At 49.4% G+C, this 286,560-nt stretch overlaps 3 protein-coding genes across 6 annotated transcripts; 2 read left to right on the top strand and 1 right to left on the bottom strand.

The window, feature by feature from the left end:
* The first annotated feature begins 6,880 nt into the window (after positions 1 to 6,880).
* LOC140896492 (C-signal-like) lies at positions 6,881 to 20,936 on the top strand. The gene is made up of 6 exons (XM_073308418.1): positions 6,881 to 7,027; positions 9,977 to 10,028; positions 12,041 to 12,228; positions 13,802 to 13,963; positions 19,435 to 19,557; positions 20,823 to 20,936. Exons 1-6 carry the CDS (start codon positions 6,881 to 6,883, stop codon positions 20,934 to 20,936), a joined length of 786 nt encoding a protein of 261 aa, XP_073164519.1.
* Positions 20,937 to 68,150: 47,214 nt separating this feature from the next.
* TMEM170A (transmembrane protein 170A) lies at positions 68,151 to 83,366 on the bottom strand. Of its 2 annotated transcripts, none has more exons than XM_073307051.1 (3): positions 82,315 to 83,366; positions 74,669 to 74,839; positions 68,151 to 72,697 (listed from the first exon to the last, which is right to left on the bottom strand). In XM_073307051.1, exons 1-3 carry the CDS (start codon positions 82,427 to 82,429, stop codon positions 72,567 to 72,569), a joined length of 417 nt encoding a protein of 138 aa, XP_073163152.1. In that variant the 5' UTR covers positions 82,430 to 83,366; the 3' UTR covers positions 68,151 to 72,566. The 2 variants fall into 2 exon arrangements, with proteins under 2 accessions (XP_073163152.1, XP_073163153.1); XM_073307052.1 differs by having other exon boundaries at positions 74,738 to 74,839; positions 82,315 to 83,361.
* Positions 82,354 to 210,034, top strand: CFDP1 (craniofacial development protein 1). Of its 3 annotated transcripts, none has more exons than XM_073307049.1 (7): positions 82,354 to 84,029; positions 90,955 to 91,063; positions 92,093 to 92,333; positions 96,042 to 96,160; positions 130,574 to 130,684; positions 194,597 to 194,755; positions 209,156 to 210,034. In XM_073307049.1, the coding sequence occupies exons 1-7, from the start codon at positions 83,975 to 83,977 to the stop codon at positions 209,244 to 209,246; spliced, it is 885 nt and encodes a 294-aa protein (XP_073163150.1). In that variant the 5' UTR covers positions 82,354 to 83,974; the 3' UTR covers positions 209,247 to 210,034. The 3 variants fall into 3 exon arrangements, with proteins under 3 accessions (XP_073163150.1, XP_073163151.1, XP_073163149.1); XM_073307048.1 differs by lacking the exon at positions 82,354 to 84,029 and adding an exon at positions 84,051 to 84,241; XM_073307050.1 differs by lacking the exons at positions 82,354 to 84,029; positions 194,597 to 194,755 and adding an exon at positions 84,048 to 84,241.
* Positions 210,035 to 286,560: the final 76,526 nt, after the last annotated feature.

The following is a 286,560-nucleotide window of genomic DNA, read 5'->3' on the forward strand; positions in this document are numbered from 1 at the left end:
CCTGATCACTTTCCTCTCATGCAAGTGCTTCAGGATTGATTCTTTGAGGACCTGCTCCATGATTTTTCCAGGGACTGAGGTGAGGCTGACTGGCCTGTAGTTCCCAGGATCTTCCTTCTTCCCTTTTTTAAAGATTGGCACTACATTAGCCTTTTTCCAGTCATCCGGGACTTCCCCGGTTTGCCACGAGTTTTCAAAGATAATGGCCAGTGGCTCTGCAATCACAGCCGCCAATTCCTTCAGCACTCTCGGATGCAACTCGTCCGGCCCCATGGACTTGTGCACGACCAGCTTTTCTAAATAGTCCCTAACCGCCTCTATCTCCACAGAGGGCTGGCCATCTCTTCCGCATTTTGTGATGCCCAGCGCAGCAGTCTGGGAGCTGACCTTGTTAGTGAAAACAGAGGCAAAAAAAGCATTGAGTACATTAGCTTTTTCCACATCCTCTGTCACTAGGTTGCCTCCCTCATTCAGTAAGGGGCCCACACTTTCCTTGGCTTTCTTCTTGTTGCCAACATACCTGAAGAAACCCTTCTTGTTACTCTTGACATCTCTCGCTAGCTGCAGCTCCAGGTGCGATTTGGCCCTCCTGATAACATTCCTACATGCCCGAGCAATATTTTTATACTCTTCCCTGGTCATATGTCCAACCTTCCACTTCTTGTAAGCTTCTTTTTTATGTTTAAGATCCGCTAGGATTTCACCATTAAGCCAAGCTGGTCGCCTGCCATATTTACTATTCTTTCGACTCATCGGGATGGTTTGTCCCTGTAACCTCAACAGGGATTCCTTGAAATACAGCCAGCTCTCCTGGACTCCTTTCCCCTTCAAGTTAGTCCCCCAGGGGATCCTGGCCATCTGTTCCCTGAGGGAGTTGAAGTCTGCTTTCCTGAAGTCCAGGGTCCGTATCCTGCTGCTTACCTTTCTTCCCTGCGTCAGGATCCTGAACTCAACCAACTCATGGTCACTGCCTCCCAGATTCCCATCCAGTTTTGCTTCCCCCACTAATTCTACCCGGTTTGTGAGCAGCAGGTCAAGAAAAGCGCCCCCCCTAGTTGGCTCCTCTAGCACTTGCGCCAGGAAATTGTCCCCTACGCTTTCCAAAAACTTCCTGGATTGTCTATGCACCGCTGTATTGCTCTCCCAGCAGATATCAGGAAAATTAAAGTCACCCATGAGAATCAGGGCATGCGATCTAGTAGCTTCCGTGAGCTGCCGGAAGAAAGCCTCATCCACCTCATCCCCCTGGTCCAGTGGTCTATAGCAGACTCCCACCACTACATCACTCTTGTTGCACGCACTTCTAAACTTAATCCAGAGACACTCAGGTTTTTCTGCAGTTTCGTACCGGAGCTCTGAGCAGTCATACTGCTCCCTTACATACAGTGCTACTCCCCCACCTTTTCTGCCCTGCCTGTCCTTCCTGAACAGTTTATAACCATCCATGACAGTACTCCAGTCATGTGAGTTATCCCACCAAGTCTCTGTTATTCCGATCACGTCATAGTTCCTTGACATCACCAGGACCTCCAGTTCTCCCTGCTTGTTTCCAAGGCTTTGTGCATTTGTATATAAGCACTTGAGATAACCTGTTGATCGCCCCTCATTGCCAGTATGAGGCAGGAGCCCTCCCCTCACAGACATTCCTGCCTGTGCTTCCTCCCGGTATCCCGCTTTCCCACTTACCTCAGGGCTTTGGTCTCCTTCCCCCGGTGAACCTAGTTTAAAGCCCTCCTCACTAGGTTAGCCAGTGTCCTTGCACTTAAGGTACTTGAAAGCAGACCAGAAGGAAAAGGGGGCTGAGGTGGTGTGAAAGGAATGCGCAGATGAGTGATTGTGCCCTGTAAAGACAATAAGAGCCCTACTAAAAATCCGGGACCTGCAGCCAGACCTGCTGTTCATACACGGCGATGGCAGCTTCGTGACAAGGTACCAATTTAGTGCACTACTGAGGAAAACCTTGCACTACTGGGGCCTTTACCCGGTTAAATTTGGTACTTATTCTTTCAGGGTTGGAGCAGCTGCAAGAGGGTTTGGCCCATGGCAGCGCAGGCCATAGGGCACTAGAAATCAAGGTGTTACAGTGCTCACATCTGCACCGAGGAAAAGAGGGCAGGGAATGCCAAAATGTAACTAATGCAGTGCGCCTGTTTGTTTCAGGAGCTACCCAGAGCATATGGACCATGTGGATTTGTGGGCACTCCATAGTGCATTGGGCCCACAAGAGGGCAGGCAGGATGGCAGCTGGATCTCAGCTGGGCTTCAGGGCCGAAGTATCTCACATCCAGAAGAGGCATGCAGTGGGATCAACTCATTGCACTTTTGCTCTTGCTGACAGGCCAGGGCTGGGAGCAGACTCAATCTGCATGGACAGGGCTAGAAGGAAAGTAGGTCACCAAGATATTCAGTGATCCAACAAGGGGACTTCTTCTGATGGGCCTTGGGCTCATGTGATAGGATAAGACCTTGTGGCCTTCATGGGCCGAGGTCAAACCTGGGTGATGCCAAGGTCCCCACCCAGCTGTACTCTCTGTCCCCCTCATGGGGGGGGGCGGGAAGGGTGCTAGGACTCAAAGAGCTGAGTCCTGGGGGAGGGTGGCGGGGGGTAGGCTGAGGAGCGCCTACCCAATGTTATGGGTTATGTGTTACAGAGCCCTTTAATCCTGGCCCTAATTATGGTAAATATGGTAAGGAGCCCTGTAAACCCCCCACTGGAACCAATTCAATGCCTGGTATGGGTGATGGGCAGGTAGCACCCCGCCCCCGTGTTAAAGTTCAGTATAAGTTGCAGCCTGCTGCTCAATTCAGTGCATGTGTCTTCATTTTGCTGCTGTGTCCACATCAACTCCCTCCTGCCTGAATGGGCCGTCACCGAGACACATCGTCCCTGGGTGACTAACTTTGACTCCAAGCCCAGAAAGCAGACTTTTAATATAAATATATCATTCCTGAGATATTACCCCTACATACAGCTCACAATGATTATGAATCTTGACAAGTTACAAGCTTTCTGTAGACAGATTACATGACACTGTTTATGGAGAAATAAGAAAATCCGTGTTTGGAGCAGTGAGTTTGTCAGGTCTGAGGAGAGAGTTGTTTGCAAAGAACAGGGGACCCTTCGCCAGGGAGCCTCTGTGTCATAAACCCCTAAAGCCTTAAGTCATTTGGGCCCTGCCTACTGTAGAAGCCCCTCTCTCCACATGCCCTACTGCTGCAGTTGTGGTCATAAGAGACACCTGTCCTGGAGACACCCTGTTTTAAAAGGGATGGGGCTGGGGACAGGGAATCTTCAGTGGGAGATCCCAGCTTTGGACATAGTTTCCCCAGCTGGTCCATCAGCATCCAGATTTGTGAATGGGAATGGGACAGGTGTGCAGGGAGTTGAGAAGAAAGCTGTCAGGGCTTGCTCAGCTCTTCTCCTAGGGGCGGTGGGTGGCTGGGAAAGAAGTTGGGATTCAAGAGGCCTTTTAGGGCATCCTCTTTCAATTCTTTTTGGCAGGTTGTCTGTTGGAGGTTCATAGTCTAGATGTGACTGAAGAGGTATTGGACTTCATCCAAAGGCCACTAGACTCAGTTAGAGCCTTCCCATGCACTTTGTGGATTGGGATTAATCCAGGGGTGGGCAAACTTTTTGGCCCCCGGGCTACATCGGGGTTGCAAAATGGTATGGAGGGCCGGGTAAGGAAGGCTGTGCCTCCGCAAACAGACTGACCCCCGCCCCCTATTTGCCCCCTCCCACTTTGCACCCCCTGACTGCCCCCCTCAGAACCCCCGACCCATCCAACCCCCTCTGCTCCTTGTCCCCTGACCGCCCCCTCCTGGGACCCCCCTGCCATTAATTGCCCCCCGGGACCCCATCCCCTATCCAACCCCCCCTGCTCCCTGTCTCCTGACCGCCCCCCCCTTCCAGAACCTCCGCCCCATCCAACCTCCCCCTGACTACCCCCTTATGCAACCCCTCTTCCCCCCGCCCCCTTACCATGCTGATCAGAGCGGCAGAACAGGCTTATTGGAAAGCCTGGGAGGTGGGTGGGCGCAAGCCGCGCGGCTGCAGGGGAAGAGGGACAGTGGGGGAGGGGCCGGGGGCTAGCCTCCCAGGCCGGGAACTCAGGGACCAGGCAGGACAGTCCCGTGGGACGGATGTGGCCCGCGGGCCATAGTTTGCCCACCTCTGGATTAATCCTACGGAAAGGCACACTCTAGGAATCTATAGAAACACACCAAACAAACATAGCAGTGGGTGGCAGATTCTTGGCAAAGGATCTGACTTGCAGGACAATGGATTGTAGAGAAAACAAACGAATGTTCTAACAAAGCCAATTTTCTTCTGAGCTCAGACTGTCACTATACTGCTATACCCTAGTATGCCCACACTGAGTACTGCATGCGCTTCTGGTCGCTCCATCTCAAAAACAGCTATATTAGAATTGGAAAAGCTACAGAGAAGGGCAACAAAAATGACAAGTGCTTCCATATGAGGAGAGATTAGAGAGACTGGGACTGTTCATCTTAGAAAAGAGATGACTGAGGGGGGAGATGATAGAGGTCTATAAAATCATGAGTGGTGTGGAGACATGAATAGGGAAGAGTTATTTACCCCTTTATGTAACACCAGAACCAGGGGTCACCCAATTAAATTAATAGGGAGCAGGTTTAAAACAAACAAAAGGAAGTATTCTTCATGCAATGCACACTCAACCTGTAGAACTCATTGCCAGGGGATGCTGTGAAGGCCAAAAGCATAATTGGATTAAAAAACGGAATTAGATAAATTCATGGGGCTTTGGTCCATCAATGGCTATTAGTCCAGACAGTCAGGGATGCAACCCCACGCTCTGGGTGTCCCTAAACCTCTGACTGCCAGAAGCTGGGACTGGATGACAAGATCAATTACCCTGTTCTGTTCATTCCCTCTGAAGCATCTGGCAGTGGCCACTGTTGGAAGACAGGACACTGGGCTAGATGGACCATTGGTCTGACCCAGTGTGGCCATTCTTATGTTCACTGAGCAATCCATTAAGGTCTCCCACAAGGAGCACACTGGTGCTTAATACTGAGCAGGAAAGGCCACAAATCAGGCATGTGCAATTGCTCATCAGCACAAGCCCTTTAACCTTCACAAAGCAGAGCAAAGAGGGTAGCTTTCTATCTGCTGTGGAACCCCTGGTGTGGATTCTGACCCATGCCAGATTTAAACTGGTGCCACTTCTCCAAAGCTAATGGAGTTGCTCCTAATTTACACCTGCACAAGTAACAGCAGAATCAGACCCCGTCTCTTTGAGCTTCGTGACTTTTACACGTTTCAATCACAATTATCGATGGGCCAAACCACAGCCATGACCTGTACTCTGGGACACTCAGAATGGATCTGACTCTTGTGTTTTAGCCCCTTCTGTAGTTAACACTACCCTAGGGCAGTTTTTGCACTGACTCTCCTTTCCAGGTTTCTGATCACTGTTTTGTTTAACAAACTTTGCTCCATTTCCCTTCCTACCCTTTCTAGATCTGTGCAAGTCCGCTGAGCTATGTAGCACACTGGAGCTGCAGTTTCAGGGAACCTGTGTCTATGTACCCAACTGCTAAAGCAAGAGAGAACCCCACAAAGAAGTTAGTGATGAAAGAAAAGGCTTTGGGGTAGCCTAAGACCTTAAGAATGATAAGAAAAATAACAGGGCTTTTCAGACCCAATGACTTGCAGCTGTTCAGACAGCAAACTCGTGTTTCACCCTCATATCCACTGACTCAGCTCTTGTTTATTCTGGATATTCATCAATGGAGTCATTTGCTCAAACATAGCATAAGCTTTTCAAACAAACATATGGATGGTGTGGATTGCACTCTCAGCAAATTTGCGGATGATACTAAACTGGGAGGAGTGGTAGATACGCTGGAGGGGAGGGATAGGATACAGAAGGACCTAGACCAATTGGAAGATTGGGCCAAAAGGAATCTGATGAGGTTCAATAAGGATAAGTGCAGGGTCCTGCACTTAGGACGGAAGAACCCAATGCACAGCTACAGACTAGGGACCGAATGGCTAGGCAGCAGTTCTGCAGAAAAGGACCTAGGGGTGACAGTGGACGAGAAGCTGGATATGAGTCAGCAGTGTGCCCTTGTTGCCAAGAAGGCCAATGGCATTTTGGGATGTATAAGTAGGGGCATAGCGAGCAGATCGAGGGACGTGATCGTTCCCCTCTATTCGACATTGGTGAGGCCTCATCTGGAGTACTGTGTGCAGTTTTGGGCCCCACACTTCAAGAAGGATGTGGATAAATTGGAGAGAGTCCAGCGAAGGGCAACAAAAATGATTAGGGGTCTGGAACACATGACTTATGAGGAGAGGCTGAGGGAGCTGGGATTGTTTAGCCTGCAGAAGAGAAGAATGAGGGGGGATTTGATAGCTGCTTTCAACTACCTGAAAGGGGGTTCCAAAGAGGATGGCTCTAGACTGTTCTCAATGGTAGCAGATGACAGAACGAGGAGTAATGGTCTCAAGCTGCAGTGGGGGAGGTTTAGATTGGATATTAGGAAAAACTTTTTCACTAAGAGGGTGGTGAAACACTGGAATGCGTTACCTAGGGAGGTGGTAGAATCTCCTTCCTTAGAGGTTTTTAAGGTCAGGCTTGACAAAGCCCTGGCTGGGATGATTTAACTGGGAATTGGTCCTGCTTCGAGCAGGGGGTTGGACTAGATGACCTTCTGGGGTCCCTTCCAACCCTGATATTCTATGATTCTATATGCCTCCAATGAAACTAACAAAAAAAGGTAGGTGGGGACTCGACTGAGTGAAATCAGCTCAGGGGAAATGACACAGCCCGTATTTAACTGAACTTGCAAAGAGACGGAGACAGAGACTAGAGGCAGCTGCAAAGAGACCATGGCAGGGTTTCATGTCCGTAGTGTCCTGGTGACTGGATCCAATCGAGGAATTGGTCTGGAGCTGATCAAGCATTTTATAGGGAAACCGAACCCACCCGAAGTGATCTTTGCCACCTGCCGGGACCCAGAGGGAGCGCAAGCGCAGGTGAGAAGCAGCTTTTTTGCTTAGCTGAACTTTATTTTAGAAAATGTTCCCCCAAAAGGCATGGAATAAAAGCGGGTTTAGATGGCAGATCCCATGAGAACTGAATGAGTCTGTAACAGGTTTCCCAGCTGAATGTTCCCCTCCACCCCTGAAACCTCCTGCCCTGCTAAAACAGGGAACCTTGCACGTTGCAGTAGGAGGCCTGATTTGGACTGACCCCAATTTTACCCAACCCTAACACTACTGGGCCTGATTCTCCACTGCCCTGCACCTTATGCAGAGTGGGTGTGAGGTGCTGCCATTCTGTTAGCTCCCCCCAACACACACACAGACATTCTGTCCGCTTCTGCCCTCCCTCTGCACACGGATCACCCCCAGTCATTGCTGCTCCGACATTGCTCCTCCACTCCCCTTGACACTAATGAAACTCTGCTGCTGCACGTTAACTATACGCAGCTCTCGTGCTCGTTGTATCACTCACTTGTCCCCATTATCATGTAAAGTATTGGCTCCTCGCAGAGCCGCAGCTAGAGCATCACAGATATGTTACCCTGTAATGATGGCAGGGAGCCTGGCACATTGCCCAATCAGGTACCCGATTTGTTTCAGATCCATAGGCCTGGATGCCAGGGGTCCAAAGCAGACCTGGCTGATGTTCAGGCTTGGCGTGGGGAAGGATGCTGCTATTCCATAAATGCTCAGACTGAATCCAACACTTTGTCTGAAAGTGCATGATCTCTGCCCGACCACCTCACCGCCTCTGAGACCCCAGCCCTCCTTCCCCAGCAGTGCTGGGACCACCCATTAACCCTTGATGTCGCTGTGGAGGAAGTGAGGTTTGCCTGTTGTCCCATAATCCTTCCTATAGTGGGAGCTCTCCCTGTGATGCTTCTTCCTCTCTGCCCTCCTTGCCCGAGCCCAAATGTCTATAGTGCTGCAACCTGAGCTAGGGGCCCTCCCACCTCTCAGGGTCCTACAATCTGGGCTCCTGTAAAGCATGAACATCCACACTGCAATTAAGCAGCCCCTTAGCCTGAGCCCTGCGAGCCTGAGTCTGCTGGAATGGGCCAGGCAAAGGTGTCTAATTGCAGTGTAGACATACCCTGCGAGGGTAATAAACTAAGTTCCCTCTAAGATAGCCCCAGCCCAGGAGCTGCCCCAGCGGGGATAGGCACCTCTCCCCTGGCCCTGGAGCTGCTGGGGCAAGAGAGATCTGGGGGGAGTCCTCTCTCCCCAATGTAGGCCCGGGACACCCTGAACCCCAAACCCCTCATCCCCAGCCCCACCCCAGAGCCCGCACCCCCAGCCAAGCCCTCACCCTCCCGCACCCCAACCCTCTGTCCTAGCCCTGAGGCCCCTCCCACATCCCAAACCTCTCATCCCCGGCCCCAACCCAGATCCCGCACATGCAGCCGGAGCCCGCACCCCCACACACACACTCCAACCCTCTGCCCCAGCCCTGAGCCCCCTCCTGCTCTCCGAACCCCTCGGCCCCCACCCCTGCCACACATCACCTCCATATCGATGCACACAACAAAATTCATTCTGCACATGGACATAAAAAATTAGAGGGAACATTGATACTAAATGGCTACTGCTCTCCAGCAACTGTCTTCAGGGAGGATCCCAATGGCCCCCTGCCTCTCCGTATCTGCCCATGGCTTGTCATGGAGAGGCAGGCCAGAAACCGATATCTAGAGCTGGGTGAATAATGGATATTTTGGTTTGCTGACAATTCCAAAAAAGCAGACAAACAAAAATATTGTTTTGGCTCAAACCAAAAACAATTTTTACAAAAATGTTAGAAATTCGAAAAAAAAATCTATTTTGGGTGTAATGAAATGTTTGCTTCGATCTGAAACAAAATATTCTGATTCTGAGCAATTGTAAATGGTTTGGAAGGTTTGTTTTTTTTAAAAAAAAATTATAGGAAATTTCCAAACAAAAGTTGTTTCAAACAGAAATATTGAAACATTTTGATTTTTTCAGGTTTCTCTAGAAACCAACACAAATTCACAAGCTCTTTTGGTGTTATCAAATCTGCAACTTTGGTCAAAGGAGTTTTGGCCAAAATTATTCACCCAGCTCTGCTGATATCCCCAACCCGACCCCCAATCCCCATATGACAGCAATGGGGCAAAAACGGTTTCTACCTTGCTACTTTATCACTGGTGCTAAAAGATGCACCTTGACTACTTCACAACAGCCCACAGGAGATCTGGGAGGTTCCTTAGCTGTTTCTCAGGGCAATTACTAAAACATGAGCTGATCCCCAGTGCCTGCTCCTGGGGGCTCTGGAGAGGAGGCCCCTGCCCAGCAACGGGAACAAGAGAAAAATCTGTCAACAGGAGTGAGTGATGGGTATGGGGTAGCAGGTGAGTGATGGCTGGGGCAGAGTTGGGAGAATGGGGGAAAGAGGAGAACTGATGGAGAGAGGTTGAGGGGATGGGGAAGGAAGAAGAACCAGGAGGCAGGTTAAAAGAGAGGATGGTTGGGGGAAGAGGAGTGACAGACAGAAAAAGGGAGTGAACAACATGCAAGGTGTGTGGAAAGGGAAAGCCAGCTGAAGGACAGACTGGTTGGGGAACAGCATGGGGTAAAGGCCCTAGGCAGGGGAGAAGCTGGGACTTCATATGCACCCACTCTGATTTTTTGGTTGCATGATGACCCAGGTTGTTCCCATGGTCTTCACCCAGAGCAGTGCCCTGGTGTTCCCAGGCCAGCCACAGGGTCAGCTTCTGCTCTCTGTTAAACTCACATACCCCCATTCAAATGAATGGGATTGCATGTGGGTGACAGCAGAATCTGTGCCGTAGGGCTGTGGGTATTCTCGGTGCCAGGGCTCTGTCTGACGGGGCGATGCAGCATTTGTGCCTGTGTTTTCACTTAGGTTCCATAATGCTTTTTTTTTTTTTTTAATTCTTCTTCTTCTTCTTTTTTTCCTTCCAGGAATTAAAAAAATTGGCTTCCAAGCACCCAAACGTTATGATTCTGCAGCTAGGTACGTCCTCAGCACATCTCTCCTGCCAACCAGCACGCTGCAGACACTGCATGGCCGGCTGTCCTTTAGCTGCTTTCTGATTCGCAGTCTCTGCTCTGACCCTTTCCACGTCCATTCTTTTCCAGCTTCCTAGCACCTGACTAGATCATAATCACTAGTGCAGCTAAATGGGCCTCAACTTGTTAGTACACTGCCCGTGTCAGTGGATTGTAGTTCTTCATCGCTGAACAATGCAGAAAGCGCAGTCACAGAGGCTGCCTGCCTTGTCTGGTAATCTGTGCCAAACACTGAACCTGGTTCTGCTCCCTTTAAATCAAAGAGGTGTTCTGTTCTGCCGCTGAATGCAGCATGGGAGCAGGACTGGATCATGCTCACTTTTGTGAGAACTGCAGTGAGAGAAGATGACAAACTAAATCTCAGCCAAGCCTAGCGTCGCCGGGAACAGTCTTGATTGACAATAATAGGTAGAATATGCCTGAATGTTCCTTATACAACATGCCCTAAGGTGGGGTGAGGCTGTCATAGCAACAGAACTCATCTACTAATACATGACCATACAATATACCAAGGTGTTGAATGAGGTTACATGTTATGGAATCATTCAGAAGAGATTAGGTGATTACAGTTTCCAGATCCATTCCAGTCTTAGTACAGTTTTTCCCCCTCCCTTCTAACTTTCTCAAAAATAAATCTCCCTTAGCCTGAAAATTCACAAAATTATTCCCCAGACAGAAGTGGTTTGTTGTGTTTTGTTTTGTTTTTAGTCTGTTGTTCACCCTCGCATGCATGCAGATTCTTCTTTAGATTATGACCCTGGTTTTAACAAATTCAGTTGAGAAAATGTCTTTGGTTTAAATTGGTCTGAATTTCAAAGAGGCCAGTTAGAGTCATTGAGAGCCTGATTATGAAAGGAGCTAAGCACATGCATCTATCAGTGCCTTCAGCCGGACTTCTCAGCATCTCTGAAAACCAGGCCCAATGGTGTCTCAAGACAGGCACGCAAAATTAGTGGACACTTCTGGCCAAGATCACACAGGAAGTCTACGGCAGAGTTGGGATCCTGATCACCTGGTTCCTAACCCCGTGTTTTAAGCACATGACATAAAGTCTAAGCTCCTAAATCCATATTTAGGCACCTGAATAGACATGAACTACTGGCTTTCAGTGGTCGATCAGGCTACTAATATTCAGGTGCCAAAATATGGCTGTAGAAGCCTAACTTTAGGCACTCAAGTTTGACCATTTGTATCATAAAACTGAAACACAAAAACACTTGGAAGTTCTCAGCTAAGGTTGTCCATGATTGACATTCATTAACTTAGAGTAAATTTGTAAATTAGCACCAAGCTAGTTTTGATAAAACAGCTTTAAGTTGGCCAAAAGAGTCATTAGACACCGTTTTCACCTCTCTACTGCACAAATCACCATCGCGTCTTCAAGTTACGTAGTACAACGTTAATGAGGGTAGGTGCAGCCATGAAAGCAGTCATTCCAAAATTTCCCTTTCCTTTCCAGAAGATCCTTCCTTAGTTTGCATCCAAACCCACACATCTAAGTGTAAGGGGCATTATATGAGTCTAACTTTGCACTTAAGATCTACTCAATAAACTCTTATTGCACTGAAGTCTCCAGTTCAGTAACCTAGAGATGTTGCCAGGAAGGCACAGGTCTGGGCTGGCTTGTTCTCAATTAAAAGTGCCTGGAAATACTTTATGAACTTTTTGCCTGAAACAGGAAATCCCTGACTGGATTTATGCTCCCTGCCGTGACCTCAGGAATGGAGCGCACATTCTAACAGTGATGTGGTTAAAATTGGGTTGCGGGTTGTGAACGATCCATCAGAGTTAGGAGTGAGCCAGGCCTCTGCTCAACATATTAACTGAATTCTCTGTCAGCTGTCTCTAGAGATGGGCTTTTAACCAGGCTACCAGAACTGTGGCTGTATTTATTTCATATAGTATCAGGAATGGAACCAAACCGTGCTCATAACCAGTCCTGTATTCTCTCTCCAGAAGCTACAGACTCAGCGAGCATCAAGAGCGCTGCAAAGAAAGCTGAGGCCCGTCTGGGAGGAACTGGCCTAAATTTGCTGATAAATAATGCTGGCGTTATGCTACCAAGCACACTTGAGTCAGCCACTCCTGAAGATATGTTAAGTGTCTATAACACAAACATTGTTGGGCCGCTGTTAGTGACCCAGGTAAGAGTCCACCTTCGGGTGAGAATACTTAGGATTTTTGGTTTAAAGCAAGATAATTAGCTGAAGAGATCTAGTATTTCACCCCACCCTGCTTTAAAAGAAAGTGGCCCATTTGTTAGCATTAGAATAGATTTTTCTGTGTTCTGATAAAGCCCAGAGGTTCCAATCAGGGTCAGAGCTCTGTTGTGTTCCATGGTGTACAAACGCAGAGGTCGGGGGGCGGTTGTCACAGCGAGCTGTTCAGAGGAGCAGACAGATACAGACCTTGCAGAAGGGTCCAAAGCAGTTGAGCCTTCCTAAGGCTTCCCCTGAATGCTTAGGTAATACAGACCTGCACATAGACCAGTTGTGTTAAACACCCTCTCTGTTATGCTTTGCCATGTTCCTGCTGCAAATGTTAAACTCTCCTTCCTTTTCCGAAGGTTCTTTTGGGTCACTGTATTCACCACTGCTTCCCGAAGGGAAGACTTGCAGATACAGCTGCATGAATTATGCATTTCTTGGTTTGTTGGCAATTTTTAAAAGTTAAAAAAAGTCATTCTGGATCAGAACAAAATGATAATTTTTGGCAAATCACAGAGTAAAAACTAATACTAATGATGATGATTATTATTATTACTTCTTCATCATTTGGTCAAACAAAACAGTTCAATTTTGAACATTTTAAAATATTTTTGGATTTCTTCAAGAGCAAATGAAAGGAAGTTTGAACCAAAATGTCATTTTGAAATGAAAAATTAAAATGTTTCAATTTTTTCAGAAACTTTCCCCAAAAGAACAAGTCTGTGAAGTCGACGTGAATTTGTGAAATATTGCGGTGTCACTGAATCCGCATTTTTCACTGAAAACAAGTTTTGGTCAAAAACTTTTGCTCAGCTCTGCTTGCAGGTGCCAAACCAGACCCGCTCTGAGAGCTGGGGAATCTCAGGATTCCACCCTGGGGAGGTAACAGCACGAGGTGTAACACCTGATGGGGGGCTCTCAGAGACCAGAGAAGCGGTCAAAGGTGCAGCTGCCCTGGTAACACTGACACACTCCGTTCGCTATAATGGGGTGACACAGGCCTAACAGAGAAGAGAATTTAGTGCACCCACTTTTTATGCCATTGGTGATCCAGACATTGCAAGCCTCATCTAGATGCTTATTATTATTTATCAATTAGTAGTATTATTGCTTATACAGCACTGTAATTGGACCCAGCATTTTACAGCTGGCAACATGCAGAGCAGAATAGAATCCAGCTCTCACTCTAAAGAGTTTATAGTCTGAAGACACAAACAGGTTCAGGACAGACAGTGGCATTCTAGGGACACTCTAGGTGGTAGAAGGAACAGAGCAGGTGGTGGTTGAGGAGTAGCTTGAAGGCGGAGATACTCAGGGATAGCTAATTAGGAAGCTGTTCTAGCAGAAGGGGTGCCATGAAGACAGGTGGGAAATGGGGAGAGGGAGGAAGAAGCAAAGGGGGGAACCGGTTGTGGGGAGCCCAGGAAGTGGGACTCAGGTGCAGGCAGATTTAGGTCTGAGAAACTGGTAAGTTTGTTATCAAGGACAAAGTGACCCAGTGTCTCCCCAGGCATTCCTGCCCTTGCTGAAGAAGGCTGCCCAGGGCAGCAACCAGAAAGGGATGAGCTGCAGCAAGGCGGCCATTGTCAACATCTCCACTGTTCTGGGATCCATTGAGAAAACTCCTGAAACGTTCTCCTTCGTGCCAGTAGTCTCCTACCGCTGCAGTAAGGTATGGCTCCCCCAGGCTAACCAGTCATGGGGTAGTCACTGAATCTCATATTTCTCAGCCTGAAGATAATGAATGAAGGTGATGACCATTCTGAAATAGTTACATCCACGATGCCCAAAATGGAGCATATTTAACCCCCAATAGGAAAGGTAGGTCTTTGTCCATCTCTTGTGACTGGTCCATATAACAGAATTAATTAAGTCTGTTAATTTTAATGATCTGGAAGATGGTGTGGATTGCACCCTCAGCAAGTTTGCAGATGACACTAAACTGGGAGGAATGGTAGTGTGACAAAGCTCTGTCCTTGCCTCCGTGGGTCCCGTGTTTCTTGGCGGATTTTTGCTAGCCTCAGAGCTCACTGTGACCCTCTCTCTCTGGAGACAAGGGTCACAGTCTACTGAGCCACTTTCATCATAAGCCAGCGAGGGAGGTGAGGAGAAGTTATCCTTCCTTGCACAGTCTCTGTTGTCTCCTAGTCTCAGTGATTAATCAGGGGGCAAAGGTTGGCGGGTGGGGGGAGCCTGGGCCCACCCTCTACTCCGGGCTCCAGCCCAGGGACCCTATGGTAGCTGACCTTTTAGAAACATGACATGTACAATTCCTTGGGCTACTTCCCCCACAGCAGCCCTCACTTCCTCAAGCTCCACATCACCCTTACCTCAGGACCTTCTTCCTTGTGCCTGATATGATGTGTACTGCTCAGCCTCTCCAACAGCGCAACTTCCTCCCACAGCTCCTGACATGCACACCCGCCTGACTACCTGGGAGGCTTTTAACTAGTTTCAGCCAGCCCCTGATTGGCTTCAGCTGTCCCAATCAACCTAGCATTCTCCCTGCCTTCTGGAAAGTTCTTAATTGGCCCCAGGTGTCTCAATTGACCTGGAGCAGCTGCCATTTCACTTATCCTGGCACCAGGGATTTGTTTAGCCTGCAGCTAATATATCTATCTCCCACTACTTTTCTATAGCCATCTGGCCTTGCCCCATCACAGTATTTATGCTAGAGGTTAGGGATAGGATACAGAGGGACCTAGACAAATTAGAGGATTGGGCCAACAGAAGTCTGATGAGGTTCAACAAGGACAAGTGCAGAGTCCTGCACTTAGGACGGAAGAATCCCATGAACTACTACAGACTAGGGATGGAGCAGCTAGGCAACAGTTCTGCAGAAAAGCACCTAGGGGTTACAGTGGGCGAGAAGCTGGATATGAGTCAACAGTGTGCCCTTGTTGCCAAGAAGGCTAAAGGCATTTCGGGCTGTTTAAGTTGGAGCATTGCCAGCCAATCGAGGGATGTGATCATTCCCCTCTATTCGGCATTGGTGAGGCCTCATCTGGAGTACTGTGTCCAGTTTTGGGTCCCGCACTACAAGAAGGATGTGGAAAAATTGGAAAGAGTCCGGTGGAGGGCAACAAAAATTATTAGGGGCCTGGAGCACATAACTTGTGAGGAGAGGCTGAGGGAACTGGGATTATTTAGTTTGCAGAGGAGAAGAATGAGGGGGGATTTGGTAGCTGCTTTCAATGACCTGAAAGGGGGTTCCAAAGAGACTGTTCTCAGTGGTAGCAGATGACAGAACAAGGAGTAATGGTCTCAAGTTGCAGTGGGGAAGGTTTAGGTTGGATATTAGGAAAAACTTTTTCACCAGGAGGGTGGTGGAGCACGGGAATGGGTTACCTAGGGAGGTGGTGGAATCTCCTTCCTTAGTGGTTTTTAAGGCCCGGCTTGATAAAGCCCTGGCTGGGATGATTTAGTTGGGGATTGGTCCTGCTTTGAGCAGGGGGTTGGACTAGATGACCTCCTGAGGTCCCTTCCAACCCTGATATTCTATGATTCTATTAATAACCTTCCCTGTAGCACCCAGTGAGGAAAGAGGCAGAGGGGGGAAAAGAACTCCTGGACCTTCTCCCGCTCCAGTCCTGGGACAGGGGCATGAAGGGGTTGCAGACGGAGCAGTGGTGAGATGGGGAACAGAACTGATGTCAAGCTTGGGGGGTGCAGAATTAATTGCTTTATTGAGATGGGGGGATGATAACCCTCCCACACACTTTTGTCAGACTGCTATAAGCACTGACTGTGAGTGCATAGTTATTGATTTCACTCTGGGACAGGATGTAAAATATTGCCCCCTTTTCCTTGGTGGCATAACAGGAACCGTCCTCGGCCAGATATAATCCACCATACTGGCCAGACTCCTTCTGAAGCAAGATGTATGTGGCGCTACAAAGGTGTTGGAAGCTTCATACTCTCTCCCTGGGAAGTTTGCTGCCCTCACAAATTCCACCACACTTGGCTCCAACGCTGCTAAGTCTTTTGATCTTACAATCGCCTATTGCCTCCACCCCACAGCTTGTAAATGCCCATGTGCGTTGAGCTCCCAAGGGGCATGGGCTCACCACGCGTCCCGTGGCCATCTTCTTGGAATTTCTTCCTGCATGTGCATGCTGCTGCTCTCTCCAACAGCCCAACTTTTGTTTTAAGACCAATATTTTTCAGACACCCTATTGCTCACCTGAAGGGTCCCAAGGTGCTGAGCAAACCCTGCAATGGAAAACCTGTCTTATGAAAGGAGACTCAAGGGGCTTGGCTTGTTTAGCCTAACTAAAAAAAGGTTGAGGGGAGATATGATTGCTCTCTATAACTATATCAGAGGGATAAATACCAGAGAGGGAGAGGAATTATTTAAGCTCAGTACCAATGTGGACACAAGAACAAATGGATATAAACTGGTCATTGGGAAGTTTAGACTTGAAATTAGACGAAGGTTTCTAACCATCAGAGGAGTGAAGTTTTGGAATAGCCTTCCAAGGGAAGCAGTGGGGGCAAAAGACCTATCTGGCTTTAAGATTAAACTCGATAAGTTTATGGAGGAGATGGTATGATGGGATAACATGATTTTGGTAATTAATTGATCTTTAACTATTCATGGTAAATAGGCCCAATGGCCTGTGATGGGATGTTAGATGGGGTGGGATCTGAGTTACTACAGAAAATTCTTTCCTGGGTATCTGGCTGGTGAATCTTGCCCATATGCTCAGGGTTTAGCTGATCACCTTATTTGGCGTCGGGGAGGAATTTTCCTCCAGGGCAGATTAGAAGAGGCCCTGGAGGTTTTTTGCCTTCCTCTGTAGCATGCGGCACGGGTCACTTGCTGGAGGATTCTCTGCTCCTTGAAGTCTTTAAACCATGATTTGAGGACTTCAATAGCTCAGACATACGTGAGTGGTTTTTCACAGGAGTGGGTGGGTGAGAGTCTGTGGCCTGCGTTGTGCAGAAGGTCAGACTAAATGATCATAATGGTCCCTTCTGACCTTAGTATCTATTACTCCTGGGGGAATTCTGCGCCAAAAACATAAAATGTCTATGCCAAAAATTTTAAAATTCTGCACAAAATATTTTACAATTCTGCAAAATTCTGCATTTTATTTGTGAAAATAACACAATATAATCACTCCAGTTTCAATTATTTTTGTAATTTATTTCAAAATACCTGTCAACAAGTATGTCAACAATATAGACAACAGCAAAAAAGACTCCCCCAGCAGTAGAGAGTTACAGAAACCCCTATGACAATCCAGTTCCAGTTGGGGGCTGTTGGAGGGGCCTGTGTGGGGCCCCCAGAGCCCAGACACTTGCACTCACATCTCCCCAGAGCCCAGCTGTGGGGAACCACCCCAGCCCAGATACCCCCATCCTGCTAGAGCCCAACCAGGGGGCATTCCCTATCCCAGACACCAGCACCCCCAGAGCCATTATTCTCCCAGCTTCTTTACTGTTCTGCCAGGGTGTGGTGTGGTGCAGTCCTGACCTTCCTTGATCTTTTCCAGAGCCGGCTGGGTCTCCCAGGCCCTCTCCCGTCCTCAGGAGACTGAGTAGCAAGCAGAGCATGCAGCCTCCAGCCCAGCCAGGTTCAGCGCTCCAGCTCCTCTCACTGCTCTGCAACCTCAATTTTGCGAGGGAAACAGGGAATTCTGCAAAATTCTGCATCATGCAGTGGTGAACGCAAAAGCTCAGGCACCTGACTTAGGCACCCGGACAGCCCAATGCAGGTGCCTGCAGATGGCTGGTGCGTACAGCACTGTGAGATCCTTCAAGGGTAATCTTCACTGACCAAAAGGATCTTTATTTCCACTGCTCTGCTGAAGACGGCTAGAATTCCACTCCCTCCAAGCGCCCATGGAAATGCCCCTCTTACCACTGTGGCCTCTCTCTCCCAGCTCTGACCCACCTCCCATCGAAGTGTAAATGGGGAACTTTCCTGGCTTATGCACTATGCCATTGGAATTCGCTAGTCAAAGGATCTGAGTCCTCGCTCTCACTCTCTTCAGAGGCCTGCCTGATCTCGGGGACTCCCTTTCTACTCTCATCTGTGGCAGAGTCCTTGTAACCCTGACAAGGCTGGGCCCAGGATTCTTGGGGCTCGACTCCCAATCTGGTTGTCGTACTTAGGATGGGGCTCGAGTGTCTCCACTCCGGGGTACCCTTTCTGCTCCAGACGCTTCCCTGACCCACTGATTATCGCATATAGTTCAAAGCAAACACGATTTATTAAACAGCAAGTCCTTAAAAATAAGCAGAAACTGGGAAAGGTGAAAAGAAAAGCCTTCACCGCACTCTGTGGTTTGGGGAAATCCCAAGCAGCTGTGCCTGGAATGTAAGGGAAGTGCACAGTCTGCTCCTCACATGTCCCAGGTCCCTGGACAGGCCCTGGCTGTGCTGCAGGGATGCCGCAGGTCAGACAGGCACTCTGGCGGTTGCCACATGCCCTCAGGTTCTAGGTGGCAGGGCCCTTCCCCCCAGCATCACCCCCCATGGTGGTTACGATCCCCCTCCCAGTGCGACCCACAAGGCCTCTTGACTGGTGGGGTCTCCCTGTGCTGGGCCCTATGCCCAGGGACCCCGTCTGCCCAGCTGCTCCCTGCACCTGGCTCCAGACGGCTCCAGCCCCAGCTCCACTCTGCCTCCAGCGCATCTCTGATTCCAGCCCTCCTTAGCTTGGCCCCGCTCAGGCCCAGCAGCTCCAGCACACATAGAGGATAGGACCCCCTGCCTCATGACTCCCTCAGTGGCCTGGCTGACCTGTCAATCAGGCTGAGCTGGAGCCTTGGCCTCAGTCAGTCAGTCTCAGGGTCCTGATCTCTCATCGGCCCTTCCCCCTTCTTTTGGTATTGGGAGATGGCCAACCACAAAACCTCACTGAGTATCAGTGAGGGGCCAACAGTTCCTTCACAGAAGGCTCCTTCCTCTCTTCTTCCCTCTGCTGCCTTTCCCTTGCCCCAGGATCTTCTTCCCCCTGCCACTGCAGCACTTCCCCCCCCCCCAGCTGAATCCCTCAGTTCCTGGCTAGTCAGGCAGTGAATGTTCATCAGTCCCAGATGCAGCGTCCCACACGTGCAAATGAGCCGGGCTTGGTGGGTTGTGCCTGGGGGGTGCTGTGGCTCTGCTTTCGCTCACCATGTGCTTCGCCTCCAGGCGGCGCTGAACATGCTCACAAAGTGCCAGTCGATGGGATACAAGCAAGATGGGATCCTGTGCACTGCGCTGCACCCGGGCTGGGTGAAAACCGAGCTGGGAAACTTTCAACCTAACGTGCAGGTAGCGATGGCTCTCAGCAGAGAGATGGTCTGGGGAAAGGTGGGGTTGCACCAGCATTTCCTTTTACTCAGAGATTCTTCTGCTGCCTCTACTGTGATATGTGTGTTGGCAGGGAAAACGAACTTGCGCCAGATATTTAATACAGCCATAATTAAATCATTTGCTCAGGAGAAAAATGGAACATTCACAGAGGATCCACCAGCCTTCAGGCCACATCATTCATGAAATAAAATGAAGGACTTTCAGCAAAAACAGGCTTCTGATGCTACAGAGCGGGCTGTGGAGAAAGCCTTCTGCAGCACACACTACTGAGCCTCATCAACCCCAGTGATAGTTAGGAAATACAGGACCAGCGCATCTCCACCAGAGCTAAGCAACAACAGCATGAGGGCCAGTGTATCCCAGCTGCTGCTGTTTCTATGGCTGTAGTATATACAGGCCTGCTCTGCGCGGGGTTAGAGAACAGGAAGCTAAAAAGGCCAATTGGCAGCGCATGCTGGTGCGCTCACCTTTGCTAGCACTGGGGAAGCTGAACTGGTCCTAGTGCAATGGTGCATGTCCCAAAATGGGTTTGTGTAGATGCAGCCTCTGAGCCATCCTCAGTCTTGAAATCAGTGTTTTCCAATGATATACTCATTCCATTTCTATGTAAGTCCAGAGCTCCCCCTGTCTGTATAGCCACTAGGATTTGGGAAATGTTAACCATGGTGTCGCAGGGTGGCTGGCTCTTTAAGGGGAGTTGGGTGCCGCCTCACCCGTGGCAGATCAGTTACTCCGCAGCTGAGACTGATCAGCTAGGGACCAGGTGATTAGAAAAGCCAGCAAGAGGCTCAGTTGGGGTAGAAAGCTGCCAGGAGCACGGAGACTGGTGGGAAGCCCCCTCGTCAAGGTGAATCACTGCTGGGAGCAGGGTGTGGTAAGTGGCCTGTTGAATGGAAACCTTTAGGGGCTAGACAGGCCCCCACAGAAGACTCCAGGTTAGGGGGAAGGGACACTTGATTGAGTGCACTAGTTTTATATGCAAAAGAAGATTCTTTAGGCCAGTAGTTCTCAGACCCCCTTCAGGCAAGTGGGATCCAACCCGGTTTCAGAGGGTCACAACTGCCTTCCTTGCTAGATGGCCAGATACCCTGGATTTCTTTCTGTTGGAACATGGGGTCACTATATGGAAGAGGTTGAGAACCCCCAGCCAGCCCTGGATACTCAGTGCTTGGAGAGGAAAGTGCAGTTGTATTCTGTCTCACACTCTGGCATGAATGTTGCAGGCAGACCTGACGGTGGACGAGAGCGTGAGCGGGCTCATGAAGGTGATTTGTGACCTCTCTGAGAAACACCATGGCATCCTGATGAGCTGGGAAGGAAACACCCTGCCCTGGTGAGAACCCAGCGTGGAGGTGTGAAAGAATCAAGGAGCAGCCTCTGCTGAGCACTCTGGCACCTCTCTGTGCAACTGTCATAAATATGGATGAATAAAAATCACCCCCTGAATCAGAGCCTGTGTTGAGTCTCTTCTCAGTGGTGCCATGGGGGCAGGAGACAGCAATGGGACACAAACCAAGGAAGAGAACTACTTTAAATGGGCAAATCCTTCACTTAGTGCCAGCAGTGCAGAGGGCCCCGCCTGCAGCACACCTGCCGCAGTTCCATTGGCTGGGGGAGAGCCTGCCCCAGCTGCCCTCCCCACCATACACACTATGCCAGCTTTCTCACTTCCATTCAACACTGGCCACCCCACCAAAATCCACCACCCCTACGAACACTGCAGTTTGCTCGCCACACTTCCGTGTTGGCTGGGTCCCCCACTGGGCTGCTGCACAGTCTGCTGCCCTCCTGGGGCCAACTCCTGCAGCTCTGGACCCTGCCACTCTCCCCACTGCTCCAAGGGCTGACACTCATTGGATTGGTTCTGGCCAAGGCCTCCCCCAGCTCAGTGACATCACTATACATTTCCAAGCACTATACCAGGGACAAGATGCAGCACACCCCAGCCAGGCAGTCCTGAGCCAAGCTCAGAGGAGGAAGCAGCTGTACATTGGCAGCTGGAACAGAGGGCAGAAAGAAAGGGCTGCCCATTTGGGGTCACGATAAGAAAATGCTGCTGCACTGAGGCCCAGAGCCCAATCTCTTTACTAGTACGATGAACTGAGGGTCTCCATCTGCTGAGAGCTGGGCGATAGGTTCATTTTGTCCATCCGAGCTCCTGTCCCTGTGGCATGTGGAAAAGCCCAGTGGCTTTTTTTTTCCACTGGAAATACTTCACCTGATGCATCCCAAGACCGCATTAGCTTTTTTCATGGCCATATCACATTGGTGGTCCATAGTCATCCTGTGGTCAACCAATACTCCAAGGTCCTTCTCCTCCTCTGTTACTTCTAATTGATGCGTCCCCAGGTTATAACTAAAATTCTTGTTATTAATCCCTAAATGAATGATCTTACACTTCTCACTATTAAATTTCATCCTATTACTATTACTCCAGTTTACAAGGTCATCCAGTATGATATCCCAGTCCTTCTCTAAATTGGCAATACCTCCCAGCTTTGTATCATCCGCAAACTTTATTAGCACAGTCCCACTTTTTGTGCCGAGGTCAGTAATAAAAAGGTTAAATAAGACTGGTCCCAAAACCGATCCCTGAGGAACTCCACTGGTAACCTCCCTCCAGCCTGACAGTTCACCTTTCAGTAGGACCCACTGTAGTCTCCCTGTTAACCAGTTCCTTCTCCACCTTTCAATTTTCATATTGATCCCCATCTTTTCCAATTTAACTAATAATTCCCCATGTGGCACGGTATCAAACGCCTTCTGAAATCTAGGTAAATTAGATCCACTGCGTTTCCTTTTGTCTAAAAAATCTGTTACTTTCTCAAAGAAGGAGATCAGGTTGGTTTGGCACAATCTACCTGTTGTAAAACCATGTTGTATTTTGTCCCATTTACCATTGACCTCAATGTCCTTAACTACTTTCTCCTTCAAAATTTTTTCCAAGACCTTGCATACTACAGATGTCAAACTAACAGGCCTGTAGTTACCCGGATCACATTTTTTTCCTTTCTTAAAAACAGGAACTATGTTCGCAATTCTCCAATCACATGATACAACCTCTGAATTTACAGATTCATTAAAAATTCTTGCTAATGGGCTTGCAATTTCATGTGCCGATTCCTTTAATATTCTTGGATGAAGATTATCTGGGCCCCCCAATTTAGTCCCATTAAGCTGTTCGAGTTTTGCTTCTACCTCAGATATGGTAATATCTACTTCCATATACTCATTCCCATTTGTCATGCTACCATTATCCCTAAGATCCTCATTAGCCTCATTAAAGACTGAGGCAAAGTATTTGTTTAGATATTGGGCCATGCCTAGATTATCCTTAACCTCCACTCCAACCTCAGTGCTTAGCGGTCCCACGTCTTCTTTCTTTGTTTTCTTCTTATTTATATGGCTATAGAACCTTTTGCTATTGGTTTTAATTCCCTTTGCAAGGTCCAACTCTACTTGACTTTTAGCCTTTCTCACTTTATCCCTACATGTTCTGACCTCAAAAAGGTAGCTTTCCTTGCTGATCCCTCCCATCTTCCACCCCCTGTATGCTTTCTGTGTCCTGTCCTGAGGCTTCCTCATCCCATTTTCCCACCCACACCGGCAGGCAGCTGCTGCAGGAGCGCACGAGGGAGGCTCTTGTGTTGCTAGGCAGCTCTGTATGGCTGAAAGGGGAAAGAGCTGACGAACCTGCCATTGACTCGCGCGGCTCTGTGCTCTGTCAGCCGGGGCGGGCCAGGCTGCGGATGTGACTCAGGCTTGGGTAGCATGGCCGTGCTTCCCTGATGAGGCATGAGGCAGGCCAAGAGCTTTGCGCAGCCAAAAGGGAAGTGAGAGGGAGGAAGTCTTAGAGCCTGCACCTCTTGTCCATTTTTCCCTTGCCGCTTGGGCAGAGGCGGGAAGGGAGCAAAACATGCCTGGCTGAAGGTTTTCGCTCAGCCTTGAGGATTAAACCCGAGCCCCCAGTGTGGCTGCTGGGAGATGGATTTTTGTGTTGCATCCAGCGCAAGCTTCAGGCCACCAGCTGAAGTCACTGTGTCCAAGAGGGACGGCTTCGAGGCAGCAAAAGGGTGACTTAATGGCTCCCAGCAGACCTTGAGGAGCCCACGAGGAGCATGCCTTCAGCAGCATCCCTGGGGGAGCATAAACCACCCTCCTTTCGATTAACAGCTGAATGCATTGACCTATGATGCCACATTGACACCTACCAGCAGCTGGTTTGGCAGGGCCGCTGCCCAGCACCCTGCACCGCTTCCAGAGCTTGCAAAGCGCTAGCCGGGAGCCAGGGCCTCTAGGTGCTGCACCCATAACACAGAGCTCAATTAATCAAGACCCTCTTCTGCTAGCACTGGGCCTCCTTTTTCTTACACTGTCTAGTTGGCAGCCGGTATCAAGAGGAGTGCCCCAAGGGTGGCTCCTGTTGCCGCTTTTGTTCAATATCGTCATTAAGGATCTGGAGGATGGCATGGATTGCACCCTCAGCAAGTTTGCAGATGACACTAAACTGGGAGGAGTGGTAGATACGCTGGACGGTAGGGATAGGATGCAGAGGGACCTAGACAAATTGGAGGATTGGGCCAAAAGAAATCTGAGATTCAGCAAGGACATGTGCAGAGTCCTGCTAAGATTCTATGATTCTATCCCTGATTATCTTGGCTAATACCTGATGAACCTATCCTGAGGAACTGATCTAATTCTTTGTTGAACCCATTTATAGTTTTGGCCTTCAAAACATAATGAACACACATCTACAACCCCAAGAGGGCTTGACAACCACAAGAATTCTAAAAACATGAGTTATACACCCCGAAGTCAAGAAACATTAATAAAGACATGATATTTTGTTCTTATGGGCCTCTTTGTTCCTGAGCCTTTAGAGTGCAGTAAGACCACTTTCACAAAATCTGGAGCCTAAACACCTGAATGGATCTTGGTCTACCCTCATACTTTTCCTGGTGCCTCTCCCAAACATTTCATAGACCTACGGCCATGTCTACACTACAAGCCTATGTTAACTCAAGTTGTGTCAGTATAGACTCACTACGGTTACTATATCACTTGTGTGACGTACTTACTTGTGCTAGTGTAATAAATAAAATAGAACTGTAATGGTCAGAGATCGCACCAGCATAGAAGTATATTGAAGGAAAAACGCTAAGGAAATTAAGAGTTAAAATTATCCTCCGCATGTCCCGCATCCCACTAAAAGAAATCCAACCCACAGGTCACTTGGGCAGAAGAAGCAATGTCACGATGCTCCATTGTTAGAACAGTAAATGAAGCTGCAAATTAAATGATGTTTAAATGACCTCACTCTATTTTTTACAGTCCTGTATGAAGAGGTAATTGATACAGACGTGCACCAGACAGGGTCATTTGGAAGCCGAAGACTTTATGCTTCTATCCCACGCCACTGTCAAGTTTTAGCAAATTAGGACAAGTCAGCAAATAAGAACAACCTCAGGTATCACTAACTGCTATAGGTAGCAAATTCCTACAGGTAGCAGTTTCTGGAACTACACCTGTGCAGCTCCGCTCCCCGGCTCTTCTTGGGTTCCTGCTCTCTCCTTAGCTCGGCCCCACACTGGCCCAGGTAGTTCTAGCTCACATGGAGGATGGAACCCCCCCTGGGCTGGTGACTCCCTCATGAGACTGCCTCCCCTGTCAGTCAGGCTGACCTGGAGCTTTGGCCTCTCCCCATTGTCCCTGGGGACTGTCAGTCTCAGGGTCCTCATTTCCCATTGACCCTTGCCCTTCTATTGGTACTGGGAACCAGCCAACCAAACCACCCCCCACTAAGTTTAGCGTAAGGGGCCAACAGTCCCCGTACACAAGCCATCCCCATGAGGGTCACAGATGTCCAGCAAAGCTAGTGCAAACTGGTCCCATGATGTAATGGTCAGCACTCAGGACTCTGACTCCTGCAATTTGAGTTCAAATCTTGGTGGGACCGTGTGTTGGCTTGTGGTAAAGCCCTGGAGCTCAAAGTGCTCACCTCTCCTGTCTCTGGTTGCGCAAGAGTGAGTCCTTTCCCCCTGCTGAGTGACTTATGCCTACTGGAGCCAAGTCTTTGGATGGGAGGGCCGCAGTGGGTTGGGGGGCTCTAGAACTTCCCAGCCTGGCTACTGATTCCTGTGGTTTGATCTGATGGTTGGGATTCTCGCTGCTTCACCTGATGTCCACAAGTTTGGCCCTTGTGCTTGCTGCCACATGTTTCCTCTTGCCCACATGGCGCTTAAAGAAAGAAGTGCCAGGGCCAGACCAGGGCCAGACTTCATAGTCAGGGAAAGGCAGGAGGGAGGAAGAGTCCCAGGCTGGAGCCCAGCACACCATTCCTCCTCTGGGCACCTAGAGCAGAGGCGGCTGGTGCTGACAGCTGCAAGGGAAGGCCTAAAAGCCAAGAGAACCTGAGGGCGGGGCAAGAGGAGGGGAGGACCATGCCTATGCCTGGCCAGCAGACAGCCACAAAGACACCTGGCCAGCCTGCGCCTTGGCATGCCAAACACCCACTGAAAGCATGCTTAAACCACTTGGTGATCGGGAAGGAAACCTGCCGAAATCTGTGTGTTGCACCAGCAAGAGAAGGAAGTAGAAGTCACAATACAAAAAAAACCACCACCACCTTTTTGCTATTGGAAGGGGGTGAGAACAGGCTTGTTTGCACTGACTGTGCAAACTGAAACTAAACCCATGGCTACACTTATGGGGCAGCAGGAACCTTTTGAGGAGACAATAGTGCAATGGCACATATATACTGAGCATTTTGAGCTTTTTGTTATTGCAAATGACATTACAGAAGAGAAGAAAGTGCCAATATTCTTAAGTGTTGTAGGGGCTAAGACCTACTCCCTGCTATGCAACTTACTATACCCTGGTAAGCCTGAGACCAAATCTTACCGTGACATTGTGGAAATCCTTGGGTCCCATTTTTCTCCAAAACCACTGGTAATTCCTGAAAGATATAGAATCATAGAATATCAGGGTTGGAAGGGACCTTAGGAGGTCATCTAGTCCAACCCCCTGCTCAAAGCAGGACCAATCCCCAATTTTTGCCGCAGATCCCTAAATAGCTCCCTCAAGGATTGAACTCACAACCCTGGGTTTAGGAGGCCAATGCTCAACCAGTGAACTGTCCCACAAAAAGAAACCAAAAAGAAGATGGAACAGCTGTAGAATTGGTAGCAACTTTGAAAAGGCTTGCAGAATTTACTGTAATTTAAGGAGATGTTAAATGACGCCCCACGTGACAGGTTAATGCGTGGCCTGCACAGTGAATCTACACAGAAGCGCCAATCAACAGAGGCTCAGCTTACCTCCAGAAGGCTGTTGATTTTGTGGTCTCTGTGGAACTGGCTACAAAGAAGGCGCAATCCATCAGTGCATCCCCTAGGGTGCATAAGGTGTCACAAGAACCTACCCACAAAACTGTGCAGAGTCAGGAATGTTACCGCTGTGGTGGGCCGGGTCACCAGGCATTGGAATGCTGGTGTCAGGACCTGGTGTGTCGACACTGGGGCAAAAAGGGACACGCTGAGTGTGCCTGTAAACAAAAGAAAAAGAGACCTGTGGTCTGGCTGATGTTAAGGAAAAGTTAGCACGTGACTCCATTTTGGTTTGGGGCCCACCATCGTCCAAAAACAAGCACATCATGCACCAGGAGGCGTGTTCCTTAGCTACTGCATTCCTGTGAAAATCCTCCTCCTTGTCTCCAGCCTGCCTTGACTCCCAGTATCTGTTCTTTGTCAGCCCCTAAACTCCCTATCTCCTAGCCTTTGATGTGAGGCCTCCCATCCTGATAATAAAAGTTACTGATGCATGGCTTTAGGACCATGCTGTGTAAGTAACATACTAGTTTAGCATGAGGAATGCACCAAGCAGGGATAGGTGGTAGATAAGAAAAGGGTTTGTTTATTGGCTAAGGTTTCCGATGCACGAGGGCAACATGCTTTGCTAAAAAGTATATAACCTTTGTATAATCTGTATTCAGGGTCCCCCCCGGCTAGCAGGGGGGCACCACGCTCGAGCGTAATAAACTTAGTATCTTTTGGGAACTCTGCAGTTGTGGACTTTGTTTATGTGCCTCAGCCTAGATTCAAACTGTGTGTGACCTACCAGGTATAATTCGCAGCAGTTGTGTGCGTGTCCTCTCAGGTATAATTTGTAACACCGACCAGAAAGGGAAATCCGCACACCCTGGAGCAGACCCAGGATGACCAAGGGGACACCATGTCATAAGAAGAAGAGCCACTGCACATTTTGTCTTTGGCAATGGGCTCACATGAACACTAGGTAACCCCGTTTTTGGACGGCAAACAGATACGCATGGAGCTGGACACCGGTGCAGCTGCCTCGCTGGTCTGAGGCTGTGTATAAAGAAAAGCTAGAGCATCTTCCGCTTCAGGCAATGAAAACTATTCTGAAGACATACACGGGAGAAGCTGTGCCTTTGTTGGGCACAACTGATGTTAAGGTGGAGCTCAATGGACTGGTTGCTAAATTGCCACTGTTTGTGGTGAGAGGTAATTACCCAGCCTTAATGGGTAGGTCTTGGCTTAGGAAGATCCAGCTGAACTGGGCAGAAGTGCACCTAATGACTAAAGAAGAAACCGGTCTGACCACTGTACGAAGGAAACATACTGTTGTTTTTGGAGAGGATCTGGGAAGTATGAAGGGAATCACTGTGACATTGAACATTATACCTGACAGTCAACCAAAATATCTGAAAGCCAGAAGTGTGCCATATGCCATCAGGCTGAAAGTTGAAGTGGACCTGGAGCCCGTGATCACAAATGGAGTCCTAATACCAGTTACCCATAGCCTATGGACAACTCCTATCATTCCAATAGTGAAGAAAGATGGCTCCTTCAGGAGATGCGGAGATTTTAAAGTCACTGTCAGCCCAGTGTTGTGTGCAGAGTAATATCCGCTTCCCCACATCGATGACCTCTTTGCGGGCCTGACTGGGGGACAAAAGTTCAGTACGATTGATCTGAGTCAAGCGTATTTACAGATGCATGTCGATAAAAAGTCCCAAGAGCTGTGGACTATTGTGATGCATAAAGGGCTTTATTGATACTGTCGCCTACCCTTCGGACTAACGTCTGCTCCCGCCCTGTTCCAGAAGGCTATGGACCAGAACTTGTGTGGCTTGCCAGGAGTCCAGTGCTATCTGGACAACATCCTGGTCATTGGAAGGAATGAGGATAACCTAAAGAATTTAGAGGCTACCCTACAAAGACTGGAAGAGTATGGCCTACAAGTCCATAAAGACAAGTGTGAATTCTTCCAGCCCTCTGTTGAATATTTGGGACACATCATTGATGCTACGGGTCTTTGTAAGGCCCTTGCAAAAATTAAGGCTATTGTGGAGGCTCCCCCTCCTCGAAATGTTAGCCAGCTTCAATCGTTTCTAGGACTATTGAACTACTGTGGAAAGTTCATCTCGCAGTCAGCCACACTGCTAAAACCAGTTCACGAACTCCTTGGGCAGAACAAGGCCTGGAAGTGAACTGAAGCCTGTAATGTTGCATTTAACACAGCTAAGGGTGCATTGCTAAATTCTGAAGTTCTGACGCACTTTGATCCATCCTTACCTCTACAGTTGGCCTGTGATGTCTCCCCTTATGGAGTAGCAGCGGCCGTGTCACAGATTATGCCTTTGGGAGAAGAGCGACCTAAGACAGGGGCTCTCAAATTTTTGTACTTGTGACCCCTTTCACATAGCAAGCCTCTGAGTGCAACCCCCTCTTATAAATTAAAAACACTTTTTAATATATTGAACACCATTATAAATGCTGGAGGCAAAGCGGGGTTTGGGGTGGAGACTGACAGCTCGCGACCCCCCATATTATAGCCTCATGACCCCCTGAAGGGTCCCAACCCCCAGTTTGAGAACCCCTGCTCTAAGCAAAGCAGAAACTAACTGTGCCCAACTCGAACGTGAGGCATTGGGAATCTTTTTCGGAATTTGGACATTTCATCAGTACCTGTTTGGCTGGACATTTACTCTTCTCACAGACCATCGACCTCTGACTTCAATTTTTGGACCCCACACAGGCATTTCCCCATTAGCTGCTAGTCGTATGCAACGCTGGGCATTGTTGCTTTCTGCGCAAACATATGAAATCAAATAATGGAAAGCCACTCTGCACGGCAATGCGGATGGCCTCTCAAGTTTGCCTTTGCCAGTCAAACATCAAGATATTGCCCAGAAAGAAATCTTTTACTTTGAACTGATAGAGCGTATACCCACCACAGTTACTCAGGTAAAGAAGGCAACTTGCGTTGACCCAGTATCGTCCCAAGTTATGGACCTGGTGATGCATGGCAAATCTTGACGAACCTCTCTGGTCTCACCTGACCTTGTTACCTACATGTCCAGGAAGACGGAGTTATTGATCCAATCTGGTTGTTTGTTGTGGGGGAGACTCGTTATTATCCCACCACCACTGAGATCACAGATGGTTATGCTATGTCAGCTGTAAAGGGTCGGATTTTTAAGGCTGGAGAGACTCTGTTCCCCAAGGAACTTGAGGTTCCGAAAAAATTCAGTTGGTCCTTTCGTTGCTGATTAGTTCAGAATAAGTGATCTGACTAGAAAGCCTGCTTTCTTGCTTTTTGGGGCTGCCAGGAAGTGCTGTGGGGCGCAACCAGTGCTCCTGAGAGCAGGAGTGGGGTGATGCTCGGAGTTGGGGGTAAGATGGCGGCGAGCTCTGAAGAGAGTCCCATCGTGACTTGGCTAGATTGTTGGGCTCAACGGGTAGTGATCAATGGCTCCATGTCTAGATGGCAGCTGGTATCAAGTGGAGTGCCCCAAGGGTCGGTCCTGGGGCCGGTTTTGTTCAATATCTTCATAAATGGTCTGGAGGATGGTGTGGATTGCACTCTCAGCAAATTTGCAGATGATACTAAACTAGGAGGAGTGGTAGATACAGTGGCAGGTGGGGATAGGATACAGAGGGACCTAGACAAATTGGAGGATTGGGTCAAAAGAAATCTGATGAGGTTCAACAAGGATAAGTGCAGGGTCCTGCACTAAGGACGGAAGAATCCAATGCACCGCTACAGACTACGGACCGAATGGCTAGGCAGCAGTTCTGCGGAAAAGGACCTAGGGGTGACAGTGGACGAGAAGCTGGATATGAGTCAACAGTGTGCCCTTGTTGCCAAGAAGACCAGTGGCATTTTGAGATGTATAAGTAGGGGCATTGCCAGCAGATCGAGGGACATGATTGTTCCCCTCTATTCGATACTGGTGAGGCCTCATCTGGAGTACTGTGTCCAGTTTTGGGCCCCACATTACAAGAAGGATGTGGAAAAATTGGAGAGAGTCCAGCGAAGGGCAACAAAGATGATTAGGGGTCTGGAACACATGACTTATGAGGAGAGGCTGAGGGAACTGGGATTGTTTAGTCTGCAGAAGAGAAGAATGAGGGGGGATGCAGTGGGGGAGGTTGCAGTGGGGGAGGTTTAGATTGGATATTAGGAAAAACTTTTTCACTAAGAGGGTGGTGAAACACTGGAATGCGTTACCTAGGGAGGTGGTAGAATCTCCTTCCTTAGAGGTTTTTAAGGTCAGGCTTGACAAAGCCCTGGCTGGGATGATTTAACTGGGAATTGGTCCTGCTTTGAGCAGGGGGTTGGACTAGATGACCTTCTGGGGTCCCTTCTAACCCTGATATTCTATGATTCTATGATTCTATGATTTGATAGCTGCTTTCAACTACCTGAGAGGTGGTTCCAGAGAGGATGGTTCTAGACTATTCTCAGTGGTAGAAGATGACAGGACAAGGAGTAATGGTCTCAAGTTGCAGTGGGGGAGGTTTAGGTTGGATATTAGGAAAAACTTTTTCACTAGGAAGGTGGTGAAACACTGGAATGCGTTACCTAGGGAGGTGGTAGAATCTCCTTCCTTAGAAGTTTTTAAGGTCAGGCTTGACAAAGCCCTGGCTGGGATGATTTAATTGGGGATTGGTCCTGCTTTGAGCAGGGGGTTGGACTAGATGACCTCCTGAGGTCCCTTCCAACCCTGATATTCTATGATTCTATGATTCTATGTTAGAACAGCTACATTCCGGTCACTGTGGAATTGTGCACATGAAGGAAATTGCACAAAGGTATTTTTGGTGCCCTGGATTGAACAGTGCTATTGAAAGAGAAGGCAAGAGCTTGTATGTCATGTCAGGGTGTGACGAATGCACCCCAGTGGGCATCCCTACACCCCTTGAACTGGCCTAAAAACCCATGGCAACGTATTCACGTTGACTTCGCTGGCCCACTTGAAGGAAGCATGTTCTTGGTAGTGGTAGATGCCCATTCTAAATGGCCAGAAGTCTCTATAATGCAGTCCAGTACATAAAACCACCTTCCCCCACCCCTGCCCCCTTCAGTAGATCCATGAGGTTTATGTTAGATCACCTGTGACAGGTTCCCTGGGGTGCAACCTGGAACTGAGGTACCGCTGAGCCCTCTGGCTTACCAGCCTGGACTCACTTTCACACTGCAATGCTGTGACCAGCTGCAAATCCCTCCAGATCCTGCACTCACACAGCCATCCACAGGCAGGGACACACCCAGCTGAGTTACATGAATGCTTCTCCTAGCCGCTCATGAACTAACAATAGACAGGCTCCAGCCAATTCCTCCAGTTCCCCAGCCTTGCACCCTAGAGCTGTCCCGTCTTTCCCTGGTCAGAAGCCTGACCAGTGTCAGTTTATTACCCAATCCACCCCTCCCTCAATGTGGAGAGGACATACACCAGCTTTTGTACACTGAGCAGATTTCCCTCAGATAGGGTGTCTGGGAAATCTGCTCAGTGTACAAAAGCTGGTGTACCGGGCGCGGGTGACCGGGACAGACTAGAGCTGCCTCTCTCTCTGGCCGAGTTCTCGGAAGCCCTCCGCTGCTTGCCCACCAATAAATCTCCGGGCATGGATGGGCTGACCGTGGAGTTCTACCGCATGTTCTGGGACGTCCTCGGCCCAGACCTGTTCACCGTCTGGGCCGAGTCTTTGCAAAGCAGGGTCCTCTCTCTCTCGTTCAGGCGAGCCGCGCTCGCGTTATTGCTGAAGAAGTGGGACCTCTGTGACTTACGGAACTGACGTCCAGTCTCACTCCTCAGCACGGACTACAAAACTGTAGCAAAGGCCATCTCACTGTGGCTGAGGTCCGTGCTGGAGGACGTGATACACCCAGACCAGACCTACACTGTCCCGTGCAATACCGTCTTTCATAATCTGTATCTGGTCCAGGATCTCTTGGAGCTTTGGTCTAGGAATGGTCTGTCGTTCGCCCTCCTGTCCCTGGATCAGGAGAAGGCATTCAACAGGGTGGACCACGGGTATCTCCTGGGCAGCCTGTGAGCATTAGGCTTTGGATCTCAGTTTGTGGGTTTTCTCCAGGTGCTGTACGCTTCTGCAGAGTGTCTGGTCAGGCTCAACTGGACCATGACCGAGCCGGTCAGCTTTGGGCGGGGAGTACAGCAGGGGTGCCCCCTCTCAGGCCTGCTGTATGCTCTGGTGATCGAGCCCTTCCTCTGTCTCCTCCGCCGGAGGTTGATGGAGTTGGTGCTTTGAGAGCCAGAGCTGCGGCTGGTCCTGTTGGTGTACGCCGACAACATGCTCCTTGTGGTCCAGGACCCAGGCAACTTGGTGCAGGTGGAGGCTTGCCAGACCGTGTACTCGGCGGCCTCCTCCCCCCGGGTCAACTGGGTCAAGAGCTCTGGCCTGGTGGTCGGGGATGGGTGGCAGGCGAGCTCCCTCCCACCTGCTCTTCAGGCCATCCGGTGGAGCATGAGTTCACTGCTCTATCTTGGCATTTATCTATCCTCCACTCATTCTTCTCCACCGGAGAACTGGCAGGATTTGGAGGCCAGGGTGGGTGAGCGGCTGCGGAGATGGACAGGACTGTTCCGGTGTCTCTCCCTAGAATCATAGAATCATAGAATCATAGAATATAGCGGATGGCTATAGAAAAGTAGTGAGAGATAGATATATTAGCTGCAGGCTAAACAAATCCCTGGTACCAGGTTAAGTGAAATGGAAGCTACTCCAGGTCAATTAAGACACCTGGGGCCAATTAAGAACTTTCCAGAAGGCAAGGAGAATGCTATGTTGATTGGGACACCTGAAGCCAATCAGGGGCTAGCTGAAACTAATTAAAATCCTCCCAGTCAGTCAGGTGGGTGTGGATGTCAGGAGCTGTGGGAGGAAGTTGCGCTGTTGGAAAGGCTGAGTAGTACACACCATATCAGGCACAAGGAAGGAGGCCCTGAGGTAAGGGTGAAGTGGAGCTTGAGGAAGTGGGGGCTGCTGTGGGGGAAGTAGCCCAGGGAATTGTACATGTTATGTTTCTAAAAGGTCAGCTACCACAGCTGATACAATTAGGGTCCCTGGGCTGGAGCCTGGAGTAGAGGGTGGGCCTGGGCTCCCCCTTGATTAATCACTGAGACTGGGAGACAACAGAGACTGTGCAAGGAAGGATAACTTCTCCTCACCTCCCTTGCTGGCTTATGATGAAAATGGCTCAGTAGACTGTGACCCTTGTCTCTAGAGAAGAAGGGTTATGTGGAGGGTCACAGTGAGCCTCTGAGGCTAGCGAAATCCACCAGAAAATGTGGGACCCATGGAGGCAAGGACAGAGCTTTGTCACAATAGAGACTGTCCAGCTTGACCAATGTACATGGCAGAGGGGCATTGCTGGCACATGATGGCATATATCACATTGGTGGATGTGCAGGTGAACGAGCCTCTGATCGTGTGGCTGATGTTATTAGGCCCTGTGATGGTGTCCCCTGAATAGATATGTGGACACAGTTGGCAACGGGCTTTGTTGCAAGGATAGGTTCCTGGGTTAGTGGTTCTGTTGTGTAGTGTGTGGTTGCTGGTGAGTATTTGCTTCAGGTTGGGGGGCTGTCTGTAAGCAAAGACTGGCCTGTCTCCCAAGATCTGTGAGAGTGATGGGTTGTCCTTCAGGATAGGTTGTAGATCCTTGATGATGCGTTGGAGAGGTTTTAGTTGGGGGTTGAAGGTGATGGCTAGTGGCATTCTGTTATTTTCTTTGTTGGGCCTGTCCTGTAGTAGGTGACTTCTGGGTACTCTTCTGGCTCTGTCAATCTGTTCCTTCACTTCAGCAGGTGGGTATTGTAGTTGTAAGAATGCTTGATAGAGATCTTGTAGGTGTTTGTCTCTGTCTGAGGGGTTGGAGCAAATGCGGTTGTATCGTAGAGCTTGGCTGTAGACAATGGATCATGTGGTGTGATCTGGGTGAAAGCTGGAAGCATGTAGGTAAGAATAGCGGTCAGTAGGTTTCTGGTATAGGGTGGTGTTTGTGTGACCATCGCTTCTTAGCACCATAGTGTCCAGGAAGTGGATCTCTTGTGTGGACTGGTCCAGGCTGAGGTTGATGGTTAGATGGAAATTGTTGAAATCATGGTGGAATTCCTCAAGGGCTTCTTTTCCATGGGTCCTGTCATAAATATAAAGGGAAGGGTAAACCCCTTTAAAATCCCTCCTGGCCAGAGGAAAAATCCTCTCACCTGTAAAGGGTTAAGAAGCTAAAGGTAACCTCGCTGGCACCTGACCAAAATGACCAATGAGGAGACAAGATACTTTCAAAAGCTGGGAGGAGGGAGAGAAACAAAGACAAATGTCTGTGTCTGTCTATATGCTGCCTTTGCCGGGGATAGACCAGGAATGGAGTCTTAGAACTTTAGTAAGTAATCTAGCTAGGTATATGTTAGATTATGATTTCTTTAAATGGCTGAGAAAAGAATTGTGCTGAATAGAATGACTATTTCTGTCTGTGTGTCTTTTTTGTAACTTAAGGTTTTGCCTAGAGACATTCTCTATGTTTTGAATCTAATTACCCTGTAAGGTATCTACCATCCTGATTTTACAGAGGTGATTCCTTTACTTCTATTTCTATTAAAAGTCTTCTTGTAAGAAAACTGAATGCTTTTTCATCGTTCTCAGATCCAAGGGTTTGGGTCTGTGGTCACCTATGCAAATTGGTGAGGATTTTTACCAAACCTTTCCCAGGAAGTGGGGTGCAAGGGTTGGGAGGATTTTGGGGGGGAAGACGTGTCCAAACTACATTTCCCAGTAAACCCAGTTAGAGTTTGGTGGTGGCAGTGGATATTCCAAGGACAAAGGATAAAATTAATTTGTACCTTGGGGAAGTTTTAACCTAAGTTGGTAAAAGTAAGCTTAGGAAGTTTTCTTTTCATGCAGGTCCCCACATCTGTACCCTAGAGTTCAGAGTGGGGGAGGAACCTTGACATGGTGGCAGAGTGGTGTGATTAACCCTAAATCATTTTGAGATCAATTTGAGATTTTTTGAACTAGAAATACAGATTTTAAAAAGGAAATTCTTTTTCCTTTGGAGCTGCTGGAAAGCAGCTTGTTTTTTCTCTGCTTTGGGACCAGAACAGAGACAAAAGGGGATTATCTTTGTGAATTGCAGGTTTTCTTTGCCTGGAGGCAGGGTACTTAATCTCCTACAGGGAAATTCACAGTCTTGGTAAACCAGAAGTTTTTTTTTTCCCTAAAAGTAAATAGGGGGAGTGTTCTACCCATTTGCCTCGAGACAAAAGTGGCAGGGGCTTTTTTTTTTTTTTTTTTTAGGATTTTGATTTTTTTACATTATCGGGGATACTATTCCTGATGGCTTGTAGTCCATCTTTGTGTGTAATGTTGGTGTAGAGGGCTTCTACATCCATAGTGGCCAGGATGGTGTTTTCAGGAAGATCACTGATGGATTGTAGTTTCCTCAGGAAGTGTCTCGAAGTGGTGTCCTCAGGAAGTCAGTGGTGTCTCGAAGATAGCTGGGAGTGCTGGTAGCGTAGGGCCTGAGGAGGGAGTCTACATAACCAGACAATCCTGCTGTCAGGGTGCCAATGCCTGAGATGATGGGGCATCCAGGATTTCCAGGTTTATGGATCTTGTGTAGCAGATAGAATACCCCAGGTCGGGGTTCCAGGGGTGTGTCTGGTGCGGATTTGTTCTTGTGCTTTTTCAGGTAGTTTCTTGAGCAAATGCTGTAGTTTCTTTTGGTAACCCTCAGTGGGATCAGAGGGTAATGGCTTGTAGAAAGTGGTGTGGGAGAGCTGCCTAGCAGCCTGTTGTTCTTATTCTGACCTATTCATGATGATGACAGCACCTCCTTTGTCAGCCTTTTTGATTATGATGTCAGAGTTGTTTCTGAGGCTGTGGATGGCATTGTGTTCTGCACGGCTGAGGTAATGGGGCAAGTGATGCTGCTTTTCCACAATTTCAGCCCGTGCACGTCGGCGGAAGCACTCTATGTAGAAGTGCAGTCTGTTGTTTCAACCTTCAGGACCTTCATTGTCTACAGCCAAGCTCTACGATACAACCGCATTTGCTCTAACCCCTCAGACACAGACAAACACCTACAAGATCTCTATCAAGGATTCTTACAAATACAATACCCACCTCCGGAAGTGAAGAAACAGATTGACAGAGCCAGAAGAGTACCCAGAAGTTACCTACTACAGGACAGATCCCAACAAAGAAAATAACAGAATGCCACTAGTCATCACCTTCAGCCCCCAACTAAAACCTCTCCAATGCATCATCAAGGATCTACAACCTATCCTGAAGGACAACCCATCACTCTTACAGATCTTGGGAGACAGGCCATTCCTTGCTTACAGACAGCCCCCCAACCTGAAGCAAATACTCACCAGCAACCACACACTACACAACAGAACCACTAACCCAGGAACCTATCCTTGCAACAAAGCCCGTTGCCAACTGTGTCCACATATCTGTTCAGGGGACACCATCATTGGGCCTAGTCACATCAGCCACACTATCAGAGGCTCGTTCACCTGCACATCTACCAATGTGATATATGCCATCATGTGCCAGCGATGCCCCTCTGCCATGTACCTTGGCCAAACTGGACAGTCTCTAGGTAAAAGAATAAATGGACACAAATCAGACGTCAAGAATTATAACATTCAAAAACCAGTCGGAGAACACTTCAATCTCTTTGGTCACTTGATTACAGACCTAAAAGTGGCAATTCTTCAACAAAAAAACTTCAAAAACAGACTCCAACGAGAGACTGCTGAATTGGAATTAATTTGCAAACTGGATACAATTAATTTAGTCTTGAATAAAGACTGGGAGTGGATGGGTCATTACACAAAGTGAAACTATTTCCCCATGTTTATTTCACACACCCGCCCTCCTCCCCCCACTGTTCCTCAGATGTTCTTGTCAACTGCTGGAAATGGTCCACCTTGATTATCACTACAAAAGGTTTTCTCCCCCACCCCGCTCTCCTGCTGGTAATAGCTCACCTTACCTGATCACTCTCGTTACAGTTTTCAGAGTAGCAGCCGTGTTAGTCTGTATTCGCAAAAAGAAAAGGAGTACTTGTGGCACCTTAGAGACTAACAAATTTATTTGAGCATAAGCTTTTGTGAGCTACAGCTCACTTCATTGGATGCATTCTCGTTAGAGTGTGTATGGTAACACCCATTGTTTCATGTTCTCTGGGTATATAAATATCCCCACTGTATTTTCCACTGAATGCATCCGATGAAATGAGCTGTAGCTCACGAAAGCTTTACGCTCAAATAAATTTGTTAGTCTCTAAGGTGCCACAAGTACTCCTTTTCTTTTTGTGGATACAGACTAACACGGCTGGTACTCTGAATCCCAGGAAGGTTTCCCAGAATCAGCTGCGTGATTATGTCCCTGTATTCTAAGTCATTGTAGTACTTAAAATATGAAAAATACTGTGTAGTTCTTCATGTAATTAGTAGTAAAATTAGAGGTGTTTGTAACTTATTAACTCTGTTTCCTAAACCTCCAGAAAAAAATCCCAGCTGGTGTGGACCCGACGTGAACCAGGCTGGCCAGCACCGTCTGGGATTTGGGGGGCATGTGATAAATGAAAGGGGGGGTAGCTCCCTTTTATGGACACCCAGACGGCCAGTTAGCTATAAAATCGCTCTTAGTAGTTATTCTCTACTTGTTTTACCTGTAAAGGGTTAAAAAGTCTCCCTACATAGATAAAAGGAAGGGAGTGGGCACCTGACCAAGAAAGCCAATGGGAAGGCTAGAACTTTTAAAAATTGGGAAAACAACTTCCCCTTTGTCTGTCTCTTGTGGTTGTCCAGAGAGTGGGGACAGAGCAGCGATGCTGTGAAAAGCTTTGGGCCAGGTATGAAAAATCATCAGATCACACCTAGAAACTACTCATTTGAAACCCCAGATATGTAAGTAGGTCAGGGAATGTCTAGGAAGACACGATGAGGTTTATCTCTTTTTTATTTCTTTATGGCTTGTGGACTCCTCTGTGCTAACCCCAGGTACTTTTGTTTTGCTTGTAACCTTTAAGCTGGACCTGAAGAGAGCGATTCTTGATGTTTAATCCTTGTAATTTTTTTTTAAATAGAGCAAAAAACCTAAGTTCCAGATATATTTTCTTTCTTTTTGTTTCTAATAAAATTTACCTTTTTTAAGAACAGGATTGGATTTTTGTGCATATGTTGTTTAATTAGCTGTTTTCTTTCTCAGCTCTTCCCCGGAGGGGGATGAAATGGCTTGAGATTACCCCACAGGAAGGAATTCCCAAGTGCACCTTCCTGGGTTCTCAAAGGGGTTTTTGCACTTGCGTGGTGGCAGCATCTACCCCTCCAAGGTCAGAGAAAACCTGTAATCTTGGGAGTTTAATACAAGCCTGGAGTGACCAATATTAATTTTTTAAATCCTTGCAGGCTCCCACCTTCTGCATTCTAAGTGCCAGAGTGGGAATGTGCCTTGACAACTTCCAAACCTCACAAGTGCGTTGTGAGGATAAATACATGACAGATCATGAAGTGCTCAGACATGATGGTGATGGGGCCAGAGAAGTAGATAGAGGCTGGGAACACAATAAAAGCCAGCATGGATATACAATGCTCATTGCTTTGAAGCTGTATCAGGCCTCCTCAGTGCTTTTCAGTGTTACTTCCAGAATTAGTTCAAAATTTTTGATCATATTTATACCAGTTTGATCATTACGGCTGCAAATGCCATTATAAGCTCCTCAGCAGCCCAGTCTTTAGCCTTATATTTCTAACAGTTTTTTAAAATGTTTCTGTTTCCAGGAAATTAAGAATCTTGCTGCAAAACTTCCAAACCTTGTGCTGGTGCCTCTGGGTATGTCATTTTTGCATAATCTCCCACTACAAACAATATCTTGAAAATCTGATCTTTTCTACTTCTGGTTCCTATTATTTGCTTTGAAATTCAAGGTCTCTCTCCAGTTTCCATGCTCCTTTCTTCATCTGGATATAATGTGCAACACTCATTCCAGCAAAATGACTAGGAAATGCATTGAACAATTGCAGGTCACCATGGATGAAAACATCTGTTCTCAGTGTAAAAACGTGCAGACAAGAAGTTTGGGCTTTGGGGTTGTCGCAGGCTAAAAGCGGAATGTTGGGGCTGTGTTCAGGGTAAATCCCTAAAAGCATTTTGTTTTATTTGCCTTATCAATTTGCCTGCATGGCTCGTAGCTGAAGGTCCATTTGCCCACAAGGTCATGATGACCTTTAGTAGTTTTAAATTGTTTTGGTTTTCAGTGCAGTTATTTTTTTAAAAAATTAGAGATTTGTAAGTTGCACTTAGTGTGTGGCTTGAACTACAGTACTAGTATGAAGTGATTTGAAAAATACTATTTCTTTTGTTTATCTTTTTAAAGTGCAAATATTTGTAATAAAAAATATTATTATATAGTGAGCTCTGTACATTTGTATTCTGTGCTATAACTGATATCAATAGATATGAAAATGTAGAAAAACTTGCAAAAATATTTATAATACATTTTAATTGGTATTCTGTTGTTTAACAGTGCGATTGTAACTGTGATTAATCATAACTATTTTTTTAAATCTACTTAATTAATTAACTGCAATTAATTGACAGCAAAAAGAAAAGGAGGACTTGTGGCACCTTAGAGACTAACCAATTTATTCGAGCATAAGCTTTCGTGAGCTACAGCTCACTTCATCGGATGCATACTGTGGAAACTCCAGAAGACATTATATACACAGAGACCATGAAACAATACCCCCTCCCACCCCACTCTCCTGCTAGTAATAGCTTATCTAAAGTGATCACTCTCCTTACAATGTGTATGATAATCAAGTTGGGCCATTTCCAGCACAAATCCAGGTTTTCTCACCCTCCGCCCCCCCCCCACACACACAAACTCACTCTCCTGCTGGTAATAGCCCATCCAAAGTGACCACTCTCTTTACAATGTGTATGAAAATCAAGGTGGGCCATTTCCAGCACAAATCCAGGTTTTCTCACCCTCCCCCCCCAAAACACACACACACAAACTCACTCTCCTGCTGGTAATAGCTTATCCAAAGTGACCACTCTCCCTCCAATGTGCATGATAATCAAGGTGAGCCATTGACAGCACTAATGTTTAGAACAGAACCCAGCTCTCCTGAGGCCCAGGTGACCACAAGACCATCCCATCTCGCTGAAACACCATGTTATCTTGTTTTTAGAAGTTACTGATCAAGCAAGTATCAAGGCAGCTGCAAAGAACGTTGGGGACCATCTGAAAGGCTCTGGGCCGAATCTGCTCATCAACAGTGCAGGCACTGGAGACCACACAATGGTGGACTCTGCAAATCCCAAAGACGTGCTCACTGTGCATAACACAAACTTGACTGGGCCCATGTCAGTGACCAAGGCAGCAAGATATGGGCCATTGTGGGCTGCGCCTTGCAGAGACTGAATGAAAGCGTGGGGGCCCCGATTTCCTCCTGTGACCTTAGTGCTGCACCAGTGGTGAAGTGCAAAGGGGTCGAAAGCTGGGAGATCCCTGCAAGTGGGAATTCCGTGGTTATGGAGAGCTAGCATAGCCAGCTCCTGTGCTGCCCTCATCATAGGGGTTATGGCCAGAGGCTTCTGCACTCTGGGTGTGCTCAGCTGTCAAGCTTGCCTTAGTCAACATCCTCTGTACCTTTATTCTAAACTGATACTGCTGCTTGGACATCCCCCATTACTATGTCATCAGCTTGGTTGGAGAGAGGCCTCCCTTGGTCCCCATTGCCATGCTGATCTACGGCTCCCCCAACAGGAGGCTTTGTGGTATTACCCTGCTCCTATACCTTACCCTCATCCTCTGTCTGAGCACCAGGCCGCCACCAGCTCAGACATCAAAAGCCCCCAAACTGCCTGCAAACCGCTCCCTGCCCTGCAGTCATGCCCCATCATACCTCATCTGGTCCCCACAAGCCAGCTGCATTGCTAATTTCTGACCGTGCGTGCTCACCATCCATGCTAATGTGAGCAGAAAGGAGCCTGGTCTCAGCTGGAAATTCTAGGGGGCCAAGGATGCTGGGCACTGCCTCGGCAGAACTATGCATTCCCACTCCCACCGCCCCATCTGTCAGTGCTGTGGGATCTAGGTTTAATTTCCACTAGGGGAGAGCCCCTTTCCTCACAAGCTGCTGTCTCTGCTCTTGCCTGCAGGCTGCTCTGAACAGTCTCACCAGGTGCCAGGCTTTTGATTACAAAGAAGATGGGATTCTGTTTGCCACCCCCTGCCCTGGCTGGGTGAAAACAGACACAACTAGTGATGAGGTGAATGGCTTGGATCCTGTTAGAATTACAGGCTGGGACGGGAGCCCCACTGGCTGCCCTGAGGGCTGAAGTTCTGCCTACAGAAAGAGCCGGGCATTGGCAGCAGCCACACTGGCCCTACCTCCCCTCTCGCGTCCCTCCACGGCAAACATGCTCCATGCTGGAGCTGCTGGTGCCACCTCTGGAGATGAGAGGATACCTCAGCGCTTGCCCCCATCTGCCTTTGGCCCCTCTCACCTGAGGCTGCCAATCAAAGATTGGTTAGGACCATGGGCTTTGGGGATGTGAATATCTACTACCAGATCCTCAGTAAGTGTAAACAGCTACAGTGCCACTGAAGTCAGCTGAGCTACAGTGACTTACACCAGCTGAGCATTTAGCCTCTTGTCTACTAGATACTAGCCTGAGACCACAAACCTGTTTCACAGAGATCATGAGTAGCCTAGACTAACAAGGCTGCTACTGCTATGTTTGATCTTTTAAGGAGTCTCATTATAGGCCATACAAAAATCCAGCTAGAAATGCTCTTAGCCCTGGTCTACACTACGAGTTTAGGTCGAATTTAGCAGTGTTAGATTGATTTAACCCTTCACCCACCCACACGATGAAGCCATTTTTTTTTACTTAAAGGGCTCTTAAAATCAATTTCTGTATTCCTCCCCCGACGAGGGGATTAGTGCTGAAATCGACCTTGCCAGGTCGAATTTGGGGTTGTGTGGTATTGGCCTCCAGGAGCTATCCCTGAGTGCTCCATTGTGACCGCTCTGGACAGCACTCTCAACTCAGATGCACTGGCCAGGTAGACAGGAAAGGGCCCGTGAACTTTTGAATCTCATTTCCTGTTTGGCCAGTGTGGCAAGCTGCAGGTGAGTGCAGATCTCATCAGCAGAGGTGACCATGATGGAGTCCCAGAATCGCAAAAGAGCTCCAGCATGGAGGTACGGGATCTGATCACTGTATGGGGAGACGAATCCATGCTATCAGAACTCCATTCCAAAAGACGAAATGCCAAACATTTGAAAAAATCTCCAAGGGCATGAAGGACAGAGGCTATAACAGGGACCCACAGCAGTGCTGCGCGAAACTTAAGGAGCTCAGGCAAACCTACCAAAAACCAGAGAGGCAAACGGCACTCGGAGTCAGAGCCCCAAACATGCTGTTTCTATGATGAGCTGCTTGCCATTCTAGGGGTGCAGCCACCACTACTCCACCCCTGTGCTTTGACTCCGTCAATGGATTATCACACAACAGGGATGCGCATTTTGGGAACGAGGAAGATGATGATGAGGAGGAGAAGGTTGAAGATAGCGCACAGCAAGCAAACAGAGAAACCGTTTTCCCTGAGAGCCAGGAACTGTTTCTCACCCTGGACCTGGAGCTAGTACCCCCCAAACCCATGCAAGGCAGGCTCCCGGACCCGCCAGGCAGAGAAGGGACCTCTGGTGAGTGTACCTTTGTAAATATAATACATGGTTTAAAAGCAAGCGTGTTTAATGATTAATTTGCCCTGAAGACTTGGGATGCATTCGTGGCCAGTACAGCTACTGGAAAAATCTGTTAATATGTCTGGGGATGGAGTGGAAATCCTCCAGGGACATCTCCATAAAGCTCTCCTGGATGGTCACTCCTCATGGTCACCTGGTTGAAATAGGGTAATTTTATTAAGGGGACATTCAGAGGTGGCCGTTCCTGCTGGGCTGTGTGCCTGTGGCTGAAAAGAAATATTCTCTGCTGTTATCCACACAGTGCAGGGAGGGGTGAAGTGATCATCCCAGAGAACTGGGTGTGCGTGGGGCGGGTTTAGTTGGGTTTGTGCTACACATTAACCCGAAAACTGCAGCCCCTCCTTTTACATTGCCAACCCATTTTAAATGGCCAAACCAACGGCTGCTTGGTATGGGAAATGAGGGCGCTGCTGTTTGAAATCATTCCCACATGTTATGAAGATTAAAGAAGCCAAAAGACTGTGGCTTACCATGGCTGCCTGCAAGCCGAATTCTGTAGCCTAGCCCTGCGTGTGTGATCTCTCACACCAAACTGGCAGACCCTCAATATAAGAGGCAAAATGCCACCTTGTACCAAAAGCACATGTGCTATGTAATGTTAACAGCAAGGTTCACCATGAGTCTAACAGCAAGAGTCTACCCATTGTTCTCTAAAATGTGTCTTTTTAACTACTACTACTCCCTTTTTTCCCTCCTGCAGCTGCAAATGTTTCAACGCTCACGCTATCATCTCCGTCCCAGAGGCTAGTGAAGATTAGAAGGCGAAAAAAACGCACTCACGATTAAATGTTCTCTGAGCTCATGCAGTCTTCCCACACTGAAAGAACCCAGCAGAATGCGTGGAGGCAGACAATGTTAGAGTCCAGGAAAGCACAATATGAACACGAGGACAGGTGGTGGGTTGAAGATGATAGGTGGCATCAGCTTGCTGACAGAAGGCAGGAGGCAATGCTGAGGCTACTGGAGGATCAAACTGATATGCTCCGGCGTATGGTTGAGGTGCAGAAAAGGCAGCAGGAGCACAGACCGCCACTGCAGCCCCTGTGTAACCAACCGCCCTCCTCCCCAAGTTCCATAGCCTCCTCACCCAGACGCCCAAGAATGCGGTGGGAGGGCCTCCGGGCACCCAAGCACTCCACCCCAGAGCACTGCCCAAGCAACAGAAAGCTGGCATTCAATAAGTTTTAAAGTGCAGTGTGGCCTTGTCCTTCCCTCTTTCCCCACCTGACCCAGTGCTTCCCTCCTCCCCCTCCCGGGCTACCTTGGCAGTTATCCCCCTATTTGTGTGATGAATTAATAAAGAATGCATGAATTTGAAACAACAATGACTTTATTGCCTCTGCAAGCTGTGATTGAAGAGGGGAGGAGAGGGCAGTTGGCTTACAGGGAAGTAGTGAACCAAGAGGGAGGGTTTTCATCAAGGAGAAACAAACAGAACTTTCACACCGTAGCTTGGCCAGTCATGAAACTGGTTTTCAAAGCTTCTCTGATGCGTACCACGCCCTCCTGTGCTCTTCTAACCGCCCTGGTGTCTGGCTGCATGTAATCATTGGCCAGGCGATTTGCCTCAACCTCCCACCCTGCCATAAACATCTTCCCCCTTACTCTCACAGATATTGTGGAGCGCACAGCAAGCAGTAATAACAATGGGAATATCGTTTTCGCTGAGGTCTAACCGAGTCAGTAAACTGCGCCAGCGCGCTTTTAAATGTCCAAATGCACATTCTACCACCATTCTGCACCTGCTCAGCCTGTAGTTGAACAGCTCCTGGCTTCTGTCCAGGCTGCCAGTGTACGGCTTCATGAGCCATGGGAGCAAGGGGTAGGCTGGGTCCCCAAGGATAACTATAGGCATTTCAACATCCCCAATGGTTATTTTCTGGTCTGGGAAGAAAGTCCCTTGCTGCAGCTGTTGAAACAGACCAGAGTTCCTGAAGATGCGAGCATCATGAACCTTTCCCGACCATCCCATGTTGATGTTGGTGAAACATCCCTTGTGATCCACCAGTGATTGCAGCACCATTGAAAAATACCCCTTTCGGTTTATGTACTTGCTGCCTTGGTGCTCCAGTGCCAAGATAGGGATATGGGTTCCGTCTATCGCCCCACCACAGTTAGGGAATCCCATTGCAGCAAAGCCATCCAGTATGACCTGCACATTTCCCAGAGTCCCTACCCTTGATAGCAGCAGCTCAGTGATTGCATTGGCTACTTGCAGCACAGCAGCCGACACACTATATTTGCCCACTTCAAATTGATTCCTGACTGACTGGTAGCTGTCTGGCGTTCACAATCATAGAATCATAGAATATCAGGGTTGGAAGGGACCTCAGGAGATCATCTAGTCCAACCCCCTGCTCAAAGCAGGACCAATCCCCAATTAAATCATCCCAGCCAGGGCTTTGTCAAGCCTGACCTAAAAAACTTCTAAGGAAGGAGATTCCATTACCTCCCTAGGCAACGCATTCCAGTGTTTCACCACCCTCCTAGTGAAAAAGTTTTTCCTAATATCCAACCTAAACCTCCCCCACTGCAACTTGAGACCATTACTCCTTGTCCTGTCCTCTTCTACCACTGAGAATAGTCTAGAACCATCCTCTCTGGAACCACCTCTCAGGTAGTTGAAAGCAGCTATCAAATCCCCCCCCCCATTCTTCTCTTCCGCAGACTAAACAATCCCAATTCCCTCAGCCTCTCCTCGTAAGTCATGTGTTCCAGACCCCTAATCATTTTTGTTGCCCTTCGCTGGACTCTTTCCAATTTATCCACATCCTTCTTGTAGTGTGGGGCCCAAAACTGGACACAGTACTCCAGATGAGGCCTCACCAATGTCGAATAGAGGGGGACAATCACATCCCTCGATCTGCTCGCTATGCCCCTACTTATACATCCCAAAATGCCATTGGCCTTCTTGGCAACAAGGGCCCACTGCTGACTCATATCCAGTTTCTCGTCCACTGTCACCCCTAGGTCCTTTTCCGCAGAACTGCTGCCTAGCCATTCGGTCCGTAGTCTGTAGCTGTGCATTGGGTTCTTCCGTCCTAAGTGCAGGACCCTGCACTTATCCTTATTGAACCTCATCAGATTTCTTTTGGCCCAATCCTCCAATTTGTCTAGGTCCCTCTGTATCCTATCCCTGCCCTCCAGCGTATCTACCACTCCTCCCAGTTTAGTATCATCCGCAAATTTACTGAGAGTGCAATCCACACCATCCTCCAGATCATTTATGAAGATATTGAACAAAACCGGCCCCAGGACCGACCCCTGGGGCACTCCACTTGACACCGGCTGCCAACTAGACATGGCGTTGCAAGCTTCCACAGGGCTATCGCCACTCGTTTGTGAACTATGCGGGCTGCTCTCATCTTGGTATTCTTCTGCTTCAGGGCAGGGGAAAGCAAGTCACAAAGTTCCATGAAAGTGCCCTTACGCATGCGAAAGTTTTGCAGCCACTGGGAATCGTCCCAGACCCGCAACCCTATGCGGTCCCACCAGTCTGTGCTTGTTTCCCGGATCTAGAATCGGCGTTCCATGGCATGAACCTGCCCCATTACCACCATGAGGTCCAAATTGCCAGGGCTTGTACTTTGAGAGAAGTCTGTGTCCTTGTCCTCATCACTTTCGTCACCACGCTGCCGTCACCCCCTCGCCTTCTTTTGCAGGTTCTGACTCTGCATATACTGCTGGATAACGCGCGTGGTGTTTATAACACTCATAACTGCCACGGTGATCTGAGCGGGCTCCATGCTTGCTGTGGTATGGCATCTGCAGGAGAGCAGAGTGGCAGCAGAAGCGGCAGGTGGATGATGATGCTGACAGCAGTATGGCGCCCGCACAGAAAAAGGCGCGAAACTATTGTCAGCCGTTGCTTTCATGGAGGGAGGGAGGGGGGAGCAAGGGGTAGGCTGGCAGCAGACGGTGCAGTACGACTGCTAGCCATCGTCGCCTCCTGGGTGCTTGCCAGCAGATGGTGCAGTACGACTGTAGCTGTCATCGTTTCCAGGCAGACTGAATCTCCATGAGACGAAACTTAAGAAGAGAATGACCTGGAGTCACTCCCATTTATGTCCAAGAGCGCCTGACAGACCACACCGAGGTCTGCCAAGAGCACCCATGTCTGCCCAGGAGCCCCTGACCAACCTCACAAGGTCAGCCAAGAGCACCCAGGAGATGACAACGACGACAACGGCTACCAGTCGTACTGCACCATCTGCTGCCCCAGGGCAATGAGCTGCAGCTGTGTAGCAATGCAGTCCCACGTCTGCCAGCAGCCAGAAGATGTACGGTGACGGTGAGCTGAGCGGGCTTCATGCTTGCCGTGGTATGGCGTCTGCATGGGTAACCCAGGAAAAAAGGCGCGAAACGATTGTCTGCTGTTGCTTTCACGGAAGGAGGGAGGGAAGGAGGGGTGGGATGACATGTACTCAGAACCACCCGCGACAATGTTTTTGTCCCATCAGGCATTGGGATCTCAACCCAGAATTCCAAGGGGCGGCGGAGACTGTGGGATCTGTGGGATAGCTACTCACAGTGCAATGCTCCGGAAGTTGACACTAGCCTCGATACTGTGGACGCACTCCGCCGTCTTAATGGTCTTAAGTGGGGACACACACAATTGACTGTATAAAATCGATTTCTAAAAAATTGACTTCTATAAATTCGACCTAATTTTGTAGTGTAGACATACCGTTAGTTTAAGCATAAAACCAGGGCAGTCTCTGGAAGCACGACCCTGCTGCTTCCATGAAAATAAATGAGGAGGTAAGTCTGTCTATGCTGCAAATTGAGGTGTGGTAGCAGCTTGTGTATACATGCTCACATCAACCTTAATTTAACTTGCACGGGGAAACCCTGTAGTGAAGACACAGCAACACTAGAACTGCTGTTGTTACCCACGCTGGCAAGATTAAAGCTAGCACAGGTATGCCTCCCAGCAGTACAATTACATCTCCATTTGTAGTGTAGACGTAGCCTAATTCTGGAGCCAGAACTGTGTAGCAGAGCATTATCAGAGCTCCTAAGCCAGAGACTGCTGATTTCCCAGGTGGTGAGATAAGAATGGCTGCTCTGCTCTCTCAGCTCTTTGGAATCTTCTTTCCTTTCCTCAATAGAAGTTCAACATTTTGCTAGGGAAACCCAAGTGAGCTCTTCCTGAGTCTTCACTACATAAAGAATATCTTTTTATTTATGTGTGAAGTTAAATTACGCTCTGAAGCATCCCTCTGCCTTGAGCCTTCCTCTTTGTTTTTCATGTTGTCAGACTCATGTTATTAGGGAGTTATTACAGAGTGGTGGGCTGGGAGGAAACTAGATATTGTTCTCTAACATTTCGATTTGTGAGTAACCAGCTCATATTTGGGTGGTAGGGTCATGCGTTCAGATGTAGAATTCATCCAATCAGCAGCTCATGTTGGTTTGCTTGTTTAGTTCAGTCTTGAGCAGAGGTGGCAGGTTTGTAGAGATTTTGGTGGTGCCCAGAACCCACCCCTGCCCAAACTCCACCCCTCCAAACTCCGCCCAGCACCTGCCCAAGGCTCTGGGAGGGAGTTTGGATGGGGGAGGAGGTCTGGGATGCAGGCCCTAGGCTGGGGCAGGGGATTGGGGAGCAGGGTACAGGCTCTGGGAGGGAGTTTGGGGATGGGAGAAGGTGCGGAGGGAGGCAGTGCAGGTTCTGGGAGGGAGTTTGGGGATGGGAGAAGGTGCGAGGGAGGCAGTGCAGGTTCTGGGAGGGAGCTTGGGGATGGGAGAAGGTGCAGAGGGAGGGGGTGCAGGGGTGAGGGCTGTGGCTGCAGATAAGGGTTTTGGGGTATGGGAGGGGCTCAGGGCAAGAGTAGGGGTGTAGGGGGTGAGGGCTCTGTCTGGGGGTCTTGGGGGGTTAGAGAGGCTCAGGGCTGGGGCAGAGGATTAGAGTGTGGGGGAATGAGGGCTCTGGCAGGGACTGCGGATGAGGGATTTGGGGTGTGGGAGGGGCTCAGGGCGAGGGTAGAGGGTGTGGTGTGGGGGTGAAAGCTCTGGCTCGGGGTGTGGGCTCTGGGGTGGGGCAGGGCTGGGGATGAGTTTGGGGTGCAGGCAGGCTGCTCTGGGACAGGGGCCAGAGAGGAGGACTCCCCCCAGCCCTTTCCCTGCTGGCAGCAGTGAGCTCTGGGGGAGGAGCCCTCCTTTCCCGCCACCCCAGCAGCACACTCACTCCTACCACTGTCACTGCATGTGCTCCTAGGACCCCTCTCAGGTCCAGGAATCTCCCTCAACACCCGCGTGGTGGGTGCTGGGGGGTGCTGTGTGTGCCTTCTCCCCTGCTGTGGCTCCTAGAATCATAGAATAACAGAGTTGGAAGGGACCTCTGGAGGCCATCTAGTCCAACCCCCTGCCCAGAGCAGGACCAATCCCAACTAAATCATCCCAGCCAGGGCTTTGTCAAGCCTGATCTTAAAAACTTCTAAGGAAGGAGATTCCACCACCTCCCTAGGTAACGCATTCCAGTGTTTCACCACCCTCCTAGTGAAAAAGGTTTTCCTAATATCCAACCTAAATCTCCCCCACTGCAACTTGAGACCATTACTCCTTGTCCTGTCATCTGCTATCACTGAGAATAGTCTAGATCCACCCTCTTTGGATCCACCTTTCAGGTAGTTAAAAGCAGCTATCAAATCCCCCCTCATTCTTCTCTTCCGTAGACTAAACAATCCCAGTTCCCTCAGCCTCTCCTCATAACTCATGTGTTCTAGACCCCTCATCATTTTTGTTGCCCTTCGCTGGACTCTCTCCAATTTCGCCACATCCTTCTTGTAGTGTGAGGCCCAAAACTGGACACAGTACTCCAGATGAGGCCTCACCAATGTCAAATAGAGGGGAACGATCACATCCCTCGATCTGCTGGCAATGCCCCCTACTTATACACCCCAAAATGCCATTGGCCTTCTTGGCAACAAGGGCACACAGTTGACTCATATCCAGCTTCTCGTCTGCTGTCGCCCCTAGGTCCTTCTCTGTAGAACTGCTGCCTAGCCATTCAGTCGCTAGTCTGTAGCGGAGCATTGGATTCTTCCGTCCTAAGTGCAGGACTCTGCACTTGTCCTTTTTGAACCTCATCAGATTTCTTTTGGCCCAATCCTCCAATTTGTCTAGGTCCCTCTGTATCCTATCCCTACCCTCCAGCGTATCTACCACTCCTCCCAGTTTAATGTCATCTGCAAACTTGCTGAGGGTGCAATCCACACCATCCTCCAAATCGTTAATGAAGTTATTGAACAAAACCGGCCCCAGGACCGACCCCTGGGGCACTCCGCTAGATACTGGCTGCCAACTAGACATGGTGCCATTGATCACTACCCGTTGAGCCCGACCATCTAGCCAACTTTCTACCCACCTTATAGTGCATCCATCCAGCCCATACTTCTTTAACTTTCTGACAAGAATACTGTGGGAGACTGTGTCAAAAGGTTTGCTAAAGTCGAGGAATAACACGTCCACTGCTTTCCCCTCATCCACAGAACCAGTTATCTCATCATAGAAGGCAATTAGATTAGTCAGGCATGACTTTCCCTTGGTGAATGCATGCTAACTGTTCCTGATTACTTTCCTCTCCTCTAAGTGCTTCACAATTGATTCCTTGAGGACCTGCTCCATGATTTTTTCAGGGACTGAGGTGAGGCTGACCGGCCTGTAGTTCCCAGGATCATCCTTCTTTCCTTTTTTAAAGATGGGCACTACATTAGCCTTTTTCCAATCTTCCGGGACTTCCCCCGATCGCCATGAGTTTTCAAAGATAATGGCCAATGGCTGTGCAATCACATCCGCCAACTCCTTTAGCACTCTCGGATGCAGCGCATCCGGCCCCATGGACTTGTGCTCGTCCAGCTTTTCTAAATAGTCCCGAACCACTTCTTTCTCCACAGGGGGCTGGTCACCTCCTCCCCATGCTGTGCTGCCCAGTGCAGTAGTCTGGGAGCTGACCTTGTTCGTGAAGACAGAGGCAAAAAAAGCATTGAGTACATAAGCTTTTTCCACATCCTCTGTCACAAGGTTGCCTCCCTCATTCAGTAAGGAGCCCACACTTTCCCTGACCACCTTCTTGTTGCTAACATACCTGAAGAAACCCTTCTTGTTACTCTTAACATCTCTTGCTAGCTGCAACTCCAGGTGTGATTTGGCCTTCCTGATTTCACTCCTTTAAGCCCAAGCAATATTTTTATACTCATCCCTAGTGTTTTGTCCAATATTCCACTTCTTGTAAGCTTCTTTTTTGTCTTTAAGATCAGCAAGGATTTCACTGTTAAGCCAAGCTGGTTGCCTGCCATATTTACTATTCTTTCTACACCTTGGGATGGTTTGTCCCTGTAACCTCAATAAGGATTCTTTAAAATACAGCCAGCTCTCCTGGACTCCTTTCCCTCTCATGTTATTCTCCCAGGGGATCCTGCCCATCAGTTCCCTGAGGGAGTCAAAGTCTGCTTTTCTGAAGTCCAGGGTCCTTATTCTGCTGCTCTCCTTTCTTCCCTGTGTCAGGATCCTGAACTCGACCATCTCATGGTCACTGCCTCCCATGTTCCCATCCACTTTAGCTTCCCCTACTAATTCTTCTCGGTTTGTGAGCAGCAGGTCAAGAAGAGCATATGCATTTAATTATACACACATACACACTGTCCTGCCAGTCAATGTTATAGTTACCAATCCAGAGTCCAGATCAATCTAGTGGCCAGCTAGGTTGATCATGGGTAGGGAGGAGCCGGGTTCTGTCGGTCACGACATGATGTTCCGGGGAAGACTTGGCAGGACAAACTCAAAGTTTCATGGCAAGGCACCCTGTTTATATAGTTATTTTTCCTTTATTGGGACCAATGAGTTTTGCAACGTCATGCTGTAATCAATTGTCATTTGATGAGTGTTTTGTTTTCTTAAATTGTCCTTCTAATTTTTTATTTTGTTTTTTTATTAAATTTTTTAGGGAGTTACTCCATGCTGGTTTTGATCTCAGCTATATTGTCCCCATTCATAGGTGCCTGTCTCATTTTTAGAGTTGTTAATCTGCCCTCTTCTGACATTTCAATAGGGGCGTGTTGTAATTTTCTGGTGCCCTCGCATCTGTCCTTGGTTCCTCCCTAGAACATTTGGTTCGGTGATGGCCTTCATACTTATTTCTTAACACACACATTCCTCATTCACACAGAACACAGAATTGATTTACAGAGAGCATTTGAACGGGAACATCAAATTGCAATGCAAGAGAAAACAATCATTGCATTTTTTTTACTTATTTTAAAATGCTAAACCTACAACAAAGTGGTGACCCTAAAGGGTCTGTTACTGCCTTGAAATCAGCTCAGATACAGATTCTGGCTGATGCATTTTTACCAATGGCCCATTAGGCCATTCCTTTCTGCTATTCAAAAAGGGTGGCTGGCAGGATATGATCAAATCATACACCAATACATTTAATACTGGCTACATTATTATTCTTTATTCTAAATTATATAAAATACAAACATAAAATTCTACCACTACAACAGCAGCAACTCCCAGATTGCTGGCTCCAGCAGCTGCCATGCAGGGATGGGGTCTGGCAGCACCATGTGACCAAGCGGGGCCAGCAAAAATCTCAGGGAGACAGGTGATCCCATGCCCTCCTCCCCTCCCCCCATATGTCGCCAATGGCTTCTGCCAAGCAGAGACAGGGGTCTCAGAACTTCAGTCCTATGGGGCATGCCTGCCCAGGCTCAGGCCTTCAGCAGGAGCTGGGCTTCAGCTCCAAGCCCTGGCAAGCACTTCCTACAGAGCTAAATCCCCAAGATCCCCTCTCCCCGTAAGGCTGAAGCCATGAGCCCTGGTAGCTGTGCCCTGGCTCTTGAACTTCTGAAGATTGTCGTATGCGGCTAGGAGGGTCAGTAAGTTTGGCCACCCCTGGCCTAGGCTCTTGGCTCTCTGCTGACCACCACCTCGCTTGAAGGCCCAGAGTCAAAAGAAGCAAGCCCGGGGCTACTGAAGAATGGTTTCCATCAATCCACCTCTGGGTTATGGGCCCAACACTCTAACACTGCACCACTCTGCTGGCTGCTTTGGTTTGGCACCCAGCCTGCCTCCCCACCATCTTCCCCATTGGTTGTGTAAAGGTCTTGGCTTGCTTCATGCCTCGCCAGGGAAGCGCAGCCATGCTGCCCAAGCCTGCAGCCTGGCCCACCCTGGCTGCCGGAGCACAGAGCTACGCAGGCCAACGGCAGTTCGAGTTGGGAGTCTCGGCTCTTTCCCCTGACAGCCACACAGAGCTGCCTAGCATCTTGAGAGCCTCCCTCATGTGCTCCCTCATCACAGCTGCCTGCCAGTGTGGGTGGGAAAAGGGGCGAGGAAGCACTGCTGCCTCAGGCCGGGACAGGAGGCCCTCACTTTGCGCAGGCCTGCCTCTTGCCTTCAGCCCAGGCAGCCAGAGGAGCCAGGGAGCTCCCAGGCAGGCCAGGTCCTCAGCTGTCTGCTGCCTCAGGGCCTAGGCTCTTGGCATTCTGCTTGCCGCTGCCTCACTTTAAGGCCCAGAGTAAAAAGAAGAAGGCCCAAAGCTAGCAGAGGATGGTTTCGATCCACTGACCTCTGGGTTATGGACCCAGCACGCTTTTGCTGTGCCACTCTACCAATTGTTTCTGTCTAGCACCCATTCTCCCTGGCTCCAGGTTAGCGCCTTGCCACCTCTTGTGCTGGAAGTGGCACAGGCTGCTAGGCAGCAACCCTGGGAGAGGAGCAGAGCTTGGATGTCTCTGTGGCGCAATAGGTCAGTGCATTTTGCTGTTAAGTAAAAGGATAGTGGTTTCAGTTACCCAGGGACGGTGCTGAGGGCATCCTCCTTGAAGTCCTCATTTTGATGCCTCAAAGCCGTTCCTCTCCGCTTCAGTGGGTCGACCTGGTGGCAGGAGGAGTGTGGGGGGCTGCGCCACAAAAACCCCTGTGCGAGCAGCCACGCCAGGGACTTGAGCTAAATCCTCAAACCCACCAAAAAAACCTTCAGCAGGACCCGTATGGCTCCCATCCTGGCTCTGCCCAAGTGGGAAGGGAGAAACAGATGAGCCACTGCAGCTGTAAGTTTGCTTCCCCACCAACTTCCCCATTGACTGTGCAAAGGTCTTGGCTTCCTTCATGCCTCGCCAGGGAAGCACGGCCATGCTGCTCAAGCCTGAGTCACATCCGCAGCCTGGCCCGCCTCAGCTGACCGAGGGCAAAGCCACGGGGGCCAACAGCAGTCCGAGTAGGGAGCCTCATCTCTTTCCCCTGCCAGCCACGCCAAGCTGCCCAGCGTCCCCAGAGCCTCCCCCGTGTGTTCCCGCAGCAGCTGCCTGCTGCTCTGGGCGGGAAAAGGGGATGAGAAAGCACTGCTGCCTCAGGCTGGGACAGGAGGTCCTCACCTCGCCCAGGCCACCCGCCTGCCTCATGGCCATAGCATAGAGCCTACAAATCCACTCAGTCCTACTTCTTGTTCACTAAGACACACAAGTTTGTTTACATTTACGAGCTAATGCTGTCCACTTTTTATTTACAGGGTCACCTGAAAGTGAGAACAGGCGTTCGTTCACATGGCACTGTTGTAGCCAGTGTTGCAAGGTATTTTTGTGCCAGATATGCTAAGCATTTGTAGGCCCCTTCATGCTTCCACTACCATTCCACCATATTTGAAAATGTAGAAAAACATCCAAAAATATTGATGATAACTGTCAAGTGATATTCTATTATTGTTGAACAGTGCGATTAAAACGGCAATTAATCCTGATTAATTTTTTTAATCAGGTTAATTTGTTTTGAGTTAAGAGCTAGAGTTAATTGTGATTAATTGACAGCGTTACCTTTTCTCTCTTCATATGGCATTTGTGAGACTGATACTGGAATCCTGCATGCTGGGCAAGAGATTCACTTTGAACCTGACACTCTCAGGCTTTGCTTTGGGATTGATGTGTCGGCTCTGACCAAGTTCTTCATAAATTTATAGATGTGGGCTAAGGCTGTTTAAATGGCTTCATCCTGCCAACTCTGGACAGACTCCATCCATGCCCCTCCCATGACTGCCTCCTGCACTCCCATGAGGCATAGATTCTGAAGGTAAGGCCAAAAGGGATCATTATGATCCTCTAGCCTGACTTCCTGCAGAACCCAGGTCTGTGGAATTTCATTTGGTGATTCCCACACTGAACCAGTGCAAAGTCCGGGGTCTCCCAGCCATGAAGCATGTCAGGATTCCAACAAGGACAGTCATGACCATGGATCAGAGGAGGGGCAAACCCGTGGCTGGGAGTGGTAGAGGAATTTATAGTCAGGTTCCAGGCTCTGTTTGATATCAAAGATCAGAGTCCGAATCAGATTCCAGGGTCCGGGTCAGGAGGTAAAGTTCAAGTCAAGCTAAGGTCAAAGCTAGGAGGAGTTCAGAAGCAAGGAGCAGAAATGGTCTTGGCAGCTACAGAAGACCCACAGTGTTGTCTGGACTCTTTATATAGGTTAGGCTGCTGCCTGCCAGACCTCTGAGGCAGGACTTCCTATGGTCTGTTCACAGTAGGCCATGGAGCACAAGATGTGGCAACCTGGAGATGCTGGCAGCGCTGCTGGCCTGGGATCTAGACCCCTGGGGTCTTACAGGGCTTCCCGTAGAGTTCAGTGAACTGAAACCTCCAGCTGAGTCCACAGGGTTTCATTCAAACCCAGCCTGCAGTGCTCCATTCGCAAATTCATCGTGAGCCAAACCCTGAAAGACTGGCCCAGACCTAGATTCAGCCTTCCACAAGGGGGGTGACCAGCAATAAATCCCCTCCCTCTTGTTGTTCTAGTCAGACACAAACCATGCTCCCAGTCCCAGCTGATGCTATAGAGCAGTCCAATCAAACCTTAGAGATGACCCAGTCGTCTGAGAAAACCCTGAGAAAAAACTTCACCCATGCCCAAACTGGAACCTTAGTTCAGGTTCAGCTGAGCCCTCCCACCCTGCTCCCAGAGCTTGGTACCCCTGCATTCTTATCTCCACAGCTGGCAGAGTATTGGGGAACAGGGGCTGAGCTGTTTGAAGAGGGGGAGGAGTGGGGAGGTGACTGGATGCGGAGAGCTCGCTAGGGGTTGTGGGTTAGGGCATTCCAAAGGCCTTTCCCAGGTGGGACTGGTAGGGAGGGGAGACATCAGAGAGTTCACAGGAGCTTTGGACTGGCAGCTGATGTGTTTGGCACTTCTTGAAAGCCAAACCTTTGATATTTGCATTTGGGTTCCATAAAGCCACTGCCCTCAAGCGCTTAGAGCACCTCACTGGGAGTCAGGACTCCTGGGTTCTGTGGGGCCTGGGGCAAGGTTACTCATTCTCTCCTGCCTTTCTTTGCCCTCTGTAAGATGGCAATAACATTTAAGGATTGTCTATGTAGGAGAGTTATACTAGAATAACCTGAGTTTAAACCGATACAGTTATAGTTACAGTGTGGACACTCTAAATCTTGTAGGAGAGTGGCTTTTTCAGTTTAACCTGTGTTGCTGGAGAAGGGGTTTGGGCTAACCCAGAAAAAGCCAGGCTTATTCCAGAATGAGTGCACCCACCCGGGGGCTATAGTGCTATAACTATACCAGTAAAACTAGGAATACTTTCACATTTAGACTTCATAGAATCATAGAATATCAGGGTTGGAAGGGACCCCTGAAGGTCATCTAGTCCAACCCCCTGCTCGAAGCAGGACCAATTCCCAGTTAAATCATCCCAGCCAGGGCTTTGTCAAGCCTGACCTTAAAAACCTCTAAGGAAGGAGATTCTACCACCTCCCTAGATAACGCATTCCAGTGTTTCACCACCCTCTTAGTGAAAAAGTTTTTCCTAATATCCAATCTAAACCTCCCCCACTGCAACTTGAGACCATTACTCCTCGTTCTGTCATCTGCTACCATTGAGAACAGTCTAGAGCCATCCTCTTTGGAACCCCCTTTCAGGTAGTTGAAAGCAGCTATCAAATCCCCCCTCATTCTTCTCTTCTGCAGACTAAACAATCCCAGCTCCCTCAGCCTCTCCTCATAAGTCATGTGTTCCAGACCCCTAATCATTTTTGTTGCCCTTCGCTGGACTCTCTCCAATTTATCCACATCCTTCTTGAAGTGTGGGGCCCAAAACGGGACACAGTACTCCAGATGAGGCCTCACCAATGTCGAATAGAGGGGAATGATCACGTCCCTCGATCTGCTCGCTATGCCCCTACTTATACAAACTTGACCTTCGGTATCTCCAAGGGGAATTCTGAGGACTAATTACCTATTGTTAGGAGTATTAGTGTAAATGTAGGCTCCAGACCTGTAGTTTTGCCTGAGATAGTACTTTGAGCTCTGCTTGCCTGTTTGGTTTTGGATATATATACATTTTTACTAATATGTGTAAACAAAGAACAAAAGACACTGTGTGTTGCATTGTCCACAACCAAATGGGGCTTTTAGTACAATTAAAAAACATAAGGGATAGAGCTAAAGTGTTACTGGGCATGGTGGGAATATAATATATGAGTGAACACTTGAAGACTTCCTTAACTTCTTATCTCAAGGCAAGGTCAAGCAACTAGTTAGGAGGGGCAAGGGGGAATGGGGGGAGGCATAAGAAACACTAAAAGCCAAAGAAAGGCCTGGCCTTGGCCAGAGCACAACCTCACTCCTTACGCCTCCCATGCGGTACAAAAAAGGTGGGACAAAGACCCCAACTCACAACCCTCCAAAATGGAACATGACCATAAGTTGTAAGGGGTGTGAGTAGGAGTGTGCTCTGCAGGTATATTTGCGCCTGCTAAGAAGGAGGAGGTGGGCATAGGGAAGGGGGAATAGGGACTAGGGAAGGGGGAACAGAGACACAGGCAAGGCTCTGTGGCGTCAGAGCTGGGAAGGGGGACACGGGGTAATCGCTCTGCAGCATCAGAGCTGGGAATGGAACACTAGGAAATAGACTCTGCCGGTGTTTAGAGCTATGAATATGTTTGCTTGGAACTAACCCCAATAAACATTGCATTGCCTGCACTTCAGACTTCTGGTCTTCTGCTTTCTGTCTGTGTGACAAGAACCAGGGGAGAGGATCAAGGGAAACCCTCTGACACCTATCATGGCTAAAGCACTTTGCAATCATTAGATAAAAGGGCTACATAAATGCAAACTATTGTCTTATGCTGAAGAGCTACTTTCTCCTGCAGCTGAAAACTCCCAGTCACCAACATTCAGGGACGTTTAAAGTGATTTAACTATTAATTTATTTAACCCCTGAAGTCCTAAGTGATCTGTGCCCTGCCAGCTGGAGAAACCCTCTCTGCGTGCCCTATTTCTGCAGCTGGGGCCATCAGAGACACCGGAGCTGGAGAGCCTCTCTCTTAAAAAGGCTGGCCCTGGGATCAGAGAATCTTCAGTGGGGGATCCCCAGCTTTGGAAATCGCTTCCCCAGCTGGTCCCCCAGCATCCTGGTCTCGGAGGGTGGCTGATGTGCAGGGAGTGTAGAAGGAAGCTGTCAGGGTTTTCTCTTCTCTGAGGTGAGGGGGTGGCTGGGAGAGGAGTAATTGGCTCAGGAATGAGGACTTTTTAGAGCGTTCCTATTTCAGCTTTCTCTGACAGGCTGTCACTCCAAGTACTGTCGGCGGTTCATAGTCTAGATGCAACTGGAGAACTACTGGGCTTCACCCAAAGGTCACTGGACTCAGAGCCTTCCCATACACTTAGGGAGTTGGGATTAATCCCACCGGCAGGCACACCCTAGAAATCTACAGAAACAAACCAAACAAACCCAGCAGTGGGAGGAGGGTTCTTGGCAGAGGATCGGACAGGCAGGACCATGGATTGTAGAGAAAACAAAAGTTCCAGTGATCCCAACTTTCTTCTACGCTTGCTGTGTAAATATTAAAGACCCTCACCCTGCCCCAAAGGAACATACCTGAGCAGGAAAGGCCACCCTAGCACTCAGCCTCTGAAAAAATGAACCCAACCCCTGGGGTCTCCCAGTGGTGCAAGTAGAATTTATTTCTTACCGGTATGCTGCACCAGCTAAAAGGAGGTGACACGTGACCCCCGCCCCCCATGACTCCTCACGTGACCCCACCCCGACCCCAGCCCAGGCCCCGCACTCTCTCCCTCCCCTCCCCATGCCGACAGATCCTCTGGCGCAGCTGTACCTCCTCCAGCCCAGCCCCACCCCCAGCCCTGTCCTCCAGCGTGGCTGCTGTATAGACCCCGGCCAGGAGACGCAGGCATGCAGCTGCGTGGAAGGGCTGGAGGCGGTACAGCCGTGCCGGAGGAGTTGCATGTTCTGCTCCATTTGCCACTGTGGTTCCCAGGAGAGCCCTGTAGTTTAGGGCTCTCCTGGGAACCGAAGCAGCAAAAGGAGCAGAATGTAAGGCCACCAGGCGGTCCCATGCTGGCAGCTCCTCCGGCACGGCTGTACCACCCCCAGGCCTGTCCTCTGCTGGGGCTGCTGTACAGACTCTGAACAGGAGACGAAGGTACACAGCTGCATGGAAGGCCTGTGGGCGGTACAGCCATGCCGAAGGAGGGCAGCCCCACGTTCTGCTCTTCCTGTGCCTTTCCAGTACACCGTACCAGCTATAAATAGCTTACTGGAACGGCGGACTGGACCGGATCACCCTACTTGCACCACTGGGGCCTCCATACCTGTGTCCAGAAACAACGCCTGGCTGGATGGGACCAAGTCCTGAGCTAGGACGGGGGTAAGGTCATCCTCCCTTTGACAGCAGATCTGTCCTCCCAGAGCTCATGTGTTGGGATCTTGGCTGAGAAGCTGGACCGGTTCTATGTGGAATGGATCTGTGTCGTGCGGGTCACACCCAGCCTGCCACAGTGGATTTTGGTTACTGTAGACACATTTCTGAGGTCCTTCCCCTCCACCAGCTCTGCTATGCAATGTCCACAGTAGGGAGCTGCTCAGACACTGTGGGGATGGCTTTGGCTTTCCTGCAGCAGGTGCCCTGCCAGGACTACGTGTTCTCCTCACCCCAGAGACATGCATGACAGTCGTTAGTGTGACGAATGAGGTTTATTCATCTTGTCATGTTGCACGTGAGTCTTACTGTCCTGTACTAATACTGTGTGGACCTGTTTCCCTGTGTGCTGCACCAACGCTTCGGTGGTGGGGATTGGGTGTGAGATTTTTGCTGAGGCCCTCTGCCCTGTTATTTGCACATAGGCTATGGCCAGTGCCTTTTGTAACTTGAGACCCAGGAGGGGGATGTGATCAGGTGACACTTTTTGCCCAGGAAGCAGGACAAAGAGCAGGCGGAGGAGCAAAGCGGGGAAGGACAGAGGTCGGGGCACTCTGCTGTGGGGCACTGGAAGAAGGAGAGTCCAGGGCGTCAGGCCCAGGACTCCCCAAGATGGACTTGGCTAAGAGTCACTGATTTCTGTGCTAACAAGTTCTGTTCTGTGCTGTGTACCTCTCAACTAATAAACCTTCTGTTTTACCAGCTGGCTGAGTCACTGCTGACTGTGGAGTTGGTGTGCCGTGCCCTTTGGCTTCCTCTGGAGCCCTGCCCGGGTGGACTCGCTGAGGAAAGCACACGGTGTGGAAGGGGAGGCTGAATGCTCTGAGGTCAAACCCAGGAAGGTTGAAGCTGTGTAAGCTTCTTGCCTTGACGACAGTATGCTCAAAGAGAGGAGGCTCCCCCAGAGTTCTGACGGACTTCATAGGGAGTAGTTCCAGAGCATTGCCTGGTGACTCTGTGACAGCTAGCTTTTCTCATTAGTGGATCTCAAAGGGCTTTATAAAGGCGGGTCAAGATCTGTCTCCCTGTTACAGTGGAGGAAACTGAGGCACAGAGAGGGGCACAAGTTCACACAGCAGGCCAGTGGCAGAGCTGGGGATAGAACCCACATCTCCTGAGTCGCAGTCCGGTGCTCTGTCCACAGCAGGTGTCACTCTCTAGGTCTAGGTGGAGTTGAGAAGGAGCTCACTTGGAAAATTTCAGAGTAACAGCCGTGTTAGTCTGTATTCGCAAAAAGAAAAGGAGTACTTGTGGCACCTTAGAGACTAACCAATTTATTTGAGCATGACCAATTTATTTGAGCATGAGCTTTCGTGAGCTCACGAAAGCTTATGCTCAAATAAATTGGTTAGTCTCTAAGGTGCCACAAGTACTCCTTTTCTTTTCACTTGGAAAATGACTTGCAAGTGAGCTCTGCCTTGGCTGTTCGTATGGGTAAGGGGCTTCCAGGCAAGATAACCCCTCCGCAGTAGGGTGCACAAAGGTGACCAGACAGGCTACTTCTGCCATGACTGGTACACGGTGTGCAGTGGGGGCGCTATTTGCATCAATAGCATTATCTTGATAGGGAGATGTGTTCACGTGAACTCTGCTGATTGAGCTAGTATCAGCTGAAGGTGACCCCTGCAAACTATTGGAGACACTGACATGACTGATGGCCAGTGAAACACCGATTGCACTAGATTTGTGTGTGGGTGCAAAGGCATTTCCTACTCACTAGAGGACAATTCAGTTGACTGACCTCTCATACCTAGACAAGGCCGGAGGTGCAGGGTGCTGTTTTTTGCTGTGGACTAATATAAACCTCACAGATCTACTGAAGGGGGCAGGGGTGGGGGAAGATGGTTTTATGCCACATTTGTACCCTCCTAGTCCAGGGATGAACCAGCCCATGCAGCAACATAGGCAGCCAGCAGGCCTCCTGCACTGCCTGATGGATGACAGTGCTGCTGCTTGCTCCTTCTCCCCCAGCTCACCTCTGGCTCCTCCACACACCCCAGCATGCACCCTGCACATGGGGCTATGGGGCAGCGAAGGGCATGTAGGGCAGCCTAGCCCTGTCTTCCACAATGCCTGCAGTTGTATATTCCCTTCCACCCCAGAAACCCTGGTTCTGTTAAATCTGGGAACCTCGCCTGTTGCAACAGAAGGTCAGATTTGGGCTGACTCCACTTTTACCCAACTCTACGTTGGGCCTGATTTTCCACTGCCCTGCGCCTTGTGCAGAGTGGGTACATGCTACTGCCAATCTGCTCTCATGACTCCTCACAGCCTTGTGCAGAGTGGGTACATGCTACTGCCAATCTGCTCTCATGACTCCTCACACCCCAGAGACATTCTGTCCTCTGCCAATCCCAGCACCTCCAGACCCTGCCACTCAGATGCTGCTCCCCCACCCTCTGCTCTTAAGCAACTCTGGCTCCCATGGCCAGGATTCTGTAGCCTTAATCCCTGTTGTTTTATTAACTCACCCCCATTAAAGTCCAAAATACTGACTCATTCCACATCACTCCCCAAGGACATATCTGTTTATTGTGGTATTCTGCAGCACCCTGGCAAACTGGGATCAGGTACCAACCGCTGCACAACCCGCAGGGAGGTGCTCTAAGGAGCCTGTGCAAATTTGGGTGACGTTCAGATTGGAGCTCCCAGGCATCACTAACTTCCAGACCCAGGGTCAACGTGGGCTCTCACTTACCCTCATGTGACCCCATTCAAATGAAGAGGATCACACGTGTGTAACAGCAGAATCAGTGTTCCAAGGCAGTGGGCTTTAGTCTTGCTGAGGCACGCTCTGAGGAGTCAGAATTTGTATATTCCCAACAACAACAAAAAAGGGGTGGGGGATTCCTAGGAAACCAAACTTTTCACAATAAAATGTCATTTTTGATAGGAAATTTTGAAAGAAAATGAAATTTTTCCTTTCAGTTTTTGAAAACCCCCACATGTTGGAAATTTCATATTTAAGTTTTCCCCTTGCTCTAATTTCCCCCCTACTAAATGAATAGATTGGATGGGGGGGGGGGGAGGGCGGTGTCCAATTTTCTTTTCTCTCTTTTTTCCCTTTTCCGCTTTTTTCAACTTTGGAAAAGTTACAGTGGAAGAAGGAAACGCTGAGACTTTATCACTCTGGAATCCTTTAAAAGATGAGGGCATTTTGAAAAGATCCAGAATCCTACAGTTCGCTTTTTCCTGTTGCAAACTTTTCCAAAGTTAGAGAAGTTTTGAAAAGTTACAGAGTGGGAGAAAACAAACAAACGAAAAAACCCTGGATATTAGTCATTTTTATTGCATCTTCTGAGAAAGAGGAAAGAAGGGGCTGGGAAGGGGAGAGAAAACAGAGAAATAGATAGGAAAAAAAAGGAAATTTAACATTTTTGAAAAAGTAATGAAATTTTTTAAAATGGAAGATTACTTCAAACCCTGAAAAAAATGGGGGGGAAACTGAATTTTTTGTAAATGTTTTCCCCTAAGTTTTGACCATATTTTGGTGGTTCCATAATGCAATATCTTTTAGCTTCCAAATATTTGCCTTAAAAGCATCCGAACCTTGTGATACTGCTGCTAGGTATATTCTCTCCAAATGCCTTGCAAATGCCCTACATTCTAACTCTCCTTCACAGTCCTTTTGCCCAGCTCTGTTGAGCTTTTACGCCAACCAATTTCCACCAGCAGAGAAACTGGCCCTTTGTGGTTCTATGTCTACACGGCGCAGCAGTTCAAACTACTGGCTGTGCATCTGAGCACGCCCAGGTGCTGTGCTGTGACACCCCCGTGTGGCCACTGCACAGATTCGCTCCAACCCTTCTCTCTTCTGTTCTCTTCACAGGGGAACCTTTCTTATCTTGCCACAAGTATTCCTTTTCTTTCTTATCTTGCATCCAAACCTGCAACTGTCCCCCTCCTCCAAAAATATCTGACCTGGGCCAGCACAGTTTTTCTTTCTTCCACTTACATCTGAGTCAGAGCCCAGCCCAGTTCAGCCACTCCCAGTGCTGATCCCTGCTGTCAGCAGCTGTTACTTCTGCAGTAGCAAACACAAAGCCCTCCAGAGTAAGTGATCCCACCTGAATCTGGCTTTGCGCTTAGGCAGCAAAGGTAAACTCCTCCTGATTGTACCAAGCCTGAGAGTTAAGCAGCCCAGAGATGGTGCTAGGTCCAGGCTTGTCTGTTATCACTGAAAGCTGACTTTGTACCATGGCTGAGCCAGGCTGTGGGCAATGGGCAGGGCAAACCGCCAGCTGCACCAGTGAGTTAGCAAATTCCATGGCACCCTTTGCCGGCACAAAAGTGACACCTGGTGAAAGAATGGAGCATTTGGGACAAAACCAAGCCTGTTATATCTCTCCCCTTACGACCAGCCCAGCACATGTTCTCTGCTTCTCCCCTCTGCTGATCAAAGGGACACAGCTGACTGCAGCTCCTGGAATCACCATGGAACTGCCCATTAGTGGCATGTCCCAGCCCCAGTCGGACTCCTGGAATCTGTTCCCTGCTTCCACTCACGTCTTGTGGCTATCAGCCAGGGCATTCGGGGGTGGAATTCCCTCTTCAGAGTCAGCCCCCCAAATCTCCCCTCTGTGGGGGTTCACAGCCAAATGACCAGGAGATGCCTGAGCTGCTGTAGCAGGGCGAAGTGGGGAGGGGATAGAAGGGAGCCAGCTGGGCTCCCTGTCTGACCATCCCTCTGATCTGATACACAGCACCAGTGCAGCTCCCTCTCTGGGGACACCACGTGTGGCAAGAGCCCCTCACTTTCAGGCGTGTGGGGGGAGAGAAAGCAACCCAGGCTTCCCTGAATGTGATGACACCAACTCATCCCCTTCCAGTATAACAACCTTCTCCTGCTGCTAGCAAATGTATTTAGTTTTGTAGACAAGTGGTAGAAGTCTGTGCTGTAGCATTCACAATTCAAAGCTGTATTCATGATGGATGAAGTGGGGTGGTGACAGGTGCAACTAACAGAGTTTCTTTTTAGCTTTTTCATTCCCCAACACCCCCACCCAGGAAATGACAGATGAAAATCTACATTAAAAGAATGTTAATTAGATTGAAAAATCAAGGTCCTCAAAGTTAGGAATTGCCAGAATTAAGATTGCTTGTGCAACCTACTGCATCAAGATACAGTTCTTAATTACATGACCACATATTCTTTTTTCCACAGGCTGCATGCCTCCTTCAGTGCACAGCTGGATGGGCCAAGGAACAGAATTAAGGTTGTGCAGACAATTGTAAAGCTGCAAATCTTCCTTCTGAGGGCTTGACTTTGTAACCTAATTAACTTTCTTGGTATGCAGTTTTTTGTATGTGATCTATTCATAGCTTGAAGGAACCAGCCACAGCTCTACAAGTATCTCCCGAGAGCTCATCTGGTAAGGGAGGACATCTCTCTCTCTTCAGCACAAACCACCATAACCTCAGCCATATTTATTTCACACAGTATCAGGAATGAAACCAACCCATGCTCATAATAAATCCCATCATCACTCTCTCCAGAAGCTACATACCCTGCAAGCATCCAGGCCGTTGCAAAGAAAGCTGAGACCCATCTAGGAGGATCTGGCCTGAATTTGCTAATAAAGCTGGTGTTATGCCAGAGAACACCCTGGAGCCAGCCACTCCTGCAAATATGTTGGACATGTATAAAATCAATGTTGTGGGACCAATGTTGGTGACCCAGGTAAGAGTCTGCCTGTCACAGGGCTTCAACTGAGAATTTGTAGCTTCTACTTCGGTTTCCAGGGAAGAAAAGCAGCTGAAGAGATCTAGAAGTTCACTCATCTCTGTTCTAAGTCAAAGGGACCCAATCTTGCCTTAGTTACACCTGTGCCACCACCGTGATGTTAATAGAGTGGCAGTTGTGTAGCAAAGAAGAGAATTTAGTCCAAGGTTCATATAGGCATCCAGGTACCAGAAGCAAGACACAAATCATTCATTGCCATCTCTTTCCATTTCTCAGACCAGAGTGGTGCTTTGCTTTGCTGCTGATACCAAGAAAAGTTTGCTTGAGGAAAAAGCTGGATAGACTCAGACATTTATTATGATCCAGATCAAACCCCCTTGGCCATGTGCTGCTCACATGAACAGCTCTGATAACATCTCCGCTCATTGGCTTTTCTCTGCACTCCAGCCACTGCTGGCACTGAACACTTCCTGCACCCACTGCACTGTTTGCTCCTGCTAAACACAGAGTAAATGCCCCTCTTTTGAGTAAACATTTTGCAGTTGTAAAATAAACACTGTTTGATGAATGAAGTGAGAAGCCAGGACGTTTCTGGAGTCCTGAGACGTTCGCGGGGCTGCAGGACACTGTGAAAGCTGGGAGTGTCTCAGTAAAACCAGCATTTGTAGTCACTTCACTGGTAGGCCCCAGGATCATCAGGGCACAAGACCACTGTGATTTCCCCCTCTGGTGCAAATCCACACTCTTGCAGATGGATAGGGAATAAGTGAGGATGTGGTTTGTGTCTTCTGGAAGTATGATGGGGTTAATCTTCCTCCCTCTCCAGTCATTCCTCTCCCCACCTCCCCCAATCTTCCAGTGTCCCTATCTGCATCTCACCTATGGCCTTGGGTCCCATGTGCTCCAGCTGCATCCCCCGTCCTGCCTCATCTGTGTCTCCATGTCCTTTTGTCCCCCACTCCCCAATATTTCTCCCCCCTTCAACCCTTGTTCTTATTTGTGCCTCTGCCTGGCCATGAGAACTTGATCAGCTTCCAACTTTGGGAGGTCCAGCAGCTGCTGCTGCTTCTCCTCCAGTCCCTATTTCCACCTTCCCACACACAGCTTCACAAGATCTATGCTCCCCTTTCCTTCCAGAAAGGTGACTATTGGCCCCGCCCCACAGCAACAGCCTGGATTTGCTAGCTGTGTTCCTGGAAGGAAGCAGCGAGCACAGGAAGGTGTGGGCCAACTGCCATCAAGGCCAGGAACCCACTTTCCTGGGGCGGGTGCTTCAAACATAAGTGGAGTTTCATTCTCCCCCTTTTGTGTGCTTGCAGCAGGCAGAGAGGACGGTGGAGGACAGTGTGCAGGGAATTCTGAAAGTGCTCTCCACCCTCTCCGAGAAACACCATGGGATCGTTGTGGACTGGACAGGAAGAACTGTGCCATGATGAGAGCCTGGCCTACAGGAATGATTTCACCAGCAGCGTACACAGGACATCCTAGCACCCATCTGCATCTCATGAATAAACATCTCTGTCTGAACTAGCGTTGTTACTGAGTCTCTCTCCTCAGTCCTACAAAGAAGCCTTTCAGGTTATGGGTTCAGGACACAAGGAGGACATTTCTTTTAAGGGAAATTATTGCCTAGTAGTTAGAGGGGAGACAACTCTGCCATTGACCTCGTGGGCCCTTGGGCACATCACTTAGTCTCAGTCCCCGTTGCCCCCCCCATGCTTCCTGACCCCTGTGTAGCATTTGGAGAGCCTCTGATGAAAAACAAAGTATTACAATAGCAGTTATAGACACTAAATTAACTGTGCACGATCCAGCTGAGCTGACTGAAACAACAGACTCCAGGCACGGGGAAGATAGTGTGGATTTCCATAGACAACAAATTGGACTTTTAGGAGGAAATTCACCTAATGCTCTATCTATATTAGCTCATTAAGACAAAGCAGCAGAAAACAGTTGAATATGAAGCACCACTATCCACCCTCCCACTGCTCTACAAAGAGGATGTACACAGGTCTGCTTCACAGCGATCATCAGAGTTTATTGGTAAACAGCTGCACCAGCATTAGAAGTGTCAGTAGAAAAATAGAATTTACTTTTACATTGTTTTCTGTTATACAAAATTTGTTCATATTGGCTGTAGCAGTGAGTGCGATAGAGAGGGAGGCTGATTTGGTTCAAACCAGCACACAGTATGTGCACACACATGAACAGCAGGACCATGAACCTCTGCTCCAGGCATAAAATGACTCCAGTGCAGAAGGCCTCTTGACAGGCTTTTTGCTTCACTTAAGCCTTTGATCAGGCTCTCTGGACTAGGGTGAAATGCACCTTCAACAGTCAGGCAACAGAACCTATGCTTTCACATTTTTCTACAAGTTCTTTGCTAGTTGTGGTCATTTTGCCCCATGATGCAGTGGGAATTGCACTGCACCCAAACAAGCCTGTGTCATTTTAACAGCCCCATGCAACAGCTGCACAGACTTGTGATAAAAAGTTGGTGACAAAGAGCTACCTTCTAGGCATGAACTGTTATTACAGTGTCTTCACTGGCTCTTAAGATTCAGTCCCTCCCTCCCTCCCAGTAAATATTTTTATGTACAGGCTGAGGGCCAGATCCTCCGTTTTTGTAAACTAGCATAGCCCTATTTATTTCAGTGACACTACATCCATTCATACCAGCTGAAGATTAACTGTGAGCTTCTACTTGCTTAATTAAAGTTTAAAAGGACATTAAGGAACTGAGCAAGCACATTTGATGGTGGGGGTGGAAGACAGACGTTGCTTTTAATAATGGATTTGTTACACCAGCACAAAAGCTCTTCTTTTGGGTTTGGTTTATTGCATGGGAAAGGAGAGAGAAGGATGTCTCCTCTGTAGCCTTCTGCATTTTAACAGAGCGTGGACAATAAGACCAGAGAACACTGAAGATAGCAGAGCACTCATGAAGTTTCCCCTATCACTAAAATAATATGAACAGCCTTGCCCCTGTGACTCAGTATTTGATAAGACCTGATTGGTCACCTTTACAAGACCGCTCCCTGAAAAATTCACTGGACCTGGGCAAATTCAGATAAACACTACAGATAACAAATCATTCAACACTCAATGCCTACTGAAGATGCATATTCACACTCTTTAAGGTGAACAGATAAATGGTAGTTAAGGAAATTAAATAGGTAGAAAATAGAGCAGCTTCTAGGTCTTCCAGTTGCTCTAAGCCAGGGATTCTCAAACTGGGGGTCAGGACGCCTCAGGGGGTCACGAGGTTATTACATGGGGGATTGCGAGCTGTCAACCTCCACCCCAAACCCTGCTTTGCCTCCTGCATTTATTATGGTGTTAAATATATATATAAAAAAAGTGTTTTTAATTTATAAGGGGGGGTCGCACTCAGAGACTTGCTATGTGAAAGGGGTCACCAGTAAAAAAGTTTGAGAGCCACTGCTCTAAGCCATTTTATCTTCATATTTGTTCTAGCTCATAATTATGAGTTTGTTTCATTCAAGTTCAAACCACAGCAATTAATGGTCAAAAGCACAAAGATGCCCTCTGCTAGTGAGTGGCAATGGAAAGCAGCAGTGCGCTACCTGTGAGCTGAGAGATCTTTTAGGAGAACTTTTTGGCACCAGCTCCCGCCTCCCACCACTGCTTCCTTCACATCCCTACAGGAAGAGTCAGCAGCAGGACAACAAACCAGCAGGACAACAAACCCTCTGGATTTGGGGACTGCTGGTTCAACAAAACTGACTGTATAGGTGAGGGCACCTGCTCTCCAGCTTCATTTATCCCTCTGGATTGTCCTCATGAGAGACCTGCAGATTCTCAGCTCTTTCATGTCAGAATATTATGAAGCCTTTTCTGCTAAGCTCTCCCATGGGGTATGATCCTTGCTCTTGAGGGAATTCAAACACGGGGTGGGAACACAAGCACAGGGGTCACTGCAAATGTCTGGAATGCCAGTTTCTAGTGGCCCCCATAAAGAAAAGATTCTAAGATATTGAGTGTATCTGACAATAGCCCCATGGCACAAGACTTTTATAGACAAAGGAATTTTGTACCCAACAAAATTCAGGATCATCTGCAAAGCAAGCTGCGTTTAGGACATGGGCTATGCTGTGCAGATATTGGAGATAAATGGGAAAGAGGACAGGATACAAGGTGACTTTTACATAGCTCATTTTAGACTGCTTTTCCTCCTTTCAGACTCTTGGAAAGGAGTCTGAGGTGGCTAAAATAACCAAGCCTGAGCCACTAGGAGAGATAGATACAAGGGTAATAATGACAGCCCTGTCCATGCAGCATAACACATGTAGGATACATTTAGAATTCCCAGTGCTTAGTACAAGTTACTTGGTGTTCAGTGTGTTACAACAGCAGTTACATTTAATTTGAAGCTTTGCCACCTAAAGATTAGGCATTCACATGAAAGCCTCTCTCAGATTATCCCACAGCTTGTATTTTTTTTTTTTATTAAAACTAGACCAGTCAGCATTAGACCGATTCTAGGAAAGCCTCATCACAATAAACTGCCTCTCCAGATAACTGTTGATGGGCAATAGAAGACTATTATGCTAGGACAATTTCTTTATGCTGCAAAAAGTGCAATACCTCTCTTCTGGCTGTTTATGGTAGATGGCATTACGTAAGGAGGAAGTGATGGGTGTTATTGTAAAAGGAAGCAGGAATTTAGATGTAAAAGGCAATCTGGTTTGCCAATAAAATAATTAAAAACAAGTTCAGTAAAAAAAAAAAATCAACGATTTTTAAAAGTGTCTCCTGAGGAGCAGATGTCCTACTAATGGACACATCTGATGCTTCCTTTGTAGCAAGTGGATCTGGAAATGCAAATACATTGCCCTCGGCACCATGACAAACAGCGGGGAAGCTGCAGATGGCTACATAGCCTTAAAGGAATGCTTAGGGTTAGTCCCCAGGCCCTAGAGAACAAAGAAAGCACATGGCTGTACAAGGGCCCTTACTGCACAAGTGCCTTCTGTCAAAAGGGCAGAGAGTGAAAGAAGTTTAAAATCCTTTTCTTAAAAAACAAACAAAGAAAGGACAGAAGAGATCATGTTTCCTGGAAGTACTAGTCACTGAAGGAAGGGCAAATCACCCAGGCACTTTCTTGGACTCCCCCAAGACGCATCCAATCTTCAGAGACATCTCAGAGATGGTTAGGCCCAGATATTTAGAATGGAGGATGTGCAAGTGGCCCATTAAGACACACAGCTGGCACATGCTGTGACTCATGGAAGCCAGATGCAGAATTCTAAATCTCTGGACCTCTGATTAGTATAACATCAAATTAAAACTTGAATTACCTTCATGCCACTGTAAACATGTTAAGACTTTAAGTACTTAAAGGGAGAACTAACAAAAGCTTAATCAAAGTCAGGCTTTTTCAAGGCATGGAGATCAAGAGGGATACATACATGATTTACAACTACTTGTTGCTGGGGTAGTGGTCATTCACCAGAATTTGCCTCCTTAACAGAAGGTATATGGTGGCTGGTAATTTCACTGTAATTTCCATTTCTAAGTATCTAAAATGAGGTTTCCTTTTGCTGCTCCCCCCACTAAACCCAACAATTATCATTAGAAAGGTGGGGGGGGAAGGCCAATTAATATAGTTCATAAAAACTGCATTTCACATCTTTAAAAAGTGTTTTAAAAGGTTCATCACAAAGCGTAAAGTAGCAAGAGGTCAAAGCATTCACTGAACTCTGTACCTGCCAGGTCACTCAGTAGTAACATTTCTACAGCAGAACCTCTCTATGTCACATTGTAGATTCTTTCTGTTGCTACAACAGTTCATTGTTTGCAACATTATACTAAACGCTACTAACCCCAGAGGCCGGCCCTCCCCCCCCATCCTATGACTTCTCCCCCCCCAAAAACCTTGGCACTTAATGTTACCAAAATGTAACAAAATAAATGTTAATAAATTAGCTTCAGTTTCAACCAAGTCTACAACAGACTGAAGACTGATCAAACAGTATATTCTGGTTTGAAGATGATAATGCTTGCAGTAGCATCTGTGAAATATTTAACCCCTTATTTTCCAGGGAAGCATGGACACAGCTGTGCTACAAGAAAATCAAGACAAGCTTTTTTACTGTGCCTGCTTGTGTACTTTAGAGAAGCCAAGTTTAAACAAACCAACATTGTGTTGAGGAACTTCATCTGGAGTGCATAACCCCTCAGATTAGATCTCTTCCCTAGTTTAAATCATTCTGCTACCAAATCAGCGACAGAACCAGGCCTTTAGAAAACCAGACACATAACACCTTCCAGGTATGTCCAGGATCTTCGTCTCATGCTGTTTTCTGCCCAGAGCTTGAAAAATTGCCATATTCATGGACTACCTCTGCCACGCAGTCGAAATCTTCTCCCCTCCCGATTTGATCTTCAGACTCAAGTCTCCAGAGGAATGCTATAGAGTTGCTAAAATCCGTGAGAAGGAAACCACCATCACACAGAACGTTTGCCCCACACCTAGAGTAAGTGCTTCGAAGGGGATCATTTGTTTTGCAGCAGCTCTGTAAACTCCAGCAATAGCTGCACCTGATAAGAAAAGAGCGTTAATGTGCTATGGCAAGTTTGAGATAGAAACTTTTAGTCATACACAGGAATGGACAGCAAGGGCCAATCTCACAGTCTGGTCTATTTTTGTATGTTCAGCTTTGGTTATTTAGATGTCCAAACCACTGAATACATTGGAGTTTTACATCTAAATAAAAGAAAATAATCATGCTAGCAAATAACTGTGCTTGCAAAAAGCAATATAAACAAAATTTTGCCTGGTCTTTGTAAAGTCTCCAGTCATTAACCAGACATCTGTTTAAATCAAACACCTGAAGTACATTTTAAAAACTAAGTAGTTGGAAAGAATTGCTCTCTTTATTCAGCAGTTAAGACTAGAGTCTTGATTTCAACATTTTCTTCTCCAACTGTTCACTTCATTAATGCCTACAACAGCACAGAGTTCTTAGCGAGACATGTCAGCATTCTTTTAATGTAGTTTTAACTATGGAACAGCCCTGTCCACACTTAACAGCCACCAAAGGAGGGTTTAGTTTCCCAGCCACCCTATCAGACTGTCACAACACCACAATTAACATGGAGGTACTGCGATTTTATTATCCTATAGGTGATCACTGTTGGCAGGTTTTACTATAGGTGGTATACATATACACATGTGCCGGATGCATTGTTTACCATCCTCACAAGTTAAGGAAAGTAGAGAGAGGTTCCGACAGGAGAGGAGACTGGATACTACAGAAGGACCTGGGGCAATGGAAGGGATTTCACTGGGGAAAATGCAAAACATTTTATTTGAGACAGACATATACTCCCAGTACAAGGTGGGAATACGGCAGACAGAGAGAGAATGCGGGACTGGATCCTATGAAGGACAGCAGTAGCACATTACACGTTCATTGCAATGTGATACCAATCACAGTCCAGAAGTAAAATGGGATAATAATAAAACCTTGCTAATGCCTCATTGAATGGCGTATTGTATGGGGCTTCTTTAGATAAACTGTTTATTCAATGAGTTGTGGGACACCGTAGACCAGAATCTTTTGTGCCCATGACTCAGAATCCTTTGTTCAGTTTCAGGCAAACATACAGATCACTGGGAAAAAGAAAAGGAGGAGGACTTGTGGCACCTTAGAGACTAAGAAATTTATTTGAGCATAAATAAATAGCTCAAATAGCTGTAGCTCATAAAAGCTTATGCTCAAATAAATTGGTTAGTCTCTAAGGTGCCACAAGTACTCCTTTTCTTTTTGAGGATACAGACTAACACAGTTGCTACTCTAAAACAGATCACTGGGAGTGGCTGGTCATTACACATATTGAATCTATTTCCCTATGTTAAGTATCCTCACACCTTCTTGTGAAGTGTCTAAATGAGCCATCTTGTTTATCACTGCAAAAGTTTTTTTCTCCTGCTAATAGCAGCTCATCTTAATTAATTAGCTTCTTACAGTTTGTATGGCAACTTTCACCTTCTCTGTATGTATGTATATCTAAATCTTCTTACTATATGTTCATTCTATGCATCCGATGAAGTGGGCTGTAGCCCACAAAAGCTTATGCTCTAATAAATTTGTTAGTCTCTAAAGTGCCACAACTACTCCTGTTCTTTTTGCGGATACAGACTAACACGGCTGCTACTCTGAAACCTGTCATACAGATCACTGTAAAATATTTTAAATATATTTCAAGTCTGAAAAAGTGACTAGACGTGCCACAGTTAGATTCCACATTTATCTTCCGGCTCAATGTTAATTGTTCTCCATTTGAGCCTGTTTTGAAATCCTCTGTGAAAGACACTAGAAAAAGAGAGCATTAAGAAACTGTATGGGAAGGTCTAACTTAAAGCACATGGGGCAGGACCCTTACTTTGAGATGTTAGTTCCTTTCTCATGGGGAAGAAATAGCATCCCACTTCAGCAAGCATCTGAAGTGAACTCTCACCAAGAGACACCCATCAGTCAAATGAGTACTTTGGAAAGTCTAACATACTTGTTAAGATTCCAGCAGAAATTGGTCCCACGATGCCCATCAACAGGATGCTTACAGACATGAACCTACCATATTTGTGATGTCTGAGGGTGAAGAGCGCCAGTAATCCCGCAGGGATGTGGAAAAAGAGAGAGGACACCAGTGCCCACAGGAATACACCATACCACATTTCTGCAAGGCAAGGAGAAAGAGAGTTGACTCAGGCAGGACACTTCACCGTCTACCTGAACACAACAGCCGCTACCAAAGGCTCTGTCATAAATATACAGCTAAGGGTAGCATAATATCCCTCCCTTACCTATAAAGGGTTAACCAGTTCAATTAACCTAGTAGGCACCCGACCAGAAGGATCAATGGGGAAAGAAAATAGTTTCAAATCTGGAAGGGTTTGTTCTGGGCTCTGCGGGTGTTCTCTCGGGAGACAAAAGAAAAGACCAAGCAAGTAATCCAGCTCCTACTAAAATAATGTTACAAAAATAGTAAGTAATAGCAAAAAATGCATTAAATTATCTTTTGTTTTAGCTTGTAAGTTTTCCCTGTGCTAAAAGGGAGGTTTATCCCTGGGGTTTTTTGTTTTTTTTTTGGGTAACTTTAAAGTTTTGCCTAAAGGAAAATCCTCTGTGTTTTAGAATCATAGAATATCAGGGTTGGAAGGGACCTCAGGAGGTCATCTAGTCCAACCCCCTGCTCAAAAGCAGGACCAATCCCCAATTAAATCATCCCAGCCAGGGCTTAGTTTTAAATCTGATTACCCTGTAAAGTTACCTTCCATCCTAACTTTACCAAGGTGCTTCTTTTACTTTTTTTCCCTTTATAATAAAGTTCTGTTTTTTAAAAATCTGGTTTCCCTATTTGGTTGGTGTATTATTCTCAAGCCTCCCCAAAAAAGGGGGTAAAGAGGCTTGGGGAAATATTTTAGGAAACAAACTCCAAGTGGTCCTTTTCCTAAATCTTTGTCTAACTCACTTGGTGGTAGCAGCAGTACCCACCCAAGGGGGGGAAAAAAGAATTTGTGCCTTAAAAAAGTTTTTAACCTCAGCTGGTAAAAATAAGCTTAGGGGGTCTTTCATGCGGGTCCCCACATCTGTACCTTAAAGTTCAAAATGGGGAGGGAACCCTAACAGGCTTCTATCAGGATTGGGCTCCCACTGTGCTAGGTGCTGTACAAACACACAGGATGACAAAGTTCCTGCTCTAAAGAGTTTAAGAGGAAACAAGATATAGACCATGTACCCTAAGAGTGTCCATGATGTAAGGGACCAAGCTGTGACCTCACTACACGCAGCTACAGAAGTTTGCTCGGATTTGGGAATGGCAATGCTAAGACGACATTCGGCCATTACAAATGCCTGCCCTAACTTCAGAACAATTTGAAAGTTACATTGTAGTTTTGGAATTGATGTATCACAAGTGTAAACGGCCCTGTAATAATCCCTTGAGCATCTACAATCTGATCATTTGTTTATTATAGCAGCCAAGATACAGGCACACTTCTCTGAATCTCTTCATGCTACCAAAACTTATTCCATGCTGGAGGGAGATCAAAGGAACACCGAATTGTTTTGGAATAGGAACCTGAAAAAGCAGTAACTAGACAGAATACTGCACTGGTCTGCATCGCTGTCAGAAAATGAGCCTTCTTAGTGGAGTTGGGGGAAGGTAAGGAAGAGATCAAGAGAGCAATTTCTTTAGCATGGCCAAGGGATACGACTATGCATTGCACACCATGATCTAGCTTGAAAGTGACACTGAATAAGAATGGTAGCACCTCCTTAGCAGGAAAATTGCTCCCCACAGTATAGTCAGACTTGCTCAGTTTTGTGACAATAACATGATTGACTGCTTTTTACTCCAATGAGTCAACACAACTACTGCTGGATTCTATGCTGGCTGGTGCAGAGTGGAACAACTGCAGGGCCAAATTCTGCCCTCATTTACACTCATGCAACCCCATTCAGGACAAGGGCTAGAGCTACCCTTGCAGGCAGGATGTGACCTGTTGCTTTTGTTATTGGTGATGATTAGGGCCCTACAAAATTCATGGCCATGAAAAATGTGTCACGGACTGCAAAATCTGGTCTTTTGTTTGCTGTTACCCCATACTATACAGAGTTCACAGGGGAGGCCAGTTTTTCTCAAGTTGTGGTCCCTGACCCAAAAGGAAGTTGCAAGGGGGTTACAAGGTTATTTTAGGGGGCTCACGGTATTGCCACCCTTATTTCTGTGCTGCCTTCACAGCTGGGCAACTGGAGAGTGGCAGCTATTGGCCAGGCACCCAGCTCTGAAGGCAACGCCCCGCCAGCAGCAGCGCAGAAATAAGGATAGCAATACCATACCATGCCACCCCTTCTTATGTGCTGCTGCCTTCAGAGCTGGGCGGTCAGAGCGCGGCGCCTGCTGACTGAGGGCCCAGCTCTGCAGAAGTAAAGGTGGCAATACCAGACCAGGCCATCCTTACTTCTGTGCTGCTGCTGGCGGCGGTTCTGCCTTCAGAGCTGGGCTCCCGGACAGCAGCCACCGCTCTCCAGCTGCTCAGCTCTGAAGGCAGTGTCACAACCAACAGCAGTGTAGAAGTAAGGGAAGGAGTACTGCAACATGCCCTACAATAACCTTGTTCCCCCTGCAAACTCCTTTTTGTGTCAGGACCCCACTGTGAAATATCAGAATTAAATAGCTGAAATCATGAAATTTATGACTTTAAAATCCTATGACCATGAAATTGACCAAAATGGACTGAATTATTTAGGGCCCTAGTGATGATGCACAAGCCAGATAGAAGCCATCTTGACCTGCATATCCCCAGCTGAGTTTGCAGGACTGGCAATTAAGGAAAAGTTGTATTTGTAAACTGACTAAATAGGAGATGGATTCACCCAGACAGTCAACATGGAAGCAAGTTTTGGTGCTAGGGCACCCTTAAAATCTTATTTGAGTATTTAAAAAAAATTCTAGTACTGATCCCGAGAGGAAAAAAAAAACCTAAGTGCCATGGCATAAAGATCCTGTGTTATTTATCTGCTAGATTTCTGCTGGAAAATTAGTTAACAGCTTGGATTTCCAACACTAATGGGCTGTTTGAAAACCACATCCTTGAGTCAAACAGCAGAGTACAGTAATAAAGAAATGTACAAAAGCAGCAAAGAGTCCTGTGGCACCTTATAGACTAACAGAGGTATTGGAGCATAAGCTTTCGTGGGTGAATACCCACTTCGTCAGATGCACGTAGTGGAAATTTCCAGAGGCAGGTATAAATATGCAATCTATGCTATTACTTGCAATTTGTTTTGATCCTTTGACAACTATTGCTCTGATGAAGTGAGCTGTAGCTCACAAAACCTTATGCTCAAATAAATTTGTTAGTCTCTAAGGTGTCACAAGTACTCCTTTTCTTTTTGCACATACAGACTAACACGGCTGCTACTCTGAAACCTGCTCTGCACCTGTTCTTCTAGATAATAGCTGCCTCTGAACCTGAGCAATAAGGATGCCTAGAAACAGAAGGCAACTTTTTACTCTTGTGTAAGTGTAGTACTTCAGAAGCAGCTCTCTCTCCAGGACAACAGCTTGGATTCAAGCATCATTAGGAAGCAGTTAAATTAAGTTGGCAGAAAAACTGACTGAGTTTTTCTTCCCATGATGAAATAGAACTCAACTTGTAAGCTTGCTGACAAGGACTCCTGCACTACTTCTGCAGAAGTTATTTCAGGTTAACCAAGCAAGAAATTTAAAATCTTGTAATGTGACAAGTGTTAATACCACAGATTCTGGAAACTTTTTTTTTTTTGAGTGTAGGGACTGGCGTCCTGATAGCTCTGCCAGAGGACTAAAATGATGATCTTTGAGAACCACTGTTGCTATTGTAAACATCCTTTGAAATGAGGAACTCCTGCTGTACTTCTCCTTTGTCTTATTACTTATTATTGTATTACAATACCAAGCTCTGTATGGATATGCACTTTCAAGTCTTGCTTAATCTTTTTAAAATAACAAAAGCACTACAAATTAATTAACTCTCCCTCAAAAAAAAGTTATCAATTGTACCTCTGAATTGAATTTGCCACTACAGCGATGCATCTATTGCTTTGTTAATGCATTATTTAATGCAGTTGGAGTCGTAACAGCTTACCGATTTTAATAGAGTTGGTTCAAACAAAATGCATTACTTGTAACTCCTTGTTTTGTTTACTAATCAAACAAGCTTGCCACTTCTATATTCTGCACTCAGAATAATACGGAATTCTTAAATCAAAATTAAATATTCTTCTAAAAAAATCTGCTCTAGGAATTATTTGGGGGGTGTTCTCTGGCCTGTGTTATACAAGAGGTTAAACTAGAGGATCACAACAGTCCCTTCTGATCTTTGAATCTTGAGACATATAATATTTAAATATAGCACCACAGTAGAAAAGCAGCTTAAATACTGCAGCGAACGAGGTCTCAAGTGTAGAAGTTAGAGAAATAGCCAAGGACTTTTTTTTTTAAATTCCCCAGTGAGATCGCTGTTAGAAAAGCCTTCCTACTGAGTAAACAAAATCGAGTTCCCTCTCACTGCTCTCTAGAACGAAACGAAGTTCAGTAAAACACAACCTGCATTTGTGACTGAAGTGATACCAAACCTGTAATGAGATTCCTAGTAGTTTTTAATGCAAGCAAAGCTACCCTTGCGTCTAGCCTCTCAACAATTAACCAAAGAGCAGCCCCTTTTTACACTTGCTTCAACTAGCAATACTGTAATAATCAGAAAAGGCTTCACTCCAAAGCTCCAAACTACACACAGACTGTATGTATCAGACTGTGATATTGTACGTACACTGTAAGTCTGCAGCCTGTTTTTGCTCACACTGTAAACTTGTCCCTTTATTTTAAATGCCATTCTCTATATGGAGTGTCAAATGTCATGAAAACTGGAGAAGCAACTGTACTGCCAAAGATATCCATCCATACAGGGGACCAATAATAAAGAGGATTAAGCACATAAGAATGGCCATATTGGGCCAGATCAAAGGTCCATCTAGCCCAGTATCCTGTCTTCTGACAGGTTTCAGAGTAACAGCCGTGTTAGTCTGTATTCGCAAAAAGAAAAGGAGGACTTGTGGCACCTTAGAGACTAACCAATTTATTTGAGCATGAGCTTTCGTGAGCTACAGCTCACTTCATCGGATGCATACCGTGGAAACTGCAGCAGACTTTATATATACACAGAGAATATGAAACAATACCTCCTCCCACCCCACTGTCCTGCTGGTAATAGCTTATCTAAAGTGATCATTAGGTTGGGCCATTTCCAGCACAAATCCAGGTTTTCTCACCCTCCACCCCCCCACACACAAATTCACTCTCCTGCTGGTGATAGCCCATCCAAAGTGACAACTCTTTACACAATGTGCATGATAATCAAGTTGGGCCATTTCCTGCACAAATCCAGGTTCTCTCACCCCCTCACCCCCCTCCCAAAAACCACACACACAAACTCATTATCCTGCTGGTAATAGCTCATCCAAAGTGACCATTCTCCCTACAATGTGCATGATAATTAAGGTGGGCCATTTCCAGCACAAATCCAGGTTCTCTCACATCCCCACCCCCCACCCCCATACACACACAAACTCACTCTCCTGCTGGTAATAGCTCATCCAAACTGACCACTCTCCAAGTTTAAATCCAAGTTAAACCAGAACTTGGGGGGGGGGGTAGGAAAAAAAAAGAGGAAATAGGCTACCTTGCATAATGACTTAGCCACTCCCAGTCTCTATTTAAGCCTAAATTAATAGTATCCAATTTGCAAATGAATTCTAATTCAGCAGTTTCTCACTGGAGTCTGGATTTGAAGTTTTTTTGTTTTAAGATAGCGACCTTCATGTCTGTGATTGCGTGACCAGAGAGATTGAAGTGTTCTCCGACTGGTTTACGAATGTTATAATTCTTGACATCTGATTTGTGTCCATTTATTCTTTTACGTAGAGACTGTCCAGTTTGACCAATGTACATGGCAGAGGGGCATTGCTGGCACATATCACATTGCTGGATGTGCAGGTGAACGAGCCTCTGATATATATATAGCCTCTGTGTATATATAAAGTCTGCTGCAGTTTCCATAGTATGCATACCATGAAGTGAGCTGTAGCTCAGGAAAGCTCATGCTCAAATAAATTGGTTAGTCTCTAAGGTGCCACAAGTACTCCTTTTCTTTTTGTCTTCTGACAGTGGCCAATGCCTGGTGCCCCAGAGGGAATGAACAGAACAGGTAATCATCAAGTGATCCATCCCCTGTCCCCTACTCCCAGCTTCTCGCAAACAGAGGCTAGGGACACCATCCCTGCCCATCCTGGCTAATAGCTTTTGATTCAAGTGACCCCTATTTGTACCCACATTCATTTAGACGGGGGGGGGGGGAGCAGTTTTTACCTACAGCTTTTAAAATAGAAGCATGGTTTTGTTGGCTGGTGCATGTGGGACACAATCAATCAATTGATTTTAAAGGTTGGAGTCACTGCCTGATTGCACTTGACCTATTACTGTCACCAAGAACACTTAGCCACCATTTCTCACACCTGCTTCCCAGGCATTTACCATGTTTCAAAACTTGCTGAAGGCCTGGCAGGGTTTCGCTTGAATCTAGGGGCAATGCAAACCCATTTGATGAGCTTCTTTCTAGGAGAGACACCACAATTCTGTTCTCTAACCTTACCTACTTATAGGGCATTTTTACAAAAGATTCCCAGTGTGGCCATCACCTAATCAGTGATCTCAAGGGTAGGAGCCCTGTGGGCAGGCTCTAGCTGATGGTTTCAGCACCGCCACAGTTAGATTTGCTCAGTTCTGGTCACCCTTTCTTAAAGGACAGACGGCAGGGGGGCTTGGAGCCAAGCACTGAAAACTGTGATTCCAGGGCCTGGCACTGCTCAGTTCAGACAGAGAATGTGACCAGAACACACAGACTGATGAAGGGGGGGCGGCGGAATCGGTCCCGGGGGAGAAGGGGCGGACGTGGGCGCAGCTGGAGGCTGTCCTGAAAGGCGGGGCCGGGGCCGGCGCCGGAGAACGGACGGGGCGGGAGCGGCGGCGGCGGCCGGCCGGCTTCCCGGAACTTGGGGCGAGCTCAGGGCCCCCAGGGACGGGCTCAGAAAATGAAGCGGGGGCGGGTCTGCGGTCCCGAAGGATGGGGCCGGAGAATGGACCGGGTCGGGGTCCCGGAAAGGGGCGGGGCCGGGAGCCGGGTCCCGGAGGGGACGCGGAAGGGCGTCGGGGTCCCGGAAAGGGGCGGGGCCGGGAGCCGGGTCCCGGAGGGGACGCGGAAGGGCGTCGGGGTCCCGGAAAGGGGCGGGGCCGGGAGCCGGGTCCCGGAGGGGACGCGGAAGGGCGTCGGGGTCCCGGAAAGGGGCGGGGCCGGGAGCCGGGTCCCGGAGGGGACGCGGAAGGGCGTCGGGGTCCCGGAAAGGGGCGGGGCCGGGAGCCGGGTCCCGGAGGGGACGCGGAAGGGCGTCGGGGTCCCGGAAAGGGGCGGGGCCGGGAGCCGGGTCCCGGAGGGGACGCGGAAGGGCGTCGGGGTCCCGGAAAGGGGCGGGGCCGGGAGCCGGGTCCCGGAGGGGACGCGGAAGGGCGTCGGGGTCCCGGAAAGGGCGGGCGGGGCGGGGCCAGCCCGGTACCTGGGAAGCTGACCAGCGGGGTGGTGAACAGGGTGCCATTGTCCACCCGCGGCACAAGGCGCAGGCTCAGGATCTGCTGCAGGAGCCCGCCCGCGCCCGGCTCGCTGCTCTCCATTCCGCCGCCATTAAGGGCCGGGAGCAGCCTCGGCGCCTCACCTGAGAGGGCCTCCCGGAATTCGTCAGCCCGCCCCGGCGGAACGGACGGCTCTGTGCGCCAATCGCACCGCGGATCGCCGGTCGGGTCCCGCCTCTCCCCATGACAGACAAGAGCCTCTGCCCATTACCCCACGGTGCCTAGCGGGGTGGGACGCCGCTCGGCTACGCCTCCCGCCCTGACACTCTCGCAAGCGCAAGTGCGCCCCCTGCGGGCGGAGGGCGCCGCACCAGCTCTGTGCGCTCAGAAGTCCCCGGTCCCCGCCCCGCTGGCTGGCAGCGCCCCCGAGCCGGTCCTGCACGTGCCGGGGCCTCAGGCTGCAGGCACTGTCCGCAGTCCCGGCCCCCGCGGGTCCTCCAGCTTCGACCGCCGCCTCCCTCCGCTGCAGACGTGAGCGGATAGCGGGGGGGAGCGGGCTCACTGCTCCTCTCAGCGCAAGGCCTGGCCACCCCTGCACAGTGACTTCGCTCCCAAAGCCGGAGCCCAAGTGGTGCCCGGGAAGGAGGGTAGGGCAGGTAATTAACTGGCCACCTATTTTTAAGGCAATAAAGGGAGCAGTAGAGCTGGTTGGCGCGGGGCCCTGTGTGTGTTATCAGCCTACGAGCATTTGTACAATCACGGCTTGGAAACAGACTGTCTGAATGGTGCGGCTCTTGCCGAGCGGCAACTGCACAGACAGTGGCTAATTCAACCTCAGGCCCCTCTAGCAAGGTGGGCCAGTGTCATTATTCCCAAAGGAAACAGGAGCGGAGAGGCAAAGTCACCTGCCCATAGCCTCTGAAGAAGACAGCGACAGAGCTGGGCACAGAACCCAGGCGTCCGGCTCACGGCCACCTGCTTTAATCCACCGGACCCCACCCCCTTCCCGGAGCTGGGCACAGAACCCAGGCGTCCGGCTCACGGCCACCTGCTTTAATCCACCGGACCCCACCCCCTTCCCGGAGCTGGGCACAGAACCCAGGCGTCCGGCTCACGGCCACCTGCTTTAATCCACCGGACCCCACCCCCTTCCCGGAGCTGGGCACAGAACCCAGGCGTCCGGCTCACGGCCACCTGCTTTAATCCACCGGACCCCACCCCCTTCCCGGAGCTGGGCACAGAACCCAGGCGTCCGGCTCACGGCCACCTGCTTTAATCCACCGGACCCCACCCCCTTCCCGGAGCTGGGCACAGAACCCAGGCGTCCGGCTCACGGCCACCTGCTTTAATCCACCGGACCCCACCCCCTTCCCGGAGCTGGGCACAGAACCCAGGCGTCCGGCTCACAGGAAAGCGCAGAGCGGTCAGGGTGACGAGCCCCGAGGAACTGCAGCCCTCACAGATGTACGGCACCGACGGGGGCAGGGCGGCCGGCGCGACGCATGCTCGACGGATTGGTCCCAGCAGCCGCCCGGCGCTTCTTTCGGACAGAGCGCCGCCCAGCGGAAAAGCCACTTCCGCATCCCGCTACCGCCGGGTGTTCCGTCCCTCCAAGTGCCCCTCGAGACGCTCTAGCCCCCCAGCTCTATGGTGCCCCCAAGCGCAAGAGGGCGCTCTAAGCATTCCGGTGCGTGGCTCTATGGTACGTCTCCCACGGCCGCGAGCACCGGCGGGCGCTCTAGCCGATCCCCCTTGAGTCTGTAGCTCGGGCGCGAATCGCGGAGGGCGCTCTAGCCTGCGTTGTCACGTCTCTCTGGTGCTGAGTGGCTAGCTTGGAACCGGCGGCGCCGGCCGACAGCATGTCGGCCTCGGAGGAGTATTCCTCCGCCGAAGACGAGGACTATGTGCCCTCAGGTGGGGCGGGGAGCCTCCGCGCACAGCGCCCCGGCTTTGGGGAGCTGCACTGGTGGGGGAGGGGCATTGGGGGCTATGATGGCAGAGGGAGGGGTGTGGGGGGCTGCGCTGGGGCATAGGGGGCTGTGATGGCAGAGGGAGGGGCGTGGGGGGCTGCGCTGGGGCATTGGGGCTGTGATGGCAGAGGGAGGGGTGGGGGGGCTGCGCTGGAGGGGAGGGGCATTGGGGGCTATGATGGCAGAGGGAGGGGTGTGGGGGGCTGCGCTGGGGCATTAGGGGCTGTGATGGCAGAGGGAGGGGCGTGGGGGCCTGCACTGGGGCATTGGGGGCTGCGATGGCAGTGGAAGGGGTGGGGGGCTGCGCTGGAGGGGAGGGGCATTGGGGGCTATGATGGCAGAGGGAGGGGTGTGGGGGGCTGCACTGGGGCATTGGGGGCTGTGATGGCAGAGGGAGGGGCGTGGGGGGCTGCGCTGGGGCATTGGGGCTGTGATGGCAGAGGGAGGCGTGGGGGGCTGCGCTGGAGGGGAGGGGCATTGGGGGCTATGATGGCAGAGGGAGGGGTGTGGGGGGCTGCGCTGGGGCATTGGGGCTGTGATGGCAGAGGGAGGCGTGGGGGGCTGCGCTGGAGGGGAGGGGCATTGGGGGCTATGATGGCAGAGGGAGGGGTGTGGGGGGCTGCGCTGGGGCATTGGGGGCTATGATGGCAGAGGGAGGGGTGTGGGGGCCTGCGCTGGGGCATTGGGGCTGTGATGGCAGAGGGAGGGGCGTGGGGGGCTGCACTGGGGCATTGGGGGCTGTGATGGCAGAGGGAGGGGCGTGGGGGGCTGTGCTGGGGCATTGGGGCTGTGATGGCAGAGGGAGGGCTGGGGGGGCTGCGCTGGAGGGGAGGGGCATTGGGGGCTATGATGGCAGAGGGAGGGGCGTGGGGGGTTTCCCTGGGGCATTGGGGGCTGTGATGGCAGAGGGAGGGGCGTGGGGGCCTGCGCTGGGGCATTGGGGCTGTGATGGCAGAGGGAAGGGCGTGGGGGGCTGCGCTGGGGCATTGGGGGCTGCGATGGCAGTGGAAGGGGTGGGGGGGCTGCGCTGGGGCATTGGGGGCTGCGATGGCAGAGGGAGGGGCGTGGGGGGCTGCGCTGGGGCATTGGGGCTGCGATGGCAGAGGGAGGGGTGGGGGGGCTGCGCTGGAGGGGAGGGGCATTGGGGGCTATGATGGCAGAGGGAGGGGCGTGGGGGGTGCACTGGGGCATTGGGGGCTGTGATGGCAGAGGGAGGGGTGGGGGGGCTGCGCTGGAGGGGAGGGGCATTGGGGGCTATGATGGCAGAGGGAGGGGTGTGGGGGGCTGCGCTGGGGCATTAGGGGCTGTGATGGCAGAGGGAGGGGCGTGGGGGCCTGCACTGGGGCATTGGGGGCTGTGATGGCAGAGGGAGGGGTGTGGGGGGCTGCGCTGGGGCATTGGGGCTGTGATGGCAGAGGGAGGGCTGGGGGGGCTGCGCTGGAGGGGAGGGGCATTGGGGGCTATGATGGCAGAGGGAGGGGCGTGGGGGGCTTCGCTGGGGCATTGGGGGCTGTGATGGCAGAGGGAGGGGCGTGGGGGCCTGCGCTGGGGCATTGGGGCTGTGATGGCAGAGGGAAGGGCGTGGGGGGCTGCGCTGGGGCATTGGGGGCTGCAATGGCAGTGGAAGGGGTGGGGGGGCTGCGCTGGGGCATTGGGGGCTGCGATGGCAGAGGGAGGGGTGGGGGGGCTGCGCTGGAGGGGAGGGGCATTGGGGGCTATGATGGCAGAGGGAGGGGCGTGGGGGGGTGCGCTGGGGCATTGGGGGCTGTGATGGCAGAGGGAGGGGTGGGGGGGCTGCGCTGGAGGGGAGGGGCATTGGGGCCTATGATGGCAGAGGGAGGGGCGTGGGGGGGTGCGCTGGGGCCTTGGGGGCTGTGATGGCAGAGGGAGGGGCATGGGGGGCTGCGCTGGGGCATTGGGGGCTGTGATGGCAGAGGGAGGAGAGTAGGGGGCGCATTGGGAGGCTGTGGGGGCTGTACTGGGGGCCCCGAGGGCAGCTTTTGCTGGAGTAATAACAATAACTTAGCTCTTATCCAGGCCTTCTTGTGGGTAGATCCCGGAGAGCTTTATAAAGGAGGCCAGTAGCTCGTTGTGTTCAAGTAGCTACATGAGACCTGCCACAATCCCAAACCGCGGCCCAGAGCGCTTTCTGCTAGCCGAGGAGGGCCAGATGGACTCCTGGCTGCTGCAAAGGGTGTTATTCTGTTGCTCTGTTCTTGGCCAGCCTCAGATTTTTTAGACCTCCAGTTATTGCCTTCAGCACCTCTTTGCTGCTGGTCATAACTCTTCGGAGCAGCTGCAGAGTGAAATTGGCTTGTTTCTAGTCAGTTTTCACTGTTGCCCAGGGCATTCTGAATAGCCTCTATGAATCAGTTTCATTCTGCAGTTGCCCAAGGAAGCTCTGAGCACCAGTAGAGGTAGTCTTCTCTGCGGACTCAGGCAGGTATCACTGCATCATTACACTTGGTTCGCATCCGGAAGGATTTCTTGGCAACCATAGTGGCTAGAAACTTACTTTTTTAAAAACAAAAGCTCCGATTGTGCCGAGTGAGGGTGTACACCAATAATGAGATCTGCAGACAGCGTGCAGAGCATCACCTGCAACTCCAAGGTGAACTAGTCTCCATGTGCATCAGCATTTATACTGTGGTAGCACCAAATAAGCTGATTTTTTAGGGATTGTCCATCTGGATGAGATGTCTGTCACCCCCTGCCCTGTAACTTGGAGATGCCTTGGTGCCGTGCGGCTGTGGTTCAGATCCCTGACTTTAAGCATATGGTCTCACCTTGGTCCTCACCAATCTTGTTACTTCTGGCAGGGTGACCCCAACAGCTTGGAGTCTCCCCAAATCCATCTTCCAAGAGTTCTTAATTACCAGATACTCAGACCATTCTCCTGTGGTTCACCAGTTCTGAAGGTGTGAAACCAGCCCTCTAGTTATCAGTTCATTTTGGTGTATATGCTTCACACAGTTTGCACACCAGAACCTGCATGGGATAAAATTAAAACCAAAAGTTTATAGAATCATAGAATATCAGGGTTGGAAGGGACCTCAGGAGGTCATCTAGTCCAACCCCCTGCTTAAAGCAGGACCAATCGCCAACTAAATCATCCCAGCCAGGGCTTTGTGAAGCCTGACCTTAAAAACCTCTAAGGAAGGAGATTCCACCACCTCTAGGTAACCCATTCCAGTGCTTCACCACCCTCCTAGTGAAAAGGTTTTTCCTAATATCCAACCTAAACCTCCCCCACTGCAACTTGAGACCATTACTCTTCATTCTGTCATCTGCTACCACTGAGAACAGTCTAGATCCATCCTCTTTGGAACCCCCTTTCAGGTAGTTGAAAGCAGCTATCAAATCCCCCCTCATTCTTCTCTTCTGCAGACTAAATAATCCCAGTTCCCTCAGCCTCTCCTCATAAGTCATGTGTTCCAGTCCCCTAATCATTTTTGTTGCCCTCTGCTGGACTCATTCCAATTTATCCACATCCTTCTTGTAGTGTGGGGCCCAAAACTGGACATAGTACTCCAGATGAGGCCTCACCAATGTCGAATAGAGGGGAATGATCATGTCCCTCGATCTGCTTGCAGTGCTCCTACTTATACAGTCCAAAATGCCATTAGCCTTCTTGATAACAAGGGCACACTGCTGACTCATATCCAGCGTCTTGTCCACTGTAATCCCTAGGTCCTTTTCTGCAGAACTGCTGCCTAGCCACTCGGTCCCTAGTCTGTAGCAGTGCATGGGATTCTTCCGTCCTAAGTGCAGGACTCTGCACTTGTCCTTGTTGAACCTCATCAGATTTCTTTTGGCTCAGTCCTCTAATTTGTCTAGGTCCCGCTGTATCCTATCCCTACCCTCCAGCGTATCTACCACTCCTCCCAGTTTAGTGTCATCTGCAGACTTGCTGAGGGTGCAATCCACACCATCCTCTAGATCATTAATGAAGATTTTGAACAAAATCGGCTCCAGGACTGACCCTTGGGGCACTCTGCTTGATACCGGCTGCCAACTAGACATGGAGCCATTGATCGCTACCCTTTGAGCCCGACAATCTAGCCAGCTTTCTATCCACCTTAGAGTCCATTCATCCAGCCCATATTTCTTTAACTTGCTGACAAGAATACTTTGGGAGACCGTATCAAAAGCTTTGCTAAAGTCAAGGAATAACACGTCCACTTGCTTTCCCCTCATTCACAGAGCCAGTTATCTCATCATAGAAGGCAATTAGGTTAATTGGGCATGACTTGCCCTTGGTGGATCCATGCTGACTGTTCCTGATCACTTTCCTCTCTTCTAAGGGCTTCAGAACTGATTCCTTGAGGACCTGCTCCATGATTTTTCCAGGGACTGAGGTGAGGCTGACTGGCCTGTAGTTCCCCAGATCCTCCTCCTTCCCTTTTTTAAAGATGGGCCCTACATTAGCCTCTTTCCAGTCATTCCACCTCCTCCGATTGCCATGAGTTTTCAAACATAATGGCCAATGGCTCTGCAGTCACATCCGCCAACTCCTTTAGCACCCTCGGATGCAGCGCATGCGGCCCCATGGACTTGTGCTCGTCCAGCTTTTCTAAATAGTCCCGAACCATTTCTTTCTCCACAGAGGGCTGGTCACCTCCTCCCCATGCTGTGCTGCCCAGTGCAGTAGTCTTGGAGCTGACCTTGTTCGTGAAGACAGAGGCAAAAAAAGCATTGAGTACATAAGCTTTTTCCACATCCTCTGTCACAAAGTTGCCTCCCTCATTCAGTAAGGGGCCCACACTTTCCTTGGCTTTCTTCTTGTTGCCAACATACCTGAAGAAACCCTTCTTGTTACTCTTAACATCCCTTGCTAGCTGCAACTCCAGGTGTGATTTGGCCTTCCTGATTTCACTCCTGCATGCCTGAGCAATATTTTTATACTTTTCCTTGGTCATTTGTCCAATCTTCCACTTCTTGTAAGCTTCTTTTTTGTATTTAAGATCAGCAAGGATTTCACTGTGAAGTCAAGCTGGTCGCCTGCCATATTTACTATTCTTTCTACACATCGGGATGGTGTGTTCCTGCAACCTCAATAAGGATTCTTTAAAATACAGCCAGCTCTCCAGGACTCCTTTCCCCTCATGTTATTCTCTCAGGGGATCCTGCCCATCAGTTCCCTGAGGGAGTCAAAGTTTATTGAGTAGAAAACCTACAGACTCCAAGATGAACTAGTAAGGGAAAGCAAACATGCACAAGTTATAAAGAAAATAAACATATAGATGCAACCCTCAGGCTTTATACTTTTCTATTGTATAGAATCCCTTGTCTAATACAAGTTACTTATTGTCTTTTAATAGCTTTCTGGCGCTCCCACTAAGCTGTAGGGGGGATCTCGGGTTCATGGGTAGCTTCCCGTTGAGAAGCTGTGCCTCAGTTTCTAGATGATCAGCCTCCCTTCCAAGCCTCTTTTTAAAAGGCTTTTTCCTTTGTTTAATTCTCCTGGGTCTGGTCTACACTACAGAGTTAGGTCAACAAAGGCAGTTTACATCAACCTAACTCTGGAAGTGTCTACACTAAAATTTTACTCCCACCGACATAACTGCCCCACACCACTGACTTAACTCCTCCAGCGATTTAGAGTCAAGGTTGGTGTAGTTAGGTTGACACAGTGTCGGTGCAGACACTGTGTTGCTTACATCGACTGTTACTGGCTTTCAGAAGCCATCCCACAGTGCCCCATACTGTGACAGTACAATTGACATACACCACCAACACAATGAGGAAAGTGTGGGCACACACAGCAGATGTAATTACTGCAGCAGCTGTATGCCAATGTAAATTAGATCAACTTAATTTTGTAGTGTAGACATGCCTTTAGATTATGATTGACTCATGGTTATTCAGACTGGGGAAATTCCCTCTTGACATGATACCTGGGGATGTCTCATTGTCTTTCCATTAACTCAAATGGTCCATCATTGTCTTTTCCTGGGCTGGATAATGAATGGGTTTTTGCAGTGGTTTAATGTAAACAACTTGTTTGGGAGGTGCTCCTCCCTGCTTGACTGCTACACCACTTTGCTGTGATTTGCAGCTGAAGCTTATGAGTCCAGTTTTCTATATACATAAATATATAAATTAATCACAATGGTCTGTTACGTATCTAATAATGACTATTAGGTTAGAACTTTCCAAACTCTCATAAGAGATCTTACTTGATGTATTTATATAATATGATGACGAAGTATGCAAACAGTCGGTTTAATGGCTTATATTTTGGATTTAAACTTTCTGTTCTCACCTTGGTGTGTCTGGACATTGATTATCACATAGGCCAACTACGCTGAGGCCCAATTATGCTAGGTGCTGTGCAAACATAGTAAATGTTAGAGTCTAAAAGACAAGTCCTAACAGGTTAAGACAAACAAGTGGCATGAGCACTTCCCTCTGAAGCCTGACTTCTAAGGAAGCCTTTGAACACAGTATGCCTATAGCTTGTTTCACCAGCATGCTTTCAGTGAGCAGGCCAAGGAGAAGGTTCCACTGGCAAGACTTGGATGTGCCATATACTTATGATTCTAATTTTGGCAAATGGGTTGTTTGAAATCATTTTTTCCTGTGGCAAGAGCAGAATCGTCTTTGTTTTCCTTTGTTTCTTGGGTGATTGTGGGTCCTGCTGCTGTGTGGTTCCAGGTGAGGAGTACAGTGAAGATGATGTGAGCGAGTTGGTCAAGGAAGACGAGGATGAGGAGAAACCATACAAAGAAAAAGGCAAAAAAAGTTCCAAAGGCACTGTGTGCAGGTAAATGCCAAATCCATCCCACCTTAATGGGATCATAACTGGTCTGTCAGTGGCTTCACTGCTAAGCCACTGGGATCAGCTGCAGTCGCCCTCCCTTACTTCAGTTATGAAAATGCGGTGTAGTTTAAGCTTTGCTCTTTGGTTAGTATTAAAGGTTACCTGCAAAGACAGTACAAAAAGTGCCAAACTTATAAGGGAAGATTCTAAAAGAGCATTATCTCTGTTCTTCAGACAGATGTAGAGACAGAGGTTAGATGATTCGCCCTAGGCCGTGCTGGAAGTCAGTGTCAGAGCCAGGAATAGAGCCCAGTTCCTGACTTCCAGGTCCAGGCTCTTTCCTCTAGAACAGTGGCTCTCAACGTTTCCAGACTACTGTACCCCTTTCAGGACGCTGATTTATCTTCTGTACCTCAAGTTTCACCTCACTTAAAAACTACTTGCTTACAAAATCAGACATAAAAATACAAAAGTGTCACATGATACTATTACTGAAAAATTGCTGACTTTCTCATTTTCGCCATATAATTATAAAAGAAATCAGTTGGAGTATAAATATTGTACTTACATTTTAGTGTATTGTATAGAGAGCAGTGTAAATAGGTCATTGTATGAAATTTTAGTTAGTACTGACTTCACTAGTGCTTTTTATGTAGCCTGCTGTAAAACTAGGCAAATCTCTAGATGAGTTGATATACTCCCTGGAAGACTTCTGCATACTCCCAGGGGTACGCATGGTTGAGAACCACTGCTCTAGAATGCTAACTTCCTTACCCAAGTTTTCCAGCCTTTGTAGCATCGGCTTTTGCCATATAATGGAGCATTTAAAGAGATTCTTTGAACCTTGCCCTTCAACTTTCTGACCGGTGTGGGGTTCTGGCTCAGTGTCTCCCCTTGAAGGTAAATGGAAGCCTCATGGTGAGAATCCAGCAGTCTGTAAATACAGAATCGTTAAGTCACTTCACCCATGCTCATGTTTCTACTGGTGAGGCTTTGCCCTATCTCAGCATTTCTGTTGTCATCTGTTCCCAGGAAAAGGGAGAGAGGAGGCCTCTTGTTAGTGCCAGGGGAAAGAGAGGAATCAAAGGATCAACAAAGTGACAGTGAGGAAAAAGAGGAGGCCGACAGTCTAAGGCAGGTGAAAGGAAGCAGAGCGGAGGAGGAGGAGAAAAAGAAGAAAGAGGATGCTCTGTGGGCCAGTTTCCTCAGTGATGTGGGGCAGAAATCTAAAGCACCGGCTGCTGCTCAGCTGACCAGTCCACAGACTAATAAGGTAATGGAGAAACCTGGCTGGGGCAGTTTTTATTATATTGAGTGGGGGAAAGAATCCAGAGGGTTAAAATCTGCAGATGGTGATGAATAGTTGTAGTTAGTATTGAGTGTTGGGTTGAACAGCAAAACAATGGATTCCTCCTATCCCGAATGTGGCCTTGTAAGGCATGGGTGTCAGAAATGGGGTTGAGCTCTTGTCACAAGGTACAAGGCCTATCTCCTCACTGGCTTTGGCATGGACGCTCCATCTAGCCTGTTGCACTGGCTAAGAGTGGTGAAGTCCTGGCTAAACCCTTCAGTATGGTGGTGGGATGGGACGGTCTGGTCCAGCATGGGAAGGAGGGGAACTGGAGCTGCCAGCTGCCAATGGCTTGTCCGGTTCCTGTTAAATGTTGGGCAGGTTGACTCCCTCTACCGTGGGCTGCACACAGCTGCAAATGGCAAGTGTAATTTGCATGAATACTTCTAGTGCAGCACTGTTCCTCTTTGGTTATGTGTGCATTTCAAAAAAGGAAGATAGGAGGAGGGGAAATACGGGGTGTAAACAGGGGCGGCTCTACAAATTTTGCCTCCTCAAGCAGTTGGTGCCAAATTGCCGCTGCCGCAAGAGCGGCAGAGCTGCCACTGAATTGCCGCCCCCTCCCCTCCCCTCTCCCCCGAAGAGCGTCCAAAAGCTGCCGCGGGACACAGACTGCTGCCCCACTCTCAATGCCGCCCCAAGCATCTGCTTGGAAAGTTGGTGCCTGGAGCTGGCCCTGGGTGTAAAACATACCAATATCCTTCACTTCCCCCTGCAATCTAGGGTGTCCTGAAGATGCCACATGTTTGGATTGTCACTCTGAATGAAAGGGGATCTCATCTCTGTGACGGGTTGGATCACGGAAACCCCTGGGGCTGCCACCTGATGTGCCAAGAATACTTCTGCCCCTGCTTTCCCTGTCAGTTTGGGACTCCAGCACCCTGTCTTGTTGAGCCAGACACACCAGTCTGCTCCAGCACAGACCCAGGGTCTGAACCATGTGCCCCAAAGCTGCAGACTTAACTGAAAACAGCTTAAGAAATGTTCCTGTCTTTGACACTCAGATGCCCAACTCCCAGTGGGGTCCAAACCCCAAATAAATCTGTTTTACCCTGTATAAAGCTTATACAGGGTAAACTCATAAATTGTTTGCCCTCTGTAACACTGATAGAGAGATATACGCAGCTGTTTGCACCCCCCCCCCAGGTATTAATATATACTCTGGCTTAATTAATAAGTAAAAAGTGATTTTATTAAATACAGAAAGTAGGATTTAAGTGATTCCAAGTAGTAACAGAACAAAGTGAATTACCAAGCAAAATAAAATAGAACACGCAAGTCTATGTCTAATACAGTAAGAACCCTGAATACAGGTAGAAACCTCACCCTTAGAGGAATTCCAGTAAGCTTCCTTTTACAGACTATACTCCTTCTAGTCTGGGTCCAGCAATCACTCACACCCCCTGTAGCTATTGTCCTTTGTTCCAGTTTCTTTCAGGTATCCTTGGGGGTGGAGAGGCTATGCAAAGTTCAGCTCCAAGATGGAGTTTTGGAGTCACGTGGGCAAGTCACCTGTCCATGCTTGATTCAGAACTTATAGGTGGCAGCCATGGTTCACATGCTTCCTTGAACGTCCTCAGGTAGACTTCTTATGTGGATTGGAGCCTTACAAGATTCATTGCCCTTTAAGTGTTTCTTGATTGGGTACCTAATTTGCACATTCCTTTCTCAAGAAGCTGACCAAATAAATGCTCTACTAAGGCTGCCTAGAAATCAAGCCAGTATTCATAACGTCGAATACAAAAATGATACATGCATACAAATAGGATTAATAGATTCAGTAGATCATAACCTTTACATAGATATGTTACAGGGCATATGTAGCATAAAACATATTCCAGTTATGTCATTCATATATATATATATATATATATTCATAAGCATATTTTCATGGGGCACCATCACAATCTCCCTGCTGCCTTTCTTCAGGGTGGTGCTTTTTAACGTAAACTGCTTGGTTGTGTAGTCTCCGACCCAACTGTCCTCTCCATGGCAGAAGTCTGACATTATAAAGTCCATTGATCTTGGATCCTTTGGTCAGGATATACTTTGTGTAAACATTTCAGCACAAGAACCTGAATGTGAAACTAACTAGAACTAATATTAACGTAATGAAATTGACTAATCCAAGTGGTTTGGCACTTCCTGGTAGCTGGTCACATGGAGCTAGCTCCACCTGGCTTTCAGCTGCTAAATTGCAATACAAAAATCCTAAAATACATTATTTTCCTAATGTCACTTTTTCATGTACTTGAAGACAATAGGAATGAACAGGAGTCAGTGAGGGCACAGTTTGCCCCCAGAACCTTAAGTAGAAGTGGTGGTGAGTGAGAGGAAGGAACCCAGATTGACTCTCAGATCACAGTGTGAGTGTACAGGGCTGGCAACTAGAAAAAACATTTGTAAACTTGAGTATACGTGCGCTGGAGTCATTGAGAGACACTAAACACTGATCCCCACAAGGCCATTTATACAGAGCCACCCTTCAGAATACAGCTGCATCTGAAGGCTGCAAAATGGCTTCAGTTGTATAATCCTTCGTTTTCATTTGCTCATAACTTTTAGAAAAAAAATCTCCAGTTGGGTTGAAATCTTCATGCTTGGCCTCCCCCCAAAGGTAAAGTAGTGCCTGTTGAACATTTGAGTCTCTTACATTCAGGATTGTTTTAAAAATAAGATGGTGAAAAAAAAAATACACTATTCTGATCGCTGCTTTTTTGCAGGCTCATTGCTAAATAATGGCTGGACTTTGAAAGTTCCGCATGCAGTTAATTCTCAGTGTAGAGCCTGGGCTAGATTTGGGAAATCTTGATTTAGGATTTCTTAAAGTCATGTCTGCTTTTAAATGTATGGCACGTGTACAGTGGATAGAAAACAAAGTTTTACAGGTGTGCTTGAAAAGTTTGCAGTTGTCATTTGTGTGCACCATTGTAAATTGCAGTTGTTCCTGACTAGGGGGAAGTGCCTGACCAGAAGCTGACCCACTACCTGGTAGCTAACAATCTGGCGACTTCTTTAAAATGAATTATAATAATTAGCTAAGGCAATTAAATGCAAAAACCAGTGTTTATATAAGGATGAGAAATCAGTCATCAGAAAATTCTCAAGAGCTCTACTGCAACAGGAAAGTAACCATTTTGTATAGATGTATTTTCTCTTTGTTTTTCCTGTTTAAAAGCAAACTTTAGTACATTGCTTTTAGTTGATGAAAGGTTATGGGACAGGTGAGTGTAATTTGGTAGTAGAAAGCTTAATTTGGAATTTCCAGATGCTTGCCTACTTTCTGAACTTTATACTGATGCTAGTTTTTGCATTCGGTCCCATAAAAGACAGCCCTGGGATTCTTTGGGCTTTTCTGCTGGGTGTGCAGAAAAGTTTGAGGTTCCAATCCTGGCCCTGCAATGAGGGTTAGAATCCAAGTGGCGAATTTAAATCTGGCAGCTGAGCCACTAGTCTCCTTTGCCGTTATTGTGGGTGACTTGCTCTTCGATAGTGACCAGTGGAGTCAGGATCTGAGCTGTAAAGCCAGTGCCACCTGACTGATGGGGTGGTCCATAGGCCACTTGACATAATTAGGTGGTCTCACTGCAGGATTCAGTTTCTTTGATTTGTTATTGCTGTGTTTCTCAGACTACAGCGGAGAAGAGTTCGAGCAAACTCCAGGAAGAAGCAAAAGAGACAGAGAAGCCAAAAGACATGGCAAAAGTGACAATCACCAAAGTGTTTGATTTTGCAGGTGAAGAGGTCAGGTGAGTTTGCCTTGAGCTGGTATGTCCAAGTTGTTGTATGTTGCCTTTGGAAAATGAGTGGCTAGAACATCTGTCTTCCTGCTAAAATGTTGGTGGTGCAGAACAGTGCTAGATGCTCCTTCTGTTCTCACTGTGCAGTTCTAGTTCCATAACTGACCATGGACAACTCTTGTAATGCAAATTGTACTGCAGTCCACTGTGGCTCTAATTTCAGATTAGCAGCCGTGTTAGTCTGTCTCCGCAAAAAGAACAGGAGGACTTGTGGCACCTTAGAGACTAACAACTTTATTTGAGCATAAGCTTTCGTGGGCTACAGCTCACTTCATCAGATGCATAGAATGGAACATATAGTAAGAAGATATATAGATAGATAGATAGATATAGATATATACACACATACAGAGAATATGAAAAGGTGGAGTAAGGCTAATTAATTAAGATGAGCTATATCAGCAGGAGAAAAAAATTTTTGTAGTGATAATCAAGATGGCCCATTTAGACAGTTGGCAAGAAGGTGTGAGGATACTTAACATGAGGAAATAGATTCATTATGTGTAATGACCCAGCCACTCCCAGTCTCTGTTCAAACCCAAGTTAATAGTATCTAGTTTGCATATTAATTCAAGCTCAGCAGTTTCTTGTTGGAGTTTGTTTTTGAAGCTTTTCTGTTGCAAAATTGCCACCTTTAAGTCTGTTACTGAGTGTCCAGAGAGCTTGAAGTGTTCTCCTACCGGTTTTTGAATGATATGATTCCTGATGTCAGATTTGTGTCCATTTATTCTTTTGCGTAGAGACTGTCCGGTTTGGCCAAAGTATATGGCAGAGGGGCATTGCTGGCACATGATGGCATATAGCACATTGGTAGACATGCAGGTGAACGAGCCCCTGATGGCATGGCTAATGTGATTAGGTCATATGATGGTGTCACTTTAATAAATATATGGACAGAGTTGGCATTGGGTTTTGTTGCAAAGATAGGTTCCTGGGTTAGTGTTTTTGGTGTGTGGTTGCTGGTGAGTATTTGCTTCAGGTTGGGGGGCTGTCTGCAAGCGAGGACTGGTCTGTCTCCCAAGATCTGTGAGAGAGAGGGGGATCAGGTGACACATGAAGTCTTGTTAAAGACAAGACACAGGGGTAGTAGCACCTTGCTGCTAGCCAACCCCCTTATAAAGCTGACAGACTTAGGGCTGGACTAATGGGTTGTTTTACACTGGGTGTGCTTTGAGGAGCTGGTTCTCTTCAAAGCCTTCCATGAGCAAAGGCCTGACTATCTCTTGGACTGTGTCTCCTTTCACATCTCTGTGAGAGTGCTGGGATCAGCAAGTAGGCTGCAGTTGAGGGAGCTTAGGACAAAGCTCATAGAATCATAAAACTGGAAGGGGCCTCGAGATCTTCTAGTCCAATCACCTGCGCTCATGGCAGCACTAAGTATTATCTAGACCGTCCCTGACAAGTGATTGTCTAACCTGCTCTTAAAAATTTTCAATAATGGAGATTCCACAACCTCCCTCGTCAGTTTATTCCAGTGCTTAACTACCCTGATAATTAGGAAGTTTTTCCTAATATCCAACCTAAACTGCCCTGGTGCTGCAATTTAAGCCCATTGCTTGTTGTCCTGTCCTCAGAGGTTAACGAGAACAGGTTTTCGCCCTCCTCCTTGTATCAACCTTTTATGTACTTGAAAACTCTTATCTTGTCCCTTCTCAGTCTTCTCTTCTCCAGACTAAATAAGCCCACTCTTTTCAATCGTCCCTCACAGGTCATGTTTTCTAGACCTTTAATCATTTTTGTTGCTCTTTTCTGGACTCTTTCCAGTCTGTCCACATCTTTCCTGAAATGTGGTGCCCACAACTGGAAACAATACTCCAGCTGAGGCCTAATCAGCGCAGAGTAAAGCAGAAGAATTACTTCTCATGTCTTGCTTACAACACTCCTGCTAATATATCCCAGAAGGATGTTCACTATTTTTTTTTTTTTTTTGGTGGAACAGTGTGACACTGTTTGACGCACGTTTTGCTTGTGATCCACTACAACCCCCAGTACTCTGTGGTACTCCATTCTGCAGTACTCCTTCCTAGGCAGTCATTTCTCATTTTGTATGTGTGCAACTGATTGTTCCTTCCTAAGTAGAGTACTTTGCATTTGTCCTTATTTGAATTTCATCCCGTTTACTTCAGACCATTTCTCCAGTTTGTCCAGATCATTTTGAATTTTAATCCTATCCTTCAAAGCACTTGCAACCCCTCCCAGCTTGGTATTGTCCACAGACTTTGTAAGTTTGCTCTCTATGCCATTATCTAAAGCAGAGGTGGGCAAACTACGGCCCACGGGCCACATCCGGCCCGCGGGAGCGTCCTGCCTGGCCCCTGAGCTCCCAGCCAGGGAGGCTAGCCCCCGGCCCCTCCTCCGCTGTCCCTCCTTTCTTGCAGCCGCGCGGGCAGCACGGCTTGTGCCTGCCCACCTCCCAGGCTTTCCAATAAGCCTGTCCTGTCACTCTGAGCTGCATGGTAAGGGGGCATGGGTTGGATAAGGGGCAGGAGGTCCCAGGGGGTAGTCAAGGGGTGGTTGGTTGGGGAGGAGGTTTGGGGGAGCAGAAACCAGGAGACAGGGAGCAGGGGGGGTTGGACGGGGGTGGGGTCCTGGGGGGGTCCTGGGAGGAGGGGATAGGGAGCAGGTGGGGGTTGGATAAGGATGGGGGTCCCAGGAGTGGGTGGTCAGGGGACAAGGAGTGGGGCGGGGGGGGTTGGATGGATCTGGGGGCCTCTCAGGGGCGGGGGGTGTGGATACGGGTCAGGGGACAGGTAGCGGGGGGGTTGGATACGGGGTGGGGTCCCGGGGAGGGTGGTTAGGGGACAAGGAGCAGGGGGGATTGGATGGGTCAGGGGTTCTGAGGGGGGCAGTCTGGGGGGCAGGAAGTGGGAGAGGACGGATAGGGGGCGAGGGCCAGGCTGTTTGCGGAGGCACAGCCTTCCCTACCCGGCCCTCCATACCGTTTCGCAACCCTGATGTGGCCCTTGGGCCAAAAAGTTTGCCCATTCCTGATCTAAAGCATTAATGAGGACGGGGATAATGGTAGTGGAGGCAGGCTTCTCCGTGCACAGTGATGGAACATCCTTCTGTGGAGCTTAGTCGTTGGCCATCTTCAGAGCACAAGGATAAACTCGATACTTTGCTTAGGCCTTCCCGCAATGAGGGATGCTGGCAAATGGCTTGCCAGCCCCTTCCCCATGGAATTCAGCCACCTTGTAGGATGATGTGTCAGGAAGTGCAGGGCATTTGGTCATAGTGGGACAACGATGATGACGCTTACTCCTTATTTTGAATGCTTAGGTGCCACAGTGAGAAGCATGTTAGCAATGCCCGAAGTTAGTATTGAGGAGCATTGGCTACCCTGGGTTGGTGAAACTTGCATAATGGCTGGCTGGATTATGGCCTGGTAAAGATAATGATGTTGGCAACAGAACAGAATCGTCACTCTGCGTAATAAGACAAAATGCTGATTTCTAACCTCATGAAAAATTAAAACGTATGGAATTGAATTCTCCACCAGGGGGAGACAAACCCAAGCAATAACACCCCAGTGTTATCCAAGAAGGGAGGGGGAAACATAGATAAACTGCTCCCAGTGACATTGCTTTTAATTATGGGTGATGAGCAATATGTAAAGACAGTGAGCCGGTCACGTAACTTGGACCTATTTCTCAATGGAATTAGTACTGTTGAAATAATAGATACCTTGTATTTTCTGAAGGTAGCACCTTCTGTTGGAGAATCTCAAAGTGCTATTCATAAAAATGAGGTAAGCCTCCCAATTGCGGTGCCTCACTTTTCCTGTGTATAAAATGGAGATACTGACCTACCCTCTGGAGGGTGGGCAGGGGACTTTCCCAAAAGCATCTGTTGCAGAGTCACAAAGAGAACCTAGGTGCCCTGACTCCCAGTCCTCTACTCTAAATGCTAGGTTCCATTGCTTCTCGCCAGGACTGTTTTAAGACTTGAGCCTTTGCATATATCTTGACTTTAGCAAAGCTTTTGATACGGTCTTCTACAGTATTCTTGCCAGCAAGTTTAAAAAGTATGGATTGGATGAATGGACTATAAGGTGGGTAGAAAGCTGGCCAGGTTGTCTGGCTCAATGGGTAGTGATGAATGGCTCAGTGTCTACTTGGCAGCTGGTATCAAGCGGAGTGCCACTTGGTCCTGGGGCTGGTTTTGTTCAACATCTTTATTAATGATCTGGATGATGGGATGAATTGCACCCTCAGCAAATTCACAGATGACACTAAGCTGAGGGGAGAGGTAGATACAATGGAGGGTAGGAATAGGGTCCAGAATGACCTAGACAAATTGGAGGATTGGGCCAAAAGAAATCTGATGAGGTTCAACAATGACCAGTGCAGAGTTCTGCACTTAGGAAGGAAGAATTCCATGCACCGCTACAGGCTGGGGGCCGACGGGCTAAGCAGCAGTTCTGCAGAAAAGGACCTGGGATTACAGTGGATGAGCAGCTGGATATGAGTCAGCAGTGTGCCCTTATTGCCAAGAACGCCAATGGCATATTGGGCTGTATTAGTAGGAGCATTGCCAGCAAATCGAGGGACGTGATCGTTCCCCTCTATCACCACTGGTGAGGCCACACCTGGAATATTGTGTCCAATTTTGGTCCCCCCACTACAGAAGGGATGTGGACAAATTGGAGAGAGTCCAGCGGAGGGCAATGAAAATGATTAGGGGGCTGGGGCACATGACTTGTGAGGAGAGGCTGAGGGAACTGGGGTTATTTAGTCTTCAGAAGAGAAGAGTGAGGGGTGATTTGATAGCAGCCTTCAATTACCTGAAGGGGGGTTCCAAAGAGGATGGAGCTTGGCTCTTCTCAGTGGTGGCAGATGACAGAACAAGGAGCAATGGTCTCAGGTTGCAATGGAGGAGGTCTAGGTTGGATATTAGAAAACACTATTTCACTAGGAGGGTGGTGAAGCACTGGAATGCATTACCTAGGGAGGTGGTGGAATCTCCATCCTTAGAGGTTTTTAAGGCCTGGCTTGACAAAGCCTTGGCTGGGATGACTTAGTTGGTGTTGGTCCTGCTTTGAGCAGGGGATTGGACTAAATGACATACTGAGGTCTCTTCCAACCCCGATATTCTATGATACGTGCTTATTTCTTACCTGCACATATGAGAAATAGAAGTTTAGATGCAGTTGTGCTCTTAAATGAAAAGAGACTAATCAATGGCACTGCAGGTTGCCAGTTAAAAAACCCACGCTGCTACTTGGATAAAGCAGCTTCTCAGCCAAACGAATCATTGCAGAGCCATGTTCCCGCTCAGTTACCAAAGTAATCTTTCCTCCCTTCACATCACACAAAGGTCTCGTATTCAGGATACAGCCTAATTAGAGGTATAAGAGGTTTGCTCACCAAGAAACTATTACTGAATTTTTCTGAAATCTGTGGGGTGTGGATCTGCAGTTGCTATTGCTGATTCAAGTCTCTTGTGCATATAGGTGGGTATGATAAGCGTATAGTTTAAAGGAGGACTTTGATTAATAGGCAAATGTACCTTGTAGGTTTTCTTAAGAACACAAGTATTCCATGGGTGGAAGAGTGCTTAAGCATTAATGCCTTTAAAGCAGGGATTGTCAAAGGAGCCTGGCAGAATTATGTGAACTTGTTCTCTTTTGACAATCCTAGCCTTAATTTTTTTCTCTTGTCCCTCAGAAAAGAGCATCTTGCTGAACGGCAGGAGAGCACTGTGAGGGAGACAAGGGTGTTGTAGGGTCTCCAGGCATGAGATCTCTCCCTAAATCTTTCTTGTGCATTTGGAGGGTGCCAATTACCACAATAGCTAGGTCTTGCAAAATGGATGTGAAAATTTTCACTTCCCTCCCTCACCATGTTGATAATAATTTGGGGGAGGAGGAGGGATTGGGCAGGGATTCTTTTATTCCTGCCTGTCAAAAGGAGTGACATGCCCTGGGGGAATAGAATTTAGCAAGGGTGCTCAAAAACTGAGCTCAGGGCTTTAAACATCAATATCCACTCATTCCAGCTACAGTTTTTTAATATTACATGCCGAATGCCCTACATTAATTTAAGACCTCTTTTTCGTGCAGGTACTGCTTTTCTGGCAGCCTCCCACGCTTCAGCAATGGGCTTATCTCCAGGGGGTCTGTCGGTGAAATGAGTTCAGTTACTAATTAAACTGTGACTTCTTTCTAGAATAAATCAAATCTGGGGATTTGGTGTAATCTTGGTGTAATCCTGCAAACCACCAAGGTTACCTTAACTTATATTGTTTAAAGCAAGCCCTGTATCAACAAGTCCCCAAAACTCAGGGTGGCTCGAGATAGACCAGCAGGGCGATGCCATCCATAGCTTGTGGCGATGTTACAGTGGCATGCAGCTGATTCTTAGCTCCTTGGAACATCTTTCTAGTCTCCTGTCCCTGTTTTTATGAATAACCATGCCTGAAGCTCCAGCCATTCTGGCATCAGAGTAATTGACACCTCAATCCCCCAGCTACTTGCATCTCAAAACATGCTATTCTGCAGGCTGCCAGTAAAGATTCTATGAACCATGGCTTGAGAACCACCCCTGTGAACACCCATCTGAACAGTGCTAGGTTGGGGAGCTGGGGGCGTTATTTTCTTTAAAGGAAAATGATGTTGTTTGTGCACAATGATAGCTTATAGAAAGGGCCTGAAAACCAAACACTGGATTTTTCTTCCTGGGAGAAAGTGTCTGTTATGCTGCATTCTAAGTGGGCTGAGGCTGCATTTTGGGAATGGTTCCTTTTTGAAAGCTATAGAATTTAGATCAAGATTTAGATTTAGATCAAGGAGGGTCCTCAAAGAATCAATCCTGAAGCACTTACATGAGAGGAAAGTGATCAGGAACAGTCAGCATGGATTCACCAAGGGAAAGTCATGCCTGACTAATCTAATCGCCTTCTATGATGAGATTACTGGTTCTGTGGATGAAGGGAAAGCAGTGGATGTATTGTTTCTTGACTTTAGCAAAGCTTTCAACACGGTCTCCCACAGAATTCTTGTCAGCAAGTTAAAGAAGTATGGGCTGGATGAATGCACTATAAGGTGTGTAGAAAGTTGGCTAGATTGTCGGGCTCAACGGGTAGTGATCAATGGCTCCATGTCTAGTTGGCAGCCGGTGTCAAGTGGAGTGCCCCGGGGTCGGTCCTGGGGCCGGTTTTGTTCAATATCTTCATAAATGATCTGGAGGATGGTGTGGATTGCACTCTCAGCAAATTTGCGGATGATACTAAACTGGGAGGAGTGGTAGATACGCTGGAGGGCAGGGATAGGATACAGAGGGACCTAGACAAATTGGAGGATTGGGCCAAAAGAAATCTGATGAGGTTCAATAAGGATAAGTGCAGGGTCCTGCACTTAGGACGGAAGAACCCAATGCACAGCTACAGACTAGGGACCGAATGGCTAGGCAGCAGTTCTGCGGAAAAGGACTTAGGGGTGACAGTGGACGAGAAGCTGGATATGAGTCAGCAGTGCCCTTGTTGCCAAGAAGGTCAATGGCATTTTGGGATGTATAAGTAGGGGCATAGCTAGCAGATTGAGCGACGTGATCGTCCCCCTCTATTCGATATTGGTGAGGCCTCATCTGGAGTAGTTTGTCCAGTTTTGGGCCCCACACTACAAGAAGGATGTGGATAAATTGGAGAGAGTCCAGTGAAGGGCAACAAAAATGATTAGGGGTCTGGAACACATGACTTATGAGGAGAGGCGGAGGGAACTGGGATTGTTTAGTCTGCAGAAGAGAAGAATGAGGGGGGATTTGATAGCTGCTTTCAACTACCTGAGAGGTGGTTCCAGAGAGGATGGTTCTAGACTATTCTCAGTGGTAGAAGAGGACAGGACAAGGAGTAATGTTGCAGTGGGGGAGGTTTAGGTTGGAGATTAGGAAAAACTTTTTCACTAGGAGGGTGGTGAAACACTGGAATGCGTTACCTAGGGAGGTGGTAGAATCTCCTTCCTTAGAAGTTTTTACGGTCAGGCTTCACAAAGCCCTGGCTGGGATGATTTAATTGGGGATTGGCCCTGCTTTGAGCAGGAGGTTGGACTAGATGACCTCCTGAGGTCCCTTCCAACCCTGATATTCTATGATTCAAGCCTGGATAGTTTTGAGGTACAGATCTCAATGGTCTTTTCTTGAAACTCTTACTTCCTAGGAAACCATTTAGTTTTATTCTTATACAGATACAGAGAAAACGCATCTAATCTGCAACACAAGGTGTTTAATACATAATCACCCCAAGCTTCCTAGGGGTTGGGGTGGGGAAGGCACCTCTATGTCCAGCTCATTGTGTCATGTAGGATTTTCCATGATCCCAGGCCCAGGAGAAACTACCCTTTTCTATATTAGATTAATTAATCTAATTAGACTAAGTCTGCTGTTGGATCACCCTTGCTAGTTTAGAGAAGCTTCTTAGTAAGCTAATAAATAAAGGACCAAGTTTATGGCCTACTCTGTTTTCTAAATTAATAGTTTACCTATTGCATTCAGAGCTGAAGCGTCTCAGTCTTGGAATTATTATGATCATTCCTCGATACCTGATTTCCATTTCTCCTTGGCACCTATTCCCTTGTTCTGACACACTCTCTGCTGCTCATTGTCAGCTTTTCATATCCCTTTTGTGTGTAATAGGCACAGAGTAGCGGGCAATTGTCTCACAGAGAACTGTAAATCATGGACAGTGGGAGCAATTCGCAAATCCTGTTTACCTCTCAATGAAAGTTCAGTGTCATCTCGTACTGGGTGGATGGAAGCCCTTTTGAAGCGCTCTGCTTATGAACTTGCCTCATGATGCAAGGCATGCGGCTGCATTAATAAGCAGCAGTTCTCTGATGCCAGGGGCTTTTATCTGTAATTGGACTATCGGGATGCTTGTGTTCTGTTTGGCTGCCCCAACTTCTGCGGCTCTTGTCCTTTCTGTCAATTACTGCTGGGCACTGGGTGCAGAAACCAATCTCCAGCTGAAAGAGAGCTGATCCTCATCCAGAATCGCAATGAAACTGACCTAGTGTGACTGGAGCTGGCCCATGGATCCACGCTATCACTGCAATGTGTCACGGGCCAGGTTAGAATCCAGGCCGGGGGGGGTGGGGGGGGGGGGTCAGAACAGAAGCCAGTTCTAATAATGATCAGAAACAGGGAACTAATCTGAGAGTTCATTTCAGAGGACATTAATTACAGAGAGGAAGGATTGTCTAGTGGGCAGGGCACTTCCCTATCTTACAAGGGCAGGAGGGTAACTGTATTGAAAGAGTCTGTGAGCACCTCACAATATGGTGATAAGGGCTGTAAAAGTACCTTCAGTAGAGGTGACATCCATGCAACTAGAGACATGATCTGGATTGACCTGCCTAGGCTTTGGAGACCAGCTTTCTAGACCCTTGGCTCTATCCCTTTGAGTTTCAGCCACGCAGCCTCCTTAACTTCTCCAGGCTCCCCACTACCGCCACCACTCCTCATCCTGTTCCCAGTCACGCATTTGTTTTAAATAGTGCACGCATATGGGCTATCGAAACAACTGCCTCCCTTAGCTCCCCAGTGGACACCCACATTCAGCTGCCCATGAATGCGCACCCACACGAGACAAGCCAATCAAAAGAACAAATGAGTATCCTGCAGGTCCCCAGTCATTGCAGTGGGCAGCTACCCCGCTTCATTCCATGCACCAGGTGGCTCCATGCAAGGTTATAAACAGCAGCAGTCACTGTACCCTCAGCAAGGAGTGGTGCCTGCTGGATCCAGAGGAATTCCAGAACAGGCAGGACAAAGTGCTCAGTGCTGCCCAAGGCTGCCCCTTCCTTGTGATGAGTGCCCGGGTCTCTGAACCACAAGGGCCAGATTTAAGCAATGTGTTCCCTGCAGTTGATTCCTCTTCCTACCTTCGCGGAGGTGCTCACTGTTGACTTTGTGGAATGCAATTAGAATCCATTTGTATTGCCCCTTGAGTAGTTCTCTTCCCACCCTTACCCCAAGGGACTCATCCTCCTTGGCAGATGGCTCCATCAGAGAAGCTGTCAGGGTTCCCTCACAACTCTGGACTCTGGGGTATAGATGTGGGGACCTGCAGGAAAGACTTCCTAATCTTATATTCCACCAGCTTAGGTTAAAAACTTCCCCAAGGCACAAATTCCTTTCCTTGTCCTTGGACGGTATTGCTGCCATCACCAAGTGATTTAAACAAACATTCAGGGAGGGGCCACTTGGAGCCCTATCCCCCCCAAGCCCTTTCACCCCTTTTCCTAGGGAGGCTTGAGAATAATATACCAACCAATAGGTTAACAAAGTGAGCACAGACCAAATCCCTGGTTTTTAGGACACTGAAAACCAATCAGCTTCTTAAAAGAAGAATTTTATTTAAAAAAAAAAAAAAGAAAAAGAATCGCACCGGCAAAATCAGGATGGAAGATAACTTTACAGGGTAAATAAAAAGATTTAAAACACAGAGGATTCCTGTCTGACTCTGCTTCCCAGTTACAAAACAGGAATAAAATTACCTCTTAGCATAGGGAAAATTCACAAGCTAAAACAAAAGATAATCTAATGCATTTCCTTGCTATTACTTACAATTTCTGTAATTTTAGATGTATTATTTCAGGATCTTTTAGGAGCTGGTTTACCTGCTTGATCTCTCTCTCTGTCCCAAGAGGGAACCATAAAAAAGAGAGCACAAACAAACCCCCTCCCCCTGACTTGAAAGTATCTTCTTTTCCCATTGGTTCTTCTGGTCAGGTGCCAACTAGGTTAATTGAACTGTTATATTCATAAATATAAAGGGAAGGGTAACCACCTTTCTGTATACTGTGCTATAAAATCCTTCCTGGCCAGAGGCAAAACCCTTTCATCTGTAAAGGGTTAAGAAGCTAAGATAACCTCGCTGGCACCTGACCCAAAATGACCAATGAGGGGACAAGATACTTTCAAATCTGGAGGGGGCGGGGAGACAAAGGGTTCCTGTCTACCTGTGTGATGCCTTTGCCGGGAACAGATCAAGGATGCAAGTTCTCCAACTCCTGTAAAGTTAGTAAGTAATTTAGCTAGAAAATCCGTTAGGTTTTCTTTGTTTAATGGCTTGTAAAATTCGCTGTGCTGGAGGGAATGTATATTTCTGTTTTTGTGTCTTTTTGTAACTTAAGGTTTTGCCTAGAGGGATTCTCTATGTTTTGAATCGGATTACCCTGTAAAGTATTTACCATCCTGATTTTACAGAGGTGATTGTTTTACCTTTTCTTTAAATAAAATTCTTCTTTTAAGAACCTGATTGATTTTTCTTGTTCTTAAGATCCAAGGGTTTGGGTCTGTGTTCACCTGTACCAATTGGTGAGGATATTATTATCAAGCCTTCCCCAGGAAAGGGGGTATAGAGCTTGGGGGAATATTTTGGGGGAATAGGACTCCAAGTGGTCCTTTCCCTGTTCTTTGTCTAAAACACTTGGTGGTGGCAGCATTTTACTTAATCCCAGGGCAAAGACTTTGTGCCTTGGGGAAGTTTTAACCTAAGCTGGTAGAAATAAGCTTAGGGGGTCTTTCATGCGGGTCCCCACAACTGTACCCTAGAGTTCACAGTGGGGAAGGATCCTTGACACTGATTAACCCCTTACAGGTAAATGATTCTGTACCTCTGGCCAGGAGGGATTTTATGTTACTGCACACATAAAGGTTGTTACCCTTCCCTTTATATTTATGACAGAGGCTCTTTGGAAAAACTTCATATGACTGAGTTTGTCCCAAGTTTGGAATCAAAGACACTTTCATTTGGACACACAGTGAGGAGGTGCATTTATTTTTTTCCCAAAGCTCAGATCTAACCCACTCCTGGCAGGGATGCATGTGTAGGGAGCTTGCCCAACTTGTGCCTTTACTTTCTGACCGCTCAGCTGCAGCGGCAGGGATGCTGGAAGCTTTGCTGGCACTGCTGCATCAGGAATCCAGGACCATAGAGCTCTGGAAATGAGGCCCATTGCAGCTGCAGTTTTACTGCAGCCCTTGGCTGGGTGGAAATGGGGACAGTGGTTTCTTATCTGAGAAAATATTTGAAGAATCACTTAGTTGACAACAGAAGATGGCTCAGATGTGGAGCAGTACTGACTCAAGATCACCATTTAAGGAGGGGCTCTACAATCTTCCTTAGATGTTCCTGAGCTGCACATTTGCTGATTAATTCAGGATGTTTCTGAAAGCACTTCCTCAGTGCTTTGCCCTGGCTGCTGGGCTGCTCATTAAAGCTTACCGCTGTTTTTAAGCCCCATGCTAGAATGTCCACTGTAATGTCTAGGGCAGCGTTTCTCAGCCTGTGGGTTGGGACCCAAAATTGGGTTGCCGGAATGTTTCAAAGGGTTGTGTGGCAGCTCCCACAGAGCTGCTTGGGCTCACCTCCGTGCTCCAGGCACTGCAACCTCTGGGTTCCCAGCACCACTCAGGTTTGGCCCAGCTGTCATGATGACAGCAGTCCGGGTAGGCCAAAGTTGAGTGAGTAGCCCTGCAACTCCACGAGCCAGGTCACAACTCCATTCACACAAATTCGGTCCAATCAGGAGGGTTGGGGCCAAACTTTAGCGCTGCAACCTCTGAGGTTGCAACGCCCAGAGTGGAGAGCCAAGACCACAGCATAGGAGCTGCCACTGTGGGGTGAGTGCTGGACAGGATCCAATCCCCCCAGGAGGCAGGATCTGACCGAAACCACTCCAGGGCCTCCACCCCCAGACTATTTACTGGGTCAGGACAGGCCATAAACATTTACAACTGGGTCCTGAGCCCACAAAGGTTGAGAACCAATGATCTAGGGCAGTGGACAAGCTGACCCTGCTGGCTCTTTCACCAAAAGAGCTGTCCTGTTAATTAAACAGCTGAAAAAAACACCTGCTGGTGCAGATTCTTTGCTCCCAGCGTCAGGAAAACCAGTCATATGGAGTCTGCTTTTTGACATTGTCCCTTTGTTGAGTTTATTAAAATATCACATGTGTGGATGTATAATAGAAGCATGGGTAACGGGCTCCCTGGTGTGTTTAAAACCCTTTCAGACAGGAGGTTTTGCAAATGCAAAAGGAAAAAATGCTTAGCATTTCTACAGAACTTTCCATCTAACTATGTTAAAGCACTTTCTAAAGGAGTGTAATTCCTATTTTTATAGATGTGGAAACTGAGGCAGAGAGAGGTTAAGTGACATGGTTCAAGGTCACCCAGCAAACCAGTGTCAGCACCTGGACCTCATGTTCCCCGGACCATATGTAACATGGCTGGATGCAGTCAGTTCTTTGCATCAAGGAGGAGTACAGAGCTGGGGTTGCACCTCTCAATGGGGCCAGTGGTATTTTTATTAAGGTAGGAATTCAGGGAGGAAGAAGGGTCAGACGGAGGCATTTATGTCTTAAAGGTGAAATACAAAGCTTTTTAAAAACTGCCTAGGAGTTCTGATCAGTGACCAAATAGATCTGTGAACTTAACTTTAAAATAATTCCTGAGTTTGGGATTGTCACCTGTGCCAGGTGAAATATCGAATCCTGAACTTAGGACTTGGTAAGTAAAAGAGGCTGATTTCCAATCAGAACTGTTTATAAATGTCTTCGTAACTTTCAGTCGTACACATGAATTTAGTCACTGAATGGGTAGCTCACGGCTTAACAGCTTTTAGTCCACCATAACGAAATAGTGCAGGGATGTTACTCTTGGATTGGGGTCCCTAGAGATGGGTGAGGGTTCTTTTGGAGGGTGAAGGAAGTCAGATTTGGCCATGACTTGTGGTAGGGAAAGCAAAGCCTGGGGGATAGTGGGACTGAGGATCTGAACCATTCAGGGTTTACCTGTTCTGATAAAACCACACATTGAGCCTGATGCTGCAGGCCCCTTGTGTGCAGGCTTGAGGTTGACGCTGGGAATTGTGTCTGCAGAAGTCCAGCATTAAGCCCAATGTATTTGACCCTTACCGAGATGGGGAACTAGAAGCAGCTCAGCAAACCATGGGACTTATGCATAATCACATTGACTAGTGAAGATGATTATGGACAGGTGTGTGGCTAAGCCCTTGGATGTGTTGCTGGTTAGCTCCAACCTTGCTCAAGGCTGTTAACTTTTCACCCATTTCCTGATTAGGCTGCTTAGGAGAGCTGTGCACAACTGCTGCAGGATAGATTTATTCCCCCTTGGTGGTAGGTCTGACCTAAACAGCAGTAGAGCTCGCGTTCTGATACAGGACATGACAATCGCTCAAAGCTGCTTGAATTCTTTCTGGTCTTTATCCTGCATCTTCTGTGGGCTTGGCAGCTAGAATAGATTATCTTCAGCTCCTCCCAGTGCAGGGGTGAGCCATTCATCTGCTCACAGCTGCTCTTGCTGGGCTCCTGCCCTCCTCTCCTCATCCTTCCCGCTTTCAGCCGTTCCCCAAAAGGGAGCAGCTGCAGAACAGTGGATCTGGCCTATGAGAGCTCTTAGCTTGCTGTCAAGAGCTGCCCTCTAGAAAGCACCTTCCCTGCTCCCTGCGTGGTTCTTTAGTTGCCACCATGCAGTAAACCACATCCCTGCTCAGCTCTGCCTTCCCTCTTGGTAACGGCAGTTTCACTTCTGCTGTGCTGGGATAGGGTGGTATCCCTTCTGCCTCCCAGGCTAGGTGGCTGAGTGAAGAGAGAGCCCAAGGGTATTTCTTCTCCCCCTGCCACAGTCCATAGGATGGAATTCTGCCTCTTGGTTCCGTTAGGCTATCCCGACACTTAGGGTGGCATGTAGCGTACAGAACTATACATGTAGCTACACGCTGTGGTAAAAGGCTCTGAAGCTCCTTTCACTGCAGCAAGGAAAGGCGCTGGCAGCAGGGAATCTTCCCTCCTGGCTGCTGGAGACTTTCCCCCCACCTTCCCCCCCACCAGAGCCTTTCCTTGCTGCAGTGAAAGGTTCTGGTAGTGGGGAGCTACACTGCTAAAAGATAGCAGTGTAGACATGAGAGGTGCTCCTTGGTGTGCAGAGAGCGCTGCAAGGTATATAACTGGATTTGTGGAGCACTTGACTCGCCTAAGCCGTCTCACATCATCTACACTTCTGTTTATACCCATTCTAGCTGGCCCTCTACACGCTGCCACAAGTGTAGACCTAGCCTTAGTCTGTCAGGACAGCATGCTGAACCCCTATCTTCTACCAGCAACTATAGGGAAGAGTTGGGAAATGCCAAGCATGAGCTATAAAATGAAACTATTTTTTTTTTAAAGTAGGGATTTACAGCAGTGACTTTCAGGATTTAGAGTGTTTTCCCCATCCCCAGTGTCCTGCCGTCCGACTCAGTGGTCACTCAATATAGCTCAGCCAGATGCCCTCCAACTCTATGGTCACTCACAGTGTAGCTCAGCCAGATGCATCTCCTAAACCTGTCAGGATAGGCTGCGGCTAGAACACATGATTTTGTTGATTCTCTTCTTGCCATACCAGTCAGGCTTCTGACGCTCCTCTGGAAATCCAGGCTATTAGTAGGGAGAAGTTGAGAGAGCATTCAGAATTCTTGCCAGAGATGTTGGTGAGAGTCTTGACGCAGTGTGTCATTCCCAAGGTATTGTGCAGGGATGAATAGAAGAGAAGGACAGTGTCCTTTGATGCCATTCAGAAGTGGGGATCAGAGCTTTGATGTCTTTCCTTCAGTTGCTGATGCTGTAGATAAGGCGCACAAGGCTGATGTGTATTGCTGATCTTCATGCAGATTGGGTTTTTTCTGTAAAGCTTTTGCAGCATCAGTGAATGATGGGGCAAGTAAGTGCTAACAGAATTGTTCTTTGTGTCCAAAAGTCTCTGATTCCTGTCACTTTATACAGAAAAGGTTGTAGGACCCAGGGCTTTACAAGGCCTACCTGCAAAAGTGGACCATTTAATTATTAAACCTGCTTCATGGGACTGATCTGAGCAATTTAATAGCAGCCCAGTGCATAACCAGGCAAGGGTCACCCTCTGGAAACCAAACCCCTTGGCTTCCTTTTGAATTGGCAGGAGTTTGGAATGCCCTGAATTGTCCTAGTTATTCCCTCAAGGTGGATGGCAAGAGATGTATGGAGACAGCTACATACAGCTCTGATAGATGGAGATCTGCTGTTTACTGGAAAGAAGGGTAATTAACCATTGGAACAATTTACCAAGGGCCATGGTGGATTCTCCATCACTGACAATTTTTCAGTCATGTTTTGCTAAAAGATCTGCTCTAGGAATTATTGTGGAGAAAGTTCTATGCCCTGTGCTATAGAGGAGGTCAGACTAGATGATCACAATGGTCTGTGTGAAAACCTTGAAATAAAGCTGCATGGGGGCAGTGGGAAGTGGGGGCAGGGGGCGGAGAGAGATACCCATCCTGATATTTATACTGTGCTCCTCACCGTAGCATTGAGTGAAGTGCTGCTAAAAGCAGGGTCATGAACCTCTATGGATTTCCATTGGGATTGAAGTCCTGGGTCTGCTTGGCCAAGCTTTGAGTAGGGTAAGCTCTGAGGACCATCAGGGTGACTAAGGATGCTTTGGATGGGAGAAGATTGGTCTGACTTGTGTCTGTTTTAATCCCAGATCCTCTAACCTGGTGAAGGGGATCTGGAAGAGCCTATTCTAGTCACTTCCTTGTTGTTTGTGTTTCCTGGGGTTGGTCTCTACATTCCTCACAAAAGCCCTAAGGATCTCCCCACTTGGAATGCCCTGATCCTCAGTCTCTTTGGGATCCACAGCTCCCATCCTTCCTGCAGAGCGAAGCTAAATAGTATTTCCTTTGGAGCCTGCTCTATCAGAGCTGTTGTTCAGTGATATGTCACTTACCCCCACTGCTCCCCATAGCATCCCCAAAGCTGGGAGCTCTTTTTCTATAGCACTTCCAAAAATTTGGCCTAGATAGTAAGAGACTGTTCTCTCTCAGAAATTGTGGGTCCTTACTAAAGCCATCCTGGGAATGAAGCCAACCCCAAGTAGGTTCCAGGAATGAATGCCTTCGGTATTGGTATTGCTCTTTAAAAGAAAAAAATGACTAACAGCTTTGCTGCAGCTAATGCCTAACCCACTGATCGTGGCATTATGACGTGTCAGCAGCAGCGGTTCTGTGCTGTGTCTGACCTTGCAATGTTATTGCTCTTAGAGGTCAGAGGATACCTCAGACTTGTGCAGTTTATATTGGCTTTTTCCCATTTCAAAAGCAGCTATTGATTTTGGAACTCAGTAAGTGAAAGTATGATACCTCTGAGGAGATGCATAAAGCTTCTGAAAGGGTTTCCTGGCAAGTTTGGATAACCTTTCTGAAACTTCAGGGAATATAGACAAATAAGGAGATTTCCCTGGGGAGGAGGGTTGGGTCTGATTTTAGCTAATAATTGACAACTATTGACCAAAGCTGATGTCATTAAGTGTAGGCATCAGTTATTCTCCTATACATTATGCATGGGGTTCACTGGCGCTTCTTCTGCGAGTAGATGCAGCCGTATATTCCACTTAGAGCTAGAGAATTTTGTGCACCGGAGCTAGAGAATTTTGCCTAGCAATACGCATAGGAGGCAGCGTTCACACCTAGCGGCCATAGCCTTTCGCCTGGCTATATGAGGTGGCGCCGCCTTGACTCCCCTCAATTCTTTCTTACTTTTCCTAGTAACCTTTCATAATATCACCCAGAATTCATACATTCGTGCAAACGGTTTGCCAAATCACCAAAGCCAGTAACTAACCAGTGTGAGGAAAATGAAAGATCTCATGTGTGTGTGTGTAACCCTCAAGGAGGGAGTCTCAAAGCATCTTCAGAATTGTCAGCTGGATCTTTCCAACCTGTGTTGGGTATTTTGAGGGCTCCCATCACCATGACCATGCACAGTGAACTTGATGATGAACTCTACTCCTCATCTCTCCCCTTTCAGTTACTTTCTGGTGGCTTGTTTTTATTTGCTGCTGGTGCCTTGTCTTCAGTCAGCACTGGAATATTGTAGGTGGTGGTGGGGGGTTTGAAAAGCATCTTCAGTGTAGTAGAGAGGGAATCTCCTCCTGTGGCTATGGAGGTATTTATACCAAACTCAGGACCACGGCAGCACCCCAGCTAAAGTACAAGACGAATAGTCAGGAAATCTGAGTTTTTTTTCCCTGTCTCCTGCGGATCACCTGGCTAAGTCTGATCCAGACTGAATCAGATCAGGGTCCATCTGGCTGAGGATCTTATCCCTACAACAGTGGCCAGTACCAGATGTTTGAGAGGAAAGTGTAAGAACCTTGCAGCAGGCAGTGATGGCATAACTTCAGCTCTTCTGTGCATCAGTTTCCGCATCTGGAAAACAAAGACAACACGACTTGCTTCCTGGGGGATTGAACAGCACAATGCTGGCAAAGCACATGCAAAATATTCTTCTTGTGCATTAGATCTTAGAAGAGGACAGTAGCTTCCAAGATTTAGTTGATCTGTTGTGGTTTGTGCCTCAAACTCAGAAAAGGGGCAGGGTTGGTGTAAACGTTTGGACTCACCCCTGTGGCATCTCCTGCTGGTAGTCATTGGGAATTAGCTCGTCCAGCCCTGGAGATCCACCTTACTGCCAGCCCCCGTGTCCCTCCCAGGACCCGGTGCTCCCCCCCGGCAGTACCCCCATACTGTCGGGTTCTGGGTCTCCCCACCTAGGGGAACCCCCACCCTCTAACCCCACCCCACCTCACCTCAGTTTGGGCTACTGCCAGTCCCCACTTAAGCCCTTGGCGTCAGACTGCACTGTATATGCCACTCATCACAGGCAAGGGTTTTTGGACCTGCTGCCTCCGCCTGCCCGTGGGCTGCCCCTTTGCAACCCTGCACCTATTCAACCTGTAGTCAGGCTGGCAGACTGGGGCTTTCCAGGCCCGAGCCCCCAGCCCCTCCCCCAGCCCTGCTCCAATCTAGGTGTCCTGCTCGGCACCTTGCAGCCAGGCCCTTCTCCCGCTACAGGCAGAGAGAGACTGACTGGGCTCCTGGCTCACAGCCTTTTATAGGGGCCAGCTGGGCCTGATTGAGCTGGCCACAGCTGCAGCTTCTCCCTGAATCTGGCTGGGCTTTTCCCCACAGCCCCAGCCCTCTCCCTGGGCTGGCCTCAGCCCTGTCAGAGCCAGAGCGGGTATCCACCCTGCTACAGTTGGACAACATAGTTGGGTCGCAGGTGGAGGAAGGGTTTTGTTTTTTGAATCGGTGTTTCCTTGGTAGTATCAGTTGATAGCGTAACCACTTGGACTTAGCTTGTCTGTAAAGAAACATGCCTGGTATCGATGGATCTCAAAGCATAAGGAATTGAGCTAGCTGTCCATGTTTCAAAGCTGCTCTTTTGTGGTTGGGTTATACACAGAGGGACCAAGAGCCTCTTTTATGGTTTTATTCCAAAGGCTTCCGAGCCAAGCTTGCTCTAACTTTTTTGCTGTGTTCCCCTTGTCTCCAAACCACCTCCTCATTCCTGACGGCTATGGGCTTAGACAAGTACTTTTGATGTCTGAATAGATGCTGATAGAGCCAGCTTTGCAGCCTATGGATTTCCACCCAGGACAAAGAACAGCTTATGACATTTTAGTAACTGCCAGACATTGAAGCCCGGAGGACCATTGTGTTTCCTAGAATCATAGAATATCAGGGTTGAAAGGGACCTCAGGAGGTCATCTAGTCCAACCCCCTGCTCAAAGCAGGACCAATCCCCAATTAAATCATCCCAGCCAGGGCTTTGTCAAGCCTGACCTTAAAAACTTCTAAGGAAGGAGATTCCACCACCTCCCTAGGTAACACATTCCAGTGTTTCACCACCCTCCTAGTGAAAAAGCTTTTCCTAATATCCAACCTAAATCTCCCCCACTGCAACTTGAGACCATTACTCCTTGTTCTGTCACCTGCTACCACTGAGAACAGTCTAGAGCCATCCTCTTTGGAACCACCTCTCAGGTAGTTGAAAGCAGCTATCAAATCCCCCCTCATTCTTCTCTTCCGTAGACTAAACATCCCCAGTTCCCTCAGCCTCTCCTCATAAGTCATGTGTTTCAGTCCCCTAATCATTTTTGTTGCCCTCCGCTGGACTCTTTCCAATTTTCCACATCCTTCTTGTAGTGTGGGGCCCAAAACTGGACACAATACTCCAGATGAGGCCTCACCAATGTCAAATAGAGGGGGACGATCATGTCCCTCAGTCTGCTGGCAATGCCCCTACTTATACATCCCAAAATGCCATTAGCCTTCTTGGCAACAAGGGCACACTGTTGACTCATATCCAGCTTCTCGTCCACTGTAACCCGTAGGTCCTTTTCTGCAGAACAGCTGCCGAGCCATTCGGTCCCTAGTCTGTAGCAGTGCATTGGGTTCTTCTGTCCTAAGTGCAGGACTCTGCACTTGTCCTTGTTGAACCTCATCAGATTTCTTTTGGCCCAATCCTCCAATTTGTCTAGGTCCCTCTGTATCCTATCCCTACCCTCCTGAGTATTTACCTCTCCTCCCAGTTTAGTGTCATCTGCAAACTTGCCGAGGAGGCAATCCACACCATCTTCCAGATCATTTATGAAGATATTGAACAAAACCGGCCCCAGGACCGACCCTTGGGGAACTCCACTTGATACCAGCTGCCAACTAGACATGGAGCCATTGATCACTACCCGTTGAGCCCGACAATCTAGCCAGCTTTCTGTCCACCTTATTGTCCATTCATCCAGCCCATACTTCTTTAACTTGCTGGCAAGAATACTGTGGGAGACCGTGTTGAAAGCTTTGCTAAAGTCAAGGAACAACACGTCCACTGCTTTCCCCTCATCCACAGAGGCAGTTATCTCATCATAGAAGGCAATTATATTAGTCAGGCATGACTTGCCCTTGGTGAATCCATGCTGACTGTTCCTGATCACTTTCCTCTCCTCCACAAGAGACTTGGGAAAGGGAAGCTGGACTTGTCACTCTGTCATTAACCCCTTACAAACAAAACCAGGCCTAGTCTGTTCTCCCTTGGGTGATATTTTTCTCTCTGGTTATAGTATGTAGCATCTGTTACCATAGCATTCACCATCTTTGTCTCGACATTGGTAGTTTTAAGGTGCAGTTTTAGCATGTGGTCTTTTGGACCCAGGAGACCCCTCCCTCGGGTGAGGGGTGTTTCCCATAATGAAAGTAAATCTGCTGTACAGGAAGAATCAGAGAGACTAGCAGAGTATTGATCAATCTGTGGCTTTTATTGTACTCCCTTTCAAATCCAGGTTACAAGATGAGAGCACCATATTGCACTGACTTACAAAGAAAATCTACAAGAGCTAACTGCATCCACCCAGCTTGGCTAAGGAACCAACTAAAGGTTGGGGCCAGGGGTGCCCAGGCTCCATGAATATTCAGGGCCCAGGGGCCCAGCTCCACCAATGTTTGGGGCCGGGTCTCTCCTCTGCCGGCCACCCCCGCGTGTCTCCTGGCCCCTGCTGCTGCCCCTGGGCAATTTAAAAGGGCCAAAGGGCCCCCAGCCGCTGCCTTCACCACTGGCAGTGCAGCGGGACTGCCCACGTTACGGCGTGGCCGCGGCAACGCTGTGATGTAGCCAGCGTAGTCAAGCCGGGGAGAGCTCTCCCAGCGATAAAAATAACTATCCCGAATGAGGGGTGGCAGCTTATTGCCAGGAGCGCGGTTCCCGGTAATAAAGCGCTGTCTGTACCGGCACTTTTCAGCGCCAAAACGTTTGTCGCTCTGGGGGGTGTTTTTTGACACCCCTGAATGACTAAAGTTTTAGTGCTGAAAGGTGGCAGTGTAGACACAGCCTACGGTGGCCTCCTGCCTGCCCGCTGCGCACTGCTCTGGGAATTAACTTAGGCTTGAATAGAGACTGGGAGTGGATGGGTCATTACACAAAGTAAAACTATTTCCACAGTTCCTGTTAACTGCTGGAAATGGCCCACCGTGATTATCACTACAAAAGGTTTTCTCTCCCGCCCTCCCCCGCTCTCCTGCTGGTATTAGCTCACCTTTCCTGATCACGATCGTTACAGTCTGTATGGTAACACCCATTGTTTCATGTTCTCTGTGTATATAAATCTCCCCACTGTATTTTCCACTGCATGCCTCCGATGAAGTGAGCTGTAGCTCACGAAAGCTTATGCTCAAATAAATTGGTTAGTCTCTAAGGTGCCACAAGTCCTCCTTTTCTTTTTGCGAATACAGACTAACACGGCTGCTACTCTGAAACCTAAATGTCAGGGTGGTTAAGCACTGGAATAAATTGGCCAGGGAGGTTGTGGAATCATTGGAGATTTTCAAGAGCAGGTTAGATAAACACCTGTCAGGGATGGTTTAGATCGGGGGTAGTCAATTATTTTTTGTCACTGTCTAACTTACTTGGTCAAGGTATAGTCAAGATCCAGACGCCAGAGAAAATAATAATAATAATTTAAAAAATGATAATAAAAAGTACATAAAAAGATTTTGCGTTCCATTCAAAAGAATCTGGTGGTCCGGATTTGGCCTGCAGTCCACCTATTGACTACCCCGGTCTAGATAATACTTAGTCTGCCATGAGTGCAGGGGACTGGACTAGATGACCTCTCGAGGTCCCTTCCAGTCCTACGATTCTATGAAAATAATGTAGTCCTTACATTTCATCTGCCTCAACAGCTAGATCTTGTCTGTTCAGAAGAAAATGGGATTCTGAAAAGCAACCCTCAAGGTGACAGTTGTCCTAAAGGTTTATGAGTTAGAACGTGGTTTGGGAATTATTTACTCCTAAGCAAATCCGTGCCACTTGTTTTCCTATAGAGTGGTTGGTACAAAAGACCCACAGGCTGGATCACTGAAGATTAATCTCTGCACGTAAGCACAAGGCTGCTCTGTGTCAGACAGGTAGGGGAGAAGTGGCTGAGTTACATGGAGACTGAGAAAGGAGGCCAGATTTTCTAAAAAGCACCCAGCTGCCCCAAGTCTGACAGAGATCAGATTTTCCAAACAGCTCAGAACCCATGGTGCTGAACTCTTTTGAAAATCTGTCCCCTAGTAACCCAGTAGTATATGATTGCTTTGTTTGTGAGGAGCCTTGGCAGGTGGTCCAGAGGGAGAAGCTCTGGGATTTGAAGGGTCAGGGAGTCTGATGGGTGCTAGGGAGGTATCCCTGGGACCTGGCCCTTTAAGGGGAGTTGGGGCCCAGCCTCACCTGTGACTGGTTAGCTGATCAGTCTCAGCTGAGAGGTAGCTAGGGATCAGGTGATTATAAAAGCTGCACTATAGGCCAGTTGGGGGTGGAGGAGCAGGAAGGCTCCTGCAGTGGGGAGAGCTACAGGGAGTGGGTTGGCTCTGCTCCTGTGGCAGGCCATGGAGCAGGGGGACTTCCTGTAGGGGGACTGGTACAGAACATTTGGGAGCAGGGTTCCTCTGGCTGGAAGCTCCGGCCGGGGAGGACAGAGCCCAGTTTGTGGATGACTCTCAGGCAAGTGGCCTGTGGAGTGGAAATCTGTAGGGAATTGAGCGGCCCCTGCAAGGGGGCCTTGGTTTAGGAGGCCAGGTTGCTTGATGCACTGCACTAGGTTTATGTGGAAGGAAAAAGGCTGAGCTCTGAGATGAGGGCCTGAAGCAGACTCTGGCCAGGGACTCAGGCCTTCCTGTGCTGACGGGATAGGCCAGCTGCCTATGCAAGGCTGTTACTGTCAGTGGGATAGAAGCAGACTCCCATTGCAGTGCAACCTCAGGCAGGAATGGAAGGAAACGCCTGAGGCTGGAGTTTGAGGAACATGGGGAGTGAGAAAACGGGAAGGAGGGCGGGAATGTTCTCAGCCATATAAACAAGGGGGGTGGGAGTTGCCTGGAGTTTCCAGAAACGTGAGATTGGTGATTCAGGGGTCACCTGCCACTTGTCAGCAAGTTAAAGAAGTATGGGCTGGATGAATGCACTAGAAGGTGGGTAGAAAGTTGGCTAGATTGTCGGGCTCAACGGGTGGTGATCAATGGCTCCATGTCTAGTTGGCAGCCGGTGTCAAGTGGAGTGCCCCAGGGGTCTGTCCTGGGGCTGGTTTTGTTCAATATCTTCATAAATGATCTGGAGGATGGTGTGGATTGCACTCTCAGCAAATTTGCGGATGGTACTAAACTAGGAGGAGTGGTAGACACGCTGGAGGGCAGGGATAGGATACAGAGGGACCTAGACAAATTGGAGGATTGGGCCAAAGGAAATCTGATAAGGTTCAATAAGAATAAGTGCAGGGTCCTGCACTTAGGACTGAAGAACCCAATGCACCGCTACAGACTAGGGCCGAATGGCTAGGCAGCAGTTCTGCGGAAAAGGACCTAGGGGTGACAGTGGACGAGAAGCTGGATATGAGTCAGCAGTGTGCCCTTGTTGCCAAGAAGGCTAATGGCATTTTGGGATGTATAAGATGGGGCATAGCGAGCAGATCGAGGGACGTGATCGTCCCCCTCTATTCGACATTGGTGAGGCCTCATCTGGAGTACTGTGTCCAGTTTTGGGCCCCACACTACAAGAAGGATGTGGATAAATTGGAGAGAGTCCAGTGAAGGGCAACAAAAATGATTAGGGGTCTGGAACACATGACCTATGAGGAGAGGCTGAGGGAACTGGGATTGTTTAGTCTGTGGAAGAGAAGAAGGAGGGAGGATTTGATAGCTGCTTTCAACTACCTGAGAGGTGGTTCCAGAGAGGATGGTTCTAGACTATTCTCAGTGGTAGCAGAGGACAGGACAAGGAGTAATGGTCTCAAGTTGCAGTGGGGGAGGTTTAGGCTGGAGATTAGGAAAAACTTTTTCACTAGGAGGGTGGTGAAACACTGGAATGCGTTACCTAGGGAGGTGGTAGAATCTCCTTCCTTAGAAGTTTTTAAGGTCAGGCTTGACAAAGCCCTGGCTGGGATGATTTAATTGGGGATTGGTCCTGCTTTGAGCAGGGGGTTGGACTAGATGACCTCCTGAGGTCCCTTCCAACCCTGATATTCTATGACAATCCTAATACTTCTTCCGCAATTCTCATTAGCTGCATTGGCTAATGCATTGGCAGCTGCATTAGCCGCAATTCTCAAGCTGCATTGGCCAGTGTCGCCAGCGTTGTTGTGCTGAGCTGCGTCGGGAAAGGCTTGTGTGCAAATTTGGAGCCCAGTAGCATAAGGGCTGGGCTGGTCATAACCCAGGCGCAGTGCAGAGATCCTCTGCATGCTCTCTTCATGGAGCTTTGCCCATGTGCTTCTCTCCTGGCCTGATGTTATCCTCCCTTTCTAGTGCTGGACACCTGTTCTGTGCCTTTCTTTCTCTCACACACACGGCTCTGCTCAATAGGGACCCCCTTGCTGTTCCAGTACTGAGCTTCATATGATTGCCAAAGCCCCTGAGTCCTGACCTGCAGCATTCTGCATTTCTGGCTCTCTGTGTCCCAGGGGCAGAAGGTCAGATTGTGTAACAAGGTGTGGGATGTGGTCCAGTATCTATCCAGGACCAGGCGGAGAGCACAAAACTTGTTTCACTTGTGCCTGAAGCCAGAATATGGACCAGAGAAGAGCTAGTATGTTATAGCCCCTCTCTCCTATTGAATTCAAGTACTAAGCTTCAGGGTTTAATAGATTAAGTTCAATGTTTTATCCAAACTGACTCAACGTTATAAAAGCAATATTGAAACTAGGCTGTATCGGCTTAGTTGCTGCTGTTGCTAAGAGGGTTGTTGTCACGAGCAGATAGCTCTGAAACCCGGATTTATATTTGAAAATCTTCTACTCCCATTTCCCAGTTCGTTTGCGGAGGCAAGGGCTCCTTGGCATGGGAAATGATGGTGGTAGGGGGTCTTTTTCTTTTTTACAGCTGCTCAACAACTATGGGTAACTATGGGTATGTCAGGTTTCAGAGTAACAGCCGTGTTAGTCTGTATTCGCAAAAAGAAAAGGAGGACTTGTGGCACCTTAGAGACTAACCAATTTATTAGAGCATAAGCTTTCGTGAGCTACAGCTCACTTCCTCAGATGAGGAATGGGTATGTCTTCACTGCAGTTAACCTAGCTCTGATCCAGGTATTAGCCCAAGCCCCCCTTGTGTCCACACACACCAACCTTTACATGGTGTCACGAGGTGGCTGATCCCCTGTGATTGAAATAGGTCCAGTGCCCCTCTACCAGAGCAGGTGCTCCCAAAGGAGTCAGTTAACGAGGCAGGGCTGCACGGGGCTGTAAAGGGTGAGGGAGTTCAGTGAGATGAGAGCTAAAGGGGAGCTGCGGGGAGAGAGGGTCTCCTGCGGTTGTCCCTGAAGAAGGGAGATGGGGCTGGGGAAGAACACCCAACTGAACATTTTGTTTTCCTTTGGGAGAAGGTAAGGAAGGCAAGCCAGGCTTTGCATCTTCCCCAGCTGCTCAGACCTTGCGGAGGTGGGGCAGTGCCCAGCTTAAGGCTGGGTGGAAGATTTTGGTTTTGTGTTTGGTTTTTGAGAACTTTGTTAACTTGATGGAGAAACCAGACCCCAAGAAGGGCTGCAATTGGCAGAGAGACAGTGTGGAGCTGGTTTAAGGAGCCCTGAAGAAAGGGAAACAGGAGGCAGGACACTACAGAGGCACCCCTGGCCACAAGTGGGTGCTAAGGTAGCAGCCTCCTTGTTACACCTGGGTTTAGAGATGCTTTAACCCTAGGTTAGCTGACCTTGCTGGGAGTATCGGTTAGAACCCAGGCTATACTTTAACTTGGGCTGGGACTAGGGTGACCAGGTAGCAAGTGTGAAAAATCAGGACAGGGGGTGGGAGGTAATAGGGACCTATATAAGACAAAGCCCCAAATATCAGGACTGTCCCTATAAAATCGGGTCATCTGGTCACCCTAGCTGGGACCCACCCACTTTGTAGCGAGGATTCAGCTAAACCACTTGAGTTCTGATAGTTCCACTGCTTTCCCACAATTCCCCCTGAAGGGCAGACAGGTTCTCCCACAATTGACGCAGTTGACTGGGAAAGAATTATAGAGCATCTCGACATAGAACCCTGGGATACACCCCCAGTACACATGGGTGAGTGAAGCATCAGTGAGGTTCTGGAGTGTGGCTGCTCATACCCAGGCTAGGCCAACCTGGGTGCTGATCCACCTGGGTTAACTGTGCAGTGAAAGCATACTGTACAGTAACTCTAAGGCCTTGTCTACGCACACACGATGTACCACTTTAACTATAGCACTACAGTTCGAGCGGTAAAGTTGCCTTAATGTGGGTGCAGTAGAATAAGCACATTTATACCAGTATAACTGCATCCATGTTAGAAAATGTATCCGCATAACTATGGTGGTACAAAATCTCTGTGTAGACCAGACCAGATCTGTGGAAAGCATAAAGAAATCGTTGTTAGAATACTGGTTTTAGGTTTTGAGTTTGGGGACGCAGAGTGGGGTGGTAAGGTTGCTTGTCTGCCTGCATGAGGCTCCAGGTAAAAACAGGAGGTGCTGCGTTAAGGGAAATTGTATTTGTATTGTCTGTTCACGGTGAAGTTGTGTGAGGCAATGTGGTCCGTAGTCCTGGGCTCTATTCTAAGCTCTGCACCTCACCTGTCTTATGACCGTAGGCAAGTTGCTTTCCTCTTCTTTGCCTTAATTTTCCCCACATGTAATATGGCCTCCTTGTGAAGTGCTTTAAGATCTATGAATAAAATATTATTTATAAAGCTGGATCAAAAGAACTACTAGCCAGATAGGAGGAGAATGTCCTTAAACTTTTTCAGGCCCTGTAGTCAGACCTTCACTAATGACTGGAAGACTTGTGAAGTGCTGGGTTTCACAATTTAACATCTCAAAAGCAAGGTCACTGCACTGCAAAATGTGCTTTATGTGTTTGTTTGACAAAGGTGACTTAGGTTAGTTTTCACATATTCACTCGATCTCATATGTCGTTTGTAAATGTTAGACACCCTTACTGTTATCGTTAGTACTGTACTTAGAATGTAAGGTCTTTGGGGAAGCAGCTGTCTTGTGCCCCGTGTCGGGGTTTCCAGGCACTAATAATACCTAGCTCTTATTTAGGACCTTTCATCAGTAGATCTCATACCGCTTTACAAAGGAGGTCAGTAGCATCGTCTCCAATTTAAAGGTGTGGAAACTGAGGCACAGAGTGGGGAAGTGACTGGCATAAGGTCCCCAGCCTGCCGGTGGCAGTCAGGAATAGAAGCCAGGTCTCCTGAGTCCAGTCCATTGCTGTATCTCCTAGGGAACACTGCCTTTCCTTATGCTAGTGCCATACAAACAACAATTTTCTGTATTATTATATTTTGTACAAGCCCAAGGAGATTCATTGCAACACTCGGCTACTGTATTAAATCTCTATGGAGAAATGAGGAGAGGCAGCAGATTTGTGTGTGCAAATTACAGGGTACCTGAGTGAGTGAGACACATCTGTACTTATTTTAATGTTGACAATATATTTATTTTCATGTTTATTCCTGGGTAAGAAAGTGTGAATAGGATCCTGGTAAACAGCCAGGCACATAGTTACTTACCAAGTATTTAGTAGCAAAAGGTCTTGTAATTTTCTTTAGTAATGACTGTGATTTCTTCCAGATGGAGTAGCAGCTCCCAGTTCTGTCACTGTAGAGCAGGGAGTGCCTAGGTTAGCACATGGTGAGCTATTGTCTCTTGAAAACCTGGCCTCCATTATTACTTTCGCCTGGCCAGGGATCTGAGGACAGATGAAATGTACATGCTCTGAGCTGGTGCCCATTAAAGCCTTTTAATATTCTTTCGTTTGTCAGTTACATTGGAATGATGCAAAGTCACTGCTGGCATCGGCCCAGCCATAAATTGCTGCTGAGTTGCTTTTGTGTCGTTTTATGAGGCAGTATAGCTCTCTTGTGATGGACTTATCTTCGAAGATAATTATCTTAATTTTAATTCGTTTTCTGATGCTTGTCTCCGTCCCCAGCTGTGTGGCGCTGGCAAAACAGGCTGTGCACCGCATCTGTATCTTGGTGCTGCGATGGCTAATGATTTTTTAAAAATAAATTCAGAGCAGCTGTTGACAGGCCAAAGGGAATGGTAAATTATTGCAGACAAAGTGCTTTGTTGTACATCCAGCCACCTCTGCTGTTGCTCTAAGCCGAGGTGTGAAGCAAGCCTGTCTCCTCCCACTGAAGTGCAGAGGGCCTCCTTGGTACTGATCCTGCCTTCGCGTTGAGGGACCTAGCCGTGGCTTTGCCAGATTCAGCACTAGGTGGGGATGAACTGTGGAAGCTCAGCTAATGTGACTGTGCTCACTGGGCATCTCTGCTGTATGGTCTTTGTCACATTGTACATGAGCAAATCTAGTCAGGTATTTTCTTGGGAATCTTAAACTTCATAATGTTCTTTGGCCAGTTTCTTTCCTAATAATCTGGGGCAATGGTGTCTTGTGGTGTGATCAGAGCAGAGGGAGCCAGGACTCCTGGGTGCTGTTCCTGGCTCTGTGACCTTGGGCACGTACTGTGCACTGCAGTTCGCTCAGCAGCGAAGTGGGCATCAGACTTACCAAGAGCACAGTGGGGTTGTGAGGTTAAATGCTGGAGCACTGCCTGAGGCAAAGAGCTCCAGAAATGCAGAATATTATGAGCTGTTTCCCAATTGTGTGTCTTTGAAGGCAGCACCAGTAGGAGAGGATCTATGCAAAACCACCGTACGCTCCCATGCAATCACTGCTATTATTAGGTACACTAACCTAGGACTTGGGAGACCTGGGTTCACTTCCCTCTTCTGTTGCTGGGTGACCTTGGGAAAGTCACTTAGTCTCTCTGTGTCTCCATTCCTCATCTGTATAATGGGGTAATAGGGTTGCCCTGCCTCACGGGTGCAGATGAGGATAAATCCAGTAAAGATTGTGAGGTGCTCAGATACCAGAGTAATGGGGGCCAATCAGGATCAGCGTCTCATTATGCTAGATGTACAAATAAATTGTCAGGGATGCTGTCCCTGCTCCAAAGAGCTTATGGGCCGTTATTCTTGATCGGAGCATACAGAGTTAATAGTGGCATGCTCCCAGTTCCAATTTTCCTCCTGTAACCCTTGCTTTATTCCCAGACTGCTGCTCCCTCTTTGCTGTCTCTCCCAGGCCAAGGCTATCAAGTGCCAAAAATTTGCTGGAGTTGAACAGCTAGTTTGGATCCCCAGCAGAAAGCTCTCCGGGGCAGGCTGGAGAACAGGGGGCCTAGAGCCATAGAATTCCGTTCCATGTCTGTTGAACTCCTGTATCCCTTGGGTTGCTTTGATGTTTCTCATGGCTGTTTGTCACTGTCTTTATGCCTTGGAGGCAAGCTTCAGGACTGGGTGAAAGCACGTGCGGGGGTGATAACAGCCAGGAGAGCATCTCCATGAGCTGTCACCTTTGTGCAAAATGCACAAGAACCGATTTTGCTGCACAGCAGTGAGGGGAATTGAGCCGCTTCCTCAAGCTGGTGCATTTTAAAATAGACACTGCAATGGTTTTAATCTAAGCCCGGCATTCACCGCTGATAGGGCTCCTTGGGGAGTTCCAGCTAATTGCTGCATAAAGGCAATGAGTTTATTCTGTCTGATGAAATTAATGAAAAGTACAATAACCATTGGTATATAAATACGGCACGACGTGAGCATTAGCTCTGAGGGCTGTGCATGGGTAGCGCGCTCTGGATGTTCTAAATTGTAACGCTGCTGTAACAAGGATTTTTGTTTCTTCCTGAATTAATTTTTCCCCTTTCAATCTGATCTGCAAACACTTGTAAATATTCCTTGCTTTGAAACGGCTTCAGTCCACATGACTGCTGCCCATTGGAAATGCAGGTGGCAAAGCTAAATGAAGCTAATTCCTCCTTTCTGCACTGAATGAACAAGGCTGGGGCAAGAATCAATTAGCACAGATGTTAATTTACTTTTCAACATTCCTTTCCCTCCGTATTTGGGCTGCAGGGAGGAAGATGAAGGTCTTTTTCCTTCATCCCCTCACCTTATCACTTCCTGCTGGCCTTAAGGTGCTGTTTTTGCTGAATGTTGACTCTTTATAAACAGCACTGTGGGAATTCCTCATCTGTTCCCTTGTCAATGTCTCTAAGTCAACAAGTCTGAAGCATTTTTCTCACTGCCAGCCTTGGAAACTTATCCAAGGATCTGAGAGTTAGGCTGGGTTTTCTTCTTGCACATCAACTGTAATAAACGAGTCTGTAGGCAAGATTCTGATCTCAGTGACCCCTGTGTAACCTCATTGCATTCCTTTGATGTGCTCTGGTGTAACTGATTGGAACATAGGTTAAAGGGGAGACTACAACGGGTCATACTGAAAGGGGAACTCTCAGGCTGGAGGGAGTTTATTAGTGGAGTTCTTCAGGGATCAGTCTTGGGATCAGTCTTATTTAACATTTTCATAAATGACCTTGGCATGAAAAGTGGGACTAAAAGTGCTAATAAGGTTTGGGATTATGCAAAGTTGAAGGCTTGCCAATATGGAGGAGGATCAGAATATCATCCGAGAAGATCTGGAGGACCTTGAAAACTGGAATAATAGATATGAGATGAAATTTAATAGTGCAAGGGAATGCACTTAGGGACTAACAACAAGAATTTTTGTTATAAGCTGGGAACATATCAGTTGGAAGTGACAGAGAGAGAGAAAGATCTGGGTGTATGAGTTGATCACAGGATGACTATGAGACATCAGTGTGATGCGCAGTCCTAGGATGCATCAGGCGAGGTATTTCCAGTAGAGACAGGGAAGTGCTGATATTATACAAGGCACTGGTGAGACCTCACTTGGAATACTGTGTGCAGTTCTGGGCTCCCGTGTTTAAGAAAGGTGAACTCAAATCGGAACATGTGCAAAGAAGGGCTACTAGGATGATCCGAGGAAAAGAAAACCTACCTTATTAGAGGAGACTCAAAAAGCTTGGCTGATTTAGCCTAACCAAACAATGGCTGAAGGGAGATGTGATTGCTCTCTATAAATACATCAGAGGCATAAACACCAGAGAGAGAGAGGAGTTATTTAAGTTAAGGGCCAATATGGGCACAAGAACAAATATCTATAACGTGGAAATGGCCATTAACAGTTTTAGGCTTGAAATTAGATGAAAGTATCAAACCATCATAGGAGTGAGGTTCCAGAACAGCCTCCCAAGGGGAGCAGTGGGGACAAAAAACCTAGCTTGTTTTAAGACTGATAAGTTTATGGAGGGGATGGCATGATGAGATGGGCCGCATGGCATTGTAAGCAGTCTGCAACTGCTAGTAGCAAATATCCCCAGCAGCCAGAGATGGGACATTGGGTGGGAAGGGCTCTGAGTTACTACAGAAAATTATTTCCCGGGTGTCTAGCTGATGGTTCTTGTTGACATGCTCAGGATCTAACTGATCGCCATATTTGGGGTTGGGAAGGAATTTTCCCCCAGATCAGATTGGCAGGGACCCTGGGGGGTTTTCACCTTCCTTTGCAGCGTGGGGCAGGGTCACTTGCTGATTTGAACTAGAGTGGATTCTCTGTAACTTGCAGTTTTTAAATCAAGATTTGAGGATGTCAGTAACTCAGCTGGAGCTTATGGATCTATTACAGGAGTATGTGGGTGAGGTTCTGTGGCCTGCGATTCACAGGTCAGGCTAGATGATCACAATAACCTTCAGGTCTGAGTCTATAGTCAGCAATTGTTTCATGTCCCATGTAGGGACCTGTAAAGGAGCCGGACTCACCCAGCAGCATCTCCTGCTGGTCATCCAGGACTTAGCTCTTTCCAACGTGGAGCGCCGTCCGCAGGCCGGTGATCCGCACAGCTCTGGCCCCCGTGTCCCTCACAGACCCCGGTGCCCCTTTCTCTGGGGTTCTGCCCCCTGGCCGTAACCCCACACTCTGCCTCTGGGTCTCCCCTTCCTGGGGAACCCCCAACCCACTATCCCCACCTTGCCTCAGTCTGGGCTACTGCCAGTCATCATCAAGCCCCCGCTCTCTGGGGCAGACTGCCGTATAAAGGCCACTCATCGTAGGCAAGGGGGTTCGGACCTGTTGCCTTCCTCTGCCTCCCAGTACCTCTATGGGCCTTGGACCAGGCCCTACAGCCTGGGGAGTTGCCAGCCTGGAGCGCCCCCTCTCAGCCTGCTCCTTCCCCAGCACAGCACCACCCTCAGTACCTTGTCAGGCAGGCAGCCAGGCCCTGCTCTCTCCCAGCCTGGAAAGAGACTCTTGGGGCCTCTGGCTCCCAGCCTTTTCATACAGGCCAGCTGGGGCCTGACTGGGACGTGGCCCAGCTGTGGCTGCTTCCCCAGTCAGCCATCCCCAGCCACTGCCCTCTCCAGGGCTGCTTTTAACCCCTTCTATTTTAGGAGTGGGTTAGCCACACCTCTACAGGACCTAATTGGCTCCAGCTTGCTCTTCGTAGCTGCGTTGGCTCAGCAGGGTTCTGAGGAATAAAAGGTTAGCAGCAGTGGGTCTGGATTTTCCCAGGGAGCAGGTCTTAGGAATCACAGGAAGAGATTTTTACACAGTCACTTTTGGAGAAGAACCAGCATTTGTGTTGACCTAAAAATGAGTCTGCTCAGCTGGCAGATCCAGCAAACGGAATGAATGGAGGTGAGGTTTGGTGGTGGGTGGCGCTGAGGCTGTACAAAGGGAGCAGTGATTGGCTGCATGGAGGCACACCACTTCCTTTAGGGTGTTTTCAGGCTGTGGAGGCTGAACTGCAAGTAGGTTGTGAGAGGCTTTAAGTTTTGTTTAAGGGAGTGAGGCTTTTAGTTTGACAAACCAGGACAATCTCATTAGGAATAGCTGAGTGCCTGAAACACACATCGCTAGGGGCAGGCAGCAAAAACGAGGAGGCTAAAGTAGCTGGATATTTTGAATGATTCATTATAAAGTGGTTTTCTGGATATTTTCTTTCTAATATTTGTATTCTCCATAGCAGATGCAATACTGACTTATTAAAAAAAAAGTTCAATGTTTTGTATCCCCTAGGCGTGAAACAAAAATAGCAGCTAGAAAATTGTCACAAATTTCTGCTTTCAGCATTAAGTCGGAGCATGGTCTCTATAGACATGTTCCCTGCTCCAGCATCAGTCACGGGGGTAGTCGCCAGCCCAGTCCATTGTTGGGAGAAGTGTGGGTGGGAGAGATGCTATTACAGAAGACCAGAAAATGAGGCAATCAAGCACCCAATTAAAAACCAGACTTGCCTCCAGTGATCCATTTGAGGTATTCAGTAGCTTCCGGTGAGATGGGCCTGTTTGAATGAATAAACATTTCTGTTAATTTTTAAAGCCCTGTTAGCTCTAATTCGCTATCATTTCATTGTGACATGAACACAGATGGTTTGCAACTGGAATGGGATCTCAACAAGACATGCTGATTCCACCTGCAGTGGTTAATAGAAGAGGAATTAATACAATGCATGTGGTCTAGGATCGCCTTTGATACCGATATTTCTTGTGCTCCCTTGCTGCATCTCTGATTCCCATTCTATGTGAGTCTCTGCTTTGACACGTGGCTTTGTCTCTCCTGTGCCACAGAGTGACTAAAGAAGTAGATGCTGCCTCAAAAGAAGCCAAATCCTTTCTGAAGCAGCAAGAGAAGGAGAAAGTGCAGCCAGCGGCTCCTGCTTCCCTTCCGACAGTCTCTGGGTGAGTGCATGTGTTTTACATCTAGGGGGTGCCTGAGTTTGTGGGGAGGAGGGAGCCCCACTTAGTGAGTAAGGCCCAACCCTATGCTGTTAAAGTCAAAGGAAGCTTTGTATCAACTTCAGTGGGAGCAGGACTGAGTGCTGGAGGCCTGATTCTGAGAGGCGCTGAGTATGCACAACTCCCAGGACTCAGTAGTTCTCAGGATCAGGCTCTAATTCTGTTGTTACACCATCTTGTCCCAACAGTGATATTTCTATTACTGATCTTTTTGTTCTGGACCCCTCACCTGGCTGAGCTAGAATGTTACTCTGAGCGTTGATTCTGCTCAAGCGGCGAACTCTGGGATGAGCCCAGCTCTCATTAAAGGTCTGAAGGAACTGTCAGATACACTCCATGGATCTGTGACGCATGTCCTTATGAATGACTTGAAAAACTCAGGACAACCTTCTTCCCTAGCTAGGGCACAAAAGAAATGCGTCCATGTTCTATTGGGGATTTTTTTCTAGACCTAAGCCATCTCTTAGCAAAAGTGGATGGGAACCTGGGAGGCAGTGACCATGAGATGGATGAGTTCAGGATCCTGACACAAGGAAGAAAGGAGAGCAGTAGAATACGGACCCTGGACTTCAGAAAAACAGGCTTTGATTCCCTCAGGGAACTGATGGGCAGGATCCCCTGGGAGAATAACATGGGCGGGAAAGGATTCCAGGAGAGCTGGCTGTATTTTAAAGAATCCTTATTGAGGTTACAGGAACGAACCATCCCAATGTGTAGAAAGAATAGTAAATATGGCAGGCGACCAGCTTGGCTTAACAGTGAAATCCTTGCTGATCTTAAAGACAAAAAAGAAGCTTACAAGAAGTGGAAGATTGGACAAATGACTAGGGATGAGTATAAAAATATTGCTCGGGCATACAGGAGTGAAATCATGAAGGCCAAATCACACTTGGAGTTGCAGCTAGCAAGAGATGTTATGAGTAACAAGAAGGGTTTCTTCAGGTATGTTAGCAACAAGAAGAAAGTCAAGGAAAGTGTGGGCCCCTTACTGAATGAGGGAGGCAACCTCGTGACAGAGGATGTGGAAAAAGCTTATGTACTCAATGCTTTTTTTGCATCTGTCTTCATGAACAAGGTCAGCTCCCAGACCACTGCACTGGGCAGCACAACATGGGGAGGAGGTGACCAGCCCTCTGTGGAGAAAGAAGTGGTTCGGGACTATTTAGAAAAGCTGGACGAGCACAAGTCCATGGGGCCGCATGCGCTGCATCCGAGGGTGCTAAAGGAGTTGGTGGATGTGATGGCAGAGCCATTGACCATTATGTTTGAAAATTCATGGTGATCGGAGGAGGTCCCAGATGACTGGAAAAAGGCTAATGTAGGGCCCATCTTTCAAAAAGGGAAGGAGGAGGATCCTGGGAACTACAGGCCAGTCAGCCTCACCTCAGTCCCTGAAAAAATCATGGAGCAGGTCCTCAAGGAATCAATTGTGAAGCACTTAGAGGAGAGGAAAGTGATCAGGAACAGTCAGCATGGATTCACCAAGGGCAAGTCATGCCTGACTAATCTAATTGCCTTCTATGACAAGATAACTGGCTCTGTGGATGTGGGAAAAGCAGTGGATGTGTTATTCCTTGACTTTAGCAAAGCTTTTGACACAGTCTCCCATAGTATTCTTGCCAGCAAGTTAAAGAAGTATGGGCTGGATGAATGGACGATAAGGTGGATAGAAAGTTGGCTAGATTGTCGGGCTCAATGGGTAGTGATCAATGGCTCCATGTCTAGTTGGCAGCCAGTATCAAGCGGAGTGTCCCAAGGGTCATTCCTGGGGCTGGTTTTGTTCAATATCTTCACTAATGATCTGGAGGATGGTGTGGACTGCACCCTCAGCAAGACACTAAACTGGGAGGAGTAGTAGATACGCTGGAGGGTAGGGATAGGATACAGAGGAAATTAGAGGATTGGGCCAAAAGAAATATGATGAGGTTCAACAAAGGCAAGTGCAGAGTCTTGCACTTAGGACGGAAGAATCCCATGCACTGCTACGGACTAGAGACCAAATGGCTAGGCAGCAGTTCTGCAGGAAAGGACCTAGGGGTTACAGTGGACGAGAAGTTGGATATGAGTCAACAGTGTGCCCTTGTTGCCAAGAAGGCCAATGGCATTTTGGGCTGTAAAAGTAGAGGCATTACCAGCAGATTGAGGGAGGTGATCATTCCCCTCTATTCGACATTGGTGAGGCCTCATCTGGAGTACTGTGTCCAGTTTTGGGCCCCACACTACAAGAAGGATGTGGAAAAATTGGAGAGAGTCCAGTGGAGGGCAACAAAAATGATTAGGGGACTTATGAGAAGAGGCTGAGGGAACTGGGATTGTTTAGTCTGCAGAAGAGAAGAATGAGGGGGGATTTGATAGCTGCTTTCAACTACCTGAAAGGGGGTTCCAAAGAGGATGGCTCTAGACTGTTCTCAGTGGTAGCTGATGACAGAACAAGGAGTAATGGTCTCAAGTTGCAGTGGGGGAGGTTTAGATTGGATATTAGGAAAAACTTTTTCACTAGGAGGGTGGTGAGGCACTGGAATGCGTTACATAGGGAGGTGGTGGAACCTTCCTTTGAGGTTTTTAAGGTCAGGCTTGACAAAGCCCTGGCTGGGATGATTTAGTTGGGGTGTTTGGTCCTGCTTTGAGCAGGGGGTTGGACTAGATGACCTTCTGAGGTCCCTTCCAACCCTGATATTCTATGATTCTATGATTCTTTGTGTTTGAAGAGACCTAAAATGAGTTTGATTGGAATGTGGGTAGAATGAAAACCACTACATTGTTATTTCTATCCGCTTAAAGCAGGTTTAAAAGGACAGTTTCTTGGTGTGAGTTAATTCCAATATTAACTAGTAGAGCTTGAGTTCTTCAGCATCTGCAGCTGGATCATCACTCTGAAATTATCCATCTGAATATTGTCTTGCCCATTAGCTAATTTGGGGAAATGTAAACATAGACCACTATGAGGACTTGTAATGCTCCTTGGATGAGTCTGGTCCTTAGAGAAATGAATGTGTATATAAGGTTAGTATTGTCACTTGTGACAGAATCATGGAATAGCATGCTTGTGATGTAGGGCAGTCTTCACGACAAAGTTAACTCGGGTTAAGGGTTGCCTCTAACTCGAATCCTGTCCATACACATGCACCCGTCACTGGAATGTGGGTGCTTTGAACTCGAGTTGGCTGCCTGTCAGGAGATACAGGGCTCAAGTGAGCACAACTTGTCAGCTGTTAACATAAGCAGTGTGCAGTGTGGGTACAGATTAGCACCTCCTGCACTGCCTCCCCACAGTTCCCTCTGAGTGCCAAGAAAGGACAGACAAGTTCTCTCACAATACACTTTGCAATAATGTGTAGTGTGACTCAGTTTACTGGAGTGCAAAGAATCATGGGATGTGCCCCCAGAAGTTTTAGCACCCCACCCAAATATATTGAGTGAGTAATGAGGGCACTCCTTTAAAACTTCCTGCTTCTCGAGTGAATGAAATGGGGCCAGTTGCCCATCACTAGACCCCCGCCCAGTTGAGCGAAAAGACCAGAAACAGCCTGCTGAAAACGTAAGCCGAGGTTGACGAGTTGGGTGGCATGCCAGCAAGGGGAGGCATGTCATGCATGGTCTGGCATTGTAGAGTAAAATTTAGCTGCAGACCAGCAGTTTGTGGCACAGCCTAATGACTTGACACAGCCAAAAGCACTTCTGACATCCCCTTTGCTGGTGTGTATGCCCCCAAACACTCTAAACCCTACAGCATACTGTCATGATGGCAAATACGTAATTTTATGGGGCTTTGTTTAGTTCAGTGTTTGGAACGAGCTCAAGTCGGAAAAAATCAAAGGGCACTAGACTGTTGCAAAGGCGGTCTATGCAAGCCTCTTACAGGTCCAGTGTGGACTGCTCTAATATCCTAATATCCTGCTGCCCTAAGCAGGCTTCCTGGTAGACTTTTGCTGTACGTGATTTTCTTTGTACATGTCACTGGGGATAATCCATCCTGGTGCGTTTGCTCCGACCATCCATTGGGACTCTTTCCTTTAAGCACAAAGGTAAACATGCTTCAGAGAATTCTGCTCCCAGTTTGGAAACCAGCCAATATACTTTCAGGTAAGAAAATAACTAACCGGCCTGATTTGTGTCTTTAAGCCAGAATAAGGCACCTTTACATTAAGAAAATGCACTCAGTGCCCAGACAGAGTCTGGGCAGTGACTCCATGTTTCTGAAGTGAGGATCTCCAGACTGCTCTGACATGACAGCTCTATGTGTGAGAGAAGGAGCCGTCTGGTTGAAGATGATAACACGGCCCTTTGTCTGGTCTGTTTAGCACACTGTGAGCTCTTTGGGGCAGGGACTGTCTGCCACCTGTGTATTACATCACCTAGCACAGTGGGGCCCTGATATTGACTCGTGTCTCTAGAAGCTACTGAAATACAGATCCTCAGTAATTAAAGTTGTGCTGTGGTTGGAGCCTTCAGAGTAACTGTAATTGTAAGAGTAACTGATCAATGAGCCCAAAGAGGAGCATGTGTCGGTTGTGAAATGACCTGCTCTTTGACTGGATTGTACCTTTAGACCCCTGAAATGTAAGATACAGTTCTAATAATGAAGAGTGGATTCTCTGTAGGCTTTTCCTCCCTCAGCCTGCAAGCAGTTTGTTTTGATTCTGCATGCAGCCAGCCTGCCCCATATTTATTTATTTTCCTTTATCTAAACAGCTTGAAGTAATCCAGGAAAGCAATGGTAGCAAAATCAAACATCCTGTTCTCATCTCCACGTTAGCAAGCCCTGGTAACTAACTGGTCCTGGGGAAGGGACACTTGGGGCTGAAAGTGTATTTCTGGCACGCTTGACATCCACGCCAGATGTGCTATAAAAAGCAATGGTTTACTGTGGGTGGGGAGGGAGCAGTTCTGGAGAGGAGCAAACTAAACACTTGGCTTTAATTAAAGCCAGGAATAAAAGGCAACCAACCCTGTTCCCTCAGCAGGGTTTGTTGACAAGGTGAGTCCTTGGGAGCCCTGCTCTTTGGTTCCCATAGATCTGGTGCTTCCCAGCCTCTTCCTTATTGCAGTCCTGATGCATTAGAGTTGTCCCACAATGATGCCCTGGCTTCTGAACTACGATTACAGACAACTGTATGGATGCCCCCGGTGATGTTCGTTAGCGGTTAGCTGGCAAGGTTTCAGACTACCACTTTACACCACTTACCTGGTTGCAGTACCATGGCAGTGCTAGTTTGTTAGGATTTACGGTCACTGCCACAAGTGTCAGCTAGCATTAAGAAGGCCTTCCAGACCTTCCATGTATTTGCCATCACTAAAATTGGGCAAGGGCTCTCAGCCATAAAGTGCCATGCCAAAAAGCCACATTGTTTTTCCTGCAGTATTTCTTACAGCTGTGCATCTGAGCTCACACTGGGAAGCCATTACAGTCTGTCTAGTCAATAACATGCATGTTTAGCCTGTCCCTAGTAGTCTTTGGTGACACAGTAGAGCCTTCGTGGTCTACAGCATGAGTACTCCATGCTCTTAAAAAAGCCCTTCAGTATGCAAGATGAGGACATAAAATGAAGGAGGAACCTCCACACAGGCTGCTGGAATCACACTGCATGTGAATAGCATTGACTTCAAACCAAGGGAGTTCAGCGAAAGACTGGAAAAGATCATCCCCTAATATCTGTGCCCCGACACTTTCTTGTATCTTCCTCCTCACCTCCATATAGGCAGGTGTGATCTTTCCTGACTCCCCTGCCTTCCACTGGGTCATGTGGCCGCATCCCAGCAGAAGCGCTTCCGGGCCTTGTTTCCTCCTCAGCCTTAAAGGTAGTGGGAGGAGCAGTTTTGAGACTCTTTCTGGGAGGATGTGACTGGGCTGCATCCCAACCCCCATAAATCTCAGCTAAACTTGCTCCCTAAGCGGGGCTGTTCCTAAGGTTTCTTTCCAGGACTCCTCTGCCTAGAGATGCCTCCAGCCTGCTTTAGATCCTGGTTGGAGCTAATTGGACCCAACCCTCCTCATCGCTCAGAGATAATTCCTCTGGTCTTAATGGAGCATTTTAGCATCTGAGCCTGGGGTGCCTCAGTAGAAGAGTCCCAGGATTTTGGTGTCTGCCAGTCTGCTGCAGAGGACGTGCAGCAGTTTGAGCACTGGAGGGGTGACAGGATTGTCCATTTTCGGAGTGGATGTTGGCTAAGGCAGGCCAATGCTACTACACCGTTAAAACTGGAGCAGCAAAGAATGCTGTCCCTCATGGCTACCACATGCTACGGTGTGCCTGGAACACTTTGCTGATTTCACAGCAGCTTCATCTACCGGTGAGGAGTGAAAAAACGGTCTGCCTGTAACCATCACAGTGGCACAAAGGACACAGAGCTCATGCTTGCTTGGACTTGATTTTCTTTTTAATAGTGCGCTGTGTAATTGCACCGCTGAGTCCTCACTAACATTTTCAAGAACCTTGCCTGTGCCCCGACCATGCTCTAGGGGGCAGTATACACACAGCTAGGCTGAGAAATCCTGGCTCCTTGCACCGGTGCCAGCTGTCTGGAGGCAAATAGTCCAGGACATATATTTTTCTTCTCATAATGAGGTGAGGCTGCCAGGGTGCGACTTGTGCCCCACAGCTAGTTTTTACATATTTCTTATTAATTCCACTTGGGTCTGGAAGATTCACTATATTCAGTGTGGCATTGGCTTTTCCAATGGAGCGAGCTCTATACAGGTCTCTGGTCTGTTTTTATTATCGTCATTGTTATTTCTTTGCATCTCCCTGGGCACTTTCTAATTATTCCTTGTTAGTTTCTGCTGACTATTAATTTCTTGACTGACTCCTCTTTGATCCATCAGGGCTATTGTTTTTTTTAATGTTACACTTTTGTTTGTTTATTACATTGAGATTAATTGCCACGGAAGGAGCAGCGTTTAAAGGCTGGGGAAGAATGGATGTCATCAGCTTTTCTAAACAAGGGTGTAGCTGTCTTATAATCCTGTTTAGGGCATTCCAAGCAGCTTGACCCCTTGAGCATCCTCCTGTTGAAGTCACTGGGAGCTGAGTCTGCTAGCACTGCACAGGATTGGGCCCTAGCTGAGACTCTACTAACTGGACCAGGTTATTGTTCAGGATCTCCTCCTCCCACCCCCCAGTTCCTACTGTGGGATTGTCATTAAGCATTTTCTCAGGACTGCGGGAAAACTGGGGGAGGGGAGTCTCTGAGTTTGGAGAGCTCTCTTGCTTCCCTTCTTTTGTGTTTGATACATTGGGCTCAAAGCAAAGAATGCAGCAAACATCTTCCTCCAAGAGGGAGCTCACAGATCCTCATTCTTCTCTCCCTTGCCCACTTGCAGAATGGGTAAAACTCCACCCACTTGGATGGAGTGATGCCTGAGTCACAGCAGGGTGAGATGAGAATCAGGCCCCCTGGTGCTCTGCCCTGCTGCCGCTTTCGCAAGTGTGTGTGGTGAGGGTTAACTTTGCTTTGGAGGCTTCTTGGCTTAGCAGAGCCCAGGTTGCTCTGTGCCTCGTATTTCTTTGCCTTGATCTGGCTGAGCACATTCCCCAGGTCGAACTAACTGGGATCAGCTGTTTCTTTTCCTAGTCTTGTCTAAGCTCAGCAGAATGGAATCTCAGCTATTTGAGGACTTAAACTCTCTAAAGCATCTGTCTTATAAAATACAAACAACCCGCTCCAAACTGGGTCCTTTGATAGTTCTCTGATGAAAGTTGGGGGGCAGTTTTCCCTCCAGGCAGCAGGGGTTCTGAGAAGCCTGCTCTCCTCTACTTTCATCTCCTGTGTCACGTGCATTTCTCTCTCTCTGAGATCGGTTATGGAAACCAACTGCTAATGGAGCTGGCTGTATTCTTATTCTGGACCATTTGCAAACATGCAGAGGGAGCCCCCTGTATCTTCTCATGCTGGGCGTTGTATTGGAACGGGAAGTGAGGGAAAGCATTGCCTAATGGCTAAAGCACAGGACTGGCAGCTGGGTGCTAATAGTTCCTTTGTTTCAAACTGACATGGCTTAGGGCAGGGGCGGTCAAACTTTTTGGCCGGAGGACCACGTTGGGATTGCGAAACGGTATGGAGGGCTGGTAGGGAAGGTTGTGCCTCTGCAAATGCCTGACCCCCCCCCGTCCCCTGACTGCCCTGACCCCTATCCACACCCCCGCCACCTGACAGGCCCCCTGCCCCATCCAACCCCCCACCCCACTCCTTGTCCCCTGACTGCCACCTCCCAGGACCCCCGTCCCTAACTGTCCCCCCAGGACCCCACCCCCTATCCACACACCCCTGCTCCCTCTCTCCTGACCGCCCCCGCCCCGAACCTCTGCCCCATCCAACTGCCCCCTGACTACCCCCCAGGACTTCCTGCCCCTTATCCAACCTCCCCCTGCCCGCTTACCATGCCGCTCAGAGCAGCAGGACAGGCTTATTGGAAATCCTGGGAGGTGGGCAGACACAAGCTGCGCTGCCTGCGTGGCTGCGGGGGAGGAGGGACAGCAGGGGAGAGGCTGGGGGCTAACCTCCCCAGCCGGGAGCTCAGGGGCCAGGCAGGACGGTCCTGCGGGCTGTAGTTTGCCCACCTCTGGCTTAGGGTCTCTCCACCAAGGTTGGGATGCAGTCTGTTCTGCTTTTGTAGTGCCTCTTTCCTTATGGACATGATGCATATTTCCTTCACAGGAAGACAATGTTTTACATTCTGCTTTCCTCCAGTTAACATCTGGGAGCCTTTCAGGCAACAGGAAGCCACATCAATCGTGTCCTCCCTCTCAGAATATAAACTGGGATAAGAAAGGGAGAAGCTGCACCATAGTGTGATAAAGGGACATCCCTGACTGCAGCATATCTAGCATTCCACCAAATGGCCTTTGTCTTGAATTCCTTCTCTTCCCCGTTCGGCTGTAGATAGCCTGGCATAGAGAGCACTGGCTAGGTGACACTGTCAAGTCGGCTTGTTCTCTACACGATTGTTTTGCATCCAAGGTTTTACTCTCTCCTGCTGGCTACAAGTTTAGAAAATGGAACTGATCGGGTTGGCTCGGGTGGCATTTTGAATGAAGTCGGCTTCTTGGATTGAGTTGTGAAACTTGTTGGCTACAAGTGCTGACTTCTTCCTTCTGGGATGAACATGTTTGAAATGTGGTTGCAGATCTTGGGGGGGAACCTGGTTAGGGCTTTAGAAGGGACAGCAGTTAATGCCTAAGAACTATAACCACTTAACTTGGCAGCAGTCTGTGCAACTGTTCTTCTCCGTTTCAGAAAAAGCCTAAGAATGAGCTAGTGAGTGAGTTTGTATCTGCCTTTAACCATGGGGATTTCCTCTTCTCGTTTGCAGCCGTGAGGATCATTAGAATGGCTGGGTCTCACTTGAGCTCTCCTTGGCCTGGCTTTAGGATGAAACAGGATGTTGCCAGTCCAGAGCTTCCGTGAAATACTCCAGCGTTTTCACTCCCTCCCCCACACCCCTACCTCCAGAAGCATTGCACTAAGTTTTCTCAGCTTTCTCAGAACCTTCATGTTCTAGAACATGGCTGGGCAAACTTTTTGGACTGAGGGCCACATCTGGGTGGGGAAATTTTATGCAGGGCAGAGGGTTGGGGTGCAGGAGGGGTGCAAGGTGCAGGCAGGTGGCTTAGGGTAGGAAGTTGGGGGGCAGGAGGGGTTTAGGCACCAGCCCAGCGCTGCTTACCTAAAGAGTCTCTGGGGTGGCAGCGGTGCGCACCGGGGCCAGGGCAGGACCAAGACCCTGCGTGGCCCCTGTTGGAGGGTGGGGCACAGGGCTCTACGCGCTGCCCTTGCCATGCCTCCAGGTACCTCCCCCAAAGCTCCCATTGGCTGCGGTTCCCCATTCCTGGCCAATGGGAGCTGCAGGGGGAAGTGCCTGGAGCCCTCTTCCCCCCCCCCCCCCCACCGTGGCCCCGGAAACGTGGTGCCAGCCGCTTCTGAGAGTGGTGCAGGGCCTGCGGCACCATGGGGGGCAATCTTGCGGGCCGGATCCAAAGCCCTGAGGGGCCAGATCCAGTCTGTGGGCCGTAGTTTGCCCACCCCGTTCTAGAATTATACGAGAGTCAGGGTGTTAGAGATAAGCCACCTGGAACATGTCCAGCGCCCTGTGCTGATCGGCTCTGCCAAACCACAGGGGGATTTATTTCCCATCCGGCTGAGTGAGCACTTTCAAACTCTTCCCAGCGCTTTGGGGTCTCAGCCCATCAGGTCTGTTGCCGAGCGTCTGGAATTGCTGACGCTCTGCTTGTTGAAGCAGATTTACTGCTGAGGATAGTTGCCATATTAACAGCCCCTCTGTTGAGCCAGGTAACAAGTACAGCCTGGGCGCAAGCTTCCCCCTGCCAGCATGCCTCAGTCCTGATCTGGAGGGGCCTGCAGCTAGAACTCAGCGGGGAATTCGGTCTCTCATTTATCTCGGAGCACCTCTGCTGAAGAGCCTGTTCGGTTCGTGATGTGTATGGCATGGACCCCGAGACTGAGACTCCCCAGCAAGCTTCACATAAGCCTCCAAGCAGCTGTCTGATGCTTCCAATCTTTCTTGACTGCTGGCCTGTGGTAGATTGAAATCAGTGATTTCAGAGATCTTGGAGTCATCGTGGATAGTTCTCTGAAGGCGTCCACGCAGTGCGCAGCAGCAGTCAAAAAAGCAAACGGGATGTTAGGAATCGTTAAAAAAGGGATAGAGAATAAGATGGAGAATATCTTATTGCCTTTATATAAATCCATGGTACGTCCACATCTTGAATACTGCGTACAGATGTGGTCCCCTCATCTCAAAAAAGATATACTGGCATTAGAAAAGGTTCAGAAAAGGGCAATTAAAATGATTAGGGAGTTGGAACGGGTCCCATATGAGGAGAGATTAAAGAGGCTAGGACTTTTCAGCTTGGAAAAGAGGAGACTAAGGGGGGGGAATATGATAGAGGTCTATAAAATCATGAGTGGTGTGGAGAAAGAGAATAAGGAAAAGTTATATACTTGTTCCCATAATATAAGAACTAGGGGCCACCAAATGAAATGAATGGGCAGCAGGTTTAAAACAAATAAAAGGAAGTTCTTCACACAGCGCACAGTCAACCTGTGGAACTCCTTGCCTGAAGAGGTTGTGAAGGCCAGGACTATAACAGGGTTTAAAAGAGAGCTGGATAAATTCATTGAGGTTAAGGAATGGTGTCCCTCACCTCTGTTTGTCAGATGGATGGCAAGAGAGATGGAGATGGATGGCAAGAGAGAGGTGAACCTGTTAGGTTCATTCCCTCTGGGGCACCTGGCATTGGCCACTGTTGGCAGACAGGATACTGGGCTGGATGGACCTTTGGTCTGACCCTGTATGGCCATTCTTATGTTCATATATGAAATGGCCAAGGGACCAGGCCCTGGTTCAGTTTAATAATGTGAATGGTTTCCCTTTTCCCAACAGCTACAGGAAGGCTGATGGGAGACCCCAGGCCTGTACAGAGTGTAAAAAGGCAAAGTAAATTTGTCCTTCTATTCCTATAGCCGAGGGGGCTCCCAAACAGGAAGCTCTCTCTGATTGGAGGGGAGCTTTTCCACCATACCATGCTGCTAGGGGTGTGGTATGCAGCATGCCATGGTACTTGTGTTCCGATGGGTAATCAGCTGTAATACTTCGGAAGCTATTTGGAGCACATTTGGCAGCAATGAAGGGGTTAAAAATGAAAAAGAAAAGGCTGCTGTAGATTTCAGCTCATGGATTTCCTAATGCAAAGCCAGTGGGAATTCTGCCAAAAGCTTTAATTTCCCCCCTTCTGGCTAGAGGCAGGCTAACCTTTCCGGCGTTTAAGGAACTCTGTCCCTGCCACTGCTGTTTACTCGGAGAAGCTTTTCAAGGAGGCGGAGGTGTGAGCTCTTGAAAGAGAAGGGTATTAAATGGGTTTGGGAGAGGTGTGAAAGGGGTGCTTTTTAAACCAATCCTACTGCTTGATTGCATGATGGCTGGCATGAAGCATGACCATCTTTACATCATGCAACCGTCTCGGTGCAGCGTCTGGAACAGCTGTTCAAGGCGATCTGATAGAGCATCTAGTGCATAGGGGAGCTCTGTATGGATCGTGTGGTTTGGGGACTGGATTGGGCCTCAGGAGATCTGGGTCAGTTCTCAGCGTTGCCACAGACTGCCTGGATAACCGTGGACTGGTCACTTAATCCCTGTGTCTCAGTTCCCCATCTGTACAGTGCTAAACTCCTGCCCGACTAGAGTAGATTCTGCTTAATAGTAGCCTGGATATTAACATCGTTTTGCCGGGCACCAATCCTGGCCCATTGACTTCAATGTTAATGGAATTCGGATATTGGCAACATCTTTTGTGGAAGAAAGGCCCCACCTGCAGGCAGGTTTGCGAGGCTGCAACCAGGGAGGGGAGCACTGGGACGTGTGGAGCATCCCCTGCAGGCCGGTTTGTAGGGCTGCAGCCAGGGCAGATGGGCTGGGACGTACCTCCTCTGGCCGCAGCCCTGAAAACCTGGCTGCAGGTTCTCAGCCCCTGCCAATGCTGCCATCTGGGGCTGCAGCCCCAGAAACTTGGCTGCACACAGGCTCCACACAGGAGATAAGGGCAGGGAAGGCTGTGGGCAGGGCAATAGAGGCAAGAGGGGCTGCAGCCCAGAAGCCAGAGCTGCATGGTACCTCTCCCAGCAGTTTCTGGGCTGCGTCCTGCCAGGGGACCACTCGAAGAGAAGGAAGCACTGGGACGTGCTGAGCCCCGATTCCTCGAGAGTGCATGGAGAGGTGCAGCCCCCGCGCCCACACTCCCCGTAGAAAGCCTCAGCACAGGCCTGCAGTGCCTATCCTCTCTGCAGCCCTGGCCAGAGGCGGGTTTGCAGGGCTGCACCTGAGGAAGGCATGTCCTCACACTTCATCCTCCAGCTGCTGCTGCCTCGCAGGCCTGACTTCCGCTTAATATCAACTTTCTGCTGGCAACCGAGGAGTTGCTAATAAGCAGAACCTACAGTATATACCATCCTGCCACCCTATGTCCGCTCTGTTTATTTGAAGTGCAAGCCCTTCAGGGCAATGACTGCTTCTCAGTATGTACAGCACCTAGCAATCTGGGGGCCTGCTCTCTGTTAGGGCCTCTAGTTGCTGCTGTAATACAAATCACGGTGCCTTGGTTTCCATCTGCTGCTTGATGCACTAGACTGGGCGTCAGATCCCTCCACTGCCTGTTGTCAATGGATAGTACAATCTAGGCCCTTCTGCTTTTTTGAGTTGCAGTTGCTTTAAGACAGCGCCGTGATGGTATTTTTCCCTTCTCCCTCCCCATTACTTTTGGACTAACCCTATGGAAAGCTGGAACAGATCCCTGTTCTCTTCCCTCCCTGACACATGCATGGTGCTTTATTGGAAGGCCTGGCCATGAGTGCCTGGCCATTGCATTGTGGGAGATTTTCCACACATACACACTCGCTCTCCCTTGCTCTCCCCAGTCAAAAGAGCGCTGGAGCATTTGTGTTGGAAACCAAGCTGCTTCTAGAGAATTACATGGACTCTGCAAATAGATTTGTAAAAAAATAGGTCAGGCGTTTTGGGCCTTCTCTAAAGGCCAAGCCGAGTTGCCCAGCGCCGCTTTCTGTTTCCTCTCTCTCCTGTTACATTGCTGTTGCATTTGAGCACTCTGGAGAATTCTTTAAAGGGGAAGTTGCACATGGCCAGCGCTGTGCAATCAGGATGTGTGGTGGTTCTCTATAGGTCCAGGCTGGATTGTAGGGCAGGGAATAGGATCTCTTTCTGCTCCTGGAGGAATGAGTAGTTTATCTGCCTGGCTGTCTTCCTAAACCTCCAGCGGGATAGCAGAATATTACCATGAGCTTCTCGATCTTAGGCAGCAAATAATGCTGTGGAGCAGTCTGTCCTCATCCTTCTCTTTCAATGCAAACAAATCTCTCTATTGCCGCTCCTGTAAAAAGTGTCCACTTCCCGAGCACTGGACAAGCTCTGGGTTGGGACTGTGCTGCTGTTTTAAGGAGTGTTCTGTCTTCTTAATGGGACGGCATGGTTGTTTTCAAATGTAGGCTTGTATCCCAGGTTAACTTGGAGTTCCTGAAATCAGCTGTGATACCTTGCTGCTCTGTACGCTTTAATGATTGCGTCTGCAACACGTGGGTATCCACAGAGCATTGACTTGGGTCCCTTGAAATCTCATCCTAACTGGTATGGGGTTCAATATAAAGCCTGGGATGGATTCTCTTCTTTGATTGTTCCAAAGCACTGAGGAAGTTTGGAGAGAAGGGACCCAGGATATTGCACAAAGATGCTATTGCCCCTCTTGGCCCAGATGGTTACCCAGCATATGAGGCCAGGTGGGTGCTCCACTAGGAGGAGAAATTGACTGTCGTCTCTGAGGCAGTCCAGTTTATTTATAAAGAACATACACAAAGTCCTGGTTCTCTGGATACAGTAGGATCAAGCAACAGGAAACAGTTTCCTTGTCCACAACTCCAAGCCTGCCTTTCCAGCTCTACCCCAAAAGCTGTCTCAGGGCCTCACTGCCAGAGCTTTGCTTGCTCTCTCCTGTTTTCAGGCTGATTTCTCTTGGCTTTCTGTTACTCTCTCCGTCTGCTCTTGGTTTCTTTTTCATCCACACAGACAGCTGCAACAAAATCAGTCCCCAGACACTGTGTTTTCATTTAGTCTAGTCTTTGGGCAGTGGCTTCCATTGTTTTAGCTCTCACTAAACAAAGGGACATTTAATTGTTCCCACATTTAAGGTGAGTGGAAGCCAGCTAACATATCCATCAGTTTCAGCGACCTCTGACTGCCTGCAGATGAGACACGCTTGCCGGGAGCCACCCAACCTCCAGCATAACATATCTATTTGGCTAGATCCCAGACTCTTCTTCCACCCACTCCTGTTCACGAATAACTCCTGTCTGGGATGGAAATGTGCACAGTTTCCAATATCCTAGTAGCGTAGTGATCGGTGGGTTATTCTAGGCCACTGCACGTTCCAGCAAGCAATGCCATGGTGTAGAGCACCCTCCAAATGGCTATAAACAAACGGAATGTCCTGCTTGGGCGTGAGATTCTATCTGAACTGTTCCATAAGGAGCCAACAAGATGATGCTGACTGGATTGTGAACCTAAATCCAAATTGTGCTCTGCTCCCATTTAGAGGGCTAGCATAGAGTGAGGCGCCTTGGGTTTAAAAACCCAAACAGAAATGTGTTTATTGCTTGTGCAAGTGCCACTCTTGTTCTAGGGGTTTCACTCTCTTAGATTTCTAACAGTCAGGAGAGTGGGATGGTGAGAGATCAGCCACTACAAATATTCAGTCTCCTAATTTTCTGTCTCAAGAGCCAGCTAATGCAAAAAGCCTGAGATGAGACCACAGATTCCCCAGAAACTCTGAAGCAACTCTCAGTAGGGTTCGGTGCTTGTAAAAACTGTTTGCTGTGCGATTTCCCCCAGTGCAGCAGCCACAGGCTGTCGTTGCAGGGCAGCAACGATTGCCAACTAAGGTTTCCACTTGTTTTATGTGGCTTGTGTTGTGTGTAATTTTACTACAGGGGAGAGCCATTAACTGTAGCCCTCGCAATGTGAGCCAGATTGATGGCTTTACAGTGAATGCTTATCAGGCCAGTGTGGAAAGCTTATTCTTTTAGGGTGCCCATATATTTAGAATTTATGGGTTTGCATCGTATTTCACAGCCAAGTACCATTTAGGAAAAAACCTCTCAGTGTGCTGTTCTGTAGTCAAAGTAGGTCTTGATGGTGGGCAGCTCTGCAGAGTGCGAAGCAGAGCCTGGCCTCAAGTGTTCTCTGGATTCCTGGGAGCTCAGCAGCCCTGCTGGTCAGAGGTTGCCAGCAAGCTCAGGGTTAGGCCCTGTCTGTGCTTGGAAGGGTACCTGAAGCAGCTCGGACGCTCTCTAGCCAGCTGGTCTGAATGGTCCTAAGCCACGTTAAATGGTTCCAAGCCACGTTTGAAGCTAGGTCGCTGCCTGAGTGACTTGACTGTAGTTTTGGCACATTCCCTCTCGTTGGCTATGCTGGGTTTTAAACGTCTCAGTCTGAAGTTGTTTTAAATGGCCAGTAATGCTGCCTCAGGACAAGCACCCTGCCTTTCCCAAACACACACAGGGCCCCGGGGCTGCCATTTGATTTCTGGAGCTTTTTGAGATGCAACCAAAAAATGATATTTTTAAATGGGGAGCTGTGCTTACCCCCCACTCTCCCCCCCCGGGAGCAGAGTCCAAGCTCTAAGCACCAGCCCATGGCATTATCTTGGGGGTAGAGCCAGGGATGCCTGCCCAGACTTGGGATGCCTGCAGTGATATGACGTTTGACCCGCTGGTTCAAAGAACCCACCATTGGTTCTTGTTATGTCTTTTGTCAAAAACTGGATCCATTTATATCTAAGAGAACGAAGTGGAGGAGGGGATATAAATACAGCAGGGGTTTCCTAGGACACTGCCCACTGCTTGAGCTTTGCTCTGGTAGGTTTTATTCACATGTCACCTGTTTGTATCTATATGAGTGTCATTCATAAAGGCCTGTTGCTTTGTTTCTCTCTGTTTAACTTTCTCTCCAAATCACTATCTCTGTGTTTGAGGATGAACAGTGGCTGCTCTTCTGTGACACATCTCATCTTGAGTGTGGAGGGGTGAACTCCGGAGTGATTCATCTAGTCCCTCCTCCTACGTGAAGGGCAGGGTTGTAGCAAGGATCAGCTGTCATGCTGTTATGTGAGTAGATATCTCGTACGCACCTTAAGTGCACATCTGTTGGTCACATGCACATACAGTGTTATGAGACAATTCTAGAAACACAGAGTGTGCAGAAATAAAGGGTTCTGAACATGAAGTGTTGGTAAAACACAAAGCGGGGTTGGGGGTGCAGTCAGTCCAGAGTAGCATAATGCTTCATGTGCACTGGGGCATTCTGATTGAGTTGGGGATTGGTCCTGCTTTGAGCAGGGGGTGGGACTAGATGACCTCCTGAGGTCCCTTCCAACCTCGATATTCTATATTCTCGGATTCTATGATCAGGCTGATGGTTGTGCTGCGCACCCAGGATCCATGGGAAATCTGGTGTTCCACAATATGTAACCAACCATTTAAAAAAGTAATAAGTTCATAGATTTGAAAGCCAGAAGGACCATTGTGATCATCTAGTCTGACCTCCTGTATAACAAAAGCCAGAGAACTGCCCCAAAATAACGCCTAAAGGAGATCTTTTAAAAGAACATCCTATCTTGATTTAAAAATTGCCAGTGATGGAAAATCCACCACAACCTTTGGTACATTGTTCCAATGGTTAATTTCTCTCTCTCTCAAAAATGTATTTCTTATTTCCAGTCTGAATTTGTCTAGCTTCAACCTCTAGCCATTGGATCGTGTTATCTTTCCCTGCTAGATTGAAGAGCCCATTGTTAAATAGTTGTTTTCCATGTAGGTATTTATAGACTATAATCAAGTTACCCCTTACCCTTCTCTTTGTTAAAATAGATTAAATTCCTTGAGTCTACCGCTATAGGGCTGATATTCTAAACCTTTAATCATTCTCATTGGTCTTCTCTGACCCCTCTCCAATTTTTCAACATCCTTCTTGAATTTTGGGCACCAGAACTGGACACAGTATTCCAAAGATTGTCACACCAGTGCCAAATACTGAGGTAAAATAACTTCTCTACTCCTACCTGAGATTCCTCTGTTTATGCATGCCAGGATTGCATTAGCCCTTTGACAACATTGTTGCATGTTCAGCTGATTATCCACCAAGATCCCCATATCTTTTTCAGAATCACTGTTTCCCAGGATAGAGTCCCGCATCCTGTAAGTATGGCCTACCATCTTTGTTCCCAGATGTACACATTTACATTTACCCCATTAAAACACACGTTTGCTTGCGCCAATTTACTGAATCAGTGACCTGTCCTCTTCATTATTTACCACTCCCCCAATTTTTGTGTCATCTGAAAACTTTACCAGTTTTAAGATTGCCAGTGACAATCTTATGTTTTCTTCCACGTCTTGATAAAAATATTAAATAGTGTAGGGCCAAGAACAGATCACCCCTGTCACGGTTCCTTCCCCACTCTGAACGCTAGGGTACAGATGTGGGGACCTGCATGAAAAACCTCCTAAGCTTATCTTTACCAGCTTAGGTCAAAACTTCCCCAAGGTACAAAATATTGCACCCTTTGTCCTTGGATTGGCTGCTACCACCACCAGACAAATACTGGTTACTGGGGAAGAGCTGTTTGGAAACGTCTTTCCCCCCAAAATACTTCCCAAAACCTTGCACCCCACTTCCTGGACAAGGTTTAGTAAAAAGCCTCACCAATTTGCCTAGGTGACCACAGACCCAGACCCTTGGATCTTAAGAACAATGAACAATCCTCCCAACACTTACACCCCCCTTTCCTGGGAAATGTTGGATAAAAAGCCTCACCAATTTGCATAGGTGACCACAGACCCAAACCCTTGGATCTGAGAACAATGAAAAAGCATTCAGTTTTCTTACAAGAAGACTTTGAATAGAAATAGAAGTAAATAGAAATCACCTCTGTAAAATCATAGAATATCAGGGTTGGAAGGGACCCCAGAAGGTCATCTAGTCCAACCCCCTGCTCGAAGCAGGACCAATTCCCAGTTAAATCATCCCAGCCAGGGCTTTGTCAAGCCTGACCTTAAAAACCTCTAAGGAAGGAGATTCCACCACCTCCCTAGGTAATGCATTCCAGTGTTTCACCACCCTCTTAGTGAAAAAGTTTTTCCTAATCTCCAATCTAAACCTCCCCCACTGCAACTTGAGACCATTACTCCTCGTTCTGTCATCTGCTACCATTGAGAACAGTCTAGAGCCATCCTCTTTGGAACCCCCTTTCAGGTAGTTGAAAGCAGCTATCAAATCCCCCCTCATTCTTCTCTTCTGCAGGCTAAACAATCCCAACTCCCTCAGCCTCTCCTCATAAGTCATGTGTTCCAGACTCCTAATCATTTTTGTTGCCCTTCGCTGGACTCTCTCCAATTTATCCACATCCTTCTTGTAGTGTGGGGCCCAAAACTGGACACAGTACTCCAGATGAGGCCTCACCAATGTCGAATAGAGGGGAACAATCACGTCCCTCGATCTGCTCGCTATGCCCCTACTTATACATCCCAAAATGCCATTGACCTTCTTGGCAACAAGGGCACACTGCTGACTCATATCCAGCTTCTCGTCCACTGTCACCCCTAGGTCCTTTTCCGCAGAACTGCTGCCTAGCCATTCGGTCCCTAGTCTGTAGCTGTGCATTGGGTTCTTCTGTCCTAAGTGCAGGACCCTGCACTTATCCTTATTGAACCTCATCAGATTTCTTTTGGCCCAATCCTCCAATTTGTCTAGGTCCTTCTGTATCCTATCCCTGCCCTCCAGCGTATCTACCACTCCTCCCAGTTTAGTATCATCCGCAAATTTGCTGAGAGTGCAATCCACACCATCCTCCAGATCATTTATGAAGATATTGAACAAAACCGGCCCCAGGACCGACCCCTGGGGCACTCCACTTGACACCGGCTGCCAACTGGACATGGAGCCATTGATCACTACCTGTTGAGCCCGACAATCTAGCCAGCTTTCTACCCACCTTATAGAGCATTCATCCAGCCCATACTTCCTTAACTTGCTGACAAGAATACTGTGGGAGACCGTGTCAAAAGCTTTGCTAAAGTCAAGAAACAATACATCCACTGCTTTCCCTTCATCCACAGAACCAGTAATCTCATCATAAAAGGCGATTAGATTAGTCAGGCATGACCTTCCCTTGGTGAATCCATGCTGGCTGTTCCTGATCACTTTCCTCTCATGCAAGTGCTTCAGGATTGATTCTTTGAGGACCTGCTCCATGATTTTTCCAGGGACTGAGGTGAGGCTGACTGGCCTGTAGTTCCCAGGATCCTCCTTCTTCCCTTTTTTAAAGATTGGCACTACATTAGCCTTTTTCCAGTCATCCGGGACTTCCCCGGTTCGCCACGAGTTTTTAAAGATAATAGCCAATGGCTCTGCAATCACAGCCGCCAATTCCTTCAGCACTCTCGGATGCAACTCGTCCGGCCCCATGGACTTGTGCGCGTCCAGCTTTTCTAAATAGTCCCTAACCACCTCTATCTCCACAGAGGGCTGGCCATCTCTTCCCCATTTTGTGATGCCCAGCGCAGCAGTTTGGGAGCTGACCTTGTTAGTGAAAACAGAGGCAAAAAAAGCATTGAGTACATCCGGATGGTAGATACCTTACAGGGTAATTAGATTCAAAACATAGAGAATCCCTCTAGGCAAAACCTTAAGTTACAAAAAAGATAGAAATAGTTATTCTATTCAGCACAATTCTTTTCTCAGCCATTTAAAGAAATCATAATCTAATGCATACCTAGCTAGATTACTTACTAAAAGTTCTAAGACTCCATTCCTGGTCTATCCCCGGCAAAGCAGCATATAGACAGACAGACCAGACCCTTTGTTTCTCTCCCTCCTCCCAGCTTTTGAAAGTATCTTGTCTCCTCATTGGTCATGTTGGTAAGGTGCCAGTGAGGTTACCTTTAGCTTCTTAACCCTTTACAGGTGAGAGGATTTTTTTCTCTGGCCAGGAGGGATTTTAAAGGGGTTTACCCTTCCCTTTATATTTATGACAACCCCCGAACCCCACTAGAAACATACCTGCGTGATAATGATTCCCCATTTACAATAACATTTTGAGGCCTATCAGTTAGCCAGTTTTTAATCCAATTAATGTGCCATGTTAATATGTTCTAGTTTTTTAATCAGAATCTTTTGTGGTACCAAGTTAAATGCCTTACAGACATCTAAGTAGATATCAACACTATTACCTTCATCGATCAAACTTTTAGACTCATCAGCAGAAAAGATATCAAGTAAGTGTGATAGGATCTATTTTTCATAAACCCATGTTGATTTGCATTAATTATATTATTCTCCTTTAATTCCCATATCAGCTGCTTCATTATCCTTCCTGGGATCAATGTCAAACTGACAGACCTGTAATTACCTGGGTCATTCTATTTGCCCTTTTTAAATATTGATACAACATTAGCTTTCTTCCGGTCTTCTGGGATTTCCCCATTGTTCCAAGACTTATTGAAAATCAACATTAACAGTCTTGCGATATCGTCAGCCAGCTATTTTAAAACTCTTGGGTGCAAGTTCTCTGAACCTGCTGATTTTAAAATGTCTAACTTTAGGAGCAGCTGTTTAATATCCTCCAGAGATAGTAGTGGAATGGAAAGAGAGTTTTCATAACCATATGATGAGAATACATCATCTGTTTTTTCCCCAAATATAGAAGAGAAATATTTATTGAACACTTTTTCCTTTTCTGCATTATTATGGGTAATTCTACCATTTCCATCTAGTAATGGTCCAATACATTTATCAGGATTATTTTTATTCCTAATATGCTTAAAAAACTCTCCTGTTTCCCTACCCTGTGCTAGCCATAGGTCCCTTTGTGTCCCTTTGCTTCCTTTATCAGTTTTCTACAGTTCCTGGATTTTGATTTATATTCATTACTATCAATTTCCCCTTTCTTCCATTTGTTTTATAAACATAAAAATTTTTTACAGTTGCCTTCATTTCCTCTCTAAACCTGGTCAGATTTTATCCAGTATGGCCTTCTTTCTCGATTGTGGCTTTTGGGGCATCTAGAAAACTGTTCGTAAACAATTGCCAATTATCATTCATATTTTTCTGTTCACATTTTTCTGATTTAAATTCTTTCTGCCAGCTGATTTGGCTCATAATTGTTTTCAGCTGTGTGAAATTAACCTTTTCAAAGCACCAAATATATATATATATATTTACTGGTTATCTAAGCTACCATTCATTTTTAGTTCTACGATCAGTTCCTCTTTATCTGTCAAGACTTGATCTAATACAGAATTCCCCCATGTTGGTTGCAACACTTTCTGAGGCCACGTCTACACTACCTGCTGGATTGGCGGGTAGTGATCGATCTATCGGGGATCAATTTATCACGTCTAGTGTAGACGCGATAAATCGATCCCCGATCACTCTGCTGTCGACTCTGGAACTCTACCAGGGCAAGAGGCGGAAGCGGAGTCGACGGGGGAGCGGCGGCTGTTGATCCCATGCCGCGAGGACGTGAAGTAAGTGATTCGAAGTCGATCTAAGATACGTCGACTTCAGCTACGCTATTCTCGTAGCTGAAGTTGCGTATCTTAGATTGATTCCCCCCCCCCCCCCCCAGCCCAGTGTAGACCAGGCCTTAGTTAGGAAATTGTCCTATTATATTATAGAATGTTTAGAAATTCCAAACATGTTTTACTACTGGCAGCGTGAGACTTCCAGCATATGTCACTCAAATTGAAGCCCCCCGTGATCATGTCGCTTGTTTTTCCAGCACATTTTAGATAGGTGTGTAAGGAGGTGGTTGTCCTGTTCCCTTGTGTGATGTGGCAGCCTGTAGCACACCAACTAATACCCTGTCTTGAGCTTTATCTGTTAGGACATTGATCCAGAAGCATACAAGAAAACCAAGCTTAAAGTCTTCTGGATGAACTGATGTGCATCCCCTAGTGCAGTAAATAAAACCAAACTGCACAGATGAGCACTGAAAATTATCGGCCTTTTCATTCCTTTTTATTTAGTTTTCATATTTGTCGGCAAGAATAAAATGTCAGCATCAGCTAGTGCTTCTCAAAGCGAGATTTGAAGGGCTGATGCGAGTTGGTAGACTTCTGAACCGAAGCCCAGTGATTCATTTCCTGAGCGACTGATGGAGAAAGTGGCTTTCTCTGTGGAGTCCTTTATTTAAAAGTAAAGGCCCTGCGTGAAAACCTTTAAAATGATACTGTTCCCAGAGTAGTCTCAGGGGTGTGTGCAGTTTTTGTACTACCTGGTTCGTCTTGAAATGCCTGCTCTGTGTTGGTCAGTTGCTTGACCACACTTTGATTCATTATGAAATATATTCAAGAGGCCAAATAACCATGGTTTATTGCTCTAAGCCAATGATAATATAGTACAGGGAAAAGGTTCTATACGATACCAGTCTCCGGAAAGCCGTCTCATGCAGCAATGTTGCATTCACCTTACATAGAAGGTACGTTCCCAAAGTTACACGTTTCAGCTAGTATTATAATATGTTGGTTGTGCAAGTTACCCATCTCTTTACACATCACTAAAATCCAGCCCATCCTGACCCAAAATGGAGTTGTATGGAGCTCACAGGGTTATTTTCGGGGGTGGGCGGGGGAGGCAGTATTGCCACCCTTACTTCTGCGCTGCCTTCAGATCTGGGCTGCTGGAGAGCGGCAGCTGCTGGCCAGGCACCCAGCTCTGCAGGCAGTGCCCCGCCAGCAGCAGCACAGAAGTATCATTCCACCCTTACTTCTGCGCTGCTGCCTTCAGAGCTTGGCAGTCTGATGGCGGCGGCTGCTGACCGAGGGCCCAGCTCTGCAGGCAGCAGTGCAGAAGTAACGCCACCGTACCAGGCCACCCTTACTTCCGCGCTGCTGCTGGCGGCGGCGCTGCCTTCAGAGCTGGGCTCCCGGCCAGCAGACGCCGCTCCCCAGCTTCCCAGCTCTGAAGGCAGCACTGCCGTCAGCAGCGGCACAGAAATAAGGGTAGCAGGACCGCAACTCCCCCCTCCCCCCCCCGGTTCAATAACCCTGCAATTCTCCCCACAACTCCTTTATCAGGACCCCTAAAATTACAGCACCATGAAACTTCAGATTGAAATAGCTGAAATCATGACATTTATTATTTTTAAAGTCCTATGACCAAGAAATTGACCAAAATGGACTATGAATTTGGTAGGGTCCTAGCATATATTGGTCAACATCTGTGTGTGTAACTTATAGAATGTGTTTGTATTATGGAGACATGAGTAACAACTACTTAGTTAAAGTTGCATAGAGATTCACACTTTAAAGAAGTAGGCTGTATATGTTCCAGTAAAGCATTTCAGTGGTCAGTTCTTTCTTGCTGCTGCTACTGGTAACATTGAGGGTTGTCACACACTCATATATTTTGATTTTGCTTTCTCCAGCTTTTCATCAAACCCAGAGGTTTTTTCCAGCTCTAACCTGCTCTTTGCAAAGTTCCATTCTGATTTCTCCAAAGTTGGTGGATTTATTCCCTCTCTTTCTCCATTTCTCCCCAGCTATGATTGTAGCCTGGTGGAAAACACAGAGCACATTGTGAAGCCCAGAGAAAGAGCTGACTCAGCAATCCTTTCCAGTTAGTCCACTTGTGCTGTTCCTAGAACGTGAGGTTGGGTTTAAAATGTTGCTGCCAAAAATACTGCTGTTGTAACAAAATCAGTGGCCTATTTTAGTAGCTGCCACTCCTCAGCCCTTTAACTTGATTTCTTTTTGTCTTTATCGCCTAGGGTATTTACAGAGAGAATCTTAATTATGTAAAGAAACTTAGCAGTGCTTTGTGACAGGGTAATAGCTCTTGATTGTTCTAGCTTTCAGGAGCACAACATTTCTGGATGCTAAAGGCTTAGGGCCAGCCTACTCTGGCAACGCTAAAGCGTGCTAAAGAACAGCTCCCAGCGCTGGGTCACTGTTTACACTGGCACTTTACAGCGCCGCAACTCGCTGCGCTGTGGGGCATGTGGGTTTTTACACTCCTGAGCGAGAAAGTTGCAGCCCTGTAAAGTGCCAGTGTAGACAAGCCCTTACAAAGCAGCCTATGCAAGCACTTCAGTGGCTCTCCAGACTGCCTCAGCATACAGGGCTCCCTGCTGTTCCAGACTGAGCACACCCAGGAAAGGTCATCTTCTCTCTTCATTGGAAAATGCCCCCAGCACATCTGTTGATGGAAAATAAGAGTGAGTGAGTGCTCCTGTTTGATCTCTGTGTGTTTGCATGGTCATCTTGATTTATATACATGCACATGTTAGAAATAAGTTATAGCCTAACACAGGAAAGTGCTTTTACTTAGCCCATCATACCGGAGAAAAATAAATTACATGAAGCCTTAATCTTCTGCAAGGCAGCATGCTGTCTAGAGCAGGGGCAGGCAAACGTTTTGGCCTGAGGGCCACATTGGGTTTCGGAAATTGTATGGAGGGCCAGTTAGGGGAAGTTGTGCCTCCGCCCCCCCTTGCTTCTTGCCCCCTGACGGCCCCCCTCCCCTAGGACTCCTGCCCCATCCAACGCCCCCTGTTCCCTGATGGCCCTCCAGGCAAGGTGGACAGACCTCGCTATTTTACCGCACAAAAACTCCATTGTCAGCATGCAGGGAGCGCCACATTGCTATACAACATCTGCCTTGCACTGCATCCTAAGACCCCCCGCACCAGTGAGGTGCCAGAGGGAACAGGCGCTGCAGGAGAGAATTCTCTGCTGCAAACACTATGCTGCCAATCCTGGAGTTTCCTCTTGGGGACTGGCAGCAAGAACATCTCTACTGGTTTTACTCATTGCACCAGACAGAGCCTGAGAAGAGAATCATAGAATAACAGGGTTGGAAGGGACCTCAGGAGGTCATCTAGTCCAAACCCCTGCTCAAAGCAGGACCAATCCCCAATTTTTGCCCCAGTTCCCTAAATGGCCCCCTCAAGGATTGAACTTACAACCCTGGGTTTAGCAGGCCAATGCTCAAACCACTGAGCTATCCCTCCCCCCAAAGCAACTTCTCAAATTATAAGATTTCAGCCCATCCAGAGCTTTGCAGGACAAACCAGCACTTTGAGCCGCGTGCAAAAAGATGTCAGAAGTCTGACAACTGGCAGCCTGTGATGTTAGGTCTCCCTGGCAGCTGAGGCTTCTGGGTGATTCCATAACCAGACTGTGTCTACACTGAGCCTGTATCTGTGGGAACCTGGGCTTGTGGACTCGGTGTTTCCAAGCCTGCATTTGAGCATCCACACTGGTGTATCCCTGGGTTTATGGGACCCAGGACTCACATCCATACTGCACTAGGCAGACCTCCTGACTTGGAGCTGTGGCTTGAACTGTGTCCACGCTGCAGAATGACAGGGCTAGGCCTAGAGTGTCTGTGGGACTTGAGCTCTGCTCCACTCCCCTAGCCTGGTCCTAGGACCTGAGTCCTGAGTGCTTGCTGACCCGAGTCAGACTGATTTGTGTGTGGACAGAAGGATGGTTTGGGCTCAAACCTGAGGGTACGTCTTCACGGCAGAGTTATCGTGGGTGGTTGGCATCCAGGTTGGCCTAGCCCGGCTGTGCACAAGGCAAGGCCCTACCTGCCCTTACAGTATCTTTACTGGTGCCACACGCCCCCATGTGTGTTGCTAGGACTTTGGGGGGCATGCCCCAGGGTTCTTGTGTTTCAGTAAGGTGGTCCACTCTCATTATTTCCCAATGAATTGCGGGAGAACTTGTCTGCCCTTCTGTGCACACAGGGGAATTGTGGGACAGCACTGGAGGACTGCCAGCACTCAAGTGGTTTAGCCTGCACTCTTGTTACAAAGTGGGTGGTTTACCAGCCCAACTGAAAGCCTCACTTGGGATTCAGCTAAAGCATTAGCTTAGCTAAGCCAGCCAGCCAGGTTGAATGTACCACTGACCATGGGTGAGAGGGTTGTGTTGGACAGGAGAGGGGTTGGGACAACGCCCAAGTAAGAGCCTAAGTTAATTGCCATGAAGACAGCCGCTGCAGCCTTACAGCCAAGGGTTTAGTCTTGTGACATAGACACAGTTCTCATCTGCGCTACAGAGTGTAACCATGTTGTCATTAGATCCCCTGATTCTGTTACAATGTGGACAAGGGCTTTCAGATTATAAAGGTTCACATAAGGGCTTGTCTATACTAACGCGTAGTTTGCAGCAAGCTGGGGTGAAAATCTGCCATGTGTTTATATAGAAAAGCCCTAAGAGGTGACTTGATGGCCCACATGTTCCTATGTAGGGAGAAAATTTTTGGTAGTAGAGGGCTCTTTAATCTATCAACAAAGGCATAACTACATCCATCTGGAAGCTGAAGCTAGATAAATTCAGGCTAGAAATAAGGAGCGAATTTTAACACTGAGGGTTCTTAACCATTTATTACAGGACACGGTGGATTCACCATCCTTTGCAGTCTTTAAATCAAGAAAGCATTCTTCCAGCTTGCTTGTTCAGTCTTATGTCCTGGCTTTTAACAAGTGCTTGGTCAGTGGGAAGCACTTAGCACCTTTCAACAAATTCCTTCTTTCAAAAAAAATAAAATAAAATGAAGTTTGTTTTTAGAAATATAGAAAATTTCATTCTCTCTCTTCAAGGGAACATCTGGCATCATTGTGCCTAGAAACTAGTTAACACAGCCAGCTGAGCTCATGAAAGAGCTCTCGTTTCTCACAGAAGCTACTCTGTCTGAAAGAGAGAAAATCTTAGCTATGAAAAAGATAGAGGAGGCAGCCCACCATACTAATCCATCTTTGGAAAAATCTAGCGATACCTCTTAGGTATTGTATGTATAGCGGCTAGCACAGTGGGTTCCCAGTCCTGACTGGAGGCTCTGGATATTACTGTCATATAAATATTAAGCCCAAGATTTTCAAAAGGGTTTCAGTGGCTAACTTTTAAGACATCTTAAAGGGGCTTAGTTTTCTGTGGGTGAGAGAGAACCAGGCCTTTTAGGTGCCTCAACTTCAGCACCATAAAACCGAGGCATCGAAAATCACTAGTCTCTCTTGGATCATCTTGGGCGAAATAATTCTCTTCTCATTCAGAATTTTGCTATAAGAACTGAGGGAAAAGGGCCTTTAAATGGAAGAGAGAGCCCAGCTAGATAACCTGTCAGTCTATTCATTGCTTTTAATTCTCACTTCAAGGCAGATGAACAGTAGGCAAAGCAATTAACCTCTATCTAGAATATTAACAATAAAATTAAATAACTCTCGGCCTCAGCTATTTCCTGCCTGCATAAATTAAAGCTCTGATCTAACTCTTATTCCAACATTGCTGAAAAGACGTTTCCCTTGCTTGAACTTCTCCAGGAATTTTTTTTTTTTTTTTTTTTTTTGCATTCAAAAGGTCTAGAATTTAAATATCAAATGTCCTGTTTTCTTTTCCTCTGTCCAAACCTGTGGAGGAAGAGAATAGTGGATCTCATGGTCTTTATTCTTTTCCTCCCTTCCGTCCCTGACTTCTTAAAAGTGAATAGGAAAGGACTACCTATACTGTAGTTCATTCTCGTGGTAAATTAAATGATACTAAAGCAAGCAGGGGCATATATGGGATTAAGTATGCTGTATTCTGCATGCTTCCAAGGTGACCTTAAAAGGGGGATGCTTATCTTTTTGGGCTGCCTCTTGCACAAGGCATAGAGGAAGCTGGAAAGCTTTATAAAAAAAATTCCTTCTTGTGGATCATATCAGAAATTCAGTTCTTGTACGCCTTGCGAGATTGGCGAGGGACTGCAGTATTAAGGAAATGACATTGGCAGAGCTCAAAAGGGTGAAAGCTGAGTCACTGAGAGTGCTGCTTAAAACGCTGCTTCTGATCAGGTTTGGGCAGTTAGCCTCAACAACTAATAAACATTTTGGAAAAAGGGCATCTTTTTTACAGATGCAACCCTCCAACCTTCAGTTAAGGTGATAAAGATCCCTGAGACCTCCAAGAAGTTCTCCAGCAAAATTAAGCAGGACTAGACTCAACGTTCTTAGTATTTCTAAGAAAGAAATGGGGGGGAATTATTTTGGGAGGGGGAATTAATGTCTTTTCAATTGCCTTTATCCATGAAAAGGGCACAAAACCCCAGTTTAAAAAAAAAAACCCTTTGCATGTCCTCTCTAAGCATGACACGTGGTATACACAATGACGCTGTCTTTGCAACGGTTGCCGTGGTAGCAATGGGGAATGGCACGCCGATTGCATTCATACCAGTGTGTGCTCAAGAGGAGGGTACTAGCAGTTCCCACATATTCTTTTACAGGGGAGTCTGGAACAATATTTAACATCTTCGTGCCAATCATTCATCCCCATGCTGGTGGAGTGATAGGGATGTGAGGAGGGTTGGTTGTGTGTGTGTGGAGTAACAGAGCCTTATTTTGTGGGTGTGGGAGGAGGATTCTTGGTTGGTTTGACAGTCAGTGGAGAGGTTACTGGTTTTGGCTGCCACCAGGTCTGGGGAGCAGTCTGCATCAGATGCCAAATGGCTTATTTCCACAGCTGATTTTCGGCCTGCTGGTCTGCCTCCTGCCTCTCTATAAAGAGGGCAGGTTATTGAAGGGGGCCAGGGAAGCTTTAGCCCAAAATCCCACTTTCAGAAATCAAGACATTGTAAAGCCCTGTATCTGAAACCTCCTTCACTTACCTGTCCAACTCTGTTTAACCTTTGGGGTTCCTCTGGCTTTCACCCACTTTCCCTCGCATAGCCAAAGAGACTTAGACGCGAAGTCCATTTGGGGCATCTCAGTGCTGCTCTTTACATGTACTGGCACACCGACAGCATGTCCAGCCATCCAATTCTTAAAGAAAAACCAATTCCCTTTCATCTTTTTATCCATCCACTTGTCATAGCCTCAGTGCCTCAAATAGCAGCAGATACAAGGAAAGGGAAGGAGGTGGTTTCAGAAGCGAACTGCGAACCAGCTCCTATAGGTTCCATCTCAGCTCCATCCCTGACTTTGCTCTATGATCTTACATGTCACTTAACCTCCCTGTCCCATGGCTCCCCAGGAGGTCTACCTCATAAGGATGTGGTGAGGCTGAGTTCCTTCACACTGGAGCTCCTCTGTTGAAAGGTGCAAGAGAAGAGCAGACCTTTAGTTGAGTGAGTTATTTCAGTTCCTGTGCAGGATAATTACAATTAGAGCTGGTAGAAAAACATTTTGGTGAAATGGTTTTTTCCTTGGAAAATGCTTTTTTAGTTGAAATCAAAATGTTTTGAAATATACTGATTTGGACACCCTCCCCCCTCAAAAAACCCCCAAAGCATTTCAGTAATGTCAAATCATCCAATTTCACCATTTTTGGAATGGCACATTTTGCTTTTTTGTTTCGGAACAAAATTCTTTTTACATGAAAAAGGGTTTCCAATGGTCAAGATTGGGACAAAATGTTTCAATCGACACAAACCAAAAATGTTTTTGGAATTTTGTTTTGCAGGAAATTTCAAAGTCAGATGATAAAATTCAGAATCACAGAATTTCCTGCAAAAGAGCAAATGCATTCTCCCTCCTCCCAGCTTATTCACAACGGCTTAGCCCAGAGTTTCTGTGTTTAGGGCTATTGTCCCAGCATACCAGCCAGTGGCTGCCCTCTCTGATTCACTTATTGTTCTCTATCCTCCTGTTCATGGCTACAGGACTGAGGCAGCCATGTTCCATTTTGTCTAGTGTTAGCATGAATGAATGGGAAGGAGGTGAGGCCTAGCACAGCTCAACATTTAACATAGATTGCAAGCTCTTTGGGGCAAGATCTGCTTGTGTTTGTACAACCCTGGCACAGTGATCCATGGCTGGAGTGATGATGAGCCTAGAGTACCGGTATGGGGATCCATGATTAGGATCTGTTGGCCTTAGTAGCTCACCTGTTAACATAGTGGGAGGAGTCCTGCTGCTCTTCTTCCTGCAGCACCTGCTTTCATCCTTCCTGCCATCTTCAGTCCCATCTACTTTTTCAAATAATCTTTTACTCTTTTAAGACATCTCACCTTTTTCTTGGTCACCATGCAGTCAGGAAGCCAGTAGCATCCAGGCAAGGAAACGCTCGGCCTCAATCATTTTGCAGGGGGCGGATCAGATAAGAAATAGTAGGCGTATTTGTTTTTTTACCTAACTGGTTACTAACTATCAAATTGACACAGCCTGCGTTTCTCCTTTACAACGTTTCTCAGAGGCATTCAGTGCAGCAGCATCTGCCAACTTTAAGCAAGGACCACCCAGAAAATGCTCAACTGTCTTCCTGCTGAGAGGAAAGAAAACGGAAGTCTTGTTTTCTGCCCATAATGTAAGGATCTCACTTCCAAGCTATGCCTTGGGGCGAATAGTTGGGTAGAAGAGACTGTCAGCTTTACTTCTGTCAAACCTTTTCCTGTTGCTTGATTAAAAGCTGGTTCACCTCTGAAAGGCAACTCTAAATGCACAGTCTTACTCTGCAGCTCTGTTCCCTGTAGTGTGTCGAGTCAGATCTGTGCAGGTTTTTTACTGCTTTGATTTGTTTGTGTTACTTTTGTCAGGCCTGTAAAGCCAACGCAGCTATGGGTCAGAGAGTTCCGTTTTTACTCACCAGATTTAGCCAAGTTCTGATTTATTCTTGTACAGCCCTCTTGAGACAGTTGAGTCACATGGGTGCTGCTGAGGACAGTATCTGGCCTGCATACACTTTATCTGTGGTGGTGATGCACAACCCAGAAAGAGCCCAGCTTGACTGTCACATCCCATCGTCATACACCCTAGTGGTGACTGGCTGCCCAGTTTTCTCCTTTTCTTGTACCCGCTGCTATCCAGTTTTCATACCATGTCTTTGGTACTGATCAAAAGTGCCAGTGTAACATCGCTTCTGTTTAACCACAGAATCAACTTCCTCTGCACACCACCTCCTCCAGTGTGCCACAATCCTGACATGGGGACATCCACTTCTCAGGACAAAAAGGTAACTCGGACTCCGTGGTCTGCATAATTCTTGGCCTCTCTGCTAGGGCTGCCAGAAAGGTGCCAGTTATGACCGTGTGTTTCATGGCGATATCTTTCCACCAAACTTTTTAATGTAGGTGACCAAACAGCTGCCCTAAGGTAATAGCTGGTCTGGATTCTAACCAACGAGCTCAAATTAATAACTTCTGTACCTCATTACAGATCCCTGGAGCCATCCAGTACCCTATTGAATTTCAAGAGAGGAATGATACAAAATCTAACCGGAGCAATGTTGCCAAGTCTCAAAAAGTTGGGTAATTTTTTTTCTTAAAGCCCCAGCTCTGGAAGGCAAACAAGAATCCCAGTTTTCATGAAAAAACAAAAAGCAGGTTTCTAGCTCTCATGGTTGCAGAGAAAAGCTGGAAAATGAGACCCAAGTGCATCGTAAAGGCACAGAAATCAGAAAGCAAATAAAAAGAACCCAAATGTATTATCTTTTAAGCCAAACTCATGACTTTCTGGGAGCCTGACTCACGATTTTTGAACACTTGGGGTTGGCAGTACTGGAGGAGATGCCCACGTGCTCTTGGTTACACTAGCATTCTGTACTTATAAAACTCGGGGGTATGCTCTGTCTTGTATTGCTCATTATTAGCATGGGGCTGCATAGGTAGCCTTCCCCTCCCCTGGCCTGTAATCTGGCTGAGGCTAATGAACGAGCTCTGTACTAATCTGCCATGAGTTACTTGTTTCCTTGTCACAGAGACTGCATATAGGTTTCAGGTAGTAAACTCTTCATGGGGATTGCTGTTGGGACGATTTTAATTGGCCCAATGTTAATTTAGTGTTCTGGTCTCTTAAAGAGTTGAGTGCTTTGTATTTAATAAGTTGCTTTGTCTTTTGGTTCCATAATTTATCTAGTTCCTTTCTATTGTCAGCAGAATTGTGTATTATCAGGAAGATTACTGTGCTGATTTTTATACTGTGGATTGGAATAAAACTGCTGGCACTCTCTCTCTGTGTCTCTCACACATACACACATGCTCTCCACCCTCCCCCCATCTCTCCAATTAGTGCTGGGCTAGACTAGGATCAGCTGTCTTGATTTAATAGCCAAAGCGGGGAAAACCGATGCCTTTGCATTTTTTTCTTCAGTGAACTTTAGCTCTGAGGGGCATGTCTCTGCTAATTGTCTGTTAAATGAGATTGCTTGCTGAGGTGCGCTGTCTTGCAATTTGAATCCTTTAAGGAACAGCTCTCCATGCTCAGCTGTACACATGACTCTTAAATATAATCTGTCTAATGACTGGAAGGCTTTGACTGGCTGCTCTGCTGATTATTAAGCAGCCTACGATTTGGGTTACAAAACAAAACCTTTGTGCTTTTATTTCTAAAACAGTAACATTCCAGACAAAGGGCCACTCTTTAATCATGAAGTGAGTCCTAAAAGCAGGGTAATTTCAGGCTGGAGTTTTGGGTAAATAACGCAGCGAGGTCCAGATTTTCAGAATTGTCCACACTCAGTTGCACATTCAAGTGACCAATTAGATGCCCAGCTGTCCATTTTGACGTGCACCTGCAATGACTGTGCATGCAAATGATCCTCTGTAGCAGTGGTTACACCAGGGATGGGCAAACTACGGCCCGTGGGCGGTTTTATGCCAGCCCACAAACCACACCATGTGGCTAGGCCCTGCTCCGGCCAGAGCACTGGGTCAGGGGCTGCACCAGCAGCTTGGCCCCGCTCTGGCCAGGGCGCCTGGTCGAGGGCCAGACCATGTGGCTCGGCCCCTCTCTGGCGCTCCAGCTCGGTCGGGGGCCAGGCCACACCACCCACTTCGGCGCTCCGGTCAGTGCACTGGGTCGAGGCCGCACCATGCGGCTCCCAGAAGCCATGGCATGGCCGTGCTCTGGCTCCTACGCGCTCCAATGGGAGCTGCAGAGGCGGTGCCTGTGGAAAGGGCGGCGTACAGAGCCACCTGGCCGCGCCTCTGTGTAGGAGCCAGAGAAAGGACATGCCACTGCTTCCGGGAGCTGCTCAAGGTAAGCGCCGCTCGGAGCCTGCACCCCCTGAGCCTCTCCCCATGCCCCAACCTTGATCCCCCTCCTGCTCTCCAAACCCCTCGATCCCAGCTCAGAGCACCCTCCTGCACCCCAAACCTCTCATCCCTAGCCCCACCCCAGAGCCCGCACTCCCAGCCAGAGCCTGCACCCCTTCCCGCACCCCTGCCCCAGCCCTGATCTCCTCCCCCACCCTCCAAACCCCTCCCTCCCAGCCCAGAGCACCCTCCTACACCTCAAACTCCTCATCCGCAGTCCCACCCCAGAGCCCATACCCTCACCCCAATTTTGTGAACATTCATGGCCCGCCATACAATTTCTGTTTCCCGATGTGGCCCTTGGGCCAAAAAGTTTGCCTACCTCTGGATTACACAGTTCTGAAATCTGAGCCCCAAAGCATTTCATTTGTGTTTCATTTGTGTTATAAAAACAGACTGTGTACCAAGCTAGCCCAGTGTGTACTCTGCAGAAGCAGCTTCCAGTCTCCTGCTCCTGCAGCTGGCAGGGTTTTGGAGGTGGCATGCTCAGCTCTTGAGAGGATTCCCGTTACTGAACAAGGACCCCTTCTGCCCATTTCAAGGACGAGCACTGACTGACTCCAAAGGGAATGCTGTCCACACCTACTCAGGCACCAGCATTGTAACTGCAGTGCCCACCCACGGGTTACTGGACAAAATTTAGGATTGACTGAGAAAACGAGGCATATTTAATCCTTCCCCACCCGGATCCCAGGGTAAGAAGTAACTGGATCTGTTCCCTTCAGTCCAGCTGCCATCTGCGCAGCACTGTCAGCTGGGAGTGCCCATGTGAGGAATGCCGTGTGAGCCTATGCCCCTTGTCATGGGAGGCTGGGCGAATCCTCGGCAGGGTGTGTGGGGAAGGGACAGATTGGTCAGATTCCTTCCAGCTTTCTACAGTTGTCTGATACGCATCGTGGTAGAAACCAGTGTCATAATGATTGAAGCAGCAGGATGGAAGTGGTGAAAGAGGCACACACCGTGATTGTTTCGTTGCTCTAGGGTAGATACTGCAGGAGCAGATGGCTTTTTTATCAATAATATTACTGCTGGACAAGGGAGGAGAGAATCTGTGGCTAACACAGAGCACCTGGCTTTAACAAATGCCCAACCCAATAATAATTTTGTAAATCACAAACAGGTTTCCCATCCCCCCATGATCTCTGTTCCTTTCAAATATTAGTCATTGATTTACAGCAGTGGTCCCCAAACATTTTTGTTCCCCCTCCTCCCGGTCCCCTGGGAGCCATGGTCAGGAGCCGGGGCCAGAGGCCGTGGCCAGGAGCAGAGTGGAGCTGGTGGCTGGGGCTGGACCTGCAGCTAGGGCTAGGGACGGAGCTGGAGTGGAGCTAGGGGCAGAGTGGGGCTGGATGGTGTTCCCTTCCCGCCCTCCGTGGGGGCTGGACACAGCCTGCTGCGCATGCTTCTTCCCCCTCCCGAACATTTCTTTGCGCCGCCCTAGAGGGGTGCGCCCCACAGTTTGGGGACCACTGATTTGCAATGAATTGTGTCAAGTGGCTTAAATTCTGGCTACAGTAGTTTTAATAAACAAATTAAAAACGGTAGCAGCTTTAGAATAGTGGTTGGAGGAGAAATATATAGCGCATAAAATATCTAGTTCAATGCTAATTGCACAAGCTTGTCAGGTTATTCTGCCTTGAAGAATAGCACAGCCTGTTGTGTTGTACCTAAATGTGCTGGAGTCCAACTGTTTAACTGAGGCTTCATGAAATGAGATCTCTGTTTCCACAGAGCTTTCTGAAGCAACACAATTTTAAATAACAACAAACAGCAGGGTAAGGATGTGAGTAATGAATGATCTCCAGCTTGTGCTTGGTTTCTGTCCCAAACCTCAAAATCCAACCCACAGCTTCTCTTATCGTAGAATCATAGAATCTCAGGGTTGGAAGGGACCCCAGAAGGTCATCTAGTCCAACCCCCTGCTCGAAGCAGGACCAATTCCCAGTTAAATCGTCCCAGCCAGGGCTTTGTCAAGCCTGACCTTAAAAACCTCTAAGGAAGGAGATTCTACCACCTCCCTAGGTAACGCATTCCAGTGTTTCACCACCCTCTTAGTGAAAAAGTTTTTCCTAATCTCCAACCTAAACCTCCCCCACTGCAACTTGAGACCATTACTCCTCGTTCTGTCATCTGCTACCATTGAGAACAGTCTAGAGCCATCCTCTTTGGAACCCCCTTTCAGGTAGTAGAAAGCAGCTATCAAATCCCCCCTCATTCTTCTCTTCTGCAGGCTAAACAATCCCAGTTCCCTCAGCCTCTCCTCATAGGTCATGTGTTCCAGACCCCTAATCATTTTTGTTGCCCTTCACTGGACTCTCTCCAATTTATCCACATCCTTCTTGTAGTGTGGGGCCCAAAACTGGACACAGTACTCCAGATGAGGCCTCACCAATGTCGAATAGAGGGGAACGATCACGTCCCTCGATCTGCTCGCTATGCCCCTACTTATACATCCCAAAATGCCATTGGCCTTCTTGGCAACAAGGGCACACTGCTGACTCATATCCAGCTTCTCGTCCACTGTCACCCCTAGGTCCTTTTCCGCAGAACTGCTGCCTAGTCATTCGGTCCCTAGTCTGTAGCGGTGCATTGGATTCTTCCATCCTAAGTGCAGGACCCTGCACTTATCCTTCATAGAATCATAGAATATCAGGGTTGGAAGGGACCTCAGGAGGTCATCTAGTCCAACCCCCTGCTCAAAGCAGGACCAATCCCCAATTTTTGCCCCCAATTTCTTAAATGGCCCCCTCAAGGATTGAACTCACAACTCTGGCTTTAGCAAGCCAATGCTCAAACCACTGAGCTATCCCTTGAACCTCATCAGATTTCTTTTGGCCCAATCCTCCAATTTGTCTAGGTCCTTCTGTATCCTATCCCTCCCCTCCAGCGTATCTACCACTCCTCCCAGTTTAGTATCATCTGCAAATTTGCTGAGAGTGCAATCCACACCATCCTCCAGATCATTTATGAAGATATTGAACAAAACCGGCCCCAGGACCGACCCTTGGGGCACTCCACTTGATACCGGCTGCCAACTAGATATGGAGCCATTGATCACTACCCGTTGAGCCCGACAATCTAGCCAGCTTTGTACCCACCTTATAGTGCATTCATCCAGCCCATACTTCCTTAACTTGCTGACAAGAATACTGTGGGAGACCGTGTCAAAAGCTTTGCTAAAGTCAAGAAACAATACATCCACTGCTTTCCCTTCATCCACAGAACCAGTAATCTCATCATAAAAGGCGATTAGATTAGTCAGGCATGACCTTCCCTTGGTGAATCCATGCTGGCTGTTCCTGATCACTTTCCTCTCATGCAAGTGCTTCAGGATTGATTCTTTGAGGACCTGCTCCATGATTTTTCCAGGGACTGAGGTGAGGCTGACTGGCCTGTAGTTCCCAGGATCCTCCTCCTTCCCTTTTTTAAAGATTGGCACTACATTAGCCTTTTTCCAGTCATCCGGGACTTCCCCGGTTCGCCACGAGTTTTCAAAGATAATGGCCAATGGCTCTGCAATCACAGCCACCAATTCCTTCAGCACTCTCGGATGCAACTCGTCCGGCCCCATGGACTTGTGCACGTCCAGCTTTTCTAAATAGTCCCTAACCACGTCTATCTCCACAGAGGGCTGGCCATCTCTTCCCCATTTTGTGATGCCCAGCGCAGCAGTCTGGGAGCTGACCTTGTTAGTGAGGACAGAGGCAATAAAAGCATTGAGTACATTAGCTTTTTCCACATCCTCTGTCACTAGGTTGCCTCCCTCATTCAGTAAGGGGCCCACACTTTCCTTGGCTTTCTTCTTGTTGCCAACATACCTGAAGAAACCCTTCTTGTTACTCTTGACATCTCTCGCTAGCTGCAGCTCCAGGTGCGATTTGGCCCTCCTGATATCATTCCTACATGCCCGAGCAATATTTTTATACTCTTCCCTGGTCATATGTCCAACCTTACACTTCTTGTAAGCTTCTTTTTTATGTTTAAGATCCGCTAGGATTTCACCATTAAGCCAAGCTGGTCGCCTGCCATATTTACTATTCTTTCGACTCATCGGGATGGTTTGTCCCTGTAACCTCAACAGGGATTCCTTGAAATACAGCCAGCTCTCCTGGACTCCTTTCCCCTTCAAGTTAGTCCCCCAGGGGATCCTGGCCATCCGTTCCCTGAGGGAGTCGAAGTCTGCTTTCCTGAAGTCCAGGGTCCGTATCCTGCTGCTTACCTTTCTTCCCTGCGTCAGGATCCTGAACTCAACCAACTCATGGTCACTGCCTCCCAGATTCCCATCCACTTTTGCTTCCCCCACTAATTCTACCCGGTTTGTGAGCAGCAGGTCAAGAAAAGCGCCCCCCCTAGTTGGCTCCTCTAGCACTTGCGGCAGGAAATTGTCCCCTACGCTTTCCAAAAACTTCCTGGATTGTCTATGCACCGCTGTATTGCTCTCCCAGCAGATATCAGGAAAATTAAAGTCACCCATGAGAATCAGGGCATGCGATCTAGTAGCTTCCGTGAGCTGCCAGAAGAAAGCCTCATCTACCTCATCCCCCTGGTCCGGTGGTCTATAGCAGACTCCCACCACTACATCACTCTTGTTGCACACACTTCTAAACTTAATCCAGAGACACTCAGGTTTTTCTACAGTTTCATACCGGAGCTCTGAGCAGTCATACTGCTCCCTTACATACAGCCTTTCTTCTTTCTATTAGATTTCTCCTTCCTGCTCCAGCTTATTTGATCCCTCTGTTCTAGGTAGCCTGAAGGCCCCCTTCCTCTTCAGAGGTGAAAGGCCAAAAAAAGAACATAGGGATCAACTGAATGCAGGGGACAACAAATGAGAAAACTGTGCACGTCAAAGATTCACAATCCGGGTTGTGGAAGGAGACAGCGAGCAGAGAATCCTGGAACAGAACCTGCTGCTCCTCTGAGAAGTTCAAGGAGCTGGTGTAGGCCACACAGAGAAACTGTCCCTGGGCGCCTTTCTGCTCCAGACAATTATCACTGGGGGCATAGGAAATACGTATCTACTTACGCTCCACATATAAACCCAAGATCTAACCACGAGCCCACAGTAGCTGCTGTGGTAAAAGGAAGCGGTTAACACTGAAACCCAATGACAATATAAATATCAACATCCTGAGACGAATAAAGTGAGCTCCACCTGTGACAGTGCTGCAGTAGGGCCACATTTGGAAGGCTCTTTGCACCAGCAGAGATTAAAAGAACCATTTTAAAAAGCTTAGATTCTGCAGAAACTGACCATGCCAGCTGGGAGGTAGCAGAATAGCATCCTACCAAATACTGGCTCAACCCAACTCTTGTTTTGGACCATGGCGGTGTCTGCCGTCCATTATCATGAGTTTGGGCCTTCTACCATTGTGCCAGTTCCTCATCTGCTGACATTGATATGTGTCTTCACTTTGCAAGGCCCTACAGCTGTTGTGAGTAGGGCTTTTTCCCATGTGAGGTTTGGGTTGAGAGTGGAAGGAAAGCTATAGTAGAGTCTCCTGTAGAGGTAGGAGTTTTACACCAAGTGCAAAATGGTGGGTGGCTGGTTCTCTGCCCGCTAACCAAGCACATATTGCCATAGCCCTGAGTTTAGCTCCTGAAGGGAACTAGAGGAAACTGATGGAATTAGAAGGCCAGCAGCAGTTCAGGCAAAGAAGAGATAACTAGTGTCTAACATCTAATATGATATTGACTGCATCCATCAAGGTGCAGGTGAGATCCAGATGCAGTCAGGTGGAGACTCTAGGAGCAGAGCATCTCCAGGCTAAGACTGGTGAAGTGAAGCCATCTGTCCTCCTCTCCCCACTTTTAAAAGGCACTGAAGGAATCTTCAGTAAGGTGTTTGTTTTAGAATAAGCAAGATTAGCTTCATAACTGTCCTTTCCTCTCCCTGCTCTTTGCTTATATGAGTCCCTTGGAATAAGTTTGAAGTGTTAATTGGCAGGAGGGTGGTTTTTCCAGGTGTGCTGTGGTGTGTTTTTAGAAATCATTGTCTGTTGGACAGCATCCCAAGCTCTCAGCTGGAGCAGGAGAGGACGCTTTTGTAAATACACATGTAGCGCAAGGCCTTCTGGAAACTCTATGATGAGCAGCTTTCAGGATATCAGAAGGCGGTTCATCAGGAGAGTAGGGTGGCCTCACCCTTAGATGCAATCATCACCAACAGAGCCCAGAAGGAGAGGAGAAGCTCAGCTGCTTTGTGGATAGGATTCCTGTTCATTGCTGACATGCCAGGGAATACTCTCCAGGAATTAAGAGAGGCCGGATGTGGTGACGAAGGATTCAGTCAGTAGGAGCCTGGACAGCTGGATCTGGGTGTGCTGTGAGAGCCAGTCTGTGACTTACTATCCAGTCGTAAGGGGACTGTTCTGAAGTGAAGTTGATGTTGGGGCACCAGAGGACCTGTGGTGAGGAGACAGGCTCCACTTTAACGAGAGGGGAGTGAAAATGGAGAGACTTAAGGGGAATGGGGGATTATTTAAACTGTCAAATCAGGGGAAGACCACCAGACTGTATGCGAGGCTTGGGTCAGATCATAGAAACTGCAGGGAGCTGAGGCTGTTATGGGAATCAAAAGGGAGCAAGCTTTGAATTTACACTGGTGAGGTTTCTGAGGTACGAGCTCTGCTAAAGGTAAGAATAGAGACGCAGTTCTATTGGGGTTAAAACTGTCTTCATGCTGGGATGTTTGGCCTAGCAAGAAGAAATCAGTGTCACTAATGATCAGATCTCCTATTTCAGAGCACCCATCTGATCACCTGTAAAGTTCAGAGGGAACATTACTTCCATGTACAGCATTCCAGAGCTGATTGGGTGTCTGATGGGCTGATTTCTCCCTACCTCATCCCCCTCTGAAGCAGTGAATTTGCTGATTCTAAAGCCCGGTGGCTGTCCTAGATGGAGCATTGGTGTGAGCTGGTGTGGAAAATCCTGCACTCCCATCTAGACAGTTATTGAGACAAGTTAGGCTCAGACGAGGTACCTCAAGTGACATGTTGGCTCGCCCTAGCCTCAGGTTACTCTTCCTCTTAAGGCCACTAGAGCCATGTACACATCAGTTGCAAACACTTACCTGCAATGCCCAAAGCTTTCGGATCCCAACATCTAACTCGGTCTTCCCCTATTTATGTAACAATAGCAGAGTTCATTCCATCCAGTGGCAGAGCCTGGCTCCCAACTGTCTCCTGTGGGAACTGTTCACTGCTTTGTTGGGAGGAAGAGTGCTGCGAGCCATGCACGCTGCTTTGCTATCGTCCACTCTCACCTCCCTTTCTGCATAGTCAGGCTCCGACCCAGGGAGGACAAAATGGCCCACTGAAAAGTCAAGCTCCTGGGGAGTTTCAAACCCATGCCCGATTCTGCTGCCTGTCGAATCTCAAGTGCTGTCCCGCTGCTTTTTTCTTTCCCCTTTCCATTTGAAGGGAGCCTCTATTTTTAAGTGATCCTTCAGGAATGGAGCAGGATTGACAGCTCTGAACTCTAAACTTTTCTGTCTCTCGACAGAGCAGGCACAGTGCAAGCAGGAATAGTTTGTCTGAATCTCAGAAGTCACCTCCAGAGGCTAAGAGGAGTTCAGTCTCTAGTGCCCACTTTGTCATGACGTACACCCTGCTGAGCCTACCACTAGGGGGTGGGTCAGGGATGTGAAGCCATAAGGGGTTGTTAGGGCCATATGGTCTGGGCTACTGCATAGCGCAGGCTGTAGCATTTCACCCAGGGATTCCTGGAGCGAGTGCGATATATTGTGTTGAACTTGTGTGTGTTTTCAAAAGAAATGTCCGAACTCCACTGAAGGACTTGAGGGGGCTCCGTCCCATTCCTTGCGAAGCTGTTCCTCTGGTAAATTACATTCACCATTGAAAATGTGCACTTCTGATACAAGTTTTGTTGTGTGACTGTGACAACCCCATGGCAGGGTGTGTGCCCAAGGCATTCAGCCCTGCCTCACTGATTTCTACAGGAGCTAAAAGATTCGCTGCAGTGAGACTGAACCCAGATCCTCCAAGCTATTTAGGCACCTAACTCTCATTGATTCCAACGGGACCTTGCCCACACTCTCACAGGCTGTTTGTGGGAGAACTGGGAGTTGACCCTTGGTCTCCTGAGTGCCCAAGCATGGTGGATGGTTTTGTGACAGGGGCTCCAGTTCAAGAGCAGCGCTATCTCCATCTCCCTGTCAGATGGTGGCCATTTTCTATCCACTCTAGCTGGTAGATCGCTTAGATGTGAAGCCTGGCATCACACTCACTAGAGTACAAAAAGCTGTGAGACACTTGCCAGTGGTTCCAGGGCACCGCCCTCACGAGAGGCTCCGCTTCTTGCCATCCCTGGCTCGGTGGCAATTGGACAGTGCTGGGAGCCTTACCAGATTGCTCTCCCTACACCATGTTTGTGGCTCCGTCTTCCATATCAGCCTCTGGGAACTGGGAAGCTGCCTCTGGTTGCTGAAAGGGAGAAGAAAAAGCCAATTCCTGGTGCCTTTTCTGCCTGCCATTTCCTGGCTGTTGGGGAGTGAGGGAATGGAAGCTCTGCACTTCTATCCCTCCAGATGGCAAAGGAAATCTCAGTTCTTTCCATCTTCTTCCTCTGAGGAATTACGATAAATACATTCCCAATGCAGTTGGTCTCTGCAGGGACACACACTTCTGAACAGCTGCTGTCGAGCCAGGGAGGAGAACAGACCCACTTCCAGGACTGCACACCCTGAGCATTCAGAAACCATGAGTCAACTCCTGAAAAATTCATGAGATTTGCCTTAAAATTACTACTAGCAAGAGATGTTAAGAGTAACAAGAAGGGTTTCTTCAGGTATGTTAGCAACAAGAAGAAAGTCAAGGAAAGTGTGGGCCCCTTACTGAATGAGGGAGGCAACCTAGTGACAGAGGATGTGGAAAAAGCTAATGTACTCAATGCTTTTTTTGCCTCTGTCTTCATAAACAAGGTCGGCTCCCAGACTACTGCACTAGGCAGCACAGCATGGGGAGGAGGTGACCAGCCCTCTGTGGAGAAAGAAGTGGTTCGGGTCTATTTAGAAAAGCTGGACGAGCACAAGTCCATGGGGCCGAATGCGCTGCATCTGAGAGTGCTAAAGGAGTTGGCGGATGTGATTGCAGAGCCATTGGCCATTATCTTTGAAAACTCATGGCTATCGGGGGAAGTCCCGGACAAAGCCCTGGCTGGGATGATTTAGTTGGGATTGGTCCTGCTCTGGTCAGGGGGTTGGACTAGATGGCCTCCAGAGGTCCCTTCCAACTTTGTTATTCTATGATTCTATGACTGGAAAAAGGCTAATGTAGTGCCCATCTTTAAAAAAAGGGAGGAAGGAGACCCCGGGGAACTACAGGCCAGTCAGCCTCACCTCAGTCCCTAGAGAAATCATGGAGCAGGTCCTCAAGGAATCAATTCTGAAGTCCTTAGAGGAGAGGAAAGTGATCAGGAACAGTCAGCATGGATTCACCAAGGGCAAGTCATGCCTGTCTAATCTAATTGCCTTCTATGACGAAATAACTGGCTCTGTGGATGAGGGGAAAGCAGTGGACGTGTTATTCCTTGACTTTAGCAAAGCTTTTGACATAGTCTCCCACAGTATTCTTGCCAGCAAGTTAAAGAAGTATGGGCTGGATGAATGGACTATAAGGTGGTGTGACAGGGTCGGGCCAGATGGCTATAGGAGAGTAATAGAATCATAGAATCATAGAATATCAGGGTTGGAAGGGACCCCAGAAGGTCATCTAGTCCAACCCCCTGCTCGAAGCAGGACCAATTCCCAGTTAAATCATCCCAGCCAGGGCTTTGTCAAGCCTGACCTTAGAAACCTCTAAGGAAGGAGATTCTACCACCTCCCTAGGTAACGCATTCCAGTGTTTCACCACCCTCTTAGTGAAAAAGTTTTTCCTAATATCCAATCTAAACCTCCCCCACTGCAACTTGAGACCATTACTCCTCGTTCTGTCATCTGCTACCATTGAGAACAGTCTAGAGCCATCCTCTTTGGAACCCCCTTTCAGGTAGTTGAAAGCAGCTATCAAATCCCCCCTCATTCTTCTCTTCTGCAGGCTAAACAATCCCAGCTCCCTCAGCCTCTCCTCATAACTCATGTGTTCTAGACCCCTAATCATTTTTGTTGCCCTTCGCTGGACTCTCTCCAATTTATCCACATCCTTCTTGAAGTGTGGGGCCCAAAACTGGACACAGTACTCCAGATGAGGCCTCACCAATGTCGAATAGAGGGGAACGATCACGTCCCTCGATCTGCTCGCTATGCCCCTACTTATACATCCTAAAATGCCATTGGCCTTCTTGGCAACAAGGGCACACTGCTGACTCATATTGAGCTTCTCGTCCACTGTCACCCCTAGGTCCTTTTCCGCAGAACTGCTGCCTAGCCATTCGGTCCGTAGTCTGTAGCTGTGCATTGGGTTCTTCCGTCCTAAGTGCAGGACCCTGCACTTATCCTTATTGAACCTCATCAGATTTCTTTTGGCCCAATCCTCCAATTTGTCTAGGTCCTTCTGTATCCTATCCCTCCCCTCCAGCGTATCTACCACTCCTCCCAGTTTAGTATCATCCGCAAATTTGCTGAGAGTGCAATAGAAATGTAATAGAATGTAATACTTTCTAGTGTAATAGAAAGTAGATATATTAGCCCCAGGCTAAGTAGGTCCCTTTTCCCTGCGTAAGGTAACAGGGAATGTTCCAGAACGATCAGGAACCTTCTGGAGACAATTAAGACAGGCTGATTAGAACACCTGCAGCCAATCAAGAAGCTGCTAGAATCAATTAAGGCAGGCTAATCAGGGCACCTGGGTTTTAAAAAGGAGCTCTCGTCAATTTGTGGTGTGCGTGTGAGGAGCAGGGAGCAAGAGGCGCTAGGAGCTGAGGGTGAGAACGCGGACTGTTGGAGGACTGAGGTGTACAAGCATTATCAGACACCAGGAGGAAGGTCCTGTGGTGAGGATAAAGAAGGTGTTGGGAGGAGGCCATGGGGAAGTAGCCCAGGGAGTTGTAGCTGTCGCACAGCTGTTCCAGGGGGCACTCTAGACAGCTGCATGCCACAGGGCCCTGGGCTGGAACCCGGAGTAGAGGGCAGGCCCGGGTTCCCCCCCAGTCCTCCCAACTCCTGGTCAGACACAGGAGGAGTCGACCTGGACTGTGGGTTCAGAAAAATGGCCAAGCTGAGGGCTGCCTTGAAGCTCCAAGGCGAGCAAATCCGCCAATAAGTGCAAGACCCACCAAGGTAAAGCAGGAACTTTGTCAAAGTGGATAGAAAGCTGGCTAGATTGTCAGGCTCAACAGGTAGTGATCAATGGCTCCATGTCTAGTTGGCAGCTGGTATCAAGCGGAGTGCCCCAACTGTCGGTGCTGGGGCTGGCTTTGTTCAGTATCTTCATTAATGATCTGGAGGATGGCGTGGATTGCACCCTCAGCAAGTTTGCAGATGACACTAAACTGGGAGGAGTGGTAGATATGCTGGAGGGTAGGGATAGGATACAGAGGAACCTAGACAAATTAGAGGATTGGGCCAAAAGAAATCTGATGTGGTTCAACAAGGACAAGCGCAGAGTCCTGCACTTAGGACGGAAGAATCCCCTGCACTGCCACAGACTAGGGACCGAATGGCTTGGCAGTAGTTCTGCAGAAAAGGACCTAGGGGTTACAGTGGACGAGAAGCTGGATTTGAGTCAACAGTGTGCCCTTGTTGCCAAGAAGGCCAATGGCATTTTGGGCTGTATAAGTAGGGGCATTGCCAGCAGATCGAGGGACGTGATCATTCCCCTCTATTCGACATTGGTGAGGCCTCATCTGGAGTAGTTTGTCCAGTTTTGGGCCCCACACTACAAGAAGGATGTGAAAAAATTGGAAAGCGTCCAGCGGAGAGCAACAAAAATGATTAGGGGACTGGAACACATGACTTATGAGGAGAGGCTGAGGGAACTGAGATTGTTTAGTCTGCAGAAGAGAAGAATGAGGGGGGATTTGATAGCTGTTTTCAACTACCTGAAAGGGGGTTCCAAAGAGGATGGATCTAGACTGTTCTCAGTGGTAGCACGACAGAATGAGGAGTAATGGTCTGAAGTTTGTAGTGGGGGAGGTCTAGGTTGGATATTAGGAAAAACTTTTTCACTAAGAGGGTGGTGAAACACTGGAATCGGTTACCTAGGGAGGTGGTGGAATCTCCTTCCTTTGAAGTTTTTAAGATCAGGCTTGACAAAACCTTGGCTGGGATGATTTAGTTAGGGATTGGTTCTGCTTTGAGCAGGGGGTTGGACTAGATGACCTCCTGAGGTTCCTTCCAACCCTGATATTCTATGATTCTATACTTTTTTTTAAAAAAATGGGGCTTTTTTCTCTGCTTTCTGGTTTGGGAGCCTTTGGGGAGCACTGAGGCTTGAAAACAAGACCTTTCTCCACAACCATGAAGCTTAGAAATTCACTTTCAAAAACAAATGCAAGCCTAGAGTTTCTCCTAATCACATGACTCCAGGAGCTGGGGCTTCCATAAGAATACCAGGTATCATGAGGCTTGTGATCAAATAAGAAAGTTGATAGCACTGCAGCTAGCAAGGAGCTGGAAGTTTGGCCCCGCTGAACCCTTTCTCCTATAAGACGCTTTCAGTAGCTAGCCCTGACTTCTTTCTTTCATTTGAGTTGGACTGTGTTGTTTTATACCTTTTTGGAGCTTTAGGGCTTTTCCTGCGTACGTCCACCCCTCAAATATTAGGGTGTGTCCAATTTGTCAATTTCTTAATCTTTGAATGGAACCGTCTTGTAAAAAGAAATGAAATTCTCATGCCTGCAGTGGTGATGTGCTCCCCACCCCCAAAACAGTTAAGCATTTTTGACTCCCAATTCAGGTTTCATGTCTGCATGTAGCAACGTACAAATGTTTATCAGCCCCCAAAGTCCCACATGCTGCCAGCGCAAGCTCACCACTCGCTGATACTAGATTGTGCGCAGTCTGCACGATTTGTCTTTCCATGGAATGGCAAAGCAATTGATCCACTGGGTTTCAAGAAACCCTCACTTGTTTCTTGTTGTAAAGATACAGTTGTGCTAGGCTGGAGAGGCCTGCTTTAATTCTGGGCAGTCTTTCTCTTCTAGTTCTCTCTTCTTTTTTTGCTGGACTTTGCAAACATCTGCTGATGGGAAGCAGCATGTTTTGTTTTGAATCTGAACATTTACAAGCCTGTCAGATGCATTGGTCTTTCAATCCCTTTCTGCCCTGCCCCCATCTTGGCTCTCTTGCCTCGTTTTGATCAGAGTACGGCATTAAACTGACACAGTGGGAAGCTGATCAAAATTGAAGCTCAGGCATCTATCAGACCACCTCTGTCATTTTACGTGGGCACACTGATGAAGCCTGGCACCCGTTTGCTGGAAGATGAGCGCAGGGCATGTTCTCAGGATCGGCTGAGTAGGATGTTACACGCTCCATGCAGTTATACTACCGCAAGGCACATAGGGCTAAAAAAACCAGTATGGGAATTGCACCAGTTGCTGTATCATCCAAAGTCACTCACTTTGAAATCCCTTTAGTCTTGGAACAATTCCATTACCGTTACTTTTTATACGCGATTTGAAGCAGCTTCTCGGCTGGCTAGAAATGAGTCAAGGCATCAGTCTGGAGGGGATATCGTAACCAAGCCATTCCCAGAATACTTCAAGGCTGCTTAGAACTGGAATTCTAAACAAAGGAGCTGCTATTAAACAAAAGGGGATGGAGTTTGCCTCCATGAAAAGAGAGGAGGAATTTCTGTTCTGTGCGCCAGCAATTTTTTTTTTTTAATAAACTCAATTAGCAATTAAAATCTGAATAGTATGGGAGGAAGGAATATAGATGTTTTTAAGGTAGCACAGTGGAGTAATTTTGTGCAGATGATTACAGCTGCTCCTACCTTTCTCAGGCAAATTCCTTTTCAGTAAATTCTGTTCCAGGCTTAATCTCAGCCTAGAGCTGTGGTGGCTGGTGGTTTGATTTTAAACATTTGACCAAACTCCATTGGTCTGCAGGAGCTGAGCGCTTAGTAGCTTTGAAAGTCAATTCTCGTTTATTTCCATGCCTAGCTATAGACGTCACTGAAGGATGTTACTCAAAATTGTCACCAATGTTAGTGAGCTGAATTTAGCTAAAACACTAACAGAGTCCACTGCTACCTTGTGGTATATATGCCAGATTGGACCGTGTAATTAGAGCCAGGGGAGGTTTTTTCAGCAAATAATAAAATTTCCAAAAATGCATTTTGTGGGGCACAGAAATTTGGGAATTTGGCAAATGGTTTCAGCTCAAAAAATGATTTGTTTTTAAAGTTGAGGGGGTGTGTTTTGACCATTTCAAAATAAAACATGTTGACTTTTCATTTCAAAATGTGTCCTCTTGATTTATATTTATAGATTTATAAAAATCTAGATTTATATTAAAAACCCAAACAAAGGGAAACAGACACCTGGAAATGAAACACAATGATTGATTTATTGGTTTTTTGGGTCAAATAAAACATTTGTTCAACCTACAATGAAATTTTGAGTGTGCAAGGATTACATTACAGTGAAGGAAAAAAAACCCAAACAATGCAATTACAGCTCAAACTGAACAAAAAAAAATTTTTTTTAATATTTCGGTTTCCCTGCCCCCTTACCAAAAAATTGATGATTCGCTCAGCTTTACAGGCAACAAAATACCACTGAATCTGTCCTTTTTTTCTATCTGCTATTGGTATGCCAGTCTTACATGGACAGCCATATAAGAATACCAGTTATCTGACCCATTGTGTAAACACAAGTGTTTGTACTGATTTAACTATGTTAGTTTAGAAACAGATCTAGTTAATTCAGAACACCCACTAGCATGGACAAAGTTATAGCAATCTGAAGGTGCTTACACAGATAGCTTATTGTCTTAATATGCCAATGCAAGCACCTTCATACATCCATATTGGGGGTCTGATCTAACTGTATCCGTTTTCTAAACTGGTATAGTTAAATCAGTACAAAACTGGTGGGTTGACCAACCCACAGAGTTTATAGACTAAAAGGAAGAAAAACACCTTGATGGTGAAATTATCCCACGAATGGTGAAAGCAATGAAATTCAGCACTTCTATTTGACATGTGCCATTAATTTAGAGGGTTGTTTTTTTCACAGTTTATTTTTATAAATGTTTTAAATACATCACAAAAATATAAAGGTTTGGGTACACCAATCTGTGCATCTCACCCCATCTCACCCCATCTGTGCATATAACATAATAAATCAGAGGATTATTTATTTCCCTTTTATTTAAAGTGGCTGGTGTCCACCCAGAAGTTGCGTTGATACAAGTAAAGGTGTGATGTTTCACTGATTTAGTTTTAAAGGGGTGCAGCGGTGTGTACAGGGCAGATTCTAGAACCCGTGGTCAGGTGTGAGAGGAGGAATAGGTGGTTAGTAGTGGGTTGGAATCATTGCTGTCCTCACAGTATCAAAAGCCAGGGCTGCTTCACTTAAACCCCCATTGATGTGCATGCACAATCGTTATAATGCAGTTAGCTTGCCTGCTGTGTCTGTTGTAGAAATCTCTGCCAATCAAAGTATGTCTTCACTGCAGAGTTAGCCTGGGCTAACCTAGCCCGGGGTGTCCCCACTGCAAGCCCTACCTGGGCCAGATCCATGTAACCACATCCACAGTGTCTCTGGACTAGCTCGTGGGCTGGGATTGATAACTGATGGGGTATCCCATCGTTCTTAGCAGCGTATGAAGCTGGGCTGCTCTGTGAATTCGTTTGCTAGCTGTTGCCCCTTATCCCCTCTTTCATCCACACAGGAAAATCTCTTTCCCAGGCTTGAGCTGGGTTTCTCTTTGGCCCAGCTGGCCACCTGCCTACTTTGCAGTGAGAACGTAGGTTATAGCAGCCTCACGCACCATCCTGTTAAAGAGCCAGAGTTGGCCCTGGGCTATGTGCAGTTTTTGTCTTCCCTACCAATGTTAAAGCACTGCTGCGGCAACACTTTTATGTGGCTGTGTAGTCACAGCAGCTCTCCCAGCGTTGTAAAACCCACCCCCACAAGAGGCATAGCTACCAGCCCTGTCTACACTGCCACTTTACAGCACTGAAATGTGCATCGCTCAGGGGAGTGTTTTTTCACACCCCTGAGCGAGAAAGTTTCAGCTCTGTAAAGGGGCAGTGTAGACAAAGCCTAAAGGTGGGGGTGATTTTGCACCAACATAATGATACCAGTATGGTGCCCCTAGTGTGGATGTAGTTATACTGGTATAAAGGGGCCTGTGACCAGGATAACTTATTCCCCTACACCGCTGGGAGCACCTTCTTGCCACTTTAACTGTGTCCACACAAGGCTTTAACTGTGCTGGGGCACTTTGACCGTGTAGACAAGCCCTTAGCAACTATTTTTAAAAGGCTCCAGGGAAATATTTTCCTTCGTCCCGTCGGCAGGAAGTGTGCTCTCCATAGCAGCAGTCTCTTCCCAAAACATTCTGAGCTGGGCAGGAAACTCCCATCCATTCCCTGATGAGGTTTTCCTGCTGAGAAAGGAAACTTGCAGGTCAGAGGCTCACAGACTTTAAGGTCAGAAGGGACCATCATGATCATCTACTCTGACCTCCTTCACATTGCAGGCCACAGGACCTCACCCACCCGCTCATGTAATAGGCCCCCTAACCTCTGGCTGAGTTGCTGAAGTCTTCAAATCATGATTCAAAGGCTTCTAGTTGCAGAGAATCCATAATTTACTGTAGTTCAACCCAGCAAGTGGCCTGTGTCCCATGCTGCAGAGGAAGGCGAAAATCCCCCAGGTCTCTGCCAATCTGATCTGGGGAAAATGCCTTCCCACCCCCAACTATGGCTGTAGTTTGAGCTATGTGTTTGCCACATAGCTTTCCAGAACCGTGCTTCCGAAAGGCAAATCAAAGATGGAGGGGGACTTTTGTAAAGCGTTTATAAAGCTTGAACGGTCGTCTGCGCTCATAGGGATCACTGGACTGGGAGTGAGAACAGGGATCTCTGCCATTTGCTTTATATGTGACCGTTGGCAAGTCATGTTGCTGCTCTCTGCCTCCGTTTTCCCCATCTGTAAATTGAGGGTGATGATGCTGACCTCCTTTTTAAAGCACTTTGAGATCTACTAATGAAAAACCCCTCTGCCTCAGTTTCCCCATCATGTCAATGGGGATCATGCTGTTTATCCCCCTTGGTGAAGTGTTTTGAGATCACAGGAGAAAAGCACTATGGAATAGCTAGGGTGCATTGTATATCTTGAAAAGTACCATGTAAATCCCCTGCACTGGATTAATATATAAATATAGCAATAAAATACAAGTCTGAATCTTAGCGTGGCAATCTGACCTTCTGTCAATCGCTACCACCAGGAAGTTGGAATGACATTTTGTCTTCCTGTAACAAATCTTTATTCCCTGCTAACTTGACTTAGACAAAAATACATCCAGCTCTGACTGTGCCACTAGCAAGCTCTGCCACTGCCTCGAGCAGTCCTCACCATGTCAATGATAGCCTTGCGCTTGGCTTGTCATGTCCTTCCTTGGGTCTCTGTGCTGATGAAGCCCACATGTCATCATGTCCGAAGCCTGGCCACTGGGCTCTCCAGGTGTAGCAGTACGCCCGTCACAGCCACCTTCTGGCAGCCCCTTTTATTATTGTAATGATGGTGAACGATCTAAACTCTCTTCCTCGCAGAGGTGACAGGTTCCAGGGTGTGGGAAGGAGGGGTGGGGAGATATTGATTCCCAGTCCTCTGTACTAATCACTGGTTAGACTGCTACTTTTGTACTTCTTTTAAGAGCCCTGGTGAGATTTAACCCAAGGGGAAAAGTCTGTGTGGTTTTGATGGTTATGCAAACGTTCCTTTCTCTGAGTCTGGTAATCCACTAGGGTTTCAGCATTGCACATTCATGTTTGTTACCATCATTATTCATTTGGAGAGGAGCATTCATTCGATAAGTGACACGTCTGGGGAGATGGGTTTGTATGCCTGAGTCTGTCACCACTGTTCAGCATATTGCAGTAGCCCCTCATGGCCTCGACCAGGTTGGACCCCATTATGCAAAGCTCTGTACAAAGACATACACATATAAAATAGAATTGTACATATCTCATACCCAGAATCCCTCCTGGCATTTCCACGGTATGTGCCATTCAGTCCCTATGCCAGGGTGGATTGATTTAAATCAAGGCAATTTAAATCATCAATTTTTTAAATCAACTTTTCCGTTTGTGCGTCAGTTTTTTTCTAAAGAAAGGTGTGCACTCTCATTAAAACATGTTGATTTACAAGTAAGTAGAGCTTTTACGCTATATTTGGTACATCTGTTTGCTTCCTCGGCGAGTTCACTATAACTATGTCGACTTATTTAGGTAATGATATGTCACGGAGTCACCGGGCGATGCTTTGGAACTACTCCATACGAAGCCAGTCAGGACTCTGGGGGAGCATGCCCCCTCTCTCTGAGCATACTGTCTCCAGGGCAAGAAGTTTACACAGCTTCGACCTTCCTGGGTCTGAACCTCGGAGTATTCAGCATCCTCTTCTCACACTGTGCGCTTCCTACAGCGAGTCCTCACAGGCAGGGCTCCTGGGGAAGCCAGAGGGCCCTGCACCTCAACTCTGCAGTCAGACGTGACTCTCAGCCAGCCAGTAAAACAGACGGTTTATTAGATAACAAGAACATGGTCTAAAACAGAGCTTGTAGGTACAGGGAACAGGACCCCTCAGTCAGGTTCATCTAGGGGGGTAGGGAGCCCAGACCCCGGTTCTGGGCCTCCCTCCATTTCCCCAGCCAGCTCTAAACTGAAGCACCCTCCAGCCCCTCCTCTGGCCTTTGTTTCTTTCCCGGGCCAGGAGGCCACCTGATCTCTTTGTTCTCCAATGCCTTCAGTTGGCACCTTTGCAGGGGAGGGGCCCAGGCCATCGGTTGCCAGGAGACAAGGTGTCAGCCATTCTCTGTACAGACAGCATCACGTCTGCCTACTGCTCTGCAACAATCACACACCCTTATCCCACCACCTACATACTTAAGAAAGGCATAGGGGAAACTGAGGCACCCACACAGTATTCGGAGAAAACATTAAGAACATTTCCGCTTCGTCACATGATATAACTTAATATTTTCAGATTCTTGTTAATTGTGCATTTTTAGCACGTTAGAAAATGGTGAATGAGATATTGCTTATTTACTAGATAATTAACTTTTTGCTCATGGTTTGTGTCAAGCTGCATAAGGATGGTAACTGGAATTTAAAGAAATACACAAAACAGCATATACAATTTGTTTTTATGAAATATAACAACCTTAAATGTTTTGAATACATAAACATCTCTGATCAAAACACTGTTTCAGATATACAACCGAATTATAATAAGTTTAGGTCTTAACGTTTTTTTATTAAATTCAGATTTCATTTTAAACAGGTTTATTTTAAAAAAGAAAAACTGATTCTAATTGAAATAACAAAATAAAAAAATCCAATTCAAATTAAAAAAATACTTTAAAAAAATCTTCAATTTTTACCCACTTTGCTCCGATCGCTAGGCTTGGACACTGCATCCATGTCCTGCTCTTTTTTGTCCTTTTCAGTTGCAACCTCTTTGGAGCACAGCAGCCATGTTTTCCCATATGCCTGCACAGCACCTAGCACGTTGCCTATTATAGTCTTAAAAAAAATGAAATGTAACCTTTTTTATTCATTGAGTGCCGAAAAGTGAGCCTGGCAGCATGAAGATGCTTAAAATAAGTCCCTGGCTCAAAGGGTTTTCAGTCTAGTAAATTACATGATGGAAGAGAGATAAAATGGGGGATGGGAGTGGGGCAGGGAGGAAGAGAGAACAGTAACAAGACTGTACAGTTAATTATCAGTGTGTGCATAGCACAGTAGATGTAAGAGGACGTTTTCAAGAGCACAGGGCAGTTCAGTGCCCAAGTCCCATCAAAAGTCAGAACTGCCCTGTACTTTTCAATATCTCCATCTTAAAAACAAACCACACAGACCTATCAAATAAATGACCTACGAGGAAGTTGTCTTGGCCAGCTCCCATCTTGAGTGTGTCGTGGTAGTGGCAGGTGGTTCTGATGGGGTGAGCATGTGTGGGGGCGCAGCGTGGAGATAGGCTCCAATGCCTCACACAGAACTCACCGAGGCTGGTATCATTAGTAGATCAGGGGGAAAGGAGGCAATTTCTTCTCCTGTTGAAGTAAATAGCAAGGCTCCCATTGGGCTAAATTCAGTGGGAGGTTTGCTACTTATTTTGATGGAGCCAGGACTTGCATGGGGAGTAGCATGGCTGTGGTTGCAGTAGTCAGAAGTAAGTGTCTCTCAGCTAAGACACATCCAGCAATTTCCTGCAGTGTCTTTGGGAGATGCAAATGAATTAAGTTTAAATAGCTTTGGAGTCCATTGTATTCTAAATGCAAAGTTCATGTGTTATTGTGGGATTGTGTATAACTCCTCTAGGGGAGAGATGTGGGCACTGGAAACCTTAGGAAGTATTGTGAGCTTCAAAACATGCTTTTAAACAATGTGCCAGATGAGAAGGAACTTTCAAGACAAACCATGGTAAGTGGGTTTCCTAGAAAATACCTGGGGGGAGGCAAATGCAAATTCTCACCTGGACTCAAACTTTTGAAGCTATGCCTGAGGAAAGAAACATTGTCTCGCTGATTGCACCCCACTGTATGAAGGAAAGGCTAATCTATGAATGGGTGTGTTTGTTCTAAAAGCTGTTATGAACTTGCAATCACAGAAAAATCCCATGGTGGGGTTGGAAGGACTGTTCATCTGCCTTTGTTGGAGTTGGGATGATCTCTAGTGAGTTTATTAGCATGTGTGTAGGTTCTTTTACTGTTTTAAATGTGTTTTCTATGCAGTGCTGACAAATAAATGTGCTTGCTTTAGAAAGAGCTGTGTGGTAACTTGTAACTCTGGGCAATTGTCCTGTTTGTAGCCTCTGAGGAGAAAAAAAAGCACAGACAGCAGAAGGTTGTCTAGCTTGCTGCGGAGCTCACAGTGTAGGCAGGGAACTGCGCAGCCTGGAAAAACCCCATTCAGGAGGGAGAGAGACGTGGGTCTCTGCCCTAGAGAGGTGACAGCTGAGAAGCCGGGACCATGCTGTACCATGAGGGGAGCAATAGAGGTTGCCTTGAACTGTGACAGAAGCAATGTAAATTCCTTTTTCTCTTGAATTCTTAGTGTGCAAAGGCCAGATCTTCAGTAAGTCAGTGCTGATCCTCTGAAGTCAACTGAGGCTCTGAGCCCAGGTGTTTAGAGTGATGCCCCCCCCCTTGAGATAACGGCACACTCAAATGACCAGTTGACTGTCTGGGATCTCAGTAATCAGGCAAGCAAATTATGTTACAGGTGTTTCTAAAAACACCTGCGCCCAAATATGTGACTGTTTTTCAAGTGCTGCTTAGCCTTTGCCGCTGCTGTTGAATTGTTCAGGTGATTGTGCATCACCCGAAGCACTTTTCTGTGGGATCAAAAGGTGCCGTCGGTGATTGGCTTGCGGGAGGGGTGGTAGATGAGCCCTTCATGGCTGATGCCATAAAAGTAGAAGGCTGCTAATAGACAGGGGGGCTATTAAAGTAATGGAGCTGAATGCAAATGTGTGGGTGTGCAGACACGACACACCTGGGCGGCAAGGCAAATCAGATGTCTCCCCTTTTCCTTAATTGGTGCGGGGGACTTCCCCACACTTCGGGGAGGTTATGGCCTCTCTTGCCCCAATAGCTCTCTGACTTAAACATTCATTTTGGCCCGCAGCTATCCCGCCTTGTGCTGTGATCCCGGATTATCCCCTAAGCTAAGCAGGTCAGGTCAGCTCTTGCGTGAAAGACCTCCGAGGAGTGCACTGGGACTGCAGGAGGAGCTGATGAGTCACTAGGTGGCAGTCTTCCCTCTAGAGCCAGTGCTCCACCATGCTGCTTTGGAGGGCACTGTCCTGCTGGCAAGGCAGGCTTGTCAATGGGAAATGCTAACCACATCAGTTACCAGACACCCCACTGGACTTTCAGTAGAAGTAAAAAGAAAAGGAGTACTTGTGGCACCTTAGAGACTAACCAATTTATTTGAGCATGAGCTTTCGTGAGCTACAGCTCACTTCATCGGATCTGTAGCTCACGAAAGCTCATGCTCAAATAAATTGGTTAGTCTCTAAGGTGCCACAAGTCCTCCTTTTCTTTTTGCGAATACAGACTAACACGGCTGTTACTCTGAAACCTGTCATTATGCAAAGTAGAAGTAAAGTTACTCTGTTGGTGGGATTACAGGCACAGAATTGCACCCACTGGGTTCTGAGCATGTTCCTTGACTTGATCTGGCGGCGCTGTCAGGGTATAAACACTCGACAGCTGCTCCCACCTGGGCAAGCAGAGTGTGTGGAAAGGCACAGATATCTGACCTGGCAGGGTTTTCCTCTCACTACGCTGCCCTGACCGACCCTTTCCTTGCTGCCATGCTTGGCCGGCGTCCCCTTCATCCTACAGTCTGGGTTCCAAAATAAACCTGTTTAAAACCTTCCAACTATGTAACTGCATCCACCCTCTCCCTTTTATCTCAATTTCCCTCTGAAGTGTTCCATCTCCACCCACAGCATAAGAGCACGTTGGTTGGGTTTGGGGCTTTTTAAACACCTGCTGGTCGGAGAACGTGCTAACCCCTCCTCCCGCCCCCAGCCATTGCCAGTTTGGGAAACAATGCCAAGCAGGGAAAAGAAATGCCAGCCAGTTTCGTCTGTCTCTATGAGCCTCTGGGTTAGCACATGTACAACGCGCTTATCACTTTGGTCTGGGAACACAATCTAGAGCTGCACCTGATGGGCTTGATACATCACCAAGGCAGCGCGTGGCGATTTGCCATCCCGGCAGAGAAGGACTCTTTGCACCTGTTGGTGGGGGAGACTGCTACAAGGCAGCTCACAGAGCGGTAGAAGCCAGTGCTTTGCCACGGTGGCCTGGCACCTTTCTGCTGCACCCTTGCTGCTATGGGGCACATCGGAGCTTGAACTGGTCTGGGAAGAGCAAAGGAACATTTGCTGTCACTTGTGCCAGCATTGTGCGGGGCAGGATTTGATCATAGAAGATTAGGGTTGGAAGAGACCTCAGGAGGTCATCTAGTCCAACTCCCTGCTCAAAGCAGGACCCACCCCAACTAAATCATCCCAGCCAGGGCTTTGTCAAGCTGGGCCTTAAAAACATCTAAGGATGGAGATTCCACCACCTCCCTAGGTAACGCATTCCAGTGCTTCACCACCCTTCTAGTGAAATAGTGTTTCCTAATATCCAACCTAGACCTCCCCCACTGCAACTTGAGATCATTGCTCCTTGTTCTGTCATCTGCCACCACTGAGAAGAGCCGAGCTCCATCCTCTTTGGAACCCCCCTTCAGATAGTTGAAGGCAGCTATCAAATCTCCCCTCACTCTTCTCTTCCGCATACTAAACAAACCCAGTTCCCTCAGCCTCTCCTCATAAGTCATGTGTCCCAGCCCCCTGATCATTTTCGTTGCCCTCTGTTGGACTCTCTCCAATTTGTCCATATCCTTTCTGTAGTGGGGGACCCCAAAACTGGACTCAGTACTCCAGATGTGGCCTCACCAGTGCCGAATAGAGGGGAATAATCACTTCCCTCAGTCTGCTGGCAATGCTCCTACTAATACAGCCCAATATGCCATTGGCCTTCTTGGCAATAAGGGCACACTGCTGACTCATATCCAGCTTCTCATCCACTGTCACCCCTAGGTCCTTTTCTGCAGAACTGCTGCTTAGCCAGTCGGTCCCCAGCCTGTAGCGGTGCATGGGATTCTTCCATCCTAAGTGCAGAATGTGAGAGGCCAGATCCTCAGCTGGTGAAAATCAGCCTATCTTCATTGCCACCAGTTGGCTTTAATGAAGCTACGTCTCTTTGTACCAGTGGGGGAGCTGAGCCGAAGTGTGCCCTGTGCACTGCCAAGGGAAGGTGCCTGGCACAGGGAGGGTGCAGGGAGCTCCTGGAGGCACTTATTGAATTGCGGGGGTGGCAGGTGTTGTAGTGGCTGGCTGTATGGCTATAGGGAGCACTCTGGTGGGTGCCGAAGTGATTGGCTCTGGGAGGGCTTTAATCGGGAGGGAGGAAAGGAAAGTGTCTGGTTCTAGTGGGAGGGGGTGGCAGTGTGGCTCTGGGAGGTAGGAGAGGTGGCTCTCCAGGGTACATAGATTTTTTGTTTCGTAAGCGGAGTGGTGAATCTGGAGGGGTTTCTGTGGAGAGCCATGCAGGCAAAGGAGGTGAGAACCAGGCTGCTGGATAACTGTTCCCTTGCACCTGTGCTGCCTATCAGAAAGCCGAATTGATGCTCTGAGGATGATGATTTGGTGCTGTGAGAGCAGACAGACTCAGCCCACTACCCTGGAGGCTTGGGAGCAGAGGAGAAGCAAATCCAAGACAACTTGGTTTTCCCTTTAAAGGTGACAGCTCCCTTTCCAGTGCTTCCTCTGCCTCCTCTACAGAGCTGCCTGGCTGCCTCTTGACTGAAGAAATATAGCTACTGTATGAAGTGTCATTTCCCCTCACACACAACCCTCCCAGGCAGGAAGTAACTGCTGCCGCCTCCCCACTGCATTGTTCACTGGGGCTGTGCTCAGCACACCTGAAGAAATTGCTTTGGCAGGTGATGCCCTGACAAGCTGTCGCAAGATTCCCAGCATGTTTTGTGCTTACACCAAGGACAATGAGTGTGTCCATTCATACTCCCTTTCTTTCAGCTTCCAGGGAGCACAAAGACGCTCCTAACTCTCGCTCTAGGTTGTTTTTAGAAAGCCAATGTGACTCGTGTTTCAGGGCCTCAAAATCCCTGTCCTGCTTTCCTGAGAGCTTCTCAACTCACTGACCTGCTTGGTAGGAGCCATTTGTATCTACTCCCATCATCTGATGGTGAGCACACGTTTCCTCTTGAAGTCTGATGGTGTAACCAAATCCCTGAGCTGCAAGAAATGGACACACTCCCTGGAAATCCCAACCCCCCCACTGGAAGATGGGCTTCAGCTCGAAAAACACAGGCCAGGCCAGCTGAGCTGCGAGAGAGCCCCCATGTCTGTTGTAATAACATGTCTCTCACCCTCTTTAGGGAAAGCTGGCAGAGGGTCCTGTGACGTTCCTACAGACAAAGCTGGTACGTTAGTATAAGTCGGGCAGTGGCGCGTGGGAAGCAGTCGCCAACTCTTGGTGATGGGACTTAGACATTTAATAAATTTAAGGGAAACTCTTGAACGTTGGCCTGGAGCCGCTGCCCTCCCCCTCCCATGCCCCCAGCAGCGTGAATGGGACTCTAGAGCCGGTCCTTTCCAGAAAGGCGTGACAGGATAAAACGATCCCGACCCCACCGCTTCCCAAGCATATGATCAAACAATCCATTTCAGTGGCTGCAGCTCTTGGGGGAATTCAGGGCTGGGCAAAGGTGCTGGGTGGCAGGTCTGGAGACCGAGTACCTTTGTCTGCCCAGCCAGAGGGCACAGGCTGGGCAGTGGCAGTGCACACAGCTCCACACTGTTCCATCCAGGGGCTCCCTGGGCCTCCATTCTGGGTAAGAGGAAAGAGCCCTCGTGTGGCCCTTCCACCCTGCCCTCTGCTCAAGGAGAATTTAGCAAAGCTAGACCGGCATGGAGACTTCGCTCTTTCACACAGGCCACGGCTCAGCCCCCAGGTGGTGAGGCTGGGGCACTGCTAATCTGAACTAGAAAATTTATTTAATTAGACTTAAATACATAAAAATCCACCTAAACTGAGGCTGTCAGTGCCTGGGAAGAGAATTAAAACTACAATCAATACAAAAACCAGCTGATGGCCTCCCCATCCTTCTCTTTCACCCCTTCACCAAGCAAAGAGCCAGTCCTCAGTAGTATCACCCACCTCACCTGGAAGCCCACTGAGACGCCCACCTACCAAAATCCAGGCCCTCCCCGCACAAGGATCCTCTGCCACACAGACGAGGAGAAAAGGCTATGGAAGCTGCTCTCAGATATTGGTACCTTGAGCCACCTGTGGGAGTAGAACGGCCAGCCACCAGCCGGAGTGGCCATGAAAGAGAAGCCTGGAGCTGCTGATAGCACTGGACCCACCATCAGGCAAGAATCCAGGAGAGGAGAGGACCAGGCGGCAGGTGAGCCTGAGCGGGGAAGCCAAGGGGAGTGGGAGATGAAATGGGGAGTTTATTTTATTAAACCCAATCAGCAATCAGTGTGTCCTCCGTGCCAATGATCTGTGTCAGCCATCGCTGCGGGTAGCACTGGGATGTTGCATCATGAGTGGCATTGTTACTCGCAACCTGCACTGTGAATGAATCGCAGAGCCCTTTGCGTCCAGCTGAGCTCAGCCTGCCATTGCCTTTGTGATTAGTCACTGTCCAAGCTGGAGCGATCCCAGCCTGGTTCATTTCAGAAAGTTCCTAGCCCAGGACTGGGAAAACAGGGCTTTTCTCTGAGAGGGTAACCCAGCCGTCCCACATTGCTGTGCGGGGAGCGGCTGCCCTGTGGTGAGTAATGCCCCACTCATGCTCTGTCCCTAGGGTGACCGAGGCCCCAGCGCTCCGTTTGTAAGAGGCAGATTCAGAGACGTCGCCGACCAAGAACCGGTGCTGGCTTCTAGGCTGCGAGCCAGAACTGAGGATTTCTACACAACTTCTCTCTTTGTGGTGGTGTTAAGACTGCCTCTCACATGCAGGCGCATTGTCCTGGGACAGTAGGGGGTGGGCTTGCTGGTCTGCAATGCATTGGGTAAGCATCTTCCATCTAGGACAGAGAAAGTATTTACTGGCTGCATAGCTTGCCCAGCTGTGGTTGGGGTCTAATGAGAACCATTTCCTGCAGTTAAGGAAACTATTCAGCTTCACAGCAGCCCCTGCTAGGCACAAATATTTCTATTTCTTAACCCCTCTGCGCCCTTCTCCTTGCAAAATGATGCTGTTCCTCGCCTCACCCACCTTTTCCCCCCACATTTAGGGATTTCCTGCTTGTTCCGCTAATCCCAGGCAGCCTGGCTCTGCCATCGCCTGGCATATCTGCACCTGTGGGAGAGCCAGGGGACAGAGCCCCTCTTTGCCCAGACTTCTGCAGAGGTGACTGCGCTCTGTAGCAATTACTGGGACAAGCCTGCTCTGTCAAAGCTGGGTGGGAGGAAAGGCAAGTGACTGCACTTCATTAAACTGGTCGGTGCCATTGGCAAGCGCTGTGGTGGGTGGAGGCCAGGAGTGCAGCTTCCTCGACTGCACTGCGAGGGAATAACATTGCAGACACTAATTCAGCGGAGGGCTAGAGAGGAGCGTAGCAGCAGGTCTAAGGTCTGATAATACACACAGCCTCTGCGGTGCCGCCTGATGTAGCTGTGATGTTGAGCAAAGTGCCATCCCGTTGCTCCCCTTCGCTTTTGATCGCCAATGTCCCTGTATAGACCATCAATATGGGATGCCCCCAAAGCTTCCTTCCTCTCCACAAGCAGCCAGCAGGAAAGGGGTTAATCTGGCAGTTTGGGGTTGAGTTTTCTTGTGGTTGGGACTCTGCAAAGCCCTTGAGCCCTTGCGTTTCCCCAAGAGTCTTGTGTCTACCATCCCATGCAACAGCGAGGTAAATGGGTCTTCTCGGAGGGCTTGAATTGTGCAGCAAACCGGGAACTGAGGGTGGGATGTCCTCTCTTGTACCTGGGCAGCGCTGTGCTCCTGCTTGTTTCAGCTCTCTCGCTACCTAGACCATTACAAAACTGACCCCCAGAATTACTTGATTGAAGTGTTTTCTCTTTAAAAATGGGGACTTGGCCCATACCTTCCCCAAAGGTTTAGAGTGCAGTTCCAAACCAGCGTTTTTACCAGTAAATCTCCAGGTAAACTAACTTCCAGAGGCTCTTGTGGGTACAGAACAGCACAGGGCCAGGGGGAGGTTCTGTGCCTGGCTCTGGCACAGGTTCCCTTGGTGACCTTGAGAAAATCAGTGAATCTCTCTGGGTGTCAGTTCTGCCCTGTGTGAAAACAGGAGAAAACCCTCCATCACAGTGGGTCTGGGAGACGTACACCGCGACTGTCTAGTCACGCCTGGACATCTTTGACTGAAGGTGCTAGGGAGGGATACAGTATTCTCTCTGCTGCAGGAGGTGGAGAGGAGTCTGGGAGTGCTTTGTGGGGGATGTAAGGTGCCCATCACCTTGGTATCAAAGCCCCACCCTAGGGCCTGAACTGAATGTGGCTCAACAACATCCCATGCTGGTGTGCTCCATTAGGTGCTTGTAGGAAAGTCCTGGTGAGCTGGGAGATGGCCCATGGTGGAGGGACTTTCAGAGTTATGAAGGAGGCTGTAGGCTAGAGCTGCATTGGTCTAGGGTGAAGTTGTACACACCTGTGCTGCTTCCCAAGTCCTTTGTTTTATCTTGTGCTCCCTCTGCACTTGGGAAGGAGAAGGGGTAGCCCCCCAAAACACTTCGTGTGTGGCTGGAAAGGTCTTGTGCTGGGAGGGAGCTGGTGAAAAACACATGGAAAACAGGTCTATAATTATAACGGGACTTTAACAAAACCACTGCGGCTCCATGCTTCATAACATAGATTCACCTGCCTTCACCCAAGTCCTCGAAATCTCCCCCTTCCACAGCCGTCCAGTGAACCAACCTGCCTTGGCCAATCATGTCTCAGATGAGCAGGAAGGATTGCTCTGTGTTCTGACGCAGAGTGTAATTCCCCATTGGCTCTCTTTGCCAGGGCAATGCCGTGCTTTTAAAGACTTGCTAGGGCTTGATGGGCTTTTCCAAATTGCTGAGGATGCAGCAGCACAAAGATCTCTCCTAAAGTGGATTCAACAGAAAAGTTGGGCCAATTAAGAGGGCAAGGCAGCACCTGGGGGGTTATAAAAAGGGCAGGCAGGGGATGAGAGCTACCAGAGAGACAAGATGGCTTGCTGGCTGATGTCCTCAAGCCAGAGAGCCAGGACTGGAGCAGCAGCAGAGGTAGATGCTGGCTGGCTCTGAGCTGGAGGGACCCAGAGAGGGCTGAAGGAAGGGGGAGCAGCAGAGGAGCTCACCGGCTGATGTCTCCTTGTTGGAGAGCTGGCCCAGAGTAACCGTGAGAGGGTTGGGGGCAGAGGGATGCTTCCCTGGTAAAAAGAAAAGGAATACTTGTGGCATCTTAGAGACTAACCAATTTATTTGAGCATAAGCTTTCGTGAGCTACATCAGCATCCGATGAAGTGAGCTGTAGCTCACGAAAGCTTATGCTCAAATAAATTGGTTAGTCTCTAAGGTGCCAAAAGTACTCCTTTTCTTTTTGCGAATACAGACTAACACGGCTGTTACTCTGTTCCCTGGTAAAGATGCTCTCCCAGCGGAGAGGCTGCAGGAGTTCCTGCAGGGGAAAGTGCGGTTGCACCCTAGAAGGAAGGGCTGGGGTGGAATAGGATGCATAGGGAGCCTAGCTGTGATGGAAAACCCTGGGGTATGGTGAGAGCAAGGACTGCTTGCACAGGGGTGATATGGATTATACTTTGGGACTGTCTGCACTATGTATTGTTGATGGCCTAGATCTGCTTCCATGGACTTATTGGGGTCTCAAAAGGAAACTGAGGTGAGGGACCACTTGCAGGGCTGCTACGAGGCCACAAGGAGGCATGCAGGAGGAGATCACTGGTTTACAGGGAACTGGCCAGCTGCTCCTTCCTAGTTATATCATGCTTCCCGTTTCTTATACTTATATGGCAAGCAGCCTCCTCACTTCACTGCAGAGGTGGCTATGGCTGATATGATTCATGCCACTGTGAGTGCCGCTGCTGTGGAAGCCTCAAAGGGCATCCCAGTCTCCATGCTTTTCTCTCTCCCCGTCTCCTCACAAACCAGAAGACCCTGCTGTTTCGTTTATTCATGTATTAGAAGGGGACCCTTAAGCTCTGTGTCTGCCCCAGGTTGTGTATTGGTCTCCTGAAGCAGTGGCTGATACCGTTAGACCCTTAAAGCAGGGTATGGAGCCATGCCCCTTTCCCTCTTCCCGCCCCGCTGTTCGCAGCGCATTGTGAGCTTGCAAGGCAAACACAGAATCTTTTCACCTCAAAGAGCTTCTGCCCATGCATGGGATGAGAGGCTCCAAGGAAATGTGGCTTGTTGGCTGGAGTGTCTCTGGCGCAGGGGTTGATCTGAGCAAAAGAAACCGTTCTCCTTAGCCATGACCACCTGGTTCACACACAGCATTTCTCATCTCTGTTTTCATTTGAGGTGGTAATGATGTCTTCTCCCAGTAAATAATGAGTGTCTGCTTCGTCGTCTCTATCAGGGTGAAGAGGCCAAGTGGCATAAGCAGCCTCCTGGGAAAGATTGGCTCCAAAAAGCAAAAGATGAGCACGCTAGAGAAATCCAAACTGGACTGGGAGAACTTCAAGGAGGAGGAGGGGATCGGGGAGGATCTGGCCATCCACAACCGAGGGAAAGAAGGGTAAGACTGGCTTTATTTAGTAGCAGTCAGGGTCTGCCAAGCACCCAGGAAACCCATAACTTCCTGCAGAGAAGTGACCAAACCCCAAAGCACTAGGCGGCTGTTGCGAGCCCAGCAATTGATCTCTCTCTAAGGGTCCTGGGGATAGACTGTTGAAGAATGTCTGGCTGTCCTGAGCACTCCCACAGTCCCCTAAGACATCAGTAGGATTTTCAGGCCCACCCTTATGGACTGCTCCTGATAGGGTGGCAAATGCAGCTTGACCAGGTTCTTTGAGTAGCCAGTCCAGCAATCTACTGACAAAAGATGGTGGCCCCCTGTACAGCTTGCCCTAAGATATCCCACTTTCATAAGCACATTTTTTTCCCTTTTTAACGTCACCCAGGGGCACCATACAGGCTCCTCAGGCTTTCCTCCTCTTCAGTACAGACGCATACAAATACAGAACAGCTGTCAGAGCACATTGCTGTTTATGAGAGCGTTGGGTATTGATTGTGTGTGTCTAGCAGTGCTCAGTCCAGTGCAGTTAATGTCATAAAAGTAAGTAGCGGTGTTGTAGATAAAACAGTTCATAATGCACGCCATGGGGAAGGGAAATAAGATCAGACGTGGCTTCCCTACCACAAGTGCTTCTCTAGACTATGGGAAAATCTCCCCAGCTTAGTGGACTGCTCATAAAATGTAACCTATGCTAAGCTGTTCTTATGCTTTGCCTGCAGGAGACCTTGCAGTCTCAGGGCTCCACAAATCTGATTTTCTGTTTCAAATGGATATTTTATTACCCTTGTCTTTTCTCTTTGCTGCCTGGCCTCTAACATACCACTCATCCTATTAGATCTGCCCTGTTGGCCTCTCCAGCATAGACAGGTGGGTGCCAATAGAGCAGGGTGGGGGTGGGTGGGTCGGTGGCACTCCATCAAGCCAGAGCAAGTCAAAGGAGCTGCATTGAGTTACACCAGCTGTGGATCTGGCCCTCCAGATTAAGATGCTCATTTATCAGGCTCTGGTGATGTGAGAGCAGGATGGGGAAGGGGCTTTTGTGCAAGACCTGACAAAACATCTCAACACATCGAACTCCATTAGTGCACAGAGCTGGACTTCTCCTCTGGGGAAAAGCCCCTCTGAGGAAGGCTTACAGTTCAGATGGCATATGTCAGCATCACCAGGAGTGACAGATGTCTGCAAGCAAGGCTGTGCCAGAGCCCTCTGCTCTCTGATGGGCTCTGCTCCCCAGAATGGGTAGATGACGAGCAGTGCCAGCTTCCTACATACAGTGTCCCACCAACGTCCCTTCCTTGGCTTTGCAGGGTCTTGCCTTCAGAAGGATTCAGAGGGGAGTTGAATCTCCATTGCCCGTCAGCCTTTGAGTTCTCTGTAGCTGCCTCTGGTGGCGCCAGCTGCTTAAAATGGTGGTGTCCAAGCGGTGGACACTTTTTTACCAGGAGCTGGACTAACAACCCACCTGAGAATTCATTTCACACGGACAACTGGGCAGCCATCAGGGCTTTAGGCTGCTATTGATCTGGGCTGTATTCAAACCAATGGCATCAAATGAAAGGCTCTGGAACCTTCTACCAGCCCTTAGACACTCTTCTTACGTCGAAATGCATCCTTGGTGTGTGGGGTGCAGCTCAGCTCCATTGACTGCAGTGACCCTGCACCTGCTTACACCTGGGCTGAACAGGGCGCCTGCTGCTTCAGAGCCATTGCGTTAAACACACTAGTTTAGCAGCATGGGGACACAGAATCTTACCGGAAATCATGAAGATCCTTCAGCCTCTTTAATTGCTTGGTCCTGATTACATCTGCATTGAAGTTACAAACTGAAAATGTCCCGCTTCCTTGGAAAGTTCTGATTTCTTGTTCTGGCCCATGTACAGGGGCAACGAATATCCATGGACTTCACTCACCGCTGGCAAACCTCTCCAGTGGCATGGCTGCAGTAGTCTTTAAAGACTGGAGAAGAGATCAGTGCATAGGAACGATGAGCGAATCAGAGTAGTATCTTTAAGAGTATCTGCAAGCTTGACTAGCCTTGCTTATTAACTGCTCAAGCAGATCTCAGGTCCACTGAGCTATCAGCCGGTGGCTTTGTCATTACACAGAAGAGAAACATGGTGCCATGAAAACACGAGACTCTTCTTTTAAAAAAATCAATACTAGTCAAATGCGTAACATCAGGGGGTCACCAGATGACCCAGCTCACCTTTAATCACATCCACCTCCAAGGCAGAAAGGCAGGGAGTCCAAGCACATAAGTGAGCCAAAGCTACTAGTAAATGATGGGGGTGAGAAGGGGGTGAAACTGCAGCTGTCAGCCTGGCATCACAAGATCACACAAACACCACTGTCATTGGCTGCTTTTGCGATCCGGCCACTTTCTATGAGCCACTTTTTCTTTTACTATCCTCTCCCTCCCCTCAGATATTTGTCAAGTGACCTTTGTCCACAATTCAGTGGATAGTAATTGACACAGCTCATTATAAAAATCCGGACAAGAACTATTAGGATGAGGAATGGTGTCTGTACCTGGTGCCTGCCTGGCGCTGATGAACCATGCTTCACATGTCTTTTACTAATATTTCTGCTGCTATTTGTCACACGGGCAGGCTCTGCAGATCTCGCTGTGTAACTGAAGATGGGTTCCACCTGATTAGGAAAGCATTCAGTCACCCATGGCAAGTCAAGGCCCAGATTGTTAAGCACCAGGCAAACCCGAGACGCTATAGAAATAGTAATCGTATGTCTTATGGCCGGGGGAAGAAATTCTTCCTTTAAAAAAAAAAAAAACTTGCCAAAGTCACCGTTCACATCTCAGGGCAGCTCCTTGGGCCTTTGCTTGCTTTCTCAAGTTGTTAGAAGTTGCTCCATCAGCACTCTTGTTCTGGCTGAGTGATGGAATTGCAGTTTCCTTCCTTTCATAACACAGTTCATTCTGCCCTCCGCAGCCTGGCCTGCTGTAATCCCAAAGCTAAAGGGGACAAGTGGTACCCTCCGGCTACGTCTAACCTGCCATTGTCTCTTTCCTCCCCTCGTCATCAATTTTCAATCCGCGGGTTTATTTTTCATCAGCCATGGAAGGTGGGTTTGTGTGCAACCCAGATTCTGTCAGATCCTCAGGGCCCGTCCTGCTTTTGAAAAGGAGACATTGAGACGGAGCAGGGGAGGAGACATCCTTTTTGCTGTAAATCTGTCACTCTGCCATATTTTATAAACTTGAACATGTGGCACAGCTTCTTAACTGTGCCACGTTATGTAGGGCAACCTCAGCAGGGGATCTGCACTAGATCTCTCCTCCTCTCCGTGTCCCAGGCAAACCTGGGGCTGTCACACTGTGTGATTGCAAGTGCCTGGCAGGGGACCCAGAGTGCCAATAAAATCTTCCCAAAGGGAACTATCAGCTCTCCTCATTAGCAGACTTCTTTTACAGCAAATGTGCCTTTATCTGAGATAGCTCATGGTTACCCCACTTCCATTATTGCAGGTTATTTATAGCAAATAATGAATTGGGCAATGTAGGTTATTTTTTAAAAAAACAACCCTTCCCTAGCATGAGTAATTCCATGTCGTTGTGAGTTTCCAGTGCTATTTCTCATTGAATTCCTGTTCTGAGGTCTTTGTCCAACTTGCACTGTGGCAGGCTGGGAGCTGTTCGTTCCAGTAGTTTCTTGTTTTGCATGCATATACTCTGAAAAGCGGCTGTGGACAAATGGGTTTGTGGGGTTCCATGTTCATCTCTCAGGGACTCCAGATCAGACATGCTCCGTTTACAGGCAACACGTTGGCTTTTTTTTTCTTTTTTTTTTTTGTCCTTGTTGCCAGCCGTGCAAACTCAGCCCGGAATCGGAGTCAGGGTGGGCTAACTCTGCCCAAAGGGTTCTCGGACCTGCTGCTGCACTGAGTGACCCGTGCACAGCCCCCTAGCTTTCATTAGGTGTGCACGGGTGAAATTGTTTAGACTGTCCTAATCAATCCTGCTGCTGCACAAGAAGGAATAGGCCAATATGAGGGGGAAAGGAGTCCAGGAGAGCTGGCTGGTTTTTAAAGAAGCCTTATTGAGGGCGCAGGAACAAACCATTCCGGTGTGCAGAAAGAATAGCAAATATGGCAGTGACCAGCTTGGCTTCACAGTGAAATCTTCAGTGAGCTTTAACACAAAAAGGAAGCTTACAAGATGTGGAAACTTGGACAGATGACTAGGGAGGAGTATCAAAATATTGCTCGAGCATGCAGGGGTGTAATCAGGAAGGCCAAAACACAACTGGAGTTGCAGCTAGCAAGGGATGTGAAGGGTAACAAGAAGGGTTTCTACAGGTATGTTAGCAACAAGAATAAGGTCAGGGAAAGTGTGGGACCCTCACTGAATGGGGGAAGCAACCTAGTGACAGATGATGTGGAAAAAGCTGAAGTATTCAATTCTTTTTTTTCCTCAGTCTTCACAGACAAGGTCAGCTCCCACACTGCTGTCCTGGGCAACACAGTATGGGAAGGAGGTGAACAGCCCTCAGTGGTGAAAGAACAGGTTAAGGACTATTTAGAAAAGCTGGACGTGCACAAGTCATGGTTCCAGATCTAATGCATCCGAGGGTGCTGAGGGGAAATTGGCTGATGTGATTGCAGAGCCATTGGCCATTATCTTTGAAAACATGTGGTGATCGGGGGAGGTCCTGGACGATTGGAAAAAGGCAAATATAGTGCCCATCTTTAAAAAAGGGAAGGAGAACCCAGGGAACTACAGACCAGTCAGCCTCACCTAAGTCCCTGCAAAAATCATGGACCAGGTCCTCAAGGAAACCATTTTGAAGCACTTGGAGGAGAGGAGTGTGATCAGGAACAGTCAGCATGGATTCACCAAGGGCAAGTCATGCCTGACCAACCTGATTGCCTTCTCTGATGAGATAACTGGCTCTGTGGATATGGGGAAAGTGGTGGATGTGATCGATCTTGACTTTAGCAAAGCTTTTGATATGGTCTCCCACAGTATTCTTGCCAGCAAGTTAAGGAAGTATGGGCTGGATGAATGGACTATAAGGTGAATAGAAAGCTGGCTAGATTGTCAGGCTCAACGGGTAGGTTTTTAAGGCCCAGCTTGTCAAAGCCCTGGCTGGGATGATTTAGTTGGGGTTGGTCCTACTTTCACAGAATCATAGAATATCAGAGTTGGAAGGGACCTCAGGAGGTCATCTAGTCCAACCCCCTGCTCAAAGCAGGACCAATCCCCAACTAAATCATCCCAGCCAGGGCTTTGTCAAGCCTGACCTTAAAAATATCTAAGGAAGGAGATTCCACCACCTCCCTAGGTAACGTATTCCTGTGTTTCACCACCCTCCTAGTGAAAAATGTTTTCCTAATATCCAACCTAAACCTCCCCCACTGCAACTTGAGACCATTACTCCTTGTTCTGTCATCTGCTTCCACTGAGAACAGTCTAGAGCCATCCTCTTTGGAACCCCCTTTCAGGTAGTTGAAAGCAGCTATCAAATCCCCCCTCATTCTTCTCTTCCGTAGACTAAACAATCTCAGTTCCCTCAGCCTCTCCTCATAAGTCATGTGTTCCAGTCCCCTAATCATTTTTGTTGCCCTTCGCTGGACTCTTTCCAATTTTTCCACATCCTTCTTGTAGTGTGGGGCCCAAAACTGGACACAGTACTCCAGATGAGGCCTCACCAATGTCGAATAGAGGGGGACGATCACATCCCTCGATCTGCTCGCTGTGCCCCTACTTATATATCCCAAAATGCCATTGGCCTTGGCAACAAAGGCACACTGTTGATTCATATCCAGCTTCTCGTCCACTGTAACCCCTAGGTCCTTTTCTGCCGAACTGCTGCCTAGCCATTCAGTCCCTAGTCTGTAGCGGTGCATTGGGTTCTTCCGTCCTAAGTGCAGGACTCTGCACTTGTCCTTGTTGAACCTCATCAGATTTCTTTTGGCCCAATCCTTCAATTTGTCTAGGTCCCTCTGTATCCTATCCCTACCCTCCAGCGTATCTACCTCTTCTCCCAGTTTAGTTGCATCTGCAAACTTGCTGAGGATGCAATCCACACCATCCTCCAGATCATTTATGAAGATATTGAACAAAACCGGCCCCAGGACCGACCCTTGGGGCACTTCACTTAATACCGGCTGCCAACTAGACATGGAGCCATTGATCACTACCCGTTGAGCCCGACAATCTAGCCAACTTTCTATCCACCTTATCGTCCATTCATCCAGCCCATACTTCTTGAACTTGCTGGCAAGAATACTGTGGGAGACAGTGTCAAAAGCTTTGCTAAAGTCAAGGAACAACACGTCCACCGCTTTCCCCTCATCCACAGAGGCAGTTATCTCATCATAGAAGGCAATTATATTAGTCAGGCATGACTTGCCCTTGGTGAATCCATGCTGACTGTTCCTGATCACTTTCCTCTTCTCTAAGTGCTTCAGAATTGATTCCTTGAAAGCCCGCTCCATGATTTTTCCAGGGACTGAGGTGAGGCTGACTGGCCTGTAGTTCCCAGGATGCTCCTTCTTCCCTTTTTGAAAGATGGGCACTACATTAGCCTTTTTCCAGTCATCCAGGACTTCCCCCGATCGCCATGAGTTTTCCAAGATAATGGACAATGGCTCTGCAATCACATCCAGCAACTCCTTTAGCACTCTCAGATGCAGTGCATCCGGCCCCATGGGCTTGTGCTCGTCCAGCTTTTCTAAATAGTCCAAAACCATTTCTTTCTGCACAGAGTACTGGTCACCTCCTCCCCATGCTGTGCTGCCCAGTGCAGTAGTCTGGGAGCTGACCTTGAGGAGGGGGTTGGACTAGATGACCTCCTGAGGTCTCTTCCAACCCTAATCTTCTATGATTCCAGCTCCGGGAACATCTACACTGCAAACCTCCACCCCACCCCAACTGATAGTCTCGAGCTGGTGGGCTAAAAATCACTGTGTAGCCGTTTCTGCTCGGGCTCTGATGCCCACCTCCCCTCGCCAGGTTTCAGAACCCAGGCCCTAGTCTGTGCGGGAACATCTACACTGCTGTTTTAACCCAGTAGCATGAGCCTGACATACCAGAGTCAGTTGACCCAAGCTCTGAGACTTGCTGCCACGGGGGGGTTGCACTGGAGATGTAGCCTTACCTTGGCTCTTGTGAGGCAGGGACAGATCTGTGGGGTAATTTCACCAGTCCCTTCCCAGGATAGAGGCCCCCTCTTAGGGCCTCGCTTTTGCGCATGTCCACATGGCAGCTGGAAGGTGTCATTCCGCCCTGGGTAGACTGGCACTGCTCCAGCAAGCGCCTAAAAACAGCAGTGTGGCTGCAGCGACACAAGCAGGGGCTTCAACTAACATCAGAGTGGCCAGACGGGGTCAGACCAAGGGTCCATCCAGCCCAGTGCCCTGTCTGCCGCCAGTGGCCAGTGCCAGGTGCCCCAGAGGGAGTGAACAGAACAGGAAATCATCAAGTGATCCATTCCCTGTCGCCCATTCCCAGCTTCTAGCAAACAGAGGCTAGGGACGCCATGCCTGCCCATCCTGGCTAATAGCATTGATGGATCTATCCTCCATGAACTTATCTAGTTCTTTGTTGAACCCTGTTATAGTCTTGGCCTTCACAGCATCCTCTGGCAAAGAGTTCCACAGGGTGACTGTGCGTTGTGTGAAGAAATACTTCCTTTCATTGTTTTAAACTTGCTGCCTATTAATTTCATTTGGTGGCCCTTAGTTCTTATGTTGTGTGAAAGAATAAATAACACTTCCTTGTTCACTTTCTCTACACCAGTCATGATTTTATAGACCTCAATCATATCCCCCCTTAGTCGTCTCTTTTCCAAGCTGAAAAGTCCCAGTCTTATTAATCTCTCCTCATATGGAAGCTGTTCCATACCCCTAATCATTTCTGTTGCCCTTCTCTGAATCTTTTCCAATTCCGATATATCTTTTTTGAGATAGGGTGACTAGAACCACACACAGTATTCAAGATGTGGGCATACCATGGATTTATATAGAGGCAATGTGATATTTTCTGTCTTATCTATCCCTTTTCTAACAGCTCCTAACATTCTGTTCGCTTTTTTGACTGCCACTACACACTGAGTGGATGTTTTCAGAGAACTATCCACAATGACGCCAAGATCTCTTTCTTGAGTGATAACAGCTAATTTAGACTCCATCATTTTATATGTATAGTTGGGATTATGTTTTCCAGTGTGCATTACTTTGCCTTTATCAACATTGAATTTCATCTGCCATTTTATTGCTCATCACTCAGTTTAGCGAACTCCCTTTGTGACTCCTCACAGGCTGCTTTGGATTTAGCTAGCTGCCCGAGTATGTGCCTAGGATCTTGAATGGGGTTGTACTGAAGCAGCTAGCCCTGTGGCCACACTGCTGTTTTTAGGGGCTAGCCCGGGGAGAGCTAGCACATCTATCTACCCACGCTGGGAATTACCCCTCCCTGCTGCTCTGTAGACATAGCTTTTGTGGCACAAAATGACATGCCTTCATTGTGGTTCTTGTAAGAAGTTACTTCCACAAGCTACATTTGGGATCTGATAACGACAGAAGACCGGAGCTGTTCTACATTCAGGAGGGATGGCATCATTCTGTTCCTGGTGCTGGTTCTTTAATCCCTACATGCCTGGACTGTAAGCAGGCTGATGGGTAAGTGCGTGCGAAATCAACGCCATGCTCTGATTAGCACCTGCCATCAGCTATGTAGACATACCTGAACCATTCCCACGGCTGCCTGAAGGTTACCAGAGAGATGAGAGTCTCAGGAGCACTGTGATCAAACCCAATCAGAAAAGCAGCAGGGGTCAGATGAAGCCACACCCCTAACTCTGTCTCCTCCCCACTCTAAGTGACCCTGGTTTTACTCTCTCTCGAAATGCCGGATTCTTTCCTGTGCCCCTCGACATCGCAGTATCCAAGCTCCTCCCAGGAATAATTAATAACCACTAGCTTTTATCGAGCACTGTTCACCAGCGGATCTCAAAGTGCTTTGCAAAGGAGGTCAGTGCTGTCAGCCCCACAAGCACCAACGGATTTCTCCTCCTCACAACTCTGCGAGGAAGGGAGGTGCTGTTATTCCCAGTGTGGAGATGGGAAACTGAGACACAGAGAAAGCAAAGGTTGAACTCGCATCTCTTTAGTGCAGTGCCTTAACCAAAGCCCATGCTTCCTCTGTCAGTGCAGATTGTATTACTTCATTTCCTGTGCCCTTGTTGTGACCCACTGCCATTGGATATCATTTACACCACCATTCATCACCCCTAAATCTAGCCCCTTGCCAGGAGCAGCCTGGCATCATCGCTCATGGGCAGGATGGGGCTGCTGCCATTCACACATCTCCGCTGAGTAGAGGGCTGGATGCTGAACAACCCAAAAGCTCCCCGTCCCAAGAGGGGTGAATCCTCAAGGATCTCTGAGGCTGGTGCCAGCACTGTCCTGGCCCGCAGCCAGGCCGGTGTTTGTGAAATGTAACAAATAGGCATTCCCACATTTCCCTTGGAGCTGTTTTTCATTGGTACCCCAGTATTGGTACCATGTCTAGTTGGCAGCTGGTGTCAAGTGGAGTGCCCCAGGGGTCGGTCCTGGGGCCAGTTTTGTTCAATATCTTCATAAATGATCTGGAGGATGGTGTGGATTGCACCCTCAGCAAGTTTGCAGATGACACTAAACTGGGAGGAGAGGTAGATACACTGGAGGGTAGGGATAGGATACAGAAGGCCCTAGACAAATTGGAGGATTGGGCCAAAAGAAATCTGATGAGGTTCAAGGACAAGTGCAGAGTCCTGCACTTAGGACGGAAGAACCCAATGCACCGCTACAGACTAGGGACCGAATGGCTCGGCAGCAGTTCTGCGGAAAAGGACCTAGGGGTGACAGTGGACGAGAAGCTGGATATGAGTCAGCAGTGTGCCCTTGTTGCCAAGAAGGCCAATGGCATTTTGGGATGTATAAGTAGGGGCATAGCGAGCAGATTGAGGGACGTGATCGTCCCCCTCTATTGGACATTGGTGAGGCCTCATCTGGAGTACTGTGTCCAGTTTTGGGCCCCACACTACAAGAAGGATGTGGATAAATTGGAAAGAGTCCAGCGAAGGGCAACAAAACTGATTAGGGGTCTAGAACACATGACTTATGAGGAGAGGCTGAGGGAACTGGGATTGTTTAGTCTGCGGAAGAGAAGAATGAGGGGGAATTTGATAGCTGCTTTCAACTACCTGAGAGGTGGTTCCAGAGAGGATGGTTCTAGACTATTCTCAGTGGTGGAAGAGGACAGGACAAGGAGTAATGGTCTCAAGTTGCAGTGGGGGAGGTTTAGGTTGGAGATTAGGAAAAACTTTTTCACTAGGAGGGTGGTGAAACACTGGAATGCGTTGCCTAGGGAGGTGGTGGAATCTCCTTCCTTAGAAGTTTTTAAGGTCAGGCTTGACAAAGCCCTGGCTGGGATGATTTAACTGGGGATGGGTCCTGCTTTTGAGCAGGGGGTTGGACTAGATGACCTCCTGAGGTCCCTTCCAACCCTGATATTCTATGATTCTATTAAAAACACAATGAAATGCTCCTAGATGTGAAGGCCGGACTTCCAAGGGCTCCTAGTGACATGCGCAAACTGCCGCTGTCACTTTCCTGTTGCCCGAAGCTTTCTACAAAACCCCAGGCTCATGCGGCCTCAGTGCCTCTGCAGCCATGTTCTCTGGAGCTCTCCTGAGCTTCTCCCCACAGCCCCAGGGCAGAGTGAATAAGCTAGAAGATAATCTCCAGCAAACCTCCCATGCTGCAGGTGAGCAGTTTCATCAGTCTGGGGAGGGGAAAAGCTTCCAGCATCCTTTGTGCTCTGCATTTTGTTATGCTTTATTTTATTACAGCAAGGCCCCTGACGAGATGGGGACCCCCTTGGTCTAGTGTCCGCGTAAGGTTCTGGAACAAACGAGTTGTTGAGGTAGAGCACTGGAGCGGGAGACCTGGGTTCAGTGCCCAGTTCAGCTACTGCCTCTCTGTAACCTGGGGCAAGGCCACCTGGGCCTCCCTAGCTGTGAATGGGGCTAGTGCTGCCCTGCCTCTCATCCGTTACTGGCTGGGAGGTGTTCAGATATGCCAGGCTGGATCCACAGCTAGGCTTACAACTAACCAGGCCAGCCGAGAAAGCCAGGGAGAAAGGCAACAGGGTTTGCCCCGTTGTGCCGATGGGGAACCGAGTCACAGGAGTTAGGAGCCTGGGCCTCAGTAGCTCCCTGGGGTGAGATAGGCCATGCCAGTCAACCAGGGTCCAGCCAGTCCACCACCTAAGCAGGTGACCCTAAGGCAGGTCTCTACACTCCTAATAAAAGCAGCCACTCCAGTCTGCTCGACAGAACTGCCGTGACGGGAGAATTTCCAGCTGCCTGTTGTTCTGTCAGACTGCCCCCTCCTGGACCTGTCCCAGGGCCTGTCTCAGCCACCACCCTGGCTAGCCTGGCACTCACCAAAGGCCATGCCAGGAGCCTGTGGCAGAGGCTCAGATCTGTCGAGTCCCAGCCTCGTGCCTGGTCATTTCCCACGTACGTTAGAGGAGGGGAAGGAGATGCAGATAAGAGCGAGAAGCCTGGTGGAGAACGCAGATTTGAACAAGCCCAGCCGATGCCTCTTGTTGAGCTGCCAAGGCAGGCAGACCAAATGCTTTGTTGTGGACTGGCACGTTCCCCCTAAGGGGGGGTTGCACATCACAGGAAGTGGAGCTGGCTGGGTACATGACCAGGAACCAGGATGCTCTGAGTGTGAATCCCCACTCTTGCGGGACCTTGCTCTATATCCATTACCGCATGGCAGCAAGGGGTAACCCAAACCCCACCTCACAGTGAGGTTGGGAGGGGTAGTTTGTTCATGTCTAAGCCAGAAGACCTCACGGCCACCAGAATTTCCAGGCACGGGGCCCTCAAGTTAGGCACCTGGATAGAGCTGATTTTCCAGAGGTAGTTTAGGGGAGGTGAAGCCCACTGAGCTGCCTCTGTAAATGTGGCCCCTCATCCAGGTGTCTCAGTACAGATGCCAGTATGCCACGCTGACCCCCAGGCTTTCCTGTGTTGGGGTGTGGGCGCCAGTGTGGGTGTTTGGTCTAGAAGTGCCTCTAGTTTCTGTTCGCAGCCAGATAACTCTTGGGCCCCGTGGACCTCCTTCACAAGCCATGGCTGGTCCACTCGGTGACTGCTGTTCAGCTCTCAGGTGAGAGGGTGCCTGCCAGAGCCATGGGCAGCAGTCAGGGGAGAGTCCAACAAGCTCCTAGAATTGCACTGGGCCTGCTCCCCGTGACTTGCTCAGCTCTGGGCCATGTCGTCTGGCTAACCCCTTGGCTGGTACCATTCCTGCCCCTTGCCCCAGGGCCAGCCTGACTCAGCAGAAGTTCTCACTGGTGCTGCTGCTGCGCCATTCTTCCTGCCTACTGGAGCATTCGCAGGCATTCGCAGGCACTTGATCCACAAGGCCCTCTGACCTCGCTCTTTAGCAGGGGAGAGCCCAGCCCAGGAGCAGTTAAGCTCTGTCATGGCAGAATGGCTCACTCTTGGGTGTCCCTGGGTTCCCTTTGCTCTGAGCCCTCCCAGCTTCGGCCCGCAGAATTGTTTGCTGTGATTGGAAGTTTGTTCTCTCGGAAGCAAAGGGCTAGTGCCATTGGCATAGGGTGGGGACAGTGCCCGGGGGCTCTTTTCAAGATTTCCCACACTCCATTGCAGTGCACCCCCGTTCATAGTCTGCAGCACCTAGCATGGGTGGCCACCCCCACCCAGTGAGCTATGCCACGCATCTCACCTCTGACTCGCAGCCCCTGCCTCTGCTGGGACAGGCCTTGGCTAAGCAGACACTGTGAGTAGGATCTAGCTGAGTGGCAGCTTGTGACTGGTGAGAAACAGGAACTTGGGAGAGGCAACCCAACTACTGGGATTTGTGAAGTGAAGCGGGTTCTGCAGGCAGGTCCCCCCAGGGGAGAGACCAGGACTAGCATGCTGGGCCACTACCCCTCGGCAACATTTACCCAGAGCTGACCTGTGTCTGTCATCAGGGTGAAGACCCATGTAGGATAGCCCCAGATGCAGCACAGCACTTCTGTCTTTGGGGCAGGGCTGGAAGGGGCAAAGACACGTCCCTGAATGTGCAGGCTTGCTGGCAGGCCAGATAGCACTGCGCTTGGAGGAAGCTGCTCACCGAACCTTCTGAGTGGGAAGGTCTGATGCTGCCCAGTCACTGCAAGAGGGAAGAGAAATCTGTTATCGCAACTTGAGTGCTTGCGAAAGGGGGCTGCCAGCCAAGTATCCCTGCAGCGTGAAAGTACGCACAGCCAGGGCAGCAGCAGAGTGAGCTTCCCAGCCCTCTGCCAACGAGCTACCTCCTGTCCTGGCGGGACCATCCTAGGGCTCAGCCTCTGTAGCCCTTCAGTCCCTGCCTTCACTGCCACCCAGGATGCCAGCTGTGCCGCTCTGCTTGCTGGCCAGCTGCCCTGGGAAGAAGACTGACAGAGCCAGCTCAGCCAGCCAATAGCTTCTAAACCGGGCAGAGCCTTGGGATATTTATTCCCGCACTGCCCTGTGGCTGGCTCGGCTGCAACCTTCGCCGTGGCTTTGGAGCTTGGCTTTCTGCAGGTGGTGAGCACTCTGCCCGCTATGTGGGCCAGGCCTATCCAGGGGGGCAATGTGAGAGGACCCAAGCAAACCCACTCCTCTGTGGCCCTGGGGCTTGGGCTTGTCGTGGCATCCCCATGCTGAGTGCAGTGGCCTCGTGCTGAGCGCGTTCCACAGTGGAACAAAAGGCAAATGAGCGTGATGAGTCAATTACAGCTCCCGCTTCGCTCCAGCGATAGGCTAATGAGTAGCGCAGCCCCCAGGCTCGCTGTAGTACCGTTTGTGGCAGAGTGTATTATAATACAGCCGCAGCTCATTAACAAACGGCAAAGTGCTTTGCAGACATTGTCTCTCTGCCCAGCAGTGTTCTCAGGCACTTCTGTGAGAGCTTCGGGAGATGGGGAAATAATCTGGAGGGGGAGTGGGGTGTGGGGTCTGTTACCTGCTCAGCTGCAGATTGCCTGGGCAACCTTAGGCAAGTCACTTCGTCTGGCTGTGCTTGAGTTCTCCCTCTGTACAATGGGGAGAACAGCCCTGCCCTGCATTCCGGGAGGGGCAGGGGGGTGAGGGAAGTCCGGGAGAGATTGCGAGGTGCTCAGTAATGGAGGCTGGGTAAAGACATAGACAGGAGGGTTTGTCATGTAGCGTATACTGCTCGCCCCCAGCTGTTCGCTTTGGCCACTTGGGGACATGTGAGAGTTGCTCTGGAATGCTCCCAGAACCTTTCAGTCAAGGCAGCATTCCACATTGCAGGCTCCAAGCCTGGCGTCCCTCCAGGGCAAGTCTGTGCTGACCCTGCTTCTCTTGGCCTCCCTCTCTCCTGCAGGTACATCGACAGGAAAGCGTTTCTGGAACGTGTGGATCACAGGCAGTTTGAAATCGAGCGTGACATCAGACTGAGCAAGACAAAGCCATGAGACTGGGCGTCTTGCTCCTCCCTCTGTATCCAAGAACCGGCCGGCAGCTGGCAGCTGCTGAAAACAAAATGCAGAAACAGTTTTTCTTTCCAAGACTCAACCTGTATATCCTGTGGGGTTTTTCCTTTTACTGTAAAGGCAGGGAGGGGGTTTGTCAGCAGGTGGGGGCACTTTGGGGGTGTATTGCCTAGCCGATGGCAGTAGCATATCTCTACTGGCATGATCCTAATGGGAACTCTCTGAGCGCCAGTCCCCACGAAAGCCATGGGCAGTGTCCATCTCCCAGCCCCTTACGCTGCTGACAGTGGGAGCAATCAGACGGAGCACGCATGGGCTGCTGGAGCTGGCCGCTTCCTGCCTAAAGACAAGGCCTTGCCCTGCCTGTGGGTTGTCTCGGGGCACCAGCGCCCAGCAGCCTGGGAAAGTGGACGAGGGGATCAAGGTTCACCCCACGCGCGGAGCACAAACTGGACTCCTGCTGATGCCCCAGCAGTTTTGCTGTCAAAGCCTCTCTTCGAGGGTGCTCTGGGCTGTGGAATTCGGGTTGTAGCCCTTCGCTCCACTCTTCCTGTGGACCCAGCTAGGTCCCAGTCCCTCCGTGCTGGGCCTTCCTCCACACGACTCTGACCGGTCTGGGTGTTCTTGTGATTTTATTTTTTTTTATACAAGAAAACCTCCCTCTGTCTGGTTTCCATTCAGTCTCCCCAGGAAGGTGAGAGCAGCAGCAGGTGGGGGAAGGCTCGCGTCCAGTCGGTCATACTAATAAAGGATTCAATCCCTGCGCTGTCGTGTGTTTGGCATGTGTCTCATCATTTCTGTCCCATGCTGGGCACTCCATACGCTTAGGGAGACACAGTCCTTGCCCCAAGCAGCTTACAATCGAAGCAGATGAGACAGACACCATTTCAGAGGTGGGGAGCTGGTGAAAGGTGCAACAAGGAGTCTGGGGTGAACCCAGGTCTGCTGGGTCCCACTGCAGTGCCTCAGCCGTAAGATTAGTGGCATGCTGTCTGCACACATGGGACTCTAATATTGAGGGGAAGGACAGCTCAGCGGTTACAGTGCTAATCTAGGGTTCAGGGGACCTGGGTTCAGTTCTCTGCTCTGCTACAGCCTTCCTGTGTGCCCTAGAGTAAGTCACTGAGGGTTCAGCTACACTGCATTGTAAACCCAGGACTTCTGGACTCAGTGTTTCCAAGTCTGAGCATGTGCATCCACACTGCACTGTAAACCTGGGTTTACAGTTGCTGGCCCTGGGTCTCTCAGCTGTGCTAACGTGTCTGTACTGCGCAGACCTTGTGACTCAGATGTGTGGCTTGAGCTGTGTCCACACTTCAAAATGACAGGGCTTGGACCTGAGTCACAGCAGGGTGTGGGTGCAGACCCAGCCCCCTAGTGCTGGTCCTGCTGCTTGCTGACCCCAGTCAGACAGATTTGTGTGTGGATGGAAGGTGTGGCTTGTGCTTAAACCCATGACAGAGCCCTGTGTAGACATACCCTTAGTCTCTCTGTGCCCCGGTTTCCCATCTGAAGAATAGCAATGACAGCACTGCCCTACCTCACAGGGAGGTGTGAGGTGCTCAGCTGCTGCATAAGGGGGCCCAGCGAAGTACCTCTGCTAGATTTCTAGGCTCTCTTTCCTGTTTCATACAAGTCCTATACAGACTATGTTGTCTTATGGCATAATCATTTGATCCGCAGTCGTTATGAATGGCTCCCATAGCTCACTCCTGACTTTATGCCCCTCAGTAATGCAGCCACCCTGGGTTTGTGCCGATAAAGACTCTATAGCATCCTGCACCATCACGGATGTTGCTTACGCCATATAATTTTTCTGTAAATGGGCTGGAGAGTTTGGGGTGCTATTTTCACACCCCTGTAACTCAAGCTTCTTGGTTCCCCAAGTTTAACTGCACCGGTGTTGAGAGAGGAAGAACAAAGTAATGAATAAAGTTCTACAAATGATCTCTAAATCATAGCTCGGGCTATAAGAGCTGGTGCTGCGAGGGGCCAATGCCCTGGTTTGCCGGTGGTGGAGGCAAAAGCATTTGACCATTTGAAAGGGGCAGAGAGTCTGAGCTCCTCTCCAGTGGTAGAAAGCATTCACTCATTTGTAGAGCTGATCACCGCTGAGATCAATGCTGCAGAGTGGGATTTGCTTCAGTCCTGATTTGTTTGGGAGGGGAAAATTGGAAAAGCAGCAAATATTTCTGACCAATTATCCTGCTCCACTCCCTTTGTTGGAAGTCAAACCAGTAGCTCTTTGAAGGAGATCAGAGCTGGATCAAGGAGCACAGCTCAGGAGAAGCCATCAAAGGAGTGTAACAAATGCATTGTGTCCTGTGGTCCTTGCAGAGGCCGTGCATACGGAGGGAGGAGTTTTCAAAAGCACTCTGTGTTGGCCTAACTCCCCTCCCCCAGAGTCAGGGGGAGCAAGGCTTGGCCAGTGCTTTCCCAGATCCTGCCTCCAGGAATGCAGGTTGGGATGGTGTGTGGTGATCAGGGGGCCATAGGCAGGGCAAGCCATCCCAAAAGAGAGCCAGTAACACCTTGATACCACGTCACACAGCCCTGCCCCCGATATCCCACCTGCCAGCAGATACCGAAAAACTGCATGGATGGCAATGCTGCGTAGAGTTGTCAGACTTGTTCTTGGGATTATTTTTTCTGGCCTGCCGTCTGTAAGGCCAGAAACCTTTATGACACACAGAGGGAACCATAAAACCTTCTAAACGGAACCCCCTCTCTCCTGCAAATTCCATGACCTCCTATCTCTGGCCCTCAGTTTGTACTGGGCCTGTTGCCAAATCTGAAGGCTCCCTGCTTTTCCAGTCCTGGAGAACTCCTGGTTCTGGTCCCGCAGAGGGGAGAATTCAGAGACTCGAATGCCATGACATTTTGAGGTCTGGCAAAGCTATCACCGTCCCCAGATTGAATGTCAGCTCTTCTGCAGCCACTGTCCTTTGAGGGGTGGGGAATTCTGCGGGAAAGAGGAGGAGGGAATGTTTGTGGCAGGCTATTTTATTTCCAAAGCAGCAGTTTGAAGCTGCTCCGAGGTGTGGGACATTAGGCTAAGGGCTGATCGACACTTAAAACGTACATTGACCCAGCTGCGTCATGTAGGGATGTAAAAATTTTACACCCCTGAGAGACGTAGTTAAGCTGACTTGAGCCCTAGTGTAGACAGTGCTGGGTCGACGGAAGCATTCCATCCATCAGCCTAGCTCCCACCACTCGGAGAGGTGGATGGACTAGAGTGAGGGAGGAGCCTCTTCCATTGCTGTAGGGAGCATATAAGCTGCAGCTGTGCCACTGTAGCGTTTCTAGGGTAGACATACCCCCAGACCATGCGTGGGGAATCAGTGAGCAGAGAGGGCCAAAGAGACTTGACCATTTATTCTATGGTGCTGCAATTTAGTGTGTGTGCATGTGCGTGCATGCACGAAAACGTGCCCCTGGGAGTGGTATAATCCTATGGTGCTGCAATTTATCACAAGGACATTGGGTGTGGGTGTGAAAACCTGTCCCTGGGAGTGGTATATACTCACTGCTGAAATTCTGGCCATATTCCATATCTCTGGGGGGAAGGGGGCATGTGTATACTGGGACTACAGTACAGGGCTGGCTCCTGTGCTGGGAGCATGAGAACAGCCCTCGGGATCTTAGTTTTCACCTGAAAAGAGGGAAATCGGTCTCTGCTGAGATGTGGACAGAGACTGTCTCCTAGCCAAACAGGTAACAGCTACTTGAACTGAAGGAGAGCAGCCCTTTCAGGCTGATGGGCCCTGCTGAAGGATCTGGGATGCTGCCAGCAGCAAAGAAGGTTGCCTGGCTTTGGCCAGAGTTGGCGGTTGCATATGCATAAGTGGGTCATGTGCAAAATTATGCCTCAGCAATCTGGCTCTGATGCGTCCCTATGACTAATGCTTAGCACTCCTTTAACACGGTCTGTTTTCAAAGCACTGATGAGCATTTGCTGTCTAATAACCCCATGTGAGGCAGCTCGCTAAGTAGTATTAGGCCAATTTGGGGAAACTGAGTCACAAAGTAGTTACATGATTTGTGCAAGGCCACACACCAACTAAGTGCCAGAGGTGAGGTTAGAACAAAGGAGTACTGGGCTCCTCCCAGCCTGTGCTTGCACCACTAGTCCTCACTGTCCCTAAAAGGAGGGATGGAGAGAGAGAGTCAAAAACAGTCCTAAGTCTGGCCTTGCAGCCCTGAACAGCCAAGCCCAGAGCTGCTCATTTCAACTATCTCATCTTTCAGGGTCTAGTTCCCAGCAGATTCAGAACACATTTGTGATCTGCCTTCGTCAAATCCTAATAAGGTTGTCACATAGAATCACAGACTTTAAGGTCAGAAGGGACCATTAGGATAGTCTAGTCTGACCTCCTGCACAATGCAGGCCACAGAAATTTCACCCACCCACTCCTGTAACAAACCTCTAACCTATGTCTGAGCTACTGAAGTCCTCAAATCGTGGTTTAAAGATTTTGAGGTGCAGAGAATCCTCCAGCAAGTGACACATGCCCCATGCTGCAGAGGAAGGTGAAAAACCCCCAGGGCCTCTTCCAATCTGCCCTGGAGGAAAATTCCTTCCCGACCCCAAATATGGATATCAGCTGAACTCTGAGCATATGGGCAAGATTCACCAGCCACCACCCAGGAAAGAATTCTCTGTAGTAGCTCAGCTCCCACCCCATCTAACGTCCCATCACAGGCCATTGGGCATATCTACCGCTAATAGTTGAAGATAATCTAATTTTGGTAATTAATTGATCCCATCATATCATCCCTTCCATAAACTTATCAAGCTTAGTCTTGAAGCCACATAGGTCTTTTTCCCCCACTGCTTCCCTTGGTAGTTTGTTCCAGAACTTCACTCCTCTGATGGTTAGAAACCTTCATCTAATTTCAAGTCTAAACGTCCCAATGGCCAGTTTATATCCATTTGTCCTTGTGTCCACATTGGTACTGAGCTTAAATAATTCTCCCTCCATGGTATTTATCCCTGTGATATATTTAGAGAGAGCAATCATATCTCCCCTCAACCTTCTTTTGGTTAGGCTAAACAAGCTTAGCTCTTTGAGTCTCCTTTCATAAGACAAAGTTTCAGAGTAACAGCCGTGTTAGTCTGTATTCACAAAAAGAAAAGGAGGACTTGTGGCACCTTAGAGACTAACCAATTTATTTGAGCATAAGCTTTCGTGAGCTACAGCATCCGATGAAGTGAGCTGTAGCTCACGAAAGCTCATGCTCAAATAAATTGGTTAGTCTCTAAGGTGCCACAACTACTCCTTTTCTTTTTTCATAAGACAGGTTTTCTATTCCTCGAATCATCCTAGTAGCTCTTCTCTGTACCTGTTCCAGTTTGAATTCATCTTTCTTAAACATGGGAGACCAGACCTGCACACAATATTCCAGATGAGGTTTCACCAGTGCCTTGTATAAGGGTACTAACACCTCCTTATCTCTACTCGAAATACCTCGCCTGATGCATCCCAAGACCGCATTAGCTTTTTTCACGTCATATCACATTGGCTGCATCTTCAGTGTCTCAGGCACCGGCAGCTTCTCTGGCAGCCGGCAAGAGAGTGGTCATCCATTTGCATCTTCGCTGTCGCAGGTGGTTTAGAATCATAGAATCATAGAATATCAGGGTTGGAAGGGACCTCAGGAGGTCATCTAGTCCGACCCCCTGCTCAAAGCAGGTCCAATCCCCAATTAAATCATCCCAGCCAGGGCTTTGTCAAGCCTGACCTTAAAAACTTCTAAGGAAGGAGATTCCACCACCTCCCTAGGTAACGCATTCCACTGTTTCACCACCCTCCTAGTAAAAAAGTTTTTCCTAATATCCAACCTAAATCTCCCCCACTGCAACTTGAGACCATTACTCCTTGTCCTGTCATCTTCTACTACTGAGATGAATAGTCTAGAACCATCCTCTTTGGAACCACCTCTCAGGTAGTTGAAAGCAGCTATCAAATCCCCCCTCCTTCTTCTCTTCTGCAGACTAAACAATCCCAGTTCCCTCAGCCTCTCCTCATAAGTCATGTGTTCCAGACCCCTAATCATTTTTGTTGCCCTTCGCTGGACTCTCTCCAATTTTTCCACATCCTTCTTGTAGTGTGGGGCCCAAAACTGGACGCAGTACTCCAGATGAGGCCTCACCAATGTCGAATAGAGGGCCAGCTGCTGCCAGACACAATCCTAGGAACCTGCGTCTTGCAATGTCCAGTTATGCCTGCTGGACGCTGCAAGCTTATATGAGTTCATCAATTTAAGAAAGAAATTGATATGTACCAGGCTTGTTATCTCAAGGGGAGTCTCTGACACGCTTCAAACCAAACGAACTGCTTCAGGTAGAACAGACAGATTTATTAACTACAAAGAGATTTTAAGTGTTTATAAGTCAAAGCACAAGAAGTCAGATTTGGTCAAATGAAATAAAACCAAAACGCATTCTAAGTTGATCTTAACACTTTCATTGCCCTTATGAACTTAGATGCTTCTCACCACAGGCTGGCTGGTTGCCCTTCAGCCAGGCTCTCCCCTTTGATCAGTGCTTGTCACTTGGTGGTGGTGTCTGTAGATGGAGGTGGAAAAGAGAGGAAAAGCATGGCAAATGTCTCTTCCTTTTATCATGTTCTTTCTTCCCACTTGGCTTTGCCTCCCCCCCCCACCCCTTCAGGGTCAGGTGAGCATTATCTCATCGTAGTCCCAAACTGATCAAGGGAAGGGGGGAAGGGGGATGACTCACTCGAGAGTCCAACTGATCCTTTGTTGCTGCCTAGGCCAGTATCCTTTGTTCCTGTGAGGCTGGGCTGGGTTTGTCCCATACATGCCCTGATGAGGTGTGAACTTCCCCTCTGCTCTTGGAGAGTTTTTGTCTGGGTTTGTTTTAAGCCATGAGGACACATTTTCAGCCTCAACTATATACATGAAATTACAACCTATAACATTACTATAACAACAATGCTCAGTGCATCGTGAGCCTTCCGAAGACACCCGACATGACAAACTTTGCATTGGATCCCACACATAAGAATGAACATGGGGGTGCAGGGTGTTCTCCTGAGGTACAGAGCGTCATAGTGCCACTTCAGGGAGTACAGGGAGGAAAAGCATCTCGTTCAGGCCAGATAGTGGCTCAGAGCTGTAGGGAAATGGCTTTGCAGCACTTCCTAGGCTCTCACTTGGGCTCTCTGGCTTTGGAAGAGCAGGGCAGCAGAGGTAAACACAGAAACGTAGGGCTAGAAGGGACCTCAAGAGGTCATCAAGTCCAGACCCTGAGCTGAAGCAGGGCCAAGTACAACCTAAACCAGCCCTGATGTTTTCCCACCTGTTCTTAAAAACCTCCAGCAATGGGGATTCTACAAGCTCCCTGGGAAGGCTGGTCCAGAGCATAACTGCCCTGAGAGTTCGAAAGGGTTTTCCTAACACCTAACCTGAATCGCTCTTGCTGTAGATTAAGCCCATTACAGCTTGTCCTGCCTGCAGTGGACACAGAGCAATTGATCCCCATCCTTTTTAGAATGATCCTTATTTGAAGACTCACCCCCTCAGTCCCCTTTTCTCCAGAGTAGACATGCCCAAGTTTTAACCTTTCCTCACAGATTAGGGTCTCTACATCTTTGATCATTTTTGTTTTCTTCTGGACTCTTTCCAATTTGTCCACATCTTCCCTAACTCCTGACACTCAGAAATGGACATAGTGCTCTTCTGAAGCCTCCCCAGTGCTGAGTGGGACACTCCCCTCCTGTGCCTTACATACAACACACTTGTTTATACACCCTAGAAGGATAGGAGCCTTTTTCGCGGATGCCTCACATCTCATATTTCATTTGTGAACCACTAGACCCCCCCGCCCCCCCGAGCTTTTGCAGCAGTTCTGCTGCCTCCCCAGTTATTCCCTATGGTGTACTTGTGCATTAGATTTTTCCCTTTAAGTGCAGTACTTTGAACTTGCCTCTATTGAATTTCATCTTGGTGATTTCAGACCAATTCTTCAATTTGTCAAGGCAATTTTGAATTCTAATCCCATCGTCCAAAGTGCTGGTGACCCCTCCCAGTGTGGTGTCATCCGCAAATTTGATAAGCACTCTCTCCACTCCGTTATCTAAGTTATTAATGAACATGTTGACTAGTACCAGACCCAGGACAGACCGCTGCAGGACCTCACCAGATATTCTCTCCCCATTTGACAGCGAACCATTGATAACTACTCTGAGTACAGTCTTTCAATCAGTTGTGTATAGTACAGTTATAGTCATTTCCTCTGGACCGTGTTTCCTTGTGAGAATGTCATGTGGGACTTGCCAAAAGCCGTACTAACGTGAAGATACAACACATCTCCTGCTTCCCCCAGTGCACTCGGCCAGTAACCCTGTCAAAAGGGATAAAGGCGCTGCTCATTGCTGAAAAGACACCCATGTTAGCCACTTCTAGGCCAGCCCTGCTGGAGCTTGGGCACACTCCTCTTCGGAGCCCTGCCTCATTCAGTCCACCCAGTTCTCTTGTCTCCCAGGCATGCACAAGCTCCTGGCCTTCTGCTTTGTAAACTGCTCTGGAGACGCTGCAGAAATTGCCCTGGCAGGTCAGACCTCACTGCCTCCCTTGTCCTGTTGATTGATCTCAGGCCATGCTGCCACCAAAGAGCCCACAGCCTAGGTTAGGGGTGGCCAGAGCCACATGTGGCTCTTGAGAAGTTAATATGCGGCTCCTTGTATAAGCACCGATTCCGAGGCTGGATCTATGGGCGCCAACTTTCCAATGTGCCGGGGGGTGCTCACTGCTCAACCCCTGGCTCTGCCACAGATCCTGCCCCCACTCCACTCCTTCCCGCACCCTCCACTGAGCCTGCTATGCCCTCGCTCCTCCCCCTCTGAACCTCCTGCACACCACGAAACAGCTGATCGGGAGGTGCGGGGAGGCGCTGATTGGCAGGGCTGCCAGTGGGCAGGAGGCACTGGGAGCAGGGTGGGGAGGGGAGCTGCTGACGTATTACTGTGGCTCTTCTGACAATGTACATTGGTAAATTTTAGCTCCTTCTCAGGCTCAGGTTGGCCACGCCTGCTTAGAGCGACTGGTCTCAGGCCAGGGCCCAACTGTCCCCATCTCCACGGACCATGGCAGCCCAGAGGAGCTGATTCCCCTCCCCCACCCTGGCAGGACCATGTGGGGGAAGCCTTGATAGCCTCTAGACCTCAAGGACTCTGTAAGGCCAGCAGGAAACACCTAGGAGCCCTCTCAGTGCCCATGTGCACAAGTGTCTGGGGAAGGGAGAGCACCCACTGGTGAGGCAGCAGGGGGCTCAGTTTGTTGTCCCCCACAAAGCCAGTGTACCCCTGAAGAGGGCGCAGGATGAGAGGGTCCAGGTGCTTTTTCAGCTAAGCCAGCAAGGAGCCTGACTCATATCCAGCTTCTCATCCACTGTCACCCCTAGGTCCTTTTCTGCAGAACGGCTGCCTAACCCTTCGGTCCCTAGTCTGTAGCAGTCTCTCCTTAGCTATCTCTTTTCCAAGCTGAAAAGTCCCAGTTTTATTAATCTCTCCTCATACGGAAGCCGTTCTATACCCCTAATAATTTTTGTTGCCCTTTTCTGAACCTTTTCCAGTATATCTTTTTTGAGGTGGGGCGACCACATCTGCACGCAGTATTCAAGATGTGGGCGTATCATGGATTTATAGAGGCAACATGATATTTTCTGTCCTATTATCTCTCCCTTTCTTAATTATTCCCAGGATTCGGTTTGCTTTTTTGACTGCCGCTGCACAGGGAGTGGATATTTTCAGAGAACTATTCACAGTGACTCCAAGATCTCTTTCTTGAGTGGTAATAGTTAATTTAGACCCCATCTTTTTATATTGTGACAAAGCTCCAAGCCTGTATTGGTGGGTCCCGCGCTTCCAGGTGGATTCAGTGGCCTCAGAAGCTCACCAAGACCCCCAATATGACCTCCATTTCCCAATATGGCAGCAAAGATCACAGCTTATTAAGCTTATTCGTCACAGGCCAGTCTGGAAGGTGTAATACCCACAGTCTCTGTTGCTCCTTAGAGCTCAGTAGCCTCCTGCCTGGACCAAAGTCTGCTTCCCCTCTCAAGGGGATCTCTCTAGACAGGGCCGACTCTAGGGTTTTTGCCACCACAAGCAAAAAAAATTTTTGGCCGCCCCAGCTTTTTTCTCGTGCTTCCCGCCGGCTCTGCCCCAACTCTGCCCCTTCCCAACCCCTTCCCCAAATCGCTGGCCCCACCTCCTCCCCTGGGCATGCCGCATTCCCCCCCATTGCTTCCTGTGGCTCCCCCCACAACCCCCTGCCCTAGCTCACCTCTGCTCCGCCCGCTCCCCTGAACACGCCGCCCCTCCGCTTCTCCCCCTCCCTCCCAAGCTCGCTGCACACCAAACAGCAAGCCAGGGGAGGGGGGAGCCAGCGGCAGCAGGCGGTGGGGAGGCTGCAGGGGCACATTCCTAGGGGTGACCTGGCCAGCGCCGGAGAGCCACCCCTAGAACGTACCACCCCAAGCGCCTGCTTGTTTTGCTGGTGCCTAGAGCCTGCCCCGTCTGTGGAACATGGGGGAGAGGGGACCCAGGCCCGCCCTCTACTCTGGGCTCCAGCCCAGGGACCCTGTTGGCAGCTTTTCCCTTCACCACTGACGCTGCTTAGATTCCCTGGGCTACTTCCCTGTGGTCCCCTTTTCCCAGCGTCACCCGTCCCTCAGGATTCAGCAATACTCCCTCTCCTCCAGCTCCCTTCATCAAGGCTTCTCTCAAGAGAAGGCTGGAAAGGAGAGCTTTTAAGCAGTATGAGTAGGACCTTAATTGGTTCCAGCTGTCTCTATTAGCCTAATGGCCTTAACTGACCCTTTGCCAGTTAATTGAGGTCAGGTGCCAGCATTAGCCTAACGACCTTAACTGGTTAAATCGTGTCAGGTGGTTTGATTGGCCTGGAATAGCCTTTGTTTGGCTATCCAGGGACCTGCTCCTTCTGCGGTTGATCTCCCTGCCTTCCACTCTGGTGCAGAGGAAGGGGCTGCTCCTGCTACTCCCCCCTAGTTGGGCCAGACCGCCCCCCTCTACTGCCTGACTGCTGGCTGACTACTGGACACCCCACCCCAGCCCCCAACCCTTGGTTGCTGTTGTTCTTGCTGCAGCCTCTTGGGGGGCTGCTGGCGTGTGCCCTAGAGGAGGGGAGTGAGGGACCCCTGCTCCAGCCCCATCTGTTACTACTGCTGTGGACACCACTCCGGCCTGTGGGGGGTCCTTCCTGCCTGATCACCTCCAGGAGCTGCTGGAGCCTCGAGGAGGGAGAAGAGGAAGAGGACCTTCTGCTGTTGGGGAAGTGCACAGAGACTCTGCAGACACTGTGGAGGGGGCCATCAAGGACTGAGTTGCTTTCGAACTGTGCTCTTGTGGTGGGGATTTGGACTGTTTGTGGGGACATAGTGAGTGTGGCGTGGAGCCTGCCCCCTGGTCTATCTGTGTCCCCCCAACCCCCACCACCACTGTTGCCCCCTCCACAGGCTGCTTACTATCTGCCTCAAGCTCCTGCCCCTGAGACTCAGCTGCTTGCCTGGCTTGCCTTGCCTGTTTCCACCCTTGGGGCCTGCAGCAGCCAGCCCAAACATTGACTTCCTCTGCAAGTGCACATGGGCGCATGTGCCCCCATTGGACTGCCCCCCCATCATTGCAGCAGTCTCCCCCTCTCCCCTTGTGGCCCTTAATTCCCCCCCTTTTCTGCCCCAATCTCTCTCTAGCCCCAGTTTGTTTGCCTGCGCCACCCTTCTCCCACTGCAGCTTTTGTTTGTCCAGCCCCAGCCCTGAAGCTAGCCCCTTGGTTCCTCTGCCCCGCTCCCAGCCTGGTTGTTCCACTCCCCCTGCAGCCCCCTGGCCCTGATTAGCCCCTCCCCTCATACGCCCATGCCCCCTCCCATGTACTTGTGCCCCCCCTCCTGTTTTAGCTGATCCCGGTATCCCTGCACCCCCCCTCATGTTATTATAACCTTCCCTCCCCTAGTGCAGCTAGAGGAGCCGGAATCCCATCCTGAGTCGCTGACTGAACCCCCTGCAAGTCCTTGATAGCCCCCCCCAACCAGCCCTCCCTTGTGGCGCCCTCCTCCCCTGCCTGCAGCCTGGTGGGGAGGAGTGGTCGACCTGCCTCCCCTTTCCCCTCCTCTCTCTGGCGTTTTCCCCTCCTTCCCCTTCCTCCCCGCTCATTATGGCAGAAGACAGGGTGAGTGGGACCTCTTGGGCAGACCCCGCCGCCCCTCCCCCGCCTGCCCCCCCCAACACCCTCCCTAGCCTCTACCTCAACCTCTGCTGCTGACCCACCTGCTATCGTCCCCTCTGGAGTGACCTCTGCTGCTCCACGTCCCTCCCCCCTCTGACTCTGGGAGACCCCAGCTGGCGGGAAGGGCCAGGGTAAAAAAAAGGGTAAGAGCCCCACCAAGAAGACTAGGCCCTCCATGGCAGGGGCTGCCGCGGCCCCACCACTGGCCGCAGCGTCCCTCCCCATTGCTCCCTCCACCAGCTCTACAGGTGCCCCTCCCACGGCCCCCAGGGGGTACACCCAGGTGGCAGCAGCCCCCCCGCCTGCCGCTCCGTCATCTCTCCCACCCACCGCCTCCGCGACCAGCTATAGCGGCCGGGGCCCCTTCCCGACCTTGACCAGGAATCACGGCATCTGGTGCCCGCCTCGCCCCACATGGAGACCTATGTGCGGGCGTTGGCGAGGGTGGTGGGGCCCACGGCCATTGTGGCAGCCTCCAAAATGTACGGGAAGGTCGTCTTCTTCTTCGCATCCGAGGCTGCCGCCCAGGAGGTGGTGGAGAAGGGCCTGGTGGTGGCAGGGTGTTCATCCCCCTGGAGCTGCTGGAGGACCTGGGCGTCTGAGTGGTCCTGACCTCTGACCGTCCCCAATGCCGCCCTGCTACCCACCCTCTCTACTCTGGGGAAACCATCTCCATTATCTGCCCTCTCCCTTTGGGCTGCAAGGACCCCGCCCTCCATCACGACCTCTCGTTCTGCCGGCAGGTGCAGCTTCAACTGCCGCCGGTGGCGCATGGCAGAGAGGCGCTCGAGGGGTCCTTCCTGGTCCCCTACCGGGGGGCCATTACCGGGTGCATTACTCCATGGGGGGGCCCAGTGCTACCTCTGCCGGGCGATGGGGCATGTCCGGAGGGACTGCCCCTTGGCTCGGCAAGGAGGAATGTCAGGGACCCCCGAGGCCCGGCAGGGCACTGGCCCCCTCATCGCTGGTGCCCCTGGCTGCCCGGTGCCAGAGCCACCCCTCCTCCTTCCCAGTCCACCACTGCTCCCGCTCGGGCCCAAGGGGCAGCTCCCCCACTACGCCCAGATGAGCGGGAGAGCCCTGCCCCCACTGATTGCAATCTGGCGGGGCCTGTGGAGGAGGGTGGGGCAGGGACACCGCCGGGCATGGGAGAGGGCCCGCCCTAGGAGGAATCTTCCCTCCCTCGTGCTGTCCCACTGTTATCCCCCCCGAGTCCCTGAGCCATCGCCCCACCCCCGACCCGACCCCTGTTAGCCAGCCCCCAGATGATGCCATGGAGGCCTGGGCCCTAGTGCAGGGGAAGCGGGACAAGCGGAAGGTTCGAGCTCCGCTCCTCCCATCCGATGCGGAGGCCCCCCGGAAAACCAGGAAGGGGGCACCGACACTGAGCCTTCTGCCTTGCCCACAGGTGTGTTTTCCATCCACCGGTGCCAGCTGGGGAAGATGTGGCAGCACCGGAGGGGAGCACTGGCCCTCCACTGGAGTCCCTTCTCACGGAGGCCCCGATGGAGTCCCCCCTGCCCCTTTGATACCTAAGGCCCCAGCGAGCCCCGAGGAGACAGCTTCGGGCGCTGGCGGGGAGGGCCCTGGGGTGGTGGGAGGTGATCTCCCCTCCATCTGTGAGGAGATCGAGGCCCTGGGTCTGACCCCAGTCACCCAGGGGGAGGACAACCCTCTGCCAGTGGGCCTGGATATGAGTGACCTCACCCCGGTCCCCCTTTCCCTGTGCTCCCTCCCCGTAACCGCTGCTTCTGCTCCTGCCTCCGAAGGTCCCCTGGACTCTTCCACCATCCCAGCCACAGGTGGCACCCCGCTGGTGGCCCGCCGAGCCTATTGAGGGGCATCCCTCGTTGGTGCAGGGCAACCGACCTCCTTCCCAGACAAGGGCCCCACTGAAGATTACCCACCTCCTGATGCCGTGGCTGCCACACCTGCCATGGAGCCTGAGCCCAGCATCACTGAGGGCCCCCTTCCCACTCCCCAGACCCCTGAGCCCGACTGAGAGGTGCCACCCCACAGCGGTGCAGCTACTGGGGCCCAGGATCTCACCTCTGCCCCTCTCCCTGCCCCTACTCCTGACCCCAGCCCTGTCCCTGATGCCGGCCCCATCCCTATCCCCTCCAACTCCCGTGATGCTATTGCCACCCCTGGGGTTGTTTCCTTCCCCTTTCCAGCAGATGACCCCCAGGGAGCAGCCTTCATGTTTCCCTGTCCCGAACCACTAGGGGCTGCTATCTTCCCTCTGCCGCCCCCTACTGAGCTGGGGTCTGAGGCGGGCCATGTGGCGCCCGCCCTTTGGGCGCCACTTCGGGGGTCCGCCCCTTGCCTGCCCGTCTCAGTGGGCCACGGGGCTGTGCCAGGGGCCCCACCGGAGGACAGCCGGGGGCCAATGTCCCTGCCCCCGCCTACGCTGCGGGAAGAGCTGTGAGAGTTTCTCAAAGACGTCCGTGGCTCCCGCAATAAGGTGCAGCTCACTCTCCAGCGATGGGGGGATTTTCGTCAAATCTTCCGGGCCATGAAGGCCCTCATGGGGGAGGGTAAAAGGACCGGGAAGCAGGGCACTGCAGCTTACCATCAGGCCCGCGGCTTCCGTGACTTCTTGCTTACTTTCGGGGTAGGTCAGGGTTTGCTGTGCAGCCCAATGGGTGCCGTGAGCGTCCCTGCCAGCGAGGATCCCCCCGAGCCCTCCTCATGGCATCCATCATCTTTGCAACATTAAACACCCTGGGCTGTAGGATAGGTCTCCGCAGTTGCCAGGTGCTCTCCTTCCTTTGGGAAGGAGGGTACTGTGTAGTTTTCCTGCAGGAGACCCATACGGATCAGGATGCCGAAGATAGCTGGCGTCTGGAGTGGGGGGACAGGGACTACTTTCACCATCTCATACTTTGTACAGCTGGGAGTGGCGACCCTGTTCTCCTCCAACCTATGGCCCGAGGTTCTGGTGGCACCGAGGCTGTGCCGGGTCACCCGCTGCACCTCTGGGTCCATATGGAGGGGCTCGTGGTCAACCTCGTTAATGTCTATGCCCCGACATTGGGCCAGGATCGGCTCCATTTCTATCAGCAGGCGTCCGCCTTCCTCAGCACTTTGGATCCTCACGAATGCCTGGTCCTGGGTGGGGACTTTAACGCCACCCTTGAGAAGCAGGACCGCTCAGGGACCGAGCAGTGCCTGGCTGCCGCGGATGTCCTCCGGGAGATAGTTGAACACCACTCCCTGGTGGACGTCTGGTGCGATCACCACTCAGATGATGTCTCAACGTTCACCTTTGTCCAGGTGGAGGCCCATCTGTCGCGCCATCCCAGTTGGACCGCATCTACCTGTCATGCTTCCATCTTTCACAGGCCCACTCCTCCAGCATCTGGCCAGCCCTGTTTTCGGATCACCATTTAGTGACCATGACGGCCTCTGCGCAGAGAGGCTGGTGCCGGCCTATTGGCACTTTAATAACAGCTTGTTGGAGGATGTGGGCTTCGTGGCATCCTTCAGGGAGTTCTGGCTGGCCTGGCGAGGGCAGCGGCATGCCTTTCCCTTGGCGCGGCAGTGGTGGGACCTGGGGATTGTGCGCGCCCGGCTCTTCTGCCGTGACTACACCCGGGGTGCCAGCCGACAGAGGGATGTGGCAATAGGGCAGTTGGAATGGGAGGTTTTAGAGCTGGAGAGGTATCTGGCCAGCAGCCCTGAGGATCCATTCCTCTGAGGAGCATGCCAGGAGAAGTGGGAGGAGCCCTCGAGGACTATCAGGCCCAGGAAGCCTTCATTCGATCTCACATCCGCCTCCTTTGGGAGATGGATCGTGGTTCCCGCTTCTTCTATGCCCTGGAGAAAAGGAGGGGGGCCAAAAAGCACATCACCTGCTTCCTGGCAGAGGACTGTACCCCCCTCACGGATCCGGTGGAGATGTGCGAGAGGACCAGGGCCTTCTACACAGGATCGGTCGGATCCGGGGAGAAAAGGCCTAACGCTTGCAGAGTGCTCTGGGACAGACTCCTGACGGTCAGCACGGGCAACCAAGACCGGCTAGAGCTGCCTCTCACTCTGGCCGAGTTCTTGGAAGCCCTCTGCCGCATGCCCACCAATAAATCTCCGGGCATGGACGGGCTGACCGTGGATATCCCGTATTCTGGGACATCCTCAGCCCGGACCTAGTCACCGTCTGGGCCAAGTCCTTTCAAAGCGGGGTCCTCTCTCTCTCATGCAGGTGAGCGTTCTTGCCTTATTGCCGAAGAAGGGGGACCTCCACGACTTACGGAATTGGTGTCCCGTCTCTCTCCTCAGCACGGACTACAAAGTCATAGCGAAGGCCATCTTGCTGCAGCTGGGGTCCGTGCTGGCGGACGTGGTCCACCCAGACCAGACCTATACCATCCCGGCCGTATCATCTTTGATAACCTGTATCTGGTCCAGGATCTCCTGGAGCGTGGGTGTAGGGATGGTCTGTCATTCGCCCTCCTGTCTCTGGATCAGGAGAAGGCATTTGACAGGATGGACCACGGGTATTTCCTGGGCACTCTGCGAGCATTAGGCTTCTGACCCCAGTTTGTGGGCTTTCTCCAGGTGCTGTACATCTCTGCAGAGTGTCTGGTCAGGCTCAACTGGACCCTGACCGAACTGGTCAGCTTTGGCCGGGGAGTACGGCAGGGATGCCCCCTCTCAGGCCAGCTGTATGCTCTGGTGATCGAGCCCTTCCTCTGTCTCCTCAGTCAGAGGTTGACGGAGTTGGTGCTGCGAGAGCCGGAGCTGCAGCTGGTCCTGTCGGCATATGCTGACGACGTGCTCCTCGTGGCCCAGGACCCGGGCAAGTTGGTGAGGGTGGAGGCATGCCAGGCCATCTACTTAGCAGCCTCCTCTGCCTAGGACACCTGGGTCAAGAGCTCTGGCCTGGTGGTTGGGATGGGTGGCAGGCAAGCGCCCTCCCACCCACGGTTCAGACCATCCAGTGGAGCGCGGGTCTGCTGCTCTATCTTGGCATCTACCTTTCTGCCACACATCCATCTCTGCCAGAGAACTGGCACGGGGGGAGGGATAGCTCAGTGGTGGGGGGAGGGATAGCTCAGTTGTTTGAGCATTGGCCTGCTAAACCCAGGGTTGTGAGTTCAATCCTTGAGGGGGCCATTTAGGGATCTGGGGCAAAAATTGGGAATTGGTCCTGCTTTGAGCAGGGGGTTGGACTAGATGACCTCCTAAGGTCCCTTCCAACCCTTATATTCTATGGTTTACAGGGCAGGGTGACAGAGCGGCTCTGGAGATGGACAGGATTATTGTGGTTCCTCTCCCTCTGAGGGAGGGCACTGGTGCTCAGTTGGCTAGTCCTGTACATGCTCTGGTACGGGCTCAACACCCTGGTCCTGGCCCCGGGCTTCCTGGCCAACCTCCGGACATCAATTCTGGAGTTCTTCTGGCCAGGACTGTACTGGGTCTCTGCAGGGGATTTCCACCTGCCCCTGGAGGAGGGAGGGCAGGGCCTGCAGAGGCTCCTTTATGGTGCAGGTAGTCCGGCATGGAGCGTACTGGTGCACGCCTTCCTGCGCCACTTCAAAGGGCTCCAGTATGACTGGCAGCTCCTTTATCTCTATCAGAGAGGTCTTCCGTGAGACCTCTCTGGGCTGCCGGTCTTCAACCAGGACCTCCTCCGGACCTGGAAACTGTTCTCAGTGACCAGGTCCATGGCAGCCACTGAGGGGGCAGATCTCCTCACAGAGCCCCTGCTACACAACCCCAGCTCCGTGTGCAGGTGGTAGAGTCCTGCTTGGTGCACCAGAGGTTGGTCCTGGCAGAAGTCACCAGAGTCGGAGACCTCCTGGACTACGACTGGGGAGACTGGCTGGATCCCCTGACACTCGCTCGGTGCGTGGGGCTCTCTAGGCCACGTACTCCATGGCGCGTACTTCAGGAGGCGAGGGCCACTTTACCGCCCACTGCTCGGGCTTACCTCAACCAGGTCCTGCAAGAGGGCACCCCCCGCCCACCCTCCACCCCAGGGCCTCCAGACCTTTTCATTGAGCCCCTGCCCCGTGGACCTGACTGCCCCCCACCCCCCGCCACCCCTTCACCATGAGCTGGCCGCATGATTTGCAGCCAGTTCATTTCCAGACCACACCAAGGAAACATATATGCCACCCTGGTCCTGGGGCCCACTCGGGATATCAGTTGGCAGGTCCTTAACAGAGCCGTGAGCACGGGCATGTACTTAGAACGGTTTCATAGAATCATAGAATAACAGAGTTGGAAGGGACCTCTGGAGGCCATCTAGTCCAACCCCTTGCCCAGAGCAGGACCAATCCCAACTAAATCATCCCAGCCAGGGCTTTGTCAAGCCTGACCTTAAAAACTTCAAAGGAAGGAGATTCCACCACCTCCCTAGGTAACGCATTCCACTGTTTCACCACCCTCCTAGTGAAAAAGTTTTTCCTAATATCCAACCTAAATCTCCCCCACTGCAACTTGAGACCATTACTCCTTGTCCTGTCCTCTTCTACCACTGAGAATAGTCTAGATCCATCCTCTTTGGATCCACCTTTCAGGTAGTTGAAAGCAGCTATCAAATCCCCCCTCATTCTTCTTTTCTGTAGACTAAACAATCCCAGTTCCCTCAGACTCTCCTCATAACTCATGTGTTCCAGTCCCCTAATCATTTTTGTTGCCCTTCACTGGACCCTCTCCAATTTGTCCACATCCTTCTTATAGTGATCACTACCCGTTGAGCCCGACAATCTAGCCAACTTTCTACCCACCTTGTAGTGCATCCATCCAGCCCATACTTCTTTAACTTGCTGACAAGAATACTGTGGGAGACTGTATCAAAAGCTTTGCTAAAGTCGACGAATAACACGTCCACTGCTTTCATCCACAGAACCAGTTATCTCATCATAGAAGGCAATTAGATTAGTCAGGCATGACTTTCCCTTGGTGAATCCATGCTGACTGTTCCTGATCATTTTCCTCTCATCTAAGTGCTTCAGAATTGAGGACATGCTCCATGATTTTTCCGGGGACTGAGGTGAGGTGAGGTGAGGCTGACCGGCCTGTAGCCAAAAACACTGGCTCCCAACCCTATACTTTAACCACTTGACCATAGTCCTTTCCTGGAGTCCTGCTTCTGGTCCCCAGCTTTAAAAACTGCATCCTGAACAGTGGAGCTGGAGTCAGAGGCCAACGCTCCCTGGAGACACAGTTATGAAGGGGACACCAGTGGAACAGAGAACGCAGGGAATTGGGCTAGAAGCAACTCAGCCGTGTGGACAGAGCAGTGCACAGGGCTTCATCAATTTGACTTAAACTGCAACCGACTTTGCACGTTGTGAATGAAACAACCACTAGGCAACACTCCCCTCACAGGAGCAGGACTGGAACCCAGGACTCCTGGCCCCAACCCACTGCTCTAACCACTAGATCACACTCGTCTCCCTAAAATAGCAACAGAACTAATGACAGCTTTCAGAGTAACAGCCGTGTTAGTCTGTATTCGCAAAAAGAAAAGGAGGACTTGTGGCACCTTAGAGACTAACCAATTTATTTGAGCATGAGCTTTCGTGAGCTACAGCTACATGAAGATGTCATCAATATAGCGCAAGTAGAGTAGGGGCGTTAGGGGACGAGAGCTGAGGAAGCGTTGTTCTAAGTCAGCCATAAAAATGTTGGCATACTGTGGGGCCATGCGGGTACCCATAGCAGTGCCACTGATCTGAAGGTATACATTGTCCCCAAATGTAAAATAGTTATGGGTAAGGACAAAGTCACAAAGTTCAGCCACCAGGTTAGCCGTGACATTATCGGGGATAGTGTTCTTGATGGCTTGTAGTCCATCTTTGTGTGGAATGACATCTTCATCATCTGGACCCATGGAAAAGAAGCCCTTGAGAAATTCCACCATGATTTCAACAATTTCCATCCCACCATCAACCTCAGCCTGGTCCAGTCCACACAAGAGATCCACTTCCTGGACACTACAGTGCTAATAAACAATGGTCACATAAACACCACCCTATACCGGAAACCTACTGACCGCTATTCCTACCTACATGCCTCCAGCTTTCACCCTGACCACATCACACAATCCATCATCTACAGCCAAGCTCTGCGATACAACCGCATTTGCTCCAACCCCTCAGACAGAGACAAACACCTACAAGATCTCTATCAAGCATTCTTACAACTACAATATCCACCTGCGGAAGTGAAGAAACAGATTGATAGAGCCAGAAGAGTTCCCAGAAGTCACCTACTACAGGACAGGCCTAACAAAGAAAATAACAGAATGCCACTAGCCGTCACCTTCAGCCCCCAACTAAAACCCCTCCAACGCATTATTAAGGATCTACAACCTATCCTGAAGGATGACCCAACACTCTCACAAATCTTGGGAGACAGGCCAGTCCTTGCCTACAGACAGCCCCCCAACCTGAAGCGAATACTCACCAGCAACCACATACCACACAACAGAACCACTAACCCAGGAACTTATCCTTGCAACAAAGCCCGTTGCCAACTGTGCCCACATATCTATTCAGGGGACACCATCACGGGGCCTAATAACATCAGCCACACTATCAGAGGCTCGTTCACCTGCACATCCACCAATGTGATATATGCCATCATGTGCCAGCAATGCCCCTCTGCCATGTACATTAGTCAAACTGGACAGTCTCTACGTAAAAGAATAAATGGAACAATTCAGATGTCAAGAATTATAACATTCATAAACCAGCCGGAGAACACTTCAATCTCTCTGGTCACGCGATTACAGACATGAAAGTCGCTATTTTACAACAAAAAAACTTCAAATCCAGACTCCAGTGAGAAACTGCTGAATTGGAATTCATTTGCAAACTGGATACAATTAACTTAGGCTTGAATAGAGACTGGGAGTGGCTAAGCCATTATGCAAGGTAGCCTATTTCCCCTTGTTTTTTCCTACCCCCCCCCCCCCAGACGTTCTTGTTAAACCCTGGATTTGTGCTGGAAATGGCCCAACTTGATTATCATACACATTGTAAGGAGAGTGATCGCTTTAGATAAGCTATTACCAGCAGGAGAGTGGGGTGGGGGGAGGTATTTTTTCATGCTTTGTGTGTATATAAATAGATCTTCTACACTTTCCACAGTATGCATCCGATGAAGCGAGCTGTAGCTCACGAAAGCTTAACGCTCGAATAAATTGGTTAGTCTCTAAGGTGCCACAAGTACTCCTGTTCTTTTTGCGAATACAGACTAACACGGCTGCTACTCTGAAACCAAGCAGGAGGATGTATCTCCATCAGCAAACTAATCAGCTCCAACTCTGCTACTAACAGGGAGCAGGCGCGCAGGATAAGAGGGGGCCGTTGCAGTGCAGAGTTGCCCTTTCCCTTAGGCACGCACATGCCTGGGATGGTTGTGCCTGCACTAAGCAAGAGAGACTCTCTGTACCGTGCATCAAACAGCTCCAAAGATGGGCAGCAGTGCAATGGCTCCCCTCCTTTGCAGGGCACCTTTCCAGGTGGCTTCCCTTTCCAGAGAATCCCCAGGCTCGCCTGCTCAGCAGAGGTTGCCGTGTTAGTGAGGCAGCCCTGAAGGTCACTGAAGTAATCTCCTTGCCCTTATTACATCCTTCTCCAGCTCTCTCTTGCTATAGACACCTGCAGAGGTTGGACTGATCTGCAGGCCCCGGGTACTTGGCATTGATTTGAATTGGCAGCCAGGAAGCGTCCATCTCTTCCTTCTTTTCCAGCCTTAAGCATTTTCTGGTTTGTGCATGAGTGTATGTTTGTGCGTGTGTGTATTTGTGTGCTTGCACACCTTCCTGACTGCACTTTGGCAAATTGTCTTACAGCCTGGAGCAGCTTTGATCACCACTGCAACATGCAGCTGCAGGCCTGTAAAAGCTCCCCACGCACGCCAGCCCTTTAGTTAATCAAACGGAGCGTTTTCTGATGCTCCGTCTTCTGCGGGAGCTTCTTCTCTCAGGGCATTCCCAGACCCTGCTTTTTATTTTCAGCTGTTTATGACACACCGGCTGGTCTCAGCTGGCAGGGTGTAACAAAGCGCTACGCCTTTTCAAAGAAAAGGGGGGTTCAGCTTCTTGCAGATGCACTGATCCTCAGCTCAAGAAACCTACAGGCTGGCTCTTCAGCTGCTGTCGCTCCAAGGAAGTCAATTGAGTGAAGTGACATCCATGGGGCTCTGCTGATTTCAGCCAGCTGCAGATCTGGCCCTGCCACCCTCATTATCCCTGGATTCATGCTCAGAGACCCATGTTACAGTAATAAAAAGTAACCAATCCTATCAGGCGTCCAAATATTGGGGAGACAGACGTAGGGTGGGGGAAGGGTAGAACACACCAGCAGAGCGAACAATGAGAGGGCAACAAATATTGCGTTAGTGCCACGGTTTTTCTGGGTGGGGAAGGGGGTTAGCTAGGAGGGGATCAGTGAAATGGGAAGGAGGAAGGGACAGGGCAGGGGAGAAAAGGGATATGGGGTGGAGCAAAGCTGAAGAGACTGGCTGCATCTACACTGAAGCTGCAGTTCCCAGCTGGAGGGAAGATCCTTTCATGGATTGAGAAGTGGTTAAAAGACAGGGTAAATTTTCAGAATGGAGAGGGGTAACGAGTGGTGTTCCCCAAGGGTCAGTCCTAGGAGCAATTCTATTCAACTTATTCATAAATGATCTGGAGAAAGGGGTAAACAGGGAGGTGGCAAAGTCTGCAGATGATACTAAACTGCTCAAGATAGTTAAGATCAAAGCAGACTGTGAAGAACTTCAAAAAGATCTCACAAAACTAAGTGATTGGGCAACAAAATGGCAAATGAAATTTAATGTGGATAAATGTAAAGTAATGCACATTGGAAAAAATAACCCCAACTATACATGCAATCTGATGGGGGCTAATTTAGCTGCAACTAATCAGGAAAGAGATCTTGGAGTCATTGTGGCTAGTTCTCTGAAGACGTCCACGCAGTGTGCAGCGGCAGTCAAAAAAGCTAGCAGGATGTTAGGAATCATTAAAAAAGGGATAGAGAATAAGACGGAGAATATCTTATTGCCCTTATATAAATCCATGGTATGCCCACCTTGAATACTGTGTACAGATGTGGTCTCCTCATCTCAAAAAAGATAGACTGGCATCAGCAAAGGTTCAGAAAAGGGCAACTAAAATGATTAGGGGTTTGGAATGGGTCCCATATGAGGAGAGATTAAAGAGGCTAGGACTTTTCAGCTTGGAAAAGAGGAGCCTGGGGGGGCTATGATAGAGGTCTATAAAATCATGAGTGGTGTGGAGAAAGTGAATAAGGGAAAGTTATTTACTTGTTCCCATAATATAAGAACTAGGGGCCACCAGATGAAATTAGCAGCAGGTTTAAAACAAATAAAAGGAAGTTCTTCTTCACACAGCGCACAGTCAACCTGTGGAACTCCTTGCCTGAGGAGGTTGTGAAGGCTAGGACTATAACAGGGTTTAAAAGAGAGCTGGATAAATTCATGGAGGTTAAGTTCATTAATGGCTATTAGCCAGGATGGGCAAGGAATGGTGTCCGTAGCCTGTGTTTGTCAGACGGTGGAGATGGATGGCAGGAGAGAGATCACTAGATCATTACCTGTTAGGTTCACTCCCTCTGGGGCACCTGGCATTGGCCACAGTCAGTAGACAGGATACTGGGCTGGATGGACCTTTGGTCTGACCCAGTGTGGCCGTTCTTATGTTCTATTCTTACCTGTGCCAGCTCTGATTGAGTGTAGCCACAGTGGGAGGGTCTAGTTGCTCTGAGTACAATCCTGCCTGAGGTCTGAGGTACACGGTCTGGCAGCTAGCCCCTGCTTGCGTTGCCGCAGCGACACTGCTAGGTGTAGTGCACTAGGTTGAGCCAGCTCCAGTGTAGACAGAGCTGGGAGGAAGCGGGAGCAAAGAGCAGGGTTGGCGCAAACAGCCAATCAGCACAGGGCAAAGAAAATCCAATCAAAACAGTAGACAGCTCCTGAATGTGCAGCAGTCCCTGCTCTGGCTGATTCTGCCTCTCCTGGCCAGAGACTCTGGCTGGTTCCACTCTGTAGTTTCCCCCCATGGCCACATGGCAGGGGAATCTTGAGTTGGGGAGGGAGAGCACAGGGAACAGTCACCCAGGGGCCAGGCCTGTGGGGACCAAACACTGGCTCTGCAGAATTCACTTCTTTTGATAGTTTTTACTGAAAATATCAATGTTTATATTAAGCCCTTTTTTATCAAACTAAATTGTCACAGGTGTACAAAATTCTGGGTTTTGAGCATTTTTGTTTCCATTTTTATCTACTTAAATTTTCACTCTTCCAGGAGATTATGGGGGCGGGGGGTGTCAGCCAATAAGTATTTAACAGTAGCAGCCGTTGAGATCCAAAAAGTTAAAGTTAACGGTTTATAACTACAAAGTGCCAACCTCACATGTCAAAGTGTAAAAAGCCTTAAACCCTCCGATTTTGGAATAAAAGTGGCAAGAGCCGAAGTGGTTCCCACAGGTGTAAGCCACACACAGCCTGGCGCCCAAGTAACACAGTCGGGTTTCCAAAGTGATGCCGGTGCCAGCTCCTGAGGGGCTCAGCTTGGTGCCATACTAGGTACTCTGTTCTGGTGGAGTGCATCTAGGCCCATCCCGCGCAGCGCAGGGATCTACCGAACAAGGGAAAGCCTTGTGCAAAGTCAATGCCATGAATCCTGTCAGCCAGATGGAAAAGTAGCCTGGCACTGCCAGGTTCTGACCCTTGGAGGAGGCTGGATTCAGGCCCCCCCGCCTTCCTCCCCTTCCCTCTGCCCTGCTCTGTAGCACTTTGTTCTCTCTGAGCAGCACTGTTGTTACATATTCAGTGCCCAAGGTTGCATTTTCCAGACCTTTAACCTCTCGCCTCATAGACTCATAGAATATCAGGGTTGGAAGGGACCTCAGGAGGTCATCTAGTCCAACTCCCTGCTCAAAGCAGGATCAATCCCCAACTAAATCATCGCAGCCCGGGCTTTGTCAAGCTTCCATTTCTTGTAGGATTGATTTGTGTGCAGTGACCTTCTTGTTCATATTAATCTCACCTAGACACTCTCCAGCTGAGCCAATGCCGCAGCAGAGTGACAAGTCCACACTCCTGGCCGCATCCTGCCTGAACGAGTTACCCCCAGGCACAAGGATGGTTTGTTGGCTCCCCTGGAGTTGCCATTTTTGTTCTGATCCTTGTGGTGTGAAGTCCTGCCCTGAGGACAGCAGCTTGGTTTTTAGGCAGGTCAGCTAAGCCAAGGGATACTGACCCCAATCAGCCTCTGTCCCGCTTGTGAACATTGACCCAAAGTTCTGCACCTGCCTGGAGAAAATGAACGTAACATCCTCAGCAAAGGCATGGAGCAAACAGCTTCCTCCTGATCTCTCTTGACAAAGCCCTGGCTGGGATGATTTAGTTGGTGTTGGACCTGCTTTGAGCAGCGGGTTGGACTAGATGACCTCCTGAGGTCTCTTCCAACCCCGATATTCTATGATTCTATAATTCTCTTATCCTTGGAAATTCCTTTCTTGTCTTATTGGTGATCCTGCACTTCCTGGGAAATGCATAGCAACTCTCATTTCAGAGGAGTGTGACACAGATCATAGAATCATAGAATCATAGAATATCAGGGTTGGAAGGGACTCCAGAAGGTCATCTAGTCCAACCCCCTGCTCGAAGCAGGACCAATTCCCAGTTAAATCATCCCAGCCAGGGCTTTGTCAAGCCTGACCTTAAAAAACCTCTAAGGAAGGAGATTCTACCACCTCCCTAGGTAACTCATTCCAGTGTTTCACCACCCTCATAGTGAAAAAGTTTTTCCTAATATCCAATCTAAACCTCCCCCACTGCAACTTGAGACCATTACTCCTCGTTCTGTCATCTGCTACCATTGAGAACAGTCTAGAGCCATCCTCTTTGGAACCCCCTTTCAGGTAGTTGAAAGCAGCTATCAAATCCCCCCTCATTCTTCTCTTCTGCAGGCTAAACAATCCCAGCTCCCTCAGCCTCTCCTCATAAGTCATGTGTTCTAGACCCCGAATCATTTTTGTTGCCCTTCGCTGGACTCTCTCCAATTTTTCCACATCCTTCTTGTAGTGTGGGGCCCAAAACTGGACACAGTACTCCAGATGAGGCCTCACCAATGTCGAATAGAGGGGAACAATCACATCCCTCGATCTGCTCGCTATGCCCCTACTTATACATCATCATACAGATGATTTAAGCTGTGAAACATGAAAGCTTATGACGTGGCACAATAGCCTAGAATAGTCAGTGTAGGTTGGACAAGGGTGCAAAAGGGAGCCGGACTCAGTTCAAACGAAAAGGCCTCCTCAGATAATTCAAGGACTGGGTTCAGATCACGTCTGGTAAGCAAGAGAAGTGTGGGACCAGAAATCAATGGACCAAAACTGGCGTGTCGGAAATTAGGTCTAATTTGTTGATGAAACAAGGGAAAAGATGGGCTAATCCACCCATTGCTCCCCTTTTGAGAGCCTCAGAAAAGACTTTGGGGTGGGGGGGCAGGAGGGAAGCTGGCTACTGTGACACTGGCTGACTGAATGGTGGGGAAGGAGCGAGTCCTACCACCCCCTTGGGATCCCAGGGTCCAACGTGACACAGCTGTGCCTTCTTCATCCTAATCCTGAGAGATGTCCTGACCAGGCCAGAGACAGGGGACCTAGCTGTCATCATCCCCACCATCTTTGGCTAAATCTAAAGCTGTGTCTCCCCTGCTCCATGTCTCCTTTTCCTTCCCCACCTTATTTCTTTCCTTTCCTACCCCTCTCCTTTGTCTTTCTGTCTAACCAGAGTCTGGCTTAGCCAGGCAACACTGCTGTATGCCTGTGCCCAGAAGGCTCTGGTACACATTTGCCAGGTCTTGGCATGGCTGATCAGCTCATGGGCTGGGCCTGCGTTGCTCCAGCAGCCAGGCTGCAAATGAGTTGACACCAGAGACAGAAGCTGCATTTTTCTCTCTTTGTTGTTCTTTCCTCTCCCTTTGCGCCTGTTTGGCTTGTTTTGTCTGCTAGGAAACAGGATTGGACTTTAAGAACAGCTCTGACCTATCTCAGCTAAGTTCTCGTTTCCCTCCAAAATGACTGTTATTACCATCTTCGATATCATCTAAGAGACTGTCAAACCCAGGGACTTGTCTGTTCAAAATCACTCCTCAGAAAAAGGGAACAAGGGATGGTGTTTAAATGAAAGCCTCACTTAATACTTTACGTTGCAAAGGCTTTCACTGGTTTTCCTTCTTTTCTGTATTTTTAATGAAAGGTTACAAAGGATTTTTAATAGTGTGTTGGCCATGGTACTCTGTCAGCTGAGGTCTCAGATGCCAAACCCTGGAATTGTTTAATGTCAGACAGTTTCAAGGTCACGTTGACAACCGTGTCTTTTGGGACCCATATATTCTATCTCAGTTAATACAACAGAGGCATATCGCTGCTCATCTCTCGGCCTGAGGCTCCTGTCGCTCTGAGCCGTGTATAGCAAAGTGGCTGCCATGAAGGCCTAGAGTTCACCAATGTGCCTGGAAAATTGACAATGGCCCAGATTTTTGAAGGTATTTTGGCATTGCAACACCTAACTGATTTAGAAGCCTCTGAAGGGATTTAGGCATTTAGCAGCTTGTATCGGTGGGATTTTGGCTCCTAGGCAGGGCCATCCCTAGCTGTTCTGGGGCCCTATGCAGCCCCCCCCCAGGGGGTGCATGTGGGGCCCCAGGCCTCTGCATGGGAGAAGTGGGGGGCTGGTCACAGGCCTCTGTGGGGGGGCAGGCCTCCGCGGGGGAGGAGGGACTGGCTTGGGGGGCTGGGGGAAGCACCCCCCAACACTCACCAGTGGCATGGCTGGGGCTGGATTACTGCACTCCCGCTACGGGTGAGTGCAGGCCCGGCCCTGCTGCACTCCTCAGGGGCGTGGGGGGGGGGGGGCGGGGCGGGGCAGGGAAGGGGCAGGGCTGGGGCAGAGCAAGGGCAGGGGCCCTGGGCAAGAGCCGGAGCCGGAGCTGGAGCAGCACGTAGCCCCAAATTTTCTGGTGCCCTCTGCAGCTGCATGCTTTGCGTATGGGTAAGGACGGCCCTGCTCCTCGGAACCTAAATAATGTTTGAAAATTAGATTTAGTCTCTTAAATTAGTTCAGCATTGCAACACAGAATACAGCAATGCTTATATGCCTTTAGAAATCTGGCACAACGCCTTTTATTGCCCTTTGTAAACACCAGTGGTGTTCAAAGCACTTTCCTCGCCTTCAGACCCTGGCTAAGTGCATTGATAACGGATTGTTCTTGTTTCATCAAAACCAGCCTGCTTATTCCAGCTCCCCTGCGAGAAATGGGCTGCTGCTGCCAATTGGCACCCGCCAAACAGAAGGAGGCAAGAGTCTGAGAGAAGAGATTTCAAGTGGAATGTTGCTCAGTACAGACTGTGTGATAAATTACTGGATGGGTGTCACTTAACTCCCTAGCAGAGCATAAGCTAGAAGCAGTTCCCTTGATTCATTCTCATCAGCCGCACCTGGGAGTTTCAGTAACTATCTCAAATTTTTCCATGTCGCCCCACATAGACTCAATGTGAAAGGAGCAATTATGTCACCAGAAAACAGGATTAAAAGATGCCGCTGCTGGTTCCGAGCCCTTCTGTTGCTGCCTCTGTCCTCCTTTGCTATGGAGATCGCCCTCGCAGCACGGGGTATGGCACTGGGACAGCTTACCTGGATGCTGCTGCCCAGACCAAAACCCTGGACTGAATGTGAATCCAGATCCAAACTTTTGGCCCAATCCTGCAAGGTGCTGGGCATTTCAGATCCCATTCACTTCAGTGGGAGACACCTCTTGGGTGGCACTCGGCCCCGCTGCAGGATCAAGCCCTTTGTGACTTGGCTCCCATCTATGATGAGCTGAACTAAATCCCTATGTGAAAGTTTGGATCACAGAAGCTCCTTTGGGCTGCCACCTGATGTGCCTAGACTATCTCTGAGCCCGTTTTCCCTGTGAGCTTGGGACTTCAGTCCCTTGCCTTGTTTGAGCTAGACACACTTGCCTGCTGCAAACACAGATCGAAGTCTGAACCATGTCCCACACAAGCTGCAGGCTTAACTGAAAACAGCTTAAGAAATGCTCCTGTCTCCAGCACTCAGATACCCCAATGGGGTCCAAACCCCAAATAAATCCATTTTACTCTGTATGAAGCTTATACAGGGTAAACTCAAATTGTTCACCCTCTATAACACTGATAGAGAGATATGCACAGCTGTTTACTCCCCCAGGAATTAATACTTGCTCTGGGTTAATTAATAAGTAAAAAGTGATTTTATTAAATACAAAAAGTAGGATTTAAGTGGTTCCAAGTAATAACAGACAGAACAAAGTAAATTACCAAACAAAATATGCACGTCTAGGCCTAATACAGTAGGAAACTAAATGCAGGTAAATCTCATCCTCAGAGATGTTCCAATAAGCGTCTTTGACAGACTAGCCTCCTTCTAGTCTGGGCCCCATCCTTTCCCCTGGTACAGTCCTTGTTCCAGCTCAGGCGGTAGCTAGGGGATTTATCATGACTGCAGCCCCCTTTGTTTTGTTCCACCCCCTTATATAGCTTTGGCACAAGGCGGGAACCTTTTGTCTCTTTGGGTCCCCACCCCTCCTTCTAAATGGAAAAGCCCCAGGTTTAAGATGGATTCCAGTACCAGGTGACATGGTCACATGTCCTGTGAGACCCCAAGCCAGAGGTGGGCAAACTATGGCCCATGGGCCACATCCGGCCCGTGGGACCATCCTGCCCGGCCCCTGAGTTCCTGGCCAGGGAGGCTAGCCCCCAGGCCCCACCCCCGCTCTTCCCCCTTCCCCGCAGCTGCATGAGCAGCACGGCTTGCACCCGCCCACCTCCCAGGCTTTCTAATAAGCCTGTTCTGCCACTCTGAAAGGCATGGTAAGGGGGTGGGGAGGTTGGTTAAGGGGCAGGAGGTCCCGAGGGGTAGTCCGGGGGCAGTTGGATGGGGCGGAGGTTGGGGGGGGGTTAGGAGACAGGGAGCGGGGGGGGTTGGATAGGGGGTGGGGTCCCGGGGGGGCGGTTAGGGGTGGAGAGTCCCAGGAGGGGGCGGTCAGGGGACAAGGAGCGGGGGGGGGGGGGGGAAGTGGGAGGGGACGGGGGCCAGGCTGTTTGCGGAGGCACAGCCTCCCTACCTCGCCCTCCATACAGTTTCGCAACCCCGATGTGGCCCTTGGGCCAAAAAGTTTGCCCACCCCTGCCCCAAGCCTTCATTCTTCCTGGCCTGACTCACAGGAAGGCTTGCAAGTAAACAGAGCCATCTACAGTCAATTCTCCTGGTTAATGGGAGGCATCAAGATTCCAAACCACCCCACTTTGCATAATTACAATAGGCCCTCAGTTATATTTCAAGTTTCAGATACAAGAATGATGTATTCACCCTATTTGTATGAATGTATGCAGAAGAACATAACCTTTGCACAGATAGGTTACATGGCATATCTAGCATAAAACATATTCCAGTTAGGTCATATTTACATTCATAAGCATATTTCTATAAAGTCTTATGGGAGGACCGTCACACCCTGGATCCAGACTCCCCTAACCTGGGGAAGTGTGGATCTGGATCAGTGCATCGAGACTCAGGCCTGAAGTCTCTGTTGCATGGTTACAAGGAGCTGTCTTGCATGTTTCTCCTTTGTGCTCGTTTCTCCCTAGCACGTGTCATGTTCAGGCAGCCACAGGAGTGAGGGAAGCCCAAGTTCAGGTTACAAATAGGGGTTCAGGCAGTGCTGTGCGCTTACAGCTGTTGTGATCTGCAATGTGCGAAACCCAGGATGATTCTGAGGCTGTAGAACAGTTGCCACTGTTCCCTGAGCACCATGACACATTTCCCAGATCAGCTTCCTCAAAACAGAGACGATCCTGGGAAAACCTAGACAGCTGGCAACCCTAAGCCATGTGCACGTGGACTGGCTACTGGGATTTTCCTCCAAATGCTTCCCTCCTGCAACCTGGGCTCCTCCCTCCAAGTTCCATGCAGGTTACTGCACAGTACGTAGCAGCTACTTGGTCCATGAGCCTGCCTGACCCAGGCTGCTCCTGTAATGGACAGAGGGTGCTCTGAGCTACTTGGGTTGGCAGCATACCAAAGGAGCTGTTGTGACACCTGCAGGAAGCTTCAAGGCCATCAGAGCAGCACCGGATCAGTACGCTAAAAGCTCTTCGAATTGGAGCTTATGTTGGCAACGCCTGGTTTCCAGTTGGTACAAATCTGTAGCTTGATCGTTTAAAAAAATTTTGGAGTAGGGAATAGCAAAATATTAGTGTGACCGAGCTGAAAGGAGATACCTACTCTTGCCTGCTTTACTCCCCTGCGTACGTCCCATTGATGTTAGTGGATGAGGATTATGATTTCCACCAAATCGGTTTCATTTTCCTTCGCTGCAAACTCTGTTGTCGACAAATAACCCAGGTGCACAGACGCCGATTCCGTGGGTGCTCCAGGGTGGGCACACACACCAGAGAAAAACAGTGGCTGCTCAGCACCCACCAGTCACCTGCCAATCGGCTGTTCGGCAGTGGGCGGGGAGAGGTGGAGCAAGGGTAGGGTGTGGTCAGGGTGAGGGTGAAGCCAGCGTAGGAAGAGGCAGAGCATGAGTGTAGCCTCGGGGAGGGGTGGAGCAGGGGTGGGAAGGGGCGGGGCCTCAGATAGGGAAGAGTGGGGGCTGAGCCTTGGGACAGAGCAGGGGTGGTGCAGAAAGTCAGGGCCTGTGCCCAAGGTGTACTTGTGTTGGGTTAAATGTTGAAATCAGATCCTTTTGTTTCCCAGTCCAGCCCTTGCTTTGTTCCCTTCGCCCTAAAGCAGCGCTCCTGGGGGCTCACCTGTGTGGCTGTTTCGTTTTTGGATCACACAGAAAATCTTTTGAAATAGCTTTAACATGTGTGGGGAAACCAGAGTGGTTTCCAAAACGCTGCTCTATGCCCAAAGCTCACTGCTCCCAAAACAACACTGGCTGGGTTATTTCCTTACCCACTAAAGGTTTCTTTTTTGTTTGCTCATTCATTTTAGTTTCCATGACCCCAAATAAGCTGCTGGCTCCAGGTTTGCAGTGCCGAGAGCTTCAGAACTGAATCAAATGCCAGTTTCCGGGGAAGCCTGCTCCTGGACAAAGGTGAGCAGTTTCCCTTTGAAATGAGCGAAGGGGGGCAGCATAACTTACTTGACTGATCTCAGGAGCACTCCCAGTTGTGGAAGAAGAGATTGTAAAGCTGGAGGGACCTGCAGACTGATGCCGCAAATGCTGCTAGGCTGGTAGCTGTGTGTACCTCGCTGACGGCAGCTCACCCATAACTTGGCAGACTTGGATGTGGTTTTTAAAGCTGTGTATGGGTGTCCAGTGCTGGAGCAGTGGACGTGCCCTAAAAGCGGGGGGGCCACACATGCCAGAACCATGGCCCCGCCTCTTATACCTCCCCTTCTCCCCAAGGCCTTACCTCTCCCACTGCCTCTTCCCCTCCCCAGACCCTCACCCCCTGCTCACTCCTCTCCACCCCTCCCCCCATGGCCCCATCACTTTTTAACCAGCCATAAGGGTGAGCAATGACCTCCGGGTCCCACCCCCATTCTGGTGCCCTGGAAGGTGGAGCTAGACCAATTCAGCCTCAAAATAAGGTGCACTTTTGTAACAGTGAGAGTAATTAACACTTAGCAAAACTTGTGGGAGATTCTCCATCCCTGTCTGCCTTTAACTCAAGGTGGACTGTCGTTGTCCAGGATCTCCTCTAGCTCAGCCAGCATTGCAGGGCTGGATGCAGACAGTACTGGCTGAGTGTATCTGGCTTGGCATGAGTCTATTAACCACGGCATAGTGCCATACTGAAGGCTGTGAGACAGTGTGTAAGCCTGATATTGACACCTCCAAGTTTTAGCCCCTCCAAAACTCCTCCTTTTATTCTGCAATTTCTCCTGGTTAGGTGGCGGCCACAGCTGCTTCTCTCCTCTGCCACCATGTCCGCTCCTTACGAGCATGCTTGGCTTGGACACTTTTCAGAAGTTCTCCCTGGCTTTTGTCCCCTCCCGTCCCCAGCACAGGGTGCACCAGAAAGCTGAAGGCAGCTGGATTTCATGCTCGGAGATCTCATGCTAGATGTAGTGAAGTGAGACTCACTGGTGCAGCGCCTCCTGCTGGTTGCCCTGGGAATTAGCTCACTTCCAGCTTGGAGCACCCTCTGCTGGCCGCTCACCTGCCTCAGGCCCCCATGTCCCTCCCAGACCCTGGTGCCCCTTACCCTAGGGTTCTGGTCCCAACAGGACCCCCACTCTCTGGGTCTCACCTCCCAGGGGAACCCCCAACCCTCTAAGCCCACCTTACCTCAGTGGCTCCCGCCAGTCATCATCTCCCAAGGGCCACATTGGGATTGCATTGGGAGGGCCAGGTAGGGAGGTCTCATCCACCCCCTCTCACTTCCTGCCCCCGACTGCCCCCCTCAGAATCCCCAACCCATCCAACCCCCCCACTCCTTGTCCCCTGACCACCCCCACCAGGATCCCCCACCCCTAAACACCTCCCCAGGACCCCACCCCTATTCAACCCTCCCTGCCTCCTGACCTCCCCTTGACTACCACCCAGGACCTCCCACCCCTTAAGTAACCCCCCCCACTCCCACCCCCTTACCATGCTGCTCCGAGCATCAGGACAGACTTATTGGAAAGCCTGGGAGGTAGGCAGGCGCAAGCTGCACGGAAGGGGGGACAGCAGGGGAGGGGCCAGGGGCTAGCCTCCCCAGCCAGGAGCTCAGGGGCCAGGCAAGACAGTCCCACGAGCCAGATGTGGCCCACAGGCTGTAGTTTACCCACCTCTGATCTAGCCCCTGTTCACTGAGGCAGACTACAGTGTAATGGCCACTCATCATTGGTAAGAGGGGGGTTTGGACCTGCTGCCTTTTCCTGCAGCCGCCCCCCCCCCCCCCCTTTTTTTTTTTTTTTTTTTTTTTTTTTTTTTTGCTCCATCAGGCAGCCAGGCCCATCTCTCTCCAAAGCTAGAGAGAGACTGACCCAGCTTCCAGCTCACAGCCCTTTAATAGGGCCCAGCCTGGCCCTGATTGGCTGCCTCCCAGCCTTTTCTTATTGGCTCTCAGCCCCAGCCGTCCCCAAGGGCTGGCTTTTAACCCTTTCTGAGCCGGAGCGGAGTGACTGCCCCACTACACTAGGTTCACGCTGAGGGTTGCCAGGTGAACAGTTTTGAAGCCCATTGAAAGCAAAAACCACTCAATGCCGGGAACACCGGTGAGATCTCCCCACAGGCCCCAGACAGATGGTCAGAGGCCTGTGAACAAGTCCTCAGAGGGGCGCTACAGAGTTACTCGGGAGCACGTGAATATTGATGAGGCTGGCTGTGTTTCCAAATCCTGTCACTGTGCACAAAATGCCTCCCTGCCATTCCAAGTGGTGCTGACAGGCCAGCCAGGTTTTGGAGTGGGCCCTTCGCTGTATCACTCCCTTGGTTATCATGGAAAATAGGTCTGTGGCCTTAGCCAGTTCAAGCACTTCCAGCGTCCCAGAGGTGTTAGCCAATCAGTGCAGTGCTCCAGGTACCCTAAGCACCGTGCCTGTGTACAGAAGGGCCCAGCTGCATTTCCGAGTGGCAAAGCCACTACCCCAGCTTGGGAGGCTCATTGGCGCTGGTTGTAACAGCTCTGAAGGGCACAACTCAGCGTGGTTGTCTGCTCTGCTATCCTCCCCGGGTGACATGTCTGGAGCGTGCCATCTCTTTAGGCCCTGAAACTGAAGCGCGGCTGTACCGTGAGACCGGTGCTCCAGTGCTCTCCTCTTGCATAAGCACTGACGGGCAGTTGAGTCCAGCACCGTGGGGTTCCCAGTGGCACAAACCGTCAGTGCTTGGAACAGCTTGGAACAGCTGTGGAGCAAAGTGCTTCCAATCTGAGCTCCTGGCTGTGAAAACTCCACTGGCCTGGAGATAGAACTTGCAACCTCTGTGTGCCCAAGCCCTGCAGGACACCCATTGGTCAGGCGATCTCACATACTTACTTACACAGATACTATTTGCCAAGCATTGGACCCTGCTAGATGCCAAAAAAGAAAACTCTAATTGATTTAGGGCACCAAAATACCTTTGACAATCAGAGCCTTCCTGTTTATGTGACGTCTAATGAGGAGCTGTATCCAGGGTTCGGGTGGGGGTGGTGCTGAAACCATAGTCAGAGATTTCTGCATTTGAAGGCCCAGTCTACACCCACACATGGCACCATTTTAACTAAACTCATTTAGTGAGATCAGGGCAACCCCTATGTGTAAACACTCTGAATTCAGTCTGAGAGGGGCCGATATCAATGGTAACATTCAGTAGCCAAATGAATTAAACTAAGTTAGTACTGGCCACTTTTACCCCAGTTTCAGAGCATCCACGCACAGAGGGCTGCACTGATTTTAACTAACTGGGTTCAGGAACTGATTTTAAGTGGTGCAGTGTACGTGTGGTGCTTAGCCCTAACACTGGGATTGGGTCTCTTCTTATTTATGCTGGTTTACCTTGGTGGAGTTTCTCCTCCTGTTACACTTTCACCTGCTGTAAATTCACTGGCTGTGGAATTTCTCCAGCCTTACACCACTCTGAGGGAGAAAAGAATCAGGACCATTGCACTGTTTTGGTTCTATAGGATCACAGAATCATAGAATATCAGGGTTGGAAGGGACCTCGGGAGGTCATCTAGTCCAACCCCCTGCTCAAAGCAGGACCAATCCCCAACTAAATCATCCCAGCCAGGGCTTTGTCAAGCCTGACCTTAAAAACTTCTAAGGAAGGAGATTCCACCACCTCCCTAGGTAACACATTCCAGTGTTTCACCACCCTCCTAGTGAAAAAGTTTTTCCTAATATCTAACCTAAACCTCCCCCACTGCAACTTGAGACCATTACTCCTTGTTCTGTCATCTGCTACCACTGAGAACAGTCTAGAGCCATCCTCTTTGGAACCCCCTTTCAGGTAGTTGAAAGCAGCTATCAAATCCCCCCTCATTCTTCTCTTCTGCAGACTAAACATCCCCAGTTTCCTCAGCCTCTCCTCATAAGTCATGTGTTCCAGTCCCCTCATCATTTTTGTTGACCTCCGCTGGACTCTTTCCAATTTTTCCACATCCTTCTTGTAGTGTGGGACCCAAAACTGGCTACAGTACTCCAGATGAGGCCTCACCAGTGTCGAATAATATTCAGTCATGTTGGCAATCCATCTTCTCTCCTCTGGTGCAAACTGCTGAATGAGCCAATGCTGTTTTAGGGAATCGGTTCAGAGTTCAGGAGTAATAATGGGATTGGATACAGTGGAAAATTGGTGCAGAGCCACTTAGTAGATGGAGTTTTTCAAGATGAGTCCAGGATGAAATGAGAGGGCCTGGTGGAAACTAGCCACTGTCAGGGCAGGTGCAATTGGACTAATAGCTCTGTGCTATTCATTTCCTCCTTCCTGACCTTTGGAATTAATTGCAGTGTCGAGTGGGATTGCTTTAGCAGAGCTAGCATGGTCATTAGAGATGCTGTCTCTGCCCTGACTGGGGTTTGCTATCAGATTGTTAATGTCACCGACAGCCTATTTCTATAGAATCATCTCTGCATGTGAATGAAGCGCTCCAGGTGCTGCTGGCTATGCTGGAGGAGGGCGGTAGGCGGATGTGCCTGCTGCATTGATTACTGCTGAGGAGATGAAATCAGGCTTTGTTTTGTTACGGCTGGTTCAGTCAAGCCCTGCAACAGAAATCTACAAGCTTTATGGTGGTTGAGCGGCGTTGATGCTTCCAGGTACAGGATCCCAGTTGTAAAAGGGGGAAGAGCATCCCACTGACCATTTGTTTTTGTGTCCTCTTGTGACTGGCATGATCTTGTTTCCTGTAGGAGTCTGATCCTTGCCATGAAAGATTGCATGACTTTAGGGCAAGACTTTCCAAAGCAACTCATGATTTTAGTGGCCTCTGGTTTTGAGGTCTCTTCCAACCCTAATATTCTATGATTCCTTGATGTTAGGAGGGTAAAGTAGATGAAGAAGCTTATATGTCCAGTAGTTCCTCCATATGAACCTATTTACTTTAGTAAACACCTCTCCCTTTAGGAACCTTGCTTGAAGGAGCACAAAACTTGACTACTCTAAGGAAAATTTCAGAAAAGACCATCCAACAGTATCAGTCACAAGACAAACAGATTGATGTGTACACTGATGGTTCCTCAGACAAATTCTTCTGGAATGGTGGTTGTGGGGGCTTCATCCAGTGGCCTAACAGAGTACAGGAAAAGCATTTGTTCAGGGTAGATCAGCTCGAATCATATCGCTGAATGAAAACTATGTCAACACACTGTAAGAAGTAAACAGCAGGAAGAGAGGCAGGAGTGGTGTTTGCTGACTCACAGGTGCTGATCCTCAGTCCCTTTCAAAGAAACCAGAACACCATCACCAATGCAGTTCAGAAGCTGGCTTGGAGGATCGGAGAAGGAGGCAATACACTGACCTTTCAATGGATTCCGTCGCACATTGGTATGAAGGACAATGCCACAGCAAGAGATTAGCCAGCCCCTTCCCTTGTATTCTTTGAAATAGAGCCACAAAGCTCTGTCACTGTGGTAATCATACCAGGCCAGGACGCTTATGGGGCCCTTTGTAAGGGCTCGGGCCAATGTGTCAAATCCGAAGAGTATCAGTAGCCTTACAATGTCACATTCTGACGTGCAGGCAGATGTTAGATCCTGGGCCTGACACAACCTACAGAGTGGCTATGGTCCCACCACTATTGATTTTCATTCCTGCGGTGTGTCCTGTTCGCAATCTCATGATCCTGGAAAATAACATCCACTGTGCTTTGATATCAATCCGAGGATCTTATCTCTTTCAGCCACTTATGTTGGATAATATTTTCCTTGACATGGCGTTAATGTCCTCAACCGTTGTCATTTGTATGTGAGCTTCCGATCTTCCAACTTTGGCCAGGAATTCAGGGCACACAATTCAGTGGAGGGCCCCCTCTCTCTGCCCCTAGTGAGTGGCAGATATATCGGAGCTTCCCTCCCTGTGTGGCAAGGACATGTCCCATGAGAAGTGCTGGCTGCTGGGCACAAGGAGAAGGCTGGGGTGGCATCCTCTCTTTGTGTTATGCACTGCAACTGGCAGCACCAGGGAGTGAAGTCATGGAGAGAGTCGTGGCCCAGACTTCCAGCTGTTGGGCTCAGAGGCCAAGCTTCCTCCTTTCCCTGTGATAAGCCATGAGGGGTCTCTTATTTCATCCTCCTGCCTACAGCACCGCTAACATCCATACTGTGCCTGTGCCAGGACCTGAAGCTCTTTGCAGGTGCTAGTTAAGCCTCCAAGCCCCCTCCCAGGTGCAGGAAGCATTATACCTGGCGGCGGGGGGGAACAACTCCACCAAGGTCACATGGCAAATACAGCCACACATAGAACCCAGGAGTCCAGAGTGCCATCCCTCTTCTCCAACTACCACAGCAAGGCCTAGAATCCAGGAGTCCTGACTGCTAGTCCCCTTCTCTTCTTCTGCTTCCATATGAGGAGAGAGGAAAAAGACGGAGACTTGGAAAAGAGACGCCTAAGTAGGGGGCTGTGCTAGAGGTCTATAAAACCATAACTGATGTGGAGAACGTGAATAAGGAAATGTTACTCTCCCCTTCTCATAACACAAGAAGCAGGGGTCACCCAATGAAATTAACAGGCAGCGGGTTTAAAACAAACAAAAGGAAGTATTTCTTCACACAGTGCACAGTCAACCTGTGGAACTCATTGCCAGGGGATGCTGTGAAGGCCAAAAGTATAACTGGGTTCAAAGCAGAATGAGACATTCATGGAGGATAGGTCCAGCAATGGCTATTAGCTGAGATGCTCTGGGACACAACCCCATGATCTGGGTGTCCCTAAACCTCTGACTGCCAGATGCTGGAACTGGACGACAGAAGATGGATCACTCGATAAGTTGCCTTGTTCTGTTCATTCCCTCTGAAGCACCTGCCATTAGCCACTGTTAGAAGACAGGACCATTGGTCTGACCCAGAATGGCTGTGCTTATGGATAATTTTGCATAAGTCAAGTTAATGAGTGGAGGGAGTATGAACTAGTGGTTAGAGGAGGAGGTGTCTGGGTTCTGTTACCAGCTGTATCAGTGATTGGACAAGTGGTGCAGGGCAAGTCACAGTAATGCTAATAAATAACCACTTCACACAGCTTAGGACTGGACAGGGGCCAATATCACCCTACCTGTAAAACAGTTGCTAGAGGTTATCCCAAGGGTTATCCAGCTGACTTCAGTAGCATGGAAAAGTACTGCAGAAAATAATTGAAGGCAGCTAGCCTCCTCGCCTAGCTGAGTGTGATGAGACAGTGACAAACAGCATCACTTTAGTGAAGATGAGCCGTAAGCCAGGAACGTTCCAAGAACGAGTTAACCCATGCAACTGCAGGGGAACTGCTGGGTTCCATTAATTTATGGAGACTGTTCACAGCTTTTTGATAATGTTCCTGACAAGAGAACCTGGTATAGACTAAGAGGTAATGCCCTGTCATGCATTTAAAATAGGTTTAGCGATAGGTAGCAAAGAGTGGGAATAAATGGCCAGTTGTCAGTGTGGAGAGAGGTTAATGGAGGGCTGCCCCAGCAATGTATTCCTGATGAGCCGCAGCAGGTTGTAACAAGTGGGGTGACATGACTTGCTGCATTGCACCACAGGGTTTGGGGAGGCTTGCAAGGCACTGCCCAGGAATCAGGCTACCCCAGAGCAGCTGGGACTCAAGGTGATGCCTGTCACAGGGCACAGTGTCAACTGCCCATAGGCAAGTGAGTTATCCCTCAAAGCAAGCTCCCAGGGCCTGCGTAGACAGCTAAGCAGGGACGTACACCAGTGATTCAAACAGAGGCGGATTTCCTGGGGCCTTGGGCCAGAGCAAGTGAGGTGCCCCACCCCACGCTTTCTGTCTGCGGTCCCACCCCCCTTCCGCCTGCAGTCCCATCCCCGTTCCACCCCTTCCGCCTGCGATCCCACCCCCTCCCCACGCTTTCTGCCTGAGGTCCCACCCCCATTCCATCCCTTCCACCTGCAGTCCCACCCTCGTTCCGCCCCTTCTGCCTGCGGTCCCACCCCCTCCCCACCCCTTCCGCCTGTGATCCCACTCCCATTCCGCTCCTTCCTTCTGCCGTCCCACCCCCTTTCCGCCCCTTCCACCTGCGGTCTCACCCCAGTTCTGCCTTTCCGCCTGCGATCCCACTCCTGTTCCACCCCTTCCGCCTGTGATCCCACTCCCATTCCGCTCCTTCCTTCTGCCGTCCCACCCCCTTTCCGCCCCTTCCACCTGCAGTCTCACCCCAGTTCTGCCTTTCCGCCTGCGATCCCACTCCTGTTCCACCCCTTCTGCCTGTGGTCCCACCCCATCCCCAGCTCTTCCAGCCACAGTCTCACCCCTGTTCCGTCCCTTCCGCCTGAGACCCCCCCATGGGCCTACCCCATTCTGCCCCTTTTCTTGTGGCCCTGACCCTTTTCTATCCACGGTCCTGCCCCATTCTGCCCCCCCTACTCTGGCCCCACAACCCCTTTGCTCTGTTCTGCCCCCCGAGTCCTGGCTGTTGCCCCAAGACCGGAGAAGCTTAGTCCCCCTACCACAACCCTGGGGCCACAGCAGCGAGTGAGAACTCCTCCAGTCCCAGGGCCCCAGCGTGGGTCCGGATGCTTGGCCTTCCCCTGCCACACCCTGTGCTTCTGCGAGGGACCGGGGTTGGGGTGCTGGCTCTTTTCCCACCTCGCCCGCCCGTCACTTCTGCTGTAGTGTGGGGTCGGGCACGGGGGCTTCCCCTGCTACCGCATGGCTTCTGCCAGGGATGGAGGAGTGTGGGGGCTTCCCCTGTCCTGCAGCTCTGCTGGGGATGGGGGGTCAGGAGTTGCATGGGCTTCCTCCACCTGCTTGGCGGCCGGGGCTCCAGGCTTCTGCTGCCCAGATATGGATTTTTTCCCGGGCCCCCCAGTTGTCCAGGGCCCCATCAGCCCAGTGACTAATCCACCACTGGTTGCAAACAGGGCATTAGGCTGTGTGATTAGATGTTCGTCTGCATGTGTGTGTTCTCCCTGTGTGCTGCCCCAGCTCTGCACAGATAGCTGGCACAGCAGACCTCGAGCAAGCCGCCCAATGACCGCAAGATCTGTTAAGGTACGAAGGCACCAGGCTAGGTTTATTGTCTATGAAGCACAGTAATAGCACCTGGCAGACTCTACAAGGATACTAAGACATGTATGCCCATAACAATGGACGCAGCTCAGTGAATGTCGGGACTTTCCATTCCCCCTTGGCTGGACAGATACTCCCTCTGAGACTCCATTTTATAACTAACTCTGACATAGTTAGTTACTGTTCCCTGACATGGCTTGTTATTACCCACCACCTTGTACATGTTGGTTTGATCAAAACATCTCTATTATGTACTGTCGTCCTGACCTTATCTTTTAGGAGGGGTCAGTGTGTTCCTGTTATCCTCGGGAAATGTTTTTGTACCATCCTTGATATCAGAATGTTCTGGTACCACTTGATATCAGGATGTGTTTGCGTAAGTACTCTGTGCCTAGAACTTCTTAGAAATGTATATTTCTGCAATATCAGCCCTGTTCTTGCCAGATTCTGTGAGCAGGTCCTGCCTCATACCAAGCCTCTGATACAAGGGCTTGTGTCTCAGTCTCTCTTCCTCTACATTCCCCCATTTTTTGGCTTTGTAGGGGGAGGATGTTTACCCATCATACTGGAAAAGCATAATGCATGGGCTGTTATGTGGCCATCTTACTTTTCCATCCACACATTTATGCCCCACCTGTCCCTTGCCTTCATGTTGTTTGCTGCAAAAAGAGCAGTGATTGTCCGTAAGGCTGACCAGACGGAGAGAGAGGTAGATGGGGTAGATAGTAGATCTATGAATGGGAAGAGAGCATGGGCTGGTGGTAGGGTCAGGACTGGGAGTCAGGAGACACAGCTCTGCCATAGCCTGACTGTCTGACCTCTGGCAAGCCACCTCCCTGCTCCATGCCTGGGCTTCCCAGCTGTCAATGGGGGACGATCCCCTCCTCACTGGGGTACTGAAAGGTATGGATTTAGGGGCAGGTGATCCAGGCAATTGCCTGAGGTGCTGAGCTTGGGTGGGGGCCGCTGGGCTCGGGGGGCTGTTTTTGTTGTTAGCAACACAGGGGAAAATCGAATGTCTGAAGAAACATGTTTCTAGTATTCCATGTGGGGACTCATTTTCCGCTAACCTCCTAGAATGTTCTGGGCCTTTGTAGAATCTCGTGATCTTCCAGACTTTGTGAGAACTACGTTTTCCTCAAACCTCCTAGAATGTTGTCTGCCAGGCCCTCAGGCCTATATAAGGGGCTGGGTGTCACCAGGCAGTCAGTGAGATATAAGAATGAAGTGAGAGCCCAGCTGCAATATTGTGAACCTTTTTTGTATTGTGTAAGCGTACTTGTGTTTTAAGACTTGAAGAGTGTAAGCAGCGACTAACAAAGGACATATTTAATGAGACGCCAGAGATATCTATTGAACCCCTGTCTACACAACAATATAAAAGAAAGTTCTGTTACTTCTTTGGCCATGCTTCACACGTAATATCTGATGACTTTCTAAGACTGTGGAACACAGACTTTTGCTCTCCCTAATAATGTCCATTTTCCCCCCATAGAAAATAAACAAGGCTCCTGAAGAAGCCTTGAGGAGCTCAGTATAAAAAGCTCAACTGCAATCTAGCTTGCAGCAAGGGGAAGATTTGATGGGGAAATCTCTGAAACAGAACTACATAGCCCGGGCTTTAGGCAGTAGCGATGGTTCCAGTGCAGATGAAATTGAGGAGCAAAGGGTAAACACTGGAAGCCCTGTTACTAAAGAATTAGCAGGTTTCCCTGATGGAATGGAAATGTGAGGAAAGTGATGGAGAATCATCCAGTTTTCCTGGCGGTGGGAAGGAGAGGGATGAGAAAGAAGGCTGTGGCTCATGTGGAAAAGAGAGACGCGATACAGGAGAATCAGCCTCGCACGATGACCGAAACAGCAGTGAGAAAAACTGCACGCCACAGATTGATACATCACATCCTGCTTTATGCCCGGCGATCCTCAACTCTGCCGACACTGATCGTTCATGGCATGAATAAACACAGATATACCAAGCCTATCATGCACATTTATTGTCTTACAGGACAGGGAGAAATCATGCCTCAAAGTCATGAAAGGGGCTCCAGTGAAAAAACAAGGTATTCAAAAGATACACCAATGGAGCGGGGCACCAAAGATGCTCTTCGCCTGGGGCGCCATCCCATCTAGGGCCAGCCCTGGGTGCTGAGACCCTGGTGTGGCTCTGTCAGTACCGGGCGTTACAGGAGCGTTCCCCCATTCCAGGGCATCCCATCCATGCCCTCGGCACTCTGGGGCTGACTCCACAGAGCCAGTGAACGCCCTGGGCTGTTCTTGTCACGACTGTGATGGGGAAGCAGGTTTCTGTGGGTGGGAATGAAAGAAATGAGAGGGGTACGAGCCAGTGGATTCTGTGTTGCTTTGCTGGGAGGATTCTCCCACCGCCGATGGAGCACTGAGGATTTCTTTCCTCCCTCCATTTTATCAACTCCCCCTCCCGCTCCCCTGGGCCCCATTTCCTCTGAGCCCACTAACCCTCCCTGAGCCACCCAAAGGAGCTTGGCAGCACCTTGAGGCTCCTGCCCCAGGCTTTCCACACTCCAGTGGCCCGGGGAGTCTGTAAATCCTGGGCCTGCGGATTGAGACTCATCGTCTGCCCCTGGCAGGGCTCAGCACTTACCCTTATGCTGGTGGGCTAGGCCTTGCCTGTGCCATGCTTGCTCCTTTGGCTGATCTTGTGCAAGTCAAATCCAGCATCGCTCCCTCCGTGTCCACCAGAGTCGGTCATGCGGTGCTTCAGAAACAGGCCCCCCGAGAAATAGCTAGGTGTGAAATAATAACAGCGCTGAGTTGCCTAGCACGCTCCATTGACAAAGGGCTCAGTCCACACAGCCCCCCCAGCCAGCAGGTGGGGAAATGTCATCCCGCTCAGATGGGAAAACTGATTCTCGTCTCACACTGACGTATCTCAGGATTAACTCCTCTGCAGTGAATGGAATTGCATTGGTGTCAGTAAGATTCAGACTGGTATTAGAGAAGTGGCCGTGGCTTGCTGGCTATGCTGCGAGTCAGACCCCTCCAGCTCTAACCACTGAATGACACTGCACCCAAACAGTCTGAAGGACGAGGGTGAAATGTGGTTCATAGACAAGGAAAAGGCCAAGGACCCAGTCCTGCGAAGAACTGCATGCAGGCAGGATCAGGGCCAGCCTGGAGCCCCTGACAAATTTGCTGCCCAGGATCCATTGCTTTAGGGGTGACTCTTAAAACTCCAAACACCCCCACAAAGCAAGAGCAAGTGAGGCTTAGCCTGGTGTCAACCCAGCTCTGGCGCTCTCCCCCATCTATGGTGCCGCTGTTGTGGTGGTATGTGAGTGCCGGGGGCAGGGGGGCGCGCCCATTGTACAGATGGGGATCTGAGTCACAGGGCACCCCAGGCCTAGATCCTCAGAGGTAGCAAGGTGCCTAATTCCTGTTGAAATCCGCAGGAGTTAGATGCCAAAGTACATTTGGGGATCTGGGTCCAAGGTCCCCCAGGCAGTTTGTGACTAAGTAGAAAATGGGATGCTGCCTTAGGAGCTGATTGTTCCAGGGCAAGTTCCTGGCCTGGCCAGCACTGTCCTACGCCTGTTGAAATACCATCATGGCTGTTATTATTCCAGGGCACCCCAAAGCAATTGCATCTTTTACCATTGCTCATTATATATCCATCCTCTCAAGAACCCTGGCATGAGCAGATGAAGGAGGCAGCAAATACCCGGATGGATTTTATTCCTTCATGCCCTGCTCTCGCATTTCTTTATTATTGTGAAAATTCTAGATTGTTCGGCAGCTCTGCCAGGCATTCGGTAGGTTAAAAAGATCGTCGCCATTACACGAGTGTGTTGAATTTGGCCCTTTGCGAGCCTTGTTTTCTGTCACTTCTGGGCTCTTCTTTCTTCACAGCCTCTCCGTGTGCACAAAGACAGGTTCTGTGCGGCTCCATACGTGATCCCCAAACCCAGTGCTGTATCAAGGGCATGGACCCTGCTTGTCCCCCGTGACTGTGTAATCCAGGAAGTAAGGGCCTGGCTTTGGAAACAGGCTCTAATCCCAGCCAAGGACTGGTGCGGAGATCTCCAGGAAGACTCTGAGCCTCAGGGAAATCCATTAAAAGAGCGGGTAAAACTTTCCCTAGAACCCAGAATTCACCCCTGCTCTGTAATGTGCAAAGAGCTTTGAGGTTTATAGATGGAGGGTGTGAGGTACCAGTGGTATTAACTGACAGGTCACATGTGACACTGATCCACTAGCCCAATGCGTCCGTGATGAAACCTCAGCCCTCCAGGCAGATGAGCCAAGTTCTGCTCTCTGTCTGTAGCTAACAGAGGAGACTTTCCCCATAGGGTTTGCTTCCTCTAGCTCTTCTGGCTGTGAACCAATCCAGTGCCATCTGCCTGAGTCTGTGGAGAGACAGCTCCATGCCTCTGCTGGGTCCCAGTGCTTTGCCAAGCAGCCCTGGAGAGACATTAACAAGACTCTGGTCAGTTTCACGGCTGTTACTCAGACCACTGTGAGCAATGCCCTGTCAAGAATGGTGTTAATGTCATTCTCCTGCTGCTTGGGAAAGCTGTGAGCAGCAGCCGTGGAGTGATCTGAGGGGGGACACCCCAAAAAAGTAGTGGGAAAGTTAGCTAGACTCTCTTCACAGCGCACAAAAGTCTCCAGATCTGGAAGAACTGACACAGGGCTCCTTTTCCCTTCTGCCAGCTAGTAGTGACCTTCGAGCTGATCAGGTGCCTGACACTGCCCACCAGAGCCCAAAGATGGAGCCTCCAAGCTGGGTCCCCTTCACATCATGTGATGCTCGTGGGGGCATGGGAGGCAGGTGGCCTCCCACTCGGGTGCTGTCTCTGGACTTCAGTGCTGGGGGCCTCCTCATTCTCATGTCACCTTCTGGCTAGGAGGGTTCGTCCTCCGGGTAGGACCTGCGTGGAGTTTTCATGCCCCAAGCACTACGCGGTATTAGCACAGGACTGGGCCCCTGGAATGTCTGGCATGGGCACTATCTCTAGCTGCGGTCTTAGGCCAGATGTTTAGAGCAACATTTTCTAAAGTGGTGTTGGGGACCAATTAACTACTTAGGCCCTGATAATGAAGCACCAGAATAAAGCACCAGAATGCAACTAGCCCAATTACTGACAGTGATACTGATTAACAGTTTACTAGCCTGATGGTGTGGACACTAAGCTTGGAGAAAAAGTCCCCTGAAAACCCATGTCTGAAAAAGATAAAAACATGCTGCCATGAAGGGCATGGTAACCCTTCTAACTTTCCTATTCAAATAAATATCAAGGATATATTGAGGATTAATCTAGGATGAGCCATGGATACATGTATACGAAAATAGGAGGAAAATGGCTGAATGATAGACACTAAGGACTATGTGTTAGTTGAATGTTGATGGAATGTTAACTGTTTATAATAACACTGAATGAAAAACGAAGTATGAAAATTTGGTACATGGATAACTGGCTATGTGTAATGTTAGATAATGCTGACTGGAGGAAAGCTACTGAATGTGTAATATGTCTGCACTGCAATCAGGAGGCACGTTAGACATACCCGCTGTGCCCGTGCTGTCTCACTCCTGGGCTCCCTGCACAGCTCTGCCAATGCCCCTCAGTCCTGGCCTTCAGCTCCCCACCAGCCATAGGCGCCGACTCTGTGGATGCTCCGGGGCTCAGGCGCCCACACAATGCTTAGCACCCACCAGCCATAGCTGTTTGGCGGGGCTGCTGATCAGCTGTTTGGGGCCGGCAGCAGGCGCTCGCTGGAGGGCGGAGAGCAGCCAGTGGGGAGCCTTTGGGGAGGGGGTAGAGCAGGGCTGGGAAGGGGCGGAGCAAGGGCAGGGACTCGGGGACAGGAGCGGGGCCTCGGGCAGAGCTGGGGTGGAGCAGCCACCAGGAAAAAAATAAGTCAGCGCCTATGCCACCAGCTCCCCCAGTTAGGGTGGCGACTGCTGCACCCCGGACACCAGGCACTCTGGCCCCCCGGGAACGGTGTGGGCCCGCCCCCACCTGTGTGACCCTGCCCCTGCTGGCCTGGGCTGCCGTCACCATAGTCTCTGAGCGCTCCATTGGGGGGCCGGAGCCCCAGGCTGCACCAGGGCCCGAGGCCAGCTCTGCAATCAGCAAACCCCTGGCCATCCCCTGCCTCGGACAACAGAGGAGTGTTTCCTGCAGCTCGTGTTTTGGTGCTTCGTTGGAAATGACTCAAGAGCCCCAGATGCCACCTGGCAAAACAGCCTGTGCAGGGAGGGACGGGGGAGACAGGTTCATTTTCCAAATCCAGTGCTGCCGGTGATCTCTGCGGCCCATGTGTTTCCTCTCTCGCTCTCCTCTCCCGGGACTGCCCGAGTCAGAAACAGAGTCTGTTTCCTGGCAGACTGATTGGAGTTAGCAGGAAAGCTGTGTGAGCACAAACAGCAGCCGGATGAGGAAGCAAACCCAATGGGGAAAGTCTCCTCTGTTAGCTACAGACAGAGAGCAGAACTTGGCTCATCTGCCTGGAGGGCTGAGGTTTCACCACGGACGCATTGGGCTAGTGGATCAGTGTCACATGTGACCTGTCAGTTAATACCACTGGTACCTCACACCCTCCATCTATGAACCTCAAAGCTCTTTGCACATTACAGAGCAGGGGTGAATTCTGGGTTCTAGGGAAAGTTTTACCCGCTCTTTTAATGGATTTCCCTGAGGCTCAGAGTCTTCCTGGAGATCTCCGCACCAGTCCTTGGCTGGGATTAGAGCCTGTTTCCAAAGCCAGGCCCTTACTTCCTGGATTACACAGTCACGGGGGACAAGCAGGGTCCATGCCCTTGATACAGCACTGGGTTTGGGGATCACGTATGGAGCCGCACAGAACCTGTCTTTGTGCACACGGAGAGGCTGTGAAGAAAGAAGAGCCCAGAAGTGACAGAAAACAAGGCTCGCAAAGGGCCAAATTCAACACACTCGTGTAATGGCGACGATCTTTTTAACCTACCGAATGCCTGGCAGAGCTGCTGAACAATCTAGAATTTTCACAATAATAAAGAAATGCAAGAGCAGGGCATGAAGGAATAAAATCCATCCGGGTATTTGCTGCCTCCTTCATCTGCTCATGCCAGGGTTCTTGAGAGGATGGATAAATAATGAGCAATGGTAAAAGATGCAATTGCTTTGGGGTGCCCTGGAATAATAACAGCCATGATGGTATTTCAACCGGCGTAGGACAGTGCTGGCTCAGACCCGTGTCAGGAATAAGGCCCTTAGGTCTGCGGGCAGCCTAATGAGCACAGCCAGCCCAACTGGCGGAACGCCCTGCCTGATTGGCTGAGGAAGCTAGTGGACTTGTTCTTACACCCCACAGCAGTTCAGTGGCTGCTCAAAGCATCTGCCTGTGGCTGCATTAGCTCCCAAGCCTGCTTGTTCCCAGCCTTGCTCCTGTCCTGGCTCCAATCTTGCCCCGGCCTTGCCTCTCTCCAGATAACCTGGCTCTGACCCTTGGCTCTGATTCCTGACTTCTGCTTCTGGCTATGACCACTCGGCAGGACTGCCCATATCCTGGTCCCTGACAACCCCTCCCCTCACCAGGAGAAGCTTCCCACTCACCAGTGATGAGCTGGCAGATGGATTTTTCAAGCCTTCATTAGGCTCCAAGTACACAGCTGTAATGCTCACCCACAGCATATGCCTGGCCTTGGACCTGAGAGCTCCGTTTTCACTGCGGCAGGGGAGTGAGACAGGACTGGGGGCTTCCAATCCACGACTCTCCCTCTAGGAAAGTGCCATGAGAGCTGGGAATCTACAGGAAAGGGCAGAATGAGCTCGCTTCAGGGTCTCCTATGAAGGCTGCAAACACATGGAGGGAGGGGGGAAAACCAGGCCAAATCCTATACACTGACATTTGAAAACCCCACCAGCCCCTGCCCTCAGGGGAGTTTGTGAGCAATGCACCACTTAGTCAGACTGAATCCTAGTAAACCTTAAAGGGCCAGGCCTGCTTTTAATCTCATGCAAAAGCTTCTAGGTTCCTTCCCCCAATTCTGCCTCAGTTAGTCTTATGTGATGAAAGAGCATCCAGTGCCATGGAAACCTACCAGGGTAAAACCTTGTGGTGTCCCTGTTGGGTCCTGTGATGCTACCAGTCAAGAGAAATACCCTTATTATTTCCAGCCTAATAAATCCCATACTGCCTTATAGGATTTATTTTGTCCGTTCATTGCCAGGGGACTCAATCCCATGTAATCCTATTTCTGCTCTGGGCGTCGGGAGATTGCTTTCTACGTGGTGGATTTGTCGGTGGCTGTGTTGTACCCAGGTGCTGTCTGGATACTGCCCTGTACCATCTTTAAGCAATTACACAGGACAAAGAGGGCTGCTACAGCCAGCCCAGCAGCACAAGGCCACTGGCTAGCTGAGTGCTGCTGACGGGTTACAACTCTGAGCTGTTGGATGACATTAAGGAGAGTCATGGAGCCCAACCCCTGCATGCTCCATTAGCCGTGCTCCTGTTGGAGTGCCGTCATACTCTGCAGCACAATATGCTGGCCGTGTATGTGCCACAAAGCCCTCTACTGGATAGACGCCGAACTACTCCACTGTGTGTCATAGGCCTTATATTGCTAATACCTCGTGGAGATTCTCTGTTAGCTCGAGCGGTAATGGTCTGTGTTGCTGGAGCTAGGAAGTTCCAAGTGACTACAAGATGCAAAACAGGGACAAGCATGAAGTCCTGTGTGGCCAAAGATTTGATACAATATAAACGGAGGCTGTTCTAGCGGTGGTGGTGGTGGTGGCTCGGGTAGCTGTGGCTAGAGCCCCTACCATAATCAGGGCCCCACTGTGCCAGGTGCTATACGTACGTCTAGTGGTCCCTGCCTTAAAAAGCTCCCTCTCAGTAGACAGGACAGACAATGTTCTTACCCTCATTGTGCAGCGGGGAGATTGAGGTATACAGAGGTTAAATGGCTTGTCCCCAGTCTGTAGAAGAGCAAATCAAACCAAGATCTCCCAGTCCACGGCATCCTTCCACTTCTGGGCAGTGCAATATCATTCACGTAATTTGATGCTAACCACCACCACCCCCCCCAAGTTTATAGCGCTGATTAGTTGATTTCTCTTTAATTGATTTGTTATTTGGGCTCACTCTTACAATGCAGAATTAGCACAGCGGGGGGAAAACAAATACACCCTCCATATCTCTCTATTATATTTAGCTGCTGCTTATGGGGCTCCATCTCCTGGAGGGAGGTTGACTGGAGGGCCTGAAAAAGGGCAATCAGGGTAGAGTTGACAACATTCCACTGCACACCCCTGGACAGATCAAGAAAGAGAAGAGTCTCTGGACTCCTGCCGGCTCCAGCACTGTGCAGGAAGGGTTATGGGCAGCCGGCAGTGACTTCCTGCTCCTGCCAGCACTGGGCAAGGTAGGTGCTTGGTTTGAGCCACCTCCTGTCTGGGCACATGGCAGAGTGGTTCACAGCCAGGGTTCCAAAAGAGCTCAGCATGTCAGCACTGAGTCCTTTTGCAAAGCTGCCCCTTACTTAAGGGCTTAAATAGCAGCTGAGCCTGTGCAAAAGCTGGCTCCAGTTGGGGGGTGGGGCGGGGTGAGCCCTTGCAGTCTGGACCCTACTGGCTAGAGCTGTGCAGTGGGAGACCAATCAGCCTCACTTCAGTCCCCTGCAAAATCATGGAGCAGGTCCTCAAGGAATCCATTTTGAAGCACTTGGAGGAGAGGAAGGTGATCAGGAACAGTCAACATGGTTCACCAAGGGCAAGTCATGCCTGACCAACCTGATTGTTTTCTGTGATGAGATAACTGGCTCTGTGGATATGGGGAAAGCGGTGGATATGATCTATCTTGGCTTTAGCAAAGCTTTTGATACGGTCTCCCACAGTATTCTTGCCAGCAAGTTAAAAAAGTATGGATTAGATGAATGGACTATAAGGTGGGTAGAACGGTGATCAATGGTGATCAAAGGTGATCAATGGCTTGATGTCTAGTTGGCAGCTGGTATCAAGCGGAGTGCTCCAGGGGTCGGTCCTGGGGCCGGTTTTGTTCAATATCTTCATAAATGATCTGGAGGATCGTGTGGATTGCACTCTCAGCAAATTTGCGGATGATACTAAACTGGGAGGAGTGGTAGATACGCTGGAGGGTAGGGATAGGATACAGAGGGCCCTAGACAAATTGGAGGATTGGGCCAAAAGAAATCTGATGAAGTTCAACAAGGACAAGTGCAGAGTCCTGCACTTAGGACAGAAGAATCCCATGCACCGCTACAAACTAGGGACCGACTGGCTAAGCAGCAGTTCTGCAGCAAAGGACCTGGGGGTGACAGTGGACGAGAAGCTGGATAGGAGTCAGCAGTGTGCCCTTGCTGCCAAGAAGGCCAACGGCATATTGGGCTGCATTTGTAGGAGCATTGCCAGCAGATCGAGAGAAGTGATTATTCCCCTCTTTTCGACACAGGTGAGGCCACAGACTGGAGTACTGTGTCCAGTTTTGGTCCCCCCACTACAAAAGGGATGTGGACAAATTGGAGAGAGTCCAGCGGAGCGCAACGAAAATTATTAGGGGGCTGGGGCTCATGACTTGTGAGGAGAGGCTGAGGGAACTGGGGTTATTTAGTCTTCAGAAGAGAAGAGGGGTGATTTGATAGCAGCCTTCAATTACCTGAAGGGGGGTCCAAAACGGATGGAGCTCGTCTGTTCTCAGTGGTGGCAGATGACAGAACGAGGAGTAATGGTCTCAAGTTGCAGTGGGGGAGGTCTAGGTTGGATATTAGGAAAAACGTTTTCACTAGGAGGGTGGTGAAACACTGGAATGCGTTACCTAGGGAGGTGGTGGAATCTCCTTCCTTAGAGGTTTTTAAGGCCCGGCTTGACAAAGCCCTGGCTGGGATGATTTAGTTGGGGATTGGTCCTGCTTTGAGCAGGGGGTTGGACTAGATGACCTCCTGAGGTCCCTTCCAACCCTGATATTCTATGATTCTATGACCTGACTGCTGCTCACCACTCTGCCACGAACCTGCTGTCTGTCCTTTGACAGGTCGCTCTCTGGTTTGTGCAGAGATGGGTGTTAGCACTCTAAAAGCCTTAGACGAAGGGCCACAGATCAGGGCCACAGATCATCAGAGAATCATAGAAATGTGGGGCTGGAAGGGACTTCACTAGATCATCTAGTCCAGTCTCCTACACTGACCTAGGACCAAGAAACCTAGACCAGCCCTGACAGGGGCTTGTCCAATCTGTCCTTAAACCTCCAGCAATGGGGATTCCACAACATCCCTTGGGAGCCTGGTCCAGAGCTTAGCTATCCTGAGAGTTAGAAAACTTCTCGTAGTATCTGACCTACATCTCCCTTGCAGCTTAAGCCCATTACCTCTTGTCCTGCCTTCAGTGGCCAGGAAGAACCACTGATCATCATTCTCTGTAACAGCCCTTAACAAGTTTGAAGACTGTTATCAGGTTGCCCTTCTGTCTTCTTTTCTCCAGACTAAACATGCCCAAGTTTTTAACCTTTCCTCACAGGACAGGTTTTCTAAACCTTGTCTCATTTTTGTTGCTCTCTTCTGGACTCTCCAATTTGCCCACATTGTTCCGGAAGTGCAGTGCCCAGAACTGGACACAGGACTCCAGCTGGGGCCTCCCCAGTGTCAGGTAGAGCAGGACAGTGACCTCTCATGTCTCACATACAACACTCTTGTTAATAGTCCCCAGAACGATATTTGCCTTTTTCTCAACTGCATCACACTGCTGACTCCTTGTCAGTTTCTCCTGTGCAATGCAGTGTTATTACATAGGTTGTACGTGTGCTGGGTCTCATTGCTACAGCTCCTGGCTGAGGTTGGTTTTAGGCACTTGAGAGTATGGGCCACTTTAGGATGCCAGTATCGGTGGGGCTGGGACATACGCTCCTGCTGCTCAAAGAATAGACATGTCGGTGAACTACATTTTAAGCACACCTGAAAGCTATGGCCCTTGCCTTGCATAGAATCATAGAATCATAGAATATCAGGGTTGGAAGGGACCTCAGGAGGTCATCTAGTCCAACCCCCTGCTCAAAAGCAGGACCCATACCCAATTAAATCATCCCAGCCGGGGCTTTGTCAAGCCTGACCTTAAAAACTTCTAAGGAAGGAGATTCCACCACCTCCCTAGGCAACGCATTCCAGTGTTTCACCACCCTCCTAGTGAAAAAGTTTTTCCTAATATCCAATCTAAACCTCCCCCACTGCAACTTGAGACCATTACTCCTTGTCCTGTCCTCTTCCACCACTGAGAATAGTCTAGAACCATCCTCTCTGGAACCACCTCTCAGGTAGTTGAAAGCAGCTATCAAATCCCCCCTCATTCTTCTCTTCCGCAGACTAAACAATCCCAGTTCCCTCAGCCTCTCCTCATAAGTCATGTGTTCTAGACCCCTAATCATTTTTGTTGCCCTTCGCTGGACTCTCTCCAATTTATCCACATCCTTCTTGTAGTGTGGGGCCCAAAACTGGACACAGTACTCCAGATGAGGCCTCACCAATGTCGAATAGAGGGGAACGATCACGTCCCTCGATCTGCTCGCTATGCCCCTACTTATACATCCCAAAATGCCATTGGCCTTCTTGGCAACAAGGGCACACTGCTGACTCATATCCAGCTTCTTGTCCACTGTCACCCCTAGGTCCTTTTCCGCAGAACTGCTGCCTAGCCATTCGGTCCCTAGTCTGTAGCTGTGCATTGGGTTCTTCCGTCCTAAGTGCAGGACCCTGCACTTATCCTTATTGAACCTCATCAGATTTCTTTTGGCCCAATCCTCCAATTTGTCTAGGTCCCTCTGTATCCTATCCCTGCCCTCCAGCATGTCTACCACTCCTCCCAGTTTAGTATCATCCGCAAATTTGCTGAGAGTGCAATCCACACCATCCTCCAGATCATTTATGAAGATATTGAACAAAACCGGCCCCAGGACCAACCCCTGGGGCACTCCACTTGACACCGGCTGCCAACTAGACATGGAGCCATTGATCACTACCCGTTGAGCCCGACAATCTAGCCAGCTTTCTATCCACCTTATAGTGCATTCATCCAGCCCATACTTCTTTAACTTGCAGACAAGAATACTGTGGGAGACCGTGTCAAAAGCTTTGCTAAAGTCAAGATACAATACATCCACTGCTTTCCCTTCATCCACAGAACCAGTAATCTCATCATAGAAGGCGATTAGATTAGTCAGGCATGACCTTCCCTTGGTGAATCCATGCTGACTGTTCCTGATCACTTTCCTCTCATGTAAGTGCTTCAGGATTGATTCTTTAAGGACCTGCTCCATGATTTTTCCGGGGACTGAGGTGAGGCTGACTGGCCTGTAGTTCCCAGGATCCTCCTTCTTCCCTTTTTTAAAGATTGGCACTACATTAGCCTTTTTCCAGTCATCCGGGACTTCCCCCGTTCACCACGAGTTTTCAAAGATAAACTCATGCATGGCTGGGAGGCTGGGAGAGCCTGTGCCTTGAGAAGCCTTGAGAAGCCAGCAGCATGATTCTCAGTCACGCTGTACATTAAGTGTGCATTTTAATCCTCCCAAACGGAGCTTTTCTGCAATTCCAGCCTGTGTCCCCGACCCTAAGAGCTGGCTGTGCTCGACGCTCTAGGAATGAAATCCACAGAAATGGGGGGCCCTGGCCGCACTTTGATTTGCATTGAATGTTGCCAATAGTTTCTAGTGGGGTTAGGGATTCCTGCCAGGGGGGTCTGCTTGTCTGTCCATCTCTAATCAAACTGAGAAGTTTCTAGTGTGCCCGTTGACATCAATGGCTGGCTCCGACTCAGACCGAGAGCCCAGTCACCAGCTGGCGGCGCCCAGAGGACGCTGTGAAAGCCGTGGTGTTTTATTGACTTTAACTCTCAAGCTCAGCTGAGCAGTTGAAATTGATGCTTATAAGTAGGGTCCTACAAAATTCAGGGTCCATTTTGGTCAATTTCACGGTCCTAGGGTTTTAAAAATCGTAAATTTCATGATTTCGGATATTTAAATCTGAAATTTCATGGTGTTGCAACTGTAGGGGTCCTGACCCAAAAACAAGTTGCGGGGTGGAGTCACAAGGTTATTGTAGGGGGATCGCAGTATGTCCACCCTGACTTCTGCACTGCTGCTGCTGCCAGATATGAAGGCAGAGCCGCCACTCGCAGCAGCGCAGAAGGGTGGCAGGGTATGACATTGCCACCCTTACTTCTGCGCTGCTGCTGGCAGGCCACTGCCTTCAGAGCTGGGTGCCTGGCCAACAGCTGCTGCTCTCCAGCCGCCCAGATACGAAGGCAGCGCAAAAGTAAGGGTGGCAATACCACCACCCCCCTAAAATAACCTTGCAACTCCCCTGCAACTCCCTTTTGGGTCAGGACCCCCAGTTTGAGAAATGCTGGTCTCCCCCATGAAATCTATGTAGTACATGGTAAAAGCACACAAAAGCCCAGCTGTCACCTGGAGAGATCAGATTTCACAGTCCATGATGCATTTTTCACAGCTGTGACTTTGGTAGGGCCCTACTTATCAGCTGCCCCAGTCTTCGGTCAGCCGGCGGTTCACAGGGGGAAGCGTTCTCTCTGTTCTCAATGCCACCATCCTCTGCGTGTGATGGCTGAGGCACAGCCATTAAAGGAAGCCCTGGGAGTCGCGGATGTGAGTCGAGACATAGACCCGCATTTGTGCTCCGTCTGTCAACACGCTCAGGGCCCAAACTGGGGCGGGGTCGCTGCTGTAACAAAAGCTGCTGTGGGAGGATGAATGGCCTCAGCCAACAAGACGGCACCTTCAAAGGTCCCCTCGAATTCCAACGGTGACCGAGCCTCGTCCAAGATACAGGGAGCCCTTTGAGAGCCAGCAGCCTCTGAAGTCCAGCCCCTTGGCCCACATTACCGTGCTGCCAGCCTCTGTGGCTGAGCAGAAAGAGGAGCGGGGACCCCGGTGCAGAGGGGGGTGAGAGGTGATGCGGCAGGTGAGCATTTGCCCCGGCGCAGACATTGCCACAAAGGGGTGCTCCAGCTGTCTGGTACCAGGGAACAGGCACGTGGCTCGGAAACCCCAGCTGGCCTGGCCTGTGCTTGAGGATGTTGGAAAGACCCTGCTTGCCACTGTGAGGCATAGCCTGAATCTCCCCCACTGCGCCCGGGGGGGTTCCCATTGCACCCCACCCCCGAGCCACCACTGGTTGCATCTCAGCGAGGGGGGCTTGGCTCCTATTCAGAACAAGTGGCTGACTTTTCAAAGGGGCTCCGGGTGGGGAGAGACTCTGCCTCGGAGCCGAGCTGGCCCTGATGGGTGGGGGCTGATGAAGTCTGGCCACGAGCTCTCCTGAAAGCCTGGCCCTGCACTGACTGGCCCTGGCCAATAAACAGCCCTGCTTGGGAGCAGAATGAGCATTCGATGAACTCCTGAGAGCACCTCCTACAGGGGGGTTGCCAGCTTGGTACCATTTAAAATCTGGACACTCCAGCAGGAGTGCCGAAAACCTCCCCTGCCCAGCCCTTTCCCCCGAGGCCCACCTCTTCCCCTGAGGCCCCACCCCGTCCACTCCCCACAATACTCGCTGCTTTTCCCCTCCCACCCCCTCGCCCAGGTCAGGAGGGACTCGCCCATGGAGCCAGGGCTGGGAACTGCAGCAGCCTGACACAGGTAGGAGGCGATCCCAGCTGAATGGGGGCATGAGTGATGACCCAGCGCCTCCCCGACGCGCAGGAGCGGGTCATTGAGTGTTTGGTCAGTAGATCAGACGGGCACCCAGCCACCCTACCTTCAGTGAGTGGGACATTATCGCAGATCTGAGCAACTGCCCATTTAGCAACTCTGGGCGGTTTATTGAGTAGAGATGTTGGGCCTCTGACACCGTGGGGATCTACTGGGGACAAATCCGCCTGGGCTTTGGCCTGTAGGCTCATCCTGGTAGCCACTTCCCAGGGATTACACGCAATCCAGTATTCCCCTTCCCTCTAAGCAGTCCCATGGAGCCTGGGGACCATACTGGCTTTGCCAGCTCTTGGAGGCTTTCGGTCAATGCCAGGTGTCTTGCAGGAAGAGCGGCTGTAGCCTGACAACAAGATACACCATTCTCTGGCCACAGCCGTGCAGAGGGTTAGACTAGATGATTACGACAGTCCCATCTGGCCTTAGGATCTATGGGCTGGAATCGCCAGCGGATTTCTAGCACTTCTTAAACCCTGTGCTGCAAACCCCGCTTTGGAAAGCCCCCCAGAGCCGGGGGAGCCTTGGCAGCTAATGTACAGAGCCATCCATCAGTCACTGCTTTAGTGGAGCTGAAATACTCACACCTCACGAAGCTTTGGCCCTGGGCTGGCGGACAGAGGAGACAGGCGAGAGCACACACAGCCTGTGGCTGGCAGCGGTGCCCCGCTCCCTTCCACCTTGGGGCTGCTGTGGCCCAGCTCAGAGAGACCCCACCGGTCAGCTGGGTACAATTTGTCTCTGGGACTGGTGAAGTGCCTCTTTGCTTCAGGCCATGCCCGAGGCCACTGGCTGGTTTCTGAGAGGACACGCCTCCCCGATTGCAGGCACCGGTCTGTGTAGACACGCTTTCCCCTTGGATACAGACCCAGAGGGAGGGGCAGGATGGGGCGGGGACCGTTTGATCACTGGCTTTGGAGTTGAGGGGTCCTGAGAGGCAGCCTATCCCTGCCAGTTAGCCTAGTCCTCCCACTGCTCTCCGAAGCTGGGGGTGGGTGGGATCTGTTGCTGTGTCACTGAGCTGGGGAGGGTGCAGGGTGGCAGTAAAGGGGTTTCTCTGGGGTGGCAGCCACGACCATTTCTGGGGATGGACAGCACGGGGTGGCAGACAAGCCACTGCTTGTGTTAACAGCAGGGACTGTGAAGCTGTGGCAGCAGAAAGGACGGTGGCTGTGATGCAAGAGAGGGACGGGGTGAATGCGAATGCTTTGTCGGCGCCTTCGGCATGCCCTTGGCAGCCAGCCTGTTTCCTGCCCCCCTGACACACCTGGCCGGTGAGTCAGGCTGAAAGCGGGCAGCAGCGCCAGGTCTGTGCCCCCTGCTTTGATCTCCTTTGGATGGACGCAGAGTGGGTGAGGGGAAAACAGGAAATGTCACAGCTGTCAGACATAAATCAAAAGGTCGATGAGAGCCCTGCCCCTGCCCCTGCCCTAATCTCCTTGACTTATGGCGAGTCATCCCATAGAGACCCGGAGCACCGCTCAAGGTGGCAAACCTAGGCTGCAGGCAGGGCCTCGCGTCCAGGGGCTGGAAGGACTGACATACTCCAGAGCTTGGAGAGAGCGGGCTGAGGTACGTTGCGTGATGGGAACCTGGCTATAGAGAACCACTGGGTGAGTCTGCTCTAGAAAACAACATGAAATGGCCCTTCCTGCCGAGCACATCTGCTCCCTGCATGTATTCACATTTCACAGCCCCGTCTGCTACAGTTGGGCCAAAACCAGGCCGGCCCAGCCACGGGAGAGAGACGGCGTCAGCTGCTAAGCACACGAACCTCAGTCTGTCTAAGTCAATTGGGCTCTGGGCCCTGCCGTGCTAGGTGCTGTTCTGATGCACAGCAAGAGGCCATCTCTGCCCCACAACGCTCAGAAGAGCGGCTGTGAGGGGAAAACAGGTCAAATTACTTGCCCAAGGTCCTGCAGCAAAGCCAGGCCCAGAACCCTGGCGTCCTGCTGTAACCACTGGACCGTGCTACCCTTGGGAGCCAGCCTCACAGAGGCGTATTTGTTGTGCAGCTGCTTCTCCAGCATGTGTGCCCTGAGCGCGTCCCTGGTACAGCCGGCCCCGGCTCTATCAATAGCTGTGATTAATGCAGCCCGTGAGCCCCCGAGCAAGATGCTGCCACGATTTATTGGCACCTGGGAAAACGAACATGCTCACGTTTATAGATTGGGTCTTACAGATACATCACAGGAAGCAAGCAGCACGAAGCCGGTTATTGGTGTAAATATTCCATGCCTGAGTGAGAAATACAGGCTTTCCTGGGATTTATTTACCCGGGATGACAAACACTTGGCAAGAGAAACCCGCCTTCGTTTCACACGGGCTCATTAGTTTGTCTGGCCCTCTCAATTAGCTGTAAATTTTGCTTTTGGGTGTGATCTCTCCCTCCCCCCACAGGAAAAATTAGCAGCGCAGATACTGACAAGGCGCCTAGGAAATCATAGGTGTTTTCCCTCCTACAGCCTTTCCTCTGCCCCTTCCCCACCCTCTCCCGTTGGAGACTCTTGGGCTGTGTGTGTTGATTTCTTCCTCTTAGCTGGGAGGAGCTCAGTATTGAGGCCAGGAAAGTAACACGAAGGGAGATTACAAAGGAGGGCAGGAAAAGATAAACTACAATTCAGCTTCTGGCGGGGAAAAGCAGCTGGCGGGGAGCGATCTGCAGCACACTGATGCTGAAAGAGACGTTTGGGGGGAGAGTGGAGAGTAAATTAGACATGATGCTGCTGCTGCGAAAAAGGCTGATGCTGCAAGTTTGCCCTACATATGGAAAGACGTCTGATTCTGGAGCCCCTGCCCCCAGGGCTCTCTGGAGATTGCGTCCGTTTCTCCGCACCGCGTTGCCCGGCAGCCCAGAGAAGAGCGACAAGAATGATCAGCGAGCTATGGAGGGGCTGGCTTAGCAGGCAGGGCTGGGAAAAGCTGGATGATGGGGCCATAGGATCAGCCCTGCTCTCCTCATAGGCCAGGCCCGAGCAAGGAGTGTGCTGTGCTTGCTTCGAGGCTGGGGCAGCTGGGGATCCCCCAGGAGGAGCTGTGGTGGAGTGTGCCAGGTCGTTAGCTGGCGAGATGCCGCCCCAGCCATGGAGCCCTGCTCCGTTCTCTCGGGTGCAATCAGCGAGGTATCGGGGCAGGCACAAGCATAGGGTCGTCACTGGGGGATCCGGGCGCAGAGCCTCTTCTCAGGGTGGGAGCTCTTCCCTTTCACTCCCACTCTCTGCACCCCTCATTCAGAGCCACATGGCGAAAGCCACCTCACTGAGCTTGGCATGGGAGCCACTTACCCGTGCAGTACAGGGAGGGCAGCTCCCCGCCAGCACGGCTTCGTAGCGATTGCAGCCTCTGGATCGCTCTCCTCCACAGTAGCCAGCAGGAGAGTCACAGCCCCAAGTCCACGGCCACCCAGGTCACTGGGGAGCACTGGCTGCTGGGACCTGGAGTTCCATGGGCCGCGCTGCTCTGCTGTAAGAACAGCCTCAGTCTGTGCATCAAATGTGAGTTCAGGGCTCTAGTCGAAGCAGCAAAAAGGCCGTCATTTGGGCAGATTTGGTTTAGCCTCAAATTTCCCACCTTCTCCCCCCACCCCTGCCACCCTTATGATGTGGCGTTAGTGGCATCTCTATGAACTGTTAAGGGTGTGCATGAGACCAGCTACGGCTCCTCTCATCCCGAGGGCTCAGTGCACTTTGCGAAGCTGGGTAAGAATTCTCCTCACTTTACAGAGAAGGAAACTGAGGCATAGGGTGGGGAAGCAATTTGCCCAAGGTCACTCAGTGAGTTGGTGCCAGAACTGGGCAAAGGACCCCGTCCCACTAGGCTGTGACGCTTTCCTTCTTCGGAAGCGTCCTTGGGGCGGTAGATACGTCCTTGTCTGGTTCTAACTCAGAGTACCGGGACACCTGATCTGCACAGAAGGACCGTTCCTCTTTAGGGGAGCAGGGTTGAGCTGGGTAGGGGGGAGCCGCTGAGAATTTAGGCAGGGAAACAAGGGCCTTTGGAGTAAGAAGCAAATGTGGAGTGAGGAACATGTCAAACACCTGCAATGACCCTGGAGTTTGATCATCACGAGGGAGCTGGAGTGATGACAGCCTGATGGAATCTCCCCATGGGGCGTCATGCCATGGCTTGTGATTTCTCTGCAATGGCTTGTGGCTACGTAATGTACTCTGAGGGTGAGAGATCTTCATGGGAACCCAGCCAGCAGCTGCCAGAGCGCTGTGCTGGGCTATGAGCTTATAAAGGGCTGACTGTGCTTTGAGCACGCAGGCTGAAAGTGGCCTGCAGCAACCAAATCTCTTTACTCTAAAGATGTGGCCCAAGGGGACTACAAGTCCCAAGATGCAGTGCTCCCCCACAGGCCACACTGGGGGAGCATGTGTAGTTCTTGCAAGCCGCATGGCTGTGTCAAGGAGAGTGGCTCCAAATAACACAAGGAAGGTTACAGTCCATGGGTTCCAGCTGCCAGTGTGACTCTCAACTGGACAATGCCTGGGTGCCTCGGATTAACAAGCTCAGTGGGCCAGGGGTTGCATCATATGGGCTTTTGCAGCATCTGCTTCTGCAGCCACCTCCCGCAGATGAGGACTGTGTCCTCTCCAGGAGCCCGTTGTCCAGAGAGAGCAGAAATCCTGCCTGCACGAAGCAACCTGTTTGCAACGTGAGGGATATTGAAGCAGTCAGCTAAGCAGAACACGTCTATCTCATTGCCCTTCTCTCCCTGTGCTTTGCTCACAAGAGCCCTGTTTTCTCTCCAATGTGTTTGTGGAGCTACAGATTCCACCCCCCCACCCCCCGCCTTCTTTCCATCCATCTTGCTACATGGTTCACTTTGTCTTGAGGAGCAATTCTGCACCAGTTGCATTTGAGGATCGGCGAGCAGACACAGTTATGGGCGCCCTGTTACCCAGCATTGCCCTGCAGTGTGTATGGAGACACAGCGCAGTGTCCCCGGGGGGAAGGAAACAGACAGGACAAGCGGATCCTTTCCTGGGCCTGCTGGACACGGACCGCCCTGTGGGTCTCTGGCTGTCTCCCACACCCTCGTGCTCAGTCTGTGCTGCCGATTGTCACCACACTGGATCTCCCGACATCCTGGTATGGACACTCCAGGCATGGAAGGGCAGCTAATCGTCCAGCTTAGCTCACCTGGGGACAGTGAAGCTACAGCAATTTACCCCAGTGGGGTATCTGGCCCAGCAGGGTATCTGGCCCATTAGCTGTAAAATATGTACGAGAATGCAGCCAATGAGAAATTCCTAGTGAACCAGGCAGAGGACTAAAAGTTACCAAAGCAAGAGCGCATGGCCTGGACCAGCCAGCAGCCCCTGCCCAGCACAGCTCCACCCCACCCAACCTGCTCCCCCAACTGGCCTCTTCCCTGGTAAACAATCGGCATTTTCGCTGAGCTAGGCACAATTGTAATTTGTCCCCAACCAGGGGATGTGTGATCTGGCAGACCAGATTGCCTTCAGCTTCCTGTGCCCCCTGGGCCAGTGCACTCTTCTCTGATTCCTGTGGGAACTGTGCCTGGCCCTTGCACCCAGGAAGTATGTTGCACAAGAGGATGTTCTAGCTGAGGCAGCATGGCCTAATGGATGGGGCAAAGCTGGTAATTCAGGAAAGCTGGGTTCAATTCCTGACCTGCTGGCTGACCTTGGGCAAATCACCACATGTGCCTCAGTTTCCCCCACTAACCTCCTTTGCTCAGCTCTTTGAGATCCATGGCTGAAGAACTAGGCATTTCTGCTTCATGGCCTAAGGTGTGTACGTGCAGCATGGCTGAGTTGGTGACCTTCCTGGGAGCCATCACTTTCAATGTCCTGAGTGGCTCTAACCTACTTGAATAGATTTCGACCCACAACATTGTACAAACAAGTTTGTATAATTTATTGTTTATTCCATTCTCACCTAAGGCCCTGACTGAGATCAGGGCGCCAGGGCGCTAGCCCTGGACATATACATAGTGAGAGACAATCCCTGCCCTGGAGAGCTCACAATCTAACTAGGCAAGGAGTGAGAGGGGAATCTGAGCACAGAGTTGGACTGACTTGCCAAGGTTTTTTTTTCACTTGTCTCTTAGCCCCTGAACTACATGCCTTCAGCTCCAACTACACTGGCTGCAGCCTCAGATCAATGCATTGCATGGATCTAATTGAGCATGAATGTGCACTGCCCTTCCAGCTACGGTAGCTGTGTTTTATGATTCCTGCTGTGTGTCTTTCCTGTTCTGCAAACCCGAGGGCTGTACCTCCATTACACAATTGAATTAGGCTATGCCCCCATGAAATTAGGCTATGCCCACATGTAAATCGGGGAACACCAAGGAAGGTGTTAAATGGAATCCTAGGCAATGCAGAAGGCAGAGTAAACTGACAGCTGTCAATGGCTTGTTTGTTCAGCTGAAAGAAGTCCCTAGATAAACAACTCACTTGAAATGGACATAAACTATCAGGGGCTTGGGCCAGGAGTGCTTGCTCAGGGAGTGTGTCAATACAGGTCTTATAGAAGGAGGGAGGGGATTAGAGTGACTTCAAAGGGAGGGAATGGCTCAGTCAGACTCTATTGTGCATGTCAACCTTGGGGGGTGTCACACGCAGGTTTCAGGGGATATGATCCCTCTGCTCTTCCTATAGCGCTGGCTGGGTGGGAGTGGGGACCCAGTATGGACCCACTTGTGCATTGTAATGTAACCCTTCTGCCAGGCCAAGTTGATAGCCGCAAGGGCCGGGTTCAGTACACAGGGGTTCCCTCTCATTAAAGCAAATGCAAAACTGGCTCGAGCCCCCACCCAGTGACCTGGGAAAATCTTACACACCCCCTGGGCGCCTCAAGGAGGCAATACTTCCCCTCTCGCAAGCACAGAGTCTTGGTGTAGTAGAGAATCTTTAATAACATGAGGCAAACAACATCAGCATTAAATTGGGGAAACACCACAACTAGTGTTCATGAACCAAACCATGAACACTGACCCACCCCAGAAAAATTGGGCCACATCCTTTCCCTCAGGCTCTTGAGTCCCAGAACCCAAACGTCTCTTGAGTCCAGCAATCCACAAATCACCCAAAGTCCAAAAAAAGTCCAGCCCCGGAGTTCAAAAGTTCACCTGCAGAGTGTTACTCCCCAATCTGGCTAAAATGTGCCTGGGTGTGGGGGAAAGAGGTAAGGGGCACCTTACGTGTCCTGAAGCTGACTGCCCCACAGGGCTCTGCTCCGCTCCACCACGACCGGCTCCGCTCTGCACAGCTCACCGTCTCACGACCGGCTCCGCTCAGCTCGCCGTCTCACGAACACACCGCTGTCTCACGACCGGCTCCGCTCAGCTCGCCGTCTCACGAACACACCGCTGTCTCACGACCGGCTCCGCTCAGCTCGCCGTCTCACGAACACACCGCTGTCTCACGACCGGCTCCGGACAGCTCGCCGTCTCACGAACACACCGCTGTCTCACGACCGGCTCCGGACAGCTCGCCGTCTCACGAACACACCGCTGTCTCACGACCGGCTCCACTCAGCTCGCCGTCTCACGAACACACCGCTGTCTCACGACCGGCTCCACTCAGCTCGCCGTCTCACGAACACACCGCTGTCTCACGACCGGCTCCGCTCAGCTCGCCGTCTCACGAACACACCGCTGTCTCACGACCGGCTCCGCTCAGCTCGCCGTCTCACGAACACACCGCTGTCTCACGACCGGCTCCGCTCAGCTCGCCGTCTCACGAACACACCGCTGTCTCACGACCGGCTCCACTGCACACTAGATCTTCCGGCTCCCCACTACTTGACACAGTGCTCAGTGATTTCAGCTCATAGTAGTGGTAGCCTTAGTGCTGGTGCACTATAAGGCTGAAGTGAATTCAGCACAGTACCTGTAACAAAACTCTTAATAGACCCAAAATTAGCTCAGACATTCCACAGTGGAGAGAGACAGAGGTGCAATTGGTGCTTCAGACCCTCACAAAGGGGCCTACACCACCAGGCACTAATACCTGTCTCAAATCTCTCTCAATTCACAGAGTTTTGGAACCCATGTCCCTTGCCTAGTGAGTGCTACTCAGTTGATGGTGAGTCCTCCATCATAACAAAAAGGCCAAGTACAGTTCCAAGTACAGTTCCCATAATCAGGGTACTAACAATTTATTCTTCCCGCCCCAATAACAGAGACACTGGGGATCCCACAGCAGCCAAAGTGACGATTTGGGCAGTTATGGCCTCATTCTAGGCGGGGTGGGTGTGCCTATGCAAATGAGATCGGCCCCTGAAGTTCTTTTCCACAACTTGCCATACCTCACCACCAGATGTCAGGGTGGAGCCCACCCTGTCTCTGCTTACATCCTCCCCCCAGCCGAGAATTTGGCGTCCCGACAAATCATACTCCCTTTATACCAACTCATTGATTTCCTCCAAAAGGCCTCAGAAAGCCCACTTTGGCTTCCACAATCCTGTGTGCTAAATGTATTGGCTCCTCACTAGTCACCCCAGGTGCATCATAAGTTAACCGTTTTACTGGTCTTATCACCCTGTCTCGTCTATTGAGAATCTCTGTTGCCGAGGTAAGGGGAACGTCCTCTTGATTGATGGATGGAGAGGCTTCCTTTGAGGGTCTCTTGGCTACTGGCGTAGGCCCCTGCACTCCTAGTTCTAACGCGGGAGGGTCCAAGGTGCCCAGGACATCCTCTACCTGAGTGTCTCCACTGGCCAATAACCTGTGTGTGTCATCACACGGGGGTCTCATCAGCGGCACAGGGGTGTCAGAAAGGGGCCTAAATAATTCCGCTATGGGGTTTAGGGTGGAAAAGGGAGAACTCTCATTTGGTTCAGCTGGTCGAGACTGAAATCTTGTCTCCATCCCAGGATACACCAGGGTTGTGTCTTCCTCCTCAGACTCACTCTCAGATGTGCAGAATAGGGGTAAGTTAGCTGCAGGAGGCTCACTGTCTGTGTTGGATGGCAGCTTTGGGTCTAGCACTTCTGTTCTGCCCGGCTGCCCTGTCATGGCCCATCTCATAAGGGGTGCTTACCAATTCCCCCACAGGGAGCAAAAGGTTTCTATGCACCGTCTTTATTTGCCCTGGACTGTCTTCAGGTTTGATCTTGTAGACCGGCAGATCTCCCAGCTTTTCCATCACCAGGTAAGGTATTGCCTTCCATCTGTCAGCTATCTTGTGTTTGCCAGCGATACCCAAATTTCGCAGCAGGACTCTGTCCCCCGGCTGGAGCTCCTGCGATCGCACTCTAGCATCATATCGATGTTTGTTGCGGTCTGCGTTCTTCCGAGCCGCAGCGGTAGCCAAGTGATAATCATCCTGCAGCCTTTCTCTTAGTCGGGATACGTATTGCTGATGAGTTTCATAGCTATCTCCATCCTCTGATACACCAAAGCACAAGTCTATGGGTAATCTTGGTTCTCGCCCAAACATCAAAAGATATGGGGTGACTCCCGTAGCATCGTTCTTTGTGGCATTGTAGGCATGCACCAGAAATGCGACATGCTGGCTCCAGGTTGCCTTCTGCTCTGGTCGCAAAGTTCCCAACATATCTAATAGGGTTCGGTTGAACCTCTCTGGCTGGGGATCACCTTGGGGGTGATAAGGCGTTGTCCTAGACTTTTTAATTCCTGCTATCTTCAGCACCTCCTTCAGAAGGTGACTCTCAAAATCCCGCCCCTGATCAGAGTGTATCCGAGCCGGGAATCCATAGACTGAGAAATATTTGTCCCACAATACTCGAGCGACGGTGGTGGCCCTCTGATCACGTGTGGGATATGCCTGTGCATACCGTGTAAAATGGTCAGTCACTACTAGAATGTTCCCAACATTCCTCTTGTCTACCTCTACAGACAAGAAATCAATGCATACCAACTCCAAAGGTTTGTTGCTGGTGATGTTCTTGAGATATGCAGCCCTCGTGGGCAGAGTTTTCCTTTGAACACATCGAGCACAAGTCTCACATTTCCTGCGAACATCTTCAGCCATTCGGGGCCAATAGAACCTACTACGAATAAGTTCCAGGGTCCTCTCCATCCCTAAATGCCCAAAGTCATCATGCAGGGCCCTCATGGCCAGGGCTCTGTACTCTTTTGGCAGTACTAGTTGGGCTCGTTATTTTTGTAAAGGGTCGGTGGTCATTCGGTGTAGCACTCCCTGAATCAGTTTTAATTTGGTCCATTCTCTCAATAGTAGTTTACCCTCCGGGTTAGGTGGGACAACCGCAGCTGGGCTTCGCCCCTCCCTTTTGGCAAGTAGTGTATCACGAATGTCAATATCTTGCCGCTGGGCTTCTTGCCAGTCAGCCGCATTGAGCATGGGCAAAGGAGATTGGTCCAATGCAATATAGTTCACTGAGGCAGAAGGCATGCATTCAGGGGGCAGGCCCAAAGCTTCTGCAATACATCCCTGAAGGCTCTCACAGGCCTCTGGCTCTCGACGACTCACACTGCAAATAGCTCTCACTCCATCTGTGGGTATCACAGCAACTTCTAGAGCCTGCGGACGCCTGGACAATGCATCTGCATCTACATTGCTTCTCCCTGATCGGTACTGAATGCTAAACTCATAGCTAGCCAAGGCGGCCACCCATCTCTGCCCTGTAGCATCCAGCTTAGCACTTGTTAACACATAAGTCAGTGGATTGTTGTCTGTCCACACCTGGAACTGAGCACCATACAAGTAGTCTCGAAATTTCTCAGTGATGGCCCATTTCAAGGCCAAGAATTCCAGCTTGTGGGTGGGATAACGAGTTTCACTATCAGACAATCCTCGGCTGGCAAAGGCTACAGGTTTACATTTGCCTTCCACTTCCTGGTACAGGACTGCTCCCAGACCCTCCAAACTGGCATCAGTATGCAGGATAAATGGTTTGCTCGGGTCAGCAAAAACTAGGACTGGAGCATGAGTTAGGCAAGTAATGATTTCTCGAAAAGCCCTTTCACATCTCTCATCCCACCGTGGCCCAAATGGTGCAAAGGGGCCATAGTTTCTCTGCACAGGAGGCTTTGGGAACCTCCCCTTATTCCTGGTCTTAGATTTGTTCTTGCTGGACTGATGTCCCCTGGTAAGATCATTCAGAGGCTTTACAATCGTAGCATAGTTTTTCACAAACCTGCGGTAGTAGCCACTAAATCCAAGAAAGGTCTTGAGTTCTCTATAGTTACTTGGACGTGGCCATGTAGTGAGTGCTTCTATTTTATCAGGATCAGTACTCACACCCTCTTGGGATACGATGTGACCCACATACTTCACTGAGGTTCTGCAGAACTGGCATTTGTCAATTGAAAGCTTCAGACCATAATCCTCCAACCTATCAAGCACTTTAAGAAGTCTTTCTTCATGCTCCTCTAAGGTTCTTCCAAACACAATCAGGTCATCCAAATAAACTAACACTTGCAGTAAATTCATGTCTCCCACAACTCTCTCCATGAGACGTTGAAAGGTGGCAGGTGCTCCAGAAATCCCTTGGGGCATGCGTTCGAACTGATAAAACCCTAATGGGCAGATGAAGGCGGTCTTCTCCTTATCTTCTTCTCCCAGAGGGATCTGGTAGTACCCACTTCGAAGATCCAACACAGAGAACCACTGGCTTCCCAGCAGACAGTCTAAGGCATCTTGCACTCGAGGCATAGTGTACTGGTCGACCACAGTACGGCTGTTTAGGGTGCGGTAGTCAATACACATCTGGATTTTCCCATTCTTTTTACGGACTACCACAATGGGTGAGGCGTATGGGCTGCGGGACTCTGTAATGATGCCATTCGCAGCCAGCTCCTGAAGATGATGTCGCACATCTTCCATCTCAGAGAGAGCAATCTTCCTAGATCTCTCCCTAAAAGGTCGAGAGTCATGTAGTCTGATATTGTGTTCTACTCCTTTTGCACATCCCACATCCCACTCATGCAGTGAGAACACCTTGGATCTTTCACAAAGTTTCTTCCTCAGGCGATCTTTCCACTCCTCGGACACTGGTGAATCTCCAAAGTCAAACTTTGCTGGGTCTATCGTCGGAACTTGCGTTTCACACTGGGGGGTTACAATTGACTCGGGTTCAAAGAGGTCTGCTATCTTTTGTCCTCGCCTCACAAAAATATCACGACTTGTTCCATTAGCAATCAGTATAGTCACCTCTTCCTGGGCTTCAGCAGGTAGGGTTATGACTCCACTAAGAACCAGCACTCCTTCAGGGAGCTCTCCCTCAGTTGGCTGCTCTACCACTGCTAATGTTCTCTTATTGCCTTTCAGGCAGGTATTCATGACAATCACCTCCTTTTCTGTCATTGCAGGCACCACTAAGGGGACCGGGCCTGCGTACCTCAGTGCTCCCACCGGCAAATCAGGCATCACTCTTTTTGCGTCCTCAATTTTTCTGTAGGCTGCAGCACAATGTGTGTGTATCACCAAGGTATTCAGGTATTGGTCCCCTGCTCGCTGTCTGCAGTAATCTGCAAGTACCTTAAAGAGGCTGGAGTTGGTCCCTATCAGCACGGACACATCAGAGACACCTTTAGGGTCAGGGCATATTAAAGCTGCAGTGTCCACCTCCTGTCTTACCCCAGCGATCTCTTCTGGGAATTCCAGGTGTACAATGACATACCCCTGATACGGGTATTCATCCATGCTGAGACCACACAGGCCAAGCCCTGTCAAGGGCTGTATAGGCAGATGCATAAGCATCTGCTGGTAGAAAGACTGGAATATGATAGTCACTTGGGATCCCGTGTCAAGCACTGCTCTACATTCTGTCCCTTCAACCTTTACAGTGACCTCAGCTCGAGGTCCTATCAATCCTGGTGGGATTCGGGTGGCATGGTTCTTCGCAGGGGAGCCTCCAAACCCTGCAGGCCTAGGCGGCTCCCTTCCCAGGCCCTGGGGCCGTTTCCCGACTTTCCCCAGGTGGTCCTCAGCTTTTGGTATACTAGCGGGGGATTCTCTGCATTCTGACACCTGGCAGCAATGTGCCCATCCTGGCCACACCGGTAGCAGAAGAAGGATTGCCCTTTCCCGTGTTGCCGGGGTGGGGCAGAGGTTCTAAATGTAGTCTTCTGGACCGTGGTAACAGGGGGTTCCTTGTACGCTGAAGTCTTTGCTGAATCGATAGTATTCTCTAGTTCAGCCACTTTCTGTGTCAGGACCTGCACTCGTTGGGTAAGTTCCTCTTGAGGATTCACCATCAGCGCCTTGGGCGCTCGTATGGATGTTGTGGCAGTTGCCTGGGGTGGCTGAACCTCCCAAACCTCACCAGCTGCCTGCCTCTCTTCCTCCTCTCGGACCTCTTTTATCAGTCGAGAGTAACCCGGTGGATTGTCTTGGCGCTCCCTTAATCGAAGGTGGAGAAGGATTGGGTTCTGATATTGAATTCCCCTCACAATCTGAGCCAATCTAGACCGGTCCATTTGCTCAACCGCTACTGCTCCCCTCATGATGGCTCTCTGTAATAATTTCTCCAACCTCTGTATGTAGGCAGAAACTTTCTCTCCCTTTTGTTGCCTGGCATTGAGGAACTTGCAATAAACATCCTCTGAGCCCTCGGTTCTCCCGAAGGCATGATCAAGGGCCTCTAGGCAGTCCTTTACCTTGACCCCAGGGTTACTGAGCTTCAGGGTGCGAATCACATCTAGGGCTGGCCCCCTGAGGCACTCTACTAGTCGCCTTCTCTTTTCAGCATCAGGTACTGCCCACTCCTGCAGCATTTCAGTGGTGTGTTCCAGCCAGGGTTCAAATGCTTCCTCCCCGGGTATTGGGGTGGGACCCCCAGAAAACAGCCTCAGTTTATGATAGGGGCTTGACTCAGGGTGGGGTGGCACAACCTTCTCTAATGCTTGCCCCAAAGCCTTCACCCACTCATCAGGTGATGGAGCAGCCTCCCGGGTTGGGACTCCTGGGTCAAGGCCCAACAGACCCGGCATATCAGCCAAGGTCTTCCCCTCTCTCCCCAAAAAGGCTGACATTTTCTTTAAAAACTCCACTTCAGATGCAGGAGCCGGTGAGGGCTGGCTCCCAGTAGTTATTACCTTCCACTCACCATCTTCCACTGCTATCGTGCCTGGAACCTGTAGAGGGTCCACAGCCGACGGCAGCTCACACAGTACAGCAAAATCTCCGTCCTCCCTCACAAATATGCGCCCACACATTTTACACTTACTCAGATACTCAGTGGATGCCCTTAAGGTAGGCTCTATTGAGCCTTCATCGAATGCCTCCGGCACCCCAGTCACCAGGACACAGTTCCTAGGGTTAATATTCATCCCCTTGCACCAATCCTCTAGCAAATGTAGGGCCATTATACAAACTGTAATTTCTTTCCCAAATATAACAGATCAAAACAACAACAACCAGATTCTGGGTTCTCCCAATTTAATGACTCACCTAAGATGTGCTTGTGAGGGGTACTGACCCAGTCTCGATCCCGGACGAGCCCCCACAAATGTAACCCTTCTGCCAGGCCAAGTTGATAGCCGCAAGGGCCGGGTTCAGTACACAGGGGTTCCCTCTCATTAAAGCAAATGCAAAACTGGCTCGAGCCCCCACCCAGTGACCTGGGAAAATCTTACACACCCCCTGGGCGCCTCAAGGAGGCAATACTTCCCCTCTCGCAAGCACAGAGTCTTGGTGTAGTAGAGAATCTTTAATAACATGAGGCAAACAACATCAGCATTAAATTGGGGAAACACCACAACTAGTGTTCATGAACCAAACCATGAACACTGACCCACCCCAGAAAAATTGGGCCACATCCTTTCCCTCAGGCTCTTGAGTCCCAGAACCCAAACGTCTCTTGAGTCCAGCAATCCACAAATCACCCAAAGTCCAAAAAAAGTCCAGCCCCGGAGTTCAAAAGTTCACCTGCAGAGTGTTACTCCCCAATCTGGCTAAAATGTGCCTGGGTGTGGGGGAAAGAGGTAAGGGGCACCTTACGTGTCCTGAAGCTGACTGCCCCACAGGGCTCTGCTCCGCTCCACCACGACCGGCTCCGCTCTGCACAGCTCACCGTCTCACGACCGGCTCCGCTCAGCTCGCCGTCTCACGAACACACCGCTGTCTCACGACCGGCTCCGCTCAGCTCGCCGTCTCACGAACACACCGCTGTCTCACGACCGGCTCCACTGCACACTAGATCTTCCGGCTCCCCACTACTTGACACAGTGCTCAGTGATTTCAGCTCTCAGTGATTTCAGCTCATAGTAGTGGTAGCCTTAGTGCTGGTGCACTATAAGGCTGAAGTGAATTCAGCACAGTACCTGTAACAAAACTCTTAATAGACCCAAAATTAGCTCTGACATTCCACAGTGGAGAGAGACAGAGGTGCAATTGGTGCTTCAGGCCCTCACAAAGGGGCCTACACCACCAGGCACTAATACCTGTCTCAAGTCTCTCTCAATTCACAGAGTTTTGGAACCCATGTCCCTTGCCTAGTGAGTGCTACTCAGTTGATGGTGAGTCCTCCATCATAACAAAAAGGCCAAGTACAGTTCCAAGCACAGTTCCCATAATCAGGGTACTAACAATTTATTCTTCCCGCCCCAATAACAGAGACACTGGGGATCCCACAGCAGCCAAAGTGACGATTTGGGCAGTTATGGCCTCATTCTAGGCGGGGTGGGTGTGCCTATGCAAATGAGATCAGCCCCTGAAGTTCTTTTCCACAACTTGCCACACCTCACCACCAGATGTCAAGGTGGAGCCCACCCTGTCTCTGCTTACATCAACATAGAATCATAGAATATCAGGGTTGGAAGGGACCTCAGGAGGAAATTTAGATTAGAAATTAGACGAAGGTTTCTAACCATCAGAGGAGTGAAGTTTTGGAATAGCCTTCCGAGGGAAGTAGTGGGGGCAAAAGATCTATCTTGCTTTAAGATTAAACTCGATAAGTTTATGGAGGAGATGGTATGATGGGATAACATGGTTTGGGTAATTAAATATTCATGGTAAATAGGCCCAATGGCCTGTGATGGGTTTTTAGATGGGGTAAGATCCAAGTTACCCGGGAAAGAATTTTCTGTAGTATCTGGCTGATGAATCTTGCCCATATGCTCAGGGTTTAGCTGATCGCCATATTTGGGGTCGGGAAGGAATTTTCCTCCAGGGCAGATTGGAAGGCCCTGGAGGTTTTTCGCCTTCCTCTGTAGCATGGGGCACGGGTCACTTGCTGGAGGATTCTCTGCTCCTTGAGGTCTTCAAACTACAATTTGAGGACTTCAATAGCACAGATATAGGTGTGAGGTCTTTTTTAGGAGTGGTGGGTGAAATTCTGTGGCCTGCATTGTGCAGGAGGTCAGACTAGATGATCATAATGGTCCCTTCTGACCTAAATATCTATGAATCTATGAATCTATGAAACCCCTGCTCAAAGCAGGACCAATCCCCAATTTTTGCCCCAGATCCCAAATGGCCCCCTCAAAGATTGAACTCACAAGCCCGGGTTTAGCAGGCCAATGCTCAAACCACTGAGCTATTCCTCCCCTCAACACTGCCCCCCCCAGGCAGGAAAATGTCCTAGAGCAGGTTGCCAATGTTGCTCACAGTGTAGGGTACAGCTGACTGGAGGGGTTGGCCATGTCTAGACTACCAAATTATATCACCCTAAATTAGGTCAGCGTACAGCCGCGCCGGTTATTACGGCACTTATGCATGTGCACACTTTGCTCCTAGTGTTGACGGTGCGCATCATCTCCAGGACCACTTGTGTCACTGAAGAGAGCAGTGCACTGTGGGTAGGTATCCCAGCATGCAACTCGCCACCGTCCAGTGCAGGGTGTTTGGGGAAGTGTTTGCGATGCCTGATGGGGCCGAAACAATGACTGAGAGCATGGGGTCAACATCCATAATGCAGTGTGCTCCATCCCATAATTTCATCAGCATCCCATAATATTTCACACCTTTTTTCAGAAATCCCCACAAAAATTCCTCCTTGCTGCCTGCCACTCTGACAAAAGCTTGGAGCCTGCACAGCTCTGCACTGTTGTCATGAGTGTTGTGAGCATGGGACACACGACCTGCGGTATTTCCAGAGCTGCAAGGAACATGACGATTCCTTTGGAGGCCAGCTTGCAGTGGGACCTAGAAAGAAACAATTCAAGGTTGTTGGTGGCATTCACAGAGCAGCCGGTGGAGTGCCGGGTCTGAGCCGAGAAACCAGCACTGACTGGTGGGATGACATCATCATGCAGGTTTGCAATGGCTGCAAAACTTCCTTGTCTTGTGGAAATCTCCCTTGTCATGGGCAATCAGGAGACACCTCCACAGCCCTTCTGCCATGGCATGATGATCCAGTGGCAGCTACAGCACGTCTTTACATGGCAGAGTAATGCTAGAAAGGTGCCTTTGTACTCGCACTGTCTTTCCTTCCACAAGTGGGTGGGTCTCCAGGAAAGACCCGTGCTCTGTTTATGTCTGCTCTTCATTTCACCTTCTCTTCCACTGGTCGGTTCTCTCTCCACTGGAAACAAGGAGAAGCCTCCAGACCCATATGATCACTGCTCAGTCACATCCGTGAGATCCAGCAGTCTGGGGACCTGTTTTTGTTCTGTGTTTGTATAGCTCCTAACATGGCAAGGTCCTGGTGACTGGCTGGGGATCATACAGTAAAAAATAATAATAATTTGTGAGCCTGGTGTCATCTTTAGAAGTGACTGAAAAATAACAACCTTCTTACGGGGCTGTTCAACAACCCTATCGAATTAAACAGAGAGATGTCGCCCTCCTAGAGAGCTTGATTGGATGGTTCAAAACCATTGATTGGATATTAGGAAAAACTTTTTCACTAGGAGGGTGGTGAAACACTGGAATGCGTTGCCTAGGGAGGTGGTGGAATCTCCTTCCTTAGAAGTTTTTAAGGTCAGGCTTGACAAAGCCCTGGCTGAGATGATTTAATTGAGTATGGGTCCTGCTTTTGAGCAGGGGGTTGGACTAGATGACCTCCTGAGGTCCCTTCCAACCCTGATATTCTATGATTCTATGAAAACAGCAGCTAGATGGGCTGTAATTCACTATTCACCTCTACAGGGTACAACAGTTACGTCTGTAGCGCCCTGTTCAGTTTCTGTAGGCCTCCGGTTTGTTTCAACTCTTTATAATGAGTCTCATAATATTTGGGGATTTTCTTAAAGCCCCAACTCCTGGAGTGCTGTGATCCTGTGAGACCCGCTAAGTCTCAAGCCATCATGGTTTCAGAGAAAAGCTGTGAACGTTTGTGACCTCTTACAGGTCAGACCCAGAGACAAATAAAAAGGACCCAACATTTGAAAAATCTCACAAACTTTTTTTAGACAAAACTCTTTGATTTTGGAGGCCTGATACATGATTTATGAACCCTTGGTGGGGGTAGTGGGGGGATGCTGTTGATTTTCCAGAAGGGCAGGGAAAGAACGATACAGCCACGTGCTGCAGAAGGGTAGGTGCTCAGCTAACCAAACTCAGGTTGTAGCTGTGCCAGAGGACATAGACACTTGTGGGGAGGCAGCGTTGCCTAGCTGATAGAGCAGTGACCTAGAATTCAGAAAACCAGTGTTCTAGACCTAGTTCGGGCCTGCTGGGTGACTTTGGGCCAGTCTCTTCAATGCTCCGTGCCTCCATTTCCTCATCTCTAAAAGGGGGATCATGATGGTGACCTCCTTAGTTAAGTGGTTCAGATCAACAGATGAACAGCGCTGTATGAGAGCTAGGCATCATTTGCTCTGCACAGTTGAGGGTCAAAGGATTGCTAGGACAGCCTTGAAGGAACTGATGGGGACCAGGGGAGGAGAATGCTGCTGCTAATACTAGGGGTATTGACTGGGGTTTCCAAAGCTGCCTAAGGGCTCTGGTTATGCGGGGCTAAGATACCCTCAGATTTTATAAGTGCTTTATAGACAATACCTGATCTATCGTCCCAACGCCCCTGTGAGTCAGGGAAATATTATATCCCTATAATGGTATTTAAGCAATGGGTAAACTGAGGCACAGAGTAGGAAAGCCACTTGTCCCAGACTCTAGAAGACAAGTCAGGACTAGAAGTCAGGTGTCCTGCTCCCCAGTCCCAACCTTAAACCTCTATCCAATGTGGTCCCAGTTCTGAGCAACGGGCCAAGCCCAGCTCAGGTGGGTCTGCCACCAATGCAGGCCCTCCACAGATTCCCAGACCAGCTCGGGTACTGCTAGGTGCTGTGCCCAGCAGCCTCTCTCAGTCATGGTGAGACAGCATGGCTTCGCAGCACATCTCCGGCACTGTGCAAATAATTATCGATAATGCAAATAAGAACTCGTTAGTGTTGCCGTGCTTAATGGAGTCACCTTCACCTGAGTCCTGTTTCCTGTGTGCAAGCTGTGTCTTGTTCTTGCTCACTTTGCTTCCTGGTTGGCACAGCAGCCCTGGTATTGTATCACAAACACCCCATCATGCCAAACTAGCCCCCCACACAAGAGCCAGGCCAATCACCAGAACGAGCTCACAAGGGAGCGTTCAGCTGAGAGCCAAAGGGCAGCAGCATCCCTGCTCCTGAGCGTGGAGGTTGAGGCCAGTCTACACCTAGAACATAGGTTGCCTACCTGCCTTGCCCAGGGCTGTGAAAAGTGTCCTGGCCTGGGCACCACAGTTAGTTCGCTCTATCCCCCAGCATAGACATAGCCGCGTCGACGGAAGGATTCTTCTATCAACCTAGCTCCTGCCTCTGGGAGAGCTGGATTTACCCCAGTCTCGACAGCTGTAATGTAGATATATGCATAGACTAGCCGCCCATGGCTTTTGCTAGGTAAATCTTCCCTCTGGCAGTGTCCTAGGGGACTCCTGGCTGTGGCTCTTTGGCCTCCTGTGGGGGACCAGGCAGCAAACACTTCTGAGGGTCCTGGACAGAAGCCTGGTCCTGCATCCCTGCCACCGACAACACGCCTTAGGTCTGAGGAGCAGGAAGGGCGCCATAGAGGGGACCAGAGCAGCAGTGAGCTATTGGGGTGCAGAGCTGGAATGGGACCATATCCCCAGTATTTCCTTGGCTTTGGGACTGAGGGCATCCTGGCCTTGCATGTCGCCCCCAGGACTGCAAAGCACACAGTGTACCCACCTTCACGCCCAGGGCATTTTAATCTGTACATTGATAATGGATGCTGGGTTGATGCCAGCTGCCTCCCGTCCCGCCTGACAGCATCATGCCTACCCTGATCCAAGGCTTCTGAGCACTCT

The sequence above is a fragment of the Lepidochelys kempii genome, chromosome 12 (genome assembly GCF_965140265.1).
Source record: "Lepidochelys kempii isolate rLepKem1 chromosome 12, rLepKem1.hap2, whole genome shotgun sequence".
NCBI classification, from domain to species: domain Eukaryota; kingdom Metazoa; phylum Chordata; order Testudines; family Cheloniidae; genus Lepidochelys; species Lepidochelys kempii.

What these genes read in the sequence shown, in the direction of transcription:
- LOC140896492 (XM_073308418.1), top strand. Translation starts at nt 6,881, where the DNA reads ATGGCAGGGTTTCATGTCCGTAGTGTCCTGGTGACTGGATCCAATCGA. An exon ending in CAGAGGGAGCGCAAGCGCAG is followed by an intron (nt 7,028 to 9,976) that starts GTGAGAAGCAGC and finishes TTTTCCTTCCAG; the next exon opens with GAATTAAAAAAATTGGCTTC. An exon ending in TCTCCTACCGCTGCAGTAAG is followed by an intron (nt 13,964 to 19,434) that starts GTATGGCTCCCC and finishes CTTCGCCTCCAG; the next exon opens with GCGGCGCTGAACATGCTCAC.
- TMEM170A (XM_073307051.1), bottom strand. Translation starts at nt 82,429, where the DNA reads ATGGAGAGCAGCGAGCCGGGCGCGGGCGGGCTCCTGCAGCAGATCCTG. An exon ending in CCCGCTGGTCAGCTTCCCAG is followed by an intron (nt 74,840 to 82,314) that starts GTACCGGGCTGG and finishes CTTGCCTTGCAG; the next exon opens with AAATGTGGTATGGTGTATTC. An exon ending in TTCTGCTGGAATCTTAACAA is followed by an intron (nt 72,698 to 74,668) that starts GTATGTTAGACT and finishes TTTTCTTATCAG; the next exon opens with GTGCAGCTATTGCTGGAGTT.
- CFDP1 (XM_073307049.1), top strand. Translation starts at nt 83,975, where the DNA reads ATGGTGCCCCCAAGCGCAAGAGGGCGCTCTAAGCATTCCGGTGCGTGG. An exon ending in TTCCGGTGCGTGGCTCTATG is followed by an intron (nt 84,030 to 90,954) that starts GTACGTCTCCCA and finishes GTGTGGTTCCAG; the next exon opens with GTGAGGAGTACAGTGAAGAT. An exon ending in CCAGTCCACAGACTAATAAG is followed by an intron (nt 92,334 to 96,041) that starts GTAATGGAGAAA and finishes TGTGTTTCTCAG; the next exon opens with ACTACAGCGGAGAAGAGTTC.